This window comes from Xyrauchen texanus, chromosome 3 (assembly GCF_025860055.1).
Source record: "Xyrauchen texanus isolate HMW12.3.18 chromosome 3, RBS_HiC_50CHRs, whole genome shotgun sequence".
NCBI classification, from domain to species: domain Eukaryota; kingdom Metazoa; phylum Chordata; class Actinopteri; order Cypriniformes; family Catostomidae; genus Xyrauchen; species Xyrauchen texanus.
Window position 1 is genome coordinate 50,828,688 of NC_068278.1, and position 263,152 is coordinate 51,091,839.

General features: G+C 37.4%; 3 protein-coding genes and 1 pseudogene across 3 annotated transcripts; 3 read left to right on the forward strand and 1 right to left on the reverse strand.

Annotated features, from left to right (window-relative positions):
• The first annotated feature begins 6,858 nt into the window (after positions 1 to 6,858).
• LOC127632368 (kremen protein 1-like) lies at positions 6,859 to 99,396 on the forward strand. Its single transcript, XM_052110924.1, has 10 exons — positions 6,859 to 7,149; positions 52,115 to 52,277; positions 63,953 to 64,044; positions 88,363 to 88,487; positions 89,823 to 89,976; positions 91,006 to 91,115; positions 91,245 to 91,467; positions 93,885 to 94,097; positions 94,294 to 94,378; positions 95,335 to 99,396. Exons 1-10 carry the CDS (start codon positions 7,074 to 7,076, stop codon positions 95,489 to 95,491), a joined length of 1,398 nt encoding a protein of 465 aa, XP_051966884.1. The 5' UTR covers positions 6,859 to 7,073; the 3' UTR covers positions 95,492 to 99,396.
• Positions 99,397 to 103,619: 4,223 nt separating this feature from the next.
• Positions 103,620 to 111,576, forward strand: LOC127632384 (2-methoxy-6-polyprenyl-1,4-benzoquinol methylase, mitochondrial-like). The gene is made up of 7 exons (XM_052110949.1): positions 103,620 to 103,843; positions 106,118 to 106,267; positions 106,481 to 106,702; positions 106,784 to 106,890; positions 107,692 to 107,780; positions 108,718 to 108,829; positions 109,688 to 111,576. The coding sequence occupies exons 1-7, from the start codon at positions 103,645 to 103,647 to the stop codon at positions 109,787 to 109,789; spliced, it is 981 nt and encodes a 326-aa protein (XP_051966909.1). The 5' UTR covers positions 103,620 to 103,644; the 3' UTR covers positions 109,790 to 111,576.
• Positions 111,577 to 111,597: 21 nt separating this feature from the next.
• On the reverse strand, positions 111,598 to 216,421 carry LOC127632345 (E3 ubiquitin-protein ligase znrf3-like). The gene is made up of 8 exons (XM_052110891.1): positions 215,930 to 216,421; positions 142,512 to 142,634; positions 118,868 to 118,942; positions 115,406 to 115,537; positions 114,781 to 114,888; positions 114,303 to 114,470; positions 113,193 to 113,295; positions 111,598 to 113,056 (listed from the first exon to the last, which is right to left on the reverse strand). Exons 1-8 carry the CDS (start codon positions 216,149 to 216,151, stop codon positions 111,603 to 111,605), a joined length of 2,385 nt encoding a protein of 794 aa, XP_051966851.1. The 5' UTR covers positions 216,152 to 216,421; the 3' UTR covers positions 111,598 to 111,602.
• A 32,803-nt stretch (positions 216,422 to 249,224) lies between these two features.
• On the forward strand, positions 249,225 to 252,217 carry LOC127632378 (uncharacterized; annotated as a pseudogene).
• The last annotated feature ends 10,935 nt before the right edge of the window (positions 252,218 to 263,152 follow it).

A 263,152-nucleotide genomic window follows, 5' to 3' on the forward strand; every position in this document is an offset into this window, starting at 1 on the left:
TGTATGGTTTTCACCAAATCTTTTACTGAAAGTTACAGTGGATTTATTTTAATACATTAAAGATGAACCATATCTTAGATGGCCTTAATCAAACCCGTTTAATCTCAGAGGGACAGCAACGTACATACGCGTGCACATGAAAGTTGCTTTACGCAATTTATGTGGCTTAAACTGCTCTCTCTTTGAAGGAGTATCTAAATCCATCGCAGAATCCTCAAAATCTGGGAGAGCTTTGTCCCTGCCATTAGAGATAATGACTTTGACCCAGCATGGATGATTAAGTGTAATGGTCTGTCTAAAAATCCTTGATCTGCCAAAAGCAAGTTAAAAGAAATCGAGAAAAAAAGGGTTTCCCCTTCTCCATCTCAGTCATTAATCAAATGCTTGTCTCATAAAATGAAATACATTTTCCTATATATTGTAGAAGAAAAAAAATATCTGTCATTTGTTGTACGGAATAAAAAAGATTAATCAGAATGTTACATAGCTAATTTTGGGGACAGCTGTATTCTTGCTCTCAAATTTTCAGTTCAATGAAGTGTAATTAGCATGACTATTAAAATACAGTATTGATAAAGTAATACAGATTTCTTTATGGTTTAAACTAATCAGACTGGTAGCAGACACTATTATACTGTATATCTAATTAAAACATAAAAAAACAAATCAACAATATAATTAAATGCATTTAATAATAATATTACTACAATATAAATAAAAAAAGATTATTATTGTCACTACCACTGTCTAATATTTATAATCACATTCATCTAGTTTATAATGGAATGCAAATAAATATTGATTAAAATAAAATTACAGTTATAAGTTTCACAGATTTATTAATATAAGAATCATTTCTTTCTTTGTTTAGTGCCTCTTGCTACTGTTGTTTGTATGTTTTTACAGTACAAGTATTGTCATAGTAACAGAATGAGAATGTTCAAATGTGGTGAGGTCACTTGTGATAGACTGCAAGTTAATGGAACGGGCGTAATGACTGCCTACACTCAGCAATGTTCTCTTTTTTCCTTTTATCTCTTAATATTTGACCTCTCCTCTTGCATTCTTTCTTTACTTTTATCTTTCTTTCTTAACACAAACACTTAAAATTCTGTAATCATTCTGCCTGGGCATAATTTGTTCCTAGGATTTTTTTTTTTTAACAATAATGAGAATATCAAGGGTTTTTAAAGAGATAGTTCACCCAAAAATGAAAATTCCGTCATTGTTTACTCACCTCTGTGTTGTTATAACCCCATATGACTTTCTTTTTCTTAACACAAAGGGAGAAATTGTAAAACAATGTTGTTCTCAGTGATGTCATACAATGGCAGTTTATGGTGACCACCTCTTCAAGCTTTAATAGGACACAAAATATACAGTATATGTGTGTATATAAATATAGATGCATGCGCACAGAAATCCATGTCCGTTCGGCGTGTGCCTGTGGGCATGCTATAACCAAAGCCACTGCAGTGTGCACATCCACACACACAAGTCCAGGGCCCGGACAAGGTTTGAACATGAACCGTAGCGAGATAAAACTGAAATTCAAATTTTTTAACACTTCTGTTTGTAAGCTGTTTATTGGATCAATATTGGTAAATGTCATATTATGCGACTACGCATTATTTTATGGACAGTTTACGACCTACTAGTTAGGTCTTGCCTTAAGAAGAGGTGGTGTATCCAAATTAAGCACCAAATTAGTTACAAACTAGCTAGTAGTTACTAAGCCCTTAGTGTGAACTTTATGTCCTAACTTATGTGAGAACTTAAGCACAGCTGGACACAAGGTGTCGGCAGGCAAGTCAGAATTGAGGTAGGCAATGAAAACATGATGAAACTGAAGTAAGTTTCTAAATAATACCGATGGACATCAGAACTTTTTGAATGAAGCAGGGACAGGAAAGCAGAAAGGAGAGATGAGTTTGCGGGAGGTAAGACTTGATAAACAAACTACATCCTCAGCCATCAGCATCAGGTTTCAGAAATTAGATGAAAAAGTATCAAGTCTCTGGAAAACCTCTGTCAAGTCTATGGAACTGCAGAGAAAATAAACAAATTTTTGTGTTCTGTAATACTGTCTTTGATTGTGTATGATAACAATTAATCAATCTTTTAGATATCTGGTATCAAGTGAATAGACACCAATTTTTCACTGTCCAAAAAGCATCTTTAGGCAGCATAAAAATAATCCACACGACTCCAGTCGATTAAGTAATGTCCTCTGAAGTTAATAGATACGCTTGTGTGAAAAACAGGTCGCTAATTAAAACATTTTTAACTTAAAATGTGTGCTTCCACCAGCTCTCTGTAGCTGTTTGAATTTACCTTAACTCTTGCGTGAAGTATGTTCCTCTGTGGTAATCATGTTAACGTGCCAAGGTGATGACATCACACGACAGTGACATGAGACATTTATTGTTTTCAAGTTAAGAAAGTTTTTCACACAATCGTATCGATTTCAAACCTTCCCATGTGGCACCAACATTCATGCCATGGCCCAAATCACTGAGATAAAAAATAAATCCCCATTCTGATGGTTGATATGAACATTAATTGAAGCTCCTGACCCGTATCTGCATGATTTTATGCATTGGCACTGCTGCCACACTAAAGCCAAATAACATGTTCTGGCCACAAGGGCCATTCAGTTTCTTTCAGCCAATGTACACGCTATAGACTCCATGGATGTTCCTAAGACTAATGATTCATCTGCGCACATTAGCCTGACCAAATCCTAAGGTTATGTTGATCTAATTACATGACTGACACCTGCAATGATGCACTATATCCAACTGGAATCGTATCACACAAATCAACAAGCTACTCTTTCAGCAACTCGCTGTGCTTCATATCAGACCAGGCCTGGGCAAAGGCTTTTATTTCTGTGCCGCAAGTGAAAAGGTGTTCTTCCTCTCCCAGGTTTCTGAAGCGCCGAGGAGGATCAGAGGCCATGATGAAGAGCAACCCAGCAGCAGGTGTGAGTATCTGCTGTGGGTGTTCTGCTTGTGCGTTCCATGTGTTGGGCTGCAGCTCAAAGGTCTTAAAGATGAGAGGTAGTAATAACACAAACTATTCCTCTGGGTGACATTGTGCTTTAATTAAAGAGCTTAAAGCAAAACAGGGAGATGGATGAGCATTTGTGGGGTGTTCTTTACAGGTTGAATGGTTAAGAATTCCACTTTCATCTCTCCTTTGAGAATGTAAAGTCTTTAGAGGCCCACGGGTAAAAAACGCATACTTGTGTATAAATATGTTGCTGGAGGGAGAAGCAACTTCAAATAAACGGGGAAGAGAGAGAAGACATCATGTGTTTAAGTAATCATTTGTAAAACCACTCACAAAGCAGACCCCAGACCATAAATAAACTCGAAGTATATATAGTTTGTTTATATTCAGAGGTCTGTTCTTATTTGTTGGTTAGATTTGGGTTGTAAAAAAATAGGTGATAGTGATGTCCGATTCTTGAAAGAATCGTTCTTTTGAGCCGGTTCACAACATCGAACTGAATTGCACATTAGTTCATGTTGATGATGCAGGATACACAGCTGAAGTAAATGTACTGGCTACAAAGCACGTCGAACTGTCTGACTCGAAAAGAACTGAATGAGCCGGATCCACTGACTTTCGAAGTTTGCAGAGGATTACAGAGGACTTGCCATGTGTTGATATGGTAACGGCAGTAACCGAGTAAAACATTTAGAAACCTACAGATGTTTTTATGTAAATAGTCTGCACTTATATAGCGCCTTTTTAACCTTAATGGTACTCAAAGACTCATTCGCCCATTCACACACACATTCACACACCAATGACGGTAGAGCTGCCATGAAAGGTGCTAGCCTGCCATTGGGATCAACTTAGGATTTAGTGTCTTGCCCAAGGACACTTCGGCATGTGGAGTCATGTGGGCCAGGAATCGAACCACAAACCCTGCGATTAGTGGGTGACCCGCTCTACCACCTGAGCCACATTATTTAAAATTTAAATAATTAAATTTTAATTATTTACAAATATTTGCAAATTAAGATCTTGAGACTTAAGTAGGTATTTTTGCATCTTACGAGTTACTAGACCAATTATTGAACCAAAAAACTGAAGGATGTAGGAATCAAACCTACAGGCAGAATATGTATTGTGAAAAGGCTTTACTGTAATAGAGTAAACTGTGCCGTGAGAGTAAAAGAGGCAGTCTACCCCAATCAACAGTGGTTCATAGAGGCATAACAGGAGCAGACATGGTAGTCGATGTAGTTTGGCATATGTGTGTGTGTGTGTGTGTGTGTTAAGTCAAATGAAAACAGGTGCACTGAGGTGAGAATAATTACACTGAGAGTGATAAAAAGATTAGACCTCAAATCAAGGCCTAGATGCAGCTTCTCTGATGATTGCTTGGCTCAGTTCCTCGGATTCAATATCCACCCTAACACATGAAGGCCTTCAAATCTGTGCAGGTCTTGGGAAATGTCTAAACCATACACACTTTAAAGAAGCAAGTATAATGTTATAAGCCTTGGACTTTCCAGTGAACTTTCCAACTTTTAACTTGTTATAACAAGAAACCCTTGTTGCTTAGCTCTCTGGCTTTTGTGCTTACAACTTCTGAGAAAACAGTAAAGCATGTCAAATAGCAGAATATAGAGTATTTAGGATATTTCTAAAATATTTTTTTGCAATGTATTCATAATCAGTTCACTTAGTTATTTATTTTTTACATTGAAAACGATGACATCGTGTAGGTTTTCTGTTATATATTGTCAAGGGAGTGTGTCCGTTCTCTGCGAATGCATATAATTATCACACACTTACAAACATCAAACAAAGACACTGACACATCTAACTATCAGGAATACACCTGAGTAACTTGTTTGGGCTCGACCATCTAATTACGATGCGGTCATATTCTCTTTTATGTATGTTCATTGAATCTAGCCTTGGTCTAATAGTCTTAATAATAGTACATTTTAAGTAATTGATAACTGTTCATAAACTGCAGTTGGTGCATTGCAGTAGATGCGACATATCTGAGCATGTTGGTTTGGTGTTGTTGGTTGATGTTTAGCAGGCAGTTTGAGGTTCTATTATATATTTACTGGATCAAGCCTTTGTAGCGGAACAACCCACCCCTCCCTCTCATCATCGTCACCACGCATCTTAGGGCCGTCCGTCAGCCAGGCTCCAAACGGGAGTGGGTTGGAGAGCAAGAATAGGTGCATAGTTAATAAGGTTAAAAAAAGTGCAGACCATTTACTATCCACAGAGGTATGAATCACACCTGATGTGTATGAAGCACACCTGATGTGAATAATCCTTCAACACTCATGTCTTTAAAATGCAGAGGACACCAATTCTCGGTCATGATAAATCGAGTCCCATGGGGGTAACCATTTGTAATGCCTGAGCAAAAACCTATCATGTTATCGTGAAGGCATGTCATTGAAGTCTAGTCTAACTGAAAAACACAAACAACAACGAATCTTTAATTTAACAATCTATAACCAGGATTTCTACTCAGGCAGTGAATATAGTACCTATTGATAGGTCCCTCAGCCAGTGTAATTGCTGTGTCGTCAGACCATCTGACTCATGATTCACCCACATATATGGTCCCTTTCATATCCAACCAAATCCTTTCAAACGTTAAAAAAGGCAGCAGGCACATTGTTATTTTTACCAAGCTGTTTGGTTTTTTGGGGAGATGGTTTTAATTTTAGTGGTGGATGAAGTCATTGAAGATGCCTGTTATGGCTGCTGTCCTCTCTATTCTCTGCTCTGGAGACTGATGGAATAGACCCATTCACATGTTCTCCCACTAGAGAGAGACATTCTGCTGAACTAATGTTTGTTTTGTTTACTGGAATGTATGACATTGAAATGATGCCTATGTTCCAGTATGAAGCCTCATTAACCACCTAAAAAGGGTTGTCAAGCTTTATCATATTTTGGACATAGAGATCTACAATATGTTTCATCATAATATACCTAATGATGAAATAAATTACATAGGAATTATGAAACATCCACAGCCTGTTAATTTCAATTATAAATTGATTTCACTTATATACATAATTTCTTCAAAAACTGTTTTTAAATAAATAAAGATAGCAGCTCTGTTTATAAGGTTAATAGTTTCAAGGCAGATGATAAAAAAGGGTACATTTGTTTATTTAATGAAGAATCTGTCTGTCTGTCTGTCTATCTGTCTTTTCATAGAGGATAATAAAAATAGCAATTTTGCTGTTATAGATAAATGAAGAATCTGCCTGTTTGTCTATCTATATCTCACAGACCTGTCTATCTATATGTTTGTCATTCTGTCTACCTGTCTCTCTTTTCTTCATGGAGGATGATAAAAATAGCAATTTTGCTGTTAGACAAACTGACAGATTCTTAATTTATCTATCTATATCTGACAGTCCCATCTATCTCTATGTCTGTATGTCTACCTGTCTCTCTTTCTGTCTGTCTGTCTCTCTGCCTGCCTGTCTGTCTTTTCTTCATGGGGGATGATAAAATATAAATTTTGCTGTAAGATAAATGAAGAATCTATCTATCTATCTATCTATCTATCTATCTATCTATCTATCTATCTATCTATCTATCTATCTATCTATCTATCTATCTATCTATCTAAAGGAGCTTTTTTGCCATCCATCTTTCTATCCAATCTAATGACAATGTCACACATTTCTGCATATAGTGACAATACGTCTCAAAATGTAATTTTCTTAACACTGTGTGCTCTCTTCCAAACATTTACATTTCTGTCCAACCCACAGTGCGCCACAGGTATATACCCCATGCTTGGGACAGGTTGAATCCATTGCCCCGATTTCCTGTCACATGATTTGAAATAGGATCCCTACTTTTTCTGCTATCTTCTGTGTGTCTGGGGGCAGCGCTGATCTGCTTAGAAGTTAAGACGCTCTTAACGCGGACGCTCCGCAAGTTTCATTTCTTTCAACTGCTCTTGCTGCGCCATCTCCAACCTGACTGTGCTCAAATCAGTTCACCTGCGAGAAGAGAGAAGCGAAGGCGTTCAGATCTCTTGATACCACAGAAGTGCGATGGATTCTTGGAGAATCGCTGCTTTGCTCCTCGCTAGCTGCCTTACGGCGGCAACGTCTAACCAGTTCGTTACGGGTTAGTCTTACAACTTTTATGACTTGTAACTTTATGCATGTTAATGGCTGTTTTATGACTTGATTGTTGCATTATTGCACCGCATATTCCCGCATTGTTACATCGTAGCGCATCGCGATCACCGCGCAATGAGACATTCGCGAGATGAGCATCGATCTTGCCGTGCGTTCGGTCATATTTCCTGTCCCGTCTTGTTTAAATTTTGTATTGTTTATTGATCACCCAATCCATTTGCACTAAATAATTGCAAGAAGAAAAAAAAAATCTAATAGCTGATTTTAAGCTTCTCTGCAGTTTTGTGATTCCAAAATCATTACGCGTTGTTTCCCACATCGCCGTATTATGACTAACAATTTTACAGGACAGGTAGGCTACATATTACTTTACAAAAATGTCATAGGCGTTTTAATTTACTTGTTTATTTGATAGTGGTGCTTGGTTAATATCACTACTTCATTTGTCCTTTTTTTTTTTTTAATAACAGTAACTCCAACTTTGTAGGCTATTTTGGCGGAAACTATTGTAATTATTTGTAAACGATCGCTTACGGTCTTCCTTTACTAATGATATCGCTTTTGCAACTTTGATATAACACAAAAAAGCTCTAGCTACCTCTTTTTGACAGTTTTACTCTCCCATTGATGCTCAATATTTGGATGTTTTTTTTTTTTTTCCTCTAAAACAATAAGTAGGCCTACTTCATCTTGTTCTTTATGGGCAACTCTTGTTCTGTTCAACAGATACACGCAAGTAGAAAGCTAAACAATAGATAATGTTCATGCAGAAACCAAAAATCAGGTAACGTTTTACATGCCGTATTTCACGCATCTCTGTCCCCGCTGTGAACTTGAAACCTATATGTGTCACACAGCCTATGTCTTCAGCTACACATAAGGAACAGTATTTCGTATTTAAACGAAACCCTACCCAAAGCAATGTTCACTTAATTTATTAATAACGACCGGATGACGGAAAGTTCTCCCCATCTACTACACTGCTGGCAACGCTACGCAACTATCTAGAACGCTTCAAACTGCACGCGAGCGCGACGCGTCTTTTAGAGTTCCAGATGGAATCCTGACGCCGCCACCCAGTTGACCAATTAAAGGCTTTGTTTATGCGAGTGGCGGGACGCGACGTTAATCAACGAATCATTAATCAACGAAGCTGTGCGCGCGTCGCTCGCGTTGCGTTTAATTGGAACGCTCTAATTTGTGCAAACAGTGTAAGCTGTAATTTGTGTTGTTTCAAGACTCAAAATCAAATCCCCCATGCTCTCTTTCAAATTTGTGTGTCTTAATTACTGCCTTTGAGTCAAATGAGAAGTTAAAGTATCTGGGCTATGCGTAAGCACTGCTACACTGCTTTCTGTAATAACAATGTATTTAAAGCTGCTTTCCAAGAGGATTTTTATAATAATAACTCAGGCTTTTGATTGACGTCCTGACTTTTGTGTTTTTTAACATTTGAAAACAGTTATTCTATCTATCTATCTATCTATCTATCTATCTATCTATCTATCTATCTATCTATCTATCTATCTATCTATCTATCTATCTATCTATCTGTCTGTCTGTCTGTCTGTCTGTCTGTCTGTCTGTCTGTATTCAGATTCAAGTAGCTTCTATCTATCTATCTATCTGTCTGTCTGTCTGTCTGTCTGTCTGTCTGTCTGTCTGTCTGTCTGTCTATCTGTCTGTCTGTCTGTCTGTCTGTCTGTCTGTCTGTATTCAGATTCAAGTAGCTTCTGTCTATCTATCTATCTATCTATCTATCTATCTATCTATCTATCTATCTATCTATCTATCTATCTATCTGTCTGTCTGTCTGTCTATCTGTCTATCTATCTGTCTGTCTGTCTGTCTGTATTCAGATTCAAGTAGCTTCTATCTATCTATCTATCTATCTATCTATCTATCTATCTATCTATCTATCTATCTATCTATCTATCTGTCTGTCTGTCTGTCTGTCTGTCTGTCTGTCTGTCTGTCTGTCTGTCTGTCTGTATTCATATTCAAGTAGCTTTATCTATCTATCTATCTATCTATCTGTCTGTCTGTCTGTCTGTCTGTCTGTCTGTCTGTCTGTCTGTCTGTCTTCAGATTCAAGTAGCTTTTTTCTATCTATCTATCTATCTATCTATCTATCTATCTATCTATCTATCTATCTATCTATCTATCTATCTATCTATCTATCTATCTATCTGTCTATCTATCTATCTGTCTGTCTGTCTGTCTGTCTGTATTCATATTCAAGTAGCTTTATCTATCTATCTGTCTGTCTGTCTGTCTGTCTGTCTGTCTTCAGATTCAAGTAGCTTTTTTCTATCTATCTATCTATCTATCTATCTATCTATCTATCTATCTATCTATCTATCTATCTATCTATCTATCTATCTATCTATCTATCTATCTATCTATCTATCTATCTATCTATATTCAGATTCAAGTATTCACCATATCTATCCAATCTGTCTGTGTCTGTTTTTCTGTGTCTGACTGTATATAAATTTTTCCATCTATCTACTCTAGATCAAGCAAGAGTTTTCCACTAAATATTACACCCGTTACCCCATATTTATTAATATTTCCGCTCGCAGGATATGTTGAATTGCATGTAATGTAAGTGTACTGTATGTTGCTCTATTGATACCAGCTGTTTTTTTTTATAGAATAAATACACTTAATAGCTTACAAAAAGCTACAAAAATCATTTGTAAGACCATCTACATCTCTTGCTCTCTCATTCTCAACTTAAGTTATATTTTTCTGCAAATCTGTTATTGATATCTGATGAGTGAAAAGGCATTTGTTGATCTTGTTTGTGTCTGATGAGACGTTTGAATTGAATTGTGTGAATGATGAAACGTGCAGACTCATTTTGCAGGATGAACGACTGACAGAGATGTTTGAGAGAGAGCACGCATGGCATCTCTGATTTTTCATTAACTGTGAGAAAAGTATAATTATTGCTGTCCTCACAAAGGGTGACTTATTTATTTCTTGGTGACATTAACTTTTATTTTTACTCATAATGCTTCTCCTCCTTTTGCTTTTAAACATGTTGAAAGGAAAGGACATCCCCTTAAAACAATCATATAAACTGGGTTTGGGTTTAGTTGATAGAGTTGGTATACTAAGTTAGCTGGAATGTTGTTGCCAAGTGGTTGCCAGACAGCGCTAGAAGGACCCGTTTATGGTGTCATTTTCATGTCTGTTGAAGATTCCATTACAGATGGCAAGACAGATGTGTTATTATTTTCTCCCCACATTTTGCAGTTACGTGTGGACTTGGTGAAACTTGTTTTGCTGTGTTTTTCTATCAAAACAGAATGTGCTGATTGTAAAAATGAATGGAATGGTTATGGCTAAAGGGCAAACCGAAGACTTCAAAGCGTCAGTAATTTTGCTTAAGTTATTAAATCCATATCAAGCCTCGCCTGTCATGACAGTTTAGTTTTTCATCTTTTTTAAAAGGCGAAGCAAGCACCATGTGGCTTATAGGTCCTGAATAATCGCAAGAAAATGAATGCGAAGTTATCCAAATGAGATCTCTGATCATAATCAGCACTTAATGTATAAAGTAATTTTTTGTTCCTGAGTGTGTGTGATCGCTTACATCAGCATTTATTGTATTCTACAGAGAATTAAATGATCTTTTGCCACAGTTCAATAATTATCTTGGATTCCCATCTATTTTGAAGATGCTGATGAATTGCCTGGGATTTTCAGAATGCAACATCTCAGATGTTTCCTAATTTCCTTGGTTTGGCTGTTATGTTTCTTGGCAAAGATCTAGTATCGTTTGACATCCAAAAAATTGGTTTATATTTCATAGATGTTTTTACATATTATATTCCTGCACCATGCATCATTGTATTAGATGATGGAGAATTCTGATGCCCTGAAAGTGTTAAGGTTAATTTGTTGCCAGATTGCCCCAGAGTCTGTTTGACATACCAGAGCTTCATCAGTTCTGGAATCAATTGCCCCCTTTTCACCTGCTATTCATTGGTTTGCCATTGCTGGCTACCTCTTCTACTCTGTCTTTATTCGCCTTAATGTCTTTGTATCTCTCTCTTTTCTCCTCCTTTTTTCCTCACCAGTGAGTTTTGGAGAGCAGCGCCTGCACTTTGTCATGTGTGTCTTCACTCAAAGCGTCTCTGACAGTGAAGTATGGACCGGGAGGGAAACAGTAGCCAGGTGGTCGGAAATGTGGGGAAGGGAAGCATTTTTAGTACCTTTCTCTATCCCCTTTACATCTTCCTCTTTTTTACTTGTTCTCAATGTAGCACATACTTGTTTGCAAAGTACTGGACTGAGTTCATTCTGTACAGAGTTTATGACTGTACAGTGTCTATTTTTCTTTAGACTTTATATAGATATCATTTATTTTTTGGAGGTATTACAGTTTATTTTGCCCTTTTGATTATCCTTGTACCGTTCAGCTGCAAAAATGCTGCTGAGAGCATTTTGAAACTTTGACCAGTTTGTCTTGTGAAACACGCTTGTCTTGGCATGTTTACATTAATGTTTGTGTGTGTGTGTAAGCCTGTGTGAATGCATGTATAGTTCTGTACACCAGCCTCAAAAGTTACTTTTTCATCCTAGAGGAAAATGTTATTGCTGAAACCTGGTCTCATAGAAACACGGTACCATACATACATTTTTGCAAAATGATTTTTATGTGGCCGGTTATACATATTGAATCAGTTTCCTGGTGAAATGAACACCAGAGGTGCTAAAACAACAATTACTTTTATTCCCTTTAACATAAATTATGCACATTATCAGTTTTATTAGGACTAACTTTTCTGCCCATTCCACACACAATGCTATCTTATGGCATCTAAACAATTATGACTTGTAAGGCAATGCGGTTTAATGTTCAAATTACATAACCAACTACATTTAGAAGCTTGTTCAAGTGTGATCATGTTGAGCATTAGCTCAACTGATAGCGCCTTGTTCTTGCGATGCAAAGGACTACAAGTCATCACGTCATAGACGCATCACTAAATGACATGGTTGCTTCGGTAATTGTGCTTTTCATGTAACACTTTGCTTTTATGACACTATCGGTTTGGATTGAATTTAAGGTTTAGGGTAGGGAGGTAGGTTTTGATGATTTAAAACTTGCTAGAGCTTAGCTGTAACACCCTTATTTGTTTGGGAGAAAATGTTACTGGCCTTAATCGTCACTCAGTGGACATTTCACATCGGAACTGCCGCAGTGCTTGTTATAAACAGTGCCATATCATTTTGCCAAAATGTCACTACAGATTTCATAAGATTATGCTCTTTTTTATTAGAGGTTGCTCTTTAACAGATAATAAGACTGAAATGCATTCTAAGTTATGCTTCGTTTGAATATCACTTATTTTCAGATGTTTCTATAAAAATTCCATAACCTTCTGAGACCTGATCATGACGCTGTGTGCATTTTTCATTTCCCTTTTGGATTTGTAACTAGTAGCACCTAATAAACAAGCCAAAAAAACCTGGCTCTTTTTCTAGAGCAACTAGTTTTCCTAAAAATGTATGGCAGCAAATGTGGACAGCAAAACAAAGTTGAGACATTTTAAATAATAAGTTATAAAAAGTCAGATTTAAAAAATATATATATAATTGTTTATTATGTTTCCTTGAGTGTGGGTTATTCATGCTTTCGAGATGTTCCAGACATCAGAAATTAGCATATTTAATTTTGATTCAAAGTAATTGCCAGCATCATCCAATTACTGTCAACCGTGTTAAAATAAAATTCTACATTATAAATTCAGAATCTATGGACTGATTTCCATTGTCCCATGTCTGCCAAAATTTGAGTGGTTCAAAGAACATCTGCAGCCTGAAACTGAACTTTTGATAGGAGTTTGGATTGAAAGCACTTAGCTGCATAGATAGCTATAGGATGCTCCCTTGCTCCATATTTAGTGAATGACTTAAGCTCCAGTGTGCTGTGTGTCTGCTCTGGTCTCAGAACAAAACATCTAATTTTTCAAGTCCTCTGAAAGCAAACATTTTCAGCTTTTGGATGTACACATTGATTATCAATGTGATAATGCACAGTACATGTGGGATTTCTAAGGAAAACATGCGCTAAAGAACACATTAACATTGTGTTTAGCAGTGTGGCGTGTTGTGACAAATTTAAAAAATGGCATATCGGATGAAACTAGAGACTCACAACTTTGACTCAAACAGTTTTCAATGCAAAAACGTAATTCTTACCAGATGTAGTTTTGTTGGAGTTTCAAAGACAAACTCTGCTGTGGTTAGTACCATGTTATTTGGTCAAATGACTCCGTGCTTTGAACCCTTTACTGACCATACAGTCTCCTGAACTGAGAGCAGTCGTTTAAAAAAATTGAATTATGCATTGCGTATAGTGAGGCCAAAATCCAACTTCCACGTGTAACGTAGCCAGATGGTAGGTAGCTGTGCAGTGTGTAAACCTCACTCCCCTCCTCTAGAGACACGCTAGTGACTGGCGCTTGAGGCTGTAGCCTTTAGCCTCGTCATTAGCGCGCCCGCCTCCCACACCAGAGATGCTGGTTCCAATCCCATTCGGAGCAGGTCGAGCAGAACCGGTTTCAGTGGTGCCGTGACCCGGATGGGAGTGAGGTATAGGAGGGTGAGTGTAACAGAAGCCAGCTGGTAGGTAGATGCACAGTGTGTAAACCTCACTCCCCTGGTCTCAAGAGGCACTCTAGCAACTGACACTAGAGGCTGTAGCCTTTAGCCTCCTCGTTAGTGTGCCCACCTCCCACACCAGAGATGCCGGTTCGGAGCGGGTCGAGCAGGACTGGTTTCATTGGTGCCGTGACCCGGATGGGAGTGAGGTTTAGGAGGGTGAGTGTAACAGGAGCCAGATGGTAGGTAGATGTGCAGTGTGTAAACCTCACTCCCCTGGTCTCAAGAGGCACTCTACCAACTGATACTAGAGGCTGTAGCCTTTCGTCTCCTCATTAGCGTGCCCACCTCCCACACCAGAGACGCCGGTTCGGATCGGGTCGAGCAGGACCGGTATCAGTGGTGCCGTGACCCGGATGGGAGTGAGGTTTAGGATGGTGAGTGTAACAGGAGCCAGCTGGTAGGTAGATGTGCAGTGTGTAAACCTCACTCCCTTGGGGCACTCTAGCAACTGACATTAGAGGTTGTAGCCTTTAGCCTCCTCGTTAGCGTGCCCACCTCCCACACCAGAGACGCCAGTTCAGAGCGGGTCGAGCAGGACCGGTTGCACGCGCATGCTAAGAAGCAAATGAGACATACAGTTAGAATATAAAGTGTAAAGTTAATATTGATAGTGTATCTCTCACAATTAGGCAAAAAAAAAAAAAGCATTTTATGAAAAATATTCAAGTTCATATTGACTTTGATTTTTAACTTTTTATTATTAGACAATCTGAGCATAGTTCAAATAATTGTTGAGATCTTCTCTGAAACTCTAAAGTCTATGTGAGACTACTATCTTTTTCTTGGGAGAAAATGTCTCAATGTTTCAATAAAATATCACTGCTGTCTAGGAGGAAAAGTTGAGCTTTTAAAGATATTTCATTTGTGATTTTCTCTCCTTTGAATGTTTTAAAAGTTCAAAATTCAGTGAATTGTCATTAACCCTCAGAGACCCAGTGTAGCACAATTAAAAACACAATTAACACTTAAACATGGTCAAAAAATAAATAAAAATACACAACAGGAGCTGACAATCTGAACTGTATCACAATAACAGTTTTGCTGTGGGGAAATGTATGTTGAGTGTTACTTCTTGCTAAAGCCACACAGAATTCACCCCAACTTAAAGTAATCAAGATTTCCAATTTACTGCCATTATTTTCTAAAATCACACAAAATTCACCCCCAATAAAAACATATGCTTTATTAAACAGTTTTTAAGATTGAAAAAAAAATAATTATTAAACACATAATCAATGTCAATGCTTGGGCCTTTTGAGAGTTAAAGCTGTTTTGCATCTTATCCCAGATGAGCTTGGTTATTCAAGTATTGCCATTAGCACATGAGGTTTAGTCAGCTTGTTTTCTGCTATAGAAACAGAGTCAGGGATTGATAGAGCTGACCACAAGCCCTGTGTCTGTCCAGAGGAGCAGCGTGGCCAGTATTCTGTGTCACCCTTGGTTACAGAGGCATCTTTGTGTTCCATGTTTCTCGGTGGTTGTCCTGGATTGGATCAGCTGGGTGGGTAATTACAGCCTGTTGTGTGTAAATGTGAGGATATGCTGGCAGGAAATGGGTGGAAGGATTTCTGGGAAATGTAGGGACCTAAGGAATGCCCACTGAAATGACAGGCTCTGATGTGGGTAGTTTTGTGCTAAATTAGATGAAGGACTCCCTGCTAACCACTGCTGCAGATACAGATATCTTAGGTATATGTGAGAGTGGACACATGGTTAGGTGGTTAGGTATCATAAGGGTCATTGCATTTTTACAATCAAAACTTTTTTTAAAGGAACAGTTCACTCAAAAATGAAAATTCTGTCACTATGTTAGGGTCTCATGATGTTTGGTCCATGTTATTGACGTAGTTGGCATATTTTATTTCATTGCTTTCTTAATGATTCAGTTCGATTTGAGAGTGAATAACAAACTAAATGTAATTCTGTTCATATTGCACACACTGATTGTATCACTTCAGATGTCTTGTATTATAATGCATAGGTCATATTGATTACTTATATGGTGGTTTTATTGGTTTAGGTTTTAAGTACGTCACAACAAAAAGCTCAAATATATCACATTGTCTAAAAATACAAGATCAACAGATTTAACATAAAATAAGATTTACCTTATTATTACATTTAGTAGTGTAAAGATGTAGCTTTAGATTTAAGATGGAATGTGGTTGTACACAAGATATTTATGGCGGTCATCTTGCCGCTGTCTCTGTTGTTTGATGTTAGACTCTGTGTCAAAGGTCACAGTTAAGGGATAGGAATAGTTAGGTGCTCCTATTTTGTACCTGCTGCTTGCGCCGACCTTTTCAAACATTTGTCTCCCCTACAGTGAAGACTATGAATCTTTCCTTTTAAAAGATGCTGTAATTTGCTATTGAAAAGGTAATTCACCCAAAAATTAAAATTCAGTTTTTAATTAGTGCTTTCCCTTGTGTTCATGACTTGACCACCACCTATTTTGTTAGTTTGAATCAGGGAACCCAGATCCTATTTTACATTCAAATGCAATTTGTATTTAGGGCAAAAGGCAACACTGGTCTCAAATCAGCATTCCTTTTATTTCTCAATGCACTCTGCATAGCAGTTCTGGTGTTTTGATATAGCTTTATCTGACAATGTTATTTTCTCAGAAGTATCCAAAGGTCAGTGAGAGGGGAGAGAGACAGACAGTGGGAAAGAGATTGAGATCTGCTTCTTAACCACCATCATGGTATTCAAACATGCTGTGATACCTAGTTAAAAAAATGATCCATATTTATAAACATGAATTTGGATGGTGCTTTTGTAAAGTTGGCGAGCGAGAGAATACCTCAGAGTCCTCCCATGGTCATTGTTTTTGGCTCAGCATATAACAGCCCATGCCTTCCACTCGCCAACTTCCTGTTGACCTCTGAATGATGTCCTGTAGGGTCCATTATACAGGTTAAAAGGTCAGCTATATCCTCCTGTCAGGATGGTCATCTAGTCTTCAAACAACTAAATAGGTGATGTCAACAAGTGAGTTTATCTAGATTGTTTTTCTTGTTTTTGACTTTAAGTATTATTTAGTGGTGGGGCTTTAAAGGGGATACATTTAGAGAACCAAACTTTTAGGGTTTTAGCGTAACAACAGTGTGCTGTGCTTCAGTGTGCTAACAGTAGTGACCACGTTTACATGCACTTAAGAAAATGGTTTATTCCTGGTTTTTTTTTTGTTGCAGAAAGCAGGGTTCTGAAACATCATGTAGAAGAGAATGCAGAATTCCTTACATAAGAAAAATCTGTTTAACACACCCAGGTTTGTCCCAGAAAACACGGCTTATGTGGTCATGTAAACTCATAAGCACCATTCTTACAGGTTTTTGAGGAGTGCAAATGTGCATGAACAGACCGGACAACACCATAGGATGGAGCAGGGTATGCGTGTGGAGCTGAGTGGAAGTGCAGCGACGAGTGGAGCTGCATGATTTTGCCTTGAGTTTTTCAAAGTCAGAGCATTGTTTATTTCTTCCACACCAGGAACGCTCCACTTACGCTCCATCATGAACGAAACACATGCCACTAAATATCAGCAAGAATTCACATGTTAAGCACAGAGGTAAACACCATTTACCTGACATGAGCCCGACAAGACCCATCAAACTATCGAGTTTCAGGCTGTGTTTGTGCCAGATTTTCAAATATAAGGGAGAGTCAGGGGCTGTTCACACATGTTTTGCGTGCATCTGCACTGTTTTTTTTATGCTGTAAACACGCGCTGGTCAGTCGTCTTTCATCGTTGTGCTGCATCTTGCTGTTTTTTTTCTTTCCTTCAGCGTCTCGCACCGGACTGCTGCATGATACAACAGTGTCAATGTAAAAAGAACTTCAGTTGTTATAAATGCATCTCGAGACACCTTTGTTCTATTTCCATCATTCTGCTGAGCTCTGAAGAAGTACATGTTGGAGAGCAGACTTCACGTGACTGTTACACTGAAAAACAACCTGGAATCTTGTTTAACAAAGTTTCAGTGCTTGATGAATGATAAGACTGTGTCTTTCCCCATTTGCTCTGGTATGAATACTTACATACACTATTAAACCGCAGCAGTGTAACTCCACTTTATTCACTGCTATTATGAGTAGTCTTTGACACATTTCAATTGCAATAAACATTCTTTATTCCCATGTCCTGATGACCCGACCCTCTTTCAAAAAACAATAATAACCTAATATTAAAAATGGTAACCGAGCACATCCCTATTTAATACATACTTTTAAATTATATTTTATTTGTCATGAAGCAAACACAGAACAGGGTTTCTTCTTTCATAGAGCGCAGAGGGAGCGAGGATCGGGAAACAGACAGCCCGGAGTGGAGCTGGAACGGAGAGATTATACAATGCTTTTAGCACGGCGGGGAAATTGTTACCACTCACATACTCTGGAATGGAACCCAAAAACAAGTCAACACAGCAGAAAGAATTTAACATTTCTGGGAGTACAGTGGGGAAAGCACATAGACTATACCCATTTATACACACCAATGTAAAATATTGACTGTCCCGCTTGTCCGCGATATATGCGCTCGTACATTGGGGGATTCCCAGAGTTTTACGTAAGAGGGAAACCCCAATATTGCAGCGCAATTCCGCTGTAGGTCGTGATAGAAAGTTTAGGAAAAAATCACAGCAACAACTCTGGAATATCTGGAAATAAATTGAAGCAATGGAGAATAAAATTGCGATGCCTTGTTTGTTATTAACACAAGTGTCACAGGAAAATTACATTGCTGTGGATAAAGCTGCCTTCTGACCGAGCTGCATGTATACGGGAGTAAAGAGTATGCCGCTTTTACAGTGCATGTAAACAGGAAAGCGTGTTTCTCATAATAAATCGCTTTCTCACAATAAGCCACATTCTGGTGTCCATGTAAACATAGTCAATAACAGTAACTGGTGGACTATCAGCACACTAAAATACTCCTTGAGAAGTTCCTTTTCTAAATTCATCACCTTCTAAGCACCACCACTGAAACAACCAAAATGCCTCTTTTGTAACAAATCCACCGCACTTCAACGATCATTTTCAAGAATTATCATTATTCTTGAAAATGAATATTCTTGTTATTCTTAAACATAATTTTACACTGCGTTGGTCTTTGTGTCTGGAGACCCTCTTGTTCTGTTCCATTCTGTAGCACTATGTCCAGTTACTTTTGAACACAAGAATGCGCCTATGTGACTTATCATTCAGATCAACCAACTAGTCCATTGTTTTTTTTATATGTAGTTTTGTACATCCATACTGGACCCTTCCCATCCTCCAAGTCTGCAGCTGATTGGCATCATTCATGAAACACGGGCAGAACTAATTTCTTTGTGAGTTGTAAATCCATTCTTGTGTAAACTGTCGATTTACACAGAAATTCGTTCTGCTCATATTTCATGAATGAGCCCTGATGATTTTATGTTGATATTTCAGAGGCACACATAAACATGGAACATATGTGTTTGATTACAGCTTTGATTGTTTTACTTGGTAAAGCGTTGTGAGAATATGAAAGGCTTGCACTTGTTTAATCCATACTGTCAATCGTCACCTGTCTGTGATGCAGCTGTCGGGGAATGATTGCTCAGTGCCTGCAGTGCGATAAGGCCCAGTGCTGATGTGAGCAACTCCTGACGGTCTTTGAATGAGCTGATAAAACCTGACAGGAATGATAGCTGTGTGATGATCATGAGGGAGATAGAGAGAGAAAGATGTAAGAGAGTGACGATTTATAATTGTGAAGTTTGCCATAGCCCAGTCTAATTCAATGGGGCAGTGCAGGACACCAGGGTATTAAGCTATCAATATGGGCAGTTGTACCCATGTCAGGAAGTGTACGTGGATGTGTGCTAGGTATGGATCGCCATGGTCAACTAGCCATCCAACTGCTTACTACTTGATTTTTTGTACTTTTTATATTTTTAGCTGTGGTGGTTTAATACGCATATTGTTTACGTCTTTTGGCTAAGCAGACTGACCACATTCACTTCCCATTCACTGCCTCACTGTAACCCAGATTTTTGCTTTTTGTAGTCTAAATTAATTTTTGTGGCAATCAACATTGTCACAAATTGTCAGTTGTGCTTAACTTGTATTGAACCCTTAATATTCCTTTTAATTCATACCCTGGAATGCACCATCACTAAAACCATTCACATTCAGATGGACGTCTTGGCTGCTGCATCAAGTCTTGTGCTGTTTTTTATTAGTTTCCCATCACAATTGTTCAGTTTTTCAAATGCTGTGTCATTATTTAAAAATAATTCAGCTCTCAAAACCATGTCACATTGTGCATCCTGTTCCATTTCATTGCGCTCTGTCTTACATTTTGAATGTATCCTTTATCTTACACACCTGATTCGACTAATTAGCTAATTAGTAGAGTGCTCCATGATTTGAATTGGGTGTGTCAAATAATGAAGCCATCCAAAACGTGTAGTGTTAATGGTCCTCCAGGAAAAGATTAAGTAACACTGCCCGAAGAAATGCATTGAGTTCGCCAAGGTTAACCATCTTAAAAATAGTCAGATGTTTTTTCTAGCAACCCACGACTAGTCAATTTTGAAAACAAGTAGTTTTGTACATCCCAAATGCATGCCTCTTAATTTTTTGTATGCCTCCTTATCGTTGGGACATTTTTGCAGAAATGCCATGAAGCTGATCTTGGGTGCAAATCCTGTGTAAATACATTTATACAGACTATGTGCAGCATTAAAAAGTGTGTAAACACAGACTGACCACACTGTGTGAATTCAACAACAGTAGGTCGAAAGTTTTACTTTTGAAATAAATCTGTAATTATAGAAAATCAAATCACTGCCCCAGTGGCTAAAGCTGGAAGTGTTGTTGAACATATGGGCTTGTGTGAGTTATAGTTTTCAGGTGAAATGTACACAAAGCGGTTTCAAAGGCAAGTTGTATATTTAGTTGTAAATGTTTTTATTTTTTATTTAACCTTTATTTAACCAGGAAGTCCCTTGAGACTAAAATCTCTTTTCCGAGGGAGACCTGGCCAAGACGGCACACCAGTTACAATTTAAATACAAATACAGCATACAAATACAAATAGCAAATACAAACAAACAAGCATCACACATAAAAGAAAGGAGCAGGTCACATATGGCAGTTCCATTTTTGAGTTATATGGCATTTTAACATAGCCTTAAATTCATTTAATGAGACAAGACCATGGCGCAAAGTAAGAGAAGGCTTTTTTTCCCCAGCTCAGTAAAAACCCTTGGAACCTGGTAAGAGAGCCACCTGGTGGAGTGGAGATGAAAACTGGGGGAATTCTTCTTGAGGAGATTACATAAATATGCTGGCAATTTACCCATCATGGCCTTGTATAGAAAAATATGCAAATGTAGTTGTCTACGCAGACTTGGTGACGGCCAGCCTATCAGTTCATACAGCGTACAATAATGAGTACGGGAACCAGAGTTAGTTAAAAAGCGTAGAGCACTATGATACACAGAATCTAAAAGGTGAAGAGTACTAGAGGCAGCATGCATGTAGACAACATCACCATAGACCAAAACACTTAAAAAAGTGGCTTGCAAAAGTTTTGAGCTAAAATGGAGCCTTGAGGAACACCTGATGTAATACCTGATGTAATACAGCTAACAGGATTGCATATTTTATTAACCCATTCCCAAATCCTAAATGTAAACGTCAGTGAGTTAAAATGGCAAGAACAGAAGTACACTCCTTATTGTTTGTGTGAATGTGATTACTTTACATTTTATGCATTTGGCAGACACTTTTATCCAAAGCGACTTACAGTGCACTTATTAGGGACTTACAGGGACAATCCCCCCGGAGCAACCTGGAGTTAAGTGCCTTGCTCAAGGGCCCAACAGTGGCATCTTGGTGGTGCTAGGGCTTGAACCCCCAACCTTCTGGTCAGTAACCCTGAGCCTCAACCACTGAGACACCACTGCCCCTATGCATTGCTGGGATTACTAAAGTACAGTTAGTGTTACTATAGTAAATTCAAGGGTGGTGATGTAGAATTCTGTGCCGAATTCAAATGGTTTCTGCTTCTCACGCTTTGCTTCTCACTGATTCTCGCAAAGCTGCAAGTTTAAGAGCTCGAGCTTTAAGAGCTTTGCACTTGTGCTGCTCTGTCCATTGAACCGTATCAATCTAAAGAGCCATACAGGTGCATTAGCCAAGGTTGTGCTTCCACCTGTGTATTTGATGCTGCTGAACCAGATACTTCAGATGTGTCGCTGGGACTTGTCATTAATTCGGCTGAATGGGGTTGATTTGAGTTTACATGAACGGTTAGAAGTAACATGTTGATTTCCTGTGTGATCATGTTGGTAAACAAACAGCATATTTGACACTTTGATGCAATTTTATTTATTTTTTTAGTTAAATCACAGAAATTATATATTTGGTCATTTATGAACATATAGGCCTATATAAATTTATAGTTAATATTTTTGGGAGTATATATTAAAATTCTGCTGTTATTTGGAAAAATATTTTAAGTGTATAAAAACAGACATTTTTGTAGTATTTTGAAATATACGTTTGATATTTTAGATCAGTGAAAGCCATACATGAATAATATACATATTGTATGTGTGTTTTACTTATATTGCCATATATCAGATTTCTGTATGGGGAATATACCTTAACAAAACACAACACAGTGATGAGGAGCTGATCTATTAACAAGAAGGAAGCTTTTAACCGCACTTCTCTGTAACTGTAACCAACTATAATGGACATTGAATCTAAACAAAGATATGGATCTTCAGGAGTCTTTAGGGCATTAAAGCATGTTGAAATACAGAAGCCACCCCATAAGATTAGTGCTTTCCTTCATTATTTCTCACCACTGCAGCCTAATTATCCCTCGCTCCCTGTTTCCATCAGTCCATCACTGTGTACTCCCCTTCCATGCATTTTTGCGATTTCATCTGAGGACTGTTAAGCCTGTGCAATATTCACAAGCTTCATTGCTCTTCTCTGATATTTGCATATTCCTGGAGACAGAGCTTGTCATATTCAATTGGAATTTTCTCACTCCTCTTTTGGTTTTGCTCACTGTTTCTCCCCACTTTAAGATGCTGTTAAAGTGATAGTTCACCCCAAAATTTGTCATAATTTACTCACCCTCACGTCGTTCCATACCTGTATGAATTTCTTTGTTCTATGGAACACAAAAGGTGAATCCTGGCCATTCCTTTCCATAACTAATTCATATATAATGAATAATAACATAATAAATAATAATGACTGGGGCTGTGAACCTACAAAATTACAAAAAATGTTCCATAAATGTATCATCAAATTGTTCCATACGACTCAGGTGCTTTATTCTAAGTCTCTGAAGTCATACGATAGTCATTTTGTGGTACGAGCTTGGGTAAATAATAACAGTTTTTATTTTTGGGAGTACAGCTCATTTATATTAACTGAAAGAAAAAGTCACTCAATAGTGGAGTCTTATCAAATAACAAATAATTGGTTCATAATTGAAATTGTAGTGGAATGCATTTGCATAGGAAACAACTAAGAAGTGCTCTAGGAAAAATGCATATGAAAATTGAATGAGATAATAATTGTTTTCCAAACAACTTTGTTTTGGCTAAAACAAAATCTATATCTAGTACTACTGCAGTGCTTTGATATAAAAAGCTGATCAGCTAAAACAAACAATAGTGCCACCATCCAGCCACATCTGTCGGTACGCTCAAGGCCAGTGTTGTTATCTACACTGCTGATAAAAACAAATGCTCTTCTAAAAGCAAGCGTGTATATAATGAGTCATTCCAGTACACTCTAGATTAGAGGCAGGATAAGATAAAATACTTTTGTAAATGATTCTTTGAAAGTCTTTGGAGGACTTTTTATCCTTTGTGTGGCAGTTTAATAAGGCCAATGCTTTCAGAATGCTATAATACTGCAATTTGATTCATTTGGGCTTCTCTCACTCGGGTAAAGTCAGCAGATTGTTGACAAACTCCATGGAGTTGCTAATAGGGCTGGGCAATATTGATAAAATGTAATCTATAATTTTATATATAATTTTGTATAATTCAATTTTATATGTATATTATTGTATATGAACTGTATATAGAAAATTATTGAGATTATATACACTGATGAGACAAAACATTATGACAACCTGCCTAATATGCTGTTGGTCCTCTGCATGCTGTCAAAACAGCGCCGACCCACCGATGTATGGACCCCTGAAGGTGTGCTGTAGTATCTGGCACCAAGACATTAGCAGCAGATCATTCAAGTCCTGTAAGTTGCGAGGTGGTGCCACCATAGATCGGACTTGCTGGTCCAGCACATCCCACAGATGCTCAATCGGATTGAGTTCTGGGGTATTTGTAGGCCAGGGCAACACCTTGAACTCTTCAGCATGTTCCTCAAACCATTCCCGAACAATGTGTGTAGTGTGGCAATGTGCATTATCCTGCTGAAAGAGGCCACTGCTATCAGGGAATACCATTGCCATGAAGGGGTGTACCTGGTCCGTAACGATGTTTAGGTAGGTGGCACGTGTCTTGTCGTCTTTCACAGTCCATCCTGGTGTCATCACCAGGTAAACGGCGCACACGTACACTGGTAAACGGCGTACACGTACACTGCCGTCCATATGATGTAAAAGAAAACGGGACACATCGGACCAGGCAACCTTCTTCCACTGCTCCAAGGTACAGTTCTGACACTTGCGTGCCCATTGTACAGGCTTTCGATGGTGGACAGAGGTCATTATGGGCACTCTGACTCACTACGCAGCCCCGTACGCAGCAGGGTGTGATGCACTGTGTTGTGACAAATCCCTCCCGTAACCATCATTAAAATTTAAATGATTGTTCGCCTATAATCTAATCTACCCAGACATTGACACATGGCCTTGTTGGGAGATGATCAATGTTATTCACTTCACCTGTGTCTGGTCATAATGTTTTGGCTCATCTGTGTATATGTATATGTATATATGTATATATGTATATATATATATATATATATATATATATATATATATATATATATATATATATATATATAGATAGATAGATAGATATACACACACCACAGTTGGTTCCGGTCCTCAAATCTGATTGGACGAGAGACGTTCCATGAGCACTGATGGTGTGACAGCATCAACACTCAGACGCTTCACTGTTTGGGTGTATCACTCCGCTTGTGTTTGTGCTGTTCTAAACTAAAGTGTAAGCGTAGTGCATATGTGTTAAGAGTTACTGACTTTTTTTTTTTATTACATATGTTAGCCAGCAGGTGGTGGCAAAAGAAAATTTTTATGTGTAATATGAGCCAGTTGGTGACATAAAGTGAATCCGTTAGTCGTTAATTAAACAGCGCTCTGTGAGTTTCCACATTGGATACATACTGTTTAAAATGGTGGAGGACATCGCTGTTTCTATAGTGAATGACATTTGTGCACTGCTACTCTGCAAAAACTGTAAGCATCTCTGATTGGGTGGGGCAACAGGTGATCGCACACACTCCATCTCTCTCTCTCTCTCTCTCTCTCTCTCTCTCTCTCTCTCTCTCTCTCTCACACACACACACATCCAACCATCTATCCTTGCTTATCCAATGACTTGTTAGAAACAGCACAAGCCATGATACTATTTCTGAAGTGAACATTTTGAATTACTAACAAAATATAACAAAAACAATTCTCATTATATATATATATATATATATATATATATATATATATATATATATATATATATATGTATATATATATATATATATATATATATATATAAGCAATATCACACTCACAATCGTGCGATATGGCCCTACATCAACATTGCTGTAATGACCTCGTGCCTGCGGCTGAAACACAGCAGTGCTGATGTAGGGCCATATCGCACGATTGTGAGTGCGATATTGCTTATATATATTGAGAATTGTTTTTGTTATATCTTGATTTTCATATGGAGTTGTATCCAAATAGAGTCTAGAAGTTGATGAAGTATAATAAAGTAAAACATTTTGGTAAAATAGTCTGGTCATGACAAATGCCATGCAAAAACTTCTATGAAGATTTCTGAGATATAACAAATGAATGTTGTATCGGAATTTAGAGTACTTTTTACTGTGTACTCGCAAGTTGTGAGACAAGGAAGGATCAAAGTCTAATGGCACAGTCTAGGCAACTTAATGGGCAAATAAAAAGTGCATTAAAATCATTGCCATTTTCACAATGTGGCTTATTTTTATATTGCTAGCAAAATCAATGTGAATATATTGAAAATATATATATCCTTAATGCTACGAATTGAGCAACAGCTTATAGTTGCATTTGTGTTAACTGTTCATTTTCAAAAGGAAGTCCTCTAACGTTCCCGTCTTCGTAGACCAAATCTGAACTTTTTCAAAAGAACAAGCATGTACTTATGTGGTGTTTTGTACAGCTATGATTTCAAAAGCCATGACCAATAACTAAATGGTAGGATATTGAATTGCCACGGAGAGGGACGTGACCTGTCCTGTGAACTCTCTCGCTTTTATGTGAACGTTGACTTTGGTTCTCCTCCACCAGCCAGAATGTTCTAAAGGAAGGGCAAAAAATAAAACCGTCTGGCTGTCCTTCCCCGAATCCACTTGCTCAAAAGAAGCAAATTGTCACCTTCCTTTTTCTTTTCATGATAAACTGTGACATGGAACAACAGGAAGAGCATTGTGGAGGGTCAGATATTTGTGGTTTGGATAAATCACTTTGTGTTTTGCAATTCAAACTAACTCGTAATTAAATGAGATTTAAACAGCTAGGGAACTTTCCACCGTTTTTCATTTAGTTAGATTTAACTAAATTGAACTTATAAAAGGGCCTTTAATCTTTTTTTCTATTCAGTAAAGTGGGTAGAGATTCTGCTGTATTGATTATACCCTGCTGCCCTACAAAATTATACCAACAATAAATTAGGAAAAAAAAGTCTTGTAGTCTCTGACATTTTTACACTCGGTTTTCTTTGAATCTGAGCATGGATGAGCCAAACCCATATGCCACAGGACAAATCGTCTAAGGCAGTGGTTTCCAAACTTTAAAAATTATGGCACCCCTTTATAGTGTGTTTTATTTTTTATTTTTTTTTGGCTGTGTTTGAAAAGTCAAACACTTTTCTATTTCTTGACAATGTTGCTGTTTAAAATGAACGGTAGGCCTATAAAGGACAGCAGCAGGTCTTTTAGGCTGCATTTACACATTGCACAGATTTGACCAAGAAGCACATTTGACTGATCAAATGCGCAGCTGCATTTATCACGATTCATGAGCACTCTATAAAGCACATGCAGACATACAGTACGCATGTGAGCATTTGGCAGCCGGCTGTAGTCAAACAGTGTGTGGGTATTGCTGGTCATTGACAAATAAGGTGTTCCAAGGTGTTCAAATTAGAACTCTTTAAACAATCCAGTTTAAAACACTTGTGTCATGTTCTCAGAAATGTAATCTTTGTGTCAAATTTGGTTTCAATTGGTCTCAGTTGTCATAAGGTGGAACCATCAAGTAAAAGGTTTTATAATACTTTCTTTGAACCTTGAATACATGAGAGTATAAACAACTTAATCAGTAATTTCCAAAAAGTTTTCAATCACACTTTTCAATGTAAAAGCATATATTTTTATAAATATTATACATTTTTGAGTCAAGAATATCAGGCAGTTTTCTCAGGGTTCCACCACATGGCTTGAACAAAATGTGCCTTTTCATAAAAATGTCAAAACGAATATCAGATTTTAAAACTTCACACTCAGTCTTGAGGGTCTAAAGGTGTCCGCTCTGTTTTATGGTTTTTATGGTCAACGATGGCTACCATCATTTTGTGTGAAATAAACACTAGAGGCAGTATAACAACAGCGACAAAAACTTCTGTGAGAGTGCAGATGTCTGCTTCTCCTTTCCACAATTCAGGTGATAGTAATGTGACACAAATAGTGCAGTTGCTGCTTAAGAAATCAGTCAAGCATCTCTTGTTCTGACGAGCAAGATGCCATCAATGAGCAACAACCAAAGACATCACCTACGTTTCGCTAACTGCAGTCTCATAATTTTTTTGTTGTTATTGTTGCTTTTTTCCCCCTTTCTGTGCAAAGCCTGTCTTTTATGCTCTTTTTGTTTGTGAATGGTGTGGTGGTGGCGTTGTGGGCTAAAGCACATAACTGTTAATGAGAAGGTTGCTGGTTTGATCCCCACAACATTGTGTCCTTAAGCAAGGCACTTAACTCCAGGTTGATCCAGTGGGATTGTCCCTGTAATAAGTGCAATGTAAGTCGCTTTGGATAAAAGTGTCTGCAAAATGCATAAATGTAAATGTTAATGAATTTCGGGATCATAGTTTCAGTCGGGAACGATTGTCATGTGGTTGATACATTCATTCTGTGACCAGTTCTGTAGTATGAGCTTGGGTTTAGTATATGTGCTTCTGACCATTTGTTTCTAGCATCATACTCTGTCTCTGGTGCACACATAAGCGACAATGCACTGCCAGTTTAAATTGAACTCAGATTAATTTTTAAGAAACGATTCAGAGTCGTAGGAGAAGAAATCACGATGTATTGCAGAATCAATTTGAAGGTTTTGTTGGTTTAAAACTCGATGGAGCATTAAACTTATCCTCATCTGTTTGAAGAAAATTGAACTCGTTTTTAGTGCCACACAGTGGACATTTCACCTCGGAACTGCCGTGAGGTACTTGTTTGTTAGGAACCACACAATATCATTTAGCAAAAGTTTTTCTACAGTCACATAATTTTCATGAGAACAGGCTTGATAAAATTTACAATGAAACTGAATGGTGACTTTTGCTGTGTCTCAATTTATAGCAAAAAATAATTATATTGTAATACATACCGTTACCATGATACAAAATTACTCATACCAAGATTTTGGTCATACCGCTCAACCTCACCTCAGACAATATTATGGGTTTTTCTTACTGCTTTCCAATGAGTATTAGAAACCAGCAGGTTTCAATAGCTGGTTATCTTATCTGAGTGCTGGCATAGACTCTTTTCTATGTATTAGGGATGAATGGGGTCTATTCAACAGTGGACCCGTAGAGTGCTTCCTCAGGTCCAATTCAAGCAGGTCACTCTTAGTGCCATGTAACTGGATCTCTACATTCTCAATAGATCCCTGAAACTAATCTCGTTCTCATGGAGGACACAAGGATGCCCTGGACGTTCTTTCTCACGCCTTCTGCCTCTCTTGTTCAGGCTCCACTCTTTTATTCTTCACTGTATCTCAGAGCAGGTGAACTGGTGCAGGTTTTGAGAGAAAGGAAGGACTTGTTGATGGTTGTGTATCTTGTGTTGCTGCTTTTGTTTGTTGCAGATTGTCTGCTTCTCCATTGACGAAAGGCTGATACACATTTCATATGGTGTTTCTTTAGCGAGGGGCTGTTGAGTAAGTGGACCAGAATGGAGTAACAAGAATGATATGATTATCAGGAGGTTATTTACCCAAAAACCAGGAGATAAAAAAGTGTAGTATAAACAACAATAGGAAACTGAACAATGCTTTTCTGCAAAACTTGGAAAGTAGGATCAGATGAGGAAAGATTGTGTTTAATAAGAACAACATATAGGTCTAAACTGTTCTTATTTAAAAAACAAATATACATATATATATATATATATATATATATATATATATATATATATATATATATATATAATTTAAATACATTTAAGTCATTGAAATAAAGTGCTAAAAATGTATTAGGGATGCATTCAAATAGTTTCTGTGGAATACAAACGGAGATGTAGGCAGAATGTCAGCCTCAGTCACCATTCACTCTCATTGTATGGAATAAAATGCGATGAAAGTGAATGGTGATGAAGCTATCCTCTACTTTTGTGCTCCACAGAAGAAAAAAGTAAGTCATACAGGTTTGGAACAACATAAAGGTGAGCAAATGATGATAGAATTTTCCTTTTTGGGTGAACCATCCCTTCAACTTTTTTGATAAAAGCATCTGCTTAATGAATAAATGTAAATGTAACTAATGAACCTAAAAACTGTTCTCAGAGCAGCATGTAGAAGCATTGGCCACATATGGCATACATGCACGATTCCCTCCTGAGGGAAAAGGCATGAGATTGTTGAGTTTTTTGGGTAATGCCTGGGTAATGCCTGTACCTGCAGTGTTTGGTAACCACTTATTTACATTTTACAGAGTCAATCTCACACTACACTCAGTGTAATTAGTTTTAATGAAAACACATGGCCTGGAGTGATTTTCAGACATGTTAGAAAATTAAAACAGAATAAAATGAAATGTATGTATTTGATGTTGCTAATTAGCAAGATTGAAATAGAACCCTAATCAGTTAAAAATCAGTGTCCATTATAAATGGAAGACTGTCTAATGTAAATTTTACATAAAATGTTTTGTCAACATGCATACACAAGCATACAATTACCAAAAAGCAGCTTCAACCAGTCTATACAGGTTTACTTTTCTTGGTGTGGTCAGCCATAGTCTCCCAGCCTGATCAGGCTGGCCTGTTTGCTGATTTTAGGGGGATTTTGGGTACTTGTCATCTTATCAGGCTTGGAAAACAGCTGGTGGAACTGCTAATCCACCTGAAGACCTTCTTTGCCAGTTTATGAGACCAGCTATGACCAGAAAACCATCCTAGGCTGGATTAAACAGCAGGAATAGTATTACCATGGATTTTTGGACATGGTACCATGGTAATGCCATGATATTCAATGAAGTACCTTGTGAAGTACATGACTGTAGTAATTACTCAGCACCATAGTATGAAAGTATAATGATTTTACCATCTGATACCATCACTGTAGCATGGTACCACCACAGTGTATAATGAATATAAGGGATGAGCAAAGAATTGTCACAACTCCGGTGAGTTTGTCGGTTTATCCTGTGTGTTTTGTTATTTTCTCTCCTTCATGTCACGCAGGTGCTGCCGGCATGCATGATCAGTGTTTCCATGCGAACATTGATTGCTCCCAGGGGAACGATGATCATGCCTCTAATTAGCGTGCTAGCAGCACCTGGTTCTCCACTGATTCACTCCCTACTTAAGCCCTTCATGTGTTCAGTAACTTGGCTAGATTGTTTTTATATGAAGTACTTACCTCACTCTCTCTGCCTAGTCTCACGTATTTGTTTGGTTGCCTGTCTCTGCCCATGTGTCGGGAGTGTGGGTTGCCTTCCAGTTTACTAGGATCATCAGTCTTCACAAGCACAGTTGAACACAGTTGTTAATAAATCATTTGAACTGTTCCTCTGTTCTTGGGTATCTTTGTCTCGCTCTCAGACAAGAATGTATTTAACTCAATCTCAACTAAAAAGTTGGACATACACAGCACATTACATAAACTGGCCTTTTGCATTCAGAATGAGCTGTGAACAAAACATTGAACATCAACAAGATTAAATAAATGGTTCTATAGTTTTAAAGAGTATATCAGTTTTTCAGTTTCTTTCAAGTCAAGTCAAGTGGTTTTTATTGTCGTTCAACCATATACAGTTAGTACAGTACACAGCAAAACGAGACAACGTTCCTCCAGGACTATGGTGCTACATAAAAACAACAAAGGACCAACACAGGACCACATGAGACAACACAACGAAATAAAATACCTATATAAAATACCTATATATACCTAGATAAAGTGCAAGTGCAAACATGTGCAAAGTACGGGACAGTACAACAAATTACTGACAATGAACAGGACAATAGACAGTGCAGCGCCGACCAGTACTTAGTAGTGCAAAAAGATGACAGTTTCTAAAAACGTAAACATAACATACTATGAGATAATGTTCTATGCACATAGCAGTTATTGAGGTAGCAGACAGTTATAAAGTGACTGTAATTAAAGTGCAACTCAGGACGTGTGTGTGTGTGTGTGTGTGTGTGTGTGTGTGTGTGTGTGTGTGTGTGTGTGTGTGTGTGTGTGTGTGTGTGTGTCAAACCAGTCTCTGAGTATTGAGGAGTCTGATGGCTTGGGGGAAGAAGCTGTTACACAGAATGCTTCGGTACCTCTTGCCAGACGGCAGGAGGGTAAAGAGTTTGTGTGAGGGGTGTGTGGGGTCGTCCACAATGCTGGTTGCTTTGCGGATACAGTGTTTTTTGTAAATGTCTTTGATGGAGGGAAGAGAGACCCCAATGATCTTCTCAGCTGTCCTCACTATCCTCTGCAGGGCTTTGCGGTCCGAAACGGTGCAAGTCCCAAACCAGGCAGTGATGCAGCTGCTCAGGATGCTCTCAATAGTCCCTCTATAGAATGTAACCTTATAAAAAAATCTCTTAAAAGCACAAAGAAAAATGTTGGTTCTCCATCAAAACAGACTGAATACTATTACTTAAACAAAAATAATTTATAATAATATAATCAGTTGAAGCATTGTAACTCATTTAATAGTATTTAATTATTATTTAAAATGAATCTATGCCATGCTATTCATTTCCATTTTTAAGCACAAGTGGAAGTTGCTGGTCCAGGATGAGAGATATATCTGCTTCTATGAGAGTGCAGCTGTCAGCTTCTCCTCTCCTCACCTGCACAGGTGATAGTAAAGCGGTTTAAATAGCGCAGTTGTTGCTTCAGAAATGTATCAAGAGTCCCGTATGCACTGTTCTATCTGTTTGCTCTGCGAGTACAAGATAAAACCTTTATCATCAGGTGTGCACACCGTCCTGACAAACGAGTTACCGGCAATGACAAAAGCCAATGAAATGGGGAGCATGCGAGAGTAGAGATGCCTCGCCATTATTTTCTTCTGTGTTTTCCCCCATTGTGTGCAAATCAGTGCAATTATGGGTGCAAGCTTGTCTTTCATGTGGTTTGTTGGATTCTTATCACAAATTAACTATCCCTTTGCTATGAGTGTGGGTTTATGAAATAATGTCGGGATTGTAGTTTCATTCGGGCACAAATGATCAAGTGTTTGACACAGCTGGTCTGCGAACAGTCGTGTTTGTGCACTTGACTTGCAGCTAATGTCAAATATTTTGCTGTTTTTATAAATAGTCAGTTTTGATAACCAATTCAAGCACTCCAATAAATATTTCACATTCATTTGATAGCTTGATTCATACCGCTAACACTGTCAGTGATGGGATTTTAAGTCAGTTGATAAATGCATGGATCAGTTACTTTAAGACAGGATGGCTGATTTTTTTCTCTTGTACAATGAGTTCTAATCTGCTCTAATATAACTTTTTATTTGAATAAACAAAGACTGCATCTGTACATCAGTCAGTGGATGTATATCTTGAGCGGGGACACATTTGTTTGCATCTTGCTATTTAACTTGAAAGGTCAAAATGAAGAACTGGAGATTTTTCATCTGCAATAGACGCTTACCTGACGGAAGCTTTGGTGAGGACACAATTGCCAAAAAGGTCCCTCCCATCCCACCCCTAAATGACGCGTATGATGTACATATACATTGCCAAAGGAAGGAACTACATTGAAGACAGTTACCAAAAATGTAAGTTTTTAATTTGTGCCATTTTATTAATTCAGCATTGAGAATTGGAAGGTTGTTTGGAATAAGGTAACCTGATACAGAAACTGTGCTGTGGTGTAGCCCGTAATCACTGTTTCTTAGTATCAGATGGCCTAAGGTTGTGCACACATGCCCTTCAATGCATCCAACACATGTCTGCTTGACTAAAACCCACATATAATTAACATTCTTGCCATACCAATAAACCTGAGTAAAAACAGGGCGATCCGAAACAGGTGTGAGTTTGTGTGTACACGTGTAATATGCAACGCTCCTCTTTTAGGTGTTTCAGGCAAGTGGACCCAAACTTTGATCCAACAGACAGTGAAAAGATATGTTAGCACAATTACAAAATCAGCAGTTTCTGATTTTAATTTTCAACAGTGAATTATACATAAACTCATAATCCATTAACCCAATTACCCGTAATATGTTCTGGTTTACAGGTTTTAATGTTATTACCATTATTAATATACAACAATGAGAGAAAATTGTCTTATAATATTTATATTTATTGGATACTGTAGCTTGAACAGTAACAGTTGCTAACAGCACTGATCATTGATTGGTTCAATTGTTTTGTTTCTCTTGCTAACAGATTAAACACATAATTCACCCTGTTGTAAATCCAAATCTAAATGTTTTTAAAGGCCAACTGGGTGTTGTAATAAGTGTGCTGTGAAAACCATCTTGATCTCATAGAACAATATTACTATACCTACATTTTTGCAGAACGATTTTTCGTTGTATGTATTGCTGCAGATTCCTAGTGAAATAAACACTAGAGGCACTAAAACAACTATCACTTTTATTCACTTTAACACAAATCATGAGTAAAACGGCAGATTACAAGTTCATAAACACTATTTGCCCTGTTCCTCACACAGTGCTATCTTAAGATATCGAAACACTTTTGTTATAGTATGTCTTGTATGGTGATACATTATAAAATTTGCATTACATAACCAATTACATTTACAAGCTTGTTTAGGTTTGTTCAAATTAGGTTTGGCAAAATATTGTGTTGATATTTCAAAGGAATAAAAAGTTAGAGTATATGGAACGCAAGTGGGTTTTGTTTACTTTATGTGTCCAAACACCTCTCCAAGCAAGAATTTGATTATTTTATTGTACATTAAACATGAATAACTGAAAACTATGAATGCAAAAATAAAAAATATATATATAAAAAAACAACTTCAGTATATCAACTAAGTGCCAATAATGAAATTCACCTAACTTTTTCTTCGAATTTCAACACTAATTAGCCTAATTAGCCACCATAGCTGTCATGACACTCATTGAGGAATATTTCAGCATCTATACACCATGTAAATTTAAGTTTATTTAATTCAGAATCATCTGCTGTAAGTGGCAATTTTCTAAATCATGTTAATTTTTCATTAAGTATTAATCCAAAATGTGACAAATTTTGCACCCCCTCTTCAGAGCCGCTCCGATTTAAGAGGCTAACTTTAAAGGTGCAGTATATAAGATTCAGAAACCCTTGTTATTATTGACACCTGTGGCCGTTAAGTGAACTGCAGCCATAGGAATGTGAGCGAGCGAGCGTAAGCCAAACAATGACATTACAAAGAGAGTGAATGTGATCCACCGGCATCATGCTGACAGATGAGGGAGTATAATTAAAATTTCACAGTTATGATTGTTTTATTACAAACTTTGAGACTAAACTACAACTACTCATCAGCTAACATAGCGTACTGTTGCACTGCACTGTTATGTTGCACTATTGTATGTTTTGTATGTCATATGTTGTACTACGATCAAGAAATCAGTTTATTTGCTTAAATATATCCTGTATACCTGAATTTTATTATAAAGAGAAGATTGTTGAAATTATTTGAAAGTTACGAAGCAAGGTAGCATGCAATTCGTCAGCGTTAGCAGGCAAGATCAAGTTAGCTAAAATTACACAGATCAATCCTTATGGCACTATATTGCACATGCTTTGCAGTTATGTAAGCTCATCTGTCCAAAATAAGAAGTACGCCAATTCAGAGTCTGTTTTGAACCCCAAAACCGAACGAAGGTCCCTCCAGGAATCAAATGCCCTGCCAATGTTCACTCTAGTTTTCACTCGACCACAATCACATTCCTGTTTAGCAGACTGGATTTAGTACATAAATTAGTTTGTTTTTTTTTGGCTTACTCTGAGTTTGTGTAGGAGTCGGTGTTGTGTTAGGAGACGGACGTTTGCTGGATTCCATCTCTAAGTTAATGTTACCTAGAGTTGCAGTTTGTTGTCGCTGTTGAATGCTTTGGAGTTTCCCGGCAAAAGCAACCCCCACCCTGCGCATGAAAATCCGTCTACGGCCTTTAATAGGCAACCTAGGAAGTCTGGGAAGGGCTCCTTTTTTAAGTTGTGTTGCAAGCCGTTTACACATTGGCAAAAAAGGGCGAATATTACATGAAAATGGTTACATATTGCACCTTTAAAAACCTAATCTGTTTGGAAAAATATTTAACTGTCTTTTAGCACAACACACCAACAGCACCAACTATATTAGAGCCGACCAACTATATTAGAGCCGACAAATAACATGTAGCTGATGAGTGAGCATTGTTACTTATTTCATATGCATACAGGGCATTTACATAGAGGTCTTAAAGGTACAGCAGCAACAAACAACCTGTTATTTTTAGCAGTTAAAGAGCGGGTGGAAAATGGTCTCTACAAGAAGCCTTGACTAACATTTTGAATGGACCTCAGGTTAAAAAATGGATGACAACTTTGGGACCCTTAGGCCACTCCCACACTTGGTTGAAAACTCAGTTTTCCATTTCCTAAAGTCATAGTTTTCCAAAGTATGCAATACTAGAGAGTGTTTTCGAAAGTCTCCATTTTTGATTGACATAAACACTGTTTACTTGGACACCGGCTTATTTTGAGAAAGCAGCATTTCCGTTTACATGCACTGTATAGGGGATGTTCTCTTTATTCCCATAAACATGAGGCACGGTCAGTAAGCATCTTTCTTCACAGCAACATAATTTCCCTGTGACGCTTGCATAAATAACAAACATGGCATCCGAGAGAGACTTTGCTATGTTGTCTTTCGTTGCTTCGCTTTATTTCCAGATATTCCAGAGTTGTTGCTCTGTTTGTTTTCTTAACTTTTCTTGCATCATGACCTGCAGTGGAATTGCGCTGCAATAGTGGTATTTTCCTCTTACATCAAAACTCTGGTATTCCCCCAATATACGAGCGCATATAAGCAAATGCGAGGGACAGTCGATATTTTACATTGGTGTGTATAAATGGTAATAGTTTACAATGTATGTGCTTTTCCCACTGTACTCCCAGAAATGTTCAGTTCTTTCTGCTGTGTTGACTTGTTGTTGGGCTTCATCCTATGATGTATTTTCTCCGGTCTGTTCATGCACATGCGCACTCTTCAAACACCCATCAGAACGCTGTTTATGTGTTTACATGACCACATTAAGCCGTGTTCTCTGGGAGAAACCCAGATGTGTTAAACTGCTTTCTCTTAATCTCATAAATGGCTTCCGGAAAGCGCCGTACTCATATACAAAACCCTAGATTAAACCGTTTTCTCAAACATGGTCACTGTTCCAGTTTGGATGAGAGCGGTTAACATTCAACTGAAAATGTATTAGTGTGGACATGGCTTTAAACTAGATTCACTGTTGTGAAAAGTCTAGAATACAAATTATTTTTTTTGTATGAATTTGATCGACTACAAGTGATGAATTCTAGAGTAGCTTCTTTTAAATTTGTGAGTCATGTCCTTGAACTCCAGAAGAGTAAATCTAAGAGGTTTCTTGCGGAGTAGTGCTTAAAATAATCAAGCATCTCAGGGCGGATATCCGCTGAGAGGTCTTGATCTAAGAGAGAGGGTGCAAATGACACTAGCATGATGTCTTTGGGGAACAATGAGCTCTAGTGTATACAGCTCGGCAGTCTACAGCTTAAAACTGCTCCCTTTCTTTCTTATATTCTTCCTGTAAATAGATGGGGGGAAATGGAGAACAAGAGACTGAGACAGAGGATGATGCTGAAAAGGGAGGAATGCTGTGGGAAGAAGCTAATTTATGCATGTTTTCACTACCACATTGTCTGTATGAGAGCTCTCTGTATACCAGCTTTCGTAGGAGTTGTTTTACTCAAGCGTGCTTTTATACAATCGGAATACACCCACATGCAGCAACTTGCTTTGCCATTAAGGAGAGGGAACCAATGATTTGATGTTACAAACCATCCACTTTAAAAAAAAATTGATTGTTGTGCATCCAAAGCCAAAAGCCAAACATTTTTCTTTTTAGCATTATATAACACCAGTACTTTATGTGGTGACAAATTCCTTGCTTTATGACTTCGAATATAAAAAGTACCTGGAACAAAAGCAGACATTGTAATGTTTTCGTATTTTAAAGATTCTGTTTTATTTGATTTTGTTAGAAGCAAAGCTTTCCTCAAAATTAATTTATATACTGTAGTTGTGTAACATATCTAAATGAGAAAAATCTGAATAATCCCTTTATTTAGGTAGAAAATATTGCATATATATATATATATTGTAACTGCAAATGGTGGGTAATTAGAAGTAATTAAAATGTTTATGATTTCTAATTTCTCACCATTTGCATTTAATTTTGGACCTTATGAATGGCGATACTGAGCTAGTATATTAAGTAGTTCAAAATTGGTCTTGGTTCAGGATGTTGTGACAGCAAATGTATCTACACCTTTTGGTAATGCTGACAAGTTAGACAGCATATTTTAGCTATCTTGTGCACATTATTACAGAGTACATTAGTATACACATACTCAACCCACACACAAGTCTCAGATTGTGTTTATATGCAAGCTCATTTGGCAGTTAGTTGCACTTCAAAGGCTTGAGTAGATTTGAAAAGTAAACATGACCCCAGTGTGGGTGCTATCTCTTTGTTTTTCAGTTAACATTACGAGTCTTGACTTTGTGGCCCCCTCCATAACAAAAGGAAATGTAAATTAAGCTGGCTGTTACCTCACTATCTGAACTCAGTATGGGGGAAAATTAGGGTGAAAATGACGATAAGATCATTCCTTCTCTTTCCTTGTTTTTTATTATCCTTTTATTTGTGCAGCTTCTTTTCTCTTTCCTTTGTGTATTGGCATTTTTTGTTATTTCAATTCTGATGTATGTGACCCAAACATACTAATTTTGTACCTTTTGGATTAAGTTGCCTAAAATGAACTTTTCTTTCTGCATCCAACCAATTGCAAAAAGTATGGTAATGTATATGAATCTTGCCATCATTCAGTACCATGGATCAGTATACATCAAAGTACCGTGGTATTACCATCTAAAACCATTAATGATCAGGTTTAGCATTTTCTGATGCTTCTGACCCAATGACCCAACTGTTCTTTCCTCATATCACCATTTACACAAACAAAAGCACCATGGAATTACCATGGTATTTGTTTTTGACATGGTGCCATAGGAATACCTTGGATTACTGTATAGATGCCATGGTATGTGAATATGTTAGTCATGAAGTATAACTATGGTATATATCAAAGTGCCCTGGTATTACCATCTGATACTATGCCACTTTAATATTTCTGATGCTTCTGTTATGACCCAACTATTCTTTCCTTATATCACCATTTACAGTACAACAAAGTATCATATTTCCATAGTATTTTTTTTAACATGGTGCCATTGTAAAATCGTGTTTTTATGGAGATGTACCATGGTAATACCATGTTTTTACACATGTACAATGGTGATACCATGGTATTTTTTTAAAGAATCATGGAGTATCATATAAATACCATGGTATATGAATACGGTAGAAATTCAGTACCAAGGTATATATCAAAGTACCATTTTATAACCATCTGATACTAGTCTTGGTTAGGTTTGGCATTTCTGAAACTTCTGACCCACAGGTCCAACCATTCTTTCCTTATCTCCCTATTTCTAAAAAAAAGTACCATGGTATTACATAGACGTTTTTGGACACATTGCCATTGTAATAACATTTTCTTTTGGACAAATGCCATGGTAATACCACAACATTATTTAAAGTACCTTGGGGTACCTTTTAAATACCATGGTATATGAATCATTAGGGGTGGCAGTATGACCAAATGTTATTACATTCAATAACAACAAAAAAATTGTAGTAGATCACCATGTGGTGATGTATAATGTTTTGGACAATCCAATGAATTAAATAAACAGGCCAATCCTACATGGTACCATGGTAATACCATAGTTTTGTAGACATGTACCATGGTAATGCCATGTTTTTTATTGAAGTTCTTTGGATTATCATGTAAAGATCATGGTATTCGATATTGGTAGTTATTTAGAACCATACTATATATAAAAGTACCATGGAATTACCATTTAATACCATCAATGTACCATGGTACTGCTACAGAACTCCTGTGTGTTATTCCCCCTCTTGTTTACGTTCCTGTCAGGGTCGGTTTGGAGTGGTGTCAGTGGCGCGTGCTGTTCCCACTTCTATTTATTTAACCTCTTTTGGTCCCACTTTCACGTAGCTGCTCATGAAGCTTTTGTTCCCGTATGGAATGCAAAGATGAAAGATGGCAGCAAAGCCTTGTGGATTCTGTCACAGTTTTAAAAAACATCTAAAGTGCATCCCGGCGGGCCCAGATGTAGATCCCTGCTGTAAGAAAGGATGTCTATGCATGAAATAACAATTTCACAGTGTCAGGGACTTGTTTGAGTTGGCCAGCACACCAGCTAAACCACTCTGACTGCTCATTCAAGACCTTTATTATTAAGCCAACTCATATATGTCCATTCAGCTTTTACTTATTAACAAATGTCTGTTGTGGTTGATGATGTTACATCAAAGCTGAAGTGTGTAATTTCTGCACCACTAGCATCACCAAACGGAATTGCATATATATATATATATATATATATATATATATATATATATATATATATATATATATATATATATATATCATTTTAACAATAAGATCACCTCAGTGTATCAACACCAAAATACTCTTTTCCCACCTCTAAAAAACAAATTTCACATGAATTTTCTCCTACCAGGAAAGTTGCTTCAAGTACATTTGCCTGCTGGCTGCCTGAGGTGGGTCACCCCATTTATACACTTTAAAGGCTAAAAAGAAACAGGATTGAATAATGCATGTTGCATTAGGAAGCCATAAAGGAGTTAGGAAATGTTCATCCGGGTTACCACTGAGGTGGTCCACAGTGCTGGGATTACAGTTCTCCAGACGTGTTTGCAGGAATTCTGAATATGACTGAATTACAGTTTCTTCTTCTGAGGTTTTGCATTAAGGGAATGAGATTGTCTTATCTTGCATTCTTAAAGGGATAGTTCACCCAAAAATGAAAATTCATCATTTACTCACCGTCATATTGTTCCAAACCCATATGACTTTCTTTGTTCCGTGGAACACAAAAGGTGTTTGGCAGAACGTTAGCCTCTGTCACCATTCTCTGTCACTGTATGGACAGAGATGCAAAGAAACCGAATTGTGGCTGGTAACTGTGACATGCACGTACGTGTCTTGAAATCATGTTCCCTTACTGTGAACCGCATCTGATAATAGTTTATCTCCCAAAAATAAATCTAAGAGGCCTCATTAGCCAGACCCTAAAGTGGTTATTTGTCATTGAAGTTTGTCCAATTGTTGTCTGTTCATTTTGAATGAGCAGCCTCTGAGGCAGACAGGCTTGGTGAGTGTTTCATATTATGTGGCAGATGAGCAGATGGTTTGGCGCTGTCACTTTTATACATAATCATTTTCTCTGCTTGTCTCATAGCCCTGTCACGTTCCTCTGCTGTGCCCAAGGCTGGCTAAGCTAGTTGGAGTGGGAAATTGTGTCAGTCCCTGACGTTGTCTCCTCAGTGGATTCATTGTGACACAGAATGAGACCCAGAGGAAGCACAGTGTCCTATTGAATTACCTCATACCCCTTTCTTGTGCCATAGTCATCAAAACATAGTCCACCTGCAAAATTAAGGGTTTTATTATGCAAATAACCTCAGAAAGGGTTCAACATATAGTCAAATATTTAGTTTAGCCAAAACTGAAAATTCGATCATCATTTACATTCCCTCAGGTCATTACAATCCCGTTGATTCGTTATTCTTCTGGAGTCATTTGAATCGAATGGAAAAATGGTTTGCCTGGTGAAGCCAAACACAACAAAATAAGTTTTCATTTGTTTTTGCCCTTGTTTACTTTTTCCTGTTCTGTTCACATTGCTACAAAGTCTCTATGTGTCCCTTATTCAAAGATGACAGCATCTGAAGACTCATTGTGGAAACAATTAGCAATTAATCCTTAAAAATGTAATAACAGGGCAAGTGACTCTTTGCAAATAATCCACTTATGTCTGTCTTTTTTTTTTTAAGACCCAAAAAAGACCCTGTTGTTTCTGGCTTGGTGGGGTGGTTCCTCCCTTCCTCCCAATCCCAGCTTCTTTTTCTGTTGATGTAGTTGCATTTTATAGGTTTTTCTTTTCCACTCACTCTTTCATGCGGCCGCAACTCTGTTTCCCATCAAGGCCTGTGATCCAACCACAACAAAGGCATCACATGGTGATACAGGGAGAACTTGGTGACAGTGTTAGGAACAGTTGGAGGTGCTGTTATTACAACTACTGTAGACAAGGGGGAAAGCTCATCCTACAAGTGCAAACTGTTCTAGAGCTGCACAATCAAACTTAAATGCGCATCAGTGTTTCCCACATGATTTTGTGAGACTGTGGTTGTGAACCTTTGACCCTCTAGGGGGGCCAGGGGGCATGCTCCCGTGCAAGAACCTTTTGTACATTTTAAAGTTAAGTGCATCTATCTGGTGTACTTTGGGTGAAAAATTAAGAGGCTAGATCTATGAAGAAATTCATGCTCTTTTAAACAATTCTGTGCTCTAATTTACTCATAAAACACATTGCTTGTATAGATATGAATGGTGATGACATGGCAAAAAAGTCACACCCACAGAGCATAAACGAGACAAAGTTTAACGCAGTTCACAAATAGTCAAAACACAAAATCGACTAGACTAGAGCATACATTTGAGGGCTCGACAATAAACATTGTCATGTGCTTGTCCTCATGGACAAGTAAATCGGTCATTAACAAAAGTTACTTGTCCGGAGAGAAAACAGGACATTTAAGTTAAATGCTCAAGTAATAAGTCAAAGTTTATGTTGTATATTTTTCAAAAATTATGAACGATGCCCAACCTAATAGTGTACCTATGCAATCAACTCCGTTCTCTGCAACAGAAATGTAAACTGCACTGGGTAGGGGAGGAGACTATTGTCATATGATAAATATTTTATGTCACATATGGTGGTCAAATAAAGAAAAGACTCCATCACTTGTCCCGGACTATCGTTAATGTCGAGCCCTGTGAGTCATCAAAAAATTAAGCAAATGTGGTTGCCTGTGTTTAACTTGCTCCTCAGATGCTGAAAATTGTTATGTTGTCACTGCCGCTGATAATAACGTTAATGTTAGATCATTGGTTCCAGTGTGAGTGAGCATGCGGGCGTACAGCAGGTGACTGACTGACTGGGAGTGAGAGATGCTTTGTCAAAACAACGGCTCAAAACACAATGTTAGAGATCTTTTATGCTATTATGAGAAGTGTAAATATATTTTCGGCTTGTTATGAAACTGTGGTGGGCTGCCACATTCTAGGTAATTAATGGGAAACACTGGCCGATATTCTGCATGTGCTGCTCTCTTCAGAATGAACGTTTTATGAATATTTTCTGTCTGTAGTCTGCTACACATACTCCATACACACCTGATGCTCATGATGCAGTGTTATCATCGGTCTTAGGCCACAATCACACTAAGAAAATTTCATTTGAAAACGCAGCAAAACTTTTAAGGTAAAAAAAAAAACAGGTAAGTGTAGTTCTAGCAGGAAAATCTTAATATTTACTCTATCACGCATCTCATCCAATCACAAAAAATCCTCCACCTTGTAAGCCGGCACAGCTGTCTCTCATGTGTTTTCACCCCCCTCCACCCCATCACCACCAGTTTAGGTCCCGTTCTGGGCGGGTTTAAGCTCTGTTCCCCTACTGTAATCGACGGTTCAAGCAAGCATCTGAGCACTAGGACAGGGCTAACTGATAGAAGAAAATTTTTCAGTTTTTTCCAAGTCTTCACTGGATTAGTTTTAAATATGATGCATTGATACAGATTTAATGCTGCTGGGGTCTGAATGAGAAGCAGATATGTGATTAAAACAAATAATTTAAATTGAAAAATTCAATATTTATTAATTAATTATTACATGTTATTACAATTATTACATGTTGAAATGAAAATTATTTCATTTAAAATGAAATAATTTGGCCCGCATAATATGACATTTGGTCCAAACAGGCCTAAGGAGTGTGTGCATGCATGCAGAAGAGAGATATTTTGGCTATTATTTGATTTTAGATGGACAGATGTATTTTCAAAATGTTTTCAATTTTATTTGGAGATATATTTAATATTTAAGTATACAGTTATTGAAAATATGCTATTTTATATAGGCTAATGTAAACTTGTTATTATTTATATGCTGTTATTAACTTTATTGCTTATTATCACTTATTTTGGTTGAAGCAAGTCCCTTATTTTGATTGTGTTTTTCCAGACCAGTTCCTTTTTTTCTTAAGTTGCAACTGGTACATCACCCACCCTTAGCACAGAATACTGTCATTTTTTTAAAAACTCTCTCAGAACTAACCAAAATGAAAAAAATTGTTTTTAGTCCCTGGTCTCGAGACACACTTTTAAAAGTTGACGTTCTTTTTTACCTGACACAGCATTTAAAAAATGTGGTGCTCCTCTATGAGACACTGAAAAAAACTGTGAGATGCAGTGCAATGGTCAAAGATGTCCATCTAGTCATGTTTACATAGTGAATCATTTCTCTGTTTGAATGTTTGAATAAATTCAAACAATTGAAAAAAATTCAGATGAGTGGAAAAAAGCTGTTCAGTTTGAAATTGAAAGTGAAAATATTACAAAATAAATATATTACCATTGAATAATACAATTCTAATCCACATTTTTAATAATCATTATAACTGTTATTAGCAGCAACAATATGATATGTTAAACCACAAAACACAATATTTAACAAAATAATCGCAATATGATTTGCTGGCCAATCATGCATTACTATTTTCTTCCAAAAATGGTGTTACTTTGAACGGCGCTCAGAAACCCACACTGGGTTTTGACTACTAATTCATCTTGATGATGGCCCTTCTTATCTGGTTCTTCTCAGTCTACTCACTGCTTCCCTGCACTACCGCAACTTAACGATGCCTCCTGACCACATCAAGATAAGTTTCTACTAATTGCTACCCTTCCCCGGGCCCTTTTTATTTCAGTCATCCCGTCTGGAAACCTTTTTTGGCGAGGTTAGCCACAGCAGCAAGATGTCTACCAGCACATACATAGTCCAACACCACTGCGATATGTGACAGTAAAATGTTATGTCTCACTGCTGGGATGGGGAAGTTGCTATTATATGGGTGGTTTGGCAGAATGTTAGGGACTGATAGCCTCAGTCACCATTCACTTTCATGGCACCTTTTGTCCATGCAATGAAAGTGAATTGGCTAATACTAAATATTATACGAAAAAAAGTCGTTTTTTGGAACAAGGTTTGGAACAGCATAATGATGAGTAAAGGATGACAGAATATTTGTTTATTTTTTTTTTCTGAATTATTCCTTTAAAGTTTTGCCAGTGTGCATTAAGAAGCATAAAGAGGAAACAATGGGTCCTGTGCAGTGAGGAAAGTGGGTCTGAAGGACATCCATTCCATTAGTAATGCATGGTTTGGCTGGCGATAACTCAGTCCAAGATTACAAAGAGGAAATCATGATTGCTCTGGGAGACATGTGACTCACCATTGCACCGTAAACTCCCTGAGCTCTGCGCGACAGCAGAAGCCATCAACCGACCCCTAACAGAATGACAAAGCCATCCAGTCACGCATTATTTATTGCCATCCTTTTTGAATGTCAATCTACTGCCTAAGACAGTTACTGCAAGTGTCTCTGGATGTTTCAAGATTAATGGTGCCATAAAGTTTTACCGCAACCTTTATTATTATCTGCACCATTTTATAGAAGCATATTAAAGGGATAGTTCACCCAAAAATGATAGTTTTGTCGCATGTTGCTCCAAACCTGTATGACTTTCTTCTGTGGAACACAAAAGGTGATTTTCTTTTTTAAGAATATCTTTGCCATATAATAAATTTGATCTGGGTCTGTCAAGCTACAAAGTGAATAAAAAGCACCATAAAAGTATAATAAAAGTGGGCCATATGATTCATAAGATATATTCCAAGTCTTCTGAACCCATACAATAAATTAGTGTGACAAACTGATGTAAATTTAAGTTGTTATTCACTGAAAAGCTCTGAAATGTTTTACTAAATTTGGATGGACTAGAAAAATGGCCATACTGTACCAGATCCATTTGATACCATATGCCATTTTTTCCTGCATGTCTTGTAACCAAACATCATTGACATCAGTTGTGCCATAACTGATAATAAGAGCTACAGTGGAGGGGAGATTTCGGTCTGTTCTTCATACAAAGCAATTTTGTGTCTTCAGAAGACTTGGAAATTTCACATCAGTCAGACGTGCTACTTTTATCATTCTTTTCTAATAGTTTTATGGTGCTTTTGTGCCATTTTGGAGCTTGACCTAGCCAGTACTTTTTCACTTTCCATAGGATATTCTTAAAAATAAAAATGTGGTGTTCGATGGAAGAGAGAAAGTCATATGGGTTTAGAATGACATGGGGGTAAATAATTACAACATTTTCATTTTGGGGTAAACTATATCTTTAACCTGACAGACCATACACGCTACAGCTGAGCTACCCACAGATTAATAATCAGACTACATACAGTAGGTTGCTTGAAAATTTTTTTAAAATAAAAACATGGTCATCGTAATTCCAGAAACCCAACAGTTTTCATGTCACAGCAGGCGCTGATTTTGAGTCCTGACACCTGCATGAATTTAATTAAAATCTACATGACACCCAAAAAGCAAGGCCTGTGATTTCACATTTTAATGAGGCCTGGTTTTCTTTAGTCTTGATTCCAGTGAGCATGACTTCTACAGTGCTGTCTGGACACCGTCCAAGTGCTCTGTGGCTTTTAGGGCGGTATTTTCTGATTGGATACAACTGTTTTGGTTGTGTGAGCAACGGAGCAAATGTCTTGCCGAATATGTAGCTGCACCCTGTGTCCATTTTCAGAACAAGCCTTTGGAAAGCATTTGCCCATTTTTTGAGGCGAATAAGCCTCACACAAATCAAACTTAATATCAGTGAGCATTCATTTGCCTCATTCTTGCCTCAGGTATGCTAATTGCATTTGATTAATGCCTTTCAACAAATTTGTCCAGGGAGGTTTTAGAGTTTTATGGTTTGTTTAATGATGCTCTTCTCTTTCCCTGAAGAAGGGGCTTGACCTATATCCAGGCAAGTAGATTATACTCTGCCTGGAAAACGGAGGCTAATTATGCCAGAATCTTTCAAGTTCCTATGCTTCAAACTGCTTCACTCACTAGTTAGTAGTGCTTGCTAGGTCATGCATCAATATTACTTTTGTTACTACTTGTGGTTTGACATTTGAACACACCCCTAGCCTTAAGTGGTTCATAACTTGCCTTGCATGTTTGTTTGCTATGGACATGAGTGATACCTCAAATCATATTGTTGGTTGAGAAGAGGTGTGCTGTTACTTTCCTAAGCAGTTGAATGTAAGTTTTTAACCTGATGGATGATACATGGACAAATTAATTACAATAGACTTGCATTGAAGGAGGGGCCAATCCAAATCTACATACGAGCAGGGTATATTTAAAAAAAAAAAGTTTTATGGTAAATGGTCTGCACTTTTTTATTTTTAAGAATATCCTATGGAAAGTGAAAAAGTACTGGCTAGGTCAAGCTCCAAAATGGCACAAAAGCACCATAAAACTATTAGAAAAGAATGATAAAAGTAGCACGTCTGACTGATGTGAAATTTCCAAGTCTTCTGAAGACACAAAATTGCTTTGTATGAAGAACAGACCGAAATCTCCCCTCCACTGTAGCTCTTATTATCAATTATGGCAAAACTGATGTCAATGATGTTTGGTTACAAGACATGCAGGAAAAAATGGCATATGGTATCAAATGGATCTGGTACAGTATGGCCATTTTTCTAGTCCATCCAAATTTAGTAAAACATTTCAGAGCTTTTCAGTGAATAACAACTTAAATTTAAATGGTCTGCACTTATATATTGCCTTTTTATCCTTAGCGCTATTCAAAGCGCTATTACTTTTCATTATTTTTGGATTACCACAAGAGCACATATGTAAATAAAGTCAAGATAAAATCAGTATGATCTCTAAAACTTTCAATTATGCCTTGAACACAAACAGAACATGTTTAAGTAATATTATGAGTATTTAAAATACAAAATATAAGTAACTGTATTCCACTACAGTTACAATTTAAATAATTGGTATTTAGAATACAGTTACATTCAAAAAGTATTTTGATTACTGAAGAGATTACTTTGCATTTTATTGTCATTTGTTTAATTTAATATTTAATCCTTTCAGATGGAAAATATTTATAAATATAAATGATTCGATTCAAAGTGCATTTGAACAGCCGTGAAACACTTTCTTATGATGTGTTACATTCATACGAGCAGACAGAGAAGTATGCTTGAAGTAAGTTTGGAGCACAAGAAATAGAAATAAAAATTGTGTAAATTGTCAGCTTTACGCTAAGCTAAAATGCAATTTCTAACCATTTTACATGCACATGCTATTAGGCACGATCATATTTTTTTATCAAGAAAATTATTGTTGGATCATAATTTCATATTCTTGATAATTATTTTTGTATTGTTTTCCTGTAAAAATATCAAAACATCCTTTTTAGAACAGATGAACTGAATTACAGTATGTCTTAGTTAACATTAAACTAAATCAGATAGGATATACCTCAAAATACTGCAAAGTGTAATTCTACCATGTATTGCAGTTAGGGTTTATAGGCAATAGCAATTTGAATTTTGCACTTTTCATTTCATTTCAGACTGTATTCAATAGGTATATCAGATGTTATCATCATCATCTTTAATATTATCATAATTAAATGCTGGAGAGTGTCTTTCCTCTGCTTGCTCATGATCCCAAGTCACCAGCTAACAGTTTATGGCTGATTTATATGTTTATGTTTATGTTTAAGGAGGATTTTAAGGGGAAAAAAGTATTGATTCCAAAAGGAAAACCAAATCTAGTTTTAAAGAATAGGTCAAAACAGATTTAAACTAAGTGTGTCTTTTTAATAACTTATTCAAGTGTTGAACATGTTACATTTGCCAGAATGTCTCCCTCACCCAGACATTTGAACTGTTCTCAACAAAAATTGATAAAAATCAGATACATTCTTCATTGAACTTTCTTTCCTAAGAAATTAAAACACATTTTCAATTAATTTGCTATTTATGTGTTCAATTTGGATTTGTTAATAATGATCAGGGGTGCAAAATCACGAGAAGTGAAAAAGGGGAGAAAGCCATTGCATTGGTTTTCCATGGGTATTTTTCAGTTGATTTTTGTATTGTTGTTGTATTCAAAACTTTTTTTCTTAATTGATGAAGGTTTAAGTACCATTCACTAGGGCTGCAACTAACGATTATTTTGATAATCGACTAATCTAATGATTATTGGAACGATTATTTGACTATTCTGCGATTGTTGCAACTAGGGATGGGCATTCATCAATAATAGTTAAGCTCATAAAAATGAATATTTGAATATTCTATTATATAAATGAAGGTAATTAATGAGAAAGAGAGGTTATAAAACATTTTTTGTCATAAACGTTGTAAAAAAACAAGCTTATATCATGTCCTGTATTTTTCTATATATATATATATATATATATATATATATATATATATATATATATATATATATATATATATATATATATATATAATCAAGCAATGCATGAAAACAAAAAGGATAGCTAAAGTATAACATTTAAGCTCATGCAAAGCGAGGAAAAAGAAACCGCTAATGAAGGAGACTGACGCAGTTAATGTACAGGATAAATATAAACACTCAACATATAATAGTTATTTTTATATTGTATCTCATGTTTTTGTTGAGAAAAACAAGTATATCCACATTCTCAGTAAACTATACTCATTTATACACACCAGTTTAAATGAAGGAATGTCCCTTACCTCAGCTAGGCATAGTCTTTCTCGGATGCCATGTTTGTTGTATACAGAAGCGTCGTGGGGATTAGGTTGTTACGGGGATGCTGCTTTCTGACGAGCTTCACATATATGAGAGTAAATTGTACATCGCTTATCCAGTACATTTAAACAGGAAGCCAGCTTTCTCGCAGTAAGAAACATTCTTACAATAACCTGCTTTTTTGGTGTCCATCTGAACATACTTCTGCGAGTGCAGTATAGACAAAATATAAGTATATTCAAGATCTATTTTCTGAAAGCAAGTCTAAATATCTTATATGCTGTTTCTCAGGTGAATGTATCTTTTTTAAAAGGATTTTATGATTTTAAAATATTTGTAATTTTTATATTATATTCAACATTCTCAGATAACAATTTGCTGTTCTGCATTATAGCTGCTAAAGGAAATATGCATTGTTTTTAATGAGTTTTAGATATTATTTTTAGGAAACAAGCCAAAACAAAAAAAATAAAATGTACTTTGTTGCAGTACATGGGGCGAAGACTACCCTCTCTCACCTTTCTGTTCACTTCAATCCATATTTAACTCCCCAAAAAACCAAACACTCTTATTAATAAAAATGCACTATCACATTCCTGTGACAATGTGTGCCTCAGCCACGTGCAGTTTCCATCTCTCCCCCTTAGATCAGAACATTTGCGCAACTCATAGAAAAGAAGAGGTGATGACTGCACAGAGAAATGCCAGTTTTGGAGTTTGTAATTATTTACATGAACTGTTTCCTTAATATTTGAACTTTAACAAAGCTATAACACATTAAATATAACTGCATTAAAGATATAATGCCAGGGTGTTTTCTTTAAAGATGCTAGACATGCAAGTTTTACTTCAGTGCTTCTGTATTAAGATGGTTTTTTAACATCACTGTAACAGATTACAGTTTCCTAATTTTGTATCCTGATTACCTAATGCTGTTACAAGTAATCCGTTACTCCCCAAGCCTGTGGATGAGAATATAATGGAGACTTGGGGATTGGGCTATTCTGACTTGCTTCAGTAAGCAACCACACTTGAAAACAAAATCGAGATTTCTGGCAAACTTGCTGCAAATTCACCTCTCATTATTTTCACATGCAAATGAGCTTTGTGGCACACTCTTCATTGTCGCCAAAGGCTTGCTGCAGGTTCACCTCTACAGTTGTTGAAGAGCTTCAAACTTCTGCAAACATTTGCGGCGAGTCACAAGCTCATTTGCATGTGGAAAAAAACGTTTGCAGCAAGTTTGTCATAACATAACGCAGGGTGGGCATCTGGGTATCTCAGCGAGTAAAGATGCTGACTACAACCCCTGGAGTCACAAAATTGGTTGCAGGGTGTGCTGAGTGACTCCAGCCAGGTCTCCTAAGCAACAAAATTGGCTCGGTTGGTAAGGAGGGTAGAGTCACATGGGGTAACCTCCTCGTGGTCGCTATAACGTGGTTCTCGCTCTCTGTGGGGCACGTTGTGAGTTGTGAGTGGATGCTTTGCTCTCACTAACATTTTCAGAGAATGCACAAGTCTAATTCACTTGCTATGATTGATACTCATTCTTATAATAGTAATTATCAATAGTGAGCCATGACTATTCTTGCACATTTTCAGTTTGTCTGCTTCCCCCAGCAGAAGATTTTGGAAAGAAGCTAAAAGAAGATAAATATGGAAATGGTATTATGAGCTCCTAGCAGGTTTTGAGGTACCCCACATATTAAAGCCAGGGTTTAAATATGTACTCTCACCACATACCAGCTTCCTCATTCAAACCAGTACTCAATCCAAATGAGATGCTTTGAAGTTTAGAGCTTAGAAATACTAACAGATACCCTTTGATGGGATAGTTACCCTCTTGTTTATTTTGACTGTGCATACAATAAGTCCTGTGTCGCTGTAGTTTTTGGTGGAGAAAAAGTTCTTTTTTTCTTCCACGTGGTTGCCATTTAGATAGAGGCAAAACAACATTGTTGAATAGCCCAAGCTGGTTTGCTGGTCTTAGCTGGTTTAAGTTGATTTACCTGGTCTCCCTGCCTTTAAGTATAGAATACTTTTTTATTTCTCCCATTTTTCAGTTTCTTTTTTTTTACACAGGTGTTTTAGAAAAGGTAATTCACACAATTCTCATTTCATCTGGTTGTTGCAAACTTACAGAATTAGTTATGAGATTCATAGGCTGATCATAACACAAATGTAATATCAGAATCATAAACCTGATTCATAATTTATTTATTTGATTCATTATAATTATTGCCCCCTTATTTATATTATGCAGTACATACTGAACTTTCACCATAAAAAAATATTGCTAATAACAAATGAGCAATGTTAGCAACTAAATTCGTAGTGCCAATTAGTAATTTCAAGAGTACAAGCTAACAGATTCCTAGCAAAAAGCTGCATAAAACTAAATTCTGTAGTGGTAAAATTCTCTTGTGTCTTTCAGAGTGTTATACTGCAAATGGAGAGGACTACAGAGGCCGACAGAATCAGACCAGTCTTCAAGTGGGAAGGCCATGTCTTTTCTGGAATGAGACTTTCCAACATCCCTACAATACCCTCAAATATCCCAATGGAGAAGGAGGCCTTGGACCACATAACTTCTGCAGGTCAGACAATGCTATAAGTCGAAACATAATATAAATGTTCTGCAGAATCTCCCAGTGAATTTTAAGCTGAGTAAACCCAATAGATTTTCAGAAATGTATACCCTTACAAAAAAGTAAAGGTTATGGTATCAGATGGTAATACCATAATATGTTGATACACTGTACACTATATGGTACTGAACAGTGTTTGGTAAGTTAATTAAAAATAGTAATCCTTGTGTTGGTTTCGAGTCCACCTTAGTCGAGTCTGAGTCAATTCAGAGTCTTTAAACAATTGAGTCCTGGGCCTGTGTAGCTCAGCGAGTTTTGACGCTGACTACCAAACCTGGAGTTACGAGTTTGAATCCAGGGTGTGCTGAGTGACTCCAGCCAAGTCTCTTAAGCAACCAAAATGACCCGGTTGCTAGGGAGGGTGGAGTTATATGGGGTAACCTCCTCTTGGTTGCTATAATGTGGTTCTTGCTCTCGGTGGGGCGTGTGGTGTGTTATGCGTTTATACCGCGGAGAATAGCGTGAAGCCTCCACACGTGCTACGTCTCTGCGGTAACACGCTCAACATGCCACGTGATAAGATGTGCGGATTGATGGTCTCAGAATAGGATGCAACTGAGATTCGTCCTCCGCCACATGGATTGAGTCACTACGCCACAACAAGGATTTAGAGTGCATTGGGAATTGGGCATGCCAAATTGGGGAGAAAAGTGGAGACTAAAAGCATTTTTAGTCCAAAAGGGGCCGAGTCAGTATTTTCAACATCAGTATTTTAAGCTTACTTTAACCTTCACAACTAAGAAAAACTATTTGTCAATATATATATATGCAAAAACAAATGATTAGTATCCTGCTAATTTCAAAGTGGTTTCAGAATGAAAGCATATGCTTTATGTGTATGAAGACAAAACTGTCCTTCATCACACTTCGTATTGTGTTCTGTGGACTTGTTCAATTATTTGGTGATTTTCCACTCAACTCAAACATAGACTAAAGAAAGTGAAGTTTTTTATTTCTACTTCGTTTTTCACAATTTGTCCATTCAATTTAGTTTAGTTTGATCTAAAATGATGCGTGAAATACAGTTAATGTAATCAGTTATATACATTTAATGTGTTTAATACGTTTAATAAATGGTAATATTAAAACATTTAATAATGCCCATAAAATTAAATACAACAACATAAAATAAAAACAGAAGGGATCAGATATCCATCCATCCATCCATCTTCAACCGCTTATCCGAAGTCGGGTCATTAACCAGCTCTGACTGGGGGACCCCGAGGCGTTCCCAGGCCAGTGTGGAGATGTAATCTCTTCACCTAATCCTGGGTCTTCCCCGAGGCCTCCTCCCAGCTTGATGTGCCTGAAACACTTCCCTAGGGAGGCAGCCAGGGGGCATCCTTACCAGATGCCCAAACCACCTCAACTGACTCCTTTCGAAGCAAAGGAGCAGCGGCTCTATTCCGATCTCTAAGGGAGAAGCCCGCCACCCTTTTGAGGAAGCCCATTTCGGCCGCTTGTACTCACGACCTAGTTCTTTCGGTTATGACCCAGCCTTCATGACCATAGGGTAGGAACAAAAATTGACTGGTAGATCGATCCCCGCTGCCCCGATTCTCTGGCAAACCTCCCGCTCCATTGTCCCCTCACTCGTGAACAAGACCCCGAGGTACTTGAACTCCTTCACTTTGGGCAATACCACCTTACCTACCTGGAGTACACACTCCATCGGTTTCCTGCTGAGAACCATGGCCTCAGATTTAGAGGTGCTAATCCTCATCCCTGCCGCTTCACACTTGCACGCTGCTGCTCTCAACCAGAATAATCGCACTTAAGGACATGTACATGTGAAAACTGATGCGCAGTATCAAATACACAGAATGTATGATAGTATTCATTGTAGAGAGGTCATCAATCAATATGAAGACAAAGCCAAATCCCAGACATTTAGTGGCAATTTTGAAATCCAGGCCGGATGCTCTTTTTAAGGTCTGGAAAAACAACATGTATGGGAAAAAGAGGACGTATGGTCACCCTATGTTACTTTATTTTTGGTTTGTTTGTATTTTATTACATCACAAATGGCATGGACTCGGCCAGACTCCCGAAAAAGTCAGAAATGTATCCGAGTCTGTGACCATAAAAAAGACAAGTCCATTAAAATTGGATTTGTGACTCAGACTCGAGTCCGAGTCTAAAGATAGTCTAAATAATCCACCACAAATGACATTTTCATAATCCAAAACATTATCTTTTTAAGGATCTTAAAAACCCAATTCAGGCCTTAACACTTTCATACAGTCAAACATAGTGCATATACTGTAGGCAATAGATTCTATAAAATGAAATAAATACAGTACAGCAGACATAACCCATTTGTTCACATGTTTAATATATTATATACAGTATTTGATTAGATTTTTTATGACAAGAAATCTAAAATTTTAATAAAAAAAAAAAAAAAATACACCTCTACACTTCCCACATCTACCGGTTGTGCAGTGTCACGTACAAAAATAATTCACTCCAGGGCACACTGCAGGGGAATTTAGACTCTACTCATGAAAAGATTAAACCAAACTAAATGATTCCAAATTCATTTCACTTAGTTGGAGAGAACCATTTTCATTCAAAATGTTCCTCAGAAAGTCATAATGCAGCATTTGACTGTGGTCCATGAGTGTAGGTTTATTTTTTGTTCCTGTCATTATGTGGACTCAGCAGGGCTTGAAGAGTTTACATTTGCAAAGTCGCCTCAAATCCCTCTGTACTGAAACAAATGCAGTAGAGCCACAATGTGGATGACCGATAGCCTTCTTCCGCCTTTGATTCACTTTCTTTCAGAATACACTAACACTCGGAGGACAAAACAAAACATTTCTGTCACAGGCAACAGTCTAACCAGTGTTTAACTACTGATAGATTATGATATGATGGAGTATTTGGTTCACTCACACATGTAACACAATATTCCAGCCATACTCTGTTTAAAAAGTTTGTCAATTTGACAAAAGTGTCTTTTTCTGGCTGTATAGCATCATTACACTTTGCAGCCTTTTAGAGTTTCGAGTTTCTCGCAGTTTTCTCAGCTGTAATGTCACTCCTCGGACTTAAGATAGAAGTAGCTTGGATGACGATTAGAGCACAGAGATGAAAAATGACATTTAAGAGCATTTGACTGCCATACTGTTTACTGCTTAAAGGGATAGCTCACTCAAAAGATTATGTCATCATTTATTCCATTCTCATTGCTCAAATCCCTTATGCTTTTCTTTTTCCGTGGAACACAAGAGGAGTCCCATGCTGCTCTTTTCCATACAACAAAAAAATAAGTTATTGCAAGATTTATAGTGAAAAATTGCTTACATTTTAGTCAAATCCAAATATGTTTATGGTACTTTTCATCCTTTTTGGAGCTTGACAGCCTCTGGTCACCATTCACTTTCATTGTATGGAAAAGAGCAACCTGAGCATTCTGCCAAATAACTCCTTTTGTGCTTCCCAGAAGAATATTTTTGAACCAACATGAGGGTGAGTAAATGATGACAGAATATTTATTTTGGGGTAAACTATTACTTTAATACTCATCTAACCTGGCTAGAGGGGTGCTGGGGTGACTTTGTGTGGGTGAATGTGTGTGTGTGTGTGTGTGTGTGTGTGTGTGTGTGTGTGTGTGTGTGTGTGTGTGTGCGTGTTTTTGTGATTTACGAGGACAATCGTTTGTCCAAAAGTTTGTAAGTTACAAACTGGTAATTACAAGGTTATTATGCTATAAATGTGATTTATGAGGACATTTCTAGTGTCCCCATAATTCAAATCGCTTAAAAATCATACTAAACAATGTTTTATTGAAAATGTAAAAATGCAGAATGTTTTCTGTGAGGGTTAGGTTTAGGGGTTGTGTTAGGTTTAGAGGATAGAATCTATAGTTTGTACAGTATAAAAGTCATTATGTCTATGGAAAGTCCTCATAATGATAGGTAGACCAACATGTGTGTGTGTGTGTGTGTGTACAGATCCAGCAGACTGTATGATATGGGATGTGAAAGCTGGATTCAGAATGGCAGACAGAGATTAAGTGAAAAGGGGGCAGATCATCATCAGGAACAGCAGTGTTGATTTTAGGCACATGGTTGTGTGGCATTATGTCTGCTGGGAGTGTATGTAGGAACGTTTTTATGTGTCGTAATCGACTTTGGGAATTGGCTTGAGAGGAGCATGCCAAACAGGCTAAGTGACAAGGTTTATGGTCCTTAAATATAATTGAGCATGGCTTAAATAACATAAGAACTTATGTAAAACATCCATCTATATATTCATCTGTCTGTCTGTCTGACATAAAATCCAATTATCCAACTACCTTGCTGGCTGTTTGTATTCACATTCAAGTAGTTGATTCAAAAGTCTAATGTATTTTTATCTGTTAGCAACAGGCCAGGAAAAGAGACAGGTGTGTGTTTTAAAGAAATATGACAATTATTATTTGTGTAGTGGATGTTTTATAGTCCCAATTACGTGTACAGAAAGAATGGTTATGAAAATCTCCTGAGTGTGTGTGTGTGTTTGTTTAATGATGTCATAAACTGTGTTTGCATCTCTTTGTTGGCTTGTCTACACACCATTTGACTTGAAAGGAGGGAACTGCAGTCTTGGCATGTGAGAGAGGGAGAGAAAGAGAAATGGAGGTGCCAAATCCTAATAACCATCACATTTAATCTTTATTGTGTGCTGTGAAATAGCTATGAAAACCTCTTATTAATTGTGAATAAAAGGATCTGAGAGTGTTTGGGAGTAAGAGGGAAGAGGTCAACAACTCCTCTGCTTTCTCTTAGATATGTTTCCTACCTGCCTCTGATTTATTTTCCACCTCCTTAGCCAGACTTATCACAGTGAAATTGGAAATAGTAGATTGACATTTCTTAAGCTAAAATCAGTCTGTGCTTACCAAAATTCCAAACACTGCCCCCAGTGGCCAAACGCGGTAAGTGTTGTTTGGCATACAGGCAAGTTTGAACTCCATTTTCCGGTTGTAATGTCCACAGAGGGGCGCCAAATGCAAGTTGCAAAGTGAGTCTTCAGCGCTGCTGACACGACACGCTTCTGGTCACATCAAAAGGGAATGTGCAAAAATGTCTGATAGGAGATGTCGCCAATCCTAGTAAAAAAATATCACTGAACTGCACAGCCAGAAGAAAATATATACAACACTGAACAAATTAACTGCTTTTCAAAGGGGCTAATTACCTCACTCATTATATATATATATATATATATATATATATATATATATATATATATATATATATATATATATAATATAATATAATATAACAACTTTCCTCTACACAGACAATGAAGCAAATGAACAAGTAAACTATAACTGTTACGTGCTAGTCAGAATGCGTAACTTGCGTTGTAAATATGCTGTTTCTGTAAAAACCTTGAAAAAAAACATATCAAAACACGTTTCTAAAGCATGAAGAAATCAGAATACTGTAACTTATTTGGATAACACTTCATTCTATTCATTAGTCATATTTTCGTCAGAGGTATAATTACAAAAATTAGCGGTTATGACATGACGAAATATTGACTACATTTGAAGGGCATTTTTGTCAAAGGACTATACCTATAAGCTACTTATAGAGACAACTGTATGCAATCCAATCAATTCCAATAAAATAGATAAAATAAAGTCTCGCCCTACATTTGTTTTTCTCGTTGAATATCCTGTTTCGCTTGGAAATCACATTACCGTGTAAATTGGGTTTTTCCCAGAAAGCGTTTCAAGTTTAATTTTGTTTACTTCCTCAGGCCGTATTGTCTTTATTGTTAGTGTAAGTGTAAGCAACCGTCAACCCTGCTTGCTCTTTTGCCTTGATTCAGCTGGTTATTGTTTACACTGTTGTTTATGTGGTTGTGAAATTGATTGTGTCATTATCCACTTTCAGATGAAAGTTCAGTGAGCTTTGTATTGGCACGTAATACCGCAAGCGTGTTCTACGTGACATAGATACAATAAACTGTGACAAGAATCTCTAATGATTTCATTGAACCTTTTGTAAAAGCCTCTATTCACAACCAAAGTGTATTTGCTGTAGCATTTTTAGCTGTGTCAAATATACATCAATGTCTATTTACCTGTTTTGTATATTTTTGAGAAGTATAATGCTAGATATCAGCTTTTACAGGCCTATGCTTGTAACTCAATTCTGCTGAAGCAAATGTTTGCTGAACCAGACACAAAGTCTATTTCCCAAATTTCCCTCCCTGATATTTCCTTTGGATACTGCTTAACTGCAGAAGGCTAACAGTGTGGCTGGGGTTTTCAGGAAAAAAGGCTATTTTCAGCCATTCCCTACTATATATTTTGCATGCTTTTGTTGTTAAAAAATCCCAGTGTTATTTTATGAATAGCTTTGTGCCAAAGTTTTAAAAGTTTATCATAAATTTTATGATTATGGTGCATGGAAAGCAGTTATTAAAGAAAAGCTTTTGAACCCAGTCAAGACAAGAACAGCTGGTTTTCTCTCAGTACAGATGGATTATAATCCTGAAACAAATTAGAGAGAAAATATGTTCTGTTGCTGTTACAATAAACCATAACTGCTCAACACAGTGTTCTTACACATCAGATTGTTCTCGGATCTAGTGTCTTAATAGCCTTTGTGGTCACCATGGAGAGCTTTCAGTTTTTGAAAAACTAAGCAAAGAAATGTCCTATGATTCCTTAAGAGAAATACAAATAATTTTCTTCTTGAGATCTCTTCTGAAACTCTAGAGGACACACATGTGAGATTACTAGGGTCTTTGCTCAGTAAAAAAATGTAAGATGCAGAGGACTTTTCTATGGAAGGATAGATAGACGGACGGACGGAATGATATATAGACAGACAGACTGTCAGATAGATAGATAGCCAGACAGACAGACAGACAGACAGACAGACAGATAGATAGATAGACAGACAGACAGACAGACAGACAGACAGACAGACAGACAGACAGACAGATAGATAGATAGATAGATAGATAGATAAACAGATGGACGGACAACAGGCTTTTAGATAGATAGATAGATAGATAGATAGATAGATAGATAGATAGATAGATAGATAGATAGATAGATAGATAGATAGACGGATGGATGGGCTTTTAGATAGCTAGATAGATAGATAGATAGATAGACAGACGGACGGACGGACAGGCTTTTAGATAGACAGACGGAAGGCTGGACGGGCTTATAGATAGATAGATAGATAGATAGATAGATAGATAGATAGATAGATAGATAGATAGATAGATAGATAGATAGATAGATAGACAGACAGACGGACGGATGGACGGGCTTTTAGATAGATAGATAGATAGATAGACAGACAGACAGACAGACAGACAGACAGACAGACAGACAGACAGACAGACGGACGGACGGACAGGCTTTTAGATAGATAGACAGACGGACGGATGGACGGGCTTTTAGATAGATAGATAGATAGACAGACAGACGGACGGATGGACGGGCTTTTAGATAGATAGATAGATAGATAGATAGATAGATAGATAGATAGATAGATAGATAGATAGATAGATAGATAGATAGATAGATAGATAGATAGATAGATAGATAGACAGACGGACGGACAGGCTTTTAGATAGATAGATAGATAGATAGATAGATAGATAGATAGATAGATAGATAGATAGATAGATAGACAAACAGACAGATAGACAGTTAGATAGATAGATAGATAGATAGATAGATAGATAGATAGATAGATAGATAGATAGATAGATAGATAGACGGACGGATGGACGGGCTTTTAGATAGATAGATAGATAGATAGATAGATAGATAGATAGATAGATAGATAGATAGATAGATAGATAGATAGATAGATAGATAGATAGATAGATAGATAGATAGATAGATAGATAGACGGACGGACAGGCTTTTAGATAGATAGATAGATAGATAGATAGATAGATAGATAGATAGATAGATAGATAGATAGATAGATAGATAGATAGATAGACAAACAGACAGATAGACAGTTAGATAGATAGATAGATAGATAGATAGATAGATAGACAGACAGACAGACAGACAGACAGACAGATAGATAGATACCTACCTACCTACCTTCCTACCTACCTACCTACCTACCAAAACCATATTCTATTAATATCTGATCGCTGTCCTTTTCTGCATATCGCGGCGCCGTTTTGTGGTCCATTCTGCATAATGCAGCGGCTCATTTTAGTTTATCACGGCCCATTCGGCCCGTTTCACGGCTGACCCACCGGCCCGCTCGGTTCTCCCGTTGGCCAGTCCGCCCCTGATTGGCTCCAAAGTGCGTCGCCCCACCGAAATAATCCCTGGTATGCCAGATTACCAGTCCAGCCCTGTTTGTACCCAAACCATTCATTCTCACAAGAACATCTTTAAAAAATACTTGAGTGTCTACAAATTCCAATCTTTCTTTTTGGAGGTTGTATATGATTGTGATATTGGGATTATGTGTATTTAAAATTTCTACAAATGTATAAAACTCTCCCTCTGAACGAGTGCAAAGCCCAAAAATGTTATTCAAATATCTACAACACATGACAGTTAAAACAGGGCATTTCTGAAAGACAGTTTGCTCCTAGTCTGCCATATAAATATTGGCATAAACTGGGGCAAACTTCTTTCCCAAAGCTGTGCCATGTACTTGTAAATAGCGTTTACAACAACGTTTTATACCGTACACTGGCATAAGCAGCCTGCGTTATTCAGAAGCTTCTCATTTCAGAAAAAAATATATTAAAAGGCCTTGCATTGCCATCTTCTGGAAGATATTTTATGCTATGAGGAAAATGGTCATAAAAATAAAGAGTCAAGAAAATTAGCCAAGGTGAGAACTTAGAAGAAGATAATAGGCTACAAACGTATATAGAGGCCTATAAAAAACTAAAATAAACGCTTCTTGGAGAAAATAACCAAAATTATGTATCCACTTCTTCTAGAAAATAAATATCAAATAATTATAAACCCTTCTTGCAAAAACATAAATGACCGAAATAATGCGGAGTGCATCTTTTGTCTTTATAATATTCTTTGTGTGCTTCATTTTGAAGAGGTAAACTAGATTGAACCTTCACCAGATATCGCACCTGTTATAATAGCTCCTCTTCATTTTCTTGACTTGTTTGGGAGTCGTCCCATTTTTTGGATTGTTTTGTTTTCTTCAGGGATTTCCCTGGGTCAAAAATTAAGTAGCATGAGTGATCCCGACCCACTCTAGCTTTCCTGTATATTTCGGGAAGCCTGCTGGACTCGCCCGTATTTACATGATCCAAAGAAAGCACACACGACACACATGAAACAGATGCGTGTCAGATAGAAGTATATTATTCATATGACACAGCCCTAGACAAATGACCTAACGATTTTTGTTATTTAAATATTTCTTTGTTAAGGAAAGTATACGAAATGTGGCAAATTTGGTTCATTTTTTAATGTATTTTTTTCCTTGGTGAATTTTTTTTTTTTAATAGACATTTATTCCATCATAGCCATTTTTTTAAATAGAAAAGAAGCTATATAGAACAAACATTTGCCATTTTGTGTCATTATTATATCACATTTTTATGCATAGTCCATCGCAAAATAAGCAGCTTAAGTAAATGACCAGATTTTCTCCCATTTGTCCAGCAAACATTGTTAATTCCGGACACGTTGGCCGGCACCAAAAATTCTTAGCTGAAACTCTGAACCCCACATGTCCAAAGGCAGGAGTATTTCCCATCCCATTAACCAACTAGGACAGATGATGTGCTCATCATTATGTTAACACATGAAAGACGCTGAGATTCTTTACTAACTCTCAGAAGGGATTTGACCCTGCAGGCTTCACTGGACACACAAACATACAGTTATCATCATAGAAATATACCTTTGCACACACACATATGCTCATACACATCCACATATTTCAAGGACACCCGAGAGCAAACAGGGCTGTGTTTGGTGATCAAAGCCACCTATTATATCTGGTCTGGGAGTGCACCCCTGCATTCTCTGTGCTAGTGCTTTTCTCCCACCCTTGGGGGGAGGAGGGATGTAATTAGAGGTTTTAAACAGCAAGATGAATTAAAGTGATCGCTGAATGACCCCAGAGGCAACCTGGATCAAATGAAGCCATATAGGAACCTGGCACAATGTATTACTAAGTTTATGTGTGTGCATGCAAGCAGCAAATAAATCATAAGGAAGTTAACAATTTTAAAGGGATATTTCGCCTTAAAATAAAATAATCTGTGAACATTTGATCAGATCACGTGTTCTAAACCCATATGACTTACTGACATGTTTACATACACTTTTTAGAGGCATAAATGCAATGCAATAATTAATCTTATCTATATATTACATAAAAAAATTATAAACAAACATCAGTTCTTGGTTCAAGAGATCCAGCTCAAAAGTCATTCGTTTTGGAATTAAACTACACTGGTCATGCATTATGCTTTGCATTGTAGAACCGTTGCCAGATTATTAAGAAAAGACTCTCAGGGTATTTTAGGGAGCTTTTCTATCCGCATTGCCGAACTAATGCATGTTCAAGAACCGTTAACTCAACAAAAGTCATGAAATTCATTTGGTTCCGATGTGTACTGGTTGCTTTTTTGACTTATAATCTCATCTCTATTGAACCTCAATCGCCCTTAAGACTTTAATACCAAACAGGTGTCTTTCCTGAAGAGGGATATACATTATTCAAAAAGCAATGCAAAGTAGCCATTATATTTCACTGAATCATAATGTAAATCCCATCAGGCCTGGCGGGCTTGTCGCTCCTGATTGTTGATATACACACTCCGCACCAAAAGCCATACTGTTTTCTAAGCAGGCCAGATCTCATTCTCCTTAATAGAATGAGATAGTTTGCCGACTCCAAGCTGAGGTTAAGTTTCCCCGGACACAAAAAGAAAGCCCTTGAAAAGGTGCTTCACTCAATACACTTTCCTGTTGTAAAGAGAGAAGAAGAGAAGCTGGAAAGTGTTTTTGATAGGGGAAGAAAAGACTGTGGCACGCCCATTTGATTCCACTTCACAATGGCTGAAATCAGATATCTGTAGCCTCAGGGTCGAGCTGGAGATGTTGCATTGTAGCTCCGTAAAGGCGAGAAGAATAGCTTTTCTAGCAATTATCATTATTACTGACTGCACGGGGCACGCGAAGGGGATTCGGTAGGACCAATTATGATGAATGTTGGGTTTGTGAAGAAATCGACTAATCACTACCTCGTCTGGCCATATAATAATCAATTTTCTGTTTGATGGCTTTTTGGGGTTTGGCGGTAGACATCAACTTGAAAGTATGCACCAAAGAGCTTAAAGGGGTTTCAAAGCAGACAAAGCCAGTAAACTCTGCATGTCACTGTCTGGACAGGAACAAAGCCCTTCCCCAGGCCCTTGTGTAGACGCCGGCCTGGAGGTGGACATGCTTGGAGAGGCAGGGCAGGGGAAGAGAAAGAGGCTCAATAAAGCACATAGGTTCCCTCTGTTGGGGGAGTTTATATCTGACTGAGAACCCATGAAGAGACTTTTTGTTGGTGTGACAACTATGCTTGAAGTAAATGATCTTGTTTTAACAGTCTGTCTCTCTCTGTCTCTTTCTGTCTACCTCTCTTGCACAGGAACCCAGATGGAGATGTTCGGCCATGGTGTTACATTGCAGATCTTGAGGACGGAATCTACTGGAAGTATTGTGACATTCCGACCTGTCAAAGTGAGTGTTTTGAGAAGACAATAAATAAACAAAATTAGAAGAACTAGTGGTGGGGGAGAAAAGGCTGAATTTTAAAGTATCGCAATATTTTACTAGGTTATAGGTTATAGCAAAGTCTTTGTAGCAAATCAGTCAACTGGCAGCTATCTTTGGAACGCTCTCGGTAAGCTATTTCCAGTCATGAAAGTGCAGTTCCTATCTACTTGAATAGGGTAACGTCGAAACCTTAAAAACGGTTGTATTACGATCAAAGAACATATTTAAAATCAGCAGTAAAATCGGACAACACTGGACACATACATTTTGCTTCTTGTCTGTATCTACTGTAAAAAGTGATTGGCTCTTTACCTGTAAGACGGGACTTCCTTTCTACATCCGTTGACCATTGGGCATTCCAATTTCTCCCATTCATTTTAATGGAAGTGGCCTGTCCCTGCTAAATAGTCTCTGGATATAGATAGCCAGATTAAAGGCCTTATGTGGTTTGTTTAAATTAAAGTTTAAAAAGTTTGAAAAGTCTGGCCCATTTAAATGTTCCATGAATGGAAGTCTATGGGATTTGTTGAATTTTGTAACTTTGCTGCGAAAAAGAAAAATTGCAAGTCTGAAAAATATAGCACAGTAAAGCCACCATTCCAGCATCAGGTCGAACGGTTCTAGATGCGAATCTAGATTTACTAAATGCAAATTGACAATCGTGAGAGCCATGTACTTAAGCTTTTCCACCAGAACAGTTGAGTGTGGTTAAGCACGGTTTGTGGGCTCAAGTGAATATGCTACTATAACCATTCCTCATTATGCTCAGAACCGTTTGGCCCAATGGTGGGAAAGAGGTCTGAAGGTCTATGCCTAGTTTGGTGGATGTAGCTTGAAAGCTTTTGTAGGAATTATTCAGACATTTTGGTCTTGGTTAAGGGTTTTTGAAAAAACCCTTAACCAAATCTGTAGATTAACTATACGTTGACTTTGTCAAGCAAACATACCGTAATAAGCTACGTAATAATGATATTATATTATCACAACAAGATATTGATATTATATTGTAACCCTAGGTCCCTGATGATTCCTGCATACACACAACACTTCGTACTCCATTCACTATCATTTAGTCAAGTCAAGTAATTTTTATTTGTATAGTGCCTTTCACAACACACATCTTTTCAAAGCAGCTTTACAGAAGATCAGAAATTAACAGAAGATAAAACTGTAATGTCTATAATGTCTATGAGTCATCATTGTGTATTTTGATCAAATATGATTGTGAATTATGTTTAAAAATAAGCAATTAAATAATAATTGTATTTATAACCCCAGTGAGCAAGCCGAAGGCTTGCCTTTTGATGCATCCAGACATGGTAGACCGGAACGGCAAGCTTATGTGAAGAAATTTTGCATTACGCTGCATACCAGTTTCAAGTTTGGTGAACTCTCTACTATGAATTTGAATGAGGAGAACACATGTGACCAATAGAAGATTGAAACATCACACACTGATGCCTTGGCTTGATACAAAGAATACATATTACAAAGCGGTGTGTTTTTGTTGTTGCAAGAAAGTGAGTAGATGGTATATTTTAATATTTTAAATATAATATGACTTGTTAGCACATAAGCCCTCAAGCGTGACATCATATTCTGTCTGTTGCCGTGTCTGAAATAATTTCACACACTCAAAGCCTGATGTGACTGTGGTTTTAGAAAAAAACAGAGCACATATAAAGAAAGGAATTTAGCAAAAAATCTGTAGGTTCCCATAATCAGGATTATGAAACTGTATTATGCAAATCTGCATTTTTTTGGAACTATTTTGGAAGGAAAAATGACTAATTGCTTCATCAGAGATCACACTGTCCCAGCATGCACAAATACTTTTGTGTTGCCTGTCAACACTAGATGTTTTTGTGTTCTCCACCCAGAGAGTGTATACAAATGTGTGTGTATCCGTGTATTTAACGGTAATTGTGCACCACAAAACATTTATATAGGTGTTGCATCAATATTGATTATTCACTTTTTCTAACCTATAATCAACATTGTTCGTAAAATCAATATAGAAAATTTGTTCTCTTTCTTTGGCTGAGTAATAATGAATAAGTCTTTCTGTGCACATCTCGAGGGCAGATGTGTGTGTGCATGTGCATACTAGTGCAAACTCATTTTCCTGTCAATCAGATTTGTATAATCCCACTAAGCATGTTTTCTACTGTACTGGCAGAGAAAGATAGCCGTCCATCCCTGCCTTTTTTTAATTTGCTTAAAGAGGCCCTATTATGCTTTTTGGGATTTTACCTTTCCTTTAGAGTGTAATATGGCTGTTTGTGCATGTAAAAGGACTGCAAAGTTACAAAGCATAAAGTCCATGCCAAAGGGAGTTACTCTCTCACACAGAAAACACTGCTCCGGAACTGGCTAAAATGCCTGGTTTGCAGTCCAGGCATTACTCCCTTGACATATCTACGTCACTATGGGAACACATTTGCATAATGCTGCTCAGGAAGCCTTGGGAGCCTAAACTCGATTATGGTGAGGGGCGTTACATTTCCGACACACACTCTAAGCGGTTGACCAATCACAACAGACTTGGCCAGCTGGCCAATCAGAGCAGACTGGACTTTTCGGAAAGGGCTTTAAAGAGACAGTAGTTACAACAGACCGTTTCAGACAGAGGGTGAAAAGAGGTGCTGCAGCAATGTACAGTATGAGAAAAATTATGTGTTTTTTTAAAGCATGTAAACCTATTCTAGGAGACCCCAAAATAAAATTAAGGACCTGTAAATGAACATAATATGGGGTCTTTAAAATTAAATATAGTGTTTCTTTAACTAATGTCTATTCACTGGTGTATGGGACACCACAGCTATGAGCCCATTAAATTCTGCTAAGTTTTACCATCTTTACTCTGCAAAGCAAGCTGCATCTTATTAAGCTGCGATATAGCTTATCCCACAGCAATCATACCATAAAGAGAAGACTGGGGCAATTGTCACAAGGGAAGTTGTCACAAAGGCTGTTTCTCAGTAAAAATTCAGTTCACAAATATATACTTTCTCTAGCAGAGATGCTTTCTTGTTGGGCAGTTGCTTTTGTGGCTGTGTTTGTGAACTTCTGAGATATTGAAAACTGTGTTAAGTCGGTCTATCTAGATGCAGTAAATACCGCATATTAAGATATATATCCCTGAAAAAAATTGCATAAAGATGCGCTTAATTAATATGCAAACTTAAGATGCGAGCTAGGACTAAGGAGCTAAGTCTTTTATTACTGAAAGACACGATGGGCTCTATTTGCTATTTTTTCTGTGCTAAAACATTTCAATTCCACATCTGTTTTCAGCGAATTCAGTTCCTGCATTTGCATTTTGGAGATTTCACCATCAGGTGGTAATAAAGTTAATGTCCAAACTCTGAAAATATGGTGGAACATCAAATTATATCCGTGAATGGTATTTTTCCACCTGTTGTTGTAGAGTGATTTTTAAGTCAATGGAAAAGGGGCTGGTGGAAGAAGTTGGAAACTAAAATGTTTGGATTTTGTATGAATTTTTTGACCACTGAAGTGTGTGCCGACACAATCACCGTTAATACTAGCCATGATTTGTGTGTCAGTAGAGGAAAATGATTAATAATACTTACATTCTCTATAATTTAATGGAGCATACATCCATATCCTAAACCACATTTTCCATGTGCATAAAAGGAGCATGTCCCATTTAACAAGGATGCAATTACAATAATGTAAGTCCATATTTCTATTCTTCTAATTCATTGCAAACAGTCCATTAACACTACCAACTTCTTATGAATGTCAATGACACAATCCACCTTGCGAGTGTGGCGCTCGGCTTCCATAGGAATGAATTGAAAATTCGCTCACCACGTGCCAGTGGAAGTGTACGGTTACCGTATGCTTATTGGCCATGCCCAATGGCTTTGCGCTTCTGACTTATGGCATAGCGCTGTCCTTATCAACTATTTTTCCTCATAATCATCTATTTTAGCCTATTTAGAGCCTGCTGCCTTTTAAACTAACTTAAAACACCTGACAAATCAGTAAAAGGCTACGACTGTCAATTGTACACAAAGTGCATTGAACTACGGAAAGCCGAAAGGGACAAAATATCCTTGTTATTGTTTTTCATAATGTTTAAAGTGCATAGTGTTAATTCATGCAACTTTTGATTTTAAAGCGTATTTGTGGCTGAGAATATGGATAGTGGTACCTTTAAGTTTTAGTAATATTTAAAGATTAATATATGACATCCCACAGATTTAACATTTAAACTTTTAATATAACCCTTACAAAATATCTAAACTAGCCGCAAATTTGAAGCTTGTTATTTTCACATGCAGATGAGCTTTTCATTCACCACAAATGTTTCCCAGTAGTTTGCAGCTCTTTGTCGGTAGTGGTGAACCTCCGGCAAACCTTTGGCAACAACTGACAATTTTGTGGAAAATTTGCCATGAACTCTTGATTTTCGTAAGGGAAAGTGTAATATATTATATATTTTTTTTATTATTAAAAGATGGCCTCATACATATCCACAGAGGTCTGTGCTAAGTACCAAATATCCAATGACCCTAGAACCGCCACTGTATGTGGCAATGCAGAAATTGACAAAAGTAAACCAACCCTGAGAAATATTCACTTGAGTAATAAATGTGATAATAAAGCCCCGGTCTCCCCTATAGTTTACATTACTAATTAAAGTGGCATGCAGTAGATGTATTTACACAGAAATCACACTCATCGTGCCCTGCCTGGAAAGTTCAATGTTGAATATCATGCATAAATTAAGTCGCCCTTTTATTAACAATGGCAAAAAAGGTTTGCATACTGCCAGATTTAAACTTTTTTATTATTATTATATAAATCCTGAAAGATTAAAAAAATAATAATACATTTAGCCAAGTACAAAAAGGCAAAATAAAAAGTAAAGACTATACAGTATAAGAGGGGTCTAGATTGCCCACAGTAGCTTTTCATTTGCTTTTTTCAACACCACATTTTTAACCCTGCTACAAACTCAAAGTATGACATTATTGCACATATTCTACTGGACCAATTATGCTGTTATGGCCCTGTATCAAACCCCCTAATGTCCGAAAACCTTGTAACATTAATTATGATGGATAGCTCACTGTCATCAATCAATTTTATCTCTTTAATTTTTTTCAATAACAGGTACTGCTTCATAGTTGTGTTGAGCCCTGCTGCTCATGGATAGTTTAATACTGTAGGTCATCTCAGGGTTTCAGTCTATGATATTAACTTTAATTGTCCTTCTTCGTCTCCAGTTCAACAAACAACAGACCTGCACACAGGCCTAACAAATTACACAATTACACTCGCCGACCTATTTTACAGAAGTGCCACATGCATGCATACACACATTATTCTGTCTGCATGCCCCTTATCTGCCTGATTGAAGTTAACAAAGCCCACCCAACTATTGCCCCTCTGGGCTGCGATGGCAGGCAAATTTAGGACAGCTTCTGTCCAAGCCAGTTGTCTTTTGTGTTATGCTCACTGATTTGAGTGTGGTTTACCGTAAATGTGTGTGCATTCTGGTTTGTAACCCATCTGGTTGCTGCACGTCACATATTCCCGTCAGCTCTCGGCATCGCCTATATCAAGTGCAGCCTAACGCACGCTCCTGTTTCGGGTTGGATATTGTGGAGTTGGTCTTGGGTGGCAGGGTGGTGCCCTAAAGCAAAGATGTCCACAATACTGGCAATAAAAGCAGGCCGATTTGTTGGACCTTGTAGCTGCAGGCAGCTGTTATGCAGTGAAATCAGAAAGCAGTCTGCGCCATTGTAGCATCACAAATGACACGCGCACATGCACCTGGGGCCGTTTTTCATATTTTGCTTGGGATGAAATGATCAGTGAATAAAAGAACAAAACTTGCCCTGATCTCCAATGGAAACGCTGTTAACTGCAAAATTATTTTCTTTTCCTTGTTTGTTCATTTTTAGTATGTTTTGTTTTCACTGAAAGTCTCACTTTTTTAGGCTTTATGTTATCATGTTATTCATTTGCAGATGTTCTGTCTGTTTTTGTCATGCAAATTGAGATCAGTACAAATTCTATTGGCATATTTGTGTTGTGTTCCTGTTCGCTCATTATCTGATTTGCATAATACCTGTACAGAATCAGGACTCTAGAGTTGTTTGTTTATTTTTATTTGTCAAAGGTTGGCCTCCATTTTCATGGCATCTATTAACGCTTGAGCTCTGGCCAACACCATTAGCCTGTTCAAATTTGTTGAGGCAATAACACATATTGGATAGACATTCTCTCAAACGATGCACAGTATCTGCCAACATTGATCTTAGTTTGGCTTTATAATTGCAACCTTTATGGAAGCTATCTCTTTAACATGTTAATGTCATGTAGAAGTAGGATCTTGACAGGCTCAATTTGAAGAGCTGAAGGAATGTTCCAGATTCAATACAACTAAGCTCAATTAACAGCATTTGTGGCATGCTGATTTCCACAACAAATATTTTACAGAAATGTTTTAAAAAAAGAAAAAAGGAAAATTCACCACTACATTAAGGCACTTACAGTGGAAGTGAATGGGGCCAGTTTACAAATGTTAAAATACACATAATTTCAAAAGTATTGCCAAAAGACATACAAATTATGCATGTTAACATGATTTTAGTGTAAAAAACCCCTAACCTTATCTGTATAAAATTATCTAATTTTACAACATATTTGTCATGACAATGAAACCCTGTATTCCCAGTATTGGATATAACTTTACACAGATAAGATTAGTAAGTGATTTTATCACACTAAAATCATGTTAACACATTTAATGTTTAAGTCTTGTGGAAATACTTTTGAAACAATGTGTATATTAACACTTATGGGTTAGCCCCATTCACTTCCATTGTACTGTAAGTGCATTACTGTAACCATGTGTTTTAATTAACAAGGGGCAAGTTGAAATTCATTTTTGTGGTAATCAACATTATGCCACAAATGCTGTTGATTGAGCTTAACTTATGTTTAACCCAGAACATTCCTTTAAATCTTAAGTGTGTATGTGACAGGGCGGAGGGCGTGGCCAGGTCGTGATTATACACACCCGGTCCCTTATCAGGCTAATCAAGCCTCCGAGAGGGATAAAGGCCGACTGCGGAGGATTGTGCAGGAGAGAGTGATAGTTTACGGACATGTCAGTCATGTGTGTGTTTTGTGTCTTTTAAGTTTATCATTAAAAATATTATTTATATTATCAAGCCGGTTCTCGCCTCCTCCTTCCCACTGAACTCCTTTACAGTGTAATTTCTGTGGCATTAAACAGAACATCTAGTTTTCTAACAGGCTTACTCAACACTACTTTCGTCTTTCATTGGTTGACCAAAAACATAGTCCCGCTCCAAACTTACACCTTTGGTTGAGCCATTGTTGCTGGTTCGGGTTGGTTGGGAACAAAGAAATGTTTTGACAGGATCACAGAGCCACACTGTTTACACTTTTCAGGGGAACCTACCAATGGTTTGCTTTGTCTTTGTATATTAAGCTGTGATAGAAGAGAGTTTTTTAACAGAGAAAAAGTGACACACTAAAATGTTTTAGGTAGTGCTTTAAAGGTGGTTACCTGTCTTACAGCATACCTGTGGATATTCAAAACATAGGTTGAGTGCCAAACTATTTGGCTGGTTATAACAAAGCAAGTGACTTAGAGAGATACAGTTCCTTCCTCTATTCTCTCTCTCTCTCTCTCTCTCTCTCTCTCTACTTCAAATGTGCCACTGTTTACAGAGACTGATTTCTGTACTCACCTGCCTGTGTGTAAGAGAACCAGCTGCATTCCACACTGATAGCTAATTTACCTAAAGCGAATAACAACAGCACCTGTTAAAGGGTTGTTTTTGTTTTTTGTCAGTGATCATGTTATCAGATGTGTGCGTTGTTTAGTTCATAGTTCTGTTTGGATTTGCTCTTTAATGTGCCTTTAATTAGAGATAAGAAAAAAATTTTACAGGCCTACCATAAGCTCAGAGATTGTGAAGCAATGACATATGGCTGTTTTTGTCTGTTTTTAAACAATGTCTGATTGTGCACATAGTTAACTTTATCAGCCAGAACCAATGTTTGGCAGATACATCGGTGCATCTCTAGTCTATATTTTTTTAATTTAGCAATAAATTAAAATAATCTTGGATTTCATACTTCTAGTCAATGACTTTAAGTGGTTATTCTTAAATGGATTACATCATTGACAATGCTTCATGGTATGCGTAGTTCATTGCTTAAACATTTGGGGTCAGCTGGTAGAGCATGGTGCTAGCAACGGAAGCATCATGGGTTCAATTCCAAGGGAACAGATAAAATGTATACCTTGAATAGTGAATCACTTTGGATTAAAGCATCTGCCAAATGCATACATGTAAATGTAAGTTATATAATAATTAAAATTGTCATTAAAACTAAAGTACATACTCTTGTACCTTTTTGTATTGTTCAAACTTTAAGGAATTGTGTCTCTAGGATAAATGGTTCAAAAGATAAACTCAAAAGAAAAGTGAATTTTTGAATTGACACTATAAAAGATGGCCTAGAGACCTCAAATTTAATACAGGGGCTATTCATGCCCCATCACTGTGCCAAATGTAATAATTTTCATTTTTACAGTTCATAGGTGTAACGGTTACACTGTCTTGTCTCACTGTTGCCCTTTGTTTGTAATTTTGTCACTTTTGTTATTCCTTAGTTTTCACTTTTGTCACCCTTGTACCTCCATAGTCTTCCTGTCAGCCCTTGTGTTCACTGTTCATTGTTTTCACCTGCCGTCGTTAAGTTTGCCATTCTGTTTGTCATCTTGTTATCTTGTTTGGTGTTCTGTTTGTTCATTGGCCCCTTAGTTCTATGTTCATGTGTATATATACCCTGGTTTTTGGTTCAGTCCCTGTCTTTCGTTGATTGTTTGTGAACGTGGTTGTATGTTGGTGATGTTCATTCCCATGCCTGTGTTCCCAGTTCCAGTGTTCTCGTGTTTTGTTTTCATTTTTGCCCATCGTGGTAGTTTTGTTTGTTCATCTCTGTTTGTTTCCATTCGTTTAAATAAAGCTAACTGCACTTGGATCCTCAACCTTTGTCAGCCTCAGTCCTCAATCGTTACAATAGGGCTGCCATAGTCTCCCAGCCAGAATAATAATAATAAATATAGCTGAAAGCAGCATTGATCGGGGCTAATCCCTAAAGCTATTCCCTAAATACTTTGCAAAAAGCCTTAGCACAACAGAGTCACAACGTTTATACCAGCTGTAGTAGGAATCGAATCGAGGTACACCCAGTCCTTTGAACTGAATTCCAGAGCTTTAACCACTGCACCACACAATAGACAAGTCTACCTGATGTCAAAGAGACATACTTGAGAGTATACAATTATTTCTGAGAAAATAGCTAGAGCTTAGTTTTTTAAATTGAAGTAGGAATTAAGCAATAAAGTACAGTCTGTATTGTAGTAAGCACAATATGAAAACTCAGAGATCAACAGTACACATTTTAAAACTACTCTTTCCTGGAAATTTACATTGCACTCTATTATAATGTCATGCAGTTAATCACTGGCTTAGCCAGACAGATTTAATAAATATCAATGTTCTTAATGTAAGCTAAACATAGAAGGCAATTTCCTTTTCCTGACTAAGCAGATGTAAACAGACACTCTTGTGTTTTGGTAGATCAAAGACAGCTTCTATTTTTATATTCCTTCTGTCTCTCGCCATTCTTTTGGTTGCCGTTCCTCATGACCCTGGACAGGTCCAGCAAAGGTTGAGAGATGAGATATGTAACAATTTTTTATTGTTCATTCTCCTTGTTTCTCTTTTCCTGCCTCTGAACACACTTTAATTACTCTGTTTCTATTCAGGACACCTCCTTCCAACTTTAATTAAATTTGTAGTCACTCCCTGAGGACAGTGGTGGTGAAAGCATTGATCTCAGACATGATCGTGTTATAACACGGCCTCAGGCACCACTTATGCAATATGATCACCGCCTGGCAGATGCACGACATGGGAAAGTATGGCGTGAAGTTGCTCAGAAGGGCCCTTGTGTCCCCTTTTAAAGAGCCAATGGTATTGTTTGTATTGTTCATTGTATGTCATATTCCAACTCAGTATATATGCTCAAGATGTTCGTAACAGCCCACTTAACTTGTTCTTTTGATTCACAGCTCCTCTCACTGTCTAAATCTCTGTGTTAAATGCAGGGCACTACACTTACATTTTTGTGTAGGGGGTACAGTAAATGTTTTTCTTAAGACACTAAAGGTAATTTGTCACAATAAAACAAATATATTACATAACTTGTTAGAACTCGAAATGTTTGATACACGGTATGTAGAGAAGTGCAACATAACATAAACAAAACCTCCATCAGAAATGCTTGCATCATAAACAAGTCACTGCCTTGACACTGTCAAATTCCCTGAGCACAAAAATGAATGCATATTAATAGTCTGTTTTTATGGAATGATCGACAACATCAACAAATTAAGTTCACTCCGAAGCAGATCCAGCTGTCATTACTGCAAAAAAAAAAAAAAAAAAAAGGTTAAACCAAAACACATGTAAGCTGGTCTGTATCAGGGGGGCAGCTGCTAAAACAGGAATACAACTTTACTATCCGGATTAATGACAGACAAGCAGATCCAAATGCAGAAAAAAGGATGTGAGGACTCTTTTTTTTATTATTTTTATGATTTACCAACAAATCACCAAACCTCAAACGCTTAATATAGTCTTTTTATAGGTGTTTTTCACCCAAATGTGAAGCGCAACACTTAAACTACATAATTGGTGTTTTAAAAACTCTCATCTACCCAAACTGCAAAGCGTGTCCTTAAGGTAGGATCTGAAGTAACATTGGTGCACTAGGTGTTGACATGACTGTAGACGTGTTAATGAATTTGTGTTACAGCAGCCAGAGGAATGCGTCTGCTGTATAAACCTTTTATTTTTGTGCGTAGTGCTATTTTTGTGCTTTAGGGGTTGCATGACTACTTAATGACAATTGAGCACAACAATCTGGTTCTGAACTGGTGGGTTCTGAATCCCATAAATTATTTTCATAGATGAACTGACTTTCAATGCTAACTTACAATTATTTAAAGACAGGCCTATCATGAGAATGAGGTTGTTCATCGATCGTATATGATTCCGTAAGCCATCAGTCTGCATTTCTACAACTTCATTGTTTAAAAAATGTGTTTGATAGCGGAATTCCTGCTGAACAACTAAAACAGAAAGCTTCACAGCCTGCGGAACGTGACCAGGAGCGAGCGCCCGCTCCAATGACAAATGACTGTGAAAGACGCAATCCAAGTCGGTCTCCCTTCACCCTTAAACTACTTATATATTTGTACTTACCTGAATATATGCATGAAACGTTAAATATATTGTTTTACATATTCCCATTTCCCTATTACATCATTTGCAATGCTTTATTGGATTGTAGTTCATGCCCTTGTGAAAGATAGTAAGTACTCAGTCTAGATCCTTTGTCTTTCTGTCTGATTTTCAAATAATTTTTGGCTCAAAACAAAGATTGTATTGTTATAATTCACCTTGGTGCTGGTTGGTTTGGCTCATGGCTCATCAACTCTTTTATAGAGAATATTATGAAAAGCGTGTGGAAGAACTGAATGGGGAAAATACTTCCGAGTACCCAGGCGGCTAAAAAAGTGGGCGGGCAATGTTGCGCTTTTGATTTGGTTTGTTTGGGTGAGTTGAATGCTGTTTTTCGAAGTCCGCTTGAAAACGTGGCCTGAGGTATGGTTCATGTTATAGCTAGTATGGTTCGCTGCCGATATGAATGCAATTGTTCCAAATCGCGTAAGTTAACCACTTGTAATGACATATAATTTGCATCTTTGCAGCCTCGCGATCGCAGTTATTATGGTACCTGTATAATGCATTTCTCATTTCTATTCGTCTCCAAATAAATCACCATCAGCTGCTCACATTCTTTACATCTATTGCAACTCATCCGTGGGCTCACCGCAGACAAACACTAATATTCATCAGATCATTGCACATTCACTGCATCTGCGGGAGACAATAACAAGTGTTGTTCTGTGCATGTAAAGTTTTGGTAAAAATCCAAAGAGACAAACTTTAATATTTCACTTAACATAGTGAAGCAGACATCTTCATGATGTGAACAGATACCAGTGGGGGCAGGGGGAGGAAACAAACAAACTTTGGTTCGGTCCAAGTAATTGAACGCTTAGGGTGCACTTTCAGCACTTTTGTTGTGCATCCAGGATTTGAATTACATAAAAGTTTGGTTCATTAGGATGATGTGAATGCTGTTTTCCAAGCTCTGGTGCAGACCCATGAAACACTCCTGAGTATGCTTGAAAAGGTGTTCTGTGGTACGGTTCATGTGAACTCTGGTACGGTTCACTGCTGATATGAATGCAGTCGTACCAAATCACTGAAGTGAACCGCTGGTGATGACATACAATTGGACTCCTGATCTAAATTATTATGGTATAATGCATTTCTTATTCACATCTCTTGCAACACATTCTTGGGCTCATGGCAGACAAACACTAACATTTATCACATCATTGTACATTAATGCATCTGTGGCAGAGAAACACAAGTGTCATACTTAGCATGCCAAGTTTTGGTGGAAAATCCAAATAGACAAACTTTAATACTTCACATAAGACAGTGAAGCTGTCGTCTGCTCAAGTTGTTATTTACAGTGGTAAACAGCTGGTTTGGACCCAAATAATAGGATGTAAACAAAGACCAGCAGGGGGAGGGGGGGAAACTAACTCTGGTTCGGTCCAAACAATCGAACCAAGTGTGAAAGCACCCTTCAAAGCATGTCTCGAGACACCCACATTTTGTTCTATTCATTGCGCAGCATATAGCTTTTTTAGCACAGCAATGCATTTGGTGTGAACAGCCCCTAGTCCAATAATATCCAACCATTGTCTCAAACATGTCCGAGTGACCACCTTAACTTCACATCAAAAGCGGAATTTTGGTCAGGGCCAGTGGTCATCAGGATTACCATAATTTAAAGAATTATTTTGTTTTACATTGTTTTCTAATCTGTTCGGACTTCATTAATTTGATTAGACACCACAGTGTGAGCTCTGGCTTTCCTCGCTCTCATAATAAGCTCCCTGCAAGGAACAATCAATCACACACACACACACACACACACACACACACACACACACACACACACACACACACACAAACACACACACATAGGGAAGTATACTTTTCTCTGTTCAAGATTGTATCATTAAGTTTATTGTATTATTTAATTTCTCTTACCCCATTTTACCTTCTCATTAATGAGTTCAGTGTGCACTGTTGGTAAGCAGCCACAGATGAAATCACATTGTTTAAAAATGTTCAGAAAGACAGACTGTTTTATTAGCAATAACAAGAGTGCGTCTTTATTATTTCACCCCCTCCCTCCCTCAACTGCATCTCAGCACTAAGCTAAAAGTGTTCCTGGCAAACTTTGCAGGGTGTGGCACAGCAAAGGACTTATGAATGTATTTCTAAAAAAAAAAAGAACCACCCACAATCCTCTGCAAAAGGAGGGGAAAAACACCCCAGATGTCATCTGAATTTATGTCTGTAATTACCTTATATTAATAACAAAGAGAGAATAAAAGAGAGAGAGAGTCCCTCTTAGACAATCTCATCCACCGTTCTGCCAAGTGCATTTGCCAACAACTGAACCATTTGATGTTTTTGTGTTTGTTATTTGGGTGTTTCTTCCTTCTTCCTCTTTCTCTTTCTCTTCATTTAAATGCTATTATGCCTGCTTCTCTGCTTCAGTGGACTTAAGATGCTCAATCAATCTTGCGCCACCCCATCAAACCATCAAACCCTGCAGTAATAATGAAAGTCTGAATTTAGTAAAGCGCCACCACTGGGATGATGTGTAATATAAGGTCAGAGACTATGGTTATTGCTCTGAACAATAACAATAAGAATTCAGTGACTTTGAAGATGACAGTGGGAAGTGTCACTCTTCAGAAGAGCGATATTGGAGATAATTAATTTGCAGGGTTAGGGATATCTATGAATTATTATTAGATTCCTCCGTAAGGAGGGAATCTATTGTTATTGACAGTTTAATTATTATTATTATTATTATTATTATTATTATTATTATTATTATTCTCCTTGAGCCCCAATAGCTCAAAAAGTCACTGGTCAAAAATTTTCTAAATTGGCACATTGATACTCCATGCCAACGGGTACCCCTAAACCAAGAATGGTCCACATTCGCCCATAGGTGGCGCTACAGGCCAGGCCCAAAAAAAATATTTTCAAAGTGATACCATTTCCACGCCATTTGTCCAAATCTTCTGAAACTTGGTGTACATGCCTCATTCCTCATGGGGAACAAAAAAGCCTCAAGGACCCATAACTTCCGCCATGATGGATTTTCCCGTATGTTGAAAATTTGCGAAAACCTACAAAACTCTTCTTCTCCTGAACCGTAGCTCCAATTGACTTGAAATTTGGTACACATGTGTAGAATTGAAGTCTTTGAAAACGTTAAAATGAATACGATACAAAATGGCTGAAAGGGGCGTGTTTATGTAAATGTCCAAATTTTAACAATATATACGTGTCAATAAATCAAATGTAATTTTGACTGATGGTTTTTCAACCCTAATATGCTTCAAGATGACATCACTCTGAAGTACTGCGCAAAGAATGGCCAACATTCGGCCCCTAGGGGGCGCTACAGGCCATGCCAAAATTCCCATTTTCTGGTCAAAAATGTTCTAATTTGGTACATTAATAGTACAGGCCAACAGGAATTCACAAACCAAGAATGACCGATATTTGCCACTAGGGGGCGCTAGAGGCCATGCCGAAATTCCCATTTTCTGGTCAAAAATGTTCTAATTTGGTACATTGATACTACATGCCAACAGGAACCCACAAACCAAGAATGGCCAACATTCGCCCCTAGGGGGCCCTACAGGTAATTCCCAAAAGTCCCATTTTCTGGTCAAATATTTTCTAATTTTGTACATTGATACTACAGGCCAACAGGAACCCACAAACCAAGAATGACCCACATTTGCCCATAGGTGCCGCTACAGGCCACGCCCCAAAAAATATTTTCAAAGTGATACCATTTCCACGCCATTTAACCAATTCTTCTGAAATTGGTGTACATGCCTCATTTCTCATTGGGAACAAAAAAGCCTCAAGGATCCATAAGGTCTGGTATGATGGATTTTCCTGTACACTGAAAATGTTTCCTTTAGGATTCAGACAGAAATACGTGTTTTTTGGATTCATCCATTGAGAGGGTTTAACCCCAACCCTCTACTGATCAATTTTAAATTATTTGCCATTTTGAGGAGGAATCCGCATTGCTGCTTGCAGCTATATTTTTTATTATGTTTATATTTACAATTGTATTTATGTATCTAATTTGTATTGGTATGTTTCCACCTGTTGTCTTAGAGGGACTTTTTAAGTCACTGCAAAAGGGGCCGATGGAAGAAGTTGGAGAGAGTTTTGTGTGTCAGTAGATGAAAATGATTAATAATACTTACATTCTCTATTATTTAATGGAGTGTATATCCAAATCCTGATGAGAACCACATTTTCCATTACTATAGAAGTGTCACTTTCATAGAAATATTCCTGAAATTCAACAAGGATGAGGTTAATCACAAAAGAACATAAGTCCTTATTTCTATTTTTCTAATGAATTGCATACAGTCCATTTACACTACCAACTTCTTAAGATTGTGCTGGTTCTTGACAGGGAATGGACTATATAATAGGACACAGATGGTGCCAGAGAAGAACCTCTGAATTAAATTGCACTTATCCCAGCCCATTAGTTTTTTGTATACACAATTTCACCAATCCCACTTGTGCCTAGATTTAGCGCATGATTACATGAGAATACCAAAACGTTATGCCCATTGACTTGGCACAATTTTAATTTAACACGTCACGTATGCACGAATGCTTAATTTTTTAAAGTCAGAGTTTAGCCCGCTGTTGGTAATACATTTCATGCATTTGGTTTTACTTACTCAGATAAGTATGATTTCAGGGTATGATTTCACATGAGGTCAGGGTTGGTTTTAAAATCTGACAGTACTGGTTGGGTGTGTCAGGTTACGTTGGGTGACATGGTCTTATTAATATGCTAAATCTTTAGTACTATCAAAAAGGTTGATTTTGCTCTCTGATAATCTGAAGCTTGTTAAATGACTTGTAGTATGATATGGTCACTGCCATTTTTCATAAAGATTGGAACTTGGCAAAGCTAGATTGAGACCCTAATCTCCCATGTTTAATGTTATATGGTGTATGTCAATAACCTTATAAGCCTGTTTCCTTGTCTTATCTCTGTGTTAGTTGTCATTTATCTTTCCCTCCAAAGTGATTTACAGTAAATGAACTCAAGTGCTTTGTCCAAGTGCACAATTGTGATTGTTATCACTGTTCCTGGACCACCCCTAATAGGGATTGAACCAGCAACATTTAAAAGTTATGCCAAAAACATTATGAAAAGACTATCACTATTATATTTCACCGTGGGCCTACATACTGTTGTATCACATTTTATATGTAATTTTATGCATTGCAGCAGACCCCCACATTCCCAACTGTGTTTAATTTGAGACCCACATTTTGGCCATGCTATTAGTGCAGATGAAAGGTTTAAAAAAATAAAAAATAAAAGGGTGTGTTGCATCTTTCCATTGTGAATGTGTGTGTTTTATGAAAGCCATATCTGGATGCAAGCTAAAAGAGGCATATTAACACACGTAATGCTATTAGGTTTGCCAGCCAAGTGCCATATAAAAAAAAGGTCCACCGTATACTTTGAAGTTGATTGTATTACTTTTAAAGCAAGGGTATTTGCAGTTGTAAGCCTTGTTCTGCTTTTCTTGACTGCATGAGGTAAATTTTGTACTCTTTTGAAGTTTTTTTATGTACAATACACATTGGTTATATCAATCATAACAAGATGTTATTTACATACAAAATTCTTAAAGGTACAGCAGCAAAAACTTCCTGTTTGAAAAAGGTTCAAATGTATAGCTTAATGTAAAGGGATTCATGGAAAGGAGGAGACTAGAACCGGCTTGACAATATAAATAATATTTTAAAGGAACTTAAACAAAAAGACAAACACACAAAGGTGTCGGACAGCTGCCCATAAATCTCTCTCTCTTTCCCACTGCAGTCTCCAGTCAGTCTTTATCCCTCTCTGAGGCTGGATTAGCCTGATTAGGGGCCGGGTGTGTAGCATCACGACCTGGCCCTGCCCTCCGCCCTGTCACATTCCTCCCTCGTTCTCTCATGCCGGGTAGCCCCCGGCATGACGTACATCCCCCTTCTCTTTCCCTTGGGAGGGGCGTGCCTAAAATATGGCACCTACATGCCGTAACGGCGATTGTGCCAAATTAACAAAAACATTTTACAAAAGAGAGGGAAAGGCCAACACGGAGCGGCAGTGGAAGAGAGAGAGGAGAGAGAGAGAAAAAAATACACTTACTCGCTGGTTCTCCAATATGCCGTAGCTTGGTCCTCCGCCACTCCTCCACCCTTTAATGGATGACAGCTGTGCTTCCCCGGGCGGATTGTAGGCAGTCCTCTGACCCCTGGTGGACGGAACGACCCGCCGCGTTTTTGGTGAACGGTAGGGGTCTCCCCCGCCCATGGCAGCGGTAACCGCTCCAGGCGGTTGATTGGGAGCCCCTCCTCCCCTCGTGGTAACTGGCCGTTCCTATAAATAATATTTGATTAAGGAACTTAAAAAAAAAGACAAACACACAAAGCTGTTGGACAGCTGCCTGTAATTCTTTCTCTGTCCCACTGCAGTCTCCAGTCGGCCTTTATCCCTATCTGAGGCTTGATTAGCCTGATAAGGGGCCGGGTGTGTAGCATCACGACCCGGCCCCGCCCTCTGCCCTGTCACACTTAATTTAGAGTTTTTCTTTTGGTGTAAGGACTTAAAAAACATTTATTATCTCATGTTGTTCCAAACCCGTTCAACTTTTTTTTCTTCTTCTGTGGAACACAGAAGCAGATTATAAGCAGGGTGTTATGCTAAATTCTGCTAAACATTTCCTTTTGCGTTCTTCTAAATAAAGGAAGTTAAATGGGTTTGGAACAACAAGAGAGAGAGTAAATGCAGACAGACTTTTCATTTTGGGTTGAACTACTCCTTTAAGTGGATTTAAGAGAAAACAATTAAATGAAAATAAAAAAATTCTTTTTTAGAATATGTCTCCTTAAAATTATTTTCATTCATAAATTGCCATTGATATTTACCTTGAGTAACTTTCTTTTCAACAAACCATCAGTTTATATGAAGATCTGCGTTTTGAGGATGACTGCATGGACTCTCTAAATTTCATTGCTTGGAAACAAGCCAGTCTAAAAGAGGCAAATAAGCACAATTAATACTATCATGTTTGCCAGCCAAGCGCATAATAAAATCTTAAAATTCCACTATACACTTTGAAGTTGATTGTATTACTTTTAAAGCAAGGATATTTGCAGTGGTTAGCCTTGTTTAGCACATTTTTCTTTTACGTCTTGGTTAACTCTTTTGAAGGTTAACAGACAAAAACATGCCGTTGCCTAAAAACACAGCATAGTCGGAGCAGCTGTGCTCGTGAGAGAGATGAGCCCTTTTGTGCAGAGGAAAGGAAACCCTGCATGTGATGAGAGGTTAAGGACAAATAAATTGATGGTAAAGTACAATCACTCTGTCAAAAGCTTCAGACCTGCAGTCTTTAATCTTGCATGAGCCCTGGAGAGCACAACGTCCTGCTTTTAACTTTAGAGCTTCTGCCCTTGAAGTGGTGTTAAAGGACTAGCCAAGAGAAATCTTTTTTTTTTCAAGGTGGAAAAATGAAGAAAATTCATTTCTGTTTACTTTAAAAGCATATCAGTGTATTTAAGAAAATGTTGGAAAACGTTCTAAAGAATGTATTGGTCACTCTGTTTTAGGGCTGTCAACAGGGCAGAGAAACTAAATTAGAATTTTTCACTGAGATTTTACCAATATCCGAATTATATTCAAATTTTAAAGACATTATTTAAGTTGGGGGAAAATATACAAGACATCTGATTTTTAAATCAACATGGTCTCATATGTCCAAAAGAGGGTGCAACTAATCACTATAAACCAATCAGCACCGTGTAATAGCTATTGTATATTGCATAGAACCTTTCTGGCTGTTAACAATTTAGCCAGTTCAAATTCGCAAGTCGTGAGTAAAAAAGTAATATGAGAAAATAAATGATCCAATAGATGGTTCTATATTTACTTAGTGTTGCACATTATCCTATACTGGTGCCATAGTACTACCACAGACTCAAGCTTTATAATACCGGTGGTACCACAGCGTTTTTCATTAATTACAGTTGTATGTACGTACATACCTAATGCTTATGCGGTGAGACGCTCAAAAGAGCAAGCCAAGGTATTGTCAAAACACAACCGCCAAAGACCTCCACTTAAGGGGCCGTTCACTCAGAAATTGTCCGTTGTTTTCTGTTCATGTGCTAGATGGATGTCTTTAAATGTTGTGCCATGTCTCGCTGTTTATTCAGCGTATCGTGCAGGAGCAATGCATTTTTTAGATGCTGTGTCAATTTAAAAGGAAATTCAACCTTTAAAACACGTCTCGAAACACTTTCTGTTCTGTTTGTTCTGTTGCACTGTGTCTGAAGAAAGTTGTACTGTTAGGAATAGCATGAGGGTGAGTAAATAACGACTCTTTTTGGGTGAACTATCCCTTTAAGTTCATAGCTTCGTGAAGTGGTGAAAGAACAGCCAAGAGAAATTCTTTCTATTTTTCCCCTTCACTCCAGGTGTTTGAGAGTGAAACATGAGTTTCTATTCACTTTAAAAGCATATAAGTGTAATTAAGGCTTTTGTCCTCGATCTAACAATCATAATTACATTGCAGCCATTTAATTTCCACCCAGAAATTCCTTGCAGGCTGCAATATATCATCTTCAGAAGATGTCCTCTGGAACAGGCTTGTATTTGACTTTACACCACTAATGTGGACATTGTGCCAGATTTATGAGGGGGAGGAACACACAACAGTGCAGTTAGTGGTGTTTTTCTTAACTCTGATTAATGTGAGGAACAGACAGTGGATTATATTGTACATGTCTGTGTTTAGAGAAGAAGGAACATTGTTGGGTTTGCACAGTCTTTGGCTGTAGAGCATCTCTGTAGTCTACCCATGCTATTCACATTTGTTATAGTTGTTTTGATTAATTCATTTAAAGCAACAATGCAATGAAAAGCAGGACTTTTGAAATAGAAGAGTATACATATTCCTACACGTGTCCTAAACCAAGTTTCCAGTGGTAAGTAATTTGTTTGTCCAACACAAAACATGCTGCATGACATGACAGCCAATCATATTTGATGTTTAATATGACTGAATGTTAAATTTATTTGGATTTTTAACAAAAAAAAAACAATTGTATGGATCATGGCAATTTCCTGGTGAAATGAACATCAGAAGCACTAAAAAAAAATTATTTTATTTCCTAAAAGGGCAGATTATCAGTTCATAAACAATCAGTTCGTAAGCCAACGTTTGTTTTACATAACAAACTATATGTACTAGCTTATTCTAATGCGATCAAATTGTGCAGTAGCTCAACTGGTCATCGCACTCGTGATGCAAAGGACAATTCAAGTTCTGAAGAGCACGTGATTCGACACCTGATGCAAATGTAATAGAAGCACCTCAAAATAACGAGGTTGCTTCAGCAATTGCCTTTTTAATTTCGCATTTGCTTTGTATGACACTTAGATTAGGTTTAAGATGTAGAGTCAGGAGGTAAGTTTTAAAACTCGATGGAGCATTAAGTTTTCAAACTTAATCTGTTTGGGAGAAAATGTAACTCGCTTTTAGCGCCACTCGGTGGACATTTCACCTCGTAACTGCCGCGACACGTGTAATGACCCGCATAATATCCTTTTGCAAAAATATCACCACAGTCATGGCGTCCTCAAGAGATCAGAATCGATTTTGGACAAATGGGATTTCAATTTGGCTCCTCAGTGTGACGCTGCAGAAAGTTAAAACCAAATGATATACAAAATGTTCTGTTGTTAGCCGTGGTAGAACAAAAACTCCCCACATTTATGTATCAACACCAAAATAACAGCAGCGACTTGGCTCGTCCTGATGAATGACATTGTGAATTACGCTTGTACGTGGAGGTTAGCCAATCATAACAGAGGTCATTTACATATAGAAGTCTTAAACACAATAGCAAAAATAGCTTGTTTAATACTAAGAGTCAGAGAAAGAGTGGAAAAAGCTTATGTAAATCCTGACTGTTTTTGCAGCAAGAAACCGTAGAAAACATTTAAAAAATGGTCTTCAGTGGAAAAACAATGAATGTTTAGAATATGTGGTCATGAAATAGTTTATTTACAGCTGACATTTACATTTACTCTGTGTAATTTTGTTTTCAACAAACCCACTTGGGATGAGTTTACATAAAGACTGACTCCACCTTGATTTGTCATTGTTCAGCCTGTGTTTTGACTGGCTCCATGAACTTCACATAAGACTCTCTCTTCTATAGTGTCACCATCAATCAAGCTTTTTTGAAAATGCTGCAGCATCATGTATTTCTGTAAAGAATCGTTTGCATAGACACAGACTGTGTGTGTGTGTGTGTGTGTGTGTGTGTGTGTGTGTGTGTGTGTGTGTGTGTGTGTGTGTGTGTGTGTGTGTGTGTGTGTGTGTGTGAGCGTGTATTTATCACTTTGTGGGGACCGAAATTTTTGACCTTGTGGGGACATTTTGTCGGTCCCCATGAGGAAAACAGCTTATAAATCATACTAAATTATGTTTTTTGAAAATGTAAAAATGCAGAAAGTTTTCTGTGAGGTTTAGGTTTAGGGGTAGGGTTAGGTTTAGGGGATAGAATAAAGTTTGTACAGTATAAAAACCATTATGTCTATGGAAAGTCCACATAAAACATGGAAACCAAACATGTGTGTGTGTGTGTGTGTGTGTGTGTGAGCGTGTATTTATCACTTTGTGGGGACCAAATGTCCCCATAAGGATAGTAAAACCCGAAATTTTTGACCTTGTGGGGACATTTTGTCGGTCCCCATGAGGAAAACAGCTTATAAATCATACTAAATGATGTTTTTTGAAAATGTAAAAATGCAGAATGTTTTATGTGAGGGTTAGGTTTAGGGGTAGGGTTAGGTTTAGGGGATAGAATATAAAGTTTGTACAGTATAAAAACCATTATGTCTATGGAAAGTCCCCATAAAACATGGAAACACAACATGTGTGTGTGTGTGTGTGTGTGTGTGTGTGTGTGTGTGTGTGTGTGTGTGTGTGTGTGTGTGTGTGTGTGTGTGTGTGTGTGCGTGCCCTAGTGTGTGACCCAAATGTTCTTTGTATCTAGCGAACGGGACAAGGTCTGTGCAAGTTCAGACTTGCACTGAGATGTATTCTTGGGTATTTAGGAGTATAGAGTCTGAGAGGGTGTCTATTAATTCTTATCACCAGTCTGCAATCAGGGTTTTCTCTTTCACTATTTATTCTACACTGTCATCAGAATGGATCTTAAAGACTCTTCTGATAGCACAGATACACGCATATTCACTCTAATTATCCCAAATCATCCATTCATTTATTGTACAAAAGGGCGGATATATGAGATATGTGTGTGATTTGCCATTAGCTCTTAATTTTGGCAAGCACAAAATGCAAAATGAAATTATAATAATACATTTCCAAAACTATGGCTGTGCTCTGATTGGAATGCTATTTATCATCATTAAAAATGCTAATATTTAATGATGACTATTAAATATTGCCTGCAAAACATTGCATTTAGACATGTTTCCAACACTAGTATGCTACACTGTTGTCATTACCTGCATGTTTAACTCCACATTTTAATTTCTGAAATAAAAGCAGTTGTTTTGCATTTTTAATCCAATTGTTTGTAAACATTTCTTTATTCTTGTAATTTTGATTAAAAAAATGTGTCATAGAAGAGATCTTAAAAATTGTACTTCCATCGCTTCCTTCTAGTTTAGTCACACTAGAAATAGAAGGTCAAGTCAAGGATGTTGCATAGAGCGCAAGAGTGCCCACCCACTTTTTCAGCCATCTTGGTTTCTGAAGTATTTTCCATTAATTTATTTCAAAAGGGATTTCATAAAATCCTTCATGAAAGAGTTCTAAGGCATTAGAACTTAACCAACCAGCTCCGATGTGAATCACAACATTACAAACTTTGATTTAAAGCAAAAAATTAAATTAAATAGAAATTTGACAAAAGACAAAGGTACAAATCTGTGTACTTTCATGAGGGAATGAACTACAATCCCATGAAGCATTGCAAATAATGTAATTGAATTAAAAATGATAGAAAAATATAAAACTATTCATTCAAAGTTTTTGATTGTTAGTATAGATAAGAACCTCAGAGATCTAGGTTGGTCTGTCTTTAAAGGTTTATAAGTGATAATTAAAAATAATTTCCCCTATTAAAAAATAAAATAAAAATAATTAGATTTTTACTTCCGGAACCAGTCCGTTGCGCTCTCTTGTGGGATACAGTTTTCCATACAGTGCATTCTAGTTGCTTTTTACAAGTTTGGACTAAGGTAGTAGGTAATCTGGGTATTCCATGCTGACAAAAAAATTACATTCTATTCACAGTATACATCCTACATGCTGCAGAAGTAGTAATAGTGGTATAATGCAATTCCAAATATGGATAAGTCAGGACAGTGTAGCTTTACTGGGGGGCCTGAAGCTGACTAAGTCATTGAGATAATTGTTTTGTGAGGCTAAAATGGACATTCAGACATTTTTTAGATTCCAACACCCCCAGCCTCTCTTTCTTTCTTTCAGACCTCCCTGTTCTCTCACCCTGAGACCTCATTCAGTTCATAATTACAAAAGTTCCAGAATCCATCTGTGCATTCCCTTAGCATGATGTTTAGTCACATACAGTGCTCTCAGATCTTGCACTGTTCACACCATGGTAGTTGTGCATGCTGTTTTAATCATAGTTCATAAAACACCACAGTCTTTAAGACACATTTCCAGACGATTTACCAGCACTTACCGCATTTAATAGTGTCTGATGTTTCTACCTAATTACATTGGCATAATGCCCCAATATTCATATGCCACCTCTATTTTCCAGCTAATGTTTGATGTTACCTGTTTCATTGTTAATGTTATGCTGGTCGTTTGACGCTCTGTCTCTGTCCATCTCCCTCTTTTAGTGCCTGGTAACCTAGGCTGTTTTAAGGACAGTGGCGATCCGACTCCTCTATCCGGAGGCTACCAGACCTCCAACAAACTCACCATTCAGAACTGCATCAGCTTCTGCCGTAACCAAAGATACAAGGTACGAATTTCACCATTGGACATGCAGCTAATTGCAAGTGGTAGAATAATTCAATAAATCAAAAGAGGCTATGCGTTACAGTGATTTTACTATGGTTAAGGAGTTTTGTTAGACACATGTCTACTATCAAGTAATATAGTTCATTAGATTAACTGCTGGCCTATTAATATAGAATTTAATTGATTTTAAGTCAAATCATGCATCTTTGGAAATATTGGCTATTTTGCACAGTCAAATGTTGCTCATGCAATCAGATTTTAGACCTTAACTATGTGTGATTCTCACAAATGGTAAACGGTCTGCACTTACATTGCACCTTTTTAACCTTAACAGTATTCAAAGCACTTTACACTGCATCTCATTCACCCATTCACACACACATTCATACACCAATGCAAGGTGCTAGCCTGTCATTGGGATCAACTTGAGATTCAGTGTCTTGCCCAAGTACATTTCAGCATGTGGAGTCATGTGGGCCAGGATTCGAACCACCAACCCTGCGATTAGTGGCTGACCTGCTCTACCAACTGAGCCACAGCTCTACAGGTCACATTCCACCCCATATTTTTAAGATTTTTTGAAATCTTTTAATTTATTTCACACAATTAAGCACATTTCCTCCCAAGACTCATATTACAGGACTTTTGAGGGCTTTATTTTTGTTATTCCCATTATTCACAATGGTGATTCTCATCAGGTTCTTATTACTCTAATACAGTATATGAATTAAAGTTTGAACTACAAATGTAGGGCTCTGTTATTTCTGCAATTATAAAAATAATGCAATGGTTTGTTGAAAAGTAATTGTTCTGTTCTCATTTGATTACAATTCCATGAATTCATTTGATTAGACTTTTTTATGATAAAATGTTATTAAACTTTAAAACCCAGAATTCAGAGAACATAAATTGGGAAACATGGAATTTGGTAAAAAATAGAACGGAATTTGGAAAAAAATAAATGGATTTCATAGGGCCCTATAAATTCTACCTTGATGTCTAAATGCTTGACAAAAATGTTTGCATCATTAAAAACAATATTTGCCTGTTTTCCATGCTCTGGGCCTGAAGGCTCAAACATACTTTGCTTAATCCTTTCTCTGAAAATGTGAATTTTGTCCTGACTTGTCCTGACAATTTTTCAAATGAATTGGCATTAAAAAAAACAATGTTATCCATTCTAGATGTAATCACTGGCTCGGCAAAAAGAATAAAATCAATGATATCCATTGTGTTTTACTTGCTATTCTGATATCCAAAACCCTTAGAATTAAACTAGCATTAGAGAAATATGAGGTTTCTGATTATTTCTATATTCTTGTGTGTCTTCTTTTAGCTTGCCGGCATGGAGTCAGGCTACGCTTGTTTCTGTGGTAACGACCTTGATTATCATCGTCATGGTGATGCTCCAAGCACAGAGTGTAACCATGTGTGTTTTGGAGACCACACCCAGCCCTGTGGAGGGGACGGACGTGTCATAGTCTTTGACAGTAAGTTTTAGTTGATGTATTATTACCTTTGCACGGGTAACTGATTTGAAGTTAAAGCTGAAGTATGTAGCTTTTTCTGTGTTAAAATACGTACGCCTATCTAAGCTTAATATGCAGAGTCATTCATAGGTTAATTTTCTTGAAAACGGTAAAATTGCTCAGTTTGTTTTGAGCAACACGCTTATACCCACCCCAATAACAGTACTCAACCAATGACAGATGGGGGGGGGGGCTTTTCAGAAAGCTGTGTTGAAATCAGTTTATTTTTGCAATTCGTTTTTTTTGGCTCTAGTGGGGCATATATTGCATCAGATAAAAGGATGCTAATGATAACATATCCTAACATATCTTGTTCTATGATCTGGGAAAGCTTGTCTTACTTTTACTAACCTGCTACTATGAGATGTGTATTTATGAAATAATGGCCTCTGGATTGACCTGATCTGCTACAGTCAGATTGCAATATCTCCTCTAATACTTATCTAAGATAAAAAGGAATAGTTTTCCCAAATATGAAAATTTGTTTTCTCACCCTCATGTCATTCAAAACCCAAATGGCTTGCTTTCTTTAGTGGAACACAACAGAAGAAACATTTGGTGGGTTATCAGTTGTAGTACGTATTCCAAATCTTTTGAATCATTCAATAGCCTCCTGTAATAAACAGACTGAAATTTAAGTTGTTATTCTTTTTATGGAACATTCTCATGGAACATGTGTTCCATGGAGAGGAAAAAAGCCATATGTGTTTGTAAAGCCAAGAGGGTGGGTAAAATATGACAGAATTTTCATTTATTGCATAAGCTATCCCTTAAACTTCAGCCCAAGACAATTCGGAGTTCAAGATTTATTTCCCCAAAAAGTGATGTATTGACTTCAAATTATTTTATATAAATATTTATAAGAATAAATGTAATTAGCTTAGCAGCTTCTAGTTTCAACAACGGAAAGCATTTTTCTACATTTTTATTATAACTTCATGCTATGCTTTGTTTTCAATAAAAACTGCATCTGTCACTCTTCCCCTGCAGCAAAAGTAGGCGCTTGTGGAGGAAACTACACCTCGCCCTCTGCAGTGATCTACTCTCCTGACTTCCCAGACAAATATAGGCCTGGCAGAGTCTGCTACTGGACTATTCAGGTACATTTAACACTTTAAATATCCTAATGGAGGAAGAGTTTCTAGAGCCAAACCACAGCAAGATTACAAGAATATGTATCTGGCGTAATGGCTGCCAATGTGACTCTCTTGGCCATTTTGTTCTCCCAGGTTCCAGGGGCTTCCGTCATTCTGTTCAACTTTACATTCTTCAATATCGTGGATCAGACTGATATGGTGGAACTTCTGGATGGCTACTCCAATCAGGTGGTGGCTCGATTCGATGGCCGCAATCCACCACGGGACATCGTGAACATCACTGCTGACTTCGTCATTCTGTATTTTTACTCGGACAGGATGAACGGGGCGCAGGGATTTTCTGTTCTTTATCATGGTGAGGATTATTTTGTACTGATTTAAAGGAATGCAATAAAAAAAGAGGCTGTTGTGCTCCAAAAATGACACAAAAAAAATAGTCCATGTGACCTGTAGGCTACATTTTAAGAAATATACTAGCTTTTGGTAAAGATTATAATTCAATAATAATTACATTTGCAATCACATACATTCTAAATTTGATATGTGTCAAAATGTGTCCGTGACATCAAACATCATTAGTTCTCGTGTGTCTTTTGGCGTACTACCGGGTTTGCAATTCCTTTATCCAGTTTTGTTGATTCTATTCTATTTTGATCTATTCTATTCTATATTTTCTATTAAAGGAATATTCTGGGTTAATACAAGTTAAGCTCATTCGACAGCATTTGTGGCATAATATTGATTACCACACAAATAAATTTTGACATGAGCAAAAATCTGGGTTCCAGTGAGTCACTTACTATGGAAGTGAATGGGGCCAATTTTTGAACGTTAAAAAAACTCTCTTTCAAAAGTATAGCCACAAGATTTGAACAATATATGTGTTAACATGATTTTAGTGTGAAAAAAAATCGCACTAACCTTTTCTGTGTAAAGTTATAGCCAATTTTACAATTTCGTTGCCATGACAATGTCATGTAAACAAACCCTATAACGACTGTAAACACGCTCAAATAATACATGAGTTTTAACTTCCATTACAAGTGCCTCACTGTAACCTCGATTTTTGCCGTTTTTTTTTTTGGATGGACGAGTTGAAATAATTTATTGTGAGAATCAACATTATGCCACAAATGCTGTCAACTGAGCTTAGCTTGTATTGAAATAAGAATAATAATATACTTAAAGGAATATTGCTTCAAGCATTATACAGGATAATGTTTGTTAATATAATTAACGTTGAAATATATTAATGTGTTACCCTTTAATTTATATATAGACTTGAATTGAAATTGATTTGACCTAAACTATACTTTGATGCAATATATATCAGGAAGTTGCCAGGTAATTTATTTATTTATTTATTTTTGGTTGCATGTGAAAAGTGTCATTTGCATCTGCAGGTGCAGCCTAATGTGTTTCTACTACAGAACATTTTTGCATATGCGCTCCGGTTTCTGATTAGTAATTTAGTGTAGATTTTCCTGTAGAGAAAGGAGAATTCTATATAGAGAAGTTAAATTCCAGAAATTTTAATTAATCATTAATTAAGTGATAATTCATGATAATTCTCTCATCATTTACTCACTCTCATATTGTTCTCAAATTCATATACTTTCTTTTTTCTGTGGAACACAAATATATTTTGAATGATGTATGATGTGTTTTTGGTCGTACAAAGTCAAAGGGGTACAAAATGTTCAACCTCCAAAAAGGACATAAAGGCAGCATAAAGGTAATCCATATGACTCAACTGGTTTACTCCATGTGTTATGAAGCAATACGGTCAATTTGAGGTGAGAAGTCCTTATTCACTATCTATCTTGGCATCCGGGCTCTGTGCATGCATAAAGCGCGAGGAAGTGTGAACAAGCTTCTCTCATGCGTGCCAAGGATAGATTAATGGTCTAGGAGGCATTTCTTCAATTGAAACCTTTTTCCTAATCAGTATACATTACTGTAACAAGAATGAGACTGATCACAAGTGATGTATCCAATTATGCTGTCACTTATACACACTTAGGCACTTTTATGACATTAAAATAGTCTGAAGCCATATAGGAGTAAACACTGATCAGTATGGTTCTTCTCTGTAGCATTGCATTTGGGATGCTCTGATCATTTTTGTTGGATCTATAATATTTTCAGACACGCTGTCACTTTCTGTTGTGTTGTTTTGGGAGGCAGAGTTCACGAACCACAATCTGAGGAAGAATAATTGAGAATGGGAAGTTTGAAATTGAAAAGATTTTTTGCTGAAAGAAAAGGTCAGCGGAACAAATTGTCTTTCACCATTCACAGAGTCGTTTTTTGCCTGCAGGCAGAATTTGATACAAACACCACGTTCTGCAACACTGAATAACAGAGGTGATGTTATTTTGAAAGAGGTGAACAATCTCTCTATTTAATGTCTCAAGGGCATCAACACTGATTATTGGAGGAGAAAGGAGACTGTAGAGATTATAAATGTGAATATTACACTTCAACATCAGAAATGGGAAGGAAGATTGTAGAATAAGACAACAATTTTACATTTTATGAAGAAAGTGTTTTTTTGTTTTGGTTTTTTTTATAATTTTGTGTGGTGCTAGGGTGTTCGAGGTGGTAGCTAGGGCATTGCTAGGATGTACTGGGTGCATATTGGAATATAATACAAAGACATTCTGATATGTTTTTAAATGTTTCCAACTTTTTCTCAAATTGTTATGTTTCTATTTCATGCACCATACTCCATCACATCATATTAACTTTGTGAGGTTTTCCTCCTCACAGCTTTGAGAATAACAGTTGTCACACCTGTTGAAGAGGATGATGATGGGTATGAAGATGACACCAGTACAGTAAGGCAGCATACTGGAAGCACTACAGCAAATCCGAACACCAGTCAGAGCGGGAAATCCCTGCTGTACTATGTGATCACATCAAGCCCTGCAAACATGCCAGGTCAGTGGCATGGACCGGGCCGGACCACGGGCGTCAGCACCAGTATGTGTCTACTTCTCTTCATTATGCTCCAATTACACTTAGCTTACTCTCTGTCTTCAGTTCTCACGTTTCCATAACTAGCCACTCTTTATGCTAGTTACTTTTTTGATGGTGATAAACAGTGTGTTTCTGTTTGGTTGTAATTATGAGGCTGCATTTGTTTTACTGTCAGTAATAAACATGTCATGTTTTACAGTGTGGACCATCTACGCACTAGCTGCCCTGCTAACGCTAACAGTAATAGCCATGGTAGCTAAGCTGCTACTGCACCTTACTGTAAAGTAAGCAAAAATATGACAAAATTATGTATTTAATGTATTTTGTTGAAGCTTAGTATTTTGAGTTGTGTCTATAAAGCATCAGATCAAAACATTATAGTGATAGACTAAATTGAGTAGCTTCCCCCTCGAACAGTTGGGTGTTATTGAGTAGTTATTGATTTTCTGCCAAAAACTTCAACGCCACACATGATCAGTGTGCAGTTTTACTGTTAGGCCACGGCCACACTAATACGTTTTCGTTTGAAAACGCATATTTTTCTCTATGTTTTGTCCTTCCGTCCACACTGATATGGTGTTTTTGACTGCGAAAACTGAGATTTCCGAAAATGCTCTGCCAAGTGACTAAATTAAAAAGTGCAGACTTCATGTTGTAGTGTGGAAAGCGGAAATGGTGATATCTGAAAATGAGGACATACTTGTTGTCATATGACGCAGTCATGTGATACATCCAACCCAAAAAAATCAAGATGGCGGACCATGTTGTTGCATTGTTGTTGTGCCTGTTATTCCTTTGATAGCATTATTAAAGATAAATGCTACTGTATACAACCTTCACACTTAATTTTTTCAAAGATGACAGGAAGTTTACTCGGAATTGCTGTCCGGTGACAGAACACGAGGAAAATTGCATTTTAGACCGTACATGGAACCATGATTTTTTGCATGCGCAGTATATAAGCGTTTTTATATGTTTTAGTGTAGACGAGCAACTTTTGGAAAACGCTTGAAAATAAGTGTGGACAGAGAGCGTTTCAAAAACGAAAACGCTTTTTTCAAATGTATCCGGATTAATGTGGACGTAGCCTTAATGTATGTTCCTTAATATTTTGCATGTCATTTGGTTTTTAGAAAGCATGTTGATGCATTTTTTATTGGAAAAGCTTTATTGAAATTAACTTTCAACCCCTCTTTGTTCCTTATCACTTTCTATCTTGTCGTCCCTCTTTGTTTCTTAGGTCCCCATCCATTCCTTCGATCAGCGGTTCAGAATCATGTGCACAGAGCACCACATCTGAACCTTGGATCATCTTCTACAGACCTTCCACGATCTCTCTGTTTAAGAAGAAACTCAAGAACCACCATGGAGACCTCAGCCCTCTCGTGGGAAACTAAATGCAACTCTTCTGACCTCTGCGGCTGCTTTAGCCTCCTGTAAGGAACGCAAACACTGTACGCAATGCTAGTCTTCTGTTGCTGGGCTACGGACAGGGAGTAGACCAATCCCTGATTGACTTCAAATGACCAGCGCAAGGCCCAGCCCAACAGGGTTCATCTGTTGTTGGTATGGAACTTTGCCAGAAAGATACATAAAGACCTTGATGCCCTTGGTCAATGTGTTTACTCTCAATTTGCATCTCAACCAATCACAAATGATGTGACAGGTGCACATATAAACCAAGTGATTTGATTAGCAAAGGAGATGTCTGGTTTGTGTTGGCATTGTAGAGCAACAGACCAACTCATTGTGGCCCAAATATGGCCCAACCCTTTCTCCAGGTGCTTTTGCAGAAGCGATCAACCCCTGATAAACGTCTTTAGAAAGGCGAGACTCCCTGTGAACCACACGGAAAGACAAAACCACTTACATAACCAATCTAATGGCACTTATTTGCCCAACCAGCCCCACGGTTTAAGTCACTCTAATGTAGGTCATCTCTTTTTGTGCAGCACAAAAATTCATTCTCCCAAGGTAAAAGAGCTGCTTGAACAAGCGGAGGATTGATGTCACAATTTTGTAGAGGAGAAAGTGATTCAGATCTTTGAGGACTCAAAGTGAACAACAAAGACATCTCGAGAGAGTTCGTGAGTTGACAAATGGACTGTGAAGTACCAAAGCTTGCAATTGCTGCAAATTGGGCAATGTTCAAGATGAACTGTAGTTAAGAAATCCCTTTGGACCTCTCATGCCATCGTTTTTGGTCTGTGTCGGGTTTTGATCTTGCTGTAATGCCTTTAAGTGCCTTCAGGACTGAAAAAACTATTTTTTGTCTGTCTTCTAAGCTGTCACAATGTCTCGATGATGTAAACAAGCATTGATAATTCAGACCATTGAATTGCCAATTTTTTTCGGGGGATTTCTGGAAATACGTGTAGTCTTGTGGGTGTTGTTGGGGCATATTGTTCTTGTCAGGTTTTCGACTAGAGCAAGAGAAGCATTGTTGATAAACATTGTGTAATTCAGTGTGGGAATGATCAAACTCCATCTCCTTTTCATTTCACTCCCGACGGAGGCATTGGTGAAATTCTTCCAAAACAATTTGCTCTTTCTCCCCCATCATCACAACTTTTGCTTTCAGATTCTGAAGCACTTTTCCAGTCAGCCAAATACCACACAGATCACTGCACTGCTAGCTACAAGGACTTAGGACGTTCCTATAAAGCAGGGGTTGCAACCTATGGCACGTGTGTCAGTATTGGCACAAGGAGGGATAATTACTTGCACACCAGCAATGGCGAGAGAGGAATAGACTATTTTATTTATATGAAATTCCACACCTGCATTCCAATCTACATCTTGATGTAATCATTCCTCATGATCACACAGCATGTTTTCATGAGCTGAATGGGAGTCTTAACAAAAAGTTAAAATGTGATGAGACTGCAGTATGCCCAACAGACTCATGTGGCATGTGCAAGCCATTCGTGCATCACAAGCTGGCAGCGCTTCACTTTCAGACATGATAGCTTGCATTTTTTGCTTTAAGAACAACACGTGATGTAATAAGGAAAACACCACTATTAATCCTTGAGGTTGCCAACCCAGCATACAGGTACACCCTCCTTAAACCATGGTCACATTCAAAATTACATGAATCTATTAATAGAGAAACCATAAACCCACATCGTGGGGTTCAAAAATCAGAGTTTATTCAAAATATAAAGTTAACCTGGAAATTAATTTTTAGGATTTTGCAGGTGCGATTTTACAGCCATTGACCTGGAAAATAAAAAATGGCACTTCGTGTCAAAAAGGTTGCTGACCCCTGCTATAAAGGAACGCAAAACCGGTTAAGGGTCATGACATTTAGATTGCAGTTTACAGCACTTGAACAGCCATTAGTTACAGATCAAAATATGAGTTGACATGAGGGCCGTCTTACAGAAGAACTGTTATGACCATTTTTGTGTTCAGTGCTCGATATTACACTTGATGTGTCCTAACCAGGTGCGACTTGACAACAAACATTTTGGTTAAAGGGATAGTTCACTCAAATATAATTTATATCATTTATTCACCCTTGAGTCGGTCTCCCGTATGACTTTCTTTCGTGGAACACAAAAGGAGATGCAAGGCAGAATTACCGCCTCAGTCGCCATTCACTTTCAATGCATCTTTTCACAGTGAAAGTGAATGGTGACTGAGACTGAACATTTAGCCTAACAGCTCCATTTCGAGTTTCGCAGAAGAAAGAAAGTCATACGGGTTTGGAACAACATGATTGTGAGCAATTTTTGGGTGAACTATGCCTTTAAAGAAATGTTCCTTGTTCAATTCAAGTTGAGCTCAGTCAACAGCATTTGTGGCATATTGTTGATTACCGCAAAAAATTATTTTGACTCGACCCCCAAATTGCGGTTACAGTGAGGCACTTACAATGGAAGTGAATGGGGCCAGTCTATAAATGTTAAAATGTGTATTGTTTCAAAAGTATAGCCACAAGACATAAACATTATACATGTTAACCTGATTTTAGTGTGAAAAAATCACTTACTACCCTTTCCTGAAAAGATATTTCCAATTTTACAAATTAGTTGCCATGACGACATAATGCGGTAAACCCTATAAGCAATTTTATCACACTAAAATCATGTTAACATGTATAATGTTTGTGTCTTGTGACTATAGTTTTTATACAGTGCGTACTTTTAATCGTGATTTTGACGAGGGACTAGTCAAAAGTATTTCCTTGTCCAAATGTCAAAACATTACTTTAATTTATAGTTATATGTGCAAAGTTTTTAACTGATGAGATTTCACAATGCCACAAAATTAGAAGCCAAACAATCAACACAATGTCCCATCGCGAAAAAAAACTGATATTTTATCACATCAAGTCTGATTTGGGCACAATGCTACTGCAAAATTGTGAAGGCCTCTCATTTCAATGTCCATTTGAGTGAGTACATTCAGTATATAACTAAACAGCTGACCACCCATGAAAATGGGTGGTCAGCAATACATTATTTGTGGTTATGTCACTATTGCCGCACTTACACAGAAAACAAATGAACAAAATAACCATATTATGCACTTTTATTTATTGTAACTGAAGTAGTTATCTTGTGCCATGTCTTATGAGCTACCAAAATATTTTTATAAAGTTTGGACAATGATTATATCTCAACTTATTTCACTTATGTCTGGGATGCTATCAGAACAAATCTGAAAATGTGTGAAATACTTTATAACAAAAGATCTGTAATTGAGCAAGCTTCCCAACCTATGTGTCATGGTCATTTTTCTTCTCAATTTAAGTGTATTTTTGGCCATGTTGGGATCTGCACACTGTCCTAATTATTGCATATTTAACCCCATAGCTCTGCAGTGCCTGGGGCTGCACATGCATACTATAGTGTCACCAGTCACAGACAGAAAGAGATAAAGAGACTGTGGCTGTCAAATCACATAGAGACAAACTTAAAGTGACAGGTTAAATCTAACAAGGTCATATGTCTGGAGAGACTTGTGAATAATGCATAATCCAGACTTCCACTTATATAGCACTTTTAGCAGTGGAAAAAGTGGAAAATCCTTTTGTGGTTTATCACAATGTCAGAGGGCTTTCTTTCTGAGAAACCAAGATGGGGAATCCCTATCATTTTGGTAGAGGGTACTTCCAGGGATAATATAAAGATGTTGTTTTCATGCAATTGTAAATAAAATAGTTAGAATTATAATTTATACCATAAATTATTTTTATTTTGGATGTAAAATGGGATACAATCTATCTTTTGTATAAGTACCTTTGTAGTTTTAATTTAATGTGTTCTGAGTGCAAAAATAATAAATATGCATGTTTCTTATGCCTTTCGTGTCTCTTTTTTGCTCCACGAATTGTCACTAATGCCATTTTTATTAATGACGACTGAGAATAACTTACATGGAGGGGAAAAACATAGAAGGGAGATTTACAATGCAAATGAGATCCTTTAGGACACTCCGTAATTTGCTTGCAAGATGACAGAAGTTTCTGCAGAATTTCGTTAAACTGATATGACAAAAGGGGGAAATATGCAAACACACATGCATTTGAAAACTAGACTGACCTCAAAACGCTAAAATCTGCTGGAGACTTGAAAAGGAAATAGTGAAGGAAGAAATTCTGCTCTGATGTTTTCGGTGTTGCTCAAATGCTTATCACATAAAATGACTACCAGACGCAGAGTGGAGGCACAATCAAAGCCTGTATTACAGGCCCCATGTGTAAGACATTCCTCCTCTGTGTGTGTGCGTGCGCACATGTGTGTGGATGCCTGGCTGCCCACCTGCAGATGTTCATTGTGTGAGGTGAGCACATTCACAAATGTGAATAACAAAGTAATATTACTACACCACTAGTAACATTTTGGGCACATACTCATTACTACCTGTTACTGTTTTCTTCATATTAGAATATTACAAAAGTCATTGAACTCTCAAGCAAAGATTATATGGGATTTGTGTAGTAACCCAACCCCCAAACCAAAAAAAAACTGGGATGCTTTTTTTCAAAATACAGTTTTTAAAGGGATAGTTCACACAAATATTTAATTGATCATTTTCTCATCCACATTCCAGATGTGTATGACTTTCTTGTGCTGAATACAACAAATAATTCACAATGCAAGTGAATGGTGGCCAGAACTTTGAAGCTCCAAAAAGCAAATAAAGGTGGCAAAAAAGTAATCCAAACAACTCTTGTTAAATACATGTCTTCTGAAGAGATATGATAGGTAAGGACTTAAAGATTAATCTGTTTCTAAACCACTCCTATCATATCACTTCTGAAGATATTGATTTTAACCAATGGAGTCATATGGATTATTTTAATCTGCCTTTATGTACTTTTGGAGCTTTGAAGTTCTGGCCACCATTCACTCGCAGAGACCTACAGAGCTGAGATATTTTTCTAAAAATCTTAGTTTGTGTGCAGCAGAATAAAAAAAGTCATACACATATGGGCTGGCATGAGGGAGAGTAAATGATGAGAGCATTTTCATTTTTGGGTGAACTATACCTTTAAGATCCCATGTTTGCTGTGCACTTGTTGGCTGTTTTTCCTCCACTATCCGGTCCAACGCATCCATGATAAAATATATTGAAGTTATAGTTTTGTAAAGAAATTCATGCATTGGCACAATTTACATTTGCCTATCAAACTAATTTCAAACATTTACCCTAAGCATAAGGCTTTAGGTCAAAAGGTTCATAAGATCATGAGAAAAATAAAATATATAAATTCAGTAAAGTGTGAGTCAATATAATATCAAACAAAAAAGTAACAGAACTAAGAATATTTATCAATGAATAAGATTTGTTACTGTAGCCTATGACTGATGCAAGTGCATCAATTTCATTGTAATATGTCTGAATCTGATAGCCCCATATAAACCCAATCAGCCATTTACTCGTTAAATTACCACATATGAAACACAATAAAGCTACACAGAAAAAAGTAAACAAGCAACGCATCATTTATTTACATTATCCAGCGTTTAGTCTTCAAGCAGTGTTAGTTCTGACCAAACACCGACTTAACACGACTATGAATCCTTTACTGCCCCCGACTGGTAGGGAATGCTTAACGCACGACTTTTACAAAAAATTAAAGGCTATTCTAAAGGCTTATTGTCATTTTTCTCCTGCGTGGAAATAGACATTTCGTATAAATTACAAATAATATAAATTTAAACTAGAGTCTTGATTTTAAAATCCAAATTATTATGATCATAAAAAATGCATTCATAATAATTGTAAAAAAAAAAAAATATAGGCTATATATATTTTTTTCAAATACATTTTATATATATATATACTGTTTAGAATAGATTTGAATCTAGTACGCCTATAACATGTTGTATTGTAGGACATCAACTTCCTAAATGTATTTTTATGTTGCTACCTAGAAATAAATGGAATGTAGAAAAAGCATAATAAACTTTAAAATTAAACATTATTTTATATATAAAAATAATAATAAAGAAAAACATCCGCGCAAGATGAACATAATAGAAAACATCCAACTCTTAACCGACAATACAACAACACAAATAAGTGTGCGTGTTTGTATTCCATGCAAAACCTGTCAGAACTACAATTTGTCGCGTCGCGTAGTTATGACGCAGAGCTCTGGTGTTATTTCCCACCCGTATTCCGGCAACTCCAGCGATTGGTATATTTAGACGTAAAATGATTGGACGAAAGTTGACCAGCTGGACGACGCCTTCTGATTCGTTCCGAACAGTAGAACAACTATTAATGTTTTTCTTTTTATAAAAAAAAATGGCTGAATAAATGTACTGGAGAGAAAATATTTATATGTGACATAGGCTATCACTTTGTCCTGAACAATAATGAGTGATATGAATTCTAGCATATATTTTTAATAAACTGATTTTGTCTGGCTCCGACATGTGGTTTCAGGTTATGCCAACTATAAGAATATACATAAAATATCAAAGTAGCTATCACTTCCCATGAAAGAATAAATATGTTTTGTAGTTAACTATTTCAGACTTTTCTGAGAATGCTGTGGAAAATAAATACATTATTGTGTAGAGATGGAATGTGAAGAAATTCTGTTTTAGATTAAAAAAAAAATAAAAAAATACAAGACGTATGGAATAAAAAAAATAAAAAAATCAGGTCAAGTGCCTAGTTACAGAATCACCATTTTTTTTATTTGTTTTTCTTCTAACTGCAATATTTGTAAGTACAGTGAATTGATGATAAGCACACAGTCACCCTTGGTACTGAAAATATTTCAAGGTAATTTTATTCAATTCAAAGAACAACTTGAATTGATTGAATAATATATGGAGCAAGGTTGGAAAACAAAATTCACAGTTGACAGTGTAGGCCTATTTCTCACTTTTCTGTAAGATAAGAATTTTAAAAACGTATATTATTTCTTACCATATTCCTAGAAACACTTTGTTGAAAAAGGATTTAAATATCTATCTGTTTCTCACACACACCTATCATATCACTTCTGAAGACACGGATTTAACCATTGGAGTCTTGTGGATTACTTTTATGCTGGCTTTATGTGCTTTTTGGACCTTCTGAGTTTTAGTCACTATTCACTTGCATTGCATGGACCTAGAGAGCTGAGATATTCTTCTAAAAAAATCTTAATTTGTGTGCTGCAGAAAAAAGAAAGTCATACACATCTTGGATGGCATTAGGGTGAGTAAATGATGAGAGAGCTTTCATTTTTGGGTGAACTATTCCTTTGTTCTAATTGATAATTTGAAATAATATTATTTTTTGACTAGTAATCAAAAAATGTGACTTTTGATGTCTTGATTGTAAATATGCAAGATATGTAGGAAATATCGAGTCATATCAGTGACCTTATAAAAGCTGTTTTATTCTACATGGAGTGGGTCCACACATGGGGGCTGCCATGTTAGAATCACATGACCAGCCAAATACTACTTGCTTAATCTCAGTAACCGTCCTGTTACTCATTGACTAAAGTGATCATGGCTGAATGTGAATACTACATTTCTTCAATGGCATCTGAAACTGAAACTATTGGCTAGGTGGCAGTGTAAGTCCAAGATGACACAAGACAAAAGTTACTGAGTTCACCTTTAAGTTGAAACACTCTGCCATTAGTAAAACGTGCTAAATTATTAAAAACTAATTTCGGGATGAATTAATGGTAAAATGAAAGAAGTGACAAATGATGTTTCATATCGTATATTGAGCTGTATGGAATTTATTGTATAGTAAATAGGTCTATCGGTTGAAAAAAGTGCAAAAATATTATAATATTAATCGACAAAGTTGTAAACAACTTATTTAAATGCATGTAATAGCTTTGTCTCATGTTTACCGTTTAAAATTCGCACTGAACTTCGAACTTAGTGGCTGATTGTTTTTCTATTCGAAATTATGTGATGCCCCTCTGTTTATGTTACTCGGGATATATGAACGACTTCTCAACTGGCCAATCGCAGACCGCTTATAAGTAGCCAATCCGAGCGCGGGAGGCGGGATCTGCCAGAAAACGGGTGGGGGAAAGATAACGCCTTTCGCAAGTGAACTTGAGCGAAACATGGCAGCTTCCATTAGGACACTTCTTAGAGTTCTCTGTGAGTCCACGCATAATATTCAACATGTTTCAAGGAGTCGAATCAAACATTCATGCTGTAATGCGGGAATCACAGTATGTCGAGGCTACAGTGGTGGCTCGGAAGGCAAAACTACACACTTTGGTTTCGAAACAGTGCCAGAGGAGGAGAAAGCAGAGAGAGGTGAGTAAAATACATCAGTTTATTGCTCCATTCACACTGCCTATCTATGTGTGTGAAATTTTATCTAATTGTTTTTGATCATCCACACCATGAATTTGTCTTTGTGGCCTCTAACGTAACTGGTAATAAAAAAATTTAAAACATGCAACATAGTGTATGAGTAGGTATACTTTGAGGTACCCTGTGGAGGACCATGTAAATACCTTCATACATGTTTGGGGTAATCGCTGTCATAGTACTGAAGTCTGATTCATTTAATATAATCGGTTTTTTTTTTCCTTCACCATTTCGTTTTCTTATTTATCACTCAAATGATATCAGACATCCATGCGCGGCATTTTACGTTTAATTTTGGTTATAAAAATGTTGTTTATCACTGTATTTTCAATATTATGTTATATAGACCGTGTCAAATGTTGTTTGTTCTAACATTATTGTTAACATTGAGAACATATCTATGCTGACAGACTAAGGTGCTTTAAGTTACTTGAATTTGACTTTTTCTAATTTAAGTCCTGGAAAACCCTTGAAAATGGCTATGTTTCCCAAGAGGTGCTTAAAAAGTTATCGAATTATGGGAAATCGTAAAATACGTTGTTATATTTATTTTATTGTCGGAAAAGGCATACAACTAAAGCGGGCAGTGCATATAGACTGCGCTGTCATGTGGTACCTGTTACTTTTGGCAGCGCTGTTTACAATTGGCCAATCACAATGAAGTGTTACTGGAGAATTTAAAAATATATATATATTTTATAGATACTGCTGTGGCGGATTTAACCAGTATAAATCCTTGCAACTATCAGTTTTAATTTAGAAAATTACTCTCCAGAGTGAAACAATTAGATGAGATGGAAAACGTTCTGAGATTTAAAAAAAAAAAAAACCTTGTCTCCTTCAGATGGTACACCACTTATATGACATGTATAGTTATTTATGTATTTATTTTGTAGTTATTTTTAATAAAAGCATTAATGCAAGGGCGAACAAGTGTGAAAAAACAAAAAAACAAAAAGAGTATTAATAATTTTATAAATTTTAAAAGAATGTTTATCCCTTAATTTCATGACATTGATGTTATCAATTATAAAAAAAATTGTGTCTTGTTTTTTTTAAAACAAAAATTTGTGTGAAAAAATTAAGGTAAAAGTTCAGAGGCTGCTTAAATATGCATATAGTGATTTTTCTCAACATGTTAAAAAGTTATTAATTCACATTTAACTAAGATTTTCACATAAAAATATTTGTTGTAACCCATTGAACCCTCAAAATGTGGTGATGTTACCACTGATGTTATATATAGATCAGTGGTTGTTACCCATTTAACCATCATTAGTGTTAAATTAGTGTTAACTTGCTTCATTCGTGAAACAAAATTAAATAATAAAAGAACAACAGCCAAGTTGTCTAATGAATAAAAATAGTGTCAACATGTTATAAAATGTTTACCCACAGCGTTTATTGGCAAAAACTGAACTGAATGGAAAATTTCTATATTTTGTAAGTTGGAAAGTCAATTTTTTTTGAAAATGACCCATTTGCAATTTCGGTCAGTTAACGATGCTCATTGAGATATGTTGTACTTGTAATAAGTGGTGTTAAAAATTGAATATAAATATAAATTAACTGAATGAATTAAAAATGTGCTTGAAAACTCATTGAATTTAACTTTTAAGCATCTATACGAACCCTGATTAATAAAAAGTAATATTCATTCTATTAATAAGGTGCACTCAGTAACATTTTGTTTATGTTGTCTTGGACATGCACTGACACCTAAAGGCATGGATGAAGCATCATTCATGTAAAAATTCACTATTCACTGTCAGCCATGTTTAATTTATTCCATGAGTGTCCAGTAACAGAGCGGTCATGTGATTCTATTCATGTAAAATATAACTGCATTTATAATGTTACTGATATGATTGGAGTCTTTAGCTCTTGCAAGTGGTCATGATTTTATACAGATGTTTCAAAATTGCTATTTATTTCTTTAGGAGTAAAACTTTTTTTTAATGAGGAAGAAATTACTGAGTGCACCTTTAACAACAGACCTAAATAGGTATTACCACAAAATGTCCTATTTCATGTGCACATCTAGATTGGTGTTTTTATTGACTGTACTTTGTCATTAAAGGTGCGTTCAAGTTAAAAAATAATAATTAATTAAAAGTGTATAATTTCAACCAATAACCTGAGGGTTATTGCAATAAAATCTGTTTCAATAAGAATTTCCTTTCTCTCTCTCACTCACACCCTTTCTTCAATTTTCAGTTTATAAGGTGTTTGAAACTGTGGCCAAGAAATATGACGTGATGAATGATGCCATGAGTTTGGGAACACACCGCCTTTGGAAAGATGCACTTCTGCACATAATGAATCCTCAGCCTGGACTACGGCTACTGGACACAGCTGGTGGCACTGGTAAATTACAAATCTGGGCATTTCTCCATACTTTTGCAGTTCATTGTAGTTTGAACACTTTGTGTAGTATGTGTTTATATAACCAAGCTTGGATTAAATCCTTGATATGCACTAAGTTGAATAAAGACAGCAGCTAATTTTTTCACAGAAAGCAACACTTATTTAAAGTTTTTTTTCTGTGCATTTAATCGTCTTTGTTTTTTTCAATTCTAGGTGACATCTCTTTCCGCTTCCTGGAGTACACACGCTTGATGTATGATCGTCAGCAGCGGCAAAGAGTGCGGTCCATCCAGACGCCATCATGGCAGGAACTTTCCAAACATTATAAGACAGATGAAGAAGGGCCTCGACAGTCCCGGGCGGTTGTGTGTGACATCAACAAAGAGATGCTTAAAGTCGGTAAACAGAGGGCAGAAAAAGCAGGAATCAGCACAGGTACAATCACTTTAACCTCACATTCATCATTACATTGGACACCATAACCTATGATCTGGTTTGGTTGTACTGTGTTTGCAGGTATCTCGTGGGTCGTGGGTGATGCAGAGGAGCTCCCATTTGATGACAATCAGTTTGACTTATACACTATTGCATTTGGCATAAGAAATGTCACTCACATAGAACAAGTAATGACATAACACACTTCTCCACATTTCTGAAAGGTATCATTCACACAAAAATGAAAATTCTCTCATTTGCTCACCCTCATGCCATCCCAGATGTGTATGACTTACTTTGTTCTGCAGAGCTCAATCAGAAATGTTTAAAATAATATCTCGGCTCTGTAGGTCCATACAATGCACATGAATGGTGACTAGACCTTTTGAAGCTCAAAAAAAATCACATTAAGTCTGCATAAAAGTAATCCATACGACTCCAGAGGGTTTAATATGACTTTTGAAGCAATGCAATCACTTCGGGTGAGAAACGGATAAATATTTCAATCCTTTTTTTACTATAAATCTCCATTTTTCACTTTCAGAAAGTGGATATTTATAGTAAAAAAGGACTTAAATATTGGTCTGTTTCGCACCCCCACCTATCATATCACTTCTGAAGATATGGATTTAACCACTGGCGTCTTTTGGATTACTTTTATGTGGTCTTTTTGTGCTTTGTTTGAGCTTCAAAGTTTTGGGCCCCATTGACTTGCATTGTATAGACCTACAGAGCTGAAATATTCTTCTAAAAATTGTTATTGCTCCAACACATCTGGGATGGCATGAGGGTGAGTAAATGATGAGAGAATTTTCATTTTTGGGTGAACTATTCCTTTAACACGGGGTAAATCTAGACTAAAAATTTAATTTTTACTTGCAAACGCAACCTGAATGTTTCTGCTACCCAGCTAATAGTGATCCATCTGTTCATCTGTATATATAGACTTAATATTATATGATGTTAAGAGATTGTGTCTCTGTCTGTAGGCTCTACAAGAGGCTTTCCGGTCCCTTAAACCAGGTGGAAGATTCTTGTGTTTAGAATTCAGCAAAGTGTCGAACCCTCTGCTTGCGAGGTCATTGAGAATTTTTGCAGTCCATTTATTCGTGATCATAATGTTTGTTAAATAATAATTTTTAGAGTAAATTTATATACTCAATACTGCCAACCAAATGTTTAGAGCAGGGGTGGGGAACCTTTTATCCTTTCAAGGGCCTTTCAAGTTTTTACAGAATTATTCAAGAGCAATACAACTGCTCGAAATTACATTTTGGCAGGGGGTTGAAGATAACATACAGGTTCATTCTGTATGTGCTTATGCACAAAGAAAAACTAAATTAAAGGGGACTTACTTTGCATTATACAGTATTTTGCGTTATTATTTGAAAATGATTTATTTCTTTATTTTTTTTATTTTCTCCCCAATTTGGAATACCCAATTCCCAATGCATTGTAAGTCCTCGTTGTGGCGTAGTGACTCCCCTCAATCCGGGTGGCGGAGGACGAATCTCAGTTGCCTCCGCGTCTGAGACCCTCAATCCGCGCATCTTATCACGTGGCTTGAGCGCGTTACCGCGAGACGTAGCGCAAGTGGAGGCCCGCGCTATTTTCTATGGCATCCACGCGCAACTCACCACGTGCCCCGCTGACCACGAGGAGGTTACCCCATGTGTCTCTACCCTCCCTAGCAACCAGGCCAATTTGGTTGCTTAGGAGACCTGGCTAGAGTCACTCAGCATGTCCTGGATTCGAACTCGCGACTCCAGGGGTGGTATTCAGCGTCAATACTCGTTAAAATGATTTGTAATCATTAAGATAGATGTATTTTTTTCTTTTACTGTTAATGGAATCAAGGCCACTTTTCTGCTTATTAAATCAATTCTCAAATGGGCTTCTGGGCCTTATATGGCCCTGAGGCAGGACTTTCCTCACCCCTGGTTTAGAGGATCTTGAGAGGATACACACAGTGTATAGTTAATGTAAAGTGTTAATGTTTTGTGATATTTTTGCAGGCTGTATGATGCATATAGTTTTCAGATGATCCCTGTGATGGGAAAAGTGATCGCCGGAGACTGGAAGTCATACCAGTATCTGGTGGAGAGCATCCGAAAATTCCCAGACCAGGTAACAAGATGCACACTTGTGTTATAGCTATTTTATAAGTATGAGGCATTACATTACTGTTAGTGGAATATGCAAGGCAGAGTTTGCATATATCAGTGTTGCCTTTGCCCTTAATTTAAGCACATTTTGATTTCTGCAAATGTTTTGCATTAGACTTGTTAGCATTACTATTAAAAAAAGAATGGTAATTTTTTAGGATTTCACAAAATGACAATGTGGTAACACTTTCATTAATGTCCCCTTTGTTAATGTTTATAAAGAGGTTAATTTATGGCATTTACAAATAAATGATTTGTAGTTATAGCAGCATGCATAAAAAGGGCAACTTTCATCCAATACTCATTTTAGTACATTCATGTTATAAAGGCTCAATTAATACTCTTTATTTACAATTGTATTAATCAAAAAAATCTATAAAATACCCTTATTTCATGATTTAAGTTACAGTGTAGCAAATGAGATTAAAAGGAGGGATAATGCCATTTTGCTATAGTCCAGATTGTGTTTACAGTAACCAATGTAATGTCTTGACTCACTTGTGTTGTCACTTCTTGTTCACGTTGATTTACTTAAAGTCCTCTGCAAAAACACTTTTTAATAAATGCTCCACAGGTGTCCACTTTATATTTAAAGTACATTTATAATATGTGAATTTGAGATGTAATACCTGTCAATTAGTGAGCCAGCTTACAGAGTCAACCTTTTTATGCATGTTGATGTAAATGAATTATGAACCCCTTTGTTATACCTCAACAAAGGGAACATTAATTTAAAGTGAAACCCTTAATGTGAGTACATGTGGCTCATTTTCTTTTCACTGGAGTAGTGTTGTGACAACCCATCATTATTCTTCCACAGGAAACATTCAAAGATATGATTGAGGATGCTGGCTTCCTCTGTGTCCAATATTTCAACCTGACTGGGGGAATTGTTGCCATACATTCAGGGTTCAAGTTATGAGTGTTTCTTCCCCTGTGCAGTCAGTACACTTTCCTACGACTCTCCCACCCAATGAACACTGACAAGAGAGCGAGCTGCAAACAGAGAAATTCATCAACACTCACCGGTTGCTTGTGAACTCCACTTCACATGAGGACCATGCAATGTTTTATAACATGAAAATATGCGATGAGTTGTGCTTGTGAAAATAAAAAACACTCAAATGTGTTAACTTTAATAAAACCATATATTTTAGGATCTTTGTACACTGTTACAAAACTGTAGTACATTTTTTAAATCAGTTTTTGGTCAGAGAATATTTAATTGTCTTGTGTGCAATTACCATGTATTTACAAAGTCTCTTATTAGTGATCACCAAAAAAAAAAAAAAACTCAGACACTGAACATAAGACATGGCTTAAAGATAAATATATTAGTCAATAAATATTCAGAGAACATATTTCCATTTATGAAATGTGATGCTATACAGATACAGAAATATACACAGATCAAGCTCTAGCCTTTAACATTTGTAAAATGATTATGGAGAAAATTATATCTTAAAAAAACAAAATACAAAATATTAATTTGTACACATTTTCTTTTATACAATCTTAAGTGCTACAAACATTACGAAATATTAAATAGTGACTCGAGTACCCCAAAAATGATATATTTGCAGTACATATCTCTATGCAAGGCAAGAGTAGATTCTCATGTTACAGCAACGTTTTAGTCTATGTATAAATAAAAAGTTACTTTAAAACAACGGCCGTGTAAGCTGTATGGGTACATTTCATAGAAACAGTATAAAATACTCTGTAAAAACAGAAAGGCAAGATGATATGATGGTGAATATTTGTAAAAGCACGAGTGCAAGTGTGTATTATGTGATTAAAAATAGTTATGTATGCTCCTGTGTGTTTATGTGTATACATACACACACAACTGCATTCAAATCTCTTTAAACAATTATACTTTGGTGTCTTTCTGACAAACTGTTAGCATGTAATTAACAACAACAAAGGAATAGAACAACTTCCCAGGATCAATTACTACAAGCTCTGTACCTCTAACACTAGAGTTGTCTGGTTTTGCTTCTACCAGTGGTGTTTGACTTTAGCCCCGGAGACAAACTAAACTTTGGTGTGATGGACATGCAGCTCAGTAGTCTCCACTGATAACATTGATTATTCAAAAAAAAAAAAAAAAGTGTGAGCAAAAGCTTTTTGAATTGGTCTGACTCTGTACTAAAAAGATAAATGCCCTGAGAGAATAAAAGAAAGGTGTACATTTTCAAGAGCGATTTACACCTATTTACGTTTTCAGTGAGAAATGACCTTAGCACCTGATGTGCACTCCCATGTTCTTGAAATGTTCCATTTTGGTTTTTATTTCGCTAAAAAATAGCATATAGTTGATTGAGATGCCGTATTAATTCTTGCATGCATGCAATTCTGAATTAGTGTAAAAAGACCATTCAAATCATATTAAAGAGAGCAGCATGCAAATAATGACACTCCACCCTCTTAAGTTTGACTCACATTTCTGACTTTGTGTAGCATATGGAAGCATGTGAAATAATAATAAAAAAAAAATTGTAAGCTTTGTACTTTTGCCTTCTATTTCTTCAACAACCATTGTGTTGATGTGACAGATTCTGAAGGTCACAGGAATGAACAAGATCACCACGCCAAAGAAAAATGGTAAAATCTCGATTTGAAACTCAAACCACTCGAATCTGTTAAGAACACTCCAGAGTTTAGACACAACTACTCAAAGTTGTTTAAAATGTATTGATTCACAAGAGCCTGTGATGTATGTCAAGACTCTATCAGAGTCCTGACCCATCAAAAGATGCTTTGCCGCCCTCTTGTGTTTCAGACACGGTATTACACTGGGAGGGAAATAGTGCTCTCGTCTCTTCAGCTAGTGGCTGCGGATAAATTTGACCTCTACATTGTCCTGAGGGGTAAAATAAGTCACAAGTCTCCTCAGAAGTCCTCTCCTCCCTCTCTACGGTAAATCTAGGAGGGAGCAAACTCGTTTGTGGTTCTGGACCAAAGCCAAATTCACAGTCTGTATCCTCAGGAATTATGGGTATTCGCTGAGCATGTTCGCAGCAACCCTGTCCCATGCAGCTGTCAGTGTCTGTCTGGGCATACTGTATGTTAACTGAACAGTCTTCAGCATAATGACTAGCACTTCCGTGGTGTACAGTCATCTCTGTGTAGAAGCAGCATGGATGCTTCCGTTCTGCTGCAGTGCCCTCTATGGGCTCAGCTGAGGTAGTGCTAGTAAGTTCCCTGGTTTCCACTGAAGAGTGGCTACTACAGTTGGGCTCCAGGCTGCAGTTGGACATCTGGTCCCCAGAACTGTAACAAGCTTCAAAAGGAGGCTGTAGGCAGTCCATCATCCCTGATACAGGGGCCGAAGTGTCATCAGCTGGAGCGGTGGCAGGAAACACTGTCCCAGCCTCCCCAGCAGATCCCCGACAAGGACTCTTACTGCGGTACACATAAGGATCGTAATCGCTGCTTAGCGAACTACGGAACGTCGAGCAGCTCCCATAGACACCCTGGTTGCTGACTTCCGTACAATCCAACATTGAGTCACTTGAGGAGCAGTGGCACTGACCCGAGCTGCTGCTGCTGTCACTTCCAGGACAGTCCGCAAGATAACCACTACACACAGTGCGGTGCCCGTGGTAACAACTTAGTCCAGAGGTGCTTCCTGAGTCCCCAATTCGGGAAGAGGCAGCTGGTGCCATGTGCACCACAGTAGGATACAAGAGTCCTGGTGGGAAGGGTCGATTGTGAGCCTTGTGGAGCCTATTTCCAGGCTGGCCTTCGGGCTGAGGAAAGGTCAAGCCTTGAAAATAGTAATGCTGGTACATGGTTTCGTACTGGGAAAAGCAGGCAGCACGAGAAAAGTTGCGTCCATGGAATTTGGGCCGCTTAAAAGTATGGGTTTGTGGATAGCCAGGGCCACGGTGCTCCAGGCCACAATGGTGAGGGTTCAGAGTGTGGTCCAGATGGAGAGCTGGGTAACCCTGTATAAAGGAAGATTGTGAAGGATAAAGGCCCGGCTCGGGATGGGGGTCTACTGTAAGAACAGTGATGGGGTTGCCATGGGGGTCCATGCTGGTGCGTGTAGGGTAGGCCGTCACTTGCCCAGCTCGTTGCACTCTTCCTGGGTAATGAACAGGAAGGACGACTCTCTGCTGGCGGCTGTGGACTGGGTTACCTGGATCAAGGCAAACAGCGCTAGGGGTTCCCTTTTTTTGCTCTGAATAGAAAACCAAAATACTTGGGTCAGAAATAGCTTAGGGTGTAAAGACCATAAACGAACAATGAATGTAAATTTTAGCGCTGGAAGGTCTCATCACATTTGGCTGAAAGTAGAATTATCTTCTGATGCTCACCAATGATGTTGTGCCTGCAGTGTGGACAGGTGTGGTGCTGCAGTAGCCAAGGGTCAACACATTTCTTATGAAAGCGGTGTGCACAAGGAATCACCCTCAACTCCTGTATGTGTGGAGAAAAAGATTGGAGAGGTCAACAGATCCATTTTAAAAATGTTGCTGGCTTTCCAGTTATTGCAAGTATAATCCTTAACATTCTTAGATTTTGCAAGCCCAATAATTTATTTCAACATTTTACCTTTATGGAAGTGTTTTCAAATGGCACATGCTTTAGTTTGCAAAAACAACCATCATAATTTACCATGCCATTTTTAAGCATCAAAGTAAACTGTAGATGGTGCCACAGTTACAGCATGTCAGCACTTTTTTAGGGAGTTGAAGGGGGGTATAAATCAGGTCCACTAAGAATCTGCACCTGCAGAACTTAACAAAAGGCTCTGCAGATTTCAGAAGAATTGGAACGCTTGTTCTTGGCCAACTTATTGGGTATAATTGTACAAATGACAAACAACTACAGATTCTTAATGGAGAAAGATTTAAAATTCCAAAAGACTACCTTTCTTGCTTCAAACAGAGACATTGTAACAAAATCTCAAAATCCAACAAGACATGATGGACTCCTCTGCATTCATCAACAATGACTATGTTCACAGATCTCACCCACAGAAGTCATTTTCTGTCCCAAAGTATGACTCACACCCCCCTTCCTTGGACTTTCCACCCTGCTTTTGTTGCTTTTCTTCATCACAGAAAAAAATCCTTTGATGCCATTGAGCCTTTTATATTGCCACTTCCTCTGTGCTTCCCAGACGCCTTGATTTCTTTGTAGTGTGCCTTTTTTTTACCATGACACATAACTGCAAAAGCGAGCTAAAAGAAAACACTCCAATGGCACCAGTGTTCTTCTTGGTGGCCAAGAAATGGACAATTGCCATTTTAGGGTTTATAGTAGAAAGTATCAATAACTTCAGCTGAGAAGTTCAATCCACCCAATTAAATAAACTAGAAAACGTGACTTATTTTCCAAGGTTTTGAAGTAGTGGTTTGGTATATTCTGGGTAACATGCAAATGGCACAGGTAAACTTTTGCATATTTCTGAAGGACTTTACCTCTCCATCGATGTATTTCTCAAGGCAGATGGCACAGTCTGATGTGGAACTACTGCTCAGCGAGTCTGATGCTCCACAGCTGAGCTCGCGCTGACCTTTGACTTTAGCCTTGAACTTGCGTGTTTCCATCTTTTCCAGGGCCTGAATGGCCATCCGGTTCATGGAACTCTGACAGGTGGAGAACAAATTATGAATAAAAGAAGAGATGGATGGAGAAGACAGACAAAGTCAGGATGGTATGAACTAAGCAGAAAAAAAAAACTTAAATTGAAAGTCCACATGTAATGAGAAAGCTCTTTGAGAATTTGAGAACCAATCTGCATAATGCATTAAGGTCAACACTTGGACCTCAAACTGCACGGTTACATTGTAACGGAACCCATATCAAACTAAACTGATACAATGTAATTGAGCCTGTATCAAACTACATTGTTACATTGTAACAGAACCCATGTCAAACTGTTGCATGTAACCTCACCTGGCTGCGTCTTTGCTTGAGCTTTATCTTGATGAGGAGGATTAGGCAGACCAGAGACACCACAACAAAGAATGCCAGGAAGATTCCCATGTCAAAATACTCTGTTGGCTGCAGTACACAAAGGCAGGAAAACAACATCACATAATAATTTAGAGAGATATTACATTCAAAACACTTTGAACAGTCTCAGGTACTTTGCACTTTTTGTAAACATTTATAAAATGTATTTTATGTGTATTCTGCATTGTGTATACTGTGCGCATTTTTATATTGTTTATTCTATACATTGTGCATATTCCATTCTATTGACTGTAATGTTCTCTCATTGTGGTATTTTAGCACAAAAACGATCATGCATATTCACAAATTGCAGATGACATACATGCAGATCTATCTATATTATGCTAAATTAACTGCTATGAAATCTTAGTATGTTAATGTACTAATGGGTCAAAGCATTTCTATAAAAACAAATGGCAGTTTGTTTCTTTGTGGCTCTAAGTGGGGAATGAAAAATGTCACAGTGGCGCTTTTATGACTGCATATACGCATATGTACACAATGCTTGTTACGTATGTTTCAATGCATGTATGAGCATGCTGATAAACTCAGTGTGAACCCTCACCCTTGGAGGCCGGTGTTGTATTCTGGCACGTGCAACTTTCTGCTTGTTGACAATGTTCATCAGTTTAACCGCATCTGCTCCTTTGACATAGACCACTGGCCTCTTAAGAGGGTCCTCCATAACCTGATTCAGCTGGAAGAAAGAATGACATTTAAGAATAGCGTTGAAATTATATTTCAAGCTGACATGACAAGACATGCCTAGCAATTAAATGATAAAGTAACAGACAAAATACTTTTCTTAATCGGTATTTTTGCTCTATTTTCCATAAAAAATATTTAAACATCTATGAAGCAAGATAAGCAAAATTGCTTAACATATAATAGCTTTGAGAGTTTTTACACTGCAAAAAAATAAATATGACAAAAAATAAATAAAATCAAACACAGCAGCATCAAAACCAATCACACTGCTATGATGGGGGCATGGCTGCACATCTGAAGATACACATTAAAAAATACATGTAATTATTTGAATGAATAACGTTTCCAATCATTATTCACTCAGCCAAATCAACATGGACTCTGTTGCCAGGGAAAACAAAGGGGGGCAGTGGTGGCTCAGTGGTGGCTCAGTGGTTGAGGCTCAGGGTTGCTGACCAGAAGGTCAGGGGTTCAAGCCCCAGCACCACCAAGATGCCACTGTTGGGCCCTTGAGCAAGGCACTTAACTCCAGGTTGCTCCGGGGGGATTGTCCCTGTAATAAGTGCACTGCAAGTTGCTTTGGATAAAAGCGTCTGCCAAATGCATAAATGTAAATGTAAATGGAAAAAGCACTCCATGAACACATTCATCACCCATGTGTAAAAGTGACCTATAGAGTTCAGACATGGAAACTGTCGTTGGGGCTTTTTTTTTCCGTATAGAAGAGGAAAGTAGTAGTAAACAAATTGCATGTTGCAAATGTGGATGCTTGATTTAGCCATGCAGCTCATTCAGACTGTATCTCCAGTCTGTAATTTGAAAAACCTTAGGGAAATACCAGGGATATTCAAGCCTCTGTTTCTCCCTCTGTCGTCATGTCTTAAGTAAAATATGGGAAGTTGATAGATATTTAAGTGGTGTTTTTTTTTAAGGTCTGTTGGGTTTCCATTAAGCAAAAGATGCACAGACATAGTGAAAGCCTCCATTTTCAAACAAGGGTTTCGCCATGTCTCTTCATTATACATACTTTGTTGTCTCTTCAACTACAGTACTTTTGTGTTCCAGGGGTTGGTATTTAAATGATTTAAATGTTTTATTATATGAAGGTCACCTTAAATGCATACTTTCTAAGTTTTAATGTTAGAAAACCTCTGTTAGAAAAAAAAAAAAAACAGCCTTGTCACAAAATTTCAATTTAAAAATTCTAACAATTTTACAGTATTAAAATAGCAATACTATAGTAAAAATTTTTTTTAAAGGTGCACTCAGTAACTTGTCTTTGTGTCACACCTAGTGGCTTGGATGCAGCATCATTTAAAATCAGTAGTTTTCAGTTTCAGATGCCATTGTAGAAATGTGTATTATTCTAATAGTATTCACAGTCATCCATGATTAATTTAATCAATGAGTGAAAGTGTCAAATAACAGGGCGGTTACTGAGATTAAGCAAGTAAGCCCCCATGTGCGGACCCTCTCCATGTAGAATAAAACAGCTTTTATAAGGTTACTAATATGACTGGAATCTTAATGTCTTTAATATGAATGGTCATAAATTCCTTTATTGCAAAATTACAAATCATGTCTTTAGGAGTAACATTTTTTTAATGAGGAAAACATTACAGAGTGCATCTTTAATTGCATTTTTAAAGCTATGATAATAGAGTGAAATAGATCATTTTCATACAATAAATATTGAAAAGGATTATGTAAATTTGTACACACATTACAATGTTCATTGTTTTTATTTTTATGCTGAACCTTGTCCAAACAATTTCAGTATTGATAGTGTAAAATTATTGACATAAATTTCCACTGTGACCAACAATTTAAACTTTTCCACCACTGTTTATTTACACCACAGAATTAATAGTGATTTGAGATGTGTCGGAAATATAGATGTTCACAACAATAAAATAAATTAATATAATTCTCCTGTGATGTACAGTACATCTATGCACCATCTGATATTTGTAGAAGACCACATGACCAAAAGGGCCCATAGTTGAAGAAACACCCAAATGCATGTGATAGAAATATGGATTCTGACTTTAAGTTTAAGATTTAAAACTTATGTTCTTTTCAATCTGTTCTCTTTCTGTTGTTTGCTTACAAAAAGGACACTTAAAACTAGTATTGACATTTTGTGAAGAAAATGAAAGGTGCCCAAGCGGTTTGGTTGCTAGGTTGTTCTGGATGTTTGTTTACTGGCCAAAGTCAAAATAGCCCACCAAAGTCTTTATGATATTCTGATCCTTAGACATGTGTGAGGTCTCTTTTCAAAGCAAGTCTATGGGATTTTCTTCACCCATTTATAGATCACTTAGAAAAGTAATAGCACACTTCTTCTCAAGCCACACTATTTGAGATCTTTGCAATGTACTGTATGTGCGCTCACTACTGGCAAAAAAAACAAACAAACAAAAAAACGAGACAGATACGAAATGAAAACGGACAGAACCAGGTTAGGATCTAGTGTAGGATCTAGCAGGTGATGATGAAAGCTTTTCTCTTAATGCTTCAACTCGTGATTAAAACTCTCTCCTTGTCCTCCCCAAAGCCTTGAGGCTTTAAACTGTAATCACTGGGGCTGAGGAAGCCGAATGGGTCTGGACAGAGGTGCTGGCACTGGAATGCACTGCACTGACTCCTTTCATGTGGTCTGCACAGAAGATCTTTTATCTCGTCTGTACACCATTTACAACTGAACGAGGCAGAGGGGAAAAAGACAAGCAAGTCTGGGCCTGGCAAGGAAGAGAAAAATACCATAGTGAAAGGGAGGGGAGTTGGGGAACAAAAAAAGACCCTTGGTCTCTCTCAAAAGCAGACAAAAAAAAAAAAAAGACTTCCGGAGATCAGCCTTTTCCAGAGAGGGGTGAGAATAGGTGCTGCTCCACGCTAGTGATTTCATTTAGAAAATAAAAGTGCGACTGGTCAACATGCAATTCGCAATCTTTAATTCGATTTGCAATTCCTGAAGGAAAAACAGTGCTTTTAAGACGGAAAAATAATACAGAATCCTAATTTACATCCTAAATAGTATGCAAATTAAAGTCAAATTAGTAATTAAAGTAAATCTCAAATAATAGTGTCTTGAAGAAAAAAAGTGTACGCCAAAGGTCCGGTATGATATACTTTATCAAGTTGATTTGCATAACATGCATCTTTTTCTGCTAATATTGCGCTTTGCAAAATATTAGCCAAAAAAGTGTGCACAGATGCATACGATATAATTTATGCATCACCAATAAGGATCATATCTGGTCAAAGCCATTATGACATTTGGCATACTGCTAATGTAATTGCTAATCTTAACACTCACCTGATCGATGGCATCTGGATTTTCTGAGACATCAAATATAACAGCCGTGGCTCCTCTCTGAACAGCTCTCTTCGCCTGCAAGACATAAGACAACAAAAAGAAAAGGTTTTAGCAACCCTTGCATTGAAACATCCTGAATGTGAAAAGCAAACAGCATTGAAGCACATTAAAGTAATTACAGCATTTATGGGGAAAAAACAAAACAAAAAATGCTTAATTCAACGGAAGATCAGCAGGGAGAAGCATTAGGCTCCACATCAAAGCCTTTCTTAAATTAAAAGATTTGCATTAATTGAAAAGCAGTCAGTTTTTAAAGACAGGCTTCAGTAAGTCTTTCCTTGAAGCCTAAGCAAATACTTCCCCATCATGTAACAAGTTCTGTTCAAAAATGTATTTTTTCACTCCCAACCAATAGAGGTCGCTCTAAGACTTCAGCTAGATAGTAGAGCTCACACGAGTCTTTGTGTGTAGAAAAACAACTACTATGATACTTTGTGATGATTAAAGTGGCTTTCTGAACCTAACTACGGTTCAAAGCTTTGATCTCATGGGTTTAGGTGTGCTATCACTGCTTCGGTTGTTCATTGTTTTATTGCCATCTTACAGTTTGTTTGTTTTAAATGATGATCAACATCATCATTTAGCCAGAACCAAATTTTGTTTACACTGCGATGGCTGGGTATGTTGCAACTCCACTAATGCGAAAGAAAAAAGAACAAGCCGAAACAAAAAAGAAAATAAAGAGATCAGAGTGACAATGCGCAGCTCTATAACTCTGTTATCAGAGTAGCAAAAGGATGGCACCACTCCAAGACCAAGGCATTCTGGGTACTATGAGAGAAAGCATGGTCTTTCTACACACCGCCTGTGTGCTTATGCATGTCTGTGTGTGTGTGTGTGTGTGTGTGGCAATGACTGTTCAAGAAACAATGACTCTAACCACAGTTGCCATTACATTTACGTCAAAGTGATTCATCTCAAGCTAAGCCCTGAATTAAGGGCAAAATTAAAGAGTTTGTTTAGTTCAGAATTGAATAGCTGTAATGCAAGAATTTGCGGTAAGTGTCATCTGTTTACCACTTTAGCTAGGTAACGACTCCGGGGGAGAGGATGGCAGTTTCACCATGTTGAAATATTTCTCCCTTTGGATTTACCATCATTACACACACAGAACAGCACTTGTGTTGCATCACAAATAGGGCTTCAGCTAATGATTTTGATAATTGATTAATCTAACAATTATTAAAACTATTATTTGACATCTGCGATTAGTGCAACGACTAATCTTTAGCTCTTAACCGATTATTCAGCTTGTGCCCCGACTTAAAATTGTGTATTAAACGGGCTTACTAACAATAAAGAGGACAAAATCATCGTTTCAAATTTCTCTAAATGACATTCACTAAATTAAAGGGGAATTTTTTTTATTATTATTAATTTTAATTCAGTAACAAAATTCACTGCATAAAATTATATTGTTATTAAGTGGTTTTGCCTTGTTTTCCATTTAAAATTGTCAAACATCCTTAAAATAAGATACATTTACTTGAGAGAAGCAACATATAAGATATTTAGACTTGCTTTAATAGAATGCATTTTAAGTATAAGTGTATTTTTCACTTGATTATAATTCTGCGAGTGCACTAAACACAAAATATACTTATATTCGAGAGCTATTCTCTACAAGCAAGTATAAATATCTTATATGCTGCTTCTCAGGTGAATGCATCTTTTTTAAAGGATTTTTAGGCATTATAAAATATTAGATTTTTTATATTACATTCAACACTCTCAGATAACAATTTTTTCTTCTGCAGTATAGCTGCTTAAGAAAATGTGTGTTGTTTTAAATAAGTTTTACATATTGATATTGGAAAACAAACCAAATTTTTTTTTTAAGTGTATAATGGGGCAAAGACTACCCTCTCTAACCTTTCTGTTCATTTCAATCCATCTTTAACTCACAAAAAAAAAACAACTCTTGAATTCAAACATTTTTCTTCACAACAAGAAATGCACAGTGACATATATTATGATTCAAAAGTTGCGAGCCATCACGTTATAATTTAGCTGCATCAAGCGAGCGTACTCGAGGGACAAGCGTCCCCGCGACAGAGTGTGCCTCAGCCGGGTACAGTTTCAGTCTCTCCCCCTTAGATCGGGACATTCATGCAACTCATAGAAGAGGCGCTGACCGCACAGAGAAATGCCAGTTTCGGAGTTTGTAGTTATTTACTTGATTTGCTTCTGTATTATTTGAACTTTAATAAAGCTATAACGCATTAAATATAACTGCATTAAAGATGTAACAATTCCTTTAAAGACGCTTGACATACAAGTTTTGCATCAGCGGAGCGGCAGCTCCAATTATTCCACAACGAGTGCGCTTCTGTATTCACTTTTACATTTATGCATTTGGCAGACGCTTTTATCCAAAGCGACTTACAGAGCCCTTATTACAGGGACAATCCCCCAGGAGCAACCTGGAGTTAAGTGCCTTGCTCAAGGACACAATGGTGGTGGCCAAGGGGATCGAACCAGCAACCTACTGATTACCAGTTATGTGCTTTAGCCCACTACGCCACCACCACTTACTTACATATTTTGAGATTTACATCACCTGAAGCTGTTTGGAAAGTTTAGTGTGTGAGCGGTCTAATTCTTCATCTCCTCAGTCAGGCACAAACTGCAGTGCTGCTCTTGCGCATTAGAGTTTAATGTGATCTCTTGTTACGTTAAATGAGATCAAGGGACTATTCAACAACAAAAAAATGTGTCTGCAATTTTTTATTGTTGATGTTGTCGATAACGTCAACTAATCGTTTCAGACCCAATCACAAGAGATGCAAAAAATGTGAGATGCTCTCCAAAGGCAATTTATTCCGAGACAAACAGCTATGAGAACACTGTTCCCACCCTTTTTGACCAATTAGTTTTCATGACTTTTCCTTGACCTTTCCAGACATTTGTGTTTATTGGATACAGATTATTATTTTTTAAATAACTTGCAAAATAATCATTTAGATTTGTGAACTGTTCTGACTAATTGACTGAGAAAAAATTGGACTTGTATTGAGAACAAGATTCACACTACACAAGAGCATGAAATATTTTATAGTATAAAAGTATGAAAACCAGAAAAATGTATTTTCCATGACTTTTGAGATTGTATTTATTTCTATGACTTTTTCCAGAACTGGAAAGCACAATTTTAAAATTCACTGATATTCCAAGATTTTCCATAACCGTGGGAACCCTGTATGAAAAATGCAATAAACTATAGTGTGACAAAAACATACAAAGATGCAAATTATGTCATCAATAGATGACATCATCAGTAGGCCATGTCCACACGAATATGTTTTCGTTTGAAAACGCATATTTTTCTCTACATTTTGGCCTTACGTCCACACTGAGACTTTTGACAGCGAAAACTGAGCTTTTCGAAAACGCTCTCACAAGTGGATACATTTGAAAACGCAGTCTTGGCATTGTATAGTGGACAGGGAAAATTGAGAAAATGATGACGCATTTGTCATCATTTATTTGTTGGTCTGATGAAGAGATGTTGGCTCAAAACGTCACCTAAGGTGGGATAATTCATTAAATTGTCTATTTTTGGAGCTGTGGTGTGCTACAGGTGAATAACCTGGTGAAAAATAATCAAGATAGTGGCCCATGTTGTGCCCTGATATTCACTTTGATAGCGTTGTTAAAGATAAATGTTACGTTGCGTTTACACAGAATTGACATCAAACTGAAACTCTGACATCAAACAAACTCAGGTCTGCGCACCAAAAGTTCCAGTGTGACAGAACCCTTAAAAGATGGTGTAATTCATTGGAGATTTTATAGATGATGAATAAGGGGCAGTTCACACAAAACGTTGTTTGCATCCATCCATGCCGTTTTTCCAATTGTTTTCCTATGAAAATATGCACTAGATGGATATCTTTGACTGTTGCACCGCATCTCGTACAGGAGTACCATGCTTTTTAGATGGCAGTTAAAAAGAACTCCGGCTATTTTTTTTCAATGCATTTCGAGACACCTGCATTCTGCTCTATTCATGGTGCTGCTTCTAGCTTTCTTTTAAGAACAATGATGCATTCGGTGTGAAAAGGCCCTTAATCCTATCATCTTATATTTTGACACGTTCCAGACCATGACTGATGTTGTGGTAAACTGATCTTGCTAAATACTAATTTAAATATCCAAATCCCCACCAAAAACCAACTTGGAACATTACATTTTGATGGCAACATTTATTATCAAATCAAAGATGTTGTTTCAACATGAGAGGGTATCAGATACACACAAAGAAAATGAGGCAGATTCCAAATCTGAATTTTGTTCAAGCTCAGGATAAAAAGAGGGAGTACAAAAACAAGCCAAAGAAAACTCAAGGGACTGCAGTGTTCTTAGCATGAAGGGGTTGGGTGAGAGGTTATGTAGCAATACCACTCAAACTCAAAAAGAGGACAAAGCAAACAGTTCAGACGTTGTTTGATCCCATGCGCTGACTCTTTCTCTTTTCTGGCATCCCTCCAACTCAGCACAATATTGGAAACAATAAGCTAAGTAGAGGCCATAACAATGTCACAGGTCTGATTGTTATGATATTCTAAATTTGGATGGCAGAATTTGTATAAGAACACACAATGAACTGGTTGCAATCAAACATTATGAAATATTATAAGTACTGTAGTATTGTAGTATGCTAGTCCATTATACACACAACCTCATTATGTCGCAGGTTTAATTCAGCAAGTTGTATCCACTTATCCTCTCGGAAATAAAGATTTTTGTGCATTTTTATCACATTTTGTGCAAAATGCCTTCACTCTTGGTAGCCTATATAGTAATAGTATGCCCAAAATTAGCCTTTTACCCAGCATAATAGGTTATAAATGTAACCGCTTTGACTCATCTCTCCTGTGGTCAAGCTGAAGAGTGTGCTGCTGTGACAGGCCAGCCTACATCTGTCCAAACGCTCAAAGCATTTCAGAGACACTGGATTTCATCTGCCAGAATTTATACTGACTCAGTTATTTTCACTGCTGCGTGCTGACAGTTCATTAGAATCCCACAAGAAAGGACGATCTCGCCAGAATTGTGGCATAGCAGCTTACACACAAGACACTGTTTTGAACCCATTCCAACACAATTTCTCCTCTTTTTCCATGATTTCCTGTCTGTATCCTTTCAATTAATTCTATATATTATTAATATAAAAATTACCTGAAATTAACCAAGGGTTAAAAATGATACCTAATGCATTAACTAATATTAATAAATAACCTTATTGTAAAGTGCTGAAAATAAAATTAAATATGTAAAAGTATGGTAGTAAAAACAAGCAACATTTTGAAGGATAAAGTAATTGCATCTGATTTAATTTATGCAATATTTTATTATGCTAAAAGACATTATAGTCTTTGATGAGGCCTGTAATTTTCAATCAAAAGTTGATATGCTCAGTAAACACTGAATGAAGAAATAAAAAAATCCAGTGTGTCATTGGCTGCTGAATGATGGAACACCTCGAGAGATGAAAACCAAGTGGAAGTTAATGACTGTTTATGTCTTGTCACCGCTTAGATTAATTCATACTACCATTTCGCTGATTGACTGATCCAAAGGAATGCGGAAATAGACTCTCTAACTTGTTTGCTCCACATCAATGTGCTTAGAAGGCTTCAGCTGTGGTTCAACTCATTTGAAGATGGCAATTTCAGTTAATTATTAATAGTGCTGAATAAAAGAGCTTTAGTAGGAAAATGAGGGATTGGAGGGGCTAACAAGGAAGGGTGGGAAAGCAACAATGTGAGAGTGGGAGTGCACATGTCAAACAAACATAGAAAGAGGATAGAATCAACTTTGAACAAGCTATGCAATGTAACAACTTGCCTCATGGGAGCAGGAAATAAAAAGCTTCTTAAGATGAACCAAAAACCACCACACAAGACACTGAATTGAAATGATTTAAAATATAAATAATTAACAATGTAATAATTTGTTGAAATTTTCAGTACAATCTACAAGCCCATAAACTAGAATTGCCTAAAATAGAATATCATAAAATAGGGTGAATACAGGTCAAGTAAGACAATTTGATCGTTCACTACTGATGTTGTGTTTAAAATAGGATTCAAATGGCTACATCAATGTCATCCCTTACTAGTTTATGACAAACATAATTATGTTTTTTAGTAACTGAAGAATATTCAACTAACATTAAATTAAATAACAACAACAAAAGAAATTCACTACAGCATTCTTTGCCCCCATGTTTAAATTATTTAAGGCATTTTTGTCACTTTCAATGGCATTTTTGCCCCAAAAAGATGCAACCTTTTGGCTATCGAACATGTTGCTTTAGTTTGGAGTGATGCCTAAGCAAGAATCTCTATATTCTTCCTGCTATCTCAACTTTTCCTCTCGATTTCTCCTCCTTGTCCCTTTCTTTTTTCAGCAATTCTACACACACACACACACACACACACACACACACACACACACACACACACACACACACACACACACACACACACACACACACACACACACACACACACACACACACACACACACACACACACACACACACACACAGTCACTCTCTCCGTACTGCTATAATTAAAGTAATTAAGTCCTCAGAAAGCAAAGCTCTGCCATTACACTGTAATTTCAGGTTGTCTTCCAGCCTTTGGGTTTCCTTAAAGATAAAGGCATACTTTCCTCATTTAGAGTTTCTAACGTGTGGTGAGATTTGTATTTATTACCCTTCATTTTCTCTGAAAGTGCCAAGGCATTACTTAGGTAAGTCCTAGATTCCTGGAGGGGGAAAAATGGAAATGGAATATAAATGGAATTTATATTGACCACGTTTGCATGCTATTAAAGGAGTCATGAAGTACTATTTTTATAATTGTATTATCTTCGCTGTGGTCCATTGATAATGTTATGAAAGCTTTTTTTGCACCAAAACGGTCACAAATTAATAATATATGATCATTTTCCACCATTTCTGGCTATTGGTCTGAAACGCTCGGTTTTGGCATAAGTGCCTCATTAAAACTGCAACGTAAACACCCAATGTTTTGATTGGCTAGCATCATGCAGCCCCAAAAATTCAGTAAACTCAAATGGAAGAACATTTTAAAACAAAATTTCAATAACAGTTCCATTGCAAAGCTTTAATCATGTTTTGTCTGTTCACAAGGAATCCATGCTGACATTAGCAGAAAAAAATGCATGTACATAATCCAAAGAACAGTGAAATTACACGCATACATAATGAAGATACATTGAGGCGCACATCGCAGGAAACACACCAAAACGGTCAAAGACGTCCATTGTCAAAGACATCCTATGTTTACTATGGTTGAAAGAATGCATCCATGATGTGTTTGTGCTCAAAGCAACACAGGCAGCAGCTGAATGAATGAGAATTGCTTCTCACTTTCAGAGTTGTAACTTGACACCGTGTCTTTTGAAAGCGGCACAAGATATGTATCAAGCAGTTAAAGATGTCTGCCTAGTGCATGAATATATAAAAAAATTATCCAAAATAGTCCAGATGGGTCCCCTTAGGTTTTATGTTAGGACTAGTTAGCCACGGAAGGCCTGCTCTCTTGACTTAAATTGTGCACCAGTGGGCGGGGCCAAGGGCGCAATGACGCATGTTGTGGAATGTATAAATACAAATGAGCTACGTTTCATGATGTCACAAACAGACAAATTTCAAAACGAAACATTTCAGCAGGGTGACAACTATAAATGCTCTTTTTAGACTGAGGAAGTTTTGAGTTCAGAAATTTACAGTATGTTTTTACAGTACAGTTACCTCTTATATGTCTAAACATCAAGAAAAATTTGATTCTCCATTTCATGGCCCTTTTAAGATGGATTTTGCAGAAAGCAGCATTTTGAATCTTCATGTAAACGAGAATGCCGTTTACAAGTCCGCACTGCGGATCCCTCAGCGCACAGTATGCGTGACACAAATTGTGTCACATTGTCAAATTGCGCGATACGATCCGGAATGTGCAAAAACAAAGTTCACCTGGGCCTTAAGAGAAGGCTTAATGTGGCCATGTAAACACATAAGTAGCGTTCTGATGGGTATTTGAAGAGTGCACATGTGCATGAACAGACCGGATAACAACTGCCATAGGATGGAGCCCAACAGCAAGGCAACACAGTGGTAGTACACTGGGAAAAGCACATACACTATAAACTATACCCATTTATACACACCAATGTACAATATCAAATTACCAAGCATCGAAACAAATAAACTTGAAGTATGAAGTAAGTTTTATCATGCACATCTTAAAAGTAAAACAGCAATCCATTTATTTTCCTTCTATATGTTGGTTCTTAGGACTGAATGAGGTCCAAAGTGAGTAATGCCTTCTTTTTGTGTATTGTATGTCTCAAATTAACAGAATGGTACGATTAAGTCCAGAATGGTTCAATGACTTCAAGGTTTGTTTGAGAACAAGCTATTTTCTAAAAAAACATTCTGTCTTTTTAAGTGTATTCACACCCAAAATTCTTGATTTAAAAGAAACATTGATTGATACTATGAAGTCTAATCTAGATATTGGCTAATAACTGATATTAAAATGGCTTTCTTAGGCATTTTGGACTATTTAAACAATTCTTTAAAGCTGTGACCTAGTTGACAGAGCATTCTATATGATTTCAGTTAAATCAGTGTAAATGAATTAGTGTTTCAGATAAAGACGTGTCTCTAGGGTAGTTCTGTCACCTAAAGTTCAAGCTTACAGCAGTAAACTAGCCTCACGGCATGTGATAGTTAACTACTGCAAACAGATGGACATCTCTGCTACAGGGACAGAGAGTTTCACTGAAGTAACAATTTTCAAATGTAGCTTAAATTAGACTTAAAGATTGCATTGACATAAAATAAATATTACTGGGGATATTTTTAATAATTTTCTCTGAAGGCGAGAGGGAAAGGGATCTTAATTTCAAGATGTCACATCGTCCATGGTTATTTACCAAAAAAACGGGTATTGAATTCGGTCCGGTTAGTGGACGCAGTGACCTAACTGAAATGGCAGTCTCATTGGAGGCCCCTGTTAAGTAGTGCAGAACTAATATAGGATAATTTCAGGGAAGGCATCAGAAGACCCTGGACAGAAGGTCAATTTCTTGTTGGACCTGATCTGAGATCAGCTTTAAACAGTTGAAATGATTGAAAAGATAAAGACAAAATAACTAAAATAGTCTAAGACTGGGGTATAGAATGGAGTTTATAGACTGCACTAAATAACTTAATGGTATAATTTTCACTTTCACTTTCCCGGACTTTCAGTTTCATCATACCACGGTGGTGGAATGACCTTCCCAACTCAATCCGGGAAGCTAACTCACTCTCTATCTTCAAAAAACGGCTAAAAACACATCTTTTCCAAAAGCACTTAACCGGTCACTAAAAAAAAAAAAAAAAAAAAAAATTATTTACATTTCTTGTTGCACTTAAATCTGTTTGGTGTCTTTAAGGGCAACACTTAAAGACTTAATTTATTATGAAGAGCTTGCAGGAGGACATCTAAGTTTAAAGTCACTGTCACATATGCAAACAAACTTTGAAAGGCTCTAAAATGATAAAACAAGAGAGAGTAGATTTTGAAAAGCTGTCATGGTTATTTTGCCAGCACAGCCTGTCCTTGTAACTGTCAATGGGAAAAGTGAGCTCTTGCTCTGTAAAGACAAGTGCATTCAGAGCTTTTATCAAAGAAGTCATTATTAAGAAAGTGTGCTGTGAAATTCACGTCAATGATAAATTTAATAAAGACACCACAGCACGAGGCAAACAAACGCACACATAGAAGTTGGCTTTAACAAGGTTAACACTGCAGAGAGAGGCTCTGCTGACACTGTCTTAAGACAATCAGACTCAAAGGGCTGCGATGGGTCACTCAGAGTTTAAAAACGTGGCATCCTAAAGAAGTCAGCATCCAGTCTACCTTCACAATCACCAGCACTATGTTACAAAACCAGTCTACATACTTCAACAGTAATATTTGATATGGTTTCCTAATCGCTGTTTTATACTCATCATTCCAATGAAATCATTTTTGAAAAATAAATTACCACAAAGCCCAAACAAAAGTCATGACTAAGAGGTCTATGAATAAAAACATTAAATTAACATGTGGCTAAACGAATATTAATCTTACAAACATTTTCCATGGTAACTACAGTTTCCACCAAAGCACTATAGTTGCTACAGTTTATTTTGACTATAAAATCACCATACATTAATAAAGGATCTAATTCAAATTTGTTTAATTTATTTTTTGATGACAGTAGTGGCATACACACACGTTTACAAATCCATAGCCCAATGCACAATAAGATGGCCATTCACACAAAATAAACCCAACCATGGTGATCACAATACAAAGATAACTAATTGTTTTTAATAAAATTATGATTTTCACAAAACAAAAAGAATAATAAAGTATTATGTGAAAAGAAAGAGACAGCAGAGTAATTCAAAAGACATGAAACTAGAACAGTTTTTTCGGAAACTGAAAAAAATATATAGCAAAAAGCAAGTGGCCACTTTAATCCATGTATTACATTATTCATGAAATGAATGTTAGTGAATTGGGTCTCTGATTGCAGGATATAAAGCCAGTGTGGAGTTGTCAGATCAGAGCTGCTTGTGCTCTGTGGTGAATGAGGATGGCTAAAAATGAATGACTTTAATTAAAGAAGCTTGAGCTCTCTGCCTTCATACCTCTCTAATCTAACCTTCCCTTGAAGTGGCTCTCTGTGTGGGTGTGTGTGTGGTACATTCAAGCTAAGCTTCATGAGTGTGTGTATTTATGTCAGTGAGGGAGACACTTTGTGTGTGCATGTGTGTGTGTGTGTGTCTGTGTCTTTGTAATGGGATCTGCATTTGGCGAGCTGCGTTTCTCCCCAGGCAAACAGAACAGCAGGTTTAGACTTGGCCTATACAAGACCACAGCGTCTTTCCAACACTTTATATTAACAGAAGTTACCAGAAGACTTCAATGACTTTAAGCAGGGGGGCACAAGTTTAGTAGTGTTGGGTAAGTTATTAATAAACAAAACGAAAAAAGGCATCTCTGCACAGATTACCTTTTCAAAAATGTAAAACATGTATCTATAATTGTAATCAGATTACACAAGGAATTACTTAATGGAAATAAAATTAGCAAATTAATAATTAATTTTAATTTACTTTCTAAAACCCTGCCAAACGGGCTGGTTTAACCCTTGTGCATCAATTAAAAAAAGTTACACATAGGTTCATTATGGACAAAAATGGCCATGTCCAAAAACTGTCATAAAAATATTATAGATTTATATTTTTTTCCACTTTCACTGACATAATTTTTTTAAACAGCATCAGCTCTAATCATAATGACCAAACATTCATTCATTTTTAGAATTTTAACCCTTTAAACGCTGGTTTGTTTACATAATGCCACTGTTGTTTTTTAGGAAAAAATTAAAAATAGTAATTATTTTCAATTTAATAGATGCTAAGCAGAATTTTTTTTCTTTGATTATTAGAGCCTCGGATATGTCAATGATTAACAACAACATTCATTTTGATGCTTTCATATTTTTTATGCAGTATCAGATTTAAAAAAAGCTACCACTTAGGTCCATAATGGACAAAAATGGCCATGTCAAAAAGTGTCATAAAAATATTATAGAATAATATTTTTTCTACTTTCACTGACTTATATTTTAACCAGAATCAGTTCTAATCATAGTTACCAAACATTCATTTATTTTCAGAATTTTAACACTTTAACAACAACATTCATTTTGATGCTTATGCAGTATCAGATTTAAAAAAAGCTACCACTCAGGTCCATAATGGACAAAAATGGCCATGTCAAAAAGTGTCATAAAAATATTATAGAATAATATTTTTTCTACTTTCACTGACTTATATTTTAACCAGAATCAGTTCTAATCATAGTTACCAAACATTCATTTATTTTCAGAATTTTAACACTTTAACAACAACATTCATTTTGATGCTTATGCAGTATCAGATTTAAAAAAAGCTACCACTCAGGTCCATAATGGACAAAAATGGCCATGTCAAAAAGTGTCATAAAAATATTATAAAATAATATTTTTTCTACTTTCACTGACTTATATTTTAACCAGCATCAGTTCTAATCATAATTACCAAACATTCATTTATTTTCAGAATTTTAACACTTTAAACGCCGGTTTGTTTACATAATGCCACTGTTGTTTTTTATAAAAAATATAATAATTATAATTATTTTCAATTTAATAAATGCTAAACAGAATTTTTTTTATTTTTATTATTAGAGCCTCAGACACATACAAACCACACTCTGAAATCCATACCAACACACTCACACAATTATATATTCATAATGTATCTAATTGGCTCTATAATATGCATAAGCCAAAAACAGCAGAAAACAACAACAAAAGCGATGATATGCCAAACCTGAAAAAATGGCACGATCTGATAAAAAATATTGAAAATGTAAATTTTGAAGCCTTGCCAACATAATGAAAGCATGTTAAACAAGATTGCATAATTTTATAGTTAAATGGCACTGGGATTAAAAATCACAGTTTTAATGGGTTTCAATGTGCCATTTTTGTCCAAAACGACGCTAAGAGGGAGTATTTTGTGTAACTAGTGCAGAAAATATTTTTTTAAAGACAATAGGGTGAAATATTAAAATTCCAATAAAAATTCACACCTGTGGAAAATTTTATGCAGTTAGCATTAACACAGACAAAGTTATCAAAAAAACAAAACTGAATAAGCCAAAAATGTCCACAAGGATGCACAAGGGTTAAGTATTTCTGTAACTGCTGATCTCCTGAGATTTCTGCGCAAAACAGTCTCTAGAATTTACTTTAGGCAAAAACAAACAAAAAAAATCCAGTGAGCGGCAATTCTTTGAAAGAAAATGCCTTCTTGATGAGTGGGGTCAACACAGAATGGCGAGAATGGTTCGAACTGACAAAGTCTACGGTAACTCAGATAACTGCTCTGTGCAATTGTGGTGAGAATGCTATTCTGAGATGCGGGTTGGCGTTGGTTTGGTGGCACGAGGGGGACCTACACAATTATTAGCCAGGTGGTTTTAATGCTGAAGCTGATCGGTGTAAATAGTCTTCACACAAAATCGCAAAATAGCATTTTTGTGCTCAGCTCTGTTCTATGTATTGTTGCAAAATCTCAAAGTGTTCAATTTACAGCACTATAGATTCACTAATTGTACAGTTGTGTAATTCCAAATATGCTTGGCTGCTAAAAGTTACTATCTAAATCTAAAGTCTAAAAACCTCATAACACTTGTTTTTTTTTTATGGACAAAAGTGTGGATGAGAGCGTTTCTCTTCCTTCTTGTCTTCCTTCAGTGCACCGCCAAAATAAAAGCTTCTGCCAAAATAAAGGCCCACATAGCTATGCTGCATGCAGGTTAAGAAAATATTACATAAATATGGTACCGTTTTAAAATAATAATAATAGTTGTTGATGTTGATAATATTATACAAAAATAATAACTTCTTAATAATACCTTATTATTGGGTTCCAATCATTTTGATATGTTTTATCTGTCCATATCGTTAAGCCCTACACCAAGTAAAAGAACTGAGGAGTCTCGCATTCAATGAAGGAAAAAATCTGATGAAATCCTCTCACACGTGTTAATTCTGTTTTGTTTTCATCTTTCTCAGGGCTGTAGAGAGAAGCAAGATGGAGAGTTCTTCTTTCCTGATTCTATTGTCCCTACTGCTCCATAGCACTGTAATTCAACCACCCACAATCCCTCCCTGCGCTCACACATCTCACACTTTAACAAACGTATCTTCACCTGACACAGAAACCAACAACTTGGCACACCTGAGGCTACCAGGTGTGTTAGCCAGTCCCGTTTGCAATTTCCTACCTCCATCACAGATGAGATTTCTTTAACATCTCAAATGTTTCTACTAGAGGGCAATAAGATTAAATAGAGAGCTAATGGAGACTTTAAAGAATGTTCTCTTGAGGAAGAAAGAGATCTCAACAATGACTTAAACTGTGCTCAAATTTACCAAGGATACCAAAGTCAGGGATTTCAATAGGAACTCAAACCAAATAAGCAAATTAACCCAAAACAAAATTATTTTAACAATGCTATCATTGGTTTCTTATTTTTGTACTCTAACGTCATGTCAACAATTGTCAATTTAAATTTCTTCTATTTTATTACTTACGTTTTAGGAGAAACCCCAGAGACTAAATTGATACTTATTCGTCAACATGAAACAGCAATCGCTATGCATTTTACTTCTATCAGAAAGACTCAGGATTATGGGGATTAATATGAACTGAAACATATTTATATAATTTGGTGTAAACCCCGTCCTACAGTTCAGAGCTTGGATACTAGCTTGAACAGTCAGACCCAGCCAGAAGCAATGACGGGGGAGTGGAGCTAACCCCCGGCCACGATGGGACCTAAACTGGTGGTGACGGGGTGGAAGGGGGTGTAAACAATGGAAGTATGCCAACAATAAGAGACAGCTTAGAGGGCTTATAAAGTGGAGACTGTATTGTGATTGGATAGGATGCCTGATAGAATGAATCAGAGATCCTCCCGCTAGGAAATTTACATGGGTGTGGGTTTGGAAATAAAAAAGTTGATTCAGTGGCGGATCAAGTTATTACATGTTGAAGAAAGATTACGAAGACATCATTTTTTTCTTTGGAATAATGTGCATTGTAGAATCGTTCACAGTAAAACCAGAAATGCCAATTAAGAAAGTAAATAGGGTCAATTATGATTTCATGTTTATTCCAAATTAAACAAGCTGTGAAAGGGCAACATCTGAAAAAAAACATTTTCCTCTTTGCTATTTTTCTGCATCTCCGTCTTGTGGTGTAGGTCTGTCTCTATCATCCCCCTTTTCATTTTGTTTGGTTTCTCTTGATTTTCTTTACTCCCTCTGCCCCTCCTTTCTAAAGTCCTCAAACTTCCTCTCAATTAGCAGGTGTGCTAACGCTTTGTTCTCCCCTTCTCTCTTTCTGTAGCCCTCCAAGTCATTCACAGTTGACCCCCTTACATACACAACCCCTCTTCACACACATACGCACATACACATCCACAGAGATACCACCCCCCTCAGGAGTATAAAAGAGTCTTAAAACTCCGGGATGGAACTTAATCCATGAAAGAAAAAGTGAAAAAAAAAAAAAAAAAGCCAGCCAAGTGGCTCAGCCCATCCCAGCATGGCACGGCGTTCAAAGAGAAACACACACATACTATTACAGCGTCTGGCAGACACAACATTGCACGCTCTGTTCGCCTTTTCAGTTAGCTGCAACACCCTACAGTTGTCTTAAAGGGATAGCTTACACAAAAATGGGTAATTTCCATTTACTCACCTTCAAGTTGTTCCAAACCAAATTACCTTCTTTTTTGCATGGAACAAAAAAGGAGATGTTACGCTAAATGTTAGCATTAATTTACTTTGTCATTCGTTTTCATAGAATAAAAGTGAAATGTGACTAGGGACAAAGCATCTTTAAAATTCTGCTAGATACGACTAAGATGGAAAGTCATACAGATTTTGAATGGCATGGAGGAGAGTAAACAATGACAAAATTTTATTTTTATGTGAGCAATGCCTTTTAAAAAGTGCTTTCATATTCAACTCGATTAATTTTGGAAGAGTGCGCTGGAAAATCCACAGGTGATTTGCAAAGTCTTTGATATTGGTTCCCTTGCACGAAAACAAAATACTTCCTGGGGGAGCTCTTTGAACTAAGATACTGCCATGGTATTTTCCCTGGCAGCTTATCCGTATCTCTCTCTAACTTACCACCCCCCCGCCCCCCCCTCTCTCTCTCTCTCCACCCCTTTTCCTCAAGCTCTTGTCTTAAGCTCCCCGGGTTTCTTTTCTTCTCTTTTTAAATAGAGGCCAGGACTGTGAAGTCTAATAATGGTCATTTTGCCTCCCATTGAAGGCCGGGTAATTCTGCCAGGCCTTGGTTCACTTTGAAACACATGACACAGGGAGCTTCCCAGTGGCCATGGCAACTCACTCAGTGGGTTCCAAAGCCATTATTTCATACTTGCAGAGGGACAGAAAACCTGCCGGCCAATAGAAAGAGGGTCCACCCATGGGGAGAAAACCTTTGACACCAAGCAAAGGAAAACCCAGTGAGATAATATCAGCATACACAAACATAAAAGAGAAACCCCAGAGCTAGGGCCCCATCGGTGCTCAGTGCTTCAAAAACGCAAAACGTCCCCCCTCCCATTCCTCCTACTTGTTGATGGTGTCGGTGTGCCTTTTTGCAATGAAATGTATATTTGCAGCTTTAATTAAAAACAATTCTTTCGAATCCCAGAGCATGCGGAGTGACTCCAGCCAGGTCTCCTAAGCAACCAAATTGGCCCAGTTGCTAGGGAGGGTAGAGTCACATGGGGTAACATCCTTGTGGTCACTATAAATGTGGTCCGCTTTCGTTGGGGCGCTTGGAGAGTTGTGCGTGGATGCCGCGGTGGATGGCGTGAAGGCTCCACGCGCACTATGTCTCCGCGGTAACACACTCAAGCCACGTGATAAGATGCGCGAGTTGACAGTCTCAGACGCAGGGGCAACTGAGATTTGTCCTCCGCCACCCGGATTGAAGCGAGTCACTATGCCACCATGAGGACTTAGAGTGCATTGTGAATTGGTTATTCAAAATTACGGGAAAAAAAAGGACAGAATGTTCATTTTTGGTGAACTGTTAGTTTAAAAAAAAATTATATAATGATATCTACAATATATACACTACATTCCTATATATATAGTAGTGTCTCAAACTCTATTTCTCTGGCTGTGTAGCCTCATTTCTCTCTGATTTTAAATTGAGGTGACTCAAGTGCCATGCAGTCAAGCAGCAGGTGGGTGGAGGAGCTTCAAGCCGTCTCCGGCTTGCATCAAGATTTAGCTTCCTTTCTAGAGTAATTACAGCACACGAGGAGTAAATGTTTTAGCTCATGAAAGAGTTCATCAAACGGTGATGAATGAGAAAATGTGCGCGTGGATGAAAGCCTGGAATTTGATTTAAACACTTTTACAAGTGTTGATTGGCAACACCAATTTACAAAAATGTACCAAAATATGCATTTTTATCATTAGTTTTTCAAAATTTTGTTCACATTTTAGCTTTTTAAAAATGTGCAAATCCATGTAATCCAGTATTGAAATAGTAAATATTATATTGAGTATACGTACATACTGTTACATGTTTATTGTTTACATGCATCATTTGTGCTATTTATAAAGTATTTATATTGATTTGTAGAACACGTACTAAAACAAAACTCTCTCTTAAGAATACCAGCAGTTCAGCGACTTTTTACTCTCAACATTCATTGGATCCCAGTGCTAAACTTCTTCGCCACTATACTACTCAATCACTTGTGAATGAAATCTGAACATTTACCAGCCAGTGGCTAATCACAGATCATTTTGATCACATAGCGCACAATCTGGTTGCATATGCAAGTGATTTACCTGCATTATAGAGGGTTGCTGCATTGAGTTAATGATCGATCATTGGATTTCAAAAATTGACATTGAGATTGCTCAAATGGAGATCATGATGCATCAGAAAAACTATTACCATGGTACCACATCCCATAAAATATGCAATTACCATGATGCTTTTTTGTAAGTGAAAAAACAGAAGAGGCAGACTTTCGACAATGTGGTATCACACACAACCACACTTAAGTCGTGCAGTGGTAACGGGAAGACAGTCAGAAGATGAAAGGACAGAACCCACAGTTGGTTTTGCATGTGTCAGATAGAGCAGAGCACATCATGCTGGAAAAGAGACAATAACTGAGAGAAAGAGAGAGAGACCAACAAACAAGGGACCTGCTGGGAATATATAAGGTACATTCACTGTAACAGAAAATAAAAAATAATACATAAATACACTAGGGCTGAAATTGACAATAAACTATTTTTTAAATAGTCGTTTGATCTCATTTAACGTAACAAGAGATCACATTAAACTCTAATGATGAGAGCAGCACTGCAGTTTGCGACTGACTGAGGAGAGGAAGAATTACACAGCTCACACACTCTAAACTATCCAAACAGCTTCAGGTGATATAGATCGCAAAGTATGATGGAATTATAATGCAAAAATAAGTAAATACAGAAGCACTCACATTGTGGAATATGTGGTGCTGGAGCTGCCGCTCCGCTGAAGCAAAACTTGCGTGTCGAGCATCTTTAAAGGAAACGCCCGGCATTACATCTTCAATGCAGTTATATTTAATGGGTTATAGCTTTGTTAAAGTTCAAATACTGAAGCCGATCATGTAAATAACTACAAACTCCGAAACTGACATTTCTCTGTGCGGTCAGCACCTCATCTGAGTTGCGCAAATGTCCCGATCTAAGGGGGAGAGATTGAAACTGTACCCGGCTGAGGCACACTCTGTCACAGGGATGCTCATCCTTTGAGCGTACATGCTTGCTGCAGCTAGATTATAACGTGATGGCTCGCAACTTTTGAATCATAATATATATGTCACTGTGTATTTCTTGTTGTGAATAAAATTGGCAATACTCAGCTTTATTAATAAGAGAGAGTGTTTGTTTTTGTGAGTTAAAGATGGATTGAAATAAACAGAAAGGTGAGAGAGGGTAGTCTTCGCCCCATTATACACGGCAACAAAATACGTTTTAGATGTTTTTGTTTTGGCTTATTTTCCAATATAAACATCTAAAACTCGTACATTTTCTTTAGCAGCTATACTGCAGAAGAAAAAATTCTTATCTGAGAATGTTGAATATAATATTCAAATTACAAATCTTGAATATAAGTATATTTTCTCTTTAGTGCACTCGCAGAAGTATAACAAAGTGAAAACAATATATACAAAATACACTTATATTTAAGATGCATTCTCTTAAAGCAAGTCTAAATATCTTCTATGTTGCTTCTCAAGTAAATGTATCTTGTTTTAAGGATTTTTAGAACATTTTAAAATGGAAAACTAGACAAAACACTTGATAATAGGATTTTTTGCAGTGAAGTTCTTTACAGAATTAAACTTAATAAAAATATTTTTAGAAGAATATCTCAGCTCGGTAGGTCCATACAATGCAAGTAAATGGTGACCAAATGTTTGAAGCTCCAAAAAACATTATTGGGTCATTCCAAGTAACCCATAAGAATCCAGTGGGTTATTAAACCATGTCTTCTTAAGTGATCTAATCAGTTTTGGGTGAGTATAGACCAAAATATAACTCCTTTTTTCATTATAAATCTTAACATCAGCAGTCTCCTTGGCAATCATGTTTTTAAGCTTGAATACACTTCCTAGCGTCATCTAGCGCTATGTTCCTAGCGCCATCTAGCGCACGCATAAGGAAGTGTGTTTGAGCTTTAAATCAAGATTGGCCTAGAGACCGCAAATGTCAAGCTTTCTAATGAAAAAGGAGTCATATTTTGGTCTGTACTCACCCAAAACCGATTGGATCACTTAAGACATGGATAAATAACCAACTGCAGTCTTGTGGATTACTTTTATGCTGCCTTTGTGTTTCATGGAGCTTCAAAGTTTTGGTCACCATTCACATGCATTGTATGGACTAACAGAGCTGAAATATTCTTCTAAAAATCTTAATGTGTGTTCTGCAGAAGAAAGTAAGTCAGACACATCTGGGACGGCACGAGGGTGAGTAAATGATTAGAAAATGTTAATTCTTGGGTGAAATAATCCTTTAAATGCACCAAGAAATGTTTTGCTTGTTTCACAGGCTGACATGACAGTTGTCTTGGCTTTATACTGGCACCTATCAGCGTGTATACATCACGCAAAAGCAAATGTTTACAGTATATAGAAACACTCTATTCACAGTTGTAGGCATATGTCATGATCAATCTATTTCACAACTGAAAGTGTTTGATAAAAAAATTAGAACAAGACTAATGTAGGTGAGAAAGAATGATGTGACACAGAACAAAAGACAGAGCACGAACGAGAGAGGAAGCAGGAGAGGTGGAAGGTGAGCAGACCGATAGCTCTCTGAGGACATAGATAGGAAACAGAGGAAGAAACTGTGTACATATACATGTCAGTGGGGCAGCTCCATCAAGACCTTACACAAACTGGAGAAGCCTACATGACTGTCTAGCACACACAAATACATAGACTGGGGTTTAACAAACATAAGCCTTCACATCTTACAGTAAAGACACAGAGTCAACCATTGTTTAAACAAACAGATAGTCCTGTCCCAAACCCATGCCTTTGGTTGAGCCAGTGTTGCCAAGTTGGGCCGTTCAGGATCCTCAAACAAACAAAGCATTGTGTTGATAATGCCACAGAACCAGTGTTTACACTCTTCAGAAATTCGAACTACAAATGGTTTGCAATCTTGCAATCCTCCCATAAAGAACATCAAAGACAAGGCAACACTGCCAAAATTCTGATCACCGCTGAATATATCCGAATGTCTCAATCCAATGGTTCAGCAATCCCCAGAGAAAGAAAGAGCGAAAATTATTAGAAAGGGTGATGCTTTATTTTTTTAACCAAAAGTTTAAGCATTCTGACAAAGGGAAAAAGAGAAAGAGTGAACAAAAAGAGCAAAACAAAAATATGGCTAGGGCAGCCTGGCATAAGCAGGTCAATGGGACACTGGTGAGGCTGGACAGACACTGGTGCTGGGCCTGGAATGAGAACCCCAGCTGACCATAGGCTTATATCAAAGCCCCGATTATGACAGCAGACTCTCTAATTATAGCACTGGTACAAAAGGGGAGGATGTTTTTCCATCCCCCTTATTATGAAAGAAAAAGAGAATTTGTTTACCCCTTTCACCCAACTTGAACTTTCCCGAAAACTATTTACCAAATTAATTTATCAAACACTATAACCATAATTAATATCGACAGGAACGGAGCACCGTTTGGAATAAAGGCAGTTTTATAGAATTTACACTCATTTCTTGACATGTTTTGACAGCGGTCTCTCTAATTATAGCACTGGCACAAAAGGAGAGGATGTTTTTCTATCCCCTTATTATGAAAGAAAAAGAGATGGAATGTGTTTCAGCCCTTTCACCCAACTTGAACTTTCCGGAAATCTATTTACCAAATAAATATTCAAACACTATAACCAACATTGATATCGACAGGAACGAAGCACCGTTTGGAATAAAGAAGGCAGTTTTTTAAAGAAGGAAAATGTTTACATTGCGGTTTGTGACTTTCAGGTAGCTAAGGATAGATGCCGAAAAAAATAAGGCAAATCCCAAAGCACCAAAGTACCAAACAATAGTCTAAAATGATCAAAATCTCAATGAGAATCCAAAAGGGAAAATATCATGTATATTTTTAAGCCCATACACACATTAAACATGGGAAAACATTCAGCTGTTTGAAAGCATGAGGGTCCTGCCAAGTATAAATGTGAGGAAATCCTCTCTTATCCCCATACAAGATACAACATACAAATATATATTAGTGTCTTTAGACTGCAGAAAGCTCTGCTATGATTCATTTGCATCTGGATTTGTCTAATGTGGCTACAGGACACAGGTCACTGAAAGCATTCTTCCACCATTTCCTGTTTTAAAGGCAAAATTATAACATCACAGTAGCAAAATCAGTTCTGCAAATCAGGTGACACTATCTGGGTAATATATGACGTCGGTCTTGCGCAACACTACCATTCAACCGCCTCTGTAAATTGTAACACTGAGTGGAGTTATTGCTCTTTGCTGCACTGGCATTGCTATTTGGCCCTTTCTCCATTAGGAATTTCACTGAAATTGACCTTGAACAATGGGCAGCGTAATATGAAATTGTTCACCAAATGAAAATTATGCAACTTCTTTTTTCTACTGATAACGGTGTTGTGGGGCAAAATACAGAACTGTAGACCACTGCTACTTGGTCCTGCTTTCTCACCTCCCCATGTATTAAAAATGCATGGGCAATGTCACTTGAGATATATTTCTAACAGTACAATATACAGTTGAAGTCAGAAGTATACATACAACTTAGCCAAATATATTTAAACTCAGTTTTTCACAATTCCTGACATTTAATCATAGAAAACTTTCCCCGGGCCTTGTGATAGCCACTCCAAAACCTTGACTTGGTTTTCTTTAAACCATTTTGCCACAAATTTAGAGGTATGATTGTGATCATTGTCCATTTGGAAGACCCATTTGTGACCAAGCTTTAACTTCATGGCTGATGTCTTGAGATGTTGCTTCAATATATCCACATTATTTTCCTTCCTCGTGATGCTGTCTATTCTGTGAAGTGCACAGTCCCTCCTGCAGCAAAGCACCCCCACAACATGATGCTGCCACCACCATGCTTCATGGTTGGGATGGTGTTCTTTGGCTTGCAAGCCTCACCCTTTTTCCTCCAAACATAACGATGGTCATTATGGCCAAAAAGTTAAATGCTTGTTTCATCAGACCAGAGGACATTTCTCCATTGAGATCTTGGTCCCCATGTGCAATTGCAAACTGTTGTCTGGCTTTTTTTTATGGCTGTTTTAGAGCAGTGGCTTCTTCCTTGCTGAGAAGCCTTTCAGGTTATGTCGATATAGGACTCGTTTTACTGTGGATACAGATACTTGTCTACCGGTTTCCTCCAGCATCTTCACAAGATCCTTTGCATTTGTTCTTGGATTGATTTGCACTTTTAGCACGAAATTACGTTCATCACTAGGAGACAGAATGAGTCTCTTTCCTGCATGGTCCCTTGGTGTTTATACTTGCATACTATTGTTTGTACAGATGAGCGTGGTACCTTCAGGTGTTTGGAAATAGCTTCCAAGGTTGAACCAGACTTGTAGAGGTCCACAATTCCTTTTCTGAGGTCTTGGCTGATGTATTTTGATTCTCCCACAATGTCAAGCAAAGAGGAACGGAGTTTGAAGCGAGGCTCTAAAATACATCCACAGGTACACCTCCAACTGACTCCATTTAGCTTATCAGAAGCTAATTGGCTAATTGCCTAAAGGCTTGACATATTTATATGGAATTTTCCAAGCTGCTTAAAGGCACAGCTAACTTAATGAATGCAAACTTCTGACCCACTGGAATTGTGATATAGTCAATTAAAATTGAAACAGTGTGTAAACTTGTTGTAAAAATTACTTGTGTCCTAAACGACTTGCCAAAACTAAAGTTTGCATATATTAAATCTGTGGAGTGGTTAAAAATGAGTTTTAATGACTTCAACCCAAGTGTACATAAACATCTGACTTCAACTATAAGTAGAATGGTGACAAAGGAATCCTTACTCACCCTCAGGGTTTTCCCATATGACTTTCTTTTTATCCATATGTTAAGCAATATGTACACTTTCAGTCATCGTTCACTTTCATTGCATATTTTTTCCATAAAATGAAATTAAAAGGTGACTGAGGATAAATCCTGCAGGTTTGGAACAACTAGAAGGTGAGTAAATACTGCGAGTATTTTCATTTTTGGGTTAACTATTACATTTAATTCGAAAATACATTATTGCAGAACTGCTTCGAAGCATAGTCAGCAAACATGAAAGCTCTCTGTAATGCATCCTTACCTTGCCCAGTACAGTGAGACAGCTAGGGTCCAACTCGGGCTGCTCCAGTTTGACCACGCCCACCCAGCCATATTCATACAAATCCTCTTCATCGTTGTTGTTACACAGCCCCAATGGGTGCATCTGCAAAGACATTGGAAAACTCCTTTGAGAAATGCAATATTTTCTAATTAAATTGAATAGAAATGCTGAAATTTTCCTCACAAAAAACAATCAGAAATTGCCATCAACACTAATTAAAGGAAAATGCATGCAATATTTATCTAAAGCAGTGCTTTGGGAAAGATGATGCAGTCTAGTCATAAATTGGTGCACAAACAAGGTTGGTACATGGACTTAATTTTTTGGTGAAAATATTCCCTAAAGAAAAAAGTTTATATTATTATACATTAAATTTACACGATATGCAATAACCTTAGTTCAGGATATTGCACCATATCTCCACTTCCTTTTACTAACTGCCCTATACTGAAGTGCCATGCCACACCCAAAGGCCAGAGAAGCTCTGGAAACGATAAAAGCTATGAATGAGTTGAACGTAATATCCACTAGTGTCCAGGTATAGCAGGTGGTTTGGAATATCATGCAGATTCTCCCGCTCTTGGCACCCTTCCTATCAGAGTCTTTTTAAGTTGTTCTAAGTGTGAAATCTGGCGCTTTGTGTTGAAAACTGACAACATGTATGTTTATCAATGAAGATCTCCTGGTAGATAAAATCCTCTTAAAATGAGAAAACTAGGCTAAAGTTTATTGAGTAATTACATAACTGCAGAATGAGGCCATGCATTGTATGAGGATAGGTTTATTACTTCATTAGTGCTGTTAGTGTAAACTGACGATAATTTCACAGACGTTGCTGGAAATTTTATATTAAATGATTGATAGTTTAGCTTTGCTGACCTTCGCTTGAAATGCATAGTGAAAAACTCTAACCAAAAGATAGAAATCCAGATAAAGAAATTCAAACTAGTTGAGGCAACAAGTAGTTTTATTTAGTTTCAGCTTAAGGTAGATTTTCAAAAGTAAATCTTAAATAAAACTCCATGACAAGTGATACATTTTGTTTAACATTAATGACCTTTTGAATACCCAACACATAGAAATTAACACTCTGAAAAGGCTGATTATCATCTTAATTCAGATATCAAAACCCACATCGGGTCCAAAGAGGCCTGAGATTTCACATTTGCATTAAAGTTTGCAAAACTGATGTTATGACATTTTATCCTATTAGACTGTCAGCATAGTTCTCTCTTACATCCCTTTTCCACCAAAATTGTTTTGCCGAGCATGTGCTCCGCTGGTTCACGACCAGGGCAATCTGGAGCCTATTGTAAACCAGCCACGCTTTTCCACTGACCTGAGAGCCGAACGGTGACATAACAGGTTACTGTCTACGCGGTAGTTTCACGTGACTACCTCAAACATCAACAGTGTGTTTGTATACAGCTTTTACTCTTGTTTTTGAGGACATATTTAAACATACGGATTAATGCAATCCATCAATATTACATTGCTCAAGAAGATTGTCAGAGACAACATCTACGCTAAATACGACATATTGTATAAACTATGGCTTAACATGCTAAGTTCTGTAAACTGTTACAGTGGAATCGTTATTAGCATTGGCTTAGCTGATGGTTGTATTTTGATTTTTGCCATAGCATATAATGTTATTGATAGAGAATCCCACCATTTTCCTTAACAGATAGCCGCAATCTTCAAAACTTAGTGAGTGGCTCGTCAAAAATCCCCTTACAGAACAAAACATGCACAAAATAAGATGACAACAGTATAAGAAAAGCTAGCAAAGTTGGCAAATATAACAACTGAGATCAGCTGCAGAGGACACCAGCGACTCACTGTTTATTAAGCATAAACATTAAGCATTATGCATTACTGGCTGAATTCAATGCCCCGGTTTGTTAGCTGGCTGGTCGGTGTCCGAGTCCAAAACAATGTTGCTCCTTCCACTGTCACTTTTTCTTATGTCCTTCTTATGTTCCTTTTACTCCCTTAAGTGTTTTTCAATTTATTTATGATTTGGTCACTTGTCCGATTTAATTCACGGTGCATCATTTTGTGCTGTAATTTTATTGTCGTAGAGTATTTTTTCTTTGCAATCTCTCTAGTTTATCTTGGATATTTACTATATCGCAAGTAGAGCACGTTTCTCCCAGGAAACCGCACCCGAACCATGTTGGTGGAAAAGGGCTATTAATGGCCAGCATTGCATTAAAGCAGCTTTGTAAGGTTGCCTCAGAGTTGAGGAGGACCTCTGATACTTGGATCCCTGTCAGGACTTTTATTTTCTTCTTTGAGACACTGTTGTTAAATGATGCCTTTTCTAATCAATGATCACAAACAAAAGTATCACTTCAATGCCTTAGGAACCTTGCATTGCAATGAGGATTATTCAACATAATTAAACATTTAATTGTGGTCTTGCAAAACAGTGGCCTATCAAAGTTGGGTCAAGGATGGCAAACATAATTGTGACCAATGCAGTGCCACACAAGTCAAGTTTACTTTGCAGTGTTCCCCAATCCCAGTCCAGGAGTACAACAAAACCTGCACATTTTGCATGTCTTCCTTATTCAACACATCTGATTAAACCCATCAGCCTGTTAGTAGAGGCTTCTGAATGACCTGAATTGGGTGTGTCGAATATGTTAAGCATCCAAAATATGCAGTGTTGGGGTTCTCCTGGACTGGTTCTCAAAGATTGGGAAACATTGGTCTACCATGCCGATAGACTTTTATCCCCTTCTCACACCTGCAACCAGGTAAATTACAGGAAAATCATTGGGTTGCCTTTATTGGTAAATGTACCACACCTGCTGTTCACACATGAAACTACTTTCCATCTTTTTTCCGTTTCACTACCCTTCACACATCAGCACCAAAGGCCATTAAACTATGTGACGTTATTTGCTGGAAATGTGGGATTTTAGTGGGGTCCAGATTTTTGGCAAATGTTTTAAATTATACACTTGCTTAAGACTCAATGACATCGTATGCGATGACTTAAAATGAGACTGTTGAACTTCAGAGAACAAAATGCTAGCATCCGAAGGCGGAGACACAATCCGTGGCTGAAAAGAAAAGTAACATAGGCCCTATATGTATTTTGCTACACAGAGGTCTGCACGAAGAACAAGGATTCATCAGAGAATACATGGGAAATCGCTTCCTTTCAGTTGTCGGGAAATGTAATGTCGCTCTGATGAAGAGAAGCACTCTAGTTTCACTATCTGGCCAATTTGTTGAAATTTCTTACTTCCTAGTAATAGTGTAATCTCCGACAGAACATTCTTACGTCAGCACACCCTGACATCATAAAAACCAAAACCGGTGATCTTATGGCTCAATTCACACACACAATCAATATGGAAATGTATAGGTAATGATACAACTTCACATTAAGGAAAATTGCCAGAGCAAAATTTACCAGTATTTTCAAAAGGGTAGTGTTTACACATGACCTCTAAATTGGAAATTGTATGTCATTTACTGGAAAAGTCTGTATGTGAAACTGCCCCAATGGTTTCACTGTCTCGTGCTTTGAAGTAAGGTTGATTGAGGCAGGCTAATTTGTAATAACTGAAAAATATTATACTAGAACATTTGAGGATCACACTAAAACTGATAATTCAACTACACCTGCAACCTCTTGTACACCACACTGAATTTTAGAACAGGTACCCAATACTTGTTACCACTCACACAAACATTCCCCCCAATTCGCCCCAACTTATTTTCCCAGCTAGCCCCTACTACTGACTGAATGCCCAAATGCACACTTTTCTCCGGCCCCTGGTTCTCAATCGCCTCTCTGTACTCCTTCTCCTCTTTCTGTCCTTTGTTCTGTGCTATGCCTGGCCATCTCTTTATTACCACAAGAGGTGTCTCTTGCTCAGTTCTCCCACCCTCAAGGTCTCTCCTATTTATCCATCTCTCATTCCAAAGTAAAAGTTTCACTTTTAATTGACCATATAACAATTCCAGTGTGTCCAAAGTTTACATACACTAAGTTAACTGTGCCTTTAAGCAGCTTGGAATATTCCAGAAAATGATGTCAAGCCTTTAAGCAATTACCTTCTGATAGGCTAATTAGAGTCAATTGGAGGTGTACCTGTGGATGTATTTTAAGGCCTACCTTCAAAATCAAAAGAAATCAGCCAAGACCTCAGAAAAAAATTGTGGAACTCCACAAGTTTGGGTCATCCTTGGGAGCAATTTCCAAATGCCTTAAGGTACCACATTAATCTGTATAAACAATAGTACACAAGTATAAACACCATGTGACCACACAGCTATCATACCGCTCAAGAAGGAGATGCATTCCGTCTCCTAGAGTTGAACGTAGTTTGGTGCAAAAAGTGCAAATCAATCCCAGAACAACAGCAGCAAAGGACCTTGTGAAAATGCTGGGGAAACAGGTATAAAAGTATCTATATCCACAGTAAAATTAGTCCTATATCGACATAACCTGAAAGGCCTGCTCAGCGAGGAAGAAGCCACTGCTCCAAAACAGCCATAAAAAGCCAGACAACAGTTTGCAAGTGCACATGGGGACAAAAATCTTTTTGGAGAAATGTCTTCTGGTCTGATGAAACTTGCACTTCACAAAATAGATGGCATCATGAGTAGGGCTGGGCGATTAATAAAATTTTATTTTCAATTACTATTTTGGCTTCCAATGATTATGAAAACAAGATAATTGAAATAAAATGTGTTATATCTTTAAAGCAACTTTTATTAAAGTTCAAATAATAAGGAAGCAGGTTATAAAAATAAACACCGAACATGGCATTTCTCTGTGGTCAGCACCGCGTCTATGAGTTGCGTGAAGTGACTGGGGAAGAGACACACTCTGGCACGGGGACGCTCGTCACTCGCACACATTTGCTGCAGCAAGATTATACCCGAAATTTAGTGAATCATAATATATGCTGCTCGAATCGCTGCCTCTCTGGCAGACATCTCAGCCTGGATGAAGGAACACCACCTGCAACTCAACCCAGCCAAGACTGAACTCCTTGCCTTTCCATCCAACTCTGCTGTTGAACACAACATCCCCATGCAGCTGGGTTCAACTACAGTATTGCCTTCCAAAACGGTCAGAAATCTAGGGGTAACCATCGATAACAAGCTAAATATCACAGACCAAATCTCAAAGACTGCAAGATCATGTAGATTTACACTCTACAATATCAGGAAAATAAGACCCTTCCTCTCTGAACATGCCACAAAAACTGCTTGTTCAGTCACTTGTCATAACTAGACTGGACTACTGTAACTCTCTCATTGCAGGCCTTCCTGCATGTGCAATTAGACCACTGCAAATGATCCAGAATGCAGCAGCATGTCTGGTCTTTAATGAACCAAAGAGAGCGCATGTTACACCACTTTTTGTCTCTCTCCACTGGTTGCCGGTTGATGCACAAAAAAAGCATCTGCCAAATGAATAAATGTAAATGTAAATATGCGTCACATTTACAGTCTTATCATGAAGAAAATCGGTGATACGCAGCCCTATTAAGAAGAGAGTGTTTGTTTTTTGTGAGTTAAAGATGGATTGAAGTGAACAAAGGTGAGTGTAATCTTAGCCCATTATACACGGGAACAAAATAAGTTTTTGATTAGTCTTGTTTGGCTTGTTTTCCAAAATAATATCTAAAACTCCTTTAAAACAATGTACATTTACTTTAGGAGCTACACTGCAGAAGACAAAATTGTTATCGGAGAACGCTGAATGCATAATTTAATCAGGGCTCGACCGGGACAAGTGGATTTTTGAAGGGGCAAGTGAAGGAGAATTTTACTCACCCGACCGGACAAGCAGACTGATTAAAATGCCAATAATGAAGAAAAACAAATCCCAGCTATATTTGTGATAGCCTAGGCCTGTGTCACTTATTAGAAAGATAATATTCCTATTCTGCTGTTGAAAGTAATCCAGAGCACATCATTTTATAATTCACTAGCGATCTAGTAACAACTGTGCCCCGTTTGATTGACTGGCGGCGTATGTGTGTGTGCTGAAAATGTTTACGAAAATGCTTATGCTAATGCACACCTGAACGGTCAAATACATTTAAAAATTCCACCAAAATGCTATTTTGGTGAGATATTCATGTAAACACAGAGAGTGATGTCTAAAGTGAACGTTAACAGCAGAGGAAAAAAAAAAAAGAGGATTTGTATTCAAATGTCGGATTTATATGTATAAATGTAAGCTAATGGACCTGCTGTCTAGTGTGTTGTTATAATAATCAAACAACTATAACAAGAAAGTGAGAAAACACTCACTGCTCTTGACTGGGTAACTTTAGTAGCTTTAAAAAGTATTAATGTATTATAATCATACAGTAAAGACCAGTAGTATTTTTATGTTCCTTTTCATTCTGAATGTTTACTTGAATACATAAAGCTGCTGTTAAAAACTTTTAAAGCTGTCAAAAATAACTAATCTTAATATTAATTTGTTAATTATTTTTAATCTATTTCTATTCATTGCTGTTTTTATTGTTATTTTATTACTGAATGTTTACTAGTCATGAATAATTACTTGAGAACTTGAAACCATTCATTCAACTTCAAACAAATTAGTTAGTGTTATTATTTATAGGAGTGGTGGTTTTGTAGTGGACTAAAGCACATAACTGGTAATCAGAAGGTTGCTGGTTCAATCCCCACAGCCACCACCATTGTGTCCTTGAGCAAGACCTCAAACCTGACTCGGTTACACTAGTTCTGTCTGGAGGAATGGGCCAAAATTCCAGCAACTTATTGTGAGAAGCTTGAGGAAGGCTACCCAAAACGTTTGACCCAAGTTTAAAGGCAATGCTACAAAATACTAACAAAGTGTATGTAATCTTCTGACCCACTGGGAATATGATGAAAGAATATGAACATGAATAAAAGTTTAAATAAATAATTCTCTCTACTATTATTCTGATATTTCACATTCTTAAAATAAAAAACTGAGTTTAAATGTATTTGGCTATGGTGCATGTAAACTTCTGACTTCAACTGTAGTAGTAAATAGTCTGCATGTGTAGCATGCTGCAGTGAATGAGTGTTGAGAATTCTTTGCTAAAAAATATTTGTATAAGAATGCAGCCTTCTAAGTACCTTTGTATAATCATATTGGTGCAAAATTGGTGCACAGTCCACATAGAAATCCACATGCTTTCATTCCAGCACAAAAATCATCTATATCGGACACATATCAGTAATTGGTGAATTTCCCCCCTCTAAAAATTCTAACGGTCTCAAAATCCCATATCGGTCGGTATCTAATCCATTCCACATTCCAGATTGGAGCCAAATAGATAGAAGAACTGTGGCAATTCTCCAAGACACTTGGAACATCCTATCTGCCAACAACAAAGAAAAACTGTGTCCAGGTGTAAGTAGGAGAACCGGTGCTTTATTAAAGGCCAAGGTGGTCACACCAAATATTGATTTAGTGCTTTTTATGACATTAGTTGATAAATGAATACTGATTATGGCATTACTTTGGAAGACATCCTAATTATGCAATTTATTTTACAAGTGCCTAAAACTTTTTTGCACAGTACTGCATATTTATACAAATATGGATTATATATATATATATATATATATATATATATATATATATATATATATATATATACATATATATATGTACATACATACATATACACACACACTCACCTAAAGGATTATTAGGAACACCATACTAATACTGTGTTTGACCCCCTTTCGCCTTCAGAACTGCCTTAATTCTATGTGGCATTGATTCAACAAGGTGCTGAAAGCATTCTTTAGAAATGTTGGCCCATATTGATAGGACAGCATCTTGCAGTTGATGGAGATTTGTGGGATGCACATCCAGGGCACGAAGCTCCCGTTCCACCACATCCCAAAGATGCTCTATTGGGTTGAGATCTGGTGACTGTGGGGGCCATTTTAGTACAGTGAACTCATTGTCATGTTCAAGAAACCAATTTGAAATGATTCGAGCTTTGTGACATGGTGCATTATCCTGCTGGAAGTAGCCATCAGAGGATGGGTACATGGTGGCCATAAAGGGATGGACATGGTCAGAAACAATGCTCAGGTAGGCCATGGCATTTAAACGATGCCCAATTGGCACTAAGGGGCCTAAAGTGTGCCAAGAAAACATCCCCCACACCATTACACCACCACCACCAGCCTGCACAGTGGTAACAAGGCATGATGGATCCATGTTCTCATTCTGTTTACGCAAATTCTGACTCTACCATCTGAATGTCTCAACAGAAATCGAGACTCATCAGACCAGGCAACATTTTCCAGTCTTCAACTGTCCAATTTTGGTGAGCTCTTGCAAATTGTAGCCTCTTTTTCCTATTTGTAGTGGAGATGAGTGGTACCCGGTGGGGTCTTCTGCTGTTGTAGCCCATCCGCCTCAAGGTTGTGCGTGTTGTGGCTTCACAAATGCTTTGCTGCATACCTCGGTTGTAACGAGTGGTTATTTCAGGCAAAGTTGCTCTTCTATCAGCTTGAATCAGTCGGCCCATTCTCCTCTGACCTCTAGCATCAACAAGGCATTTTCAGCCCACAGGACTGCCGCATACTGGATGTTTTTCCCTTTTCACACCATTCTTTGTAAACCCTAGAAATGGTTGTGCATGAAAATCCCAGTAACTGAGCAGATTGTGAAATACTCAGACCGGCCCGTCTGGCACCAACAACCATGCCACGCTCAAAATTGCTTAAATCACCTTTCTTTCCCATTCTGACATTCAGTTTGGAGTTCAGGAGATTGTCTTGACCAGGACCACACCCCTAAATGCATTGAAGCAACTGCCATGTGATTGGTTGATTAGATAACTGCATTAATGAGAAATTGAACAGGTGTTCCTAATAATCCTTTAGGTGAGTGTATATATATATATATATATATATATATATATATGAGCCACAGTACGGGACTTTTAATTATAAAGAAGCCCGAAACACGCATGGGACTCTTATTTTTAAATGTCTGCACACCCACATGTGAGGACACTGAATGCAGATTCGCTGAGAAAGTGAATCTGATTCAAACTGCTAACCTGAGCTTCTTAGTTCAAACCATCAGTTCTTTTCAGGTGATTCATGAAAAAGAACCGGTTCAAAAGAGTAATTTGGTCATGACTCTCTCACACTGGGTTTGCTGTTGTGTGCGGTGCAGCGAGCTCATCGTCACAAAAGAACAGGTGAAAAGCAGCGCGAGACACACTGATGCATGCTCTAAAGATATATTCAATAAACCACAAGATGATATCTGACGAAACCGTATATGAACTTATACAACCCGACTGTCTAGATGTTGAATTACAATCAATTATTTAGACCGTTTTAGTCGCAGTCTGGAGCCGTGTAGTAATATTTTTATGTAATTTTTCTCTATCTACTCTATTTTATAATGAAATGTGCGGTTACAGAAAAAGTGGTTTCAGTTTAATCCTAATAATATTTAAAATGTGTTCAATTATTCCAATCAAATGCTATTCTAATATAAAATTATTTTCGGTTTCCTTTTTTGGACCAGTGTTCATTTCGGTGCCTGACTAGTGCCGCTCGGTTTATGCTTAAACAGTTTATGACTTAACCCTGACAAAGTAAATTCGATAAAGGCATTTACATGACCTTATGTGTTGTCTGCTTATTTAAGCATGATCGTGCATGTGAACACACATATTGGCTCAACCAATAACGCGAGTTTGGGGCTAGGATTACTTGTTTGTCAGAATAACCGAAGATGGGGGAAATGCATGAAACTTGTTTGAAAATGGACACTATTTTTGCAATTCAGTATGATGCCCTAGTCGAACCAAAATTACATACTTTACCATTTAGCATCTGTGGAAGAAAGAAAAAATGGTCCAATGCCTGGTTGGTGCAATATGTACAGTATTGCAATGGCATAAGTGATTTTCAATGGAGCTAGCCATGCAAGTTATCTCTCTATACATGGAATATGGACAACTGCCAAAGTGACACTTTTCTCCCCCTCCCTTATTTGTTTGTTTGTCTTTCGCTTGCACAAACTTATGATGATAATTATTAAGGGATGATATGAGCAAGGAAAAATAACCCTTTTTGATTGTATGTTTATAACAGTTATCATAATTTTTGTTGTAATAATTCCCAGAACATGGAGATGCCATTCAAAAAACTTGAAAGAACACATGGATGCAAACAACCCCTTCTTTTCCTTTCTTCCCACGCCAAATGAGAGCTGACCTGATTTGAGTAGGTGAAGGGACCGGAACAGCAAGGACAGTGGATGCATTTCCCTTCACAATGAAAATCAAAATGCCACTCTCACCACATACAAACACAATTTAGTCAGGGGTACAATTGACTAGTCCTTGAATCATCAACAAGGACTTCAGTCCCCTCAGCAGAATCAGTTAAGGTAGCAGAGATTTACTTGCACCTTAATTTTCAATCATTCATCCCCAAGGTTTTTGTCTGGTGTGCAAACTTGTTTGATAAAACTTGTAAAGGTTCCAGAGACTCCTGTAATTCAAAGCAAGCAGTATGTGTGTGTCTGCCTGGGGCCAAAACATAATACAAAAACACTCCTAAACGGTTTACACGCTTGGTTTCTTTCATTGCATGAAACGTCCATGTAGAGCATGCATGAACTCAATATTTCAGATGATCAACTGATTGCTGGAGACATGTAGTTGTTGAGGGGTTGTAACGCAATCTAAAGCAGAAAGTTCATAGTGTACTTCCTCTGAGCTGCGTTCCATGTGAAGGGAGACCCAGGAGCCAATATTGACATGCAATCTCTATTTTACAGAAGCCAAAATGCTTCAAAATGAGATGATATATGATCTTGCACTTAAACCAAGTACCATTTAAAAACAATTCAAGAACCTCAAGATTTTCCAAACCCCTTCTCTCAAATGTAGTGTGGAAGTTTCTGCACAACAAAAAGCCAGTTGATCCAAAGGCCGCAACACTCAAGGACACTAAACAGAGCTAGTCTAAAATCAAACCAGCAGAGAGTAGCCTAAACGTTCTCAAAACACAGACCTCTTATCATTAAAGCTGACCTAAAGTTGTTGGTACACACAGAGTAAGCGTTCATGGATCATGGCTATGGTCCAGTACTAGAGAACACAGAACAGATGAGTCCCAGCCACAGGCATGGCATTTAGGTCAAGGCCAGTATCAATTTCACCTACAACAATCAAAAAGCCCAGCTAGCCTGAGGGTATGCACTGCTATTTAACTCCACTCCATAACCCGCACTACAACCTCTTCCACTGGCCTCCAATAAATGCAATGAAGTAATCCGATACCAAGATTTTTCATGGCTAATTTATGTCCTCTGATTAGTAGGTATAAGACTAACAAACATGCTTAACCGCAACAATAATCTGACATGGAATAAATATATCATTCACGCCAACAAGACCACAAGTTCATAGACTTCAAGCCGAGAAATCTGTGCTCTGTGCACTTTGGAAAAAACACCTTTCAAATACCCCTTCCTCATGCTGCTGATCTTAGGGCAGCTTTTCAAACAAGGCCAAGACCTTTTCAAACAAAACAAATGTATTGGGAGTTCTCCTGCCATGGGCCTTGCTGAGCTGGTCTAAGGAACACCATGTGCACGGGAGCCTTGAATGGCTGCTGGTTTTCCTCTCAGTTTGTAGTTTATCTGTGGACAGACAGAGTGAGATACTTCAAATAGAGTTCCCTCATGAAAAAAGTAAGTCTTAAAAATCCAGCCCTAGATGGTTTGCTAGTCTTAGCTGGTTTAAGCTGGTCTCCCAGCCTGAAAAACCAGCTAATGGCGCAGATCGAGAAACCAGCTAAGTATTTCGGATAAATTGAATGCATCAATGAAACTAATTTACAACCCTTACTGAATAGTACAGTGTAACAGTAAAAAAAAAAAAACAACAATTAATAATATCACACAAGCAAGAGTACTGTTCATTTATACTGTGATGCTCCGTTGTGCAGCAAATTATTTGGCAAAAAACAACAACTTCAATGATGTTTTTCGATTAGACTGAGGATCTGTACAGATGGCTGCAATTCATTTGAAAAAAGCTACATATTTCAGCCAATCAAGACTCTGATTGTATTTGATTACTTCACAGCCACAGAAGCAAGTTCTTCCACACAGGATGTTTCACAACAAACACACTGTGAGAAAAGGAATGGAAAGCATTTCACGGCTGCAACCACAGCTCAGTGGTGTCCATCAGTCACGCAAAGCCATCCCCCTTGGCGTAGATCAAGAGGTCATTTTCTTTTTAACCCTACTTGTTCTCGTTGTACCAAAGACGGACCCTCTCAGCTGTTACATATCTCTACCATTTCCTCATCTATAAAACTGGAAGGCCCTCTTGTAATAAAATGCCCACACATAGCTGGAAGAGCGTTGTACTGAGTACACATGGCAACCCCTGCCAGTTTTCTTTTAGCGCTGAACGTCTGAACTCCCACCTACTATCCAAACAGAGGATGTTCTCACATACTCAAACACTATTCTGGTTTGTCTATCGAAAGAGAGTGAAATACTGGATGGGACAGATGCCTACAGCTTCTCCTCTGTCTACCCTGGACAATTTATTTTTTGCCATGTCTCTTTTTTCATCGCCCAGCCTTAAAGCTGTCATACATTTATAATCTCACACATCAGTCTCAACGTATTTCTGATTTATAATGCAGCAATATCGTAATCAGAACAAACATAATGAAAAGGGAGGGAACTCAAAGTGCAGTCAGTATATATTGTAAAAGAAAAGGTTGTTTGGGTTTAGATCAACATGGCTGCAAGTAAATATGATAATTTTCCTATTACTTTAAATATACATATAAAAAGAAGGGGGAGGAGCTTGAAGCTCTGATTGCTTGTGTCTTCTCATTTCCAAAGCACTGGAAATAACTTCAAAGGGGATCGCAGCTTTAAGAAGAGCACATATAGTGTTACAGTGTGGCAGCTGGAGAAGCCTTGCAGCTGGGGCCTGCTCTGACGGTGTAATATTATCTCATAAAGGGAGACTGGGCACTTTTTCAAAAAAGGCGACTTCCTCTCTTTTGTTGTCTGGACAAAAACGATGGAATGACAGTTGCAAAAGTCACCTCTGGCCTAACAAATGCTCAAAAAACTCATGCAGAGAAACCATGCAAGTACCTAAGAAATTAAGCACACCGTGAAGGTGGTGACATCATACACAAAACACCAACCACAAGCATCTTTTCTCAGCTTTGCTCAGTGTCAAGAGCAGGTTGTGCATATCATGCTACATCTTACTGAGGGCAATGTTGAAGGCTGGAAAACAAGTAGAACCATTTCAACTTACAACCAAATGCGATCCGAGTCCCCTAATGCAGTCTCCTCGAAAAACATTCAGACACTGTCCCCTTAGTGATGACATAAGCAAACAAATGGTGCAATTTAGACCAGAGCGAACACTTAAAGTCCCCGTGAACCGGAAGTTGCAAACGACTTTTCTCCAGTGTTGTGACGTATTTCCGAGAAAAATGGAATACTAAATGAGGCAAAATAGTGGGCGTGGCTTTTTTTTCCAACTAGCACCTGATTGGATCTAAAAAAGTAGGTGTTTCATTCAGAAATGGAGGCAGATCTTAACGCAAGTTTACAATCGGTTGTTGAGGATAACTCGCCGCCTGAAACACCGCCAGCAGTCCCCTTCCTGCAGCAGGAGGAGGAGGAAGATGAAGAAGAACAGGAACACACGGAGGATCATTTCGTCAAGGGGGGAATCAGACCTTACATGTTTGAGCCATTACATGCGGAGGGTTCAAATGGTAAAAAGTGTTCCGTGAGTGTCACAACCAAAAATGCACCTCCTCGCCATCTCTCCTTTCACACGCTGTCAATACTCGCAAACACACAGGCAGCCTGTCTACTGTCAGTTGGAGGGGCGTGGTTACGGATGTTAAGGAGACACCTAAACCGTCAAACCTACGTCATCAGGCAAGGTCCTCCAATGCAGAGGGGTGGGGAATTTTCAGATTTTGATTAAAGATTACGAAGCCAAAACATTTTTTTGTGTGGATTGACTTGCATGGATGAATTGTTCACCACAAAACGATCAATTTAGGCAAACAAAGTAAGTATGGTCAATTTTGAATTCATGGGGACTTTAATATAAAGTAAAATCTCAAACATGCATTATCAAGCCACCAGGGTGAACAGCTTTAGCCTAGGGGAAATGATTGACGAGTCTATTAAAAGAAAGTGAGTAGAGACTAAAACATCAATGGAGTGAGGATGATGCTCCTTTACTTCATGAGACACTTTAAACATAAACACAAATCAAGTGCACATAAACATGACAATTACAAGAACCCTAGAATTCTCAGGTGAATATGGTTAATATAACATTACCCATATTCACCTAAGAATTCTATGTCCACTCTACCAGATTGATTACATTTAAATGTCCACTTGAAGTGGATTATCATAACATAACCCTTATTGCCAAACAATTATAATAAAAAACAATTACATAACATAATGCATCTGGCATTGAAGCTTTAATCAAAAGTGACTTAAGGCCAACGTATACTTTGGTTTACCGTATGCTGGTACATCTTGTGCACTGCGTGTGTCATCAGCATAGTAGTCATGGACTGACCACTTACAGACTATTTTTCTAGACAAGCAAACAGTCTGTTGTCTGCATGTGCCTGGTGTTGACTGTGCTAAAAGAGTATCACAAAGCAGTCGTACCGTCTCATGCATCGACGCATCCATTTGGGCTTGTGGTAGAGTATTCTTTGAAAGACTGTGTGTGAGAGGGCAGTACACGGCAAAAAGAATTATACTCTTGCCTTTATAGTGCATTCAAGGCACATGTTTTATCAGTGCACATGTTTTCTTTTAATTGACCCAATTACCTCAAGTAGCCTTGTTAGTTTCATGCCCTACCAGTTAAGCTTCAGGAGTTAATTCACATTAGTAAATTTACATAAATCAATTCCTTTCACAATTGAGGTCATTTGCACCATGCAACACAAATTTATCAGCTTGCTACCACTTTTATAAGTGCCTCATCATGTCATACTGACAGCAACATGCGCTCTTCAGCCTACGGTTAGGGCTTTTCAGATTTTTCTGATTAATTTGAATTTGCGCTGACAACATTTTCAGCAAAGGCTGAATAAGGAAGAGAAAAACAATTCATAGAGCTAGTCTTAATGCTGCTCCCGATCTGATCAGCTGCATGTGTGTGGTGCGCTTCAAATGAACGTGACAAGTAACAACACAGAGACTGATATAAAAGACAGCGGTAATATTCCCAGTACGAATGTACACAGTGATTGTAGCTCAGCTTTGTCCATCATGCAGGTAAACACCGGCTTAAGACCATAACTGGCCTCGGTATGCACATTTTGATGAACAGCCTCCTTTCTTTTCTTCTTGCACACCTTTGTTTTCTATAATGAAAAGAACTTGGATTTCTCTAACCAGACTGCCTTGCATTCTAATAAATAGCAGCCTATCATACTCCAACCTCTAGGTGCAAAAACAACTAGCATATGTCGAAGGTTAACCAGACATGATTTATGGACTAGGATGGCAAATGTGCAAGCCAGAATACCACCAGAACTGCTCTTGAAGTTCAGGAGGCGGGTAAATCCGTAGCCGAGACGATTGTAGTCATCAACACCTAGCTTCACCAATGTCTTTGAAGTGCCTCCCGAACTTTGAAGGTTCCGGCAAAGAGGAATGCCAGCACAGGGCTCTTGGAAAGCCCCCAGAATAGTGGAATGCAGAGCAAGCCGCTGCCCAGCCTGCTGGAATGCGATTAGAGTGCTGGAGCAGACCGGGGATCTCACGTCAAGGAATGGATGCCACCACCAGTGCCATTGCAAAAAATATTGCATAGACAAGAGTAGTTGCATGGGTGAGAAAGAACAAAATGGTCTGATGCTTGAGTGAGGAGAGACAAGATAAAATGAACACCAAAAAACAAGATGCCATATTGGCAGAGAGAACGTTAAGGACTTTAATACCATAATGACCTCCATTTTAAATGTGCATTAAGACCTGGGGTTAATTGTGCAGAAGATAGACTGATCTAAAGCTAGAAAAGGCCAAAAGTGTACTTCAGTTTTCCTCATGCTGTTTGTCATCAGCATAGTGCACGTGGACTGTTCGCATACAGTCCAGTTTTTCTAGACAAGCAGATGCTCCGCATCTATGCACTACATCTGCACATGCACCCTGAGTTGACTGTACTAAATGCTTGTAGTGAGCATGCTAGTGGTAAAAAAAATTGATACTTTAAAAGGCTAGAGAGCACTCAGCCATGCGCCAAGTCATAATGGTATGTGGAAAAAAGATACCCTGTATAGTAAAAGTAAATACTGGCCTAGCCTAAAGAAAGTGGACCCAAATGGTCAGACCTGGTCCAGAACAAGAAATCATATTTCCACAACTCTTTGGCTTTACTAGGACAGGGTGATATACAGCTAGAATATTTGTTATATATTTGCAATTATTAAAATTAAAAGATATAAAATAAAATATTTTGAATATTGTGATGATTTAAATGCTTTATATTTGGCCATTAAATTTCATAAAGACTGCATTAGACTAATTTCACAATCCTTCAGGGCAGGACAAATAATCAAAATAACACCAGAATGGTGATATGGTCATATGTGATTATAAAACTGCAGAAGGCTGCAATTAAAGACAGATAAACGGGGGACCTGAGTAGCTCAGTGAGTATTGACGACGACTACAACCCCTGGAGTCGCGAGTTCAAATCCAGGGTATGCTTAGTGACTCCAGCCAGGTAGCCACCTTGTGGTCGCGATTAGGGGTTCTCACTCTCAATGGGGTGCGTGGCAAGTTGTGTGTGGTTCGCGGAGAGTAGCACAAGCCTCTACGTGCTTTGAGTCTCTGCGGTGTCATGCACAGAAAGCCACGTAATAAGATGCGCGGACTGACTGTCTCAGAAGTAGAGGCAACTGAGACTTGTCCTCCGCCACCCGGATTGAGTTGAGTAACCGCGCCACCAATAGGACCTACTAAGTAGTGGGAATTGGGCATTCCAATTTGGGAGAAAACAAACGTATTTTGTTGCAGTGTATAATGGGAAATGTCAGTTTCATAGTTTGTAGTAATTTACATGATCTTATTTGAACTTTAATAGAACTAGAACACATTAAGTATAACTGCATTTAAAGATATAACACCAGGGTTTTCCTTTAAAGACACTGGAAATGCAAGTTTTACTTCAGTGGAATGGCAGGTCCAGCTCCACAACGAGTGCTTCTGTATTTACTTATTTTGCATTTTTGCATTATAATTCTCTCATAGTTTGTGATCTACATCACCTGAAGCTTTTTGGAAAGTTTAGAGTGCATCTGGACTGTGAGCTGTGTAATTTTTCCTCTCCTCAGTCAGGCCATGTTTCATCAAATGAGATCAAACGACTATTCGGCAACGAAAATTTTTGTCAGCAATTTTTTTTTATTGTCGGCATTGTCGATAGTGTCGTCTAATCGTTTCAGCCCTATGGAAAATTCACTAAAGGAATTAGGCAGATCAGGCAACAGTGCAAACGCACCCACAAAGTCATTGCTAAATGCAATTCATCTCTTGTGGACCGATTCGGAGGGCTTTAGTGGAGGATGCAGAAGACCACCGTGGACTGACACACTCTGCCAGGACATGCATGAATCATCTCTTTAAAATTCCGAAAATGCACTAGAAAGTCTACACCGCGCATCATTTGGTCGTTATTTGATGATTTATTACTGATTTGATCAACAGAAACGTCAAGAAAATTAAGAGGGGCTTTTTGTTAGAACAGGTGCAACATTTGTGGTGTGGCTTAACAAAAGCTCTTCACTCATACTACAACCGCACATCTTACCACTTAAACAAGTGCTTGGCAATTGGGTCGGCTCTTGAAAGTCGTGAAGTAAAGCTCAAGATGACTGAGCTGATCCAGGGAGCTCTTGTTTTAAAGGTCAACACCATATAGACCATCTCTAACTCTCCCTTCTGCATCCCTCTCCTTGCATGAAATGACCTTCTGCTAAGAGATCAACAGCGTGGACACGAGCAGGGAATTCGATGCATGGCGGCCAAGACCTGATAAAACGACTAAGCTCTTAAGTGCTCTGACTGACATTTTGTAAACAAGGGTTTTAAAAAGAAAGAACAACCTTGTATAAAGACAAGGTGCACTGCATTCCCTTTGCAATTATGACAGAAAACAGATGAGCTCTTGCTCATGTGAGACTTGTTTTCAAAGAAAGCAAAAACATAGCTCTCAAGAGACAAACCAGTCAAAATATCCACCCATACCCTGACAACTTCACACATACATAACTCAAACGCAAGCATCACCCTCCACCCCTTTACACACACACATAACATTTGGCTCAGCCGCAATGCGACTAACTGAGGTCACACAGCTCACCATTAACCAGAGGATCACAACAACCAGCCACCGTGCCATTGCCACCTGTCAGTCAAAAGAAAAAGAAAATTTCAACCTCATCAAGGGCCAGTCAAGAAAAAGGGGTGGAGTATCCCACAGCCAATCACAAGCAGATCCTTCAAAGCTTACTCTAGCCTCTGGACTCACTCAGTCTCAAGTTACAAAGATAAATGCCGGCTGAATGATAGGATTCAAGAATGTGCAGCCATGGAAAATCCAGCACTCTAGAAGAAGGGAATGTATTCTGCACCTCCACAGACTCATTCATTCCAAAAGGGTACACTCTAGTACCCGCTTATCATAGTGTTGGCTTTGCGCCTTTGGTTTGTCACCAGCTTAGATCAAGTTTCTGTTGCCTTAACTTTGTTTTCCTTAGGAGAGCCTGAAGGTCCATTTACACCAAAAGTGCTTTTGTGTCCATCCGCGCTCTTTTTTCATTGTTTTTCCTATGTAAACATGTTCTAGGCAGGCGCTCTTGACTCTTTTGACTCCTCCAGTCGGATAAAAAAAAAAAAAAAGACACCCGTGTTCTGTTATAAGAGTTGCGAACAGATTTTTAAATTTTTTTGCAAGAATTAGGTCTATACACAAGGCTGAGAAACTAAATTCACATTTTTCAGATTTATAAGCAAAATTCTAATTACATTAAAATTTTAAAGACAGTATTTCAGGTTGGGGGTGGGGGGGGTTACAAGACATCTGATTTTTAAATCGACGTCAACTCCTATGTCTACAAAAGGGCACAACAAATCAATTTAAACCAGACAGCATCGTGTTATAGCTATTGATTATAGCAAATACAATTTCCGGCTGTTAACAATAGTGTGTAAAATGTTAACTTAGTGTTGAGCATTTGCCTATACTGGTGCCACAGTATTACCATGGACTAAGCTTCAAAACACAGCTGGTGTTTTTCAATAAAAACACATACGTAGCTAATGCTTATGCAGCAAGATGCTCATAAGAGCAAATCAAAGCATTGTCAAGACAACTGCAAAAGGCCTTCACCTCAGGGACATTTACTTTGAACACATCTGTCTTCTATGTAAACATGGGCTAGACAGTCGACTTTTACTGTTACATCATATCTCGCTGTTTCAAAATCTCATGCGGTCTCATGTCTCGAGACACCTGCCTTCTGTTTTATTTGTTGCACAGCGATTGTTTTAGCCCAAAAATCAGGGCTCCAGACTAAAAAATTACTTTGGAGACACTGGCTCCTAAACTGAAACATTTAGGTGCCAAATGGCTGTTTTTAAGAAATACCATATTTTGCTTTATTCATCTGAATTATTCATCCCAGAAGATTAAATAATGACAAGTTACACAAATCACCTGGTTCAAAGGATTACATCCCCTTGGTTCTTAATATAGTGTGTTGCCTTCTTGAGCATCAATGAATGTTTGTGCCTTTGCTAATAGTGTCCCTGAATTGTCATGTGTATGTATGTATGTATGTATGTATATATATGTATATATATATATATATATATATGTATATATATATATATATATACACACACAGGTGAAACTCGAAAAATTAGAATATCGTGCAAAAGTTCATTAATTTCAGTAATTCAACTTAAAAGGTGAAACTAATATATTATATAGACTCATTACAAGCAAAGTAAGATATTTCAAGCCTTTATTTGATATAATTTTGATGATTATGGCTTACAGCTTATGAAAACCCCAAATTCAGAATCTCAGAAAATTAGAATATTGTGAAAAGATTCAGTATTGTAGGCTCAAAGTGTCACACTCTAATCAGCTAAACACCTGCAAAGGGTTCCTGAGCCTTTAAATGGTCTCTCAGTCTGGTTCAGTTGAATTCACAATCATGGGGAAGACTGCTGACCTGACAGTTGTGCAGAAAACCATCATTGACACCCTCCACAAGGAGGGAAAGCCTCAAAAGGTAATTGCAAAAGAAGTTGGATGTTCTCAAAGTGCTGTATCAAAGCACATTAATAGAAAGTTAAGTGGAAGGGAAAAGTGTGGAAGAAAAAGGTGCACAAGCAGCAGGGATGACCGTAGCCTGGAGAGGATTGTCAGGAAAAGGCCATTCAAATGTGTGGGGAGCTTCACAAGGAGTGGACTGAGGCTGGTGTTACTGCATCAAGAGCCACCACACACAGACGGGTCCTGGACATGGGCTTCAAATGTCAAACGTCTTACCTGGGCTAAAGAAAAAAAGAACTGGTCTGTTGCTCAGTGGTCCAAAGTCCTCTTTTCTGATGAGAGCAAATTTTGCATCTCATTTGGAAACCAAGGTCCCAGAGTCTGGAGGAAGAATGGAGAGGCACACAATCAAAGATGCTTGAAGTCCAGTGTGAAGTTTCCACAGTCTGTGTTGGTTTGGGGAGCCATGTCATCGGCTGGTGTTGGTCCACTGTGCTTTATTAAGTCCAGAGTCAACGCAGCCGTCTACCGGGACATTTTAGAGCACTTCATGCTTCCTTCAGCAGACAAGCTTTATGGAGATGCTGACTTCATTTTCCAGCAGGACTTGGCACCTGCCCACACTGCCAAAAGTACCAAAACCTGGTTCAATGACCATGGTATTACTGTGCTTGATTGGCCAGCAAACTCGCCTGACCTGAACCCCATAGAGAATCTATGGGGCATTACTAAGAGAAAGATGAGAGACATGAGACCAAACAATGCAGAAGAGCTGAAGGCCGCTATTGAAGCATCTTGGTCTTCCATAACACCTCAGCAGTGCCACAGGCTGATAGCATCCATGCCACGCGCATTGAGGCAGTAATTAATGCAAAGGGGCCCAAACCAAGTACTGAGTACATATGCATGATTATACTTTTCAGAGGGCCGACATTTCTGTATTTAAAATCCTTTTTTTTTATTGATTTCATGTAATATTCTAATTTTCTGAGATTCTGAATTTGGGGTTTTCATAAGCTGTAAGCCATAATCATCAAAATTATATCAAATAAAGGCTTGAAATATCTTACTTTGCTTGTAATAAGTCTATATAATATATTAGTTTCACCTTTTAAGTTGAATTACTGAAATTAATGAACTATTGCACGATATTCTAATTTTTCGAGTTTCACCTGTATATATATATATATATATATATATATATATATATATATATATATATATATATATATATATATATATAAAATAACAAATAAATAAATTGATCAATTGTCACACAATATACATACATTTCTGCATATACATGCTGAAATTATTTATTTTTCACATATCCCAGCTAAACTGAGGTCAGAGTCAGCCATGATACGGCGCCCCTGGAGCAGATAGGTTCAAGGGCCTTGCTCAAGGGCCCAACAGTGGTGTCTTGGTTTTGGGGCTTGAACCCCTGACCTTCTGATCAGTAACCCAGAGCCTTAACCGCTGAGCCACCACTGCCAAAATAACTAGAAAAAAGTTAGATTGGTTACATAACGTGGGTCTTTTAATTATAAACAAGCCAAAAAACCTCTTGTTTTGAAATGCCTGCACTCCCAGGTGCTCCCAATAGCCAACAGACTGACGGCCGATTCACTGTATGATTCGCGGAGAAAGTGACATATTCACTCTGCGAACCTGAGCCTCGGAATTCAAACCTGTTTCTTGAATCTTTTTAGGTTGTTCATTAAAAAGACCTGGTTCAAAAGAGTCATTTGTTTGGACATCATGGCTCGCACTGTTTGTCGTTGCATGCAGAGTGTTCATCTCAATGAAATGTTGAAAACGGTTTAAGACACACTTTCACACACTCTGAAGCTGTAATTCAGTAACTTTCATAACAAGATATCAGATGATACCACAGTTGAACTCACACTGTCTTCCCGACAGTCACCAATGGTGACTAGATTTTAAATTATTGTTGCAATTATTTCTTTTTTGAGCATTTGCGACCATTTTAGTTGCAATCTGGAGACCTGAGAATGCGAACAGTCAAAATTTGAATGCTCCTTTTAACATTTGAATGTGCATTTTTTTACATTTAAAATGAAAAGACTTAGCAAGAATGTTTCAGTATAAACAAACTACTGCAAATTGCCTTTCCGCATTTCCAGATAAAAGCTTATGGACCGTTTTTGCACATGGGACTAAGATGGCTGGATGGAGAGCTATGTGGCAACATGTGGATTAAATTGAAGGTCACGTCCAATTTCATTATGCTTGTATTCAAAGTATGCGAGGACGCAAGTCAACGATCAGTTAATGAGGTATGACTTCCAGGTTTATATCCATTCAAAAGTTTCTAGAACCTCCATAAATCTCCAAAATACTGGCTTTACATAGTGGACTTATAGGCTAAAGTTGTTATCAAAAGTTGTCTTAGCCTCTTTGGTTTTGTTGAATATTTTCCTTTGAGTAGATAATCTTTCCAGAAAACATGTAGTAAATACCATTCCAGTAACTAGTGTGGTTGATGATATTCCAGAGGAAGCAATAGCAGGCCTCTGGTATATTCCTTAAGGGGAACCTTGGACGCCATACACAGCAGTGCCGGAAGCTATTTGAAAGCACTTCAAAACATGAATTACTGTTTCAATGCCAGGGGTGGAAAGGAACAAAGCAGCACGAAAAAAAAAATAGATATGCTCTCAATTTTGTACAGAAGAAAAAATATAGTTTTTAGTAGTGAACCACAATCATCAATACTGTCATTTTAAGATTAAAGCCAACAATATCATATTGGTGTATGACATTTAAATTGACATTTTCCAGTAATCAATGGCAAAATCTAAACTAATGTGATATTTTAGGTTTTCTGGGATTGAATTACAATACATATGACAGTAAGAACTCTACCTAAAGAGATAGTTCACCCAAAAATGAAATTTGTCACTTACCCTCCAAACCTCTGACTTTCTTTCCTCATTGGAACACAAAAGGAAATGTTAGGCAGTGTGTTTTCCCCAGACACCATTCACTTTTAGTGCATCTTTTTTTTTTTTTTTTTTTACAAACAATAAAATGAATGCTGATTGAAGTTTGATTAACTTTCTCCTTGTTCCAAGGTAGAAAGTCATACAGGTTTAAAAAAAGATAGTGGTTTAGTAAATGATGTCAGCTCTTTAATTTGTGGTTGAACAATCGCTCTATGTATAAAACAATTTTGTGTTGGAAGGAAGCAGACTCTTCACAACCCCCCAATTTTTAAATGCCCTTTATCTATTCAGTTACTTACATAAGAGTGTATATAGAGATCAGGTTGGGCAAGTCTCTCTATGCAAGCTAACACACTTACACCAATATTTCTTCATGAGAAGAAAGTTTTGTAGGGGGGAAGATTTCAAGAGATTAACACAAGACATTAAGTTCACTGGCTTGCTCACACCCATCCTACCCATTAGTCTCTTGTTCTGAGGCAGAGCATGTCTTTGATACTTGACTATAAGGAATCTGGAGGCGTTGCTTTCAGTACAAAAGAAACCTGCAATGATGAGGGAACAGAAAACAGACCATGCATGAGTGCCAAGGCTGGGATTTCTCTTCTTCTTCACCCCACATCTGTTTCACTAGTCTTTCTCTTCCCCCCTCCCCCACACAATCAAACCACTGACTTCCCTAAATCAGTACCATTTACTTTAAAACATTGATTTCATTCGGACTAAAACAATAGTTTGTCTTAAGTCGGACTAAAACAATAGTTTGTCTTAAGTCGGACTAAAATCGTATCAGTCCAATTTTTCTGAAGTCAAACTAATGCACCTATACAATACAATTGTAACTTTTTTTAACTCGTCCAGCATGTAAACACATTAATCGAATTACAATTGCGCATCACCTCTTTTGGAGCTTGCACCCAATGGCAAGGCAACAGGTATTCAACATTTTCTTAGCTGACATCCTTCAAATATTCAACTAAGAATTGTTATCATGTATATTCGGACAGACAGACGAAGACTGTAGCTAGACTATGCAAAAACCCTATAGCTTTATTACAACTGTGTATATAAACGTACTGAATGTTTCCATTTCACCAGCTAACATATTGAGTGTCATGTGCATCTGATCAGAGATTTGAAAGGAGAAGATCTACCAGGAAAACATTTTAGATCTCCATATTTGGCTGTTGCTGATGGAGGGATCTGGGTTGGTCAAGGAAGAAGTGTAAGGGGGAGGTGGAGGAGGTGAAGAGGTTTAACTCCCCTTGGAGATTTTCTTAAATCCATTGCATCAGCTTTTTTGTGCTTCACGGATTCAGAGGTCTGTGCATTTGTGAAACCAGAAAATGACCTAAATTGTCATTCACTTGGTTGCGGTTGGTTGCAGGTGGTTTAAAGTTTTATCAAAAACACAGAACAGTTCAAATGTGCTCTCTTTAGGGTAAGCAATTTCAGACACTGAGGTTTCAAGTTTATGTTGACCCAAAGTGTATATATATATATATACACACTCACCTAAAGGATTATTAGGAACACCATACTAATACTGTGTTTGACCCCCTTTCACCTTCAGAACTGCCTTAATTCTGCATGGCATTAATTCAACAAGGTGCTGAAAGCATTCTTTAGAAATGTTGGCCCATATTGATAGGATAGCATCTTGCAGTTGATGGAGATTTGTGGGATGCACATCCAGGGCACGAAGCTCCCGTTCCACCACATCCCAAAGATGCTCTATTGGGTTGAGATCTGGTGACTGTGGGGGCCATTTTAGTACAGTGAACTCATTGTCATGTTCAAGAAACCAATCTGAAATGATTCGAGCTTTGTGACATGGTGCATTATCCTGCTGGAAGTAGCCATCAGAGGATGGGTACATGGTGGCCATAAAGGGATGGACATGGTCAGAAACAATGCTCAGGTAGGCCGTGGCATTTAAACGATGCCCAATTGGCACTAAGGGGCCTAAAGTGTGCCAAGAAAACATCCCCCACACCATTACACCACCACCAGCCTGCACAGTGGTAACAAGGCATGATGGATCCATGTTCTCATTCTGTTTACGCCAAAATTTTGACACTACCATCTGAATGTCTCAACAGAAATTGAGACTCATCAGACCAGGCAACATTTTTCCAGTCTTCAACTGTCCAATTTTGGTGAGCTCTTTTTCCTATTTGTAATGGAGATGAGTGGTACCCGGTGGGATCTTCTGCTGTTGTAGCCCATCCGCCTCAAGGTTGTGCGTGTTGTGGCTTCACAAATGCTTTGCTGCATACCTCGGTTGTAACAAGTGGTTATTTCAGGCAAAGTTGCTCTTCTATCAGCTTGAATCAGTCGGCCCATTCTCCTCTGACCTCTAGCATCAACAAGGCATTTTCGCCCACAGGACTGCCGCATACTGGATGTTTTTCCCTTTTAACACCATTCTTTGTAAACCCTAGAAATGGTTGTGCGTGAAAATCCCAGTAACTGAGCAGATTGTGAAATACTCAGACCGGCCCGTCTGGCACCAACAACCATGCCACGCTCAAAATGGCTTAAATCACCTTTCTTTCCCATTCTGACATTCAGTTTGGAGTTCAGGAGATTGTCTTGACCAGGACCACACCCCTAAATGCATTGAAGCAACTGCCATGTGATTGGTTGATTAGATAATTGCATTAATGAGAAGTTGAACAGGTGTTCCTAATAATCCTTTAGGTGAGTGTATATTATATATATATATATATATATATATATATATATATATATATATATATATATATATATATATATATATATATGTATAAAAAATGCTATCAAAAAACAAAACAAGAATGCAGCAAAAGACCAATTAATTATTTACTCTCAGGGAAAACAGAGACCGAACCTCTATAAATGAAGAAAATAAAGCCAAAAAAATAAAATAAGACCAATCAGAATGTTTCCAACCAACACCTACAACAAATCACAATCTTCCATTCTCTGACAGCTGTCGAGCAGTCAGACCTTGCTATTAGTCTTAGACAGCATTATGGAAACATTGTTGAGGAATGGGATGAATGGTATGGCTTTGATCTCTGGCCGTTGACCTGGCAGGCCCTGAGCCCTCCTCCACATATGCAGCAGCCCACATCAAAACCCTTTGCTCGGGGAGATCAGCTGCACAGTCAAACCTAATCCCTGCATGAATTTAATCAGCCATCTCAACAACTCACATTACGCTTTTTAATTAGGAGGGAGTCATTGCTTATAGGCATCACACCCAGTCCGGAGTTCTCAAACAGTGTGGACCTCTAAGTCCCTATGAAATATAAGAATTAACTTAAGGGTGACTGTAGAGATTTCTTCTTTACATTTTTAATGGACTGGATTCACTACAACTCCTTTTCTCTGCACAAGAGGTTGGGCAAAGTCCAAGTGGCTCTTCCAGATTCTATTCATCAATCAAGTCAAGAGGGTTTTCAGGCACATTAATACACACAAATTCTTAAAAAAAATGTGCAGACTCAACCTATTAAAATATATATATATTTTAATGGGTTGAGTTAAAATCAAAAGTAACAGTCAGTATCTGGTGTGGCCAACATCTGAATTAAGTACTGCAGTGAATCTCCTCCTCATGGACTGCACCAGATTTTTACAGTTTTTGCTGTGAGATGTTACCCCATTCTTCCATCAAGGCACTTGCAAGTTCCCTGACATTTCTGGAGGGAATGGCCCTAGCCCTCACCCTCCGATCCTACTGGTCCCAGACATGCTCAATACGACTGAGATCCGGGCTCTTCGCTGGCCATGGCAGAACACTGACATTCCTGTCTTGCAGGAAATCACACACAGAACGAGAAGTATGGCTGGTGGCATTGTCATGCTGGAGGGTCATGTCAGGATGAGTTAACGTACCATCCTCCATCGTGGACTCCAGCCATGGCTCAGTCCAAGGCACTCTCCCTCCCATTGCTCGCCAGTCTAGATAGCATTCATTTGGTCGAACCACTTCCACTTTTCCTTGATGGTTCTGTAGTCACTTTAATTTTTTTTATTAACTTTTCCCTACAATGTTGGTGGGTCCGTTGGTAGCCGTGTGCAGCCAACAGCTTAGACACTTCCTGAAAAACATTTTTGATTCGTTCGTCACTAACAAGAGGAACGTCTGCACCTCGTTTATTGACCACGGCGTGGTTTTGCACACAGCCATTTCTTTTTACAATTCGAAAGTTGCATGAACTAATTATACTGCTTTCGCTGTAACTAACTTTAAAACTAGCGGTTGATGTCCCGTGTGGATAATCCAGTGACGCTGGTAGTGACGATTCCCTCAGACCAATCAGTGATCTGCAGGGTTTTGACATCACATTTAGTATCGGCTCGGTTTGCTTGGAACCTCGACCGAGGTGGTACTAAAAAAAACAAATACCAGGTATTATCCACAGTGGAAAACCCCCAAAAAGTGAGCAGAGTCGAGTCGAACCGTGCAGTGGAAAAGCCCCATAAGGCACATTCATGCAGATGAGCAGGGACCTCAGAGTCAGTAGAAAGGTCTCTTTAGTGTCCTTCTGGAAAATTCCTTAAGGGGGAGTCCTTTAGTGAATGTACCTTATATATATATACATATATATATAAACACACACACACACACACACACACACACGAGTGGTGGTGGCGTAGTGGCTAAAGCACTGAACTGTTAATCAGAAGGTCGCTGGTTCGATCCCCATGGCCACCACCATTGTGTCCTTGAGCAAGGCACTTAACTCCAGGTTGTCCCTGTAATAAGGGCTCTGTAAGTCGCTTTGGATAATAGTGTCTGCCAAATGCATAAATGTAAAAATATACACACACACACACACACACATATACAGTACTATGCAAAAGCGTTAGTCACATAAGATGTTACACAAAAACATTTATCTTAAGATGGTTATTTACATCTGCTACTTTAGTGTACCAATAGGAATTCTACATTTATACTCCCAAACATTACTTCTGCAAATAGAATAGAAGAACAGGGAGCCCTGCAACAGATGCCATGGCACTCACAGAGCCCCCCACTGAACATCGTGTCAGTCTAGGATTACACGAAGAGACAGAAGTAATTGAGACAGCCTAAATAAATAAAAGAACTGTGGCGAATTCTCCAAGAAGCTTGGAACATCCTATCTGCCAACAACCAAGAAAAACTGTGTCCAGGTGCAAGAAGGAGAATTGGTGCTGTTTTTAAGGCAAAAGTGTTCACACCAAATATTAAGATCTTTTTGTGTTTACTGGACTTTGTATGATGTTATTTGATTAATGAAAACTATGTCATTATTTCTTTTAAGAAATCCTCACTTTGAAAATTTTTCACAAGTGCCTAAAACTTGTGCACAGTACTGTATAATACTAGAGGTCGACCGATATATCGGCTTTGCCGATTACGATTTCTGGAAATATCGGCAAAAATCCACACCGATAATTTTTCCCCATTGTGTCCGGTGCTGTAGCGGCTGGAAAGGGCATGCTGTCATATTCATGAGAGCGGCCTCTAGAGGCTAAATAAAAACTATCACTGATGCCACGTGGTGGTTGTTTTGACACGTGTGACTGCATGTTCAATGCAGCGGAACACTGCACGGAGCTGAACAATGCAGATATAAAACACCAACAACTAAAAGGTATGTATACAGTACATGTTGTCATATTATAATAAAGTAATTAATTTCATGAATAGATGCTGCATTAATAGAGAATAACAGTATGTTTGCAGTCCAGGCTGAGAGGACGCTAACATTAAAGCTAACCTCAAGCAGTTAGAACAATGTGACAAAAAACACGCAAGTACTACCCAAATGATTACATAATATTTATTACCATCTATTTGCAATAGTTTATATCCAGTCATGTTCATGCTTTAGTCAGCTAAATTGTATATTTAAAAGGTAGTGAGAGATTTGAGAAAAATATTCATGCAGTCAAGAGATACGTACAAACAAATCAGAAACGCATAATTTTTTATCCTCACAGTAATATGTACTTTTGTGATTTGATTAGATAATCATCAAGTGGTGTGTGCGTGTGTGTGACGATTTTCTCATGGAGAATTTAAACAAGTGTAACAGTGCAAAATACGAACTAAAATATCACTGAATCTTATAGAAGCCTTAAAAAAAAAAAGCACAAGACATTGCAATTCAATAGTTTGCCCTAGTTTCACATTAAAGACCCCTCAACAGAATTAGTGATCAGCCACTTGAAGACATGCAATAGCTCTGTGAATCACAAAAGGCTGTATTTAATAAGTAAATGTATATAGTATGCACAGCGCCAGCACATTACTGAATGGCGCTGCTCTTTTTACACACACCCGCGGCTATTTTGTCAAAAGTGTGAGGGTTTAAAAAGTGAACGACTTAAATATATTACTGTTGTATTTCAAATTAAAAAAGTCAATAATAATAATAATAATAATAACAACTTTTTATTATTATTATTATTATTGTCATCATTAGTATTTGTTTACAATTTATAACAATATATAAATTAAAGGGGTTCCATAATATAACCATATGAATAAAAAGTGAACTGATGTCTTACAACCGAACTGACAAAAAAAAAAAAAAAAAAAAAGAGAACTGAATCCTTTAAAGTCCAGATGTAATTTCAAATTAGTTTTTGTAAAAAAAATTAAAATAATAAAATACTGGTTTCTTTTCTACTGAAGACTAGAATTACTGTTAATTTTACTGCTACATTATCCAGTATACTAGTTAATAATAAAGTGTTCTATATTTATATTGAAATTATGTGAAGTTAGAGGTTTGTGTTTCTTTACATATTAAAGAGCACACCCAATTAGTGGATGGGTGGGTGGATGGATGGATGGATGGATGGAACAGACAAAGGGATGGATGGATGGAAGGAACAGACAAAGGGATGGATGGATGAAAGGAACAGACAAAGGGATGGATGGATGGATGGACTTTTAGATAGATATATCTATCTATAGAGAGAGAGAGAGAGAGAGAGAGAGAGCGAGAGAGAGAGAGAGAGATATTTTAGGATCCCGTTTATTGTTAGCTTTGAGGTCATCTATATGCTAACGGACCAAAATATAGATGACTCGTACTGCAGTCATTAAATCTGCTATTCATACATGCAACAGCTTTTTGTCTTTTATATATTTTGCTACCTTTACACATCAGCACCAAAATGTTGTTAAAGTCGGTGATGTCATTTGCCAGAAATTTATACTTAATTAACAGTCAGTAATGTTGTTGATAATTTCCTTTTTCTGGTGAACATTTAAATTTATGTAGTTGATTGTGACCCAACGACATGGTATTCAAAGACTTCAAGTGTAACTGATGAACTGTAGGAAACAAAATGATATCACTAGTATCAGAAGGTAGAGATGCTATCTGCAGCTGAAAAGCACAGTAATGTTTATACACCAAAGAGAAACTGCGTTATCGCCATCAGAACTTTAAGATTGGCCCAAAGAAGACATCAACACGTACATACACAAATAGTTAATCTTATGGCTTTGTACATACTTTGTATCAAAATGTGACTTTTTTTTTTTAATGTTACAACTTCTCATTCCGGGAAACTGCCAGAGTCGATTTACCGGAATTTCCCAATGGGTCACACACAACCTCTAAACAGAAAAAAATTACATTAATTTTCTGGAAAAGGCTGTATGTGGGGAAAGTGCTCAATATGTCCCATCAACACCGGGAAAAAAAAACTGCACTCTTTAATCTTTTTAATAGGGTGTTTCAAATGAAGACATACACAATTCTGCTCCATTGGTTCTAAAACTTTTATTTCATTCTTATTCATTTTTGGTTGCTTATTGAACTAGTAGAGAGAACATTTGCATATCTTTTAGTGCCACCTTCCACTCTTTGAACAATGTTGCAGCGACAGTTATTTGCAGCAACAAGAAAATCTGTTCCAACACAAGCCTCTATTCACAGGGCCAGTATCCATTAAAGGACTGGGAGTGGGGGCAACAACTGGGGATCCCATCCTTTCCTACACATCAAGCAGTACATAAAAAAAAAATGAAGAAAAAAAATTTAATCAAAGACCTCAACAACACCCAAGGCCAGTCATTTCAGTGGATGCCGGATGGAGTGGCCAGTGCCAAAGTGAACATATCAAAAGCCTTTGGGGCCCTGATCCACCCCCTACAATGATCAAACAGGGACAATCCCAAGAGAAAAGGGGGGAGACCAGTGACGAGTCAAAGAAAGACACAGAGAGTGATTGATAGAGAGACCAGCAGCGAGAGAGAAAGAAAGAGGAACAGAGAAAACAAATGAGGCCCAGGGACAAGAAACAGACCCAAGGCAAACAGTGAGGGGGAAGATCACAAAGACAGTAGTTGCCTGGGAGAGTGGGGCTTACAGCAGAAACTATGTCCACATCAAGCCGCTTGCCACTGGGCAGACCCAAGTGAGGTGAGTGCTTACAGAGTCCTGGAGGTCATGAAGAACAAAAGAGCAGAGCACTGGAAAAACAGCTGGCCAGTGCAAATCACAAATGAATAAGGAGGAAGGCATGAAAAGAAAGATCAAAAGGAAAAGAGAGAGAGCGAGCAAGGGGGAAAGGAAAGGACAGCTATAAAAGGAAGAAATGTTTAAAAACAGATGAAACAGCTCCTCTTATATAAATTAAACTCCAAATAGATTATCAAAATAGCTTCAAAACTAGTGGTACATGATATATTGGCCATTTAATTAGCTAATATTTATCAGCATCGGCCAATAACGGAGCCTGCTTGGCCCAGAGGCGGTTCTAGGGTCAATTGATATTTGGTGATTAGCCCATACTTTGATGAAATATTGAAATTTATACAACAGTGAGCTCCAGTACTTGAATCTGGTTATATCAACAAATTTCTGCAATATCAACAAAATTGCAAAACTGTCAGCATTTCACCGCCAAGCTTTCTTGGCGTGGAGCTTGATTTACAAGCACAATTGTTCACCCCACAAATACTTCATAAGGACATTTTGCATAAGCAAAAAACTATGTTTTTTGAAAATTGGTTCCAAAATAACATTGTATTGGTGGATCAGTTATTCAACACAGAAGGATTTATTTTTACTTATGATGAATTCTTAGCATATTACAATATCCCTGTACCACTAGGGGAGTATGCAAAGGTCTTTGGTGCCATTCCTTCGGGAGTGTGCATGCTATATAGACAACAAAGGAGATTAAACTACCAACAACTTCCTCCGCTTACATCAAGATATTCCCTTGTAGGTAATAATAGATCAGTGAGAGCTCTATTCGAAAAAGACATTGGTACTCAAACAAATGTAATTTCGTACCGGAATCAATTTGTGAACAATGTTATTGGAAAAAAGTATGGCTTTTGCACAACCATCATTTGATAACAAACACGGTTAAAAAGGTCTCTTTTCAACTCATTCATAGAGTATACACTTCTAAACAATATCACAGTAAATTTAAACATGATATAAATAAAAACCTGTTGCTTCTGTAATCAACATCCAGAGACAGCCATTCATTTAGCATGCAGTTTCTTTTTTGGCAAAATGTTGATTTTGTTGTTGAATATATTGATGGTAACTTCACTTTACAAATCGAAAAATGTATTGTTAGGTATCACTGATAATCAGAAAGACAAACAAATCTGTATATTTTTTGTTGACGAGGTCGTGGAGGGCACCTTTTACTGCCGTAATCTAACCCCTCGCTCATCCGCTCACTACCCTCGACGGCGGAGCCCAGGTGGACAGAGCGGATGTAATGGCCAAATTCCACATTAATAAATCCAAATTCTCAGGAAAGAAAACATGTTTTATTGTTTTTGAAAAGAAAATGGTACTTTATTGAGTCAATCTTGCCCTCAAAAAAACAAAAAAGCTATCAAATTGTAAAGGCGTGTAATCTCTTTAACTCTTTCCCCGCCAAACACGGAATTTTCCGTGTTTTATGAAAAAACGCTTCCCCGCCAAACACGGAATTTTCCGGGTTTCCGTGTTTTAGGTGTTATACGGTAAGGAAGACCCCTCCGCATGTTTTGAAAGAGTACGCAACTCTTTGATCAAAGAAACAGACTGTGATCGTCTCAAACATGAAGAAGTGGAGTATTGAGAAGCTCAAAATATCAGACATAAACATGCCTTTTTATCAGCTTTTTGTCTAAAATGTTGTTTTTTGACAAAACCGATTTTTTGACAAAAGTTACAATAAAAAAAGAACAAATGAAGATAAAATAAAATAGTTTTTTTTTGCCTAAAAGCAGAGGCTCAGACCTTTATTGTGATATATAGCATCTTCATATATACATGGAAGAAAATATTCTGCGGGCCATTAAAGTTTAGCGAAAATCGTCAAAAACCCTGGCAGTGGCTGGCAACTTTATTTTAAAAACGCTGGCGGGGAAAGAGTTAAGGGATTCATGCAATACGTTTTATTTCCCTCTAGCATTTTGTAATATTGTACACTTTCTCTTTTAACTAATTGTTAAATCTTATTTGAATCATGTGTACTATAATTATATTATAATTAAATATTGTTAAAAAAATTACAAAATTACAAAAAATCCTTGAATCTGGTTGGATGAGAGGCAAAAGTGTTAATAGAAAAATCATGTCAGCTCCAGAACGCTTCACTGTTTGCATCACTCTGCTCCTGTTCAGGGCGATCCAAACTGAAGTGTAGGAGCAGTACAGATGTGTAAGAGCAGCTAGATGGGGGGGATTTTATATCATCCCTGTGACATTAAAAATGTCTGCGCAATTTTAATTGACATTGAGAGATTGCATTGTTAGTCAGTGCACAAGTTTTATTGACGTCATTGTCTCCAACACCATGATTGTTCGGTGTTCTACTACACTATAGATGAGAAATAGAGCTAAACTAACAGCTTCAGCTTTACCGCTAAACACAGAGTTAGAGTAAACAAACACCTGATACCCAAAGTTTCAGAGTTTGGAGGACACATATGCTTTCAATATTGCGAGGAGACGGTTTCTGTTTCAGTGTCAAAATAAAAGTGGAATACTCGTAGGTTTTTTCCAACAGCACGTCCGCTAGGCAGCATAAGTCTTCGATCACTCAGAGTGGATTACTACCAAACTAAAGCTGAGGAATACAGTTAAACTAATGGCTTTAGCATATTGTTAATCACTAAGTCACACTCTCTTTTTCACACAAACAAATAACATCATTGTTCCTCTAATAACTTGCTCAAGCCATGGTTAATTGTTCTAAAGTGACTCTTTTGAATTAGTAATGGAGGCCAAAATTGTATTTATTGAACCTTCATTAACACCACAGGGGTTACAAAACACAGCCGCAATCGGCAGTCGCAAACACTCTTCTTACATGCGGGACTATGCACAAAAGTTTAAAAGTAGCAGCAAAAAAGCATGTAGGTACAGAACTATGTATTTGGAGTATTTGGTATAATAATAATTATGTTCAAAGGCCAGTGTTGTTACTTGTATGTAATACTGAATAAAAAATATATTTACATTATTGTATTGACTTGATTTCGAAGTACTACAAGTCAACCACCATTAAAGAACCACATTATAAAAGTTGATGGATACAAGATACTTAAATAGTATACGAGTAGCTTCATAAAACTCTCAAAAAGGTAAAAAATAAAAACAGGGCAAGTTCAAACATTGCTTAAAATTAGCCTTGCACCTCAGCAAGATCTAGACTGTTCCTGAGATAAACAAATAAATAAAAAAAAAGTAAATTCAAGTATTAGAGCTTAGCCACATGTGCTTGCATTCTTTCTGGTGAGGCACGTAAACAATGCTGACGGGAAACATACACCACAATAACTAACACACACAAGCTTATTTGCAAGGACTACAAACACACACACACACACACACACACACACACATAATACCACACAGATATAAACCCCTGCGCTTGTAAAGATACTGGCAAGATTAAAGAAGAAACAGAGCAGAATCGTTCTTGGTTTCTGGTCTACAAATGGACCAGAAACCAAAAAAGGTCAACATAAACCAAAGCAGATACAATTCACAATCCACAACCACCATGGTTCCTTCAAAAGACAAGGCTTCTTCTTAAGGACTGTAGAAGGTCGTCTGGGGTAAGTGGTGGGCTGGGGTGGGGTGGGGCAGAGCACGGTTGGTCCACAGAATTCCACCCAACATTTGTATTGCAGAAATTCGTGAAGGCTACACAAACAGCGCTTTGTTCAGATCCAGAATGCTACAGAACCCTCTGCCAAAGGTAAGACAAGTATGTCTGCTTGGCAAACACAGAGAGCACCAAGAGGTCTGGGTAAAAGCAGTGCTTCAAACGCTCAAGAGTTAAACATCAATCGTCTCAACAATGTTCATTACACACACAGGAAGGATCAGAGTACGCCGTTTACTAAAGGTGGGCTAATGGTCAACTACAACTGAAGGCGATATTGCCAGAAAATGGGCTTTTCAGCTTTAAAGTCAGTTCACTCATTGTAATGAGCAGTTCCTCCTCTTGACTTCAAGTCTGTGTGAGGCACATTTTGATTATTGATCATCGATGATTATTCTCTATTTTGCAAACAAATAATTCTTTTGAGCTGGTTCTTTTTAACGATTAAATCTTCGAACTAATCCACAAAGTGTTTGAACGTCACTTGACTGCAGGACCCCGTGTACACATGGTACTAAGATGCATTTCAGGTGATCCAATCACAAGTGGTCAGTGCTAAACATAGGTGTGAATGGGGTGCAATATGTGTTGTGACCAAATTGCATTTGAGATGTTAATGCTAATCCGGCCTGATGAGTCCTGAAGAGAAGTATAGCAGCAGCGCTCCCCTACCAATCAAACACTGCACTAAAACAAATTTTAAACTTTGATGGTTATGTGCAGCTTTCAATGGAAATACCCACCCGATTGGAAAACTTGAAGCAGCGCTTACATATACATGCACTAGAACATCTTCAGTGTGTCTGATATCAACATTTAAGGACACTGACAGGAAGCACGAACATCTGAAGCTCAATTATTACATGTATTCCAAAAAAAAAAAAAAAAAGACGATTCTTCTTGAAATGTTGCGTTTGTGCTTAAATTTAAACTGCATCTGGAGAAACACTACTTTTTTTTCACTTTCCTTGTCTTTTATTAATTTTTTTGTGGTTATCATGCAGTAACATACTGAAATAGTGGTTGATGTATGTCGTCGTGAAATCGGAGACCCCCATTTGAAATCCCAACACAAGTGGTCACAAGGGACAAATTTAAGCAACCATGTGTAAACCACATGTGATCGGATCACCCGAGGCACATCTTTATAACAGGTGTGAATGGGCTCTACACAAACATTTTAACTTTGGAATCATAATACAACATTTGACAATAGGGCTGAGTTAAAATATACATTTTTAGATTAAATCGCAATCTTCATTTCAACAATCCTCATTATGATTTGTAGAATCCCAAGATCTTTTACTTAGTTTAATTCAATATTTGTTTTTAATAATATCAGTTTAATAACAGCAATTTAACTGCGTAGTTGAATTTAAATAAATTATATTTTCAAAATGTACCAAGCTTATCTTTATTATTTTCAGCACTGAGAGAATTTCTTCATAGAAAATGACATTATAACTGAAAAAACTCAAATGAATCTGAATCTAATCAAATTGTATCAGAATTGGAATCATAAGCTTGTGAATCAGAAATAAAATTGGTAAATCTTTATCAATACTAGGGTTGTCACATTATCAAACTATCAGTAGTTGTTACAAAATACCAGTTAAATTTCACAATTCTCAATAACAATTTTAATACCACAGAGAAAATAAGCTATAGAAAACACTTCTTTAGCCAATTTTAAAAAGTTAAATATTACATGTAAATAATAGAGCTGCACGATTAATATTTAAAAGATTGCGATCTCGATTCAGACACCTACGCAATTCTCATTTCTAAATGACAATAATTCTGCAATGTACATTAAAGTTCCCGTCACACGGCATGCCTTTGTAATTTAAAATTCACTTCAACGTGTTTTTAAATGTTGATAAACTTCACAAATCACAGGGCTCCTGCACAAGATGCTAAATAAACTTATACGCAACGGCCAAAGACTTTTGTCCAGCCACGATTATCTATGAGTGTGACAGAATCTCCGCTCAGTTCAATATCTTAAAAGCCACCGATGCAACAAAAATACTGGAATTACCAAGATCTCACAGCCGGCTGCTCTCAAACACTCACATGCGTGTGTCTACCCATGCGCTTTTGTCTGGTGATGAATGCAGCACTCCTGCACGAGAATCTGCACTGTAAATCAAAATTCCCCTCTTTAGATGATCTTAAATGTAAACACCGCTGTTAATGAATTACCAGTGTAAACAGACAGGATTAAATCTGTGTTGTCTTGATGAGATAAAGCAAACACAGCCATAAATGTATAAGCTGACGGGACAAATTCTTCAAACTGTAATTTCTGTCTAAGGTATATAAGCTGTATTCTTACTGCATCTAATCAGTATTAATGTATATCTAATAATCACACAGTAAAGAGTGTCAAATACTGAAGTAGTTTTTAGTATTTTAGTAAATTACTTTTTCAATGTTTTATTATAATAATTGATACTGTTGCTGAGAAACTTAAAGCACTATTTACTAATTTCTCTATTTAATTCCGTTACAAGCTTGAAGCAAGTTTTACAAGAAAAACACTGAAGGCCTCTGTTTATAAGAGAGAGAAAAAAAACTAAATGTATAAGTGCCTAAAATTGTAAACTTGCATATTTGCTTACCAGCGCAACAAGAAGTTAACATAGAACTATTAATGAAGCTTTTTTTCTGCTCAATTTGCCTTTTACTTAGCATGATAACAAAAAATATTATGCATTTTATTTTTACAGGATTAGGTTTTTTTTGTCCAATAATAACAAGGTGCTGTTTGGTTTATAATATATTCGTTGCACCCTCTCTTATGGACTTAGGACATTTAAAATTAGTATATTTGATTTACAAATTTATAGCATTTTTACATAGACTGAAGCAGAGAACATTTGTCATAACCTCTAGTAAATTACATGTTGCTATGTTTAGTGCCCTTATGTCCAGGTTTTGTAAATCATTCAAATAAATTTCAGAATAGTGATCTTCATTCAAAGCAAAAAAACAAATTGTGATTCTCAATTTATCCAGAGACCTGCAGCTAGTAAATAAAAGATTAAACAGTCAAGTTTCCTTCAAGTGTTTCTCAATTTTTAGTAATTCCACAGGCAAACAGTAATAATAATAATAATAATAATATAGAACTAAGAATACAGTAAACTAAACACATAAAGTGGTTATCTTTTCAATATGAAAGTATGCAAAAAAATGTCCTACTCCCTGAAAGATATTACTGAAATAAGTGTTGTGTTATATCTCACCAGCTAGACTCTTTAAACAGCAAACAAAAATGTGTCTGCAGGCCACGGTCTCTGGCGCTTTCGACCTGTCAATCATTTTGTTTGTTCTCATTGTAGTTTCAGTTAATTATTGAGGCTTAAGGCCCAGGTACACTTCACTTTGCACATACAGTTACGTCTCGCGCACAATTGTGCGCACAGCTTTGAAAGTATTCCTCACTCGGAAGAACGTGAATGGACGAGTTTGACACATGCAAAGTACAATTTCTTGGTTATACGCTACCAGACATTAGAGAGCAGCACAAAGTCGTGTCATTTACAGGAAATCTGCTCTGAAGAATAATGAAGAAAAACTGAGGATCTGCCATTACATGAAGCAAGAACAACAACAAAACGATGGAGAAGGATATGTTCTTCTACTACTGCTTGACAGTAAAGTCCAACTGTGCGTATTGCCACCAAGTGGACTCTTCCATCTCAACAGTCAAATTTGCGCTCCAGATGACAAAAATTACATCACGCGGACTGTGCGCAGACTTTAGGCTACTACCATTTTTAGGTTGAGGGTGCTATTTTGCAGCTGTTGTTTTAAACAACCGTTTCTGCATGATGTCTGTCTCAATAAAGCTCATTTTGTATCTTTGGGCAGCAAGGATTTGGATAGAGGGGGTGTGGCTAATTTAACAGCTCAGTCTTTTGGAAGAAAAATGGCTAAAATCACTTACAGCACATTTAATATTAAAATAATAAACAGCCACTGTGAGGTCTAATGCTCAGATTAAATATTTTGATGCATGCCTGATTATTTTGTTCCACCTTTTTCAATCACTAGAGGCAAATCGCACTTTTCACATTAAAAAGGTATCTAACAAGCATTTTGTCCATGAAGTGCATTTGACCATACATGCAATAGCCACATTACCACATTTACCGTGAGGCTTTTCTCTGTACCAGCTCTGACAAAACAATCAGCAACATTTCGGTGAAAATGGAGTAACACAGCCCATGCTCAAATAAGCATGTGAGCATTTGAAAGCAGCCATATATAAGTCAAACAGTACATGGGTGCCAAGTCGAGACACTACAACAGTAACTGCAGAAACAATGGTATTGTTACATGGTTTTTAATTTTAGTACCGAATTGGTACCAAAGTACAGGTACTACTAAAATGGTGATAAAAGAACAACATTTTCTTCATTACAATAACAAGAATGTAAAATGCCATGAAGAGACCCATTGAGAACATGGTTGAGCACCCAATGAATCAGTAAATTGTTTCTTTTTTAACTGGTTTAATGGTATGATTCGTTAAAATAAAAGACACCAACACTAGTCGAAAGGTTGAAGGTGTATATCGGATTAAGTAAAATGGGTAAAAATACTCTCATCTGTCAGGGTTACCCTCAACGGTACAAATCGCAGTCCTTAAAAATGATACGCGTTACCATGATATCAGTGTGATAAAATTGCTTCCAAACCTTGTAAAGTGTAAACCTTGTCTGTATAAAGTTATTCAATATGCCGGCAAACCCTGTAGGCCTAAATCACGGTAATTTATGCACAATGAGGAAATCAAAAATGAAACCAAAAAGATCACATGGCTTTGAGTTTTCTTTTTCTCTTCTGTTTTTGAACAAGCCTTCGTTTAATCCTTTTGAAGAAATGTGTGCATCTCTAAGCTGCATGTTTGGAGCGCGAGCAGTCCGGTTATTGACTGCGGTCCATTCTGATGGGTGATTCCGGAAATTGTGGTCATGTCCGCGTGTGATTTTGTATTCTCTGCTGTAATGCGAGGCTTGCAAGCTCATGCATGAGGCATGATTGGATGGAAGCGTTTCTTCTCATGAATAATATGGATGAACTCTCAGAATAGTGTGATGAATAAGTGTACTTTACTTCCAATCACAACATAGACTTTACACATATACCTCATATTTTATGAAGTTGCTTTTAGTTTTTAAACCAGAAGAACGAAAATGGCAACAAAAAAAAAAGAAAAAAGACCTTTACCCTTAACAATAAACAATGAAGGCTATAACTGTTAACTGCAATATCTAAAATCTCAATTATTTTGAGAGGTTTCAGATCCATGCAATCCATTTGTCATTGAATAAGGTATTTTAAATACCTTTTCTGTTCTTTAGAGTTAATTGTTAATCAAAAACACAACAAAACAAACAGCATGTATGAGGAGCCATTCTAGTTCTTTAGTTAATATGCTCTCATTTACAGATGCTTTTTACAGAATTACAGGTTTTCTTAGAACTGATTTTTAGCACCTGTTCTATAAATCAATATAATTACTTGTAAAAAGTACAAGTTAAGCATAAAACAATAATTATTGATGGAATACATGGATTTGTACATTTTAAAAATGCAAAAATGTACGAAAATGATAAAATAAATAAAATTAAATATTACTTTTCGTAATGTACCTTGTTAGAAGGTCCCCTGTATAATTAACAGCATTAGCTGGAAGAGCTATTATTACCGAAATATTCCCACATGAACTGATATCAAATCGAAAAGGTTGCAAATCGTAATCTAATCAGGAAATCTGTATAAATACCCAGCCTTAACATCAGCATTAACTTCACCCCAGCTTTGATGATAATCAAATGAGACAAATGTTTGTATTTAGCCCCTGGATTGGTACAATTGTCTAGGTAAGTTGAGAGCTCGGCAAGGAAAAACACGTATGCAAAACCACTTTCTTTCTTGGTAGTGATCTTCTGACAAACTGGATAGGCTAGATAAAGATGGAGTAGCTATATTCAAGCTGTATTCTGTTGAACCACCTTTCACAAATATTTAGAGGAAGACAAAGACTGCAAGATTGTAGAATAATCAATGCAGAATATCACACATCTACGGTACTCTTATGCAAAGCTGACTAAAGTAAACATTGCATAGGTTCAATACATATCTCTACAATTGTATGAGAGTATGTAAACACTACTGAAAGACAATGCATGAATTTTCATAATCATCTAGAATAGTAATGCATCGATACAAAATGTGTCTGCTGATACGGATATCCAGTCATTTAGAAAACATACGCAGATACCAATAGTTTGGTGGTTTCGCATTTTTACACTACTTTGCTTCATTAATATGCACCGATCAATTATCAACACAGCTCAATGGATAGAGCAGCGCGAGCGCAGAACATGTGCATTATGTGCATATCATAAGCAGAGTGAGCGTAGAGCAGGTGTGTTAATTCGCGGAATGGTCTAAAATGAACAGAATATTTTAAATGCTCTTGTGAACCAGTGAGATGCGCAGCGGGGATTGAAATGCCCTACTAAATGTGGTACAGAATTGTCTGTTGCAAAACTCCAAATGTCTCAGTGATGAAACTACTTTAAAACAAACAGCCATGACAAAGAAAAGAGAAATCATAAATTAGAAGGCTTTTCAATTCTCAGATCACAATGCTTACAAAATGTACCATGGATTTGCTGTAGTAACACTAACTGTATTAACTATGGTATTTGTTGCAGAAAACGTTCCTAATGTATTTAGACAGCTATTTGTCATTAAAAAATGCCATAGTTGATGATATAGAAACCATAGTTACCAATCATGGAAGTGAGGAGCCATGCATGATTTTACCTATGTTACCATGGTCTTATTACAAATATAATTGTTAAAACTATGGATATTATGGAAAATCTATGGTACATTTCCATTATTATTATGGACCAAGCCTTCGGCTTTCCGTCTGTGTAAAATGTGTTCTATTTTTGCTTTTTTTTTTTTTATTTTTTTTTTTTTCAGAAAAAGGAGGGACAAGTCCAAATTATTTTTATGGTAATCAACATTATCTTATCTTTTATTGAACCCAAAATATGTAACATCTTTAACTTACATTAACCGAATTCTGAATGTAATTCTAATACTTGAAGCAGCCTCCACTTTAGCTTCAACAAACTCATCATATTCCTTGCTGTCAAATTTTAAGGTGAGTTATCAAATTAGTTGTGTTGATTTTTAAATGGCAGTTCAAGGAATTGTGTCCAAACAGGTTAAATGAGTACCAACAGAATCTGAAATAATATATTGGGACAATTTCTGGGTGCCTAACTCTACGACTGTACCTCACAAGCACTATAAAACCTTCAACCTTTTGAAGCCAGTTATATAATGCAGTTTACCTGATGCTCCACATCCATACTAAGTGTGAAAATAAAAAACAGACAGCTACATACAGAATAGATGACCTATTGTAGTCACAATCATCAAATAGTGGATCCCTTTCATACACCCATGAGTAAATATTCCTTCCCAGCCTCAAAGTTCAATCACAGTCTTTACAGAGGAGTCCGTTCATAATCGAACAAAGAAAGAAGTGAGAGGCAGGCATCCTTGGCATCTCAGGCATTCTGATCCACTACCGATATTGGCTAAGTCGTTTGTGTGCCCTTCAAGGTCTTTGTCTTTTTTTAATTATGATTTCAGAGAGGAATTCTGTGTTTAAAAGGATATTTGACAAAGAAAGCAATAAGTAGTAAGTAATTCAATAAAAAATAGCCATATGGGATTGGAAAAACAAGATTGAGTACATTTTTAATCAGAATTTTAATTTGAGTGAACTATCCCTTAAAACACTGAAATTCTAAAAACCTGCCTCTATGGTCAATTTAAAGATGGCTAATTCCAACTTTTTCCTGCTCTCTCCATTCGGCTATCATCATATCAGAGCCTCATCTTCAGCATGCCAAGAGAGGCACATCCCATTCACTCTGTCCCATCCTGTGAGCTCTCTCGCTGGCAAGCGCAACCCCTCTCAGCTGCTTTGATGTGCTGATGGTTTGGTGGCTCGCTCTGCAGCTGATGATAGCATCAGAGCAAATCTCTCTTGGGCCTGTGTGCCATGTTATGATAACAGGAGGGTTGATAAGAGGAAATACAAGCTGTGATGAGGAACACATTGAGTTGGATGCCAAGCGGACAAATTATAGGAGAGAGACAGAGAGCAAAAGAAGCCAAGAAGAGCAAGGCGATAGAAAAACAATGGAAAGGTGACAAAGCAATGCAAATGAGGAACAAAGAACCAGAAAAATAAAAAATAAATCCTGATGGGTCAACCTTTGTGTTACTTTTGTATTGGTCCCAGGACATCTGCAGTAAGCAATTTTGCATTCAATTCAACCATCATTTAATTCAGCCTATATGTTGTTGTCATAGGAAAAGATCAGTATTGTGTAGGACCTCAATGTAACCTAGCTGTGTGGGTATGGAAGATGGCATAAAAGATAAGTATGAATTTAGCTGACAATTTTATCCAAAATGACTTGAAATACACTTATTTCAGTCAGCGAACATCTCCGTGGGGCAACCCATTCTGCCTTTTACATTGGTGACAGCTCATGGCTCACTCTTTGTAGGGCTTGGCCAGCTCTGAGTTTTAGCCACAACACTAGAGCATCTAAAAAGACCCAAATGTTAAGTGAGGAGAGGTCCACCATGGCAAAAAGGGAATAGAAAGGTCAGCGACAAACAAAACCAAATATTAGCCTATAACTTAGATCCACAGCAGTCCATCTTTTTGATCCAATTCAAAAAGGATGCAGACATGATCTGATTCTGTAATGAAGTCACAGTTAAGTAGGACAAGTCTCTTTGATGTAGAAAGTTTAGGCCCGATACAGATCCAAGCACGTCCAAGACAACATGCATACTCGTGTGTGCGAGTAGTGTGGAGCTGGATTTATTATTGTTAACAAAAATAAATAAAATAATTTAAAACGTTTTTGCTAAATTAAATAAAAATAAATACTAGCATTGCTGGGAAAAATACTTTCAATAATTACAAAAAAACTCAAAAAAATAACATCATTTTAGTATAACTTAAAAACTAGAAAAAATAATAAAATAAATCTAAACTTAAAACAGCAAAAACGAACAAAAACAAAACTACATTGGAATGACAAATTGAAATATACATAAAGAATGTGTTTTTTTTTAAATAAATATTACATTGAAATTCAAAACTATAATAACCCTGATCTGGAGGTCCCAATTTCAGTCTACCATGCAATTCACAAAAGTATTTTCACAAAAGTAAACTTTGTGAAATTACCAAGCTTTACCTCCTAAGTGATACTACGTTAAACGGCACACACTCAAAAATACAAAAATAAAAAGTTAACTGAGGAACTTAATTGAGGAAAACGTTTCCACTAAATTAAATAAAAAAGTCAGTTTGGACTGACTTGTTCTAGTTGTATAAACAAATGAATTTTGTCCAACCAACAAGATCTAATTAATTGTCTTATTTGGGTTTCATTTGATTAAAGTCGGCATGAAACGGAGGTTGCAACCGACTTTATTTGCATATTGTGACGTATTTCCAAGTGAAACAAGAAAACAAGATCGATTTAAGTAAGTTTATCCATTGATTGTTGCTTGGATTGTGAAAATATGGGTGTTGCATAGTGGAATGGAGGCAGATCTGAATGAGTTTGCAGTGGACACACACCCCTACCACCGTGCGGTTTGAGTCAGAGCTAGTTATTTGTGAAATTCAGTGGTGATCAAGACATTTATTATCAAACTGGCAACATAAATGAATGAGCATATCTTGTCTTTGCTTACGAAGAGGCAGTAGCCGTTGAAAAATTAGTAAAAGATAACCATATTTTAACGTTTTTAATCAAAATACACTAAATATAAAGGAGAGGAAAAAAAACACTTGTTCTGTGCATCCCAAGACAACTGCATTCAAAAGTATAAATTAACTCCAAAGGCATCTGAAGCATTGTATTCATTAGTGATCACCTCAGCAATTGTCTTGAAATGTCTTTAAATGTCTTGAACATAACCACACATTTGCTGTTATTCCGCCTCATTCGAAATGTAAATTCAAGCCAGCTGACATGTAAGCAAGGAAGTTTGGGTTAAGGAATAATAGTTTAAGGAAAACAGACGTAAATACACCTTTCCATCTTCACCAACATGCAACTTCGTTCAACTCTACGCAAGGTTGTGGTATTTATAAGAAAGGGGCAGGGTTTAAGTGGACTAAATGATTGGAGAAACCCTGCATTCGTCACCAGAAAGAAGTTTGTTGTTTCACAGAAATACTGAGTTATTACATTTTGATTAAAGATTCCAAGGTGGGCGCCTGGGTAGCTCAGCAAGTAAAGACACAAGTTCGAATCCAGGGTGTGCTGATTGACTCCAGCCAGGTCTCCTAAGCAACCAAATTGGCACAGTTGCTAGGGAATGTAGAGTCACATGGGGTAACCTCCTCGTGGTTGCTATAATGTGGTTATAGCTCTTGGTGGGGCACGTGGCGAGTTGTGCGTGGATGCCGCGCATCTTAGCACGTGGCTTGTTGAATGAGTTACCATGGAGACATAGCACATGTGGAGGCATCACGCTAGTCTCCACGGTAATGCGCTCAAAAAGCCACGTGATAAGATGCACGGATTGGCGGTCTCAGATGAAGAGGCAACTGAGATTCGTCCTCTGCCATCCAGATTGAGGCTAGTCACTAAGCCACCACGAGGACTTGGAGCTTTTTTTTATAAAATAATTATTTTATAAAAAAAATTATAATTATTATTTTTTTTATAAATCTTATGCATTGATGAATCATTGATGAATAAGATCATTAACATATATTTAGAAAAAACCCTTAGTATATGCCAGGTGAGCAAGTGTAACGACAGTGAAACTGTTGCATTGTCAGTTTGATAGCAACTGCTTATGGAGCCAAGCAGCACTCAAATCAAACAAAGTGAGAGCAGTGTTGCCAACTATTTTCAAATGGAAAGTAGCTAAAGCCTGCTCGAAAAGTAGCTAAATGTCGCCAGATGACGTCATGCGTCATTAGCATATTAATTGTATTTATGTAATTAGTATTTGCATTCTGCCTAATTTGTCGGTACTGTAGCCTACTTCAGTTTATAATAACGGTTATCTCCCCTAAACCGTGCTCATACTGTTTTTATATAAGTATATAGCCGAATGTCCAGTAAAACGGTTCTCAATTACATATTTTCTGTTAGACAACGGAACGGAACGGAACTTAGCTAACGTTACATGTTTATGAGTTTGAAGAAGGTTTATTGTTGTGTTTGGATAAGTAAAATGTATAGAGTCTGTAAATATACGATCTGAAGTCGGAGAGTTCAGAAACCGAACCGAATGAACTGATTAGTAGTGAATATAAGCGCATGCCAAGAAAAAATGGTCAAATTAAATGTTTTGAATTAAAACAAAGGAGAAGGCAGCTGCTATGTGATCACTGATTGGTTCCTGCTAACACAGCGTGCACATGCGCAGCTCATTCATGTCTATGTCCGCTGGCGTGCAGTCAACGGAATGTGCTGCTCCTCTCAGCCGCTCACTGAACAGAGCAGACGCAGCGGGGAAGTAAGACCTCACGCTTGCAGTACTGGCGATATTTGGAATTTGGAAAGTTGCTAAGGTTTGTCCAAAAAGTCGCTAGATTTGTCGCTAGTCGCTTTTTTGAAAAAATGTCGCTAAAGGGGTCTGAAAAGTCGCAAAAATAGCGACAAAGTCGCTAAGTTGGCAACAATGAGTGAGAGTCCCTCCTCAACCTAAGAACAAGTGCCAATCTTCACCAAAATGGTAAATCCAAAAACTCCAGCCAAACTAAAAATATTTTCAAATATGTTCACCCCATCCAGTTGCCTGCAAAGCATGCTGGGAAATGGAAATTCCCTGCCAAGTTTGCTACTAAAAGTATTACGTAACTTCATTTTTACAAATTGAATTGGATAGAACGTAATGAAATCAAGACAAAATGTTCTAGAATTGTGTTGCTCCAATAATCCAAAATATACAAATACACACTAAAAGTGGATTTGGTGTGCAAATACAAACATGCTAGTGTGTGCAAGTCCATTTCTGAAACATTTAGAGGTTGCCCCTCATATTCAATGTCATCAAACTACCACCAATAACAAATATGTTGTTTCAAACCAAGAATAATATTAATTGACAAAAGCTGGTAATCGAAACACACAAGTGGGAAATTAACAAATGCAAATGATGACGCTAAAAGTGTTGATAATTTTTTTTTAAAGTCTATAATCTAGCAACTGCACAAGTAAGCAAATACAAGAATAATGATATACGAGTATAACAGGAATTCCTGTAAATAAATTAACACCATTTCAAACAAATCAATGCTGCCTGACAGCTTTGCCAGAAACTGCAAAGCAAATCTTTAGGATTTTTTCAGGCAGATCAGTAAATTGCAAAGCCAAAGACAGACAATCATATCCTACAATGATGTGGAAAAGACAATGCACATGAAACAGACCAAATGAAGCCTGTTCACTTCTACACAAAATCAAATTCCAGATACTACAACCTCATGAATGACTGCCCTTAATGCTATGCACCAATCATGACTATACTCACCATCTCAAATTATTTCAGTGAATATTGACACTAGGGTTGTGCCGATATCATCGTCCATCGTGATGGCTGACCAACATCACGATGTAGAGCAGAGCCACCATCGTGATGCCACGCCCCCTTTTGCGAGTCTTGCTAATGTGACTCACTAATCCTAGTCTCTTCTATAGTTAACCTAAAAACTTTGCAGGGATTGCTCTGTAAATTAAACTGAGAATATAACTAATGCATATATGCTATTTTAAATACTGTAGTATATGCCAGAGACGTGACGTGTTAGTCTGTGAAAATACCGTGTCAGGCAGGCTACACAAATATTGAGCTTGACATTGTTAGCTTCTTGTCTTTTATTTACATATCTTACACTGTACATTTAGATTAAAATATTTTATGTTGTAGGCTACAAGAAAATAGCCTTTATTAATTAATTATTAGTAGTTGTAGTGTCTCAGAAAATCTTGCTCATTGTCACATAGCTCTTGTATACACTGAAGCGGCAGTTTAAGATAAACCCAGACCAGCGAACGTCAAATAACTTTTGTCTGGTTAATACTTTTAAAGAAAAATTTCCTTGGCCATAAATCCATAATGTCAAATCAAATGAAAGAAACAAGGTGAATATGAATAACACACATTTATTAAAACATAGAAGAACAACAAATAAAGTACTAGAAAACGGAACACTCAGACCGAAAATCGGCATTAACATTTCACTTATAATTAGCAGCACAATTAACTTCAGCACAGGCTACAAAATAAATTATGTTATTGAAATATTGTAAAGTGGTCATATGAACTACACAAATGAACGTTTAAAAAATAATAGCCTATGCAAAATCGAATAGCTCCGCAACAGATGGTGAAAAATGCGTAAAGAAGTCTAATATCTTTCACCATAGTCCATGTTTAAATTTCGATGTTTCTGGCCAGAAATACCAACATATTCACTTTATCTGGTTTTAATAAGCTGCGGATTGGAGTAACTACACTACCTGCTGTGCTGAAGACCCGCTCTGATGGAGTACTGGTAGCACATATGCACAGATATTTCCGTGCTAATCTTGCCATGAACAGAAACCTTTTGTCGTTCGTTTTCCACCAAGTCAGCGGGTCCTCTTCCCCATCAATGGCCATTTCCTGCAGGTACATGGTCATTTCTGCCTCGACCTTTTGCTCATTAGTGAGTAAAATAACAAAATTATAGTTTTTAAGTGGAAAATAGTATTTATGTAAAGAGATATATTAAAATAAATAGTGCACAACTCTTCTTAAGTGAAAGCTAAAAAAAAAAAATGCTTCACGTGTCGTGCAACCTACTGATAAAGCGCCGACGAGTCATTAGTTGGGTTGGTAAAATAACGAAATTATAATTTTTCATATAAACAAAATCAAATGAAAATTATATGAAATTATATACACCACCCCCTCCCCGACGATATCATCGTCCATCGCAATGTTTTACTGTCAACATCGTCAACTGCCAATTTAGGGGACATCGCCCAACCCTAATTGACACCATATGTATGGTCTGCGCCAGGATCCTGAGGCCTAGCAAGAGTAAATGCGTGCCTCATATCCTCCTGAAATCCTGCCCCCCCATACGGAAAACAGAGCAATGACTAAATAAAATATAGGGGGGAAAAGTCCAGCCAATATAAGCTGTAAGGAGTTTAAATACATACACACAGTCACAGACACCAAAAGGAAAGCGAGAGAGGGATTTTTCTAACCTTTAGAAACTATTGTATCAACAAACAGCAGATCGTTGAAGCATTCTGAGACCTGTAAGCCCCTTTGGGTCGAAATGCTAGCTCCATACCAGCTACACACTGTGTAAGTGATGGTTTTTGAATAAACGTGTTCAAGGTTTGGCCCACGCACATGCAGCCATTCATCCATAATCCAGGACCATGAAATCAACCGCACACACAGTGGTATTTGTTATACAGGGATATAAGCTTTGCAGTGACCAAGTCATTTGAACTCTCATTTTAACGCAGATACGAGTGCTAGGCCAACGCATGGTCCGGTTGAATGCTTAACGCGCATTCTTGCTTTCTGTGGCGGTAACAAACCTCTGTATTCAACAGATGATGAGAGTTACCTTCAAAAGTCTGAGCCATTACATTGGATATATGTTATGCAGTTGCTATAAATATTTTGACTTTACCTTACTTGTTCACCAATATTTTCTGCACAATGAAACTAGTTGGCTTGAAAAAGAAGAGAAGACTCACCGTAGAAGCCAAGAGTGCACACAAATGTTCGCTATAATGCCACTTGCGGAAACATTGAGAACGCAACACATACTTGTGTTGTTACAAATTGTTGTCACATTTTGAAACACAGCAAGGTATGAAATCAAGCATGCATACTAGCTAGAATCATCTACGTTCCCATACTTGCTTAAGAGTACATTTTGGCCCACTGTTAAATATTACTGTCAGTTTCAAGATCTAATCTAGATAGTAACCCTCATTCTTTTAAAAAGTCTTGCAACCTTGGCTGTGAAAAATTCGAAACTCACAAGAGTTTTGAATAACAAGGCTTACCCATCTAGACAAGACCCAATCAAGACAATAAACAATAATTTGTCACAAAATCAGGTAGAACATTGTAGCTGACAGGCCACAATCTTCATACAAGGTCACATGATCTCAGTAAAAGCAAATAAATCTGAGAGTACATAGTTATTCCTTTTAAACCTTATTGGTTTCTATAGTGCAGCATTGTACCTAATTATTCCCATTATACTTTAAAAACTACACGTAAGAGCCCCCAGAAAGTTCCTTTCACATAAAATTTCTAAAGTGTGAATGAAGATAAGAGTACAATTACATTCAAAGTATCAGAACATAGATGTCTTAAGTCCACATGTGTGTGACTTAGAAGACTATGACACACCGGAAATAAGTTACTTCTTACAAATTCCAACTCAAAGTCAAATCCCATCTGGTTTCCAATAGACTTAACATGCTGAAGCCATAAGAGTTTAAATATCAAATGTCTGAAACTTTGGAAAAACTTAGTGGAATACTTGTGGAATTGTGTATTGCCTCTGAATCTCAATTTTCTTTATTAACAATTCTGTGGCTAGAGAAAGATGAAGGAATGAGTCATTAACAGCTAAGAATTTAACTTTTGACTCTACAGAACATTTTCAATAAAACGTTCATAATTTTTTTTAAAACACTTTTATATAGGCATCTTGTCTGATTCTAAACACTCTAAACAGAAGCTATATGCATACTGTCAATTCTGGGTACAGTATTATAGGAAATGCAGTAACATATTCCTTAGTTTGTTTACCTTTGAAAGCCACTTACTCTAGTGGTTATGCTCAGTACCAATTAGAGATAAGGAGTTTAGAAGAGTTACTGGTTAAATAATAAGCACTTTAAACACTACAGCAATATTACATGTTATCTCTGCAGAGTCAAAAATACATTTCTATAACTACAACACCGAAAAGCCATTCCTGTGCTAGTGTGCGAGTAATCACGGGAGCTGTCAATAAATTATCAGCAAAACGATCTGGCCTGTCTGACTGAGTGCCGCTGTTTTCTTAGCGCATACTTCAAAGAGCATGCATGGTACATAGATGAATGCACGCACGCACACGCACACACACACACACACACACACACACACACACACACACACACACACACACACACACACACACACACACACACACACACAATGCTGTTCCTGTATAAACTTTACAAAGCACAGAGTCAACGTTGTTCCACCTGTTGTGTACTTTAGGAAAGCCCAATGGATTAACCAAATCTGATAAAAATCTTATGCTCAAGTTTCTGCAGTCTGTTAAAAACTTTCATCAAATGCCAGTATTTGATGTGTGTGCACGGACAAAATAAAACAACGCAATAACAAAAACGAGAGAGAGAGAGAAGAAAAAGTACAACCATAAATTGGAATTCTCATAAAACGAGATAACCCCAAATGCCCTGGGCTCCAAAATTAGATGTAAAAAAAAAATTCTTAACTTGTCCAACAAACACCTCTACTTTTATTTGTGCAGGGGTGGATTTCGCTGCAGGCCAGCAATTACATCACCAGCCATTTGTGGTGCAGTTTTATCAGTCAGGTATTGCTCAGCCAACTCTTTGAAGAGCCCGCTGTGGGCCTTTGATCTGAGAGCACTCTGTGGCCTCCCAGCCCGGCCGATCCTATCAGCTCAGGCGGCACATTTGTTCTCAACCAAGAAACAGATTAAATGGCCACCTCTCTCTCAGGTCTGACTGGTTATGGGTATTTTGGTAAAAGGAGAGGGAAGGGCCTCAGTGGAGGCAGTAAATCACCTACTGCAAAAGTGTGAATAATACCACATAAATAGACAAGGTGTTGAAAGTCATCTCAATTCAACATGGGTCTGCCTGAGTCGGAACTTGTGTAATTTATAAGTAAACTGCTGTTCAAAAATTTGGGGTCACTTGCTCATTCTTTATTATATTATTTATTTCACATTTTAGAGTAATAGTAAAGTTATCAAATCTATGGAATAACAGAAATGGAACTATGGGTGTAATGTTGTAACTAAAATAGTCTTCTCTAGTTTTTTAGTGTTTCGCCTTCCATTCAGCTGATTAAAACACAATGTGTGATTGCGGAATGGGATTCATGAGGAAGGATTACATCAAGATGAAGACTGGAACGCAGGTGCAAAAAACTTCTTAAGCAAATGTGTGTCATTAACTGTTAACTCATTTTGTGTCGGCACAGCCATTAACCAGGAAAAAAAATGGCACTCCATGTCAAAAAGGTTGCCAACCCCTGGTTTAAACTGATAAAGAAAAAAAAACATGTGAACGTGATCGGCCGATACCGAGAGTTCAGGTATCGGAATCAGATCAGACGAGTAAGTGGTATGGGTGCATCCCTATTCAGACAATAATGGTTTGTGAAATACCCCAGCTTTTCAATATTAGGTGCATTGTTGTCGAAAATTGCCAAACAATAAAAAAGTCTGTTCAACTGCAATTTAAACCTCCAAAGAGTAGATTCAAATCAAGTAGTGACGAATCTAGGTTTTTCACCTAAAAAAAAGAATTCCTTAAAAGGAGACCTATTATTCCCCTTTTTACAAGATGTAATATAAGTCTCAGTTGTCCCCAGAATGTGTCTGAAGTTTCAGCTCAAAATACCCCACTGATCATTTATTATGCCATGTTGAAAATTACTCTTTTTGGGTGGAATCAAAAACACGCTGTTTTCGTGTGTCTCTTTAAATGCAAACGAGCTGCTGTTCCCCACCCCCTTTAGCTGCATTAGCCGCGGAATCAGCCAACAAGCACATTTGGAAAGGCAATTTTCAACCTTCACAAAATATTTAGGATATGAAGGATATTAAGCTGGAAAATGAATAGGAATGGATCCGTGCTTGAGAGTAAAAATTTTGAAAATCCTGCTTTATATTGACACTCATACACAAAGCAGTCCGGTATAAAATTATTCGCACAAACACACACAAATTTTTTATGTTTTGGGGCACATTTCCTACAAACACAAAACTTGTCCACTACGTCTTTAGTGGCTCTGATGCCGGGAGTACATGAACATTGTTATGTTCACTTTTACAGCCAACAACAGAACACTTATGACGCTTACAAAGCTGAGACATTATTCCTCCCACTGTATCTGCTCCAGTGTGGAAAAAAATGGTGGACTGTGTGTAGATCACTCAGGGGAGGATCTATGATAATCGGGTGGAGTCCGTCACCAGTCGTGGGCAAGGCCTGCTCCAACGTGAAACCCATTCATTTTGACATGTTTTCGATTAATAGAAATATAAGAAAGAGGAGTGGGTGGACTTTTTACATTGTAGGGTGGTTGTGTAAACACACTGCTGACTCACATCTATGTACAAACTATCGATGTATAAAAGTGAATTTTGCATAATAGGTTCCCTATAAAGGGAATCCTGGAATTCCAGTAGAGTTAAATATACCTCCTATAAAGGACAGACTAGTTGGGTAACACCAGATTTATAAAGCAAAGACAACTCTACCGCTTGAACCGGACAACCTAATCTTTTAAAACTGGAAGCCACTAAGCCGAAGGGATGAGCGTGTACCTCATTGTCTCACAAGAGACAGTTATCAGGCATCGTGGTCTATTTCAGAAGGCACGAAGCAATGCCTCATGTGAGACGTATCTATTTGTCTATAACAAAATGAACACCTGGTAACCATGGGAGACAACATGGGACCAATTATCCAGAAGCCATTTGCAGTGAACAAAGGAGCAAGAACAACTGATGATCCATCACAGGAGGAAAATAAAAAGGGAAGATGTGTTAAAATAGCATGTAGAGACGCAATTAGGTACATTTATCAGACAACTGGGTTATCATTTGCAGTTTAGAGCAGAACTAGGGCAGGATTCACGTAAATTCAAGAACAAAGTATGTATCAATGTTCCAAAGCACAATATATTATAAGAGATAAGAAAATTACCGTCTTTTCAGGTATGCTAAATATTCTTAACTTTAAGAATACATTTATTTTTTATTTCTATATTTTTGCTTCTCATTTTCTAACTTAATGTTTGGTGAATTTGGCCCCAGGTCTGTACTTCCCTAAACCAGGTGGGTTTTTCTTTAGGTCTTTCCAGGTACAGTATACAGCACATAATACTATGAATTTTGAAAGTTTGTAAATACTTCATAACTTTGTAAAGTTCTAAGGTTATGAAAACAGAATAGGCAAAGGTAGGGATCAGCACTTGTTATAAACAATGTGTAGTATTCCTGGGTAAATCTTATATCTTATGCAATTCTCTGGTGATGTGTACTGAGGTATACTTTGAACCCGGCGTTCTTCAACCCACGAAGAAGGCACCACAAATGATAAGCAGAGATGTAGGGTTACAACTTCATGACTTGGTAAATACTAGTATTGAAGAGGTATGAAATGAACTTTTCTATTAAGGGGCTTTCTAAGGGCTTTTATCCCCCTAAACATATAAAATGGCTTTGTGTCATCCTTTGATGTCACATACTTCAATAGAATCAATTATTCCAATTTGAATAATGAGATACTGTAGGCTGTTACCAATAAAATCAACATCAACTAAAAATAGCTACATTTCTCAATTACTCTATTAATCACTAGGCCTACCTCTAGTTTTATTCAGATGGAATGCTTTTTAAACTATATATATATATATATATCAGGGCTCGAAATTAAGCAGTCATGTGCCTGTTTATAAACAGAAGCAATAGTTTAATCACGTTGCTCGCTTGTAGAGACTCGGTATAACGTCATGTGCATGTCAAATGTGCATATGCGAGAGAGAGTGACCCAGTATCATTGATTACTTGCACTTATTCTAATATTACGATAGAAAGACAAAATTATTGATTTGATTTGTACATCTGTGTGGTTTTTTTTACAAATTGTAAACTACTGTCCCGATCAATCGGCCGCCGTTCAAAATCGGATGATATTCATCTTACATCTGTGATCGGAAATCGACCGATCGTGCCTAGATTTAGGGCCGATCTTTTTTCAGCATGCAGGCAATCACACATACACTGCTCCTCTAATGAATGATTGCTTTCTCAGCCTTTGAAGCATGACAGAATGGCCTATGGCGCGGAGTTGTTGGCAATTCCAAGCATTCACGGATTTAAACTTTCAGACATGATGTAATTAAGATGAATATACTGTTTTATTTTTGTTTGTTTTTTAAATGTGTAGGAATATTATTTTAACCATTTTCTAGCGTCGTTTCGGTAGTTATTCTGACTCGTTGCACAGTGAACAGGAAGAGGATATTAAGGTTTACAAACAAATTAAACAACAAATAAAACATGCAAATTCATGATACATGATGTGAGTTGTGACAATAAGACATTGTGTTGAGTGATAGAGACTGTTTAAGCGATCAAGAGCGCTTTTAGCTTTACGCTTTTAACATGAGCGCTCTCTGTGTCAATCAAAGACGTGCACTCTTCAGGTGCTCTCAATATCTCATCAGTCACTCATCCCAATATAAATCAAATTAATATTGGTCACAATACCACTAATAATAAATATAACTGTTTAAACTTCAATAACAACACTGCGTCTTCATGCATTTGCTTAATAATTAGTGATTTGTGTTGCAGCAAAACTCAAAGACAGTAAACGGACCATAGATATTAATGATTTCTCTCTGGAGCAGTTTTAGAGCTCGTTATGAATATATTGGTCTTATTTTTGAATGCATCTCTGCAGTGTGAGATGCTTTCATGGTTTTTAATGGTTGTCAGTATGTCACAATGGCATTTTGATATTGACAACAGAACTATTAATAACGGTTTCATTATTGTTGAACTTGGGCCTGTTCAAGTGTAACTGTTTACGCCACTTTTAAGCGCAATTGCGAAATTTTGAATTTGTTTTTATAGAGTTAATTTTTTGTTGTGACTATTCAAGTCAAGCTGTTTACACCATTTGTAAGTGTATGTAAGATTTCTATTCATCTTTACAGAACTCAGTGGATTTGTGATTTATTTTTGTACCTGAATATTAAAGTTAAAATAAGCTATTACACCATTCTAAGTAGAAGTTGATTTTATATATGAGTTTTATAAAAATGCTAGCTGCACTAAGTTAAATGCATTAAGCTGAAGACATCGTTTAGGTACTTTGTTTACTTATTACTTTATTTGTAAACAAACAAAAAAAAAAAAACAGTCTGCAGCTCTATTATCTAGGCAAATACAAGTATCGGATCAGGACTCGGTATCGGCAGATATTTAAATATCGGATCGGGAGCCAAAAAAAGCTGATCGGGACATCCCTAACTGTACATGCTAACATGAAAAAAAACGTGCAGGATTTTCCCGCGTTATGAGCTTGAGGGAATGATTACAAATGTGTGCAATACTGGTAATTCCGCACTGAAATTCATGCCCTGGCATACTATGGCCACACATTCAGAATGTAAAAATGACAAATGACACATTATCTTCTGCATATATATTACTTTAAATCATCATCAAGTGGTTAAAACCTCTTTTTCTGATCTCATGTGAACTCTACTCAAAGAATGAGGCATGAAGTCATTGATAACACATTTTAATGTCACATTACTTAAGAATGTACTGAAATGTTTGCTGCCGAAATGCTAATTCAGATTTTCAGCCAAAAGAGATAAGTCCAAAATCTTGTCAGAAATTTTGAAAAGAAACTGTTAATTTAAAATCCGGTAACAGAAACATTCATATGGAGAAAAAGCATTGCTTATGTTGAACATTAAAGTCCACATCCCCAGAAGTGAAGTGTTCGCTCTCTTGGTCATTAGCACATTAATGGTTACGGTCAAGCTCCAATATGACATTAAAGAAGCATAAAAGCACCATTAAAGTAGCGCATCGGACTCGTGTATTATGTTCAAAGTCTCTGGAAACCATACAAAAGTTTTATGAATTGCAAAGGATTCATTTAATATTATTAAATTAATAAGTAAATACATTGTCTGCATGCGCAGTGCACTTATGTGAATGGGCACTTCTCTGTTGTTGACACTCATAGCAGCAGCACATGCACAAACGGAATATCCTTAAAAACTAAAAAACAGAATTGTTATTATTGTATAATATAACATTATTATTATTATTATTATTATTATTATTAAATTACAATAATAATAATAATAATGTGATAAATCTGTCAATTAAAATGAACATTAGAGATCCAATAAAGAATCCAGTCCACATACAATGTGTCGAAAAACAATGCGCCAATAGAACTGGCTTCATGTTCACTGTATATTTTACTGGAATTACTGCTATATTTGCTACTGCATTATCCAGTATAGCAGTTTGTATTAAAGGTTTTCTTACTAGGCTACACATTTGTTTTTATGTAATTCTCCTCTGGCTACTGAATTTTATATTTGAAGTGTGTAGTTATAGAAAAAGTGGTTTTGGTGCATCCCTAATAATAACAACATGTTATTATTAACCCAGTTGTCTGATAAATGTTATTCCAAACAAAGTCTAACTTAAAATAATAATTTTCAGTTTCGGTCCAGTGTGACCAGAACTTTCAGTTTCAGACAAGAATTTTCATTTCGGTGCTAGTTTTGCATGCAGTCTTGTACGTCTTCATAATTAAATGCTCCTCTAAACACCTCCCCAGGGGCGTTGTCAGTGTCTGAATATTCGCAAACAGTATACCGTTGCCGACTGCACACTTCTTTCTGACTCTTAGCGAAGAACTTAGCCGTGAGTATACTGGGGCCTTAAGACTTGATACTTGGATCTGACAAGAACTTGATTCCTTTTCTGAGAGACCTCCACTACAAAAGGGCATAATGGCCCTGATGAGCACAGAGGGAAAGGAAACATATGAGCAAGCGCTAAGAGATGTTGAGACGGGGCTGGGGGCAACAGAGCAAGAAAGACAGAGGAGGAAGGAAGGCTAGTGTCACTCAGAGACAGGGAATGACAGAGTGTCTAATAGCGTGACAGACAACGATAAGCACAAGGACACCACATACAGAGAGAAACAGTTGGACACTGACTGAGGGGAAAGACTGAAAAAAATAAGAGATTGAAAGAAACAATGGGCCTGCAATTCGAACTTCAGCCGTTCGTCAGCACATTCCTGAATGACAACAAAGCATGCCTGAGCCCCTGTGTGAGCCCGGAGCATTGTCATTCCTCTGCCCCCACTGCTGTTTTTCAGAGAGGGAGAGACTAAATGAAGTGAATTGATGCATATCAGTCATACGATTGTGTCAGTCTTTTATTCTGACATCGATAACAGCTTATTTATTGGACTGGGCTCTTCAAAGTAGTCTGTACTCCTGAGTGGGAATCAGGGACATATTATATCTAGGGCTGTCAATCGATTAACATTTTTAATCAAATTAATTACATGGTGTCCCGATTAATTAATCGCGATTAATCACATATACAAATATTTGCTGAGAAAGCCCCTCATATAACAATAATTCAATATATAATGATTATACATATTTATATCAATATATAATTATACATTGTTAAATTTGTAAAAAAAAAAATATATATATATATATATATATATATATATATATATATAATAAAAATATTCAGATAATTAAAATGCATTACATTCTTGTAGCAGAAGAGTTCATCATTGATAAAACAATATAAAAAGCGGCTTTAGAATACAATGTATTGTTTACTACCATATTATTGATCATAAGTCAATCATTGGCATACAGTTCACAACAATCCATTTCACAAGTGAATTTGTCAATCAGTTGGAGATTTATTATGAGGGCTTGTTTAAGAGCCCGTCAATCTACACCTGCATCAGACATGCTTGTGTAGCGTCTCGTGTGCGTCGCATCATAAACATAAAATGTTTAGGTCACTGTTTCAAGTTAAATATAGTTTAATACTCAATCTTTAAACACATCTTGAGATCCCTTAGTTCGCATTTACGCTCCTTGAACGCAAGAATGTAACGCATGTTTGTGTTGTTCTGCCTACTGAAGTGTTTTCTTCACTGTATAAACTGTGCGTTGCTCATACAGCTGAAATTTCACTTACTGCCCTCTGGAGTAAACAGGTGGTACTACAAGCTTGCATTTCTCAGGCATTTTCCTTATTATGGTGCGATTAATTGCGTTAATTTTTTAACACACAATTAATCGCACTGAATTAACGCATTACATCAACAGCCCTAATTATATCATACTGTTATTTGCATTGAAATACAATCATTTGGCGATTCGGTATAGTGTATTGCTAACTTTTACTAACTTGTTTCTCATGCATCTTCATTGGCCTTCGGTACGGTTTCCCATGGGTGCACAACACAACCAAATTAGCAAAACAACTAAAAGCCAAAAACACTATGGCAATAAGCCACAACACAACGACAATAAGTTACAACACAATGGATTTAAGAAACAACACTATAGATTTAAGCCATAGCACAATGGAAATAAGATTACACAACAAAATTAAGCCGCAGCACAACAAAATGACCTAAAAATATTTTTTAAACACAGTATTTTATGTTGTGGGGTAGTCTGACTCAATGCATGCAAGATCAAGATTCTGCTCAGAAGATGCAGAGAAATGCTCGACCAACTACAAGTTACTCACAACAGAATTTCCTCGGTCAATGCATAATGGGTTTCCATCATGGAAATTTTAACAAAAAAAGACTCCATGTATGCTAAAATTATCACTTTAAAATTTATTTGATTTTATAGTGCTGTCAAAATGCACTTATTTCCTATTAAGGAAACATAACAAAACAATATGTAACAATAATGCTTTATTCAAATTTTTCAAAACAAAGCCTTTCACAGTATAAAGATAGCAATGCACTGAAATAGCACCAATTTAAGTAACATTAAACATGTCGCAAAGTATAAGTGGGTGGTTGACTAGTTGAAAGAACTATGCAACATCAATGCAATGCGCATTAAAATCTCAAACTCTTATTCTCCACAGACAGTGGCTATTTGCTTTGCTACAACAATCTTGAAGCCGCATTCATGATTTGCATCATCATTAGCAAAAATATTAATATTAAAAATGTATCAAAAAAATATTAATTCATGGAGTTAAGAGTATCAGTACAGTACTGTAAAGTAAAATACTGGTAATACTTTGAAATATCACAATAATTATTTCACGTGCAAGCAGGTCCTTGGAACAGAGTTTCTTAAGATGTAACCATAGCAACTGAAATGGTGAGCTGTGATGATGAGCCAATCAATCTGTGTTGTCAGGCATCATCAGGATTGCACTTGCCTTCAAGTGAACATCAAGTCCTTGTGAATGAGCTTTGATGGGCAGATCAATTGGGATTCGAGGAGAGAGTGGAGTGATCATTCATGCCTTTGCTGGAACCAAGAATTGAAAAGTCTCTTCAAAGAACACAATAAGAGAATTCGAATGTATACCATTCTTTTGTGAGCTGGACAAAATACAGCCAGCGGCACGTTCCTACTGTCTGAATTTTCTATTTATATCTGCCTAAACTATTTGTCCCTTAAGAAAACAAACTAAATATTTTCAAGTGCATCAGAGTGAGGAAGACAGCGGTGAAAGAAGAAGAAAAGAGACAAAAAAGTTTAATCTTTTCTACTCCAACAGAGGAAAAAGGGAAAAACAGCCTCAAATTACTTTGGCAATGCAATGAAAGGTCGACGGGTTAGCGGTTTGCGTAGATAGGTCTTAAAATACAGCTGCCACCACAAAACCAATAAATGGAAAAGTAGTCATGCAGCACTTTTAACCTTTTAAACCCATGATTGTTGAATTTTGCTACTGTTGCTGTGGACAGGGAGGGGCACAGTGTTTTCGTGTACCCAAGGTCTCGTGGAGGCCCTTTCTTGGACTCCCATGGTTTCAGTCTGTGGGAAAAGCATACTGAATCTGTAGGGCAAACCAAGCTCAAATTATAGTCCTAATTTAAGCGCACAACTATAGAAAGCTTTGAGGACCCGCTCTGATTCAATCACGCCAAGGATCATGGGCTGACATTTGAGTTCCTAATTTAAAACAAAAAAATAAATGTTCCCAAATTACAGTTTATGCAGCTATATGTCAGGCCTTCATTTCTTACACAGGAAATAGGGAAAGTCACTTCATGGTCAATTAAGCAAATCAGAAAAAAAATTAAATCGAGGACTGAGGCCATAATAATACAAATTAGTGACATGTTTATGCTTAAAAGTGATGAGCTGGGTCAACAACAATCTTCCAGTCCTCTGTTCTCAGGACCTTGACATGAGAAATCTGACTTTTCTCTGTAATGAAGCAATGACATATGGTCACTTTCATGGTTCAGTGCCGCTCTTGAAATCTTGATTGAAAAAAATCAAAGTCAGATGTGCTAAGCATTTGAAACAAAGGAAACAATAACTTGCAGTATGAAAAAAGAAAAGGATGGCTATGTTTAGAATGAAATATTAGCTTGCTACTTAGCCTACTACGTACTATTGCATCCCCTTTAGTAAGCTGCTGGCGCCCCCCTTTATATGGTGCCCCCATGCGTTGCATACATTGAATATATGTTTTTTTCGCCTACGCATCTAGGTATTCTATGCAGAATATTTGCATACTGTGCACATACTAGGCTACATATATTTCAGCAATAGTAATAGTAGTATATAATACATATACTGTATACATAAGCAATATTTAAGTATGTTAGCATGCTATTCCAAAAAATAGCACATTATTACATACAAATGCTTTGGGTACAGCTAAACTGCACAGCTGCAAGAAGGATACGCTTAAACACCTGTTACTGTGTGTGGCATGGGGGCGTGGTCATTTGTCTGTCTGTGGGAGAGAGAAAGCAGTAAGGCTCGTCACCTGGGCTCTAATTACTCTAACACTTGTCTTTCATTATAGTGATGGTGGAGGGAGACCCGATAAGGCACACCAGGGCATCAGAGTGTGAGAGGGAATGGCAAGGGACTAATATCTGAAGGACTGGCAGCGATAGAAAAAGACTAACTTATAGTTCCATGAGCCTTCTTTGAGTTGGCTACTGAGAGCCGTATTTTCCATTTTACCTGTTTGTGTGTGGAGGAAATAAATAAAAGCATCAACTGTTCGCTGTCTCCTGACTCCTCCATTGTCCATGAACTAAGATCCTTTACAGTGTACATCTCTCATCTCCATCTCTCTGGATTTCCATCTGGCATATACAGGTATTTTATTTGCCATGTGAATCAGTACATTTTATTAAAAAAATAAAAAACACTTGTTCTCTCACAGAACAAGCTGCTGGATGACAAATCAAACAGGCTTCAAAAGTGGACACTCCACCAATACTACTCTGCTATCACTGAGGCGAAAGCTGAATCCAAATCATCCGTCCTGATTTTGCTGGACCTTTCTACAGCCTTCGACACCATCAGTCAACCATCAGATCTTACTCTCCACCCTCTCTTCACTGGGCATCACAGGAACTGTGCTTGACTGGTTTAATTCCTATCTCTCAGGTAGGTCCTTCATGGTAGCCTGGAGAGGTGAGGTGTCCAAGCCACATCAGCTACTTACTGGGGTACACCTCAGGGTTCGATGCTTGGGCAACTTCTCTTCTCTATATACATAACATCACTGGGACCCATCATTTGGCACATGGTTTCTCTTACCACTGCTACGCTGATGACATGCAACTCTACTTGTCTTTCCAGCCCAACACCACCAGTGACTGCGCAAATCTCTACCTGGATGAAAGAACACCACCTGTAACTTAACCCAGCCAAGACTAAACTCCTTGTCTTTCCAGCCAACCCTCCTTTTGAACAAAACATCACCATACAGCTGGCAACAACAGTAATGCCTTACAAATCGGTCAGAAATCTAGGGGTAACCATCAATAACAAACTACATTTCACAGACCACATCTCAAAGACCACAAGATCACGTAGATTTACACTCTACAATATCAGGAAGATAAGACCTTCCTTTCTGAACTTGCCACAAAACTTCTTGTTCAGTCGCTTGTCATAACTAGACTGGACTACTGTAACGCTCTCATTGCAGGCCTCCCTGCATGTGCAATTGGACCCCTGCAAATGATCCAGAATGCAGCAGCATGTCTGGTCATTAATGAACCAAAGAGAGTTCATTATATATATATAAAAATATAAAATGTACATATGATCTGTTTTCAGTATACTTATTATGTAGCAAGTTTAATTTGTTAACATTGCATTGAAATTACAATGCATAATAATGTCAACACTATTTTGTCAACACTAAACTGTTGAGCATTGACTTGAACTCTTAAAGTGATAGTTCATCCCAAAAAATGTACATTTAAGTCACAATTGACTTCCACTGAATGAAAAAAGATGCAGTGACAGTGAATGGTGAATGACATTCTGCCTAAAATCTCCTTTTGCATTCCTCAGAAGAGAGAAATTCAAATGTATTAAGTATTAATAACAGAAATTTCATTTTTGGGTGAACTGCCTTTTTGTTGAAGTTATCTGCCAAGAACCACAGCATAAATGCAAGTCAGCACATGACTGCAACATGCCTTGCTGGGAAGTAAGAGAATGAAGGCCAAAATGTAGGCTACATACTTTAAAAATCATTCCATTTTAATTGAGAAAAGTAGCCCCCGGGGACATTGTTGTAAAATTTCATGTTTTGGTATTACAAATTTTGTTTAGAACTGCATTGATTATTACTTCTTAAAATGTATATTTTCCTGGTGTACCAAGTTAGAAGGTTTTCATGTATAATATGTGTTACAGCATAAGCAGAGTGAGAATTTCTTTCATATGAAAGCAAAATGGAAGTCATATCTGAAATACAAATCAAAATCAAATAGTTTCTAAATGGAACTGAGAGCTGGCGAATCGGAACTGAATCAAATGGGAAAATCTTTATCAATACCCAGCTCTAACAGTGGGCATGGAGCATTCACTCATATCACAAAGAAAAATATTTCTGACTCAAACAACATGCAGGACAGAGTCTATTTAAATAGCCAACATATTTCTATTTTACTCCAACGTTCCTCAGTTGCGACATACAGGTGTCTTTAAGTAGTTCAGGCCAAAATAAAATTTCTATCATCAATGTTAGCCTCATTCGCTAAGAATGTATGAAGAAAAAAAAAAAAAAAAAAAAAAGGAAAATAACTTGTGAACTGAGACTAATATTCTGTCAAACATCTCGTTAAATTAAGTTCCATGGAAGAAAGAGTCAAATGGGTTTGAAACAACATGAGGTTGAGTAAATGAAAAAATGTACATTTTGAGAATCCATTCATTTAATGGAGGAAGTGCAATCTTACTTTCCCACATACAATCTTAATGACAACAGTGTCGTAAATCACCAGACTGAAACGCTGAAGTTCCAGTGAAGAAGGTTGACTGATAAGGCAAGTCATCCATCATAGGTATTTTAGGTCAGTCATCTGAAGACACTGGAGTACTGCCTAAAAGAATGCGGAGACACCATAATTCTAAAGCCACCATGACAACATGTCATCACCTGTACTCCCAGAGTTTACACAGATCATTTAATATCACGTCTGTTTATATAAGGGACTTTCAGTGGTAGTTCTCTTAGTTGATGATGCTGGTCGAGATAAATCTAAAGTCTAGTGCCAAACAGAGAGCCGTTGGTGTGAAAAATGCTCATTATCTCCCTGAGAAATGGAAGTGGGTACTATATATACACCAACTGTCAACATTAAAGAGATAGTTCACCCACAAATTTCAATTCTCTCATCATTTACTCAACATCATGCCATCTAAGATGTGTATGACTTCCTTTCTTCTGCAAAACACAATGAAGATTTTTAGAAGAATATTTCCACTTTCTAGGTCCATACAATGCAAGTGAAAGGTGGTCAGGCTTTTGAAGCACCAAAAAGGAGATAAAGTCAGCATAAATGTAATCCATACAACTCCAGTGATTTAATCAATGCTTTCTGAAGCGATCCAGTTGGTTTAAAGAACGGACAAAAATATAACTTATTTTTAAAATCGTGAGCATCATATCGTACAATATGATACGTTATTTTTCTTTACACCCCTAGCCAATACATTTGAGCACTATATTCCCAGAGTTAAATGTAGTAATAAGTCAGGCCTCAGTATATTAATCAAGTTATGATAACCGCCAAATCAGCTCTACACTTGTGCCAAAAACAGCTTTGTCCATTCACTGGCAAAAGTAGCATATCAGCTTAAATGTTCTGACCTAGCGTAACCTTTCAGCCTTCAACAACAAACATTAAGTAAACAGTATATGAGCTTTAATTCTGGTGATAAATTAATGAGCTAGAAAAGCAAAAAAGTGCAAGTCTAGAGTCTCTACTGGAAACATTGATGTAGTAACAAAACTCTATATTTAAAACACCATCAGTAAGGTATTTCAAAACGAAAAGCCGCAACTACAGTAAGTAACAATTATTTAAAGAGACACTGATTTCATGCTATTATGAGAAAAATGTAGTCAATTAAGTCTCTCGCCAAGAAAAGTCACTTTGCTTCCTCCCCCTTAAGGTAGAATATGTGGCAAATTAATTTAATTTGTTTGCTTTGGACCTCATGGTACTCTAGACTTTCCTTTTGACTCCAGGGATGTACCAGGGCATAGTATTGTGTAGTAGCACCACGATAATTAGACATAATATCCCAACCTTCTTCAATCTGAAAACCACAAACACATCATCACATAAGATAGTATAAATAGATAGCCTAGTTTTGAACATTCAAATGAAACAATTGCTTATCATTGTTCAATTCATTACGGTCAAACAAATTTATGACGAGGAGGAGGGCGTGGCCATGAGGGTGCACGGCCTGCGTCGAGTCACCTATTTAGCCTGTAGGGGGGGATAAAGACGAGCTGGGTGTGCCAGTTCGAGAGAGCGTGAGACACATGCGGCCGCTGTGTGTGTGCGTCTATGTGTTTTATGTTTGTTTTAAGTTTTTTATGACATTAAAGTTAAGTTGACTGTTCCCACCTTCTCCTTGCCCATTCTGAACCCGTTACACTGGTGCCGAATCCCGGGAAGGAGGAGGGATGCGCTCTCGTAGAGTCTTCCTCATTGCCGGGAGTCAGAGGAACTGCTGCCATTCGCCAGGAAGGGGAGGAGCCATTCCGTCCGCCAGGGATCAAAGGACTCGCTGTCGTCTGCCAGAGAAAGGAGGAGTGGCTGATGACCAGGTGATGGCATGTCTGGGGACAGGCTAGCAAGTTTTTCCTCTCTCTATCCTCTCCCTCCCCTCATCTCTCCCAGGGCTCCAAAGTGGTGGTGAAGTCCTGCCGGACAGCCAGAAGGGCAAAACCTCCCCTCCAGGAAGGGAGGGTGTATGTCATGCCAGAGGTTTCCCCCGGCCTGAATCGGGTGGTGGAGGAGTGTGAGGAGGAGGAGGGCGTGGCTGGCGCTGAGTCACTTTGTGTGTGTTTTATGTTAAGTTCTTTTATGTCATTAAAGTTATGTTGACTGTTCTGCCCATTCCTGCCTCCTCCTTGCCCATCCTGAAACCGTTAAACAAATATTTGCAACAAATAAAAAAAAATTTGTCTCACAATTAAAATTTACAGCCTTCTTATTCAATCACATTTACAACAGGGTTCCCACCCTTTCTGACCAATTAATTTACATGATTCTTACATGATTCACTGACAAATGAGACATGACTTTGTCATGCACTGAAAAACATTTCTGTAATTTAAACTGTAAAAGAATGTAAAAATGCTACATTAAAAAAAGTGTTAATTGTTAATATATTTAACAAGACAAAACATGTAATTTTACAGTAAACTATTGTTTTGAAGAAGTAGAAAGAATGAGTATAAGAGTAACCGCTAAATTAAGAGAAAACATTTCTATTTTGTGTAACAAAAGAATACCGTAATTTCCGGACTATTGAGCGCACCTGAATATAAGCCGCACCCACTGATTTTTAAATAAAATATTATTTTGAACATAAATAAGCCGCACCTGTCTATAAGCCGCAGGTGCCTACCGGTACATTGAAACAAATGAACTTTACACAGGCTTTAACGAAACACGGCTTGTAACAAAAATAAATACGCTTTAACGAAACACGGTGAGCAGCGGGGGCGTGGTCAAGCGCCCGTCCGGGAGAGAAAAGCGGTAAGGGCGCTTACACCTGAGCTAAATTATGTCTAACACCGGTGTCTAATTTCAGTAAGCATGGGGAGAGCGGCATAAAAAGGCAGCAGCCACAGAGCTGAGAGAGTGACACACGTCAGTCTAGTGTTGGCGCATAGAAGAATTGAGAAACTTTATAAAATTGATTGTAAACATTGCTGTGGCCATTAAAAGCCTTACCTGGAACGTCAAGTGCCCTGCTGAAAACTGTCACACTGGTGCCCGTGTGACAGTTTTCCCAAGAAGGACATGTGAACAGGGCACTTGAAATTAGACACCGGTGTTAGACATAATTTAGCGCAGGTGTAAGCACCCTTACAGCTTTTCTCTCCCGGACGGGCGCTTGACCACGCCCCCGCTGCCACACACGGCTTGTAATAAAACATTTGCAGTAAACAGTAGCCTACCAAGAAAGTCATTGGTCACTATCTTCCTTGTCCTGTGCACTGCAACCACTGAAGTCATCTCCTTCGGTGTCAGAGTTGAATAGCCTCAGATTTAGTTGTCTTTTTGCACTGAGTCAATTCCTCACGCTGCTGTTTCCAACGTCTTATCATCGACTCATTAAGACCAAGCTCCCGTGCAGCAGCTCTATTTCCTTTTCCAACAGCCAGATCAATCGCCTTCAACTTGAAAGCAGCATCATATGCGTTTCTCCATGTCTTTGCCATGGTGAGGGTGACAAAATTACTACCGTAATCAGAATGATGGGAAGTTTGAGCTTCGATTTAATCTAAACAGTAAACAAAAAAAGTTGTTTTGACCTTAACCCGTTCGGCAATTTCATTGGTCTAATGAAAGCTTCACGCCAAAAAACTGAGCACGTCACAGAATGTTTTTTTTTATTTTATTTTTTTTATAAAATTTGAAAGCGGGAAAAATCCATATATTAGCTGCGTCATTGTATAAGCCGCGAGGTTCAAAGCGTGGGAAAAAAGTTGCGGCTTATAGTCCGGAAATTACGGTACATGTTTTTACGGTAAACTATTGTTAAAATTACGGTGTAAAACAATAATCATTTTTATTCTAATAGTTATGTTTCTTCTTATTTTAAATATCAGTTATGTATATTGGGGTGTTCAGTGTTTTTAACATCCAGTACCAATCTTACATTTTCATCTTTTCATTTTAATCTAAATCATCCGATGCTGATCATTTCACTTCTTATCAGCAGCTCTGTCAAAACTGCTTTCTGCTCAAAGTTAACTGAATTTTACTGTTGGTAATACCATAGTTGTTGCCTAGTCTCTGCTGTCAAAAGTATGGTTGGTTGGTCGGTCGGTCGGTTGGTTGAATAATTTAATAAACACAACATAATCCATTTTACTCTTTACTCCATGCCTTAAAAACAAGTAGGCTTACACAAACTATTCTCTACTGCAGTGGTTTGCAAACTTTTTTAAACTGCGGCACCCCTTTATAGAGGTTTTCCTCAAAGGCACCCCAACCACTAAATAAATAAACAAACAAACAAACAAACATGCGATTGAAAATACTCCTTTATTTAAAAAGTTGAATATTGATATAAATATTAACAAATTACTTTATGTGGAGCAATGTTTAGGAGAAACACTTGAAGGCGACATTATTTTAAAGTAATAATTCAAAAGCTAGAAATAAAATAGAGTAATAAAATAGAGAGCGGAGTATAAAAACTGCTATAAGTGTTTTAGGAACAGCAGCAATTAATCATTTCAAATTGTGATATTAAAACATTAAAAAAGTAATTCAATGAAATATAAATCAACTTAAATTTTGGGGTTTGTTGGGTTTAAATCTTTGAAGTTATCCAGCCAAGTGAATGCTTTTCCCTTTTTCTTGTCATTATTGATGTTTGATTAATAGGTCTACTAAAGCACGTCTATTAGGCTGCATTTCCACATCCCACAGATCGGATATTTAGATGTATATGCATTTTGTCCTGTCAGCATCACATAATATATTAATGGCTTACATTAATATCTCTTCAAGATGGCACAGATTGTTGTCCCATCTCATAATTCATTAACATCCGTGTTTACATTCATATCAAGTCAAGAAGTGCATCTAAATGTTCAAGCGCTCAGCTTTGCTCAGTACGAGAAACGAGCGCTCTATAGAGCAGTTCAGACATGACATCAATTTGTAGGGAAACCCGGAAGTCTAATTCGCCATGGGTTCCCTCTGGATTTTCCTATGGGGTTTTATAATGGAGTTTTTGAACTGTGGCAAACATTATTTGACAATATGTGGACATTTTGTTCTTCAACATAAATTCCATACTTTTATACCTCAAACTTGAATTTTGAAGCAGGCATACATTTTTTTATTTTATTTTTTAAGCATGTAATTCAGTACTGCTTCAAAATTCAAGTTTGAGGTATAAAAGTGTATAATTTATGTTGTAGAATAAATCTTCCACATATCAACAAGTAATGTTTACCACAGACCTAATTGTTCTCAAAAGCCCCATTATAAAAACCCATAGGAAAATCCCAAATGAACCCATGGCGAATTCTCTTCCGGGTTTTTGGACTACAAGCTGAACAGCTTTATAAACAGCATGTGCACATTCACATGAGAACGTTTAAAAAGTTGCCGAACAGCGCGTGGGTACAGAACTGAATCGGTACTCTGTCCTGCTGGTACTTTTAACAGGTGGCTATTAAAATATTAAATTGAGCAGAAATTTAGCAGCCCCCTAGCCAGTCCTGGCACCAAGTTTGGGAACCACTGCTCTACTGTATATAAGATAGTCCTAAAGAAAGAGGCTAAATGTCAAACTGAATTTGAACTGATAACCAATTGGTTAAAGTGAAAGTTTTGGTTAGTTTGTCACCATTCCATTTCATATTTTTATTTTTTTATATTTCATTAAACAATGCATTTTAGTATAATAACTAAAAATGTTATATACTTTTTTTATATGTACGTTCCATTTAATTTTGTTGAATGTTGTTAATATTAGTTCTGCTTTCACTTGTTGCCACTGGGAGGGTAATAAGGGTGACACGCTCTCTAGTGAGGGAAACAAATTGCAGGAGAATGGAGGAAGAGCGCATGTTTCTGGTCTCAACAGGTGCTACTGTTAATGCTGTTTACCAAGCAATCATTTAATAACGATGTTCGAATTATACCCCATTTTGTATTCTGCATTATGATACCTGTGAGTGGAGGAGACTGAGATGCTAATACTGCAGATGATAATAAAAACTGCTTCACGCAGGTACGCCAGTTTAGTGTAAATATTACACTTAGCGCATGCAAGTAAATGGAACCAAACTCTGAGCACTTCTGTTACTCCAAGCATGAGATGAAGTTGTGGAGCATAGAACCACTCAGAAAACACTGTAATAATGCTCTAACATAATACAGACTGGACAGAGCAGTGTAAATAAACTTTGAAGCGAGCAGAATATTTATTAATTTAATTCAATCTCAGCATTTTGCAATTTAATAATGGCACGAGGTAATATTGCAATTTTATTTTGATTAATTGTGCAGCCCTAATGCAGATCACTTTAGATGTCTGCCAAAATGAATTTCTGTAAATGTAAAAACATCACCCAAATACTACAAACTGCATGTTATAACATTACTGAGAAGTAAATATTACTGAATGTATCCAATCTGTACACTTACATTTGCAGTTATAATCGAGCTATAGCGGGTTTTTGCATAGTCGAGCTACAGTCTTCATCTGTCTGTCCAAGTATACATGACACATAATCGAATATATCAAGAGAGGATATCAACTCTGTTTTTTGCAGCGAGCACACATGGCCAATGCCAATTGTGGTCCGTTTAACATGTATACTGTATATGTTGAATGAAGCTGAGCTACAAGAGCATTATCTAGGACTGTTAAACCATTTACAATTATTGTTTTCGTCCAACTGAAATCAAACATTTAAAGAGCATGTAAACATACTGAATGATGCATGGCCGAGTGCAGAAAATGAGAGAGGACAAACAGTGAAGCAAAAGATCTAAAACATCCTGCCCATGATGATTATAGTGTTTGCAGGAATCCATCACAAACCCAACAGGAACACTAACTTGGCCTCTGTGACAAAAGTGATGTTAAACTATGTTTGAAACTATGGCAAACCTCAAAGTCTTCTCAACGTAAAGCTGAGGTCCGCCAATCTCAGCATGATTTGAAGGCAGAGCCAAATGGCCCAAGCTAAATGCATGTATATGGCCAGTCTAAATATCGAAACCACTAGCCTAACTCTCTCATTTCTCCCCCATACAGAGAACGCAATCTCCACAGCCATCACTGAAAAATTATGATCACCACTTGCCATTTTGAAGAATGTGATACTTTTTAATCCTATACATGGAAACATTCTAACATTAGGCTACTAAGTAGGCCTACACAATCATAAACACATGCTAGCAAATGTTGTAGGATGGACACACAGGCACGGCAGACCTGAAATGAAAAAAAGAGACTATATTTTTTCTTCACTAAAACCACAGAGCTGGATGTAAAAGAAATGTTGGGAGGTATAGAAATAGTAGAAATCTGTGAAAAATGTGCTTTAGGACAACAACAAAAATTCACTGCTGCATGGCTAATCAGCCAGAGTATATTCTGTTCCATTGCATTTCAGTACATTTAGTCAAGCAATTTAAAACAAAATACATTTTTGGATAGACAAAAAGGTCAAGCATTTACATTCACTATGGGAAAACTAAAGCCCCTGCCAATCTCCTATGCGTACTACATGCAGCATGCATGCATAATGCATTTGCTTTGATCAGCAGGAGATCATTGCATCCCTTATTACAGGCAAGTAACCAGACTCACATAGTGTTAACTTCTGCCAAAAGTGTTAAACTCTAAGCAAGTGTTTGAGAGGCAGGTTATTCCTTCTGGCATGGCATTCAATAATGTCCGCCTCTGATGCTGGTTCTGTTTTCACAAGAGGAGGGGGGTGAATTACAAACTTTCAACAAATCATGATGATGGACGCTCTTTAGAAGCATTGCAAAAGTCTCCTTAGAAAATACCAAGCTGTTTGTGTACAGTATGAAGAACAAAATCAAACATGGAGGTGTGGAGCTTCTTAAACACTTGAATGACCTACTGTCACAAGTCCCTTTGGAGTTATCATTCAAGCAGAGTGACCATTTGGGCCAATTCATATGTCTCATCAGCCTCAAAAAAATGTCTGCAATGCACATTTTAAGTGATATGCATGAGGTCTTCCTCATGAATATGCAATAGAATATTAATAGGCATTCCATAATCATAGAAAAAAACTTTAAAGGGCATGGCCTGTTTACTATATGCAGAAATAGTAAAGAAGCCTAATTATTAATATGTGTGACCTTTGACATGTCTCATAGCTCTCATTTGTGACACAAAGCTTACACTCTGCTTATTATCCTCGGTTGCATGATTACAACGTAAGACCACTTGTGCACGTTGTGCATCAACTTTCAGCAAGTATTTTTGCATGTTTGGGCATCGGAGGTTTTGCGAGACAAGAGGCCATTTTGCGACCGCATAGTTCTTGGGGCTTGTACCATCCTCACGTAGTAAGTGCAACCCCACACCCCCTTCAAAAGGAAAGAGTTACGGAGATAGAACGAACCCCACAGAAATTAAGTTATAGCGTAAACTCCCAATACAGGTGAACTGTATTGAGAAGGTAGAGAAGGTAACGTACTTGCACGATCTCGCCCTCGGCGCTGATAGTGGCTCCGGCTTTGGAGAAGCGTCCCTGCAAACCTGTCGTGTAAGTAGTATAATCACCATTTGGGCTCGACTCAAAAAGCACAACTTCCACAAAGGCAGTATCCTTGGCTAGGACGCTTCCCAAGACCCAAAACAACACCAAGACCACCGAATCAGCACCACGAGCGAACGGACTCCTCGGTGAAAATATCATCTTGCCGGCTGGATAAGCGCCGATCCGAACATAATTACCAAGTGTCTTCAAAAAAAGTATCGATTCAGAAATCAGATTTGAGAGAGCGAGAGCTCCCTCGCGAAAAAAATACAACCACCAACAACAAAAATAAACCGCAAAGAATGATGCGAAATTAGAATTCTAATCATTAAAAACAAAAGTTTGTCCTTCAAATGAATGTCGTGGCTTATTTCACCATTGCAGCCTGGACTATCGCATTGCTCGCGCGCTCGCTTGTGCTTCGCTGGGTGCTCGCGCTCTCACTACAAAACGGATCTCCTTTGATCTGGGAACACGTGATTCCTTAATTTTTTTTTTCTCACAAAGGGTTAACTCCACCCACCGATATTCCTTAACCCTTGTGAGTCAATAAAAAAAAAGTTACTCGGAGGTCCACAGAGGACAAAAATGTCAGAGCCAAAAAACGGTCATAATAATATTATATACTAATATTATTTTCCACTTTCAATTAGTACAATTTTAGTGATCATAACTACACAATATTCGTTCATTTTCAGGATTTTAACCCTTTAAATGCCAGTTTGTTTATATAATGCCACTGTTGTTTTTAATGACAAAAAGAACAAAAGAGGAATTATATTCCAAATACTAAATGCTAAGGGGAAAATGTTTTATTATTATTATTATTGTTATTATTATTATTATTATTATTATTATTATCACAGTCTGGGATGTCAATGACTAGCAACAACACTGATATTTATGCATTATTATTTTTTGTGCAGTGTCAGATTTTTATTTCACACTCAGTACATTAGAGTACAAAAATCTTATATATTTCAATTATTTTCCACTTTCACTGACATATTTAACCAACTTTAGTCATAACTACCAAATATTCATTCATTTTCAGGACTTTAACCCTTTAAATGACAGTTTGTTTACATTATGTCACTGTTGTTTTTTTTTACTCACACACACGCGCACACACACACACACACATATTTCTCAATCATACAAAACACACTCTGACATCTATACAACAGACCAACACAATTGCAGCTGCATCATTTATTCAATTGGCCTGCAGTGCTCTATAATACAACAAACAGAAAATAGGAAAAAGCATGTAGTTGCTCCATAAGCTAATCATGAGACAAATGGCGCCATCTGGTGGGAAATATAAAAAAATACATTTTGAAGCCAGTGCTCTGGAATGAAAGAACAATATCATAGAATACATCATTGTATGCTTTAATGGCATTTAGATTAAATATAGTTTTAACAGGTTTCAATGGGGACATTTAGTCCTTAAGGTCCTGGGTGTAACTCGTTTGTGAAAACAGTGTATAATAGATGTATTATTGGAACTGAGGTTGAAATATCAAAATTCCCCCCAATTATTACATTTATTAACACAGCTAAAATGATCGAAAAAACTCAAATGAAAAAGACAAACATGTCCGGAAGGCCTTAACAGTAAGGCGATATACCAAAGCTTTGCAAATCGATTCAATCGAGTCATTTAAGTGATCGGTTCAAAAGAACAATTCGTTGCGAATCGGACATCGCTACTCAATCTGGTTAAACTACAACACTTAGTTTGGCGGAAAAGGGTAACTGTTCATCATTTTGATGTTTTTTTTTTTTTTTTTTTTTTTTTTTTTTGTTAGTTAACATATTCAATAACTTCACGGTTACGCTTTGTAGTGTCACCAAATTGAGTTCACATAATGGTCTCCTGATGGTTATACTGCGATACTTAGTTTAGAAAAAAGACCTTTTGCATAATTGTGCTGTTTTTTTAATTTTTTTATTTGTTAACATATTATTAGTTAGTTAACATATTATTATTATTAGTTAACATATTCAATAACTTCACTATTATATTCACTGTGAATATGGTGACACTACAACGTGTAACAGTGAAGTTATTGAATATTTTACTATCAGAAACACTTAAGACTCATTTATTTAAGGTAGTCTTTTAATATTTATTTATATTAGTTATATGTGGTTGCTGCTGTATGTTATACATTTTGTGTTAGTCTTTTTAAATTTGTTGTTATGGTGGTTGCTGTTGTATGTTATGTGTTTATTCAATCTTGTAGCACTTTGAGTGCAAGAAAAGTGCATTATAAATCAAAGGTATTATTATTACACAGTTATGTAGTATAACCAGCAGGAGACCATTGACGTGTGAACTGAATTTGGTGACACTACAATGTGTAACAGTAAAGTTATTGAACATTTCCCTAATAAAAAATCCTCAAAATTAGCAAAAGCACATTTTTCCAAGCTACGTTTTGTAGTATAACCAGCAGGAGACAACTGATATGTGATCTGAATTTGCTGACATTATAATGTGTAACAGTGGAATTATTTAACACTGTTGTTGGATCGCTTTTCGGTTTTGCCCTTTACTGACGGTCCCTGCGGGCTTGTAGCTCAGCCGGATGTCCAGCTCGTAGGAAGGCTCGTTTTGAAGAAAATGAGTTGTAGCTCGCTGTCTACATTACTGCGGTTGGAAAGAGGTGTATGTCGTTTGTAATTTAACAACTTTTCTGTAATTAGTTATTTATCTAGGAATTTCGAATCTGTGAATATATTTCCAAATTTATCGGACGTCTGAAGATTCATTCGCTGAAATTTGCATGTGGGCCTACAGCCTACTTAGAAATAACTTTAAAGGTAGTTGCTGAGATTGTTCTTTCAAATTATGTTATATTCACAAAACTTTGTGAATGCCTTTTCTGAAAGATTGATACACACATTAAACTCTGAAATTAGCAGCCTGTGAGGGAACTTCTTGAACTTTGCATGAACTACCTTAAAGGTGCAGTATGTAAAAAAAAAAAGAAATTCTTATTTTTTTTGCCAATGTGTTAACGGCTTGTAACACAACTTAAAAAAAATTAGCCCTTCCCGTACTTCCTAGGTTGCGTATTAAAGCCTGTAGACTGATTTTCATGCAAAAGGAGCAGGTCAGTTTTGCCGGGAAAATCCAAAGGATGTGACGTTTATGCGCACTCCTGAAAGCCTTCTACTGAATCACGTCTGGTGACGCGGGAACGTACTCATGGTAGAGCGAAAACTAGAGTGAACATCGGCAGGGCATTTGATTCCTGGAGGGACCTTCTTTCGGTTTTGGGGATCAAAACCGACCCTGAATTGGCGTTCTTCTTATTTTGGACAGATGAGCTTACATAACTGCAAAGCATGTGCAATATAGTGCCATAAGGATTGATCTGTGTAATTTTAGCTAACTTGATCTTGCCTGCTAATGCTGATGAATTGCATGATACCTTGCTTTGTAACTTTCAAATAATTTCAACGATCATCTCTTTATAATAAAAGTCAGGTATACAGGATATATTTAAGCAAATGCACTGGTTTCTTGATCGTAGTACATGACATACAAAACATAAAATAGTGCAACATAACAGTGCAGTGCAACAGTAAACTGTCTGGTATTGTTCGGTAGAATGTAGCTGTATGTGGGTATCAGTATGCTATGTTAGCTGATATAAGTAGTTTTAGTTTAATCTCAAAGTTTGTAGTACAACAATCATAACTATTTAATTTTAATTATGCTCCCTCATCTGTCAGCATGATGCCGGTGGGTCACGTTCAGTCTCTTTGTACGTTACATCATTGTTTTAGCCGATGATTGCTCGCTCGCATGCGCGTCCCTATGGAGTGTGTTCACGAGTGCTAGCAACAGTTAGCTGGCTGCAGTTCACTTAACGGCCACAGGTGTCATTAATAACAAGGGTTTCTGAATGTTACATATTGCACCTTTAAAGAGAGTTGCAAACGTTCTCAAAACATTTTAAGTTTCGCTAGTGTTAATTTCACTCATATCAATAATAAATGGGCTCTTTTTGGTGAACTCTCTATATACTGCTTATATACTGTTTACAATATAATGTTTTTCATACCAAAAAAAAAAAGGAACTTCATAACTTTAATTATAAATAGCCTAACTGTAAAACTTTACATTAAATCAAACTTAAGTAATTCAGTAAGACTCCTTAAGGTTTGTTGCCTTTCAAAAAAACAGTATAACCTTTAAGTTGCTCAAAAGGCTTTTTTTCCCCTATGAAAGACTTACTGATTAAAAAATGACCACATGTCGATCATTACAAGAGAAGTTGAAGGGTTTTATCTTGCTTTTCATTCACATGAGGATTAAGAAGAGCATTGCATACACTTCTAACTCCTAAAAATAAGAGAACCTTTGAAGTCTTCAAAGATGTGGCCTTGGACTGAGAGTAAATTTGTGCATTTGTTTGTAATCACTTTAAACTGGATGCATTTCATCTGAGGAAGCTCAAGTTTACATTTAAAATCTGTTAATATTCCAATGCATGCCTTGGTTAAGAGTGTGGTGTGAAAGTAAACTTTGGCAAGAGGACCATTCAACAAAAGTTGCATTTAAAGAAAAGCGAATAGGTCAGAATTTGGTTCCATTCATTTTATAAGCAGATATGCTCATAATTGTTTGAGATCAAAATGAGAGAGCTTACTGAGCTTCAAGTAAATTTACAGTTTGGGAAGATTTGTGGCACAAAATATTTGCAGAGGTGTAAAACAAAAATGCATTTGTGTGGACGTGATATAATGAGAAAGAATAGGAATTAACTAAATGTTTACATTTTCTAAAGAAAGTGTGAGTGGTGCAGAAAGCAGCTCTTTTGAAAATACTAAACCAGTACCCTTGAAATGAACTTAATACATTCATGTTTTAGATGAGAACATAATTATATTGTGTAAAGTCCAAGTGATATTCAACAGTCATCAAAAAATGATATAATCACATTCCTATGAAATGTTCAAACGGACTCAGATTTCTAAAGGATGGTGTTCGCTCAATGTTTTACTGCTTGTTTCATTAACGTATTTAAAATGAGTTACTGCAACAATTCTCAAAATAATTTCATTGTGTACAATCCATTGATGTTCACTTAAACCAATTGTGTTGGGACTATGTGAATAATATTTGTTGCATCGATATATGCTTTGAATAGGACTGGATTGAAATAATACATTTAAAAATTAAGTGTTATTTTCATGTATTTCTGCACAAAGTGAGAGAAGTAGGATTCTTGTTGTTTAATGTTCTGTTATGTTGGGATTTAGAGGAGTTGCATGTTTAAATATTTTGGAGGTTATCATTGTTAAGAGTGTAGCTAATAGTTAGGTCGAGGTTTACATTTATGTTTATTAATTTGGCAGACGATTTGGGTACATTACCACTGAAAAATTAGTGTGAGTTGCTTTTTTTATTAAGCAAATACTGAGTGATCAGTATAATGACTGATTGAGGACATGTAAACTTTCAGCAGCACCTACTTGTTATACAGTACAAAATATACAGTATATATATATTATATGCTAATGTATTTGTTTCTAGCTAGCAACAAGCTGCAAGGTTCAATAGAGTTATTTCAAAATTTAAAATTTTAGTTATGTTAACTCAGTTAATTTATGTTTTTGGGTCACAATATATTTGAGTAGAGCCTATATTTTAATTTCATATCAAAGACAATCATTTGTGTGGAACCAATGTCCACAATTGAATTAAGTTTTTTTTTAATAACTTTTTTCTGCAGTGCATGCAGTAGTCCACGCCACAATAGGGTGTTGTGAGTGGTTGCTAGGAAGTTGCTATGCGGTTGCAAAGATGTTCTGAGTAGTTCTGGGTGATTGCTAAGTTGTTTCTTGCTGGCCAAAGTGAAAAGAGCCAACCCCAACTATAATTTTAGGATTCGGGTCCCTCCTTCAATGTAAGCCTTTAGGATTTGTATTGTTCGGCAGCAAAAATCATGAGTCTAATTGCTAAGAAAAGTAATAGCACACCTATTCTTAATAAGTTGCATGATTTAAGGTATCATTCATATCATATCTGTTGCACATGAATGATACCTGTAGAGATCTAATAAAGAGGGTTAAGAGTTTAGGCTAACCCCAGGTATGGTGAAATCCAAGGTGTTTTACCATCATTGTGAACTGGCAACCAAATCGATAAATTACACAAGTGCACTGTACGTTAGATCAGCGCTGACTGCATATTAAATTGTAATGTGGTGTAGTGGTTGCTTTACTGTAAAGCACATTATTCAGACATTTGCATGCAACGATTATCCAAAAAGTTAATTAAAAAGGAAAAGGGCTTTAGAGTCTTTTTGAAGACACCAACTATATGAAAACCAACTGCACAGTTCCTCAAGGTCAGAAATGCATCAGGAAGAAACAATGGATCCCCAAATGACCAACATGTGTTCTTATTCAAGGCAGGAAACCCCTAAAGAGCTTGCAGAATTCTAAAAAGGCTTGTTTGCCTACAGCATGACAATTATTTGGAGATCACATTTCAGATGGTGATGTCATCGAAGCTGTACACTAATTATGATTAATATAAGGATGATAATGACACTCCAGATGTTATTGAAGAAGATACTATTTATATGTAGCTCATTCACCATTCCTTTTAAACTGCATGTTTTTCCATACAATGGAAGTTAATTGAGAATGAGGTTAAAAGTCATACAGGGTTGGAGCAACATGAGGTTAATGATGACAGAATTTTCATTTTTGGGTAAACTATCCCTTTAAGCTTCATAGTTTGCATGCACTGTCACTTGCTCATCATAATAATGTTGCATCATTTGAGTCAGTGAAGCATTTAAAATCGAATTTTTGTGGGCAGGGTGGAGTATCTCTTTTCAGTACAGCACAAACATATGTGCACAAACTGTGGTAACTTTTAGGTGTTTCACGTTTAAACAAGAGAAAATGCCAGTCTAAAAAGATAAACAATAGATGCCTCAGTCAATCTTTAAATGCCTGTAAAGGTAAATAATCATTCAAATAAAAAATTATGTTTACAATCTCTTCCAGTGTCATTTCCCTGTGAAATTGTGTGTAACGCCTCAACGGGTTGATATACAAAGAACTGACACGGCTTTCATTGATCCATGTCCTGAGCTGAAAATAAAAATAGCAAAAACCTTCTGATAAGGGGATGTGCTTGCACTATTTAACTTTCAAGAATAAAAGTATATGGATGATTATGTAAAAAACAAAGAAAAACTTAAGAACAGAATTCCTCGTGCTTGAATTCATGAAGGTCATATGACTGCAAATACATTTAATTTGATTTTAAAAAGACAAGAGAAGAGAACAACATGTCTCGGTATGTCCAAGTTCAAAAGATATAATTCAATTGATCTGTTAGGGCATTAGGCAGATTTTACAGACATTTGCAAGCAAAATTTTTTCAAATCAGATAAAAATAAATGAATTCTTGTCAGCACTCTCATGCTTGAGGACACGAATATTATGAAACGTTTTAATTAGGTTGCAATGATGTGCACAAACAATTACAAATGGAGAAATGCCATAATTGTTTGTGGTTGACACAGAGTACGTGGTGTGTTTGACTGTGAATGTGAAAAAGAGATGGAGAGAGAATGAGAGAGGGAGACGATAAAACTACAACTGAAGTCATGGACCCTGCCTTTGCTCTCAGTTAATTGAAGTCAACTCTGCTCTCTGGTGGTTATTTGAAGAACTTATTTTATTCTGGACCAGAGGCTGAATAGTCTCAGCCTCAGACAGCACGCCCACAGTCTGTGTACTAACTGGCTGACGCTTATAGCACACAAAATTGAAAACACTTTCTCAGTCCAGTCAGACCAAATCTGATTGGCTGACTTCTACAGGATTTCCGAGAGCTTAGTTTGTGCTGGTCCGGGTGGAAGCACGAGTCAAGTTCAAAAGGTTCCGTGTTGATACAGTGGTAATCACAGAATTTGCCCAAGTTTGCCAGGTTAGTCACATCAACTCTTTTAAAAATATTCATAAAGAACTGCCCCCCTCCCCCCAACCCAGAACTGCCCCTGAAACTAATTCCACCTACTATGCTACTATGTTACTGTAACCAGTCCTGCTCCACCCGTTCCGAGCGGGATTCGAACCTGTGTCTCCGGCATGGGAGGCCGGAGGCTACAGACCCTATCAGTCGCTAGTGCGCTTCTTGAGGCCAGTGGAATGAGGTTTACACACTGCACAGCTATCACGTACCAGCTGGCTACACACAAAAAAACTAAAGATTTGACTCAAAAGAGTGGTTCAATCGCTAGTTCTGATTCTAAACAGACAGAACGTTTTTTTTTTTTAAGATTATAGCCAGTCAACAACCCATTTTTGTGAAATATTTACAGAGTAACAACATTTACTTAAAGGTGCACTCAGTAAGTTTTTGTTCATGTTGTCTTGGACATACACTGACACCAAAGGGGCATGGATGCAGCATCATTCAAATGCAGCCGTTTTTGTTTAAAGATGTAGAAATTCAATATTCACAGTCTGCCATAATTAATTAATTATATTGGTGAACGTGTCCAATTATAGAAGGGATACTGAGATTAAGCCAACAGTATTCACCTAGTCATGTGATCCTAGCATGGCAGCCCCCATGTGCGGACCCTCTTCATGTAGAACAGCTTTCATAATGTTACTGGTATGACTGAAGTCTTCATATCATGTAAGTGGTGCTGATTTTATAAAGATGTTTCAAAATTACAATTAATTTAAGAGTACAACTTTTTTTTAATGAGGATGAAACTACTGAGTGCACTTTTTACATCTGTTCCGAACAAAAAACATTCCGGGCTAGACCAAAATCATACTCGATATTCAATATTATTTCCTGTAAATGTTTTTAATAAAATCAGACATTGCAGTATTTATACATTTGGTGTTTCCAGAAAGTTTGTGTGAATTTCATAAAAATGTTATTAAGACATTTACTGAATAATCAAACATTAGTACCTAAATGTTTTGATAATAGCACTTATGTTCTACAGAACAATGTGCTTTTTGTATGTGAAAGTAGCCATATTATTGGGGGGGGCAAATCAAAACACCAGGAGCTGACATCATCTCACGCATTTAACATCCTCCCTATCTCCCAGAGTCAGTGGGAGAAAACATTTCCATCTGTGGGTGTCCAAGGGCCTCTTAATTGCTTTATGTAATAATACACTCCAGTGTTGTGAGTTAGAGACGCCAAAGTAGGGCCTCCTCATCATCTCCTTTCTTCATTAGAGGACAACGTCAACAGGGCCCCATCAAAGGCTTGATTCACTGTGGAGATGTCTGATTTACGAGCATGGTTCCCAGCACATTGTGTGGATCGCACACTTGCAAAATGGCTTCTCCGGTATTTATAGTAACCCAACTGTCATTGTGCTGGAGTGAAGGATGGGAACAGTTATAGAGAAAGGGTGTTAAAAATCCCTCTGCTTTGATCTGGCCCCTCCTTTCAGGCAAAAACTCTCACAGGACAACCTAAACAGAAGTAACACAATATGCCTATTTCTGCAACGCTGCACAAAACATTTAAAATCTGTCGCACTGAAAGTGCATAAATGCTCTATTGTATTAAAATCTATTCCCTGTATGTTTGATTGTTTGATAATAACTCAGTTGCCACTTCCTTTGTTCTAAATGTAATAGACATGAATAGCAGTACTTTGACCAGTATATTGGACATTATTGTACTGTACCTTTATTTTATTGTAACATAAATAAATATATATAGATGTGTGTGTGTGTGTGTATATATATATATATATATACACACACACACACTGTATATATATATATATATATATATATATATATATATATATATATATATATATATATATATATATATATTATACAGATCAGCTACAACATTAAAACTACCTGCCTAAAATTAGGCTGGTTCCCCTCGTGCCACCAAAACAGTGCCAACATGCATCTCAGAATAGCATTCTGAGATTATATTCTTTTTACCACAATTGTACAGAGCAGTTGCCTGAGTTACCATAGACTTTGTCAGTTAGAACCAGTCTGGCCATTCTCTGTTGACCTCTCTCATCAACAAGGCATTTCCGTCCACAGAACTGTCACAACACACTTTCTCAAGAAAGAGCAGTTTCCTCACTTCCTGGCCCCACACTTGGTGTCCATGCCCGTCGTTATCGTGCCCTGCGCGCCCAGCTGTGGATGCTGTTTTTCCAAGATGGTGGCGTGGTAGCACGCAGCGGCCACTCCGGATCCAAAATGATGCTATTTTTGTTACTTAGCCCAACTTTTACGGCACATGGACATCGGAGAAACTGGTGTTCGTGTTTACCATTGCCAGACACTGCTCAAATATAAGACTCATGCAGCAACCAAGCTGCATGATGATCTGCAGGAGAAGCTACGTGACCTCGGCTTGCTGCGGAGACCAGGCTTCCAGTCCTCGGTGTCACCTGATGCCGGTGGCCGGTGGCCAGGGGAGAGGACATCATAAGGGGTGTGCGAGGAAGCGGAAGCGTGGCAAGAGGGCGGGGGTCCATGCTAGGCTAAAAACATCCCAGGCACTTACCGGGCGGAGCCCCGCCCCCACCTCGGCTATTCAGACCACATCTCTGTTATGCTAATACCAGCATACAGACCGCTCGTCAGGCGCACAAAAATGCTTCAGAAGCAGGTGAAAACCTGGACACCTGGTAGAGAAACTGTGCTCTTCAGGACTGTTTTGAGTGTACTGACTTGCACATGTTCCGGGAGGCTGCAGCATATGGTGACTCTACCAACTTGGAGGAATACATAGCATCAGTGATCAGCTACATCAGCAAGTGCATTGATGATGTCACTTTCTCCAAGACCAACACCACACACTCCAACTAGAAGCCGTGAATGACTGTGGAGGTGCGTGCACTGCTGAGGACCTGAGACTCCGCCTTCAGAGCAGGCGACAAGGCAGCCTAAAGAATAGCGAGAGCCAAACTGTCCCAGGCCAACAGAGAGGCAAAGCACGCACATGCCCAGAGAATCCACAGTAACTTCCAGGACAGCTGCGACGCGCGGCGCATGTAGCAGGGCATCCAGGCCATCACCAACTACAGGACAACATCAGTTGCCTGTGACAAAGATGCCTCCCTTCCAGATGCGCTGAACAACTTCTACGCTCAGTTTGAGGTGCACAACAACGTGGTGGTGAGGAAGACCAACCTTCCTCCCAATGACCAGGTGCTCTGTCTTACCACGGCTGATGTGAGGAAAACTCTGTGTAGAGTCAACCCACGGAAGGCTTCTGGACCAGACAACATTCCTGGCAGAGTGCTCAGAGGATGTGCAGACCAGCTGGTAGATGTTCTTACTGACATCTTCAACATCTCTCTTCGTCATTCCAACGTGCTTCAAGGCCACCACCATCATCCCCATGCCAAAGAAATCTTCAGTGTCCTGCCTCAACGACTATCACCCATCATCATTAAGTGCTTCGAAAGGCTAGTTATGAGGCACATTAGACCCAGCTGCCCCCCTCACTAGACCCACTGCAGTTTGCGTATCGTCCCAACCATTCAACAGACGACGCCATCGCCGCCACCCTCCATCTGGCCCTTACCCACCTAAAAAGGACTCATACGTTCGAATGCTGTTCATACACTTCAGCTCAGCATTCAACACAATAATTTCTCAGCACCTGATTGGAAACCTGAACCTACTGGGCCCAACTGAATCCTTGACTTCCTGACTGGGAGACACGACTGTGCAGCAATGCACAGCTCCAACCACATCATCAAGTTCGCCGATGACACGACCGTGGTGGGTCTCATCAGCAAGAATGACGAGTCAGCATACAGAGAGGAGGTGCAGCGGCTAACGGACTGGTGTAGAGCCAACAACCTGTCTCTGAATATGGACAAAACAAAAGAGATGGTTGTTGACTTTAGGAGAGCACAGAGTGACCACTCTCCTCTGAACATCGACGGCTCCTCTGTGGAGATCGTCAAGAGCTCCAAATTCCTTGGTGTTCACCTGACAGAGAACCTCACCTGGTCCCTCAACACCAGCTCTAATACCAAGAAAGCCCAGCAGCATCTCTACCTTCTTCGAAGTCTGAGAAAAGCACATCTCCCACCCCCCATCCTCACTACATTCTATAGAGCAGGGGTGCCCACACTTTTTTTGTGTGATGATCTACTTTTAAATGACCAACTCAATAAGATCTACCAACTAAAAAAAACACAGTTTCATTTAAAATAAGAAAATGCTTGTTGGGACTACTGCATGTATCCCCAAATGGAATTCATATTATATATTTTTATATGTTCAATGTTGATATTATTCAGTTTTAAAACTAAACCCAAAACACCTACAGCACAATATATTACAATAGCCAGGGCATTTACCTTATTCTGATGACGAGTAAATATTGACCAGGCGAGGTTTTGTTTATTCAGTTGCCATGACAACTAGGTTTGCGCATACGCGCCTTCCAAGGACTTCTGAGAACATAGCGTGAAATTGCGATGCTACTGCCCGGATTAGGCAAAACTGTCTGATTCCATACAGTTTTGGCTAAAGGGACTATTGAGAGCATCTTGGGCAGCTGCATCACTGCCTGGTTTGGGACCGCAAAGCCCTGCAGAGGATAGAGAGGACAGCTGAGAAGATCCTCGGGGTCTCTCTTCCCTACATCAAAGACATTTACATAAAATGCTGCATCTGCAAAGCAACCAGCATTGTTGATGACCCCACACACCCCTCACACAAACTCTTCACCCTCCTGCCTTCTGGCAAGGGGTACCGAAGCATTCTGGCCCTCACGGACAGACTGTGTAACAGCTTCTTCCCCCAAGCCACTAGACTCCTCAATACTCAGAGACTGGACTGACACACACACACACACACACACACACACACACAACTGTACACCATCCAACTTTTGCACATGTTCTGAGTTGCACTTTAATTCATTGTCACTTATACTTGGCTGCTACATCAATAAATGCTATGTCCATAGAACAAAATTTCATAGTATGTTATGTTTCCATTTTGCATTTTTAGAAGTGTCATCTTTTTGCACTACTCAGATTACAAATGTGTACTGGTCGGCGCTGCACTGTCTCTTACTGTGCCTATTGTCCTGTTCCTTATAGAAATTTATTGTACGGGATGAAATAAATATTAGTATTATTAACTATCTCCCACTACAGCTTAAGTTGGTAATCAGAATACAGTTACATTCAAAAAGTATTATGATTACTGAAGAGATTATTTTGCATTTTATTGTTCTTTGTTTCATGTAGTATTTAGTCTATTCAGATTAAAAACATTTATCCATAAATTTTGTGATCAGAAAAGGATGTTGCTCTGTACACTCTGAGGGGGGTTTTGAGCAAGTTTTAAGCAGCAGAAACAGTATACCTTGTGTAAATTGTCATGTGAATATTTACTGTAGCTTTATGCTAAGATAAAATGCTATTTCTAGCCATTTTAAATGCACCTGTTACCAGGCACGATTATATATTTTTTTCTATCAATAAAATCCACATTAGATCATTTTTTTTCTTTTTCTCTAGTACGTCATTACATATTATGGGAATGGTGTACTTCAAAAATCCTATTCTTGATGAGAATTCTTCTATTGTTTTCCTGTAAAAATATCTGAAATTCCTTACAACACTGTACATTTGCTTTATCTTGTTTAAGAAGCAACACTGCATAAGACTTATTTCAGAGAATGTATTTATAATATGTGAACTTTTTCTTACTGTACTGGCAGATTGTTTTAATGATAATATAATTAAATAATAATAATAACTTTTATTATTAACGTATTTATAATCAAAATAAATAAATCTGTCTGTGCTAAAAAGTAATCCAAAGTATTTAGATTACGTTAATGACCTTGAGTAACCTACGGAAAATGTTACTAATATTTGTTTTCAGCAGGTATTCTGTAAACTGTAGTGGAATATATGTTTTTAAAGTAACCATTCCAACCATGCCTAATAATTAAAGTTTAATACAAATATTGTACCACACAATTTGTTCTACAGACATAAATTATTCTGTAAATAAAGCAGATTTTAAAAGAGAGGTGTTATGTTTATAAGACAGTAGACCAAATATTTTGTATACATTGATGGAGGGACTCAATCCATATCTAGAGACCAAAATTGTAGAAACTTGGGGTTGAGCTCTTTTGATTCTTTTGAACCAACCATAAAAAACGCAATTAACCACAGAGCAATGCCTTAGCAACCACCCAGAACACCATAGCAACTGCATAGCAACCCACTGGCAAGAACAAGAAAAATTATACTTAATTTATAAGAAATAATTTCCTACTGTAGAGCTGAAGTTACTTACAATGAAAATGTGTTCCATATGGTAATTAAATTAATTGGTTTAATTTAACTCCAAAATATTATTTGACACCAATGAATCAACATGAATACATTGGGTTACATGAACAACAAAACACATTTGAAGGATTTGATCAGGTAGACATAGAACAACTGCAGGTTACCACTTTTTACACTGTAGAGATAATGCAACAGAGAAAATTCCTGTATTTAAACATATGTCCAGATTACAGGTAAATTAATTCCACTGAGCAGCTCATAATCTTAAATTTCATTTAATTACTTCATTTAGTTATATCTTGCCAAATATGCAACCTGTGTTTTAAGGATCATTTTCTTGAAGAACAGAGCATAAGACATACAACTGCAATTTACGTCTAATTATGTCTGATGAATTCCGAAACTCGGGTAAAGTTAATCGTTTTAAATTGTCTTCTGTTACATGAGTTCAATCTTTTCTGCATTGTATACATTTTTATATTATACATTATACAATATTATAAATTTTTTAAAAATTTAGTGTAAATTTATAATTTTATACTTTTTGTTATATTACCCTGGAATTAATTAAAAAAATGAAATACCACAGCTGCGAGGGGGTTTTGATTACAGCTGCTGAGAGAGTGACAGTAAATTTGCCATCTTCTCCCATCTGAATCCATCTTCTCCATCTTAATCCACCGCTCTCTGTTTTTTTAACTCTTCTAGAAAGTCATTCAAAACTAATCTTGGATTTTTTCTTTTGGCCTTTGAGCAAATGGATAAATGAAATGAATATGTGCTGTGATCTTCCATTCACTCCCATTCACCACTGTCGAAATTTACCAAGCAAACGTTTACTTCCTGGTCCTGTTCTTAATGGCAAAACTGGCATGAACAAGTAATCAGTAAAGTTAGACGAATGACTAAAAGCTGCTATCCACCTTTTCTTTTTTAGGGCAAAAAAGAAAACAGGGTTTAAAACACCATCCTGATGCGCCGTCCCAGTCAATCACAGACAGAAACAAAGTTTCAACTTAAGTGCGGATTTAAAAGGAAACAACAAAACTGAAAAAGTAATTGCATACCCATGAATGAGACCTTCACGGCTCTTCCTCCGTGTGTCTTTCTGATTGGAACATGTAGTGTGACAAGATGACAAGTGCACACATCTGAAGCTGAACTAGCACAGGTACTCCGCTAAAACAACCAGTAATTTTGCACGAAATTCTGCGTTTGAACTTGTTTGTGTCTTTATGATTTTTTTTTTATCATTATTATCGTTCAGTACACAATGATATAGTATAGATTGATGTATGTCCTCATTAAATCATATATACTCTCCTCAAAATCCCAACACCGCAATGAAAGAATGAGTGGACCAATGACAACAACAGCTGTGTTTACTTGACAACGGAAGTAATGCCCACATTTCCCGCTAAGCATACCGGACCTAGGAAAAAGTTGGATAGCGAGCAGCCCCCTAGTTAAACAAAATAAACAGCACATGATTAACCTTGTTTCCGGTAGGCCTCAATAGGGGCTCTCTTGCCATGTATTTTCACTTAGCGGACTCTTTTGAACACGCAATAAAAACTGGGACATTTCTGGGACGGCTCCAGTCAGGGAAAGACCGGGAATGTCCCTGGAAAACGGGGACGTCTGGTCACTCTAATTTACAAGAACATTGTGTGGTGTATTTCGATTATTTGATTTATGAGGCATTAAAAAAAAAAATTGTAGTTCATTATATAAACAGACAGATTTAAAAAAAAAAATAATGGAAAAGGAATGTTTCTGTTTCAACACTTGTTAAGGTCACTCAACAGCATCTGCATGATGTTGATCACCACAAAAAATTATTTTGACTGGTCCCGCCTTTATTTAAAGCACAGTAAATAATTGCTGTTACGGTAAAGTGCTTGCAATGTAAGTGAAGGGGGCCAGTCTATAAAAAGTAAAACACACTGTTTCAAAAAGTACAGCCACAAGATGTAAACATTATACACGTTAACATGATTTTAGTGATTTTATCCAATATTAAAACTTTGTTGTAATGACAACAAAACCATGTAATCCTGGCATTGGATATAAATTTATATTTAATTTCCAGTCACTTTCATTATCTTACTGTAACCAATTTTTTATTATAATAAACGAGGGGCAAGTTTTTTTCTTTTTCTTTCTGGAAATCAACATTATGCCACAAATGCTGCTGATTAAGTGTAAGTTGCATTGAAACAGAAACATGTTTTACATTGTCAATATTTCAGATAATAGGCTCTGTTTTATATTGTACCTCTGTTACCCTACAGTATTTGACTTGCAGTTAATATTGTCAACAGTCTGAGACAATATGGCTGACGTGATTATGAGGCCTGCTTCTTTAAATTTATTCCTACACCTCGTTCACTTAACGTCCCACACTCATCAACACAGAGCAAAGGGAAAGTAAGTTCTTTACCACATGATGTCTTATCAAGTTCATCGCTGAATTTTGCATATTTAAAATTTGAACCTCATTGTTTTAACAGCCCTGACCAGGATCTCCTCTAGAGAACAAGATAAAACAATAAAACGGCTCACTCGTCTCACTGAAGCCTGGGCAAAAAGTTTTCTACCAAAGAACCAGATACTTGCAAAATACATTAACATTAAATAAAGTGGACAGTTTTATTCCATATTTGTCATATACAAAATACATCTAATGGACCGAAATGTGTCTTTAAGAAACTTCTTTTAATACCAAACATTTATCCAAACCATTAGCCATATTTTTAAGAATGGTTTCTAGCGATGATCTGGCCTCTAAATGTGATAATTACATGATCAGGAGGAGTTGCTTTAAAACTGTACATTGCATTTATTGATGTTCCAGTGTACCTCTCACCTCTGGGTTGTGATCTGTTATTCTCATCATGAGCCTCTTGCTTCAGAGTGGAAAAATAACCTTTAACTGTGAAGCACCAGGGGAAAAGAGAGTTAGGTTATACACAACCACTGTCAACAAGAGCAAAGCAGTTAATAGCCAGAAGAGGACAGCCTGCACTAGTGGTTTTAATGGAGTACATTCTCTGTCAGGCAAGCAAAGATTAGACTATACTCCTAAAAAAACAAAAACAATAATTTCATCAAAAGGAAAGCACATTCAAAGTGTGGAGGTAGGAAATGTAACCATGGTGATGTTCAGATGTTAGATTGTAGCATATAGACTTTCCATTCAGTAGAGATGATGCATAACTACCTAAAACAAATTAGTTGTCAAATCCTTGTTTCCATTATAGTTATAAAACAACATCTGTCCCCATAACTTCAGATGCAAAGTTATAGGTGTTGGTGAGAAACAGATCAATATTTAATTCCTTTTTTACAATAAATGCACAAATAATTTGACTCGCCAAAAACAAAAGAAGGAAAGTGAAAGTGGAGATTTATAGTAATAATAAAAAAACATACATATTGATCAGTTTCTCACCCACACCTATCATATTGCTTCTGAAGATATGGATTTAACCACTGGAATCTTATGAATTACTTTTATCAGAATCAGCTTTATTGCCAAGTATGCTTACACATACAAGGAATTTGTCTCGGTGACAGGAGCTTCCAGTGCACAACAATACAAAAAAACAATACAAAAACAGCAGCAAGACATAGATAATAATAAAAAATATATATATATACGTACATACACACACATACGTAGTGCAAATCTAAAACAAATCTGTTATATAAAGTACAAAAATACAGTATGTTATGTACAGTGCAAAAAGTATTTTTTTTCCCTTTGTATGTAATGGCAGAAGAGGATATTTTAGATAATATAAATAGACTAAACTGTGTATTACACATAAGTATTGCTCAATGGGGTGGCTTTAACTGTTCATGAGATGAGTGGGATCCAGAGTGATTTTTACAGCCTTTTTCCTCACTCTGGAAGTGTATATTTCTTGAAGGGGGGGCAGGAGGCAACCAATAATCCACTCAGCAGTCCGAACTGTCATTTGTAGTCTTCTGATGTCTGATTTCGTAGATGCTGAGTAGAACTGTATCAACAGCGCCTGTGGCAGGTTGAACTTCCTCAGCTGGCGAAGGAAGTACAACCTCCGATGGGCCTTTTTCACAATGTGGGTCAAGGTGAGTCAATGTGGGTCTCCCACTTCAGGTCCTGTGAGATGGTAGTGCCCAGGAACCTGAATGACTCCACTGCTGCCACAGTGCTGTTTAGAATGGTGAGGGGGGTCAGTGTTGGGGTGTTCCTCCTAAAGTCCACAATCATCTCTACCGTTTTGAGTGTGTTCAGCTCCAGTTTGTTTTGATTGCACCAGTGAGCCAGCCGTTCAACCTCCTTTCTATATGCAGACTCATTGTCATCTCGGATGAGGCCGATGACGATGATGAGTCTGCAAATAGAAAGGAGGTTGGCTCACTTATACTGACTTTAAATGCTTTTTGGACCTTCAAAGTTCTTGCCATCATTTACTTGCATTGTATGCACCTACAGAGATGAGATATTTTTCTAAAAATCTTTGTAAGTGTTCTGCAGAAGAAAGAAAGTCATACACATCTGGAATGGCATGAGGATGAGTAAATGATGAGAGAATATTCATTTTTGGGTGAAATATCCCTTTAATTGAGAAACTAAAAAGTAAACACTAGTTTAGCCAACCTGGTCTGGAAACAAGTTACTATATAATCTTTTTTTTTAAATTACTTTTTCTTTGCTCGTTGTAAGTAACAAGGCACTTTTCTATTGAAATGAACACTAGAGCTACTAAAACAATTACTTTTATTCACTTTCACACAAATAACAAAGAAAATGACAGATTATAATTTTTTAATAGCTGATAGTTAGATTCATTTTAGTAAATAGGTTCGTTCGGATGGTTAATTTAATTAAATCTACAAAAGCTTTGCAAATTGGTTTCATCGAGTCATTTAAAGAAGCGGTTCAAAATAACGAATCATTTGTGAACAGGACATCACTAGTTCATGAACACTCTTAACACTTTTCCTCACACAAGGCTATCTTATGACATCAAAAGGCTTTTAATATTGCAAATGACTTTTAATGCGATACATCTTAATGCTAACAAACTACATTAACAAGCTTATTTGAGCTCAAACATTTTCGTTAATGTCATAAATAAAATCTAGCATTTGTATATTAGAGGGTCCCCGAATCGGAAAAGGTTGGCAACCGCTGTTCTAGTGCAGTGCAACACACCTCTCTAATATTAATCTAAATATTAGAATAAATATTAATCTAAACATTAGCACTTTCTAACATATTCTGTGCAGTGTAGAAGCCTTGATGCAAACACAATTTTTTCACCCAATTTGGAATGCCAAATTGCCAATGCGCTTTTAAGTCCTCGTGATCGTTTAGTGACTCGCCTCAATCCGGGTGGCGGAGGTCAAATCCCAGCTGCCTCCACGTCGGAGAACATCAACCTGCGCATCTTATCATGTGGCTTGTTGAGCGTGTTGCTACTGAGACATAGCGCGTGTGGAGGATTCACGCCATTCACCGTGGCATCCATGCTCAACTCACCACGCGAAGAATGAACCACATTATAGTGACCACTTGGAGGTCACCCCATGTGACTCCACCCTCCCTAGCAACCAAGCCAATTTGGTTGCTTAGGAGACCTGGCTGGAGTCACTCAGCACACCCTGGGATTTGAATTAGCGAACTCCAGGGGTGGTAGCCAGCGTTTTTGATGTGGGTGGGTGCCAAGATTTTGAAGATCCAAAAATCACATAGGTCAGCAGAAAAGTAATCCATAAGACTCCAGTGGTTAAATCAACATCTTCAGAAGTGATATGATATGAGGTGTAGGTGAGAAACAGATCATATCTAAGTTGATTTTTGCTAAAGATTCTTCTCCCTGTCTAGTAGGAGGCATATGTAAAGAATGTGAATCACCAAAAAACAAGAAGAATGTGAATGTGAAAGTTAAAGTGGAGATTGACTGAGCTGGGAGGAGAATTTATAGTAAAAATTGACATAATATTGATCTGTTTCTCACCCACACCAACCATATCGCTTCAGAAGATGTTGATTTAACCACTGGAGTCTTATGGATTACTTTCTGCTGACCTATGTGATTTTTGGAGCCTCAAAATGTTCGCATCCATTCACTTGCATTGTATGGAACAACAGAGCTTAGAAATTCTTCTAAAAATCTTAATTTTTTTCTGCTGAAGAAAGAAAGTCAAACACATCTGGGATGGCATAAGGGTGAGTAAACTATGAGAGAATTAAAATTGAGTGAACTATTACTTTAACATCTGAACCATGACACATTTCACACCGCATCCACATCCCTCCCACTAGTAGAGAGCTTTTGCGAGGCCTGTGTGTGAAAGAGAGAGTTGTTGTTGGGGCTGATGTAGTTGTTATTGTTGTTGTTTTTGCAGGCAGACAGAGTGAAGGGGAGGGCCAAGGGGGGACGCAATGGCTGAACAACAAAGGCCCTGCACTGTCAGCTCTTCCATAAACAAAGCACAGCTTATCCTGCTAACAACAGTCTGGCAGAGACACATAACAATTACGGCACACTGACAACAAGCAAGATCTCACTCGTGAAATTTAGGTCAATTTACACAACAAATTATTTTGCATCAAGGGACACCTTATTCCATAATGATAATAATCAATTATCTGATAGAATGTGCTTGAATCTCACGTCCTCTACAGCTATAGGCCCACACCAGAAAATGGGATTACTTTTCTTTCATTAATAAAAGTGCATTTTCTTTCATTTTGCTCATCCTGGCCTCTTCATCGGCACTCACAGACTTACAGACCCCATGAAATCAAAATACAGGTTTTGTGGCTTCCAGTCCATGTATGATAGCTCTGATAGCTATCTTTATGCTAGCAGATACATGCCATTAAAATTTACCTTAATCTTTCTCTTTCAAGAAAATAGACCAAATTGACTGATGACTTATCTTGTATGCAGGGGCATAATACAAATTTTGCCCAATACAAATGCCATAATTTTTATACCACTAAAAACCCAGGGGATAAGGTTTGACTGGTCAGCTTCAGTTGATAGCCCCTGCTGGTAGATGCTGATACTACACCATTATGCTGTCAAAACGCATGTAACTGCATTGGTGACCATGACAAGCATAGGGAATTCAGATTAAATAATTGTATATTTTTGCAATCAATATACAATGTTGATTGCAACAATGTTGGTACAATGTTTTTGGAACAATGGAACAATGTTTTTTTTTTTTTTTGTAGGGCTCTTAACAGTGTAAAATACGTTTTTGATTGTCTACTGCAAGGTGTTTATGATAAGAGTGATCACTCACAGCTCAGTGCTATGTTGGAACAAACCATTTACAGTAAGTTAAGAAAATGATTATCTAGGGATGCACCAATAGGAACATTTTGGGTTGATACAATACCAATTTTTACTATAGGCCAATAACGATAATGAAACTGATATTTTGCAACATATTTTGTTATCAGATCACGGCTTTACTTAGGAATGCATAAAAAATTTACAAAGCGGTACAAAAGATTTTTCACTGTTCTAACAATAAATAGTTTCCATTGAACATTGGATCTGTTGCACACATGGCAGGCCAAAATTTTAAAGAGAGCCACGGTGATTTTGAAAGATAAAAAGATATAATAACGTGATTTTTTGTACTTTTGTTTTTGCTGTTTAAAATGTAGCCTTTTAAGGTTTAGTAATCGCACAAAGTCATATAGCATCTTTTAACATTCCGATATCTCAGAAGTCAAAGTCTGCTGGTTTCAAAGTGTTTTAGATGGTTTCCCTCATCATGTAGTTTTTTATAGGGTTTATCCACATTAATGTAAGAAAGAGACAGAACAAATATTAAATACATGTTCTTAGGAGTACCAAAAATGTGCATACTCTAATATTTAATTGGACCGCCTTTAGCTTTGGTTACGGCGCCATTTGTCATGACGTTGTTTCGACAACCTTATGCAACGGCACAACATCAATTTCCACCCAGAGTTGCATTAATTTTTGGCTGAGATCTTGAATTGATGACGGGAGAGTCGAACCACTCTGTAAAGTTTTCTCCAAAGACTTTCAATGGGGTTAAGGGCAGGGCTCTGTGGTGGCCAATTCATGTGTGAAAATTAATCCTCATGCTCCCTGATCCACTCTTTCACAATTTGGCATTGTCGTCCTGGAATATGCCCATGCCATCAGGAAAGAAAAAATCCATTGATGGGATAACCTGGTCATTCAGTACATTCAGATAGTCAGCTGAATTCATTGTATTGTCGCATAACGTTGCTGAGCCTAGACCTGAACAATTGAAGCATCCCCAGATCATAACACTGCCTCCAGAGGCTTGTACAGTGGGCACTATGCATGACGGGTGGATCCAGGGGCATAGATTCCAGGGGAGATGGGGGGGAGGTAACCACCACATTTCTTCTGCAAAGGCTTAAATAATGCGTTGGACCGTTTTCCCAATTCCAGTCATTTCAGCAATCTCCTTAGATGTTTTCTTTGCTTGAGGCAGGCCAATAATTTGCCCCTTCTGAAACACAGTAAACTTTTTTTCCACGACCACAGGACACGTCTTCTGACATAGTTGTTTAAGAAATGAGAAGCTGGGGGCCTGGGTAGCTCAGTGAGAAAAGACGCTGACTTACATCCCTGGAGTTTGCGAGTTTGATTCACAGGGGGTGCTGAGTGACTCCAGCAGGTTTCCTAATCAACCAAATTGGCCTGGTTGCTAGGGAGGGTAGTCACATGGTGTAATCTCCTCACGTTCGCTATAATGTGGTTTGCTCTCGGTGGGGCACATGGTGAGTTGTGCATAGATGCTGCGGCGCATGGCGTGAAGCCTCGTGCTTAACAAGCCATGTGATAAGATGCGCGGGTTGACAGTCTCAGACGCGGAGGCAACTGAGATTTGTCCTACGCCACTCAGATTGAGGCGAGTCACTATGCCACCACGAGGATTGTTGCCAGCTGAAACATATTAATCACTGCAATAATGCTCCAATTATATATAGGCTCTTAAGTATCTGCTTATTTAAATACAAATGTCAACTTTTGCAGTGTACATATTGTGGCTATGATTATATCTTGATTGTGCATTTGAATTCACAAAGTTTTCACAAAGTGTGTTAATAATTATAAATAAACCATCTGTTTTTCATCTGCTTATTACAGATATGCAAATAGTTTTAATTTGGTCAATAACTGGTTGATAAATATCAGCAGCGGCTATATCAGTGCATCCCTAATATTATCACTAAACCGATTCTTAATATAAGAGGTTTGTTGAAGCTGACTACAAGTGATTGGCCTCAAAAAGCATTTTCTTAAGATCAAAGTAAAAAAAGAAGAAGCTATTTTTAGTAAAAGGACAAAAACTTCAATATGTCTGTCTTACATCTATCTATATTTTTTCTACAGTTTAAGAGAATAAAATATATACTAAGACTTCTGAAATAGTGCACATTTTGTACTTTTATTTCATTAGAAGTGCATTAGTAAGTTAGCTAATTATATGGATTTAAAGACCCCATCAAAAGCCAAATATTTCATGGTCAATGGTTTCATGGTTCTACAAGATAACAAGTTCTTTTTAATAATGGCTACAAGGCCTTCTCAGGCCAAACAAAGGTTTAACGGTCATCAATAAAACGTTTAAAGAGCCCTCTGTGAGATTCATCTGTACCAGTATTTAAAATACATGCAAATGCTGATAATCTTTTGTCCAGATAAAGCAGAAAAAAGGCATCCACTACCTCAGACCGTTTGATTAGAGATAATTTCTATGACAGTGTCACCTAAGAGGTTCACAATTGGTTACACAATTATTGCTTCAGCAAGACAAGGATTGTGTTCCTTACACTCATTTCAGGAAATACTGTAAGTGAGTATTAGTATATAAGACGGGTGGAAAGACTACTGAAAAATCACACTCAAGTAGAATTACTGGTACTTCCCAAAAAATGTAGTGTGAGCAAAGTAAAAGTACCTGTCCTAAAAACAAATCAAGTAGGAGTAAAAGAGTAGCTCATTTAATGTACTCATGAGTAGTGAGTATTGAGTTGCAAAAATGATGCCCCATTATAATGAACACTGTATGCTGCAATTTAAAAATGTAGCACACATACCTTTATTTACATTTCCCTTTAAGGCTGTTTGCTAGAAATAATAAGAAATATAGGTATTTTATAGGTGTTTTTAACTGCCACGTTTTAAAATACATCACTTATCTATGATAAACACTACATGAATCTGATTCCAAAAAATAAAAGGGCAGCATGATTACAGAAATTAAATTGTGAAAAAGTTATTTTCAATACACTGATCATCATTTTAAATCGTAATGTATGAAACAATTACACTAAAATAACTTTATGTGTAGGGTCTAAATTTCCTTAATGATGACAGAGCCCTGTAATAAGGGCTCTGTAAGTCGCTTTGGATAAAAGCGTCTGCCAAATGCATAAATGTAAATGTAAATTTCACATTGTTCTTCATGTGTTTTTGGTGATTCACATTCTTTATTTATGCTGCCCCCTACTGAGCAGAGAGAAGTATTTCTAGCAAACATTGATTTAAATATTGATCTGTTTCTCACCCACACCTGTCATTCTGAAGTCATGGATTAAACCACTGGAGTTGTATGGATTATTTTTATGCTGCCTTTATGTGCTTTTTGGAGCATCGAAATGTTGTCACCCATTCACTTGTATTGAATGGATCTACAGAGCTGAAATATTCTTCTATAAATATTAATTTGTGTTCTTCTGAAGAAAGAAAGTCATACACATCTGGGATGGCATGAGGGTGAGTAAATGATAAGATTATTTTTTATTTTTTATTTTAAGTAGCACATGGAGGTCCACATTGAACTCCTTTTGAGATACAATGTTCCACACTGATTTAGTTCTTGTATCTTTTAAACAAAAAAATTGTTGTGTTCTCATTCTAATGCATGATGCACAATGTATTTGTAACTAATGGAATATTCTGCCTGACGTTTTGCTTTACAAGGGTTGATACTTTTTATCTTTATAAAGGCTAAGCATAATTATAAATTATTTGATCATTTATACTTTCCTGGTAATTTATTATACAATTTAACACACTCTCTACACCAGGGGTCTGTATTATTAAAAAACTAACAATATTTAAAATAAAATATAATTATTAACAATGCCACTGTTTGATTCTATTACACTGATACTTTTAAAGCTACTCAAGTTATTCAGCCAAATGCAGTGAGTGGTTTCCTGTTTTCTTGTTATTGTTGTTTGATTATTAGACTTTTAATGACATGCTAGACAGTGGTCTTTTCAGTTACACCTCAAATCTGACATTTTGGTACAAATACGCTTTTTGTCCCACTGTTTATGTTCACTTTAGACATAAACGACTGCTTTTACATTAATGTCTCACCAAGACGGGCATTGGTGGAATTATGAAGTGTATTTGACCATTTAGGCACGTACCGCAACAGTGCTCTTGGAACACATGGGCATGTAAAGCGTACACACATAAGCTGCTTGTCAATTAAACAGCACCCAGATGCAAACGCCAGGAAATAAGAAGTCAGTCTTTTATATTTTATCTAGATCAACCAACCAGTGGTGCTCTTGTTATCGTGATTGATGTAATGAACACCCCTGGTCTAGATGTAGAACATAGACCAAGTATAGAAAATACTCCAAAGTTTATCATCGATATCGATCTCTCTTTTTTTCCCTATAAACACTGAGATAATGTTATCACCTAGCCCTACTGATAACATTGCATTAATCTCTCACATCAAACCAATAATCTCAGTGATAGAAAGCTAAGTTACAGGCTATGCTATACACATATAGAATCTAGTAAGCAGAAATATGAAATTTACCTCAATGTTTCTTCAAATTAGAGGCAGGATTAATGCTGATATCTGGCTTGAGCAAGCTAAACTTACATGAAACGATTAAGCACGTGGCCTTTTTCACTGTGAAAATCCCTTTCAGGGCTTTGATGTTCAGGTGTTGAACTGTGCTTGAGGCATCCTCCACATCCATAACAGTTGGAGCCCAATCTATACAGCTGCTGTTCAAGTTTTTGTGTGATTGATTGTGACTGGAGTGATTTGACAGGAGTCACGAGACTCTCCGCAAACAATCACGTTGATGGGGAAGTAGCGAACACAGACGCAGGGAAATTAACGCAGTGATAGTTCAGTAACAGCGCTTAAAATGTTCTCAAGTAAAAGTATGCCATTTTTAAACTACTTAAAGTATAATTCCTGGGGAAAATTACTTAATTACAGTAACGTGAGTATTTGTAATTCATTACTAAACACCCCTGCAATAAGACATGTATACTCTTTTAAATTCACAGCTAAATCCCAGAAGATCAAAATGGCTAAAAAAAATGAAAAGATTAACCACTTTCCCCTTAGTATTAAACATAATAAGTGCTATCATAATGGGTTCTGTTTTAGTGATGTGCAATGTGTACATAATTGTTAACATATCAAAAAATGTGTTTTGGGTTTCATGACCATTTAAAAATGTCATGATTGTGGAGTGTTATAGCTTTTGTAAGTATAGCTTTTTATATGATTTTTAAAGAGACAGTTCACCTAAAAATTAAAATTCTGTCTTTATTAACTCACCTTCTGTAACCCGCACACACACACACAAGACGAGACAGTCACAATGTATACAAACACTGCTTTTATTTAAAGAGCAGGCGAAGGTACAGTAGAGAAAATCCAGAGGGAGAATCGTCGAGGAAGCGTAAGGTCGAGGCCGGGGAATCAGGATAGGGCAAAAGGGCAAATCTACAAATAGAGTGGTCGAGGAAAGCGAAGGGGTCAGAGCCGGGGTAATCAGAATAGAGTTGCGGGTAAACTAATGAGTAGAATAAACAGGGGAGCTAGGGGAACACTAGAGCTGGCAAAGTGAAGGGGTAACTAAACAATAACCAACAGGAGTGAAACGAATGTGCTGTGGTATTTATAGAGGCGGGTGCAGGTGTATACAATGAGTGTGGTGATTGAGGCGAGTGCAGGTGTATTCAATACTCTGGCGATTGGGAGCGGGCATGTGAGCCCGAGGGGGGAGAATGCGAGTGAGCATGAGAGCTCGAGGAATCAGAACGAGTGCGGGAACTCGAGGGAACTGAACGAGCATGTAAGCTCGAGGGAATAGGGTGAACCGAAGGAGCGGGGTTCGTTACACCTTCATGCCGTTCCAGGTTTTCTTTCATTCCATGGAACACAAAATGAGATGTTATACAGAATATTAAGGCCCGATATACTTCATACAATATTGAAGAATGAAGTAATATGATGGCGTTTAGAAAACAATCTGGCAAAAAAAAAAAAGACTGTTTGTTTGGCTGGCTTGTAACAGTTTACCATGGGCAAACCTTTAGGAAAACTTCTTACCGGCTGCTAAACACCTTCTTACACCATTCTTGCACCATTGGTCCACATTATCATTAGGTTTGACCTGGTGCTCCACCTACTTTGAGGATGACAGCTAATTCCAGTGGTGTTGTTCAGGATGTCTAGATCAGTCGACATGAGCACACCCTTACAAAATCTCAAGTGTTCTTGCAAACTAGTCACAAACATGCCCCTCATAATTTTCACATGTAAATGAGCTTGTAGACCGCCGCAAATGTTTGCCAGAAGTTTGCAGCTCTTCACCGGTAATGGTGACCCTGCAGCAAACCTTTGGCAATAATGGACAATTTGCTGCAAGTTTGCCATGAACTCTCGATTTTTGTGAGGATAGCATGAGTTATTAGCGAGCTGCTGTAAATTTACATTATGTACGATGGTTCTCATAGACATTTTCCAAGACCATGTCATGTGTTTTATTTTTTTGTTTAATTAGTCTAAAAATAGTCAAATCTACTAAAATTCTCTCAAGTGCCCATCCACTTATGTGCCATCTGCAGCTAAATACATTCACACATCTGCCCAAAGTTATGCCTCTCTTATCATCATTCTTTAGTCTGTATTTTGCCCATTATAACTCTTTTATACACCCATCTTTTCAGTAGTATCAGTGTCATTATAAATTACAACAACAGAGTGTAATCGGAGCATATTATGGCCATGATGTTACCTCATAAAGGTCATGAATTCAGAATGTAAACAAGGCAAATCAGAGATTATCAACTGTATATTACTTTAAATCATCATTAAGTGGTTAAAATAGCTTCTTAAACTAACCTCATGTGAATTCTACTCATAGAATGAGGCATAAGGTCATTGATAACACATTTTAATGTCACATTAGTTTACAAGTAGCATCCTCATATTTAACTGACCTCCCAAATGCCTCCCCCAGCAGTGTGGCGTGTGTCTGAATATTCGCAAACAGTATACCGTTGCTCGGCTGTTTAGAACTTATTTTTACACCTGAATAAAGAACAAAGAAAAACTTCTTCAGAAGTATATCGGGGCATTTAGGGACTGCCTCAGTCACCATTCACTTTAATTGCATCCTTTTTCAATTCAATTACAGTGAATGGGATTTCAGTCCTCAACATTCTGTCTAATATCTCCTTTTGTGTTCCATGGACGGAAAAACAATCAAATCAAATGGATTTGGAACAACGTGAGGTGAGTAAAAAATTAGGACAGAATTTTCATTTATTAGTGAATTATCCATTTAATGTAAAAGAAATGTCCTTGGGTGCATAGTCTGAAGTATTAATCCAGGTTTGCCAGCATTCTCTCACACTAAAATGAGTGGGAAAGCAACAGGCGGTGTGCATATACACAGGAGAGTGTGATCTAGGGTTGGGCAAACACTAAAGCTTGGGACTAAACCAGCTGGATTCTCTGTGTGTGAACGGGTGTGACCCTTTAACGCCCAATTATCCTTATTACACTACACAACAAAAGGTAAAATGCCTCAGACGTTTCCACCCTAACTGGAGTGTCAGTGTTGATTCTGCAGCTTTAACTATCTAGCAAGTGATCATACAAGATAGCATCAGCTATCTTGTATGATATCTTGTATTGACAGAAAAACACGATGTTCCATGTTATCAATCACTGAAAATGTTCCAAAGTGTATCCTGTATGCTTTAATGAAAGCTAGGACATCTGATCTTTAGCACAACAAAATGATCCAATGTCACAAATTTGATTATATGATATTGAATTAGAAATAGTGCAAACATCCAACACATTTCAGTTTACTTCCAGGTTTAAATGAGATTTTGAATCCCAAATTTGAACATGGAACCCCACTTTAACTACTATTTGCTTCTATTCTCCATTTGACCATTTACTCACTTTTGATTCAGTACACACTACATATAAGGAAGATGAAATGCCAATTAAATCTAGCACAATTTAGCATCATTCAGATGCACTTTCAGTTACTTTTGAATTGCTGGACTATTTCCTCCATATACACAAGTTTAAAAAATAAAACAAGTTCTGTCATGTGCCAATGTGATGCATTTATACTAGTGTTGAATAGCACTTAAACAGATGAATGACACATGGATTGTTCAATTTAGCTTCCTAGGCATCCCTTTAGCATTTGCCAAGGGCATTTCAGAGTTTTTTGTGACTGCTGTTGTATTTTTGGCCTTCAACTGCAGCCAAGAGCCTTGGTGAATAAATTGTAATGCTGATTAATGGTAATATGTTAGCTGTAGAGGCACTACATTGTACTTTTTTTCTCTCCAAATGGTCAGTTTAACCCAGTAAACATTGGCAAACTTTGTAGTAGAATGTCACAACAACTTTTTTCAGTCACAAGTCACTTTTAACTGGAATTGGTGGCAAGTTTAATCCTCTTGTTCATCTGCCAACTCACATAAAGTATTTTTTTTCCACATCCAAAAATATGCTCAGCTCAAACATAGCATGTTCCTTTTTCACAAGAAGTAAATCAAGAATAATACCAATGCATTAGCATTGGGAGAGAGAAACAAGGCACATTTAAGGGACTTCCCCATTAGGCTTTGCAGGTTATATGGAAGAAAAATGACAAATGTGACAAATTTGTGCTCTTGGTTTATATGTAACACTTTCTGAAGGACAAGACATTTCCAGAAAAATGCCCCAGAAGCTTCCACCAATTACTACTTTTCAGGGTGATGTAATTGATTCTGTCACTTCATATAAATACTTCATTAAGCAACTTACAAAAAAGCTGAAGCTGAAACTGGGATTTTATTTTAGAAATAAGGCTTGTTTTTCTTTTGAGGCTAAAAGGAGGCTGCGTGGTGTTAGCCACTTTTTTGCCTGTGCTGGACTATGGCGATATTTTATATATGAATGCTTCTGCCCACTGTTTGAAATCCATTGACACCCTTTACCATGGAGCATTGAGATTTATTCTAAACTGCAAAACTGTTTCTCATCATTGCACTTTATATGAAAGGGTTGGCTGGCCTTCCCTAGGCACCCGTAGGCTCAGTCACTGGCATATTTATATCTACAAGGCCATTCTGGTGTTTCTCTCGTCTTATTTGTGCATTTTTATTATTTTTAAAAGTAGCTGTTATTCACTTCGGTCACATTACCTTATTTTACTAACTGTCCCTAATCCTAGAACTAATCTTGGCAAAAGGGCTCTTATGTACTCTGCACCATTGGCTTGGAATGCCTTACAAGGTAGCCTAAATTGGAAAAACTTGTCCCACTAACGTTTACATTTATGCATTTGGCAGATGCTTTTATCCAAAGCAACTTACAGAGCCTTTATTACAGGGACAATCCCCCCAGAGCAACCTGGAGTTAAGTGCCTTACTCAAGGACACAATGGTGGTGGCTGTGGGGATTGAACCAGTGACCTTCTGATTTTTGTGCTTTAGACCACTACACCACCACCACACTAAGTGTTTTTAAGTCATTGATGAAAGCTTTTGAGACTGTTTCGTTGTTCTGTCAATTTTTTTTAACTAGTGTTTTAGGTTATTGATTGTATTTTCTGACTTTTTATTTGTTTTATGTTGTCTGTTTGTGTGAAATGACTTGATGATGCCTATATTGACCAGGACGCTCTTGAAAAAGAGATTTGTAATCTCAAGACAAGAGACTTTCGTGGTTAAATAAAGGTTAAATACAAAACAAAATAAAGACAATATGTTACAGGTAAAGTCAGAAAAAGTTAAATATGTTTCTCTTTATGCTATATAGTCTGCAGGGTTCAATCTCAAAGAGGAGCTTCAGAGGTACAGTTCTGCCCTATCACTATTGTGTCTTTGAGTAGGGCACTCAACCCCAGTTTGACTGTCCCAATGGTTAGTGTACTAAAATCACCTTAAGGGCAACAAAATCTGCTAAATGACAAGTAACTCAGTCCTAAGGTTAAGGTTCCATTTGCAAAGTCAAGACTTTTTAACATGTAGCATTACAACAAAATAGAGAAATATGTTCAGAAAGTAACATGGCCTTTCTAGCATACTTAACATTATAACAGCAAATAAAAAATAAATAAACTGGTCTAAAAAAATCCAACTTTTTCAAACCTTTGATTGGTTTTGACCACAGCATTATAAATGTTCCACATCTATGATTTACGATGTTAATTGAACGGCTAGTAGTGTGCAAAGTAAACAGTCATTGTTTGGTTTCCACACAGACCTACAGAGAAGTTGAGGTGATAGACTTCACATCTAACAGTCTGCAAACTCGGGCTACACCTTTATTACACAATTCCTGCACTGTTACAGGATGCGTATGGCAATAGCACACAAGGCCACCTATAGATCATACAATGTCTAGGCCATTCTATTTTATTTGAGAAATTCAGACTATATCATCTTTAAAATACAAAGATGTTCAATCTACATAGATAAAGAAAAAAATACATTTTGTTTTACTACAAAGGTTCCATTATTAGAACTAATGATAGTGATAGCATCGTTCTTTTCTCTTTTTGTTTCATGAGGTAAAGCATGTTTCTTCAGTTCAAACCTAATGGCATGCAGATTTTATGTAAAAGTATTTAGATAGGTTTCATGCAAATGTCTGCTACCCAAACTGGGGAACCCATTTTTCCTACACCCTCATTCTCAGGAGGAATTTTTAGGACATGAAAGTTTCAGAAGTTTCTATTTCGTTCAGCTGCCCTTGTGAATGTAGATCTACATCTTTAGTGGTCGGCTACACTCAAGTAACTTAAATGTTTGCTAATGAGCCTGTTACAATAGCAGGTAATGAATCCTACTTCAGAATAGCAATGATCAAATGCAAAGGCATTTAAAACAACTGAATGTCATTTTGACCACTTGATCTTGTTTTCTAATGAAACTGAGAGGATTAAAAAATCTGATTTTCTGATGCAATCAGCTGTAATAGTTAAATGTGACATTCACATTGGCTGATGAAATACATATCTTATATTTGTATTTTTCCTATAATAAAGTTGTTGTTTTGTTTTCTTTCATTTGTTTTCTATTAAGGCATGTGAGCCAACATATCTTAATTTTGGTTTAAATAAAAACACATCCTCCATCAACAATTATTGCTTCTTTAAAAAATAAAGTCAGGGAAATGGACTAAAAACGTTTTTTAAACTGCATTTGGTTCTATGAGTCCCTGGTTATTTGCTGCAATTTCCCAATGAATTGAGTGGATTAAACAAGGCTTAATGTAATCAATATTGACATGCTGATTTATTTTCAGAGGCATTCAAATTCAAAACACCACATTGGATTTTCATTGATTTATTTGGCTTCTCTAGAAATGTTCTGCCCTTTGACTACTTTCGTGATCTCAATTGTTGACAACAGGAATGAGGGAACTTCGAAGCGTATGAATGAAGAGCCACGGTGTCAGTGCGAAACTTTCATCACCCAAGGAACCGATGACGTACAGTGACGTCATGGACCCCGACAGCCAATCGCGACGCACCACGACAGTAGAAAAGGAACGCAAGCGTTTCCACTCCTTCAATTTTAAGCGATCGAAGGGGGAAAGCAAAGCCGGAAATTAAGAAACCCGAATTAAATTTTTTCGGACATTTTCCCACCCCTAAACAACACAAAAGGGGTCTTCAAGAGATCCTAATACAGAAAAGCATACAACATGGTTGTAGTTCCAGCAGGCGCCGGAGGTGCCCACAAAGTACTCCTGATATCAGGAAAACAGAGCGCTCCGACCGGCGCGACACAGGGCGAATACAGCCGGTCCATATCGGTCATGCTGCAGAACCAGCAGCCCTCTTCAGACTCCGACTCCAACATGTCCGGAACACCACTGAGAAAAAGGCAGAGACTCACACATTTGAGCCCAGAGGAAAAAGCTCTTCGAAGGTGAGACCAACTGGGGATTTAATTTCATCAGCCCTTTATTCCACGCAGTCTCTATTAAACCAGTTTAAACTTAAATACTTCGTCAGGTTGGTTCATACTTTAATATAAGAGGTTTTCTAACTTAAACGTTAGAAATGAACCGATTTGACCCTTGCATATGGTAAAATTTGAATTCCAGCTAAGATGCGTGGGTTTTGCCGGTCAGTTCCTCCCCCTCTGATTCAACATACTCAACTGCTTGCGTGGCAGGGACAAGGGCGCAACTACGCATGCGCCGTTTCCTCAACACTGTCAAAACGGGCAGCTAAAAAATAAATTTAATTTTATATATAAATGTTTTTGTAATTGGAAAGAATGGAGAGACAGATACGGGAGAAGAAAAAAAAAAAGCACGACTCCAACCTGTTTAAGATGGTTGCCTGGTCATTTGGCTGGTTTTAGAGGGGGTCTGGGCACTTTTTAGTGGTAAGGCCTACTAAAAACATCTGTATTTTTTTTTCAGCCGGGAGCTAATATTCTTTTTATTTGTGTTACCTACTATATATCCCAAATTGATCTTACATTTTATTTTTGTTAAAATGGCTTCTAAATAGCTATGCGTTTATTTCTAGGAAACTGAAGAACAGAGTTGCTGCACAGACAGCAAGAGACAGAAAAAAGGCCAAGATGGGCGAGTTGGAGCAGCAAGTTTTGGAGTTGGAGCTCGAGGTACTTTAACTGACTTTTATGCTTGATTTTCACTTGCATGTAACATTTGAAACAAGGTTTCATTTTTTTGCACCTTTCAGAACAGATGATATGATTGTGACCTTTTTCCACAGAATCAGAAACTTCATGTTGAGAACATACTGTTGCGAGAGAAGACGAGTGATCTTCTGAGCGAGAATGAGGAATTGAGACAGAGACTGGGGTTGGATACATTGGAAACAAAAGTGAAGGTAAACCAATTTGGTTAGCATGAATTGTTGAATAAATGGATGAGGAAAGCCATATACTCTTCAACAGTCAACACGCAATTTTTTTTTGTTTAAAATGAAACAAAAACTGTCCAAAGCGAGGGCATAGGAATGATCAAGATTAAAGCGTCAAGTGCGCAAATTGTTGAACCAAATATCTTCTAAACAAATAGAAAAATAGTGTTGTAGAATGAGGCTTGTTATTGTTACCCACTAATTTCACCCTATCCCCCCTCTGTCTCTTTTAGGTTCAGGTATTGGAGTCCGCAGTGAATGATTTGGATTTGGTGACCGGGTCTTCTGAGTCAGCAGCACTCAGGCTACGTGTGCCTCCGCAGCAGGTGCAGGCCCAGCAGTCCCCAAATCTGAAGACTTCACCATGGATACTCACAGCCCTGGCCCTGCAGACACTGAGGTGAATATCAAAGTGCACAAAAAATTAGCTATTGAAAAATCAAACTCCATTACTTCCTCACAAAAAAGGCTGAAACCAACAAACTTGATTAAAAGAATAGTTAAAATTCTTAAACTATAGTTTTCTGCAAATTACAGATGCATTGTGGATTCTGGAGGTCTAAGATGATTGTGTTAAATCTAAAGCAGATATAATCATTTTAGGGTCCCAAACACTTCTCAACAATCTCAACTGATTTTCTTTTCTCCTGCAGTCTGATCTCTTGCTTGGTATTCTGGACATCCTTGACCCAGGGCTTTTCTTCAAGTCAGGTCTCCCAGAAGCACAGGAATCACAGGAGCTTGTGCTGGTTGGGGATGAAGGAGAACAAGTACCTGCCTCCCCACCTGCAGCTTTGGGGACCACACCAGTTAAGCTGGAGGCCCTTAATGAACTGATCCACTTTGACCACATTTACACCAAACCTGCCGAGGTGGAGAGCGAGGAGAGCATTTCTGAAGTGAAAAGTGAGGAGATCATTGACTTCTCAGAAGCCGATGAAGAAGTCGAGGTGGAAGACCAAACTGTGTCCGTCAAAAATGAACCAGAGGAAGTGTTCATTCCTGTGATGGAACCTGATCCAAACGAGGTTGACGACTTCCTCTCTGATGCCTCTTCCTTCAGCAGCTATGAGAAGATTTTGCACCTGACAGATGCATACAGTGACTCTGGATATGAGAGGTCTCCCTCCCCTTTCAGCAGCATTTCATCCCCCCTCTGTTCAGAGGGCTCTTGGGATGATATGTTTGCTTCCGAACTCTTCCCCCAACTAATTAGCGTCTGAAAAGATATTATATTTGCATACAATATCATTTGCAAATATGCCTGCCCTTGCGGTTTTCAGTGTTTGTGATTTTGCTATGTGCTTCATAGTGATGTACAAACAATAGTGTACAACTCATCTTACGATTAGACCAAAGGCATTGCTTTTTAAAAGCTTCTATTGTACTACAGCAGGTCTGTTTGTGTGGGTTCTGAGCACAATTGAAGTCCAGCAACCATTTTGAAAGTTCACCGGGTTGATGTACAGTTCAAAAAATGACTCTGTATTTTTGTCGGGGGAAGGGGGCTAATTGTTTTAAATGGAACTATTTATTTATGGATCTCTCTCTTTCCAGAGTCTTATGTATTGTAATCTGTAATTAAGGCTTCATCTACTACATAATTTTATTATAAATGCTCTCCTCAATCATATTGCATTAATAAAATCGGCATTGAATAACTTGTTGCTTCAGTGTCAGTGACTTCTAAAATGAACTTAAATGTGTGCCAGATCTGTCTACATCTGCTTTTCATTCCACATGTTTGCAACTTCCTTTTAATGCATGCTGTAGCTAGAGTATGATCACATGTAGAGTGAACATTATTTCCTTAGGCACCAACCAAGTTTCTGGATGAAATGAGAGTATACATATTATATTACACAAGACAATCTTTAGTCCCAGAACCACAATGTGGTACTTTTGGTCCAAATACTATGTCAAGTTGCCCTTGGGACTTTGCCATCTGCTTTCTGTTCCTTTTCTAAAATGGGAGGTGATAAGATAGTACTGGAAAGTAAATGATTACACCACATCAGTGATGCCAAAACATCTCTTATCTGATCACACAGTGAGGTATTTCAGTTAGTCGTTGTGTAAGTGCAGTAGGGGTTCTGTATTTTTGTTAAATGTTTCTAAATAGACCTGTTGTGTAACATTTCCTGAGTTCCAGATTCAGTTAAAGGTGGGCCAGCTGTGGTGTAATGTAGAAGTTTGTGACTACTGTATAGTAGGATGGTTTACACCCATTTTATCCTCAGGCTAATTCAATCAACCTGGTTTTGAAATGCAGGGTGGAGACTGAGGAGGATGATGGTGCTTTAAATCCCCTAGAGCCTTAAATTCTAGTCCATGGCAATGTTTAAAGTAATACTGCAAGTTTTGACTTCATATAAGAAGACTAAAACCTCTTATTGCTGTTAGACTAATTTGGCTTGAATGTGCAGACAAAAAAATAAGTCAACACAATTTTTTGGGGCACTTGTAAAGTCAAAACATCCCTTTTTACACCTCTGTTTCTTTGTAATATGTTAGTTACATGTGTCTCATGCTTTGACTCAAATTGGAAGAAGTTTTCAAAGCATGTAGACTCTTGTTAACTAGCAATTTTTACATGAACAGAGTACAGTATACAGTATATGCTGACTGTGATTACTGTTAACGCCAATTATCTACAGTATATATATGGTGGACCAACCCATATGGCAAATCTCAGGCTTAAATAGAATGTAATTTAAGCTCATAAAATGACACTATCATCACTTTGTTGGTGATTGAGATAAACCCTTCAGTAACTCTCAACTTACAGGTCTCAGCAAATCTATAAGGAGCCCAGCAGCTGATGGACATTGGGAAATACCCAGATAAATGCCCCACCAGTCTCAGTTTCAAGGACTATCCAAATATTCAATCTAATTTTGGTCTTCATGTGCCTTTCATAAACACTGGTCTCATGGGGAAAATTAGTGATGAGGTCACATTTGTTTTTTGCAAAAATTGGTCTATGCTTTTGGATTTCCCAGTGGCCAAAGCTTGAACCGCAAATGTACACATGTTTATCTTCGTGTGACACACTGCCGAAGCCATGAACAAACATAAGAATTTAACATTTGAGAAGTAATTACATGAATATACTTATTACCCAATCCTAAAACTAAATCAAAAGGTACTGAGGCTGTGATTTCCAAGGCATGAACATTCACCGCATAGTGGCACTAGTCCGGCATTAAGTGCATCGGTTAGGAATTTAAAGGTAGAGTTCACCCAAAAATGAAAATGTATTTCCTCACACTAATGGTATCCCAGATGTGTATGAGTTTCTTTCTTCTGCAGCACACAAATGAATATATATATATATATATATATATATATATATATATATATATATATATATATATATATATATATATATATATTTTTTTTTTAAATATCTCTATTATAGCTCTGTAAGTCCATTTAAAGCAAGTGAATAGTGGCCAGAAATTTTAATGTCCAAAAATTACAAAGTTAGCATAAAAGTAATTCATAAGACTACAGTGGTTAAATCAATATCTTCAGAAGTGATACGATTGGTGTGGCTGAGAAACGTTTTACTTTAAATCTTCACTTTCACCTTCTCACATTTGTTGTTTGCAAAAATCGGTCTATGCTTCCACATTCTTCTTTAGTTTTTTGGAGATTTGCATTCTTCGTGCATATCGCCACCTCCTGGTTGGAGCTGGTCAAAGGTGGAGATTTATAGTAAGAAAGCACATAAATATTGATCTGTTTCTCACCCACATCTATCATATCACTTCAGAAGATATGGATTTAACCACTGGTGTCTTTTGGATTACTTTTATGCTGACTTTATGTGATATGTGGATATTCAAGGTTTTGGCCACCATTGAGTTGCATTGTGTGGACCTACAGAGTTGAGACATTCTTCTAAAAATCTTAATTTGTATTCAGCAGTTTATGTCCTACACATCTGTAATGTCATGAGGGTGAGTGAATGATGAGAGAATTTTCATTTTTGGGTGAACTATTCCTTTAAATAGAAAATAAATTGGAACTAAAAATGTAAACCCTCTCCACAGCAATCTTTTTAAGTTTCATACCTGGTGTAAATATTCAGTTTATTAAGCCATATAAAACACCCAGTAATATACATTGATATGTCATTAGAATAAGTCGAGGCAACAGACTCTAATTCTGTTTAGTTGATGCTGAACTTGTGCTTTATTTTAAAACTTATCTCTTACAACTTTCTTTTTGATGAATGGCCTCAGCACAGAAATATGGTTAGTCTAGTTTCACAACTATTTGTAACCCTTCAGAGATGTTTTACAGATCAAAGTCATCAGTGGACAAGCTTTCCAGCCAAATAATTTCTAGACTCACAGATGGATGAGAACAGACGTGTAATGCTAAAGGTTTTATAGGGAAAACGTTTTTTTTTTTTTTTTTTTTTTTTTGAGGATTAAGTTCTGAAGTCCTCAAAAACTCTTGGAGTGGTGGTGGAGTAGTGGGCTAAAGCTCTGAACTGGTAAGGAGAAGGCTGTAGGTTCAATCCCCACAGCCATCACCATTGTGTCCTTGAGCAAGGCACTTAAATCCAGGTTGCTCCGGGGGTATTATCCCTGTAATTAGGGCACTGTAAGTTGCTTTGGATAAAAGTGTCTACCAAATGCATAAATGTAACTCTGACCACAAGTATGAATTGACCAATGGCAATACAATCAAGGATGTGATGTCATACGGTATCTCAGGATTTACAGTATATTTGTTTACTACTTTTATTAGTGTGTTACATTTTCTGGGTGAAAGGCAATATTAGCAAAACAAAAACAAATCTTAATGCAGAACATGCATCTAATCACATGGCGCATCACATAATTCCAACCGAAAAATGAAATGAGATAATAACTGCCTGTCTTTCCTGTACAGGTGTGTGAGTGAATGGTTACAAGCTGACTCATTGTGTCACCAAGACTAGAAATACAAGAGATAGATTGACATTAAATAAAACACCTTTTCTTGGATTGGTTCTTTTTTTTTATTTCATTGTCATATTTAGAGATTTATGCTCAGTCTGTTTCTACATGCAAATGAAATGGTTTCAGTATAAAATATGCATATCAGGCTTCTGATTCAATATCTGTGTGGCCATCAGTTTTTATTTTGGAGGCCTCTACCCTAGTTGTGACACACAACTAGGGTAATCTCCCCTCCTAATATATGTACACACTTTATGTATAATTGGATTGCCTCTGCCTAAGATCTCTTCATAGCTCACAAGCTCCAGTTTCTCAAAACTGTCTTGGGGTAAAATTAGTATGTGTTAGTGAAGGGGGAGGGGTGTCAATAGTGTCCACATGAATGCAGGACCAAGATGACCAAAATAGCATGACTGAGACAAGACAGCACAGAAAAAAAATCTATTCACTGGAAAAATTATATTTCTGTCCTCTGTTTCTTTGCTAATGTTCTATGTGTTTGTGGAGAAAATTAATGACGTTTTTTTGTATAACTGTCACTCTCTGTAAGTGTTTTAGACTGTCTCTGTAATGTTATGCAACACTGTCATTGCAAAACCCACAAGAAAACTAACAAGAAACTTAATTACCCTGCTATATAGTTAATTAACTGCTGCTCTTAAGTGCACAGATCCCATATGGGCCTGCTCATGGTGCATGTTTTGCAACCATGGGTTACATTTATTTTCTTAATGCCACAATGATGATCTTGACTCTGTTGGGATTGAACTTGCAACATTTTTGCAGACCACTACAAAAATGTAACTTGTACAATTATACAAAAAAACATTTAGAGATATTCTGTGTAAGCTGAAAAAAAGGACAGTGCTAGCTATGAAGCACGGCGGCTTTGAGTGCCTTATTGCTTTTATAAAATAGACATACATTTTCAACTTTTTTCCATTTTAAAACATTATCTTATTACGCACATCAATTAAGTGCCATACTTACACTAGAACAGTGGTTAAACCATAAATTTTTAACTCAAAAACACCCTTTTGTCCAAGACAATTTACGAAAGCCCCCCATTTGTAGGCTGATATATTTCCGCCTGACACTTTTGCTGTAATGATAAAAAAAGCTACTTATGTTCAAACTATTTTAACAGAAACTAGGCCAGACAGACCTAACAGTGAAAATAGTAAACAGTAGGTTGATTTTTTTTTAGCAACAATCGGTCTGTGCTTACTGAAATTCGAGACACTGCCCCCAGTGGCCAAAGCGATAAGTGTTGTTGGGTGTATGTGCACATGTGAGCTGCAATTTCCAGGTGAGATGTCCACAGAGGTGTGCCAAAAGCAGGTTGTAAAGCAAGTTGTTTTGCATCACAGCTGTTACTGTCATGCATTTGACCATGACTGGAACACTGCATTGACCAATCAACATCTAGGACCAGAATGATCGATTTTATAAAATGGCAATTGTACAGCATAAATTGAAGCTTGTAATTTGATGAGTAAGGACCACAGACAGAGTTACCTAACCCAGGTAAAGCCTTGTAATGTTACAGTTATCTATGCATGAGCCATTAAACACATCTTAGATATAATCTTATTTCCTGTAACCAAGATGTTTGTAAAGAAAACCTCAGGCGGTTCAATGCATTCTTTGTTAAAGGAAATGATAAAGAAAAAATTATGAGTGAATGTCCTTAAAACCTGTTTAGGCAGCATGCTGTTTTGCCGTTGAGCATTAACTGATAGATGGAGATGGACAGATTAAGCTGCTTTATGCTATGACATGGTTTGACATCCTGAAAGTGTGGCAAATCACATACACATATTTTTTTATCGCTCAGGAACTATCAGGCATAACATCCTTGTAGAAAGTGAACAAGATTGCATCATGCAGAGAAAATAACAAGTAACACATTTTAATCAATGGATGGTAGATTTTCAAAGATTTTGTCCTTTGCTAAAGCTATTAATCAGGTAGGAAGATAAATAAGGACATCTGTTTTAAAAACATCAGTATATGTCATTGAAACAGAATTGGCTTTGAATGGAGAAAAACTGTGAGCATGAATTCCACTGTAACCCTTGACAAGACGGTTGACAGTTTTCAACATAGACAATCCCCTGCAAAGCACGCTGGGAAATCGAAATCCCCTGGCCAGTTTCCTCAATGTTACAAAAAAATATTAATTTAGACCTTACTTAAATGGATTAAGTAAACTTATTTTTTACAAATGTAATTGCATTTAACGATGAATTTAAATTAAGACAAAATATTCTAGAATTGTGTTGCTTTAGTTCAATGAACAACCTGCAAAAATCTTTTTTTTCTCAATTCAATTCAATTCAATTTTATTTGTATAGCGCCTTTCACAACACACATCGTTTCAAAGCAGCTTTACAGAAGATCAGGCATTTTTTTGAGTGAAACATAGGATAGGAAAAAACATAGAAACATAGGAAACACTATTCAGAAATACTTTTAACTGCTAAATGCTTTAATTGACCAATTACAATCAAGTATTCCAGAGTGCCATGTAACAGTGCCCACTCACTATTTCAGCAGTGTTGTTCCAGAAATATTTTTCCATCATAAAATCTATCAAAAAAGAGTTCTAAGCCATGAATGAAACCAACCAGCTCTGAGGTGAATCACAACATTACAAACTTTGATTTGAAGTAAAAAAGTTTTTGAAAATCAGACAAAAAGACAAAGGTACAAGACTCTGTCTTTAAACTATAATTCCATGAAGCATTGCAAATGACGTAATCGAGTTAAAAACTATTATATAAAACTATTGATTTAAACACTGTACAAATTAAATGTAATAAAGGCGAGCAGCTGCAAAGCATGTTTGAGTGTACTCCACTTCAGGCAAATTATTTTTTACCAATTTAACAATTCAAGTTGGATTGTAAATTCCATGAACTCAATCCAATAATTTCAACAAACTCAAAAAATATCAATGATTATTAAGTTCAGATCAGATCAGCTGATAATTTTATATTTTCTTGAAAATATTATAGTAAGAGATTCTTTACTAATCATGTGTCAGCCTTATCAAGATACCAAATAGTTGATAGTTGGTGTAAGTACTTCAAATGTTAAGTAGTTAAATCAACTTTATAACTAAATAAACTTTATCAGAGTGAACACCATTTACCCTGATGGTGACTTTAAACAAAACGCACCTTTTTACAGAAAAACATCATAAAAAAAGCATCGAGCTAAAACACCTATTAATTCAAAACAGATTATTTACAAATGATGTCCTTCCAAATGATTAATTTAAGTAAAAAACATTTTTACAGTGGAGTTGTTGATTATAACTAAATAAACAATATATTTTCATTTTATTGCAACATTTTTACACACACACACACACACACACACACACACACACACACACACACACACACACACACACACACACACACACACACACGTAGTGTTTCCATGTTTTATGGGGACTTTCCATAGACATAATGGTTTTTACACTGTACAAACTTTATATTCTATCCCCTAAACCTAACCCTACCCCTAAACCTAAACCTCACAGAAAACTTTCTGCATTTTTACATTTTCAAAAAACATAATTTAGTATGATTTATAAGCTGTTTTCCTCATGGGGACCGACAAAATGTACCCACAAGGTCAAAAATTTCGGGTTTTACTATCCTTATGGGGACATTTGGTCCCCACAAAGTGATAAATACACGCACACACACACACACACACACACACACACACACACACACACACACACACACACACACACACACACACACACACACACACAAACATATTTAAAGGTTTATAAATTATGAAGAAAAATAAATTAGCTTATGGAGAAAATAAATGTGATTTTTATTTCCAGAATGTGACTGTGAATGTCTCACTCTGAAATAGGGGATATTCCCATCTTATTTCTTCCTTTAAAAATAAGTGACCAAAATTAAACCTTCAGGTGTTCCTAAGGTCATTTTCTGTAGACTGGTGCCCTGAAAAGTAAAGGAAATAGGAAGACATATTATTGCAAAAAACATTCTTTTTCTTTAAGGATTATAAACCAGGTTTTCTAGTTGGGGCATGCCTGTTTATGAGAACTTCCTTGTAACAGGAAACCTACACACACAATGAACTTTGTTTGAAGTAACTTAAAAGACATGCAGACACAAAATGACCACCATGAACCCCCATAAAGCCACATTTATTCAACACAGCCAAAACAGTTTTTGTGTACTTGCTATAAACAAATACCAGTATATTTTATGCCTCACAAAGAAAGGAAAATCTATTTTAGTGAGAAACATTAAGCATGATTTGTAACCAAGATGGATTGGCTTCCTGTGCTCTGATTCTTGGTTTCACTACTTTTTGTGGTTAATGTGGTACTTGTGTATTTTCTAGAAGAAAAAAAAAACAGTCTGCAAACTGGCATAAATTTACATCCTGCTCAGACTTGTGTCAAGTGGGTGAACTTTGAAGTCTGCATTCTGGAACCTTATTGCCATAAACCAACAAAGAGTGTGATACGATTAGTTAATATATTACATTATACACTTGCGGCCAAAAGTTTTTGGAATATTGTACAGATGTTTCGAAAGGAAATTAGTACCAAAGTGGCAGGACATTACTCATGTAAAAAACAGTAGCTTCACTATTTGAAAAAAAAAGTCATTTTTTAAAGTCTTGAAAGACAAAGGACAACTGGCTCTAACAAGGACAGAAAGAGATGTGGAAGGCCAGATCTACAACTAAACAAGAGGACAAGTACATCAGAGTCTCTAGTTTGAGAAATAGACTCCTCACATGTCCTCCGCTGACAGCTTCATTGAATTCTACCTGCTCAACACCAGTTTCATGTACAACAGTAAAGAGAAGACTCGGGGGTGCAGGCCTTATGGGGAGAATTGCAAAGAAAAAGCCACTTTTGAAACAGAAAAACAAAAATAAAAGGTTAGAGTGGGGAAAGACATTGGACAAAACACAGACATTGGACAACAGATAACTGGAAAAGAATGTTATGGATCTTAACCCTATTGAGCATTTGTGGGATAAGCTAGACGTTAAGGTGCGTGAGAAGTGCCCGACAAGACAGCCACACCTATGGCAAGTGCTATAGGAAGTGTGGGGTGAATTTCACCTGAGAATCTGGACAAACTAACAGCTAGAATGGCAAGGATCTGCAAAGCTGTCATTGCTGCACATGGAGGATCTTTTGATGAGAACGTTTTGAAGTAGTTTAATTTATTATTATTTCACATTGTAAAAGTAATTTTTCACGTTATTAATGTCCTGACTGCACATTTTGATCAGTTGAATGCCATGTTAGTGAAAAAAGTATAAATTTCTTTCCATAAGAGCAAAATTTGTACACAGTGTTCTGTGTGTACACAGAACACACTCACTGTGTCTTAACTCATAATGACTTTTGCTAGAATGTTGCCTGTCAGGCCTTTCAAAATAACATGCATTCCAAAGATCTTATATTTGTTGTAAAGACTCTATGTGGGTATACATTATAAATAAAAAATAAAATCTGAATATTTTTGTATCCTAATATTTAAAATAAGGAAACTATTTAGGCTACTATGTAAGTGCCAGTGAATCATACATATATATACACTCACCTAAAGGATTATTAGGAACACCTGTTCAATTTCTCATTAATGCAATTATCTAATCAACCAATCACATGGCAGTTGCTTCAATGCATTTAGGGGTGTGGTCCTGGTCAAGACAATCTCCTGAACTCCAAACTGAATGTCAGAATGGGAAAGAAAGGTGATTTAAGCAATTTTGAGCGTGGCATGGTTGTTGGTGCCAGACGGGCCGGTCTGAGTATTTCACAATCTGCTCAGTTACTGGGATTTTCACGCACAACCATTTCTAGGGTTTACAAAGAATGGTGTGAAAAGGAAAAACATCCAGTATGCGGCAGTCCGTGGGCTGAAAATGCCTTGTTGATGCTAGAGGTCAGAGGAGAATGGGCCGACTGATTCAAGCTGATAGAAGAGCAACTTTGCCTGAAATAACCACTCGTTACAACCGAGGTATGCAGCAAAGCATTTGTGAAGCCACAACACGCACAACATTGAGGCGGATGGGCTACAACAGCAGAAGACCCCACCGGGTACCACTCATCTCCACTACAAATAGGAAAAAGAGGCTACAATTTGCAAGAGCTCACCAAAATTGGACAGTTGAAGACTGGAAAAATGTTGCCTGGTCTGATGAGTCTCGATTTCTGTTGAGACATTCAGATGGTAGAGTCAGAATTTGGCGTAAACAGAATGAGAACATGGATCCATCATGCCTTGTTACCACTGTGCAGGCTGGTGGTGGTGGTGTAATGGTGTGGGGGATGTTTTCTAGGCACACTTTAGGCCCCTTAGTGCCAATTGGGCATCGTTTAAATGCCACGGCCTACCTGAGCATTGTTTCTGACCATGTCCATCCCTTTATGGCCACCATGTACCCATCCTCTGATGGCTACTTCCAGCAGGATAATGCACCATGTCACAAAGCTTGAATCATTTCAAATTGGTTTCTTGAACATGACAATGAGTTCACTGTACTAAAATGGCCCCCACAGTCACCAGATCTCAACCCAATAGAGCATCTTTGGGATGTGGTGGAACGGGAGCTTCGTGCCCTGGATGTGCATCCCACAAATCTCCATCAACTGCAAGATGCTATCCTATCAATATGGGCCAACATTTCTAAAGAATGCTTTCAGCACCTTGTTGAATCAATGCTCACGTAGAATTAAGGCAGTTCTGAAGGCTGAAAGGGGTCAAACACTGTATTAGTATGGTGTTCCTAATAATCCTTTAGGTGAGTGTATATATATATATATATATATATATATATATATATATATATATATATATATATATATATATATATATGGGTAGCAGCCTTCCACAATAAGCTGTAGTGAAATTTGCTTGAAATGAAAATCAGTCTTCTTTTTCTGATTAATAAATGAAGCAATCACACAGTCATGCAGAACATCTCGTGTTTTTAAATCCATAAAGATCTTTTCCTCAATGGCGATAGCGGCAGTAATGACAGTCGACTTGGCAGCAAGATCTCGCACTCGCTTTCAAATTACGTACTTTAAAGCGTGATCGCGCTCAAGGCCAGCTAGAAGGCCTCGACCGTGACATATCCTAAAGATCACACCCACCAAGAAAAAATAAATCAATCTGATTGACTGATGAATTCTGAAGGCCTGAGGGGGTGGAGGTCAGACTCACACGCTGCTTTGAGCATGCGATTTGTGAAACTTCGCTTGTAAGCATCAAGGAATACATTTTGACTGGATACATTTTTAATTTTTCTCTATTTGTTTGTCGATTAATTAAGAGTGTAAAGCGATTAAAAATACATAGGCAAAAAGGTGATTGAGAATGAAAGAATGACAAATATTTATTTATTTGGCATGTTAGGCCAGCAGAGAAGGCTTTGCTGAGAATTTGCCACTGCTCCAGACAGAACTGGTATAACCGAGTCAGGTTTGTAGCCCTCCTTGCTCGCCCACACTTTTTCAGTTCTGCCCACAAATTTTCGGATTGAGATCAGGGCCTTGTGATAGCCACTCCAATACCTTGACTTTGTTGACCTT

What these genes read in the sequence shown, in the direction of transcription:
- LOC127632368 (XM_052110924.1), top strand. Translation starts at nt 7,074, where the DNA reads ATGGATTCTTGGAGAATCGCTGCTTTGCTCCTCGCTAGCTGCCTTACG. An exon ending in TCTGCTACTGGACTATTCAG is followed by an intron (nt 91,116 to 91,244) that starts GTACATTTAACA and finishes TTGTTCTCCCAG; the next exon opens with GTTCCAGGGGCTTCCGTCAT. An exon ending in ATTTTCTGTTCTTTATCATG is followed by an intron (nt 91,468 to 93,884) that starts GTGAGGATTATT and finishes TCCTCCTCACAG; the next exon opens with CTTTGAGAATAACAGTTGTC.
- LOC127632384 (XM_052110949.1), top strand. Translation starts at nt 103,645, where the DNA reads ATGGCAGCTTCCATTAGGACACTTCTTAGAGTTCTCTGTGAGTCCACG. An exon ending in GGAGGAGAAAGCAGAGAGAG is followed by an intron (nt 103,844 to 106,117) that starts GTGAGTAAAATA and finishes TTCAATTTTCAG; the next exon opens with TTTATAAGGTGTTTGAAACT. An exon ending in TCGAACCCTCTGCTTGCGAG is followed by an intron (nt 107,781 to 108,717) that starts GTCATTGAGAAT and finishes ATATTTTTGCAG; the next exon opens with GCTGTATGATGCATATAGTT.
- LOC127632345 (XM_052110891.1), bottom strand. Translation starts at nt 216,151, where the DNA reads ATGATATTTTCACCGAGGAGTCCGTTCGCTCGTGGTGCTGATTCGGTG. An exon ending in TCAAGCAAAGACGCAGCCAG is followed by an intron (nt 114,471 to 114,780) that starts GTGAGGTTACAT and finishes TCCACCTGTCAG; the next exon opens with AGTTCCATGAACCGGATGGC. An exon ending in AGAAATACATCGATGGAGAG is followed by an intron (nt 113,296 to 114,302) that starts GTAAAGTCCTTC and finishes CCACACATACAG; the next exon opens with GAGTTGAGGGTGATTCCTTG.